General features: G+C 44.9%; 1 protein-coding gene across 3 annotated transcripts; it reads right to left on the bottom strand.

The window, feature by feature from the left end:
- Positions 1-56,521: 56,521 nt before the first annotated feature.
- Positions 56,522-221,753, bottom strand: LOC138301220 (ficolin-1-like). 3 transcript variants are annotated; one of them, XM_069241462.1, is made up of 10 exons: positions 221,497-221,753; positions 207,028-207,141; positions 202,030-202,083; positions 189,991-190,026; positions 185,209-185,244; positions 183,791-183,826; positions 167,201-167,328; positions 157,933-158,062; positions 103,333-103,485; positions 56,522-63,159 (listed from the first exon to the last, which is right to left on the bottom strand). In XM_069241462.1, exons 1-10 carry the CDS (start codon positions 221,573-221,575, stop codon positions 62,912-62,914), a joined length of 1,014 nt encoding a protein of 337 aa, XP_069097563.1. In that variant the 5' UTR covers positions 221,576-221,753; the 3' UTR covers positions 56,522-62,911. The 3 variants fall into 3 exon arrangements, with proteins under 3 accessions (XP_069097563.1, XP_069097565.1, XP_069097566.1); XM_069241464.1 differs by having other exon boundaries at positions 103,333-103,467; positions 221,497-221,751; XM_069241465.1 differs by lacking the exon at positions 103,333-103,485.
- Positions 221,754-241,951: the final 20,198 nt, after the last annotated feature.

The raw sequence follows: 241,951 nt of genomic DNA, 5'->3' as shown, positions 1-241,951 counted from the left end.
CACAGCTCGTGAGCTGTAAGCCGCGACAAGGCACCAACCGCTTTACAGTCCATTCACACACCTTTCATACATGACACGCACAAGACCATTCACACCGCCAGCCACGGACCCAGCACATTACAACACTCACATCGACAGACCGCGCCACTCAAGGGCCCATCACTTACATACGGCCACATGCCTGATACAAGAATCTCACCAGCTGATGGGAGTGTGGACTGCCGTTTGGCTGGCACCGCCAGCCAAGCGCCACCCCACGCACACCGCCAGCCAAGCGCCACCCCAAGGTCACCGCCAGCCAAGCGCCACCCCACGCACACCGCCAGCCAAGCGCCACGCCACGCACACCGCCAGCCAAGCACCACCCCAAGCACACTGCCAGCCAAGCGCCACCCCAAGGACACCGCCAGCCAAGCGCCACCCCATGCACACCGCCAGCCAAGCGCCACCCCAACCACACCGCCAGCCAAGCGCCACCCCAAGCACACCGCCAGCCAAGCGCCACCCCATGCACACCGCCATCACTTTTTTTTTATAAACAACAAAGAAACCACTAATTATAAAATAAGCACAAAACTACAAACACAAAAGCTCTAACTAAATACATGACAGAGATGGCAACCGTGAAACATATGAAAATATAAAACAGACAGCTTACGCTCACGGTATTTCCCAGAAATGTTTTTGGGTATGGTAACTTCTGTAACAGCCGGGCACACACAGCCCAGGCTTTGAAAGGCATTGGGGGCAGTACATCCGGCTCTCCCTCCGGATTAATCTCCGGGCACATACTCTACATTTCTTTGTGGGCAAGTCTTTTTTGGGAGTGGGAGGAATGTGATCTGGAAAGTGCCGATCTTTCAATCTAGCCACATCCTCCACCACTTCTACTCTAGGAACTCTTGCCAGTTCCACCACAATAAGGCTTTCTATCACCGACTCCTGAAATTTAACAAATGTCATCCTTGACTCAGGTGAACAATCCTTGTATACAATAAAGGCATTAAAAGTTGCCAAATGAAATAAATGTAGGGCCAACTTTTTATACCACACATAAGATTTACGAAGAGCAGTGTAAGGTTCCAACCTCTGATCTACTCTATCAACACCACCCATGTGCCTATTGTAGTCCAAAATGCATGCAGGTTTGCGCACTTCCGCAACCTGACCCCAAACAGCCACAGGGGAAGTACTCTCATCATGGATGGTCGATAGCATGTACACATCCCTCCTGTCTGAAAATTTCAGAGCTAGCAGTTCATTATTCCGCAAGGCACTGCACTGTCCCCTCTCAAGTTTTTTACAGACAAGCTCCCTTGGATAGCCTTTCCGGTTAGAACGGATTGTGCCACAAGCAACAGTGTCCACCCTAAACAACTCCTTGAACAACTGCACTCCAGTGTAGAAATTATCTACGTACAAATGGTGACCTTTGTTAAACAGCCGTCTAGCAAGTTCCCACACAATTTTTTCGCTAACTCCAAAAGTGGCCGGACAACCAGGAGGGTCAATACAGTGTAGACCCGGAAATTATACACATATCCTGTACTGCTTTCTGACAGCAGATACAATTTAATCCCATACCGTGCCCTCTTACTAGGAATGTACTGCTTAAAAACTAAACGCCCCTTGAAAAGGATCAAAGACTCGTCCACACTTATCTCTTTGCCTGGAACATAGACCTCTGAAAACCGATCCACAAAATTATCAAGGACAGGCCTAATCTTAAAAAGACGGTCACAATCAGGGTGATCTCGTGGCAAGGCTAAAGCATTGTCTACAAAATGCAGCATACGAACAAGAAGCAAATACCGATTACGTGTCATAGTTGCAGGAAATATAGCAGTTGCCATCAAGGGACTAGTAGACCAATAAGAAGCCAGTGAAGGCTTCCTGATCAACCCCATCAAAAAAGACAAACCTAAAAACCTTTTCATCTCTTCCAGATATGTGGGAACCCACTGAGTAGCTGAGGCTTAAGTCTGGCAGCGTTGCCCCGCAAATATTGCTCTGCATACACATTTGTCTGCTCCACAATCTCTTCCAAAAATACATCGTCCATAAACAAGTGAAAGAAATGGACAGGCAAAAAGTTTTCCGTATTAACTCTACACCCTGGGAGACCAGTAAATACAGGTAACTGTGGCTGCTCCATGTTTGGGGCAATCCAGGTGTCAGGTCTTCTAATGGGAAACCCTTCAGCCCCAGGCTGCTGCACTCTTGGCACATCAATGTCCTCCTCTAACACAGGCCCTTCATCTGCACTGAGAGTAGCTTCCTCATCAGAAGAATACTCTTGGACAGAAAACTCACTTCCAGAATCTCCTGCTTCCTCCTCTGCCTCAGATGCAGAGTCAGTGTCGTAATCATGGTCTGAAGACGACTCAGAGAGCATGCGAACAACCTGCTGAGCGGTCACTTTGCGGCTAGCCATGATCCTAACAACAAATGGATTGCCAACAACAACTAGCACTAAAATAAGTAATAAACAAAGTGTAGCTTTATCACAAAGAGTTATGTACTACAAAAAACTATACCACTCACTTGCCTGAAAAAGCTACTCACCAAGCAACTACTCTGCACAGATACAGCAATCACCAATGATATCCCACTAAAAAGAAAAAAAAAAAGAAAATTAAACATATGACAACACAAACATCACTGTGCTCAAATCTAAGGACAATGTCAAACACACAATACTGCATTCAGTACACCACCTACAAACATGTCATTCATGCATGTCAAGAAGATTCCTTTGGAGTAAATTGCTGTCACTTACCTAAAACATGCAACTATGCAAACCGCAGGACAACTACTGCCAAAACCGCAAAGATCCACAGCAAAGAAAGCAAAAGCGTTGAACTAGAAGAAAAAGAAGAAATAAATTGTTATAATCACAAATACAAATACTTTGCCAGTTGACAAACACCCCACCACCAAGAACTTAGAAGTTGTCCCTGGTACCTAAGTGGATCCTGCCCCCCTCGGGGTAGATGGGCGTAAAGAAATTGGCCAATCTGCCCCCAAGGGGGGCAGAAATGGGCAACACCTCTGTGCCCCCTTTAGGGGGCGACCCATCCCAAAGGGGGCACCCCCAGCACAACACAAAACAAAAAAATAAAATCCCTGCCGTATTGGTGGTTTCTGCCCTCCTTGGGGGCAGATGGACCTACAAAAATAGGGGCAGAGATGGCCAATACGAACTCGTCCCCACTTTAGGGGGGCGACCGTTGCCCAAGGGGTGCCCCAAAACACACACCACACACACACATACCACACAATCCCTGGCGCCTAGTATGCTTCCAACCCCAGGGGGCCAGATCGTCCAAAAAATGGCTGGTCTGCCATCGGGGGGCAGAAACAGAAAAAAAAAATAGCCCCCCACGGGAGCGACCCTTGCCCAAGGCTTTGCCCCCAAAATAAACAATAAAAACAAAATCCCTGGTGTCTAGTTGATTTCGCCCTCCCCCCCCCCCTTGGGGGCAGATCAGCCCAAAAATTGGCAATCTGCCCCCGGGGGGGGGCAAAATAAAAAAAAAATAGCCCCCAGTGGGGCGACCCTTGCCCAAGGGGTCGCCCCCAAAAGAAACTTTACAATAAAAATAAATCCCTGGTGTCTAGTGGATTTCTCCCCTCCCCCCCCCCCGGGGGCAGATCCGCCGAAAAAAAGGCGATCTGCCCCCAAGGGGGGGCGAAATACTAAAATAAAATTGCCCCCGGGGGAGGGCGACCCTTGCCCAAGGGGTCGCCCCCAAAATACACACCCAAAATAAAATCCCTGCTGTCTAGTGGTTTTCGTCCCCCCCTGGGGGCAGATCCTCCGAAAAATCGGCTGATCTGCTCCCGGAGGGGCGAAATAATAAAAAAAATTGCCCCCGGGGGGCGACCCTTGCCCAAGGGGTCGCCCCCAAAATAAACACCCAAAATAAAATCCCTGGTGTCTAGTGGTTTTCGCCCCCCCCGGGGGCAGATCCGCCGAAAAATCGGCGGATCTGCCCCCGGGGGGGGCAAAATACCAAAAAAAATTGCCCCCCTAAGAGGGCGACCCTTGCCCCAGGGGTCGCCCCCAAAAGAAACATGGCCAAGAAAATCCCTGTTGTCTAGTGGAGATTCCTGCTCCACGATCGCGGGCCCTGCCCGCGATCGTGGAGCAGGAATCTTGTGAAAACAGGCACAGGGGGAAAGGAAAAACCCTTTCCTTTCCCCCCGTGTCTGTTTTCACCACCCCCGCCCCCCAAAAACGGAAAGGACTCACCTTCTGGGTCCTTTCCCAACGACGCGCTGGAAGCAAATGGCTTCCAGCGCGCCCGGCAACACTAGATGACGTTGGCGCGCTGTGCGAGCACTGACGTAATCGGATTGCTGGGGGGGGGACGGGGGTGGAAGGGGAAGGTCTTCCCCTTCCATCCCCGCCTTGGGGGGGGAGGGTGGTGCACGGGGGCGCGCTAGCGCTCCCCCAAGTTCCCCTGTGCCTTGTACGAGGTGACCTCGTCCAAGGCACAGGGGAACTGTAGCCCTGGACGAAGTCACCTCGTCCAGGGCACAGAAGCGGTTAAAACTTACATTTGAAGAATGCTAATCTCAGAGAATGCATTTAAAAAGAAAAAGGAGCAAAAGGCCAGCAACAAGAAACACGTGCAGCCTACCAATGAGTAGCAACATATCAAACATCAGGAAATATAGAACATTTTAAGGCAAAGAGCAATACTAAAAGACAAAATGTATATCAAAGCATATATGAGTAAGATAATGAAATTAGCAAGTTATTTAGCCTGTAAAGTTGAAACCAGAAAGCTTGTCAAACAAGTGACAAAAATTAAAAATCCTGAACCCGATAAGCTGGGAACATGTTTCAAAATGAAAACTCAACTATTTCTATCATTCTACCAACAACTATATAAGTAGGCAGTAATTCCAAATGGGACAGACATGAATGATTTACTAAAAGAGTAGTGTGGTCAGTTTTATGTATCCTTTGCGCGTTAGCTTCAGGCGTTAGGCCTTTGTGCACTTTGCCCTGGATGTATTTTATTCCTTTGCTCGCAGCATAGAGCCTCTGTGCACTTTGCTCTAAATGCTTTTTATTCAGCTTCGTACTGTTATTTTTCAAATAGCCAGTTCTACGGTCTTGTTTTATTTTTTATATCACACTGTTTAGCCTACTTCAGCACTGGAGTTTTCAATAACACATTCTTGTTCACTCTGTGCTTCAGTCAAGGATACAGTCTGGTACATTGCCGATAGACGTGGTAGGAGTTTAGTCTTTGGCATTCTTGCGTAGGGACATTTTGTGATCACACTGACATGTTAGTTATAAAAACACTTCCTTGTCCTAATACACGCGAGAGGGAGATTCCGACCAGGGAACCACAACTAGACGCTGACTGCCTCGTTGCAGATGCTGAACCAGATCACAGGCCTTTGCTCAGGTATGAGGGTTGATGGCTTCCCAGGGAATCTAAAAGGCAAGTTAGAAGCTTAATATGCTGTGCTTGAAATAGAACTAACTGAGGGAGAGTAGAATTTATTAACATCATGATAGCGTTATTCTTATGTTTTACTCTCCTCGTGACTATTTCAATCCTACTGTGTTGTATGGTTCTGGTTATTGCGGCTCACGCCTTAATATCTAAAATGCAGTTGTTTTATTAAAACAATCTATAAAAACTTAAACTGCCTTTGTCATTTGTATATGAGATCATACTGTAAATGAGAGAGCTGGTTTGGATCTGAGTGACCACGACTTCCCTGAGAAGTTCCAAAGATGTCATGCGCTCGGCTGCCCAATCATCCCTTCCCCTTGGGAGAGATGAGGCACTGCTAGTTAGCCGGAGCAAAACTGGATTTAGGGTGACAGAGGTCCTTCCAAGTGGGTCAGACTCAGTCCCCCACACCGTGAACGATCCTGCTACCTAGAAATCCAGTAGTCTCATTTAGGATAATGAGAGCCCACGCGACATGGCGTCGCCAACGATTGGTCTGGCTCTAATTTTCGGGTCCGGCTGACTCTCTCGGTCTCATATACATATTGACTCCTCGGTTCCGTTAACGGAGACGTCCGTGGCGCTGAGGATTTCCGCCACCACAATATAGGTATAGGTACATCCTATTATTTTGTGGTCGGTTGTTCAAGCTTGAACTTTGAAAGGAAAACCCCGATATTGGTGTGCCTTCTCTGACCTAGTGCTGTTTTTATAATGGAAAATCCTCAAATAGTGAATATAGTGCTTAATATGCGACAACCGCTCACAGGACATCTGATAGCACATGGTCTGACGAACCAGGGGGGTCCGGTCACGTTTGTGGTGGACGCCCATGCAGCCTATAGAACAGAGCTTTTTTATTCTTGGGTCGTATTTCCAGCAATTGATGGGGAAACACACACTTTTCTTGATTACACTATTGCGAATGTCCCTGGACAATACAGGGCATATGCATACTTAGCGGCTGTTACAATTAGTTCCTAATTCGAAAGCTCTACACCCGCGATGGATACAATGGGCAACGTCTTTGACAGCCACTGATGTAGATTACGTATTTGACCCTAAACTGCAGACTCAAGAATTTCTTCAATATGAAATGGAGTACCCAGTTCCCACTGGCACATTGCCTATTGATCAATATCAGGTGGTCATGTACACCGATGGGTCTGCGCAACCTGCGGTTGGGACTAAACAACAGTATTCTGCTACATGTGCGGTGGTGAGCAGTCATATGGAGGGGGATAAATTTGGCCCAACATACTTATACACAGACCTTGGGAGACTGTACGGCACAGTTGGCTGAGCTGAAAGCTCTGTTGTTAGCCTTGGAGCATGCGGATCCGGCAATAGTTACACTGCTGGTTTGTGATTCCTATTACTGTGTTCAGTCTTTCAATGAATATTTACATTACTGGAGGTTGAATGGGTACAGAGATTCCAAGGGTAACACCATTAAGCACAAATTGCTGTGGGGAAGGTTGCGTATCTGAAGGAAATGCTTCCTAAAGTCCATGTTGTGCATACACTTGGACACCAGCGCGTTGGAATACACGTTGCTGGCAATACTTTGGCTGATGAAGCCGCAAAATCAGCAGTGGCAGTTGCCACTGTGGCCGCAGTAACTCGTTCGAGTTCCAAACCAGACACAGAGATTTTGGCTGACATAAAGGCTACGGCTGATGGCACGCCTTATCCTAAAGGATTCCCTTCTAAATATAGTTACTGCATGGGTGGTATGCTAAACGCTGTAGTTAAAATCCCAGGCGTTGGTGTACGTGAACTGCCCAATAAAATTGAGCGACCTCGATTAATTACTGCAGCACAAGTGGGTCAGACTCAGTCCCCCACACCGTGAACGATCCTGCTACCTAGAAATCCAGTAGTCTCATTTAGGATAATGAGAGCCCACGCGACAAAAAAAGCTAAATTAAGTAAATTGGAGATGTCGGATCAATAAGTACAATAAAAGGCATTACATAAAAAGAAGTGACAGTCAAAATAAGATTGATTCCCAGTGGGAATGCTCCAATCAAATATATGCTTCCATTTAAATTTTACAATATTTCTAAAAAACATTTAGTGGTAGACATAACTAATTTATTTAACACATTGAAAAGTATTTGCCATTTCTTCGAGGTAGATTCTAACGTTATTGTTGAGTAAAAGTAAGCAGTTTTCCCCAAGAAAATCTCAAAAATAGTATTCAACATGGGTAATTTCATTGGGTAAAATGAAACTGCTCAAGCGAAACATAGTTGGAAAATCGAATAAACATGCAAAGAATTGATTCTTGTAAAGATACAAAATTCTGAGAAAACAGTAGAAAAAGGAGTGAAACATGCAATCGAATGAAAAAGACATGATTGATAATAATGAATAACCAACATGAGAAATACAGATCAAAAGCCAAATGAAATAAAGTTAGAATGACAATACCCTTCTCAAAAGAAGCAGGAAAGATTAAAAGAATCATAAAAAGAAACGTAACAACTTTGAAAAGTTACACAACTTTAGAAAAAAATGTAAATAACACTCCCAAAGTGGCTTTATGAGAGCAAAATGTATCAAAGACAAGCTGGTATAAAGTCACGTAATAGTAACCAACTCCACTGGTTGCAAAGTATGTCACATTTTGTACACATCTCAGCAGGTTATATTTTAGAAAATGAAATAAAAAGAACAATCAACAAAATAATTACTTGTAAAAGCAATTTGTTATATACACCTAAAGACTTCCATGTAATTTACCTTAAGTGGGCAGTACAACCCGTGAGCTAAAAAAGAGAAACTTTTGGGACATGTAACTTCCACCCTAGCCTGGGTACTAGCCAATGACTATGCCACACATGGAGCTGTAAATCACACTTCCTTATCCTCCTGTGTATATCATTGAATTCCAACATTCTAAACCATGCTTTCATTACATTCTACATCTCCACCTTTGTTAAATGAAAAATTACAATGTTTTAGAAAATCAGTGGACATATACATATATATATATTTCTTTTTTTACACCATCCAACTGATGCTGATTGCTTCTACCTAGCGAGGTCGGTGCTCTCTACGGGGAGCCAAAAACCTATTACTATGAATCCAAAGCACTGCACCAATCCTACGGACACCAAAAAGCATACACCAGGACCAGTATTATGTGAAGAAAATGTATTCAGCAATGTGTTTCGATCTATAAGATCTTTATCACAACCAACCACAAAACTGTGCCCAAAGGAATGAAAAAAAACAGACCATCATCATAGATAACCTGTGAAAAGACAGACTTGCTTTAAATACCTTGCAGGTCTAAAAAATCATAAGGAGATGTCAACAAAAAACAGTATTATCAAATAATAATAATCTAGTGAGATCGGTCAATTACATCAATACATTATCCAATTCTGGCAAATTTGTTCTATAATGGCCAAGTAGACTAACACTTCACAAAGTACATTATTGTTAAAAAAAATTTTTTAAACGTTAACAACAAATCTGTCATCATAACCTATCCAACAAATATACATAATCTGAAAACTAAATACCTATTATATTACAAAATAAACACCTCCCCCTCCTTCAGTGTGATAACACAATTTCTTATTTTTATTATCATTGTCTGTGTCTCATTGATCATTATTCATCCTTCCTGACAAAGAAAATAATGATACAAAAGTGTTGTATCAGGGGCCTTTTGACCAAGGAGGGCCCCTAATGGCTACAGCATGTATTGTGCCACCCTAAGGGACCCCTCACCAAACACATGCACACTGCCATGGCAGCATGTGAGTGCCTGTGGGGAGAAAAGGGTAAAGTCAACACAGCATCCCTCTGAAGGTGCCATGCCCACTAACCAGTGCCTTTGGCATAGGTAAATCACCCCTCTAGCAGGCCTTATAGCCATCAGGCAGGGTGCACTATGCCACAGGTGAGGGCATAGCTACATGAGCAATATGCCCCTTCAGTGTCTAAGTCCATTCTTAGACATTGCAAGTGCAGTATGGCCATATTAAGTAAATGGGCTGGGGGTTTGTTATCAAAAACTTCACAGCTCCATGATGGCATCACTGAAGACTGGGAAGTTTGGTATCAAACTTCTCTGCACAATAAACCTACACTGATGCCAGTGTTGGATTTATTGTACCATGCACCCAGAGGGCATCTTAGAGATGCCCCTTGTATTTTAACCAACTCTTTAGTGTAAGGCTGACTAGTCTGTGCCAGCCTGCCACTAAAAGATAGGTTTCTGACCTCCTGGGGTGAGAGTCTTTGTGCTCTTTGAGGCCCGGGTCAAAGCTTGCTCTGGGTGGAGGTGCTTCACACCTCCCCCTTGCCTGAACTGTAGCACTTGGCAGTGAGCCTCAAACGCTCAAGCCTCCTGTTACCATGCCCCAGGGCACTCCAGACACCCCCTCTACTTTTGGCGGCAAGTCGAGGTGGAAAATTAGGTAAAACAGGGAGGAGTGACCACTTTAGCTAGGACCATCCCTAAGGGGTCCAGAACTTAAGGGACACCCTTTTTGCAGAATCCTCCATGTTGGTTTGGAGGACAGGGCCCAACAGAGCTAGGTCTGTGTCCCCCTCCCCAAAGGGAGTGGACACCGGAAGGGTGTAGTCACCCTCAGAGACAGTAGCCATTGGCTACTGCCCTCTAACCCCTGAAATGCCCCTAAATCTAGGATTTAAGGGCTCCCCTGAACCTTGCTCACCAGATATGTGACAACCTCAAGAAGAAAAGTAAAAAGAAGAAAGAAGGACTGCTAAGTCAACCCCAGCAGAGAAGACTCCAGACGCCAACTGACTCAGCCCTAGCCCTATCGGCCTGTCTGCAGCTTCAGAAGCTCTGCTACAAAAGGGCAACGCATCTTGCAGGACCAGAGAAGTCTCCAAACGCCCTAGAAGATTGCCTGCCCACCAGAGGACCAAGAACTCCCTAGGACAACGGCCCTGTCCACAAGAAACACCAAGAAGGACTCCAGAACCGGCCCGAGTGCACGAGTTCTGCCCACTCTGTACCCAATGCCCATGGCCCATGCCCAGGTGGCCCCCCAGTCCAGAGCGGGTCCTCTGGCGATTCTGACGTTGTGTCCACCATTGGTTGACTACTCCTGGCCAACCCGAGGACGGCTGCAGCCTAAATCCGGAGGACCCATCTGACCTTGAGAGAACCACACAAAGATTCTCAACCCCCCAAGGTAACCCTGCATCCGAAGTCTTCTGGCCTTGGGTAATCCAGCCACCGGTCCAGCAACGTTCAGCAGGTGGCCCTCTCCTTGACCAGCCTCTGGTGTCCCGCAACCAATGCCCGGTATCCAGCCTGCAGCATCTTGGTGATCCATGGTGTCCCCCTATTGAAAAGCAAGCACTGGGAGCCGCACGCTGTGTTTGCACCGACCGCCCCAGTGCCGCTGAGGGTGTGTGTTTGGTGCTGACCTGTGGCCCCCTTGATGCTCACCTAAACCCCCCAGGTCTGCCCTCCGAGGTCGCAGGTACTTACCTGCTGTTAGATCTATTTTCGAGTGCCGAAATCTCCACAGGATCCCATTATAAATCCGAAACCACACCCGGCCGGCCCATATAGGTGGTGGTGCATGTTTGGGGTCAACCTAAACCTTGACCTGTGGACATCCTAACCCCCGGAGATTTAAACTTACTTACTTCAAATCATACTATTGCAATCGGAGTCCTACTCATTAAATGCGCTGAGGAATCTTGGCTTTTAGATTGCCAAAGATGGTCAGTAAATCTTGATGATCAGGAATATATGGAAAAGTGCACAAGCCCATACTATGGCTAAACTTTCTTTCTCAGGTTGTGAGTAAGCACATCCTGTTTGGGACAAACTTCTAGAAGTAGAGGCCCCAATTTGCTGCCAAGCATTCATTCTTCCCCTGGGCTGTGCAACAATAGCACCTAACTTGGCCGTGCTAGTATCAACGACAACCCCTGTATGAAGTATTGGATTGAAATATGCCATTTCGGTAGAATTTTCAATGGCATGTTTGATTCTCTTCAATGGGAAACGTCCTAAACAACGCGTTGGGAGCAATGCGGATGTTCACCATGAAAGCGTAACCACGCTTGCCGGAACAATGACTGCCTTTTTCTGTGCCTTTACCACACATGTGCTGAACTACACATATGCGTGGTTAAGGCACAGAAAAAGGCAGAGTGGATCGGGAAAGGAGGTGATGAGGTAAGTTCGGCCTGTGCAGGGTTGGGGGGGGGGGATTTTTAGGGTTGGGGTGGATTAAGGGCTTGGGGGCTAGGAGGGTTTGGCTATTTTTTTTTTTTAAGGGGCGGGGTGGGGGGTGTTTGGGATTTTTTTTTTTTAAGGTAGGGCTTAGGGTGAGCAGTTGTGCTGGGCATATTTTTTCACATAAAGGTAGGTGTCCCCTGGGGGGGGCGCGATCGCCCTTGATCACACCCTCCCCAGGGGATAAATCTTTTTTTTTTAAATAAAGAAATTGATAGGGGGGTCGCCCGGGGGCAGGGCGACCCCCTGTGGGGGCAATACTTTTCTTTAGTAGTCGTAGGATTTCCCTGGGGGTCATTTTGGCCCCCAAGGAAACCATAGAAATAGTAAAAAAATATATAAATCTATATATATATAGATCTATATATATACATATATAGATATATATATAGATATATCTATGTAGATAGATATATCTATTTACATAGATATATCTATATATATATATATATATATATATATATATATATATATATGTAAATAGATATATCAATCTATGTAGACAGATATATCTATATAGAGATAGATGTATGTGTATATATATATATATATATATATATACATATATATATATATATATATATCACTTTTGTCAATGCATGTGTGGTTTCCCTGGGGACTGCAATCGGCCCCTTGAAAACCAGACCCACATATAAAAGTGATATCTATCTATATATATATATATATATATATATAAATATATATATATATATATGTCTTGCAGTTGAAGCTTACGTCTTCAAAGCAATGCACATACTTCAACTGACGCGTTTCAACTGTAGTTTTTAGGCAGCAATAAAAAAGTCAAGTAAGTCTTGTGGTTATGTTTCTGCTACAAAAGGATCAGACTTTTGTCTAGTGGCAGTTTTAGTGCCATAAAGAAGTGCAGAAGGTTTATATGCCTACTGCAAAGAGCAAATCTGTATCTTATGTAAATAGCTGAGTACATTAGTAAAGTCAGTCATTACCTGTGCTATAATACAAATGAAATGTATGTGCGGGTGGGGGGCGGCTGTGGAGAGATGAAGGGCACTTTTGCTGGGTGGTAATGAGGGAATCCGAGGAGGAGGACATGGGAGTGGGAGCACCAATAATGATTGTTGGACTGGGCGCAGGAGGTGCTAAAGACTGTGACGAATGGTATGTGATAAGGTGTTTTTTGAGTGTTTTGAAAGAACGTGCTGATTGAGGGAAGAAGCGCAGGTAAGGTGACTGTAGCCAGAAGTTGAAATTCCCTGCTACATCACGGGTTGCATCAGGAACGGAGTCCTGACTTCCTGACCCATGCGATGACCATAACGACATCGGGAATCGGGGTGGGCGGATTCCCGATTCTTTGTCGGAACACCATGGTGACGAGGACGCGATCAGCTTCACTGGGAACCCGGATATCCGGGTTCCCGAGATGATGAAAAGGAACGACGGACTACGCGCGGGAGGCGCGTTAGAAGAAGAAGGCGCCGGAGAAGACGCAAGCTGAGAGAGAGAAAGGAAACGGGAGCCAGCAAGACGACCACTGACCGAGGAACCAAAGAACTCTAGTGTCAAGGACACTACAACGAGGAAAGAGGTTCCAGAAGGGCGCGAACTCCGGAGGGACGTGGCTCAACCAGGTACGGTCCTATATAAAGGAACGCCTCCGACTGAATCGGGGAAGGGAGGGGGCTGGGGGAGAGGGGAACAGGGGAGCGAAGGAAGAGGAGGAGGGGAGGGGGACAAGAGGGAAGGGATTTGAGAAGGGCACTGGAGAAGTTAACAAGAGCACCATAACGAACAAAATCTAGTAGTTTTAAAGACCACACACACAGAGGTGACTTCCCTTAATTTTCTGATCTCTCTCTCTCTCTGTCTCTCTCTCTCTCGCTCATATATCTGCACAAACTTGCACCACAAAACCCCAGACTCACTGATACTTCCGATCCTATTGTTTTTGGTCCACCTGGGAAACCCACGGAGACTACCATCGCCTGTCAAGAGGAACCCTGGGGAAGAAGAAGACAGTGTAGGATTAAGAACCAACAGGCCACATACCTTGGACACTGTCACAGTTAAACTAGATATAATAAAACCACATTTACACACCCCGATTGAGTATCATAGTCCTTAATATTGCCACACCCACTGCCACAGTGACCTCTACTGTTGCACGTATCACACACACCAGCAATTTTGTGACTGTCTATGTAGGCTAGTGTTTTAGAGCAAAAGTTTAGCCAGTAGCAGAGATGGCATCTCGTTGGATGACTGCTGCTGACGCCCTCACTCAGGTTATAGAAGACAGCTCTGACATAGGATCAGAGACTGAGACAGCAGATACTGAGACAGCATCTGAGGGATAGGACAATGGCGCAGACTCTGGGAGTGATTTTTCAGTCGGAGGAGTCCCATTTGATAACTCCTCTTCCAGTAATTATGAGGGAGGTGATGAGCACAGTCCTGTTGTTTCTTCGCTGGCACAGTCTGTGCAACGGGGCAATAGTGGGTTAGCCCAACCCAGAGAGCAGGTGAATGCCGCGGCAAGCATAGAGAGAGAGTGCTGCCTTGGGAGCACCCGAATTTAGTTCAGACCCAAATTCTACTGCCCAAATCGTATTGTGGAGACATCATAATTATCTATCACAAAACAAACTGGTTTTGTGAGGCAGGCACCTGTATTTATGGTCCTGTGCTCGGCGGCCATATAGGGAAACATAATAAACCCAAACATTTCTGGAAACTAGACATCCGGGGGAGTCCACAGAGGTGTGACTTGTGTGGATTCCCAAAAGCTTTCTTACCAAGAATACCCTGCAAAGCTGAAATGTTGAATAGAAACTCTATTTTTCTTGCATTTCTGTCACACAAACTACAGGAATATGCTGGGATCCACAAAATTCCTACCACCCAGTGATTCCTCACCTGTCCTGATAAAAACACTACCCCACTTGAGTGCCTGTACCTAGTGACTGCGTCAGGAATGGATCACCCCAGGGTCAACAGTTGCCTCATGTAAGGACCAACATTGACCATTGTGTGATCTATTCCTGTCGTGGGCACTAGGCCCAGCCACACAAGTGAGGTACCATTTTTATCGGGAGACTTGGGGGAATGCTGGGTGGAAGGAAATTTGTGGCTCCTCAAGAACTTTCTATCACCGAAATATGAGGAAAAAGTGTTTTTTTTTCTCCAAATATTGAGGTTTGCGAAGGATTCTGGGTAACAGAACCTGGTGACAGTCCCACAAGTCACCCCATCTTGGCTTCCCATAGGTGTCTTGTTTTAAAAAATGCACAGGTTTGGTAGGTTTCCCTAGGTGAGGGCTGAGCTAGAGGCCAAAATCCACAGCTATACACTTTGCAAAAAACAGCTCTGTTTTTTTTAGGAAAATGTGATGTGTCCACGTTGTGTTTTGTGGCATTTCCTGTCACAGGCGCTAGGCCTACTCACACAAGTGAGGTACCATTTTTATCGGGAGACTTGGGGGAACGTTGGGTGGAAGGAAATGTGTGGCTCCTCTCATATTCCAGAACTTTCTGGCACCGAAATGTGAGGAAAAAGTGTTTTTTTGGCAAAATCTTTAGGTTTGCAAAGGATTCTGGGTAACAGAAACTGGTGGGAGCCCCACAAGTCAGCCCATCCTGGATTTCCCTAGGTGTCTTTTTTTAAAAATGCACAGGTTTGGTAGGTTTCCCTAGGTGCCGGCTGAGCTAGAGGCCAAAATCCACAGCTAGGCAATTTGCAAAAAACAGCTCTGTTTTCTTTAGGAAAATGCGATGTGTCCACGTTTTGTTTTGTGGCATTTCCTGTCACAGGCACTAGGCCTACCCACTCAAGTGAGGTACCATTTTTATTGGGAGACTTGGGGGAACGCTGAGTGGAAATAAATTTGTAGCTCCTCTCAGATTCCAGGACTTTCTGTCACCGAAATGTGAGGAAAAAGTGTTTTTTTTCTCCATATATTGAGGTTTGAAAAGTATTCTGGGTAACAGAATCTGGTGAGAGCCCCACAAGTCAGCCCATCCTGGATTCCTCTAGGTGTCTAGTTTTAAAAAATGCACATGTTTGGTAGGTTTCCCTAGGTGCCGACTGAGCTAGAGGCCAAAATCTGCAGCTAGGCACTTTGAAAAAACACGTCAGATTTCAACGTAAAAACGTGATGTGCCATGTTGCCTTTCCTGTCGCAACCATTTTGCCTACCCACGCAAGTGAGGTACCATTTTTATTGGGAGACTTGGGGGAACACAGAATAGCAAAACAAGCGTTTTGCCCCTTGTCTTTCTCTAAATTTTTTCCTTCTAAATGTAAGACAGTGTGTAAAAAAGACATCTAATTGGGAAATGGCCTGTAATTCACATGCTAGTATGGGCACCCCGGAATTCAGAGATGGTGGCAATGTTGCAGTGCGTAGGGTGCAACAGCACCTGCCGCGCTTTTCACTGTCTGCTAAGCAGACAGTGAAAATTACGATGGGGCTGCCCATGGGGGCCCTTGTACTGCCCATGCCAATTGCATGGGCAGTACAGGGGCCCCCATGGCGCTCCCTGCACCCTATCTTCCCCATCTTTTGCATGGTGGTGCAACTGCCATGTGAAAGCTGGGGGAGAGGGGAGTCGTAATCCCCGTGGCGGCGATGCATGCAGTGCTGTCCTGGCGGATTAGGACCCCCAGCACCGCCAGTCCCTCCAGTGGAGGGAAACTGGTGGTGCTGGCAGTTCGACTGTGGTCAGACCGCCATGGTCATAATGTGGCAGTCTGACTGCTGCCAAACCGGTTGCACCACCCCTTTGGCAGTGGTCAGACTCAACCGCGCATCTAGTGGTCCTAGGGCCACCAGACTCATAATGAGGGCCAATGTTTATGATGCACCACTGTCGATAATGAATGGTATGATTTTGCTGCTTTGACGTGTCGACTTTTTGTCAGGGCCACTCACCTGAAAGGCATGACGTATGTGGAAGCGATGAATGATCCCCTGACCTTCCAGAACACCTCTCGATGCTACCGGAGAGTCATAGGGGTCTCAGCAAGTGTCCGTACAGGGAAGGGGAATTGGAAGGAGAAGAGAAAAAACAACACTGGTACTTCTCCACCGTCTGGTCCAGCCAGACATAATTTCTCGGGAGTGTAGCAGTGTGATCAGTGTTTCGTCAGGGATGGTGTCTTGGAGAAGGCAAGCAAGACACAAGATTAATATTGCATGTACTTGGAAACCCTAGGGCTAGGAGAAGGCTAAAACACAAGTAGACAGCTTAGGAGTTAAATCACCTTGACTTCCGACAGCACACCACAGAATCTACTCCTCCTGTGCCAATTCTCAGGCACGTCTGTAAACAAAGATGACTCACATACAGGACTCCGGGTCAACGTTCATAGGACATACATATGAAGGACAAGAGTTGAGTTGAGAAGTCATTCCATTCTATACTCTCTAATATGTCATCCACAGTGATTTAAATCAATTACAGTCAACGGAGAATAACAGTTTTCTCAGTTGTGTCAAATTGACTAGTTAGCATCACTAGTACACTCATCACATAAATAGCAAACGAGTATTAGACAATGATGCATGAAATACAAGCGCAATGCGCCTTCAGTGTAACAGAAAAAGGACTATTGGGAGGATGTTTGAGCACAGAAGGTTTCAAAGGTCACAAGGGTCGCAGCACAAAGGAAGAATCTCCAAATGCTCTGTCCTTATGTTCCACAGTACCAGTGAACCTGAAAAAAAGAGTGACGTAGTGACAGACACTTCAATCAGTTCAAAACTAGTGTTAATGTCAATTAGTAGCGCATGCCAAATCTACAAAATTAACTCTGGCACAGCATGCTCTAGTTGGAGCTTCCTAGAGATTCTCAGCGAGCATAACAACTTAGCTGCTCCCTGTAAGGGGGGCAGAATCCATCTTTTATCTTGAGCTGAGTGTGGTCCTCTGAGCAGCCGGGGAGTCCCAAAGCCATCCAGAATCCAATGAGCCACCGTACTCCAAAAAGGGCTGAGTGGAGGGGAAAGGCCACCCAGGAACCAGAGACAAAGCCAAGCACAGGAGAGAGATGGGCTTACCTATTTATAGGAGCAGCCTGCCAGCAGGCACGCCCATGGCCTAGTGATTGGGTCCATGTGGGCTGCCTAGCAACATGACTCAGTTGGGCGAATGAGTCATGAGTATTGGTTGTAAATCTCAACAAACAAGCATTTGTTACAAATGTCAACAAACAAGCACTGGCAACAATCTTCAGCACTCTGTCAACAAGTAAACAAATGGTATCGCCAACAAGCATTGGTATAGACAACAGCTGAGTGCATTCTAGTTATGTGTCACATGAGCCCAACAACTATTGGTATGGGCAACAAGGACATGGTTAATCTGAGATACCCTGGGATGCTGGCAAATTATACAGGGCACAATCCGCGGGTTCCAGACACTTTTCTTTACCTGATATGTTTCTTCACATGCGACCACTCCAACATGTACATGTTTCTCTGAGGTAAACATCTACTTGGTACAATCACTTTCTTCACTTTCACCTAAAATTGAGGCACAAAAACTATTTGATGATAATTTAGATGATGATCTACTACATTTAGTATCAACTTGCCTCAACTGATTTCGCCGCTTGGACTTGAGGGCATGCTTTGAACGTTACTTCGGGAAAATTCTGGCGACCATCTTGTCTTTGTGCCGTGATGCACTTACTTAATCCTTTCCTTTGCACACCCTCATAAAATTGTTCTATTTTCCCCAGCCTTTACATATCTGTCCAATGGAAGGACATTTACCTTCATGTGGAAATGAAAATCTGCATCTAAAGCACAACTTCTTTATAAGTGCAGACATCACCTTATGTCCTTCAGTCCTTTGGTTTGACATACGTTTACCTTACTGTATGACCTTTGTCGTAGTTTCTTGATCAAGGAAGTGTAGACTTTTCAGTGAAGCTTTCTTTGCCTTTAAATGCTGCACACCGACTGGAGTGGCACTTTGAATCCACATATGCCAACTGCCGACTCAGCACTTCAACGAAGACTCACGTGGCATGCACAAGCAGTTTACTTGGACCACTGCAAACTCTCTGGGAGAGCACTGTCTTTCTTTGGGTTACTTATCCCTTATCTCGTCACCAGTTGTAACGTCCTCCACAGCATGGGTACCTGCCAATGACAATGACACACACTGAGCTGTAAATCCAATGTCTTTATTCTTCTATGTGTACCTGTGAAATCCAGCATTCTAAACAAAGCTTTCATTGCATTCTTTTCTAGTGATTACATCACACTGGTACAGAGTCCATTTTCAATCAAAAGGGTTCCATCATAAAACTTGTTAGACGCTACAGAACACCAGGGACCATAATACAGAAAGTGAAACCTACTATTTGTTGGTATTACAGAATGAGCAGCAGACGCTTGTGCGACCCTTTTTGTAATGCTGATAGTGCTGGTGCACATGTATCAGTGGTGCTATTTGGAGAGGGAGTTCTTTCATTTGCACCCACCCCCATATTATCGTTGTGAATGCAGAGGCAAACATGTTCTTAAGGTGTGCCAGAAAAAGGTGGCTTACTGTCAGTTTGTCCCCTGAGGGCAGCCCTCTTGAGAGGTTAAATATGGTCTCATTGACCCCACAGAAATCCCCAATCGAGCAGGTGCAGTGACTCACTGCACCTGTTTGCAAGGGGATCTCTAATCCCTTTTGAAAGTGCAGAAGGGTTGCGGCCTGCACTATTAAGTATAGAGCAGTTTTTAAACAGCTGGTCTGTATTTTTCTTGAATGCGCTGCCCCGAGTGCAGCAGAAGTTTGTGGCTTGCCAAAAGACAGCACATTCTTCATAATAGGGTGCACTTTCCCTGCTTGTGCTCGGCACATGTGGCACAAACAGGGATAGTGTACCCTTTTATTAATACAGGCCCTGAGCTATCAAAAACAAAGACAGAAATTATCCGGTGGCAAGACACTTTGAAGAAAATCATGAAAGTGACTTGAAACAACTTACATTTTGTGGAGTCAATACAGTTAGGAAAAATGAGAGAGGAGGCAATAGAGAAGTGCTTCTAAGACAACTATATTCAAGGCACATTTAAGGTATTGGAACTAAGGCTTGAAATGTTTCAATGAATCTACTTTGAAAATGATTGATATGAGAGATATCAGGATCTGAACAATGGTGATTTGAATTAATGAAACAGAATTGAGGAGATCACAATCAAGAGGAAATTGATGGAAGATCAGATTGTGCTAATTTGTGTTATAACTGTTCTATATCAGTCAATATATGTTTGCCAAATATCTCAAAACACTGATTTTAATCACTTTTCACCAACATTAAATAAACTGTTTCTGTTAATGCCACCACCCACTTTGTTTGTCTATCTATTCACAAAAAACAAAGGTTAAAGTGATGATATACTGTACAGTAGTTAGGTGGAAATGTCAGTTGAAATGTAACTTTTTAAATAAAAAACTGAAATTCACCTCTGACAGGTATTTCAAGTAACTATAACTCGTGCCCCCCACCATGCACAGTGTTATCATCAATGATTTAATTTCAGGAATCATCAGTGATGTTATCAATGATGACACAGAAAATGTCATGAATGATTTAATATGGGAGGTCATAAGCAGGGGCTGACCAGGGGTTGGGTGCCCAAGAGAAGTTGGGTCAAGGTCAGTCATACACTGTGCATGGCAGAAGATCCATGCACGGGGGGAAGGGTTGAACTCCAGTGGCGGGTTGGTGCAGAATCTCGCATGAGGATCAGTCTCTTGCCGCTCACTTGCACGAGAGCTGCTGGCCCAAATGGTGGTCTGAACTCTCACAGGAGGGTAGATGCACAGTCTGGTCGGAGATTGGGCACCTGTGGGGAACTGGGCACCCAAAGAGAGTAGAGCACAGGGCCTGGCCAGAGGCCAAACAAGGGTCCTCATTACGAGTGTGGCGCTCTTCAGACTGCCACACTCTCGGTGGTGGTCTTACCGCCGTGGACCCGGCTGTAAAGACCGGCGCATTACAAGTAATCCGGTGTGGGAGAAGCCAAACTGCCACAACGCCTCCAAGCCCACTGGTGCACTGGCCTCAGACCACCGTATAAGGAGGCATCATACCCCCAGGCTTTTCGCAGCGGTCGCCCCACCACAAAAAGCCTAGGGGTAACGCACCTGGTGACAGGAATCCCCATTCATGTCTCCGGAACACACACCCCACATGTCCACACACATGCACACACCCCCATTTGTCCACACACTTCCCATCACCCCCACACCGAACTGCACATATCAATACAAACACCCCCACCCGCTCTCACACTGACATACCTACACCCCCCACTTGCACATGCACACCCCCCTCTGCATTCATGCACACCGCAACCCCTCCACACATGCATACATTCACACACCCCATCCACACACTTCCATACAAACACTCCCACCCGACCGCACACATACACACAGACACCCCCAACTCACTCACACGCATACACACAGACACCCACAATCACCCGCAGACTTGCACATATGCACCCCAACTTGCATGCATCCCAATACACACACCTACTCTTTCACACCCTGACACATCCCCCTCCCCTCCGCATACATGCAGACACACACACACACCCTCCACGCACACATGCATACACACATGCACTCACGCACACCATTCTGCTACACATACACGCACACACCACACACATGCACCTAACACCCCCCTCCTTTCGAATGATGCACTTACCTGTTTCGGCAAGGTGGTCGTCCCGGAGAGGTTGGGTCCTGGCATCACCGCACCGCCGTACAGGACACCGCTGCACCATATTATCCATCATAATACGATGGGTGGAAATCTGTTGGAGTGGCGGTGCTGGCAGTGAAACCGCCTCTCTTCTTCCATCGGCCAGGCCGACAGGGTCGGATTTCTGCCTGTAAATGGGTGGAAATCCACAGAAACTTCAAATATGGTGGTCTTTGTACCGCCAACACTGGCAGTCTGTTGGTGGCAGCGGCTTCCGTGGTTTTACAAAAAGACTGCCAAAGTCGTAATGAGGCCCAAGGTTTTCAACCATTAAACTGAAGTATCATCACCTCATCAATATGTGAGGATAGAAGCGCTGCATGGCAAGGGAGCTAGTTATAGTTACTTCAGGGCTTAAGTTATGGTTACTACAGGTAACTAAAACTGGTGAATTTCAGTATGTTTTAGGTTACATTGTTATGTTGTAAACTGGCATTGTCACCTTACTATATTGTCACTTTAACCTTTGATTTTCTCAGTTTTTTGAATACTTAACTATAACTGTCACTTTAACCTTTGTTTGTTTTCAGTACATAGGTTTTTTTGAATACCTAACTGTCACTTTAGCCTTTGTTTTTTTCAGTGAGTTCCTATGTTTTTTTTAATATCAGTCACTGTCAACATATAAAAAGCAAGCTTGTAGGTTTTGTGAAGTGGTCATTGGAGTGTCTGTCAGTGAAATAAAGCATATATATATATATATATATATATATATATATATATACATATATATATATATCATTAGTGTTGCTTTATATATATATATATATACACATATATATATATATATCATTAGTGTTGCTTTAGATATATATATATATATATATATATATATATATATATATATATATATATATATATATATATATATATATATGTGTGTGTGTGTTGGAAAATGGGTTATTGGTAAGGGCAGGTAAGTACCTACACTTAGCAATAGACCACTAACCTCCACTTAGGTCCAGTTAGGTCTCAGTAAATTAAACCTAGCTCAACCCTTGGTAGCTTGGCAACGAGCGACAAGGCTTAACTCAGGGGACAAAACGTAAAGCATTAAAATATCACAAAACAGTAATTAAATAAACCACAGGAAACAGTTTAAAAACCCTAAATCAATTCATAAACATAGTTGATATTTTTATCTTTAAAATGACACCAAAATGAATAAAATCGGATAAAGGGAACCGGAGATATGAATTTTTAAAGAATTAATGCTTTCTAGCGCCTATAAGCAACTACCGCTCAAAGGGTCAAAAAAAGGTCACACTGGAAAGGAACAAAGTCCAGAGTTCAGGCCACCCACAAGGTAACACTGTCACACTTACTTTCAGAAGTGTTTGATTCAGGAAAGTTGTCCACAGCACCAGCCAAGAGTTCAGAGGCTCTGGTGTGCCTCTTGGGGTCCGGGACTACAACTGCCACAATGCACCTCTTCAACTTATGGAGTTGCTCCAAACATCTCCAAACTTCTGGATCTTCTTCCAGAGGTCCTTTTTGTGTTCTTGAAGTGTCCACAACTTGATCAAAGGTTCCAGAAGCTCTGAGTTGCTCCTTGGGAGTTGGGACTACAATTCCCAGAATGCACCTGGTCAGACTCCTCAAATGGCCTCTGGACGCTGGTCAGCTGGACTCTGCTTGCAGGACTTGATGCAGGGGACTCTGGGCAGCTCCTTTGTACCTTTAGCAAACAGGGAGTCCCTTCTTGAAGCAGTAGAAGACAGGTAAAGTCCTTTTAGTGGTGAAGCCCAAGTGTGCAGCTGGTGCAGTCCTCCAGAGTGCAGTGTCCAGGTGCAGAGCAGGGGTCCAGCAGGTCAGTCCTTCTTCTCCTGTAGTTCTTCCTTGTTGGAATCTGATAGGGATCTGAGGTGTGGGTGCAGGTCTGCCAGTTTTATCCCTGCTCCAGGATGAAAAACAGGGGGGTCTTGGTTCTCCAATCAGGGGCAGGGTCCTTTCCCCTGTGATGATAACTTCCTGGGAAGTGAGGCAAAAAGCAATCCCAGGGAGCAACATTCCTCAAAAATCCATCATGGCTGAAAGTGATTTTTGGAGGTTACATCTGGCTGAGCCCACCCACTGGTGTGGCTAAAAATCCTAAACACAACCCTCTCCTGCCCTCTCCTAATCTAATCAAGGGGGCTCCTAACTGTCTGGGTTTGCAGGATGTGAGGGTGTCGCAGGGTTGCTCCAAATGTCCTCTGCCTTTGAAGACCAGTTATGCAGCCCTCCCCCTTCCTGCTTCCCCATCTGCTGAGGAGGGGATCTCCTCCCTCAGGCACATCTCTTTGTGCTGAGCCAGGCCATTTCACGCCTCATCAAGGCAGCCTGGCCAGGCTGCCAGAGACTGGCCAATCAGAGCACAGCAGCAAAAACACTGCAGGGCTGAAGTTGGCAACTTTTCAGGTAAAGTTCAAAACTCTTTACCTGAACACGTTATCTTAAATCCCACAACTGGAAGTTGAGGGATTTATTCTAACAATTAATTTGATACCAAACTTCTGGTATCTGTTACTTAAGGGGATTTTTCAAATGAAAATAAAGTCTCCCCATTCTAGCCTATGGAGGCCATTCACTACAATGAGGGAAAAACGAATTTGGATGTTTTACCTCACCAGGGCTTATAAAACTATTTCGATAAGGTCCCTGCTTATAGTTACATGGCACCCAGCCATAGGGGCACATAGGGAACACCTTAGGGGTGACTTATATGTAAAAATAAGGTAGTTTAAGACTTTGTAACTACTTTTAATTCCAAAGTCGAATTTGCATGTAACTTTAATTTAAAAGCAGCCAGCAAGGCAGGTCAGCCTTTAAAATGACACTGGGCACCTCAGCAGTGCACCTATTGGTGCACTACCTATGCTGGGGTCCCTAAACCTACATGCCCTACCATATACTAGGGACTTATAGGTAGGTTAACTTAGCCAATTATAATTAGCCTAATTTACATACTGATTTTACACAAAGCACAGGCCCTGGGACTGGTTGGCAGTACCCAAGGCACCATCAGAGTCAGGAATACACCAGCAAAAAGTGAAAAATGGGGGCAAAAAGTTAGGGGGCCTCTGCAATCAGCCCTGTTTTCTCACAATATATATATATATATATCAACACTAAACAAGTGTCTGATTCTTCCTTTTACATTTCTCAAGCATTCCTTTTTTTACTTTTCAAAAGCCTTTTTTCAGTAAAAAGGTCAGAATACATGTTAATGAATCCATTTTTCAGGGTGCATAACATTTGACAAGGTGAAAAATGTGCACAGTGCCAAGTTCTTCACCATGTTTACTACTAAATGTTATTGCATTCTGAATTAAAAACAACTTTAAGCAAGAATATTTAACCATGTAGAATAAAATGTAACTAATAAACCAAGAAACAAGTAAATCAAATAAACACATTAATTAATGTCTTTCATAAACTTAAAATCAGGAAACAACCCGCACCTGTGATCACCCCACCATTCCAAGTAAGCTATTAACTTGCCCATCTGTACTATGCCTTTGCTGGTGCCTGCCTACATTACTTGGGGGATGTGGGGGCGGGGTGTAAGTCCACACTTTTGAATAGCAAGAGATTCCTGGCTCTCCATAGGACATCTTTCAAGCAGTTCCCAGTAATACAAAACGTTTGGCATGGGGAGCTGGATCTGATCAGACGAAAACCAGAACCTCTTTAGCTAAAATCACATCTGCATTTAGGGAAGATAGCCAAACTTTTGCTAAAGGCCACAATGCCTGTGCCATATAGCAGTGCCAAAGAAGATGGTCACAAGATTCTTCTGATAAACATCCCTTCCTGACACAAAACGGGGCTCTAGAACATCTTCTCCTATACTACAAAAGATGTGGAGAAGCAGGCCACCAAGCATGCCAGGTCACAATGTATGTTAAATAGCTACGTTACAGAAACTGTTCCTTAAATTGCTCTCAAAGTCTAATCAGAAAACCCACTGATTGGTAACTGTAGCTGTTTCCCAGTGACTACTTTGTGCATAAGCTTGGGTGAAATCAGGCCGAAGAATCATTTTTTAATTGTGCTTCTTAATGAACTTCCTGGCAGAAAAGTAAGCAAAAGGGCAGGATTCAGAGTGAGGTATGCTGTTGGATACTACCATGCCCCATGGTCTGCACACCAGCACATTTAACCAAAAACTGGCAAAAAAGGACCATTTCTTTATCCTTATCTTAACAAATGCTCGTGGTGCAAATACAAAAGTATTGTAAACTGAGGACAAACATTCTTGCTACCCAAACCACAGGTTAAACTTTGACACACAAGCTACTCGTTTTTGCTTCCGTCTTAAATTAACTGAAAACCCCACCTTTGTATTAGCATCAGGCAGTTTCAGAGGATGGGGTAGACTACAGAAACACAGAGAAGACTTGACAGAAATTCTGCCTTTGTGACAAAACATTTAGCAGTCATAGTGAATGACCAAAACTCCCAAAGACATTGAACTTGGATAAACTTTCTGACTGGCTCTGCAAACTATCACCATCTTGCCTTTTCTAGTTCACATTCAAACACTCACTCTATGCAAGGTAAGTATGTGATGAGGATGCAAAATAAAATCTACTGAAATATCACAAAATCTGCTGAATAGAAAGGGTGTCAGACAAAAAACAAATATATCATTTAAATAAGCAGAGCTAGTTACAGGACACCCTATTCCTCCTGGGACAGGAATCACTTTAATCAGCTCATCAGCCCACAGCTATTTGCAACTGCAACGGTTGCAAGAAAAAAATTCAGTTGCACTGTCCAATTCTTAGGGCCTTAAAGTTATTCAAAGAAGCTATGCACACATTCTTTGATACCCTTAGCTGTGAGTCCCACATGGCATCTACAATTTTACCACCAACTTTTGCATTCAGAAAAAAATATCTAGAACAAGTCTCGGTTTCATCCAAGAATCGAGCTCTACTGCAGAGAATCAAACCTTTAGTAAACTCTTTGTACAATGAGGATATGTTCTACTTGCACAGCATAATATCAGCTTGTACATCAACCCCATACTCTGGGATGAATTTCGTGGTTGGTCTTTAAATGGTTGATTCTGCATCTTCTTTCTCTTGCAGCCCTAGTTCCCGCATGAATAAAGAAGGGCATTGTTTGGATCTTAATGTCCTCCCACCACCCACTTATTGAGGGAAAAGGTATTTTTAGGGATTTCCAATTCTGGTAATGATACCTAAACCTTTCACAGGTAGCTTTGTTTTTGAGTAAAATAATGTTTAGTTTCTACAGCCCTCTCCCTCTAAATGGCATCTCAGCTATGAAAACACTACCTACAATGAGGTTATAGTCTGAAAAAAACCTGGAATGAATGTTGCTGAACCTAATTTTTCATTTGGGCTAGGAAAGATAAAATCTATGCAGGACTTTGTGGAAACATTGGAATTAATCCAAGTACATCTTGGATCATTAGTGTGTAAGACTTGGAATGCATTGTGAAAATGATAGATTGCAATGATATTCAGCAGTGATTTGTAGCTACGGCCTAGGTACACTATAGAACGAAATGTTCTATCTTTAACATCCAGTAAACAGTTAGAATCACCTCCCCAAAAAACATTCATGTTGCATAAAAGGAGGTGTGGTATTAAACTCGATACATTATCCCTGCACGATAATGAGATAGGACAATAGACATTAATGAGGCTAATTTCATGTCCATACCATATACCATCAACACATAAGGGGTCATTATGAGTTTGGAAACTCCTGACAGGGTGGTCCCGCCTATGATGTGAACCTCCCCACCGGAGTTATTCTGATTTTCCTACTAAGTGGGCGGGCGGAAACCGCCAGCCTAGCAGGAAACAGGCAACAGCATTGTCTTCAGCTCATAATCGAGCAGACGACAATACTGTAGCCAGCAGGTTGCACCAGCCCCATCGCAATGTTCACTGTCTGCAAAGCAGACAGTGCACATTGTGATGGGGCTGGGTAGTGGGGCCCCTGCAATGTCTATGCCAAGTGCATGGGCAGTGCAGGGGCCCTCCTGTGGCCCCATAGAATTGTTCTCTGCCAGCCTTTTCATGGTGGTGTTACTACCATAAAAAGGCTGGCAGAGAACAAGGTCGTAATCCGGAGGGCAGCGCTGCATGCAGCGCAGCCCTGGTGGATTACGATATCCACCACGGCCAGGCCCCTGGGATCCATGATCCTGGTGGAGCTGGCGGATCCCTGACGGTCCAACCGCCAAGGTTGCTATGTAGTGGTCGGACCGCAGCATCTGCTGCAGTCTAGACCGCCACTCGAATGTGGCAGTCTTAAGACCACCACACTCATAATGACCCCCATAGTAATCTCCCTTTAACTACATATTGTACCTTTTCAATAGAAAAGCCTGAACTGCAAAATACAATGCCTATGGCTGCATTTCAGCCATAATTGCAGTCTCACCAGATTGAAGGGTCGCATTTCCACATTTCATCTAATGTTTTGTCCTTAAATAGTTCTGGAATAGCACATTGCTGTAAAACATTTAGGCCCTCATTACAACCCTGGCGGTCAGTGTTAAGGTGGCGGTAATACCGCAAACAGGCTGGTGGAAAAAAAAATGGGATTACAACTGTGGCAGAAACCGCCAATATAGACAGCCACTTTAACAGTCAGACCGCCACAGCGGAAGAAACAAACAGCGCGGCGGTCACCGCCAACAGACAGGCGGGAAACAAAGTACCGCCCACCCTATTACGAGAGGCCTCTCAGCCACCTTTTCCTGGGCGGAACCAACGCTATCAAAAACGCGGCGGAAACAGTACACAGAAGGGAAAACACTCACCTCTCGACACCCAACGAGGAACCAGGACGGCATGGAGCCCGAACTACAGGTGTTACCAATGCTGGTCTTCCTCCTCTTGTATCACGAGCAGCAAAGACGCCGTCGACGACCACGGTGAGTACTGCACCTACTACACAGGAGAGGGTGGGAGGGAGAAGAGAGTGACACACACACGCAAAACGCAATACCCCGACCCCCACCCTCACCCACAACACCATACACACAAATACAAGCAGCAACATTACATGTACACCCCCTCCCCCCCTGGAAGAATGCAAGAACAAAAGGAAATGATTGTAACGATTGTAATCAATAAAATTCAGATAGTGCAATTCCAAAAATCAGTATATACAAATATGTAAACCAACTACACAAGTCTGGATAGTGTATTAATCATTGTCCGTGGACCAGTGGGCCCAAAATGCATGGGCGAGGCCCACACATGATACCTGCATTGAAACGGAGAGAACATTGCTGGGGCATCAGATCGAAAATATACAGGCACCTCAGGGGGAGGAGGGGAGCACCTCAGCCGGATGAACGCACAACACCACTGCTGCACGAGGGGGCTCCATGCCCATTGATGTATCCTGGGGAGTGCAAAGCCACAGTCTCTCAAGTCTTTCCAGTGGGTGGTTTGCCTACTGCTTTATCCTGGGGAGTGCAAAGCCACAGTCTCCCTAGTCTCTACAGTGGGTGGTTTGCCCACTGCTTCATCCTGGGGAGTGCAAAGCCACAGTCTCTCAAGTCTCTCCAGTGGGTGGTTTGTCCACTGCTTTATCCTGGGGAGTGCAAAGCCACAGTCTTTCAAGTCTCTCCAGTGGGTGGTTTGCCCACTGCCTTATCCTGGGGAGTGCAAAGCCACAGTCTCTCAAGTGGATAACAGTCTCTACTGGTTCTGGAGGGGGCCTGGTGCCCAGAGTGCTTCATCCTGCCAAGGACCGAGGTAGTGGATGTCAAGTAGTGGATGTCTTTCTCCACTGGTTCTGGAGGGGGCCTGGTGCCCGGAGTGCTTCATCCTGCCAAGGACAGAGGTAGTGGATGTCAATTTCCAATGGTTCTGGAGGGGGCCTGGTGCCTGGAGTGCTTCAACCTGCCAAGGACAGAGGTAGTGAATGTCTTTCTCCACTGGTTCTGGAGGAGGCCTGGTGCCCGGAGTGCTTCATAACGTCAAGGACAGAGGTAGTGGATGTCAATCTCCACTGGTTCTGGAAGGGGCCTGGTGCCCAGAGTGCTTCATCCAGCCAAGGACAGAGGTAGTGGATGTCAATCTCCACTGGTTCTGGAGGGGGTTTGGTGCCCAGAGTGCTTCATCCTGCCAAGGATAGAGGTAGTGGATGTCAATCTCAACTGGTTCTGGAAGGGGCTTGGTGCCCAGAGTGCTCCACGTGCAGTGTGGCCGGTACAATTCCCTCACCTGGGTGTGCGTGCCACGAGATTGGTGAGGTTCAGGTAGCATGATACGCCATGGAGGCAGCGACATACCCCACACTGCTGCGGCTGCCCATTCCACCTGCAGGTGTAAACAGTGATGGAAGAAATGCCTCATGGAAGCTGCCCAGGGTCCAGGAACTCTCCTCCAGCCTTAGACAACAGACCACTGGGGATGGTAGCTATGTCAGTGGTGGTGCCTGTGTCCAAGGACACCGTGGGGCCGGTGGCGGTGCTTGCGGGGGTGTCTGTCGCGGCTGTGCTTGCGGCGGTGCTGGCGGTGGTGCTTGGGTCAGCACCTGCAGAGGGAAACAGCAGGACGTTTCCTGCAGCCTCGGACGGCTGCCCACTGGAGAAGAGGCTGTGGACTGTCGCTAAGGCTGTAGACTCTGCCGGGGGCGGTGCAGGTGGCGGTGCAGGTGGCGGTTGTGGTGGTGGGGCAGCTAGCGGTGTTCGCCGCCATACAGGTTGGCACAGTTGTGGACAGAAAGTGTGACACTGGTCCCTCAGTCGGTGCCACCATGCCCTCTCCTGACCTGCTCTTCAGCTTTTGGCACTTCCCCAACTTTGATGGTGCCGCAGTTGTCTTGCCACTATCCTCTTTGGTTTTTGCTGAGCCCTTGGTGGTTGTATTTTAGGCTTCTCCCTCCGGGATGTGGGCACCTTTTTCACCTTGGCAGGTGGCGGAATGTCCTTGCCCTCGCTAAGTGGCACACTGGCAGCCCTGATGGGTGGCGCACTCCATGACCCCGCAGTTGCTGGCACTACTGTGGCTGGGGATTTGGTGGCTGAGGTGCTGGGCTGGGACCTGGAAAGCCTGGCCCTAGGGGAAGGAAGGGGGGGGAGGTGTAGGGAAGAGGTCAATGTTAGCCAGGAAGAGTTTCTTAGACACACTGGGGCAGGAAGATGTAGGGGGTATGGGAGTGGAGGCAGAGGTAGTGGTTATAGGAGGTGTACGTCTGCTGAATTTGGGTGAAGGTGCATGGGCCGGAGGATGTTGTGAGGTGGATGGCTGTTTGGTGGGTGTGTGTCTGCGTTTGTGTACTTTGGGAGGAGGGCTCACAGACACACTGGTAGAGGAAACTGGGGATGTGTGCATGGTAGTGGGGGTGGTGAGTGCACGTGAGCGGTGTGTGGTGATGGGCGTGCTGGTGATGGAGGCAGTGGCTAAGGATGTAGTGCATGCAGGTGTGAGTGGAGACGAGACAGGGAGGGAGGAGGAGGATGTGGAGGAGGGGGACACAGTGGAGGCAGTGGATGTTGGTGTGTCTGCATGGGGATGGTGCTTGTGTGAGTGCCTGTGGGATGTGTGGTGCTTATGTTTGCCTGAGCCACTCTTGTGTGTTGATGAGTGTGCATGCTGGTCTGATGGTGTGCTTGGGATAGGCTGAGGTACAGGTGATTGGGTCTGGGTGGAGGAAGTTGGAGGGGGGAGGCTGGACACAGGGACAATGGCTGCCATCAGTGCTGAGGCTAGAGCCTGAAATGCTCTCTGTTGGGCTGCCTGCCCATAAGGAATGCCCTCCAGGTATGCATTTGTTTGTTGCAAATGCCTCTCTACACCCTGGATGGCCTTCACAATGGTAGATTGCCCAACAGGGAGGGATCTCAGGAGGTCAATAGCCTCCTCACTGAGGACAGCAGGGCTGACTGGGGCAGGGCCTGAGGTGCCTGGGGCAAAGGAGATGCCCACCCTCCTGGGTGAGCTGGCACGGGACACATGCTGAGGGGCTGCTGGAGGGCGGTGCTGGTGGGGGGTGGCGGCTGTACCTGTTGATGCGGTTGGCACAGAGGTGCCCGCCACCGCAAGAGAGCTCCCATCAGAGGAGGAGTCACTGTCACTGCTGTCTGCTCCTGTCCCCGCCGTGGAGCTCCCCTCACCCTCCGTCCCACTGGTGGCTTCAGACTCCGTTGTTTCGCCCTCCAGGGCCAAGTGGGTTGCAGCTCCCTCCTGCTCCGGTGCCAGTGCTCCTCCACCTGATGATGCTATTGCACACAAGAACAGGGAGACCATAAAAAGGGGGGGGAAAGACAGAAGAAAGACATGTTCAGTGCATGCAACACCACTACCGTTGGCGGACACAACACACAGGGAGCAGCCCTCTGCACTACACCATGCACTAACAGTTCCTAGAAATTTCACCGGACCATGGGGTACGAGGCCTAACACCAATTGCTGCACACCTGGAAGTCACGGGAGCCTGACTAGATGTAGATGGCTCTTACCACTGTTGGGGTGCCACATAGGCTGCCTCACAAGGGACCTTGCCTACAAACTTCGCCCTGGCCTAGGGGAACCCACTGCCCACCTCCCCCACCCAGACACCTCGTAATGCGCGCAGTCAGCCGAATGAGAGTGTACTCACCCCCTTGTGGCTGCTGTGATGCCCTCAAGCGCCCATCCAACTCTGGATACGCCACCGCCAGGATCCGGAACATCAGGGGGGTCATGGTGCGATGGGCACCCCTCCCACGTTGGGAGGCCATACCCAGCTGGGCCTCCGCTGTCTTTTTGCTCCAGCTGCGCAGGTCCTCCCATCTTTTACGGCAGTGGGTGCTCCATCTGTGGTAGAACCCCAGGGTCCGGACGTCCTTGGCGATGGAACGCCAAATACCCTTCTTCTGGTGGGCGCTGACCTAGAGGAATGGTACGGGGGAAATGGAAATTACTTACCCGTCCGGACCGTCATACGCATTGCCCCCCAGTTCTCACCCTTGCCCTGACGCACATACACTCCCCATCCGCACATGCAGGCCTCAGCCCCCCCATGTATCTTCCATCCACACCACTCAAAACAGGCATTGCCCATGCAGCATGCTCACAGTGTACTCACCTGTTTGTCTGGTGGACCGTACAGTTGCGTGTACTGGGGGAGGACCCCATCCACTAGTTTCTCCAACTCCTCCGAAGTGAAGGCAGGGGCCCTTTCCCCAGACACATGAGCCATTGTCGCTTCCAGACTGAGGTCACAGCAGCACTTGCAGTGTAGGTCCTCTCCTGTTGGAGGTCAGGTATCAAGTGAGTGAACAGACAGAAAATGGCGTTCACGTTCGCGGCAGTGCGTACCGTCACAGTTGGCGTACATCGTCATTGGCTCCTGGGACCCATAGGGCCCAATGTTAACCAATGCTGAATTGCGCCGCGGTCTTCGACACCCACCGCGATGTTGTAGAACGCCAGCGCAGTCACCTCATATCCCCTTGTCCGACCTTACAGGTCAGGCAGCTGCCATTTCAGGAGGCCACATGGAATGGATGTTAACTGCGACACACCTATCTAGGCCGGGAATATAGACAGATACTGGCACATTGCAGATTTATTACGTCTCTGAAAATTAAACATTGTGATACGTCAGTGTTGGATGACTCTCTGCTCGCTATTCTCCTCCATAGGGCACGTCCGCTGGGGCAGGTGATGAGATGGCGGCATCCTCCGGTGTACAGACCCCTGGTGGACCTGTCGACAATGGAAGATAGACACATCCTGGTCACATGCAGACTTGATTGTGCAACAATCCAGGAACTGTGTGCCCAGTTGGAGCCAGACCTGATGTCGGCTATCCACCATCCCACAGGAATCCCCCCTCTAGTGCAGGTCCTGTCTGTACTCCATTTCCTGGCCAGTGGGTCTTTTCAAACAACAGTGGCCCTGGCATCAGGGATGCCCCAGCCAATTTTCTCTAACATGTTGTCCATAGTGTTATCTGCCCTGATGAAACACATGCGCAGCTGCATCGTTTTCACTCAGGTGGAGGATTTGCCCACAGTGAAAGGTGACCTCTATGCCTTGGGACATATCCCCAACATCATTGGTGCCATTGATGGGACACATGTGGCATTTGTACCCCTCGCAGGAATGAACAGGTGTACAGAAACTGGAAGAGCTACCATTAGAGGAATGTGCAGATGGGGTGTTTGGCAGACCAGTACATCTCCCATGTCAATGCCAAGTATCCTGGCTCTGTGCATGACGCTTACATTTTGAGGAATAGCAGCATCCCTTATGTGATGGGGCAACTCCTGAGGCACCGTGTGCGGCTAATAGATGAGGGAGGTCAAGGTCCCAAAACAGTTGATATAGGTGTCTGGGTATGGGGCTGTCCCTAAGGGTTAGTGTGTGTTTAACAGTTGTCCCTCGACATTTGCAGGTGACTCTGGTTACCCCAACCTGTCATGGCTACTGACCCCAGTGAGGAGTCCCAGGACAAGGGCAGAGGAACGCTACAATGAGGCACATGGTCGAACTAGGAGGGTGATCGAGCGCACCTTCGGCCTCCTGAAGGCCAGATTCCGGTGCTTCCATCTGACAGGTGGATCCCTCTACTACTCACCGAAGAAGGTGTGCCAGATAATCGTGGCCTGCTGTATGCTGCACAACCTGGCTTTGCGACGCCGGGTGCCTTTTCTGCAGGAGGATGGGCCAGATGGTGGTCTTGTGGCAGCTGTGGAGCCTGTGGACAGTGAAGAAGAGGAGGCAGAAGAAGAGGATATCGACAACAGAAACAACATCACCAGGCAATACTTCCAGTGAGACACAGGAAAGAAGATGCCACTGCTTCCCACATCTCATTCTATTGTTGGAACTAGCATAAGTGTGTCATTTTATTTAGTGTATGGACCCTGACTTGTCACTTTGACTTTCCATTTCACAGATTTGGGTTCCACTTTGTGCCCTCTGCTATGTTTACTGCTGGCCTACAGCTGTGTTACATTGGTATGTGAACAAGTAAATTGACGTTGCTATATTCCATAGTTGTCACAATTATACATTTGTGAAAGCACAGACTGACTCCAGATTGTTTTGTGAATGAAGTGTGCTTATTCCTGTGCAAATAAGTGGAGGGGGTTGTAAAATGGGCTGGGGTGATGGTGGAGGAATGTCCATGGCACAGTCCAGTCTATTTGTTTCACAGGTTCATTGTCCAAAGGGGCATAGGAAGTGGAGCAATGGCAGTTTAAGGATGGACAGGGTGACATAGTGGGACAGAAGGGTGACATTTGTGGGGGTCTCATTTCCCGGCGGGGTCTTGGCATTGTTCTCTGTCTTGTTCCTGGATCTCAGGGACCGTTTGCGGGGTGTTTCTCCATCTGCAGGGGGTGGGGTGCTGGTGTCCTGTTGTTCCTGTGGCGGTTCCTCCTGTCCACTAGCGCTGGCGGAGGTGGAGGGCTGTTCATCGTCCAGGCTAGTGACAGGGGCCCCTTGTTGTGCCACTGTGTCCCTCCTGGTGTTGGCGAGATCTGCCAGCACCCCTGCAATGGTGACCAGGGTGGTGTTAATGGACTTCAAGTCCTCCCTGATCCCAAGGTAGTGTTCCTCCTGGAACCGCAGTGTCACCTGAAACTTGGCCAGTACTGTTGCCATCGTCTCCTGGGAATGATGGTAAGCTCCCATGATGTTGGAGAGTGCTTCGTGGAGAGTGCGTTCCCTGGGCCTGTCCTCCCCCTGTCGCACAGCAGTCCTCCCAGTTTCCCTGTTATCCTGTGCCTCTGTCCCCTGAACCGTGTGCCGTCTGCCACTGCCCCCAGGTCCCTGATTTTCTTGGGTTGGTGGGTTTGCCTGGGTTCCCTATAGTGGTGGACACACTGCTGATTGACGTGTTCTGGGGACAGAGGGATGGACCCACTGGGTGGGTGCTGTGCTGGTGTTTCCTTAGGGGGGAGGCTCTGTGGTGGCTTATGCCAGTGTCAGGGGAACCGACTGTCCCGAGGTCCCAGATTGGCCAGGCTGGTCATCTTGATCCAGTTGTGCAGAGCTGCTGTCATCACTGTGGGCCTCTTCTGTGGGGGGACTGGATATGTCTGGCACCTCCTGTCCGGTGACGTTGGGTAGGGATCCTGTTGGGGTGTAAATGCATAGTAATTGTATCTGTGTGTGCCATTGTGTGCAATGGGTGAGTGACCCTGTACTCCAGTGCTTGCATTATTGGCTTGGTCCTTTTGTGGTTGGTGATTTTGGGGCATGAGTGAGTCTCTCTACTGGACATGCTTGGGTGATGGGTGTCCATGCATGTGTGTTACATGCAGGGCTTGGTTTTGGGATGTGTGGGTTGTGTTGGTGGGGTATCTGTGGGTTGTTGGGGTGATGGGTGTGAGGGTAAGGGTGCGAGTATGTGATGGCATGCAGGTAGGGTAGGGGGGTATAGTAGTAAAGATTTGCCTTACCGGAGTCCAGTCCTCCTGCTACTCCTGCGAGGCCCTCAGGATGCAGTATAGCCAAGACTTGCTCCTCCCATGTTGTTAGTTGTGGGGGAGGAGGCGGGGGTCCACCGCCAATCCTCTGTATAGCAATCTGGTGTCTGGAGACCACGGAACGCACCTTCCCCCGTAGATCGTTCCACCTCTTCCTGATGTCATCCCGTGTTCTTGGATGCTGTCCCACTGCGTTCACCCTGTCGACAATTCTGCGCCATAGCTCCATCTTCCTTGCAATGGATGTCTGCTGCACCTGTGATCCGAAGAGCTGTGGCTCCACCCGGACGATTCCCTCCACCATGACCCTGAGCTCCTCCTAGGAGAACCTGTGGTGTTGTTGAGGTGCCATGATGTTGTGTGGGTAATGTGTGAGGTGGTGTCTGTTGTGATGTGTGGGAGGATGTGTTGGTGTGTGTTGTTTGAGGTGCGTGTATGTTGTGTAAGTGATGGTGTTGTGTCTCTGTGGATGCTGGTGTTGTTTTTGGTAGTGTCCCTCTCTGGCGTGGTTTCAAAATTCTGGAGTAAGGGTTTGTGGGTGATGTGGGTGTGTGTTTTATAGTGGTGTGGGTGTGGTGTGTGTGTATGTGTATCAGGTGCGTGTATTTCGAATTGTCCAATGTGGTTGTGTTTTGTAAATGTGTGTGTATTTTGAGCGCGGCAGTGTGTACTGCCAATGGTTTACCGCGGTTGAAAGACCGCTGCGTTGATTCGTGGGTCGTGGAAGTGTGGGCGTATTCCTGTTGGCGTTACGGTGTCGGTTTTGTTATTGCCAGTTTATCACTGACCTTTGGTGTGGCGGATTTGTGTGGGTGTCTGTATTGTGACAGTCGTAATACTTGTAGCTGAATTCTGCTGCTGCAACGGTATGTTGGTGGTCTTCTGCATGGCGGAAAGCGGGATTTACCGCCAGGGTTGTAATGAGGGCCTTCATCTATAGTTTGTTGTTTCAAAAGATCAAAAACTGAAGAACATTTAGCACCATGGCCCAAACACCTAACATTAATACTTCCCAAGAGAAGCATCAGGAAACATTCAAATATTGTAGACATTAACATAACTTACCTTAGTCTGATTTCCTATCTACATTCCCAAATCTCTACCTCTGGGAATGCTTACAAATATTATCACATTGTCCAGGGGTCATGTTCTATAACTCTTGGAAGCATAGGGTTAATTTTTGTAAAGTATGTCTGTTGGGCTACCGTAGTCCTGCAGCCCCACACAACGCTTAAAAAATGTGCTGGTTGTGCCCCTGCCCATGTGGTTTTTGCTGCCCAGATTGGGGAACCACCATGGACAAAATCTATTTGAAATAGTCCACAAAGGCCCCCACTGGGCGATTGTTCCTGGAGCAGTGCTTAATAAATGAGCAGCATACAGTGAGCAGTGTGTGCGAGTGGGAGCTAGTCACTGTGTTTTGTTGTGGGTGTACCGTTGTCCACCCAGGGCACCCAGATTTGTAAAATAGGCAGGAGGCCGCAGGGGAGCTCCAAGGGCCCTGCAAGCTCCAGGCAATAACTATGCTCCCACCCTCCAAGAGCATATTTTAGCTCTGCTCACAAAGAATGGGAAACATTCTTACTTGCCCACACTTTCAGGCAGGGAACAAAAGAAAATGTTTGCTCCCACCTGTCAGAAGCATTACTGCTTCCGTCAGAGGTGCGAGATATAGCTCGAATCACGGAGAATGGGTTCCCCTGGCTGAACTATGGCTCAGGGAGAGGGTCCCATGCTCCCTCTCCCTTCAAGGGAATTGGCCCCGGGCAATAGGATCCTAGGGCCATATTTCAACTTGGATACTTGGGCTGCACGCCTCCCTTGCCAAAAGAATATGCTGTGCCAACACGCCTGGATCTCGTCCACCCTGAAGGGATATTTAAAGAAGAGGGAGCAAGCTTTTTTCATTTTACCACAGATCCTCTGTAAATGTGCAGCAATTTATTTTTTGAATTACGTTTTTGGCCCCAGGGGAGCTCCCTCTCTGAACACCCATCAGGTCTAAGAGGGGCAGGGTATCCCTATCTTGCCCCCTTAAATGCTTTTTTCAATGTTCTTGCAGGACAGGGTACTGAGTCCCTAGGTCCTAAAACAGCTGCTGCCACATCCTTGCTGATGCAGTGGCAGCCAATCACATCTTATCTTTACATCTGTTGGATCTGCTGATCGTCCATAGCATCATACATACAAAATTTAAGCTTAGCTTCTCGAAAACGTCTGAATGGACTATACCAGATATGAAATAAGCACACTTTCAAGATCTATCTTTCTGCTGAATATTTTTGGTATAATACTGTTCAGCCATTTTTCCAGTATCGATGTTCAATTTTCCTATTTTTTTGTCCTCATTCACCTCAGGTTGCCCTCTAGGAACTTACTCTGTTAGCGTCCTTATCTTAGAGGAGCCACCATACCCAAGGCATAGTTTGCCTTTTTTCCTAGATACCATGGCTACTCAAAATCAGGTAACGAAGTACGAGAAGTGAGTAAGGGCCATATGTACGAATACATTTTCCCATAGACACAGAATGGCAAAAACCCTTTGATACATCTGGCCCTAGGTTACTTAGCCATTTCCTACATATCTTCCTTCATGCTAGGATTAATGAATAGAAAATCGGTTGCAATCCATCTTTATTAATTTTGGCCTGCTTTTCCAGAATATCAAAACCAAGAAAAGATAGTCTTACCCAAACCAAGAATATTGATTAAAGCCTTACTCACATCCTCCTAGTATTTTTGGATTCCCAGGCATTCCTCAATCAAGTGAATGTCGTCTGCTTGTGCTAATCCATACTTCTTACAGTTCACCATTCCTCCTTTTTACAGCTTGGATAGACTGAGTGGGGTCCAGTAGGCCCTATGGATTGGAAAAAGGTGGTTTCTCCTTGAATTAGCAGGCTTGACAGTACTATAAGGAAGATTAAAAGATACTTGCCACAAGTGATCTAGCTGGAGCTCCAGCAGGTGTTTTTTCCTCAGCTCATCCGGAAATATGAAGTATCCGTCTGCCAAATCGATCAGCAGCCAGTACCATCCTGCGACTTCCTTGTTCTTTGGCACCCCCTGATTCATGGTCTTTTCCAGCTCATTTGAACTGCTTATCTCCATTGTTAACACATGAGACCAGCTTTTTAATTGGAGGTACTTGAACCTTGAGACTGTATTATCTGCCAATTCACAGAGCACTTCCCAAGATATGAACTTACCCTCCTCGAACAACTGTCCCCACCTTGAAATACCTGCCTCTTCTAAGGGAAGTGCAAATGTATCCTTGTCCCACTCGGGGAATCCTGGAGAGTCCCAAAGGGGTGCAAATTTGTTGTAATACATATGTTTAGAGGCCTCCGTACTACATTCCCAAAATTCAGCCACACCTTGCAGTACCTTGAGTCTCACCTTTTTATAGTACTTGGGGTCTTCAAACTTATACGCAAAGCAAAAAATCCATCCCATGAATCCCTCAGCATTACATTAAACATGGTGCCTATCGCTGAGTTGTCCGGACTGCCTTACAGCATCCTCCCATTTTTTAACATGAAGGCCCAGGCATAGTGTCTCAAATCTGGGAGAGTCAGGCCGCCTATTTCTTTCTTCCTTTCCAATTTCTTCCAAGATATCCAAGCACATTTTGATGCCCAGATGAAACTGCTAATCCTACCCTGTAGCTTATCTAGCCATTCAGTCTTAAAAGGTAGGGGGTTGCATTAAAAAAGAAGGTAAATGTAGGCAAGGTAGACATCTTGGCCAGATTTATTCTCCCGAATATAGTAAGTGGTAAATGAGTCCAACTCATCATCAAGTTGCAAGCCTTTTTTCTAACTCACTTCAGGGAGTTTCCTAATATCTTGCGTGATTTGACCATAGATAACTCATTTAGGGCCATATGTACGAACACATTTTCCCATAGAAAGAGAATGGGTAAAATCCTTTGATACATCTGGCACTTGCTTCTTAACCAAATTACTTTCCCCCATCATATTCCAGGCCATTATTTCTGTTTTAAGATTAGATTATTATTGGAATATCCAGCAACTTGATCAAAAACTAGAGTCAGTCTCTCAGTTATTGGAAATGCACCCTGAAGATCAGATGTATAGACCATGAAATTGCATGCATAGAGGGCAACCTTTTTATCCCAGCAATTACACCTAAAGGGGCATATTTCTTTTTCATTTCTAATTTCTAATTTTGCTTTCCAATGGTTAAATGTATAAGTTAATAATGGAGATAATGGGCACCCCTCTTTTGTTCCCCCTAGTTAAATGAAGAGATAAGATTCCCATTTAATAATACTTTAGAAATATCAGTGTCCAATGTCCTACAAAAATGTCCCCCTAAATTATAGATCTTCAGCATAGACTGCAGGTAGACCCACTTTACTTGATCAAATGCTTTTGTTGTATATAACGTTATTGCTGCTAGGGGTGCCTTATATGCAGTGGCCAAATCTATGGAGCCCAATAAGTCATAAGTCAGCTCATGAGGTGCCCTCCCCTCTAGAAAACCTTTCTGATCCTCATGTAGGAGCTCCTCAATCACTCCATTGAACCTATCTGCCAACATCTTAGCAAATATTCTATAATCACAATTTAAAAGTGGCATTGGCCTGTATGACTCAGAGATACTAGAACACTTCCCAGGCTTCAAGATTAGTGTGACTGTAGCTTCGTTCCATGATGAGGTATTGCTGACCCTTTTCTGAAATATCTCCCCGAATAGGTTGGTTAGAACTGGCAACAGGGAATCGGTCAGGACTTTATAAACCTCATGTGGTAAACCATTGGGGTCTGCTGCCTTACATAATTAACTTGACTGTATTGCTTGCTTAATATCCAAGGGGGTACATCACTGTTGATGAAGATATTGTTAACCGCACTTATTGTAGCTACACCTTCTTGTTTCAGCCTGACCTTTATCCCTTCCACTGCAGTCGCTAATTCTTCAAGATACAGCTCTTCGAAAAAGTTTTGAAAGGCCTTTTCAATATCCCCACTACCCTGGCATTATTACATTTTATTTCATTGATAACATTTCTTACTAGGTCCACTTTAGTTTTCCAGGCCAGCAGTCTACCACAGTTTTCTTCATACACAAAGTGAGCTAACTTGCTAACATCCCACCTCTTTTTAGCTCTACCTTCCACTTCAGCAGATAACATTGTTTTTATGTTTTGCAAAGAAGTCTGTGAATTTTCCATCTCACTATGGACTAAAACCAATTGAGGCAATTTTCCCTCCTGTATTTGGGACTCCAGATCCTTGATCTCATTAATATACGATTTCCTTTTAAAGGCAACTAAGTTAATAATTTTTCCCAAATCATTCCAAGAGAGGTTGAACCTAGATTTATATGGAAAACTTCCTCAGTCGCAGTTCAGAGTATTTTTACAGTCTCTTAATCTAGCAGGGGAGTACGGTCCATTGTCCCTCTCTTCTTTTCCACCCTTCTAGGTGGGCTCAAATCCAGTGACACTGCTGAGTGGTACGACATGTGAGCCCCTAGATATTTAATCTCTTGAACCTGTCTCTTTATATTCTGGTCAACTAAGAAGTAATCGATTCTAGATTGATGGCCGTATTTTTTGTTATTATAGGCAAATCCTCTTTTGGATCACGCCCTCTCCCATCATATAGCCCATAACCTCAGCTGTTTCATAGTGAGCTTAATTTGCAATAAAAATGTTGTGTTAATTATTGATCTATTTTTTGCCGATCTATCCAGAGTGCCAAAACCATATTGAAGTCGCCTGCCAATATAATGGGTTCAGAAAATTTTAGCAGGTTAGCTAGCATTTTCCTGAAGGGACCTACATCGTCTACATCGCCGCCATGGTATAATTTTGATCATATCCTACTAACTTCGTGATAATCCATCTTCCTGCATTATCCACAATGCTATCTTTAATACATATTTACAGGTTATTCTTAAACAATATTGCCACCCCCTTCATATTGGAATCATGACTTGTACACACCAATTGCTGTACCCATTTTCTTTGTTTGAACAAATCAATACACTCTCTCTCAGTCAAGTAGGTCTTCTGCAAAATAATAATGTGTGCTGGGAATCTTTTAAATACTGCAACAGCCGTTTCTCTTCTCCCTTTCACCCGCAAACAATTTACCTTCCAAGATAGGATATTTATTTGGGCTCCCCTGTCCGAAACCATCATCCCCAGACTAGAGGCAGAAAACGGCCCACAAATAAGAAGTAAAGCAGACCGTAGGGCGTCTAAAAATCCTAAGGCTTTGGAGGTTATATTTTTTCTTTTTTCTCTAATGCTCCCCACCCAGTGACCCTGTTCCCACCTCCATCACCATATCCCTGGAGAACCATCCTTTTTTACACCTCCCACTGCTTGTTTAAAGTGATCTTTGAAACATCAGATTTAATTTTGAAAGTTATACCATCGACTTTCAATGCTTTCAGTTTCAGAGCTTTTAAAAGGACGTGCTTTTTGTATGGTGTAAGTATGACCATTGACTAGAATCTTACTAGGTTTACTTCTGTTGAGGTTTATTCTACAGCGATCCCTGTGCACCCTCTGGATGTCCTTAAGAATATGCTGTTGTGAATCTTCTGTTTGAGTCCCTGCTTTAATCAGTCTTGCCATAAATGTTCTTAGATTATCCCCCTCTGCTCCCGCTGGAACATATAAAATGTGCAAGTTATTTCTCCTCTGATTATTTTCCGGTGACTAACTTCTCCTGGCATCCTGCCTCTTTTACTTTCAAGAGCCGTATATCCTCTTTATTGGTCTCTGCCAAAGATTTTATGTCCTTGAAAGCGCCCTCCAAGATAACAGTTCTATTTACTAACTCATCTATTTTCCTTTACAAATTACTACATACATCCCAGATCTCTTTTTGATTAAGTTCAAAGACTTCAAATCTACTCCTAATTTCTAAAGTGAGGGCCTGGATCAAAGACTTGGCTAAATCACATGTCTCTATCCCTGTCTCTGTTGCAGGTGTTTGAGTAGCCACTAAACCTATAGAGGACTGAGTACTTGGCAGCGAGTTTCCGCTAAGTAAGGTCTCCCCTTCCGGAAGAGATTTTCCTGTTATCATTGAGACTAGCTGCGAAGCAGTGCCTGCCTCACCTAGTTCCTGAAACATTAACGCTTGGTATCTATTAGGGCTAGTAAAATTTAAAGATCCTCCAGCAGTCATATTACTAGTTAAGGACAACATACAAGGATTTACTGAATTATCCTGTAACTTCTCCCAGGACTCTCCTCTTGTGCCCCCTCACTCAGTATTGAAGTCTTAGGCACTACTTTGAAATAAGATCGAAGTGAAGGGGTAATCCTAAATTTGCGTTCTGATTTCTGAAGCTTTGTACAGCCACCTCCGCTCTCAGAATTTACTTTCCTGCTGGGGAGAAGTTTTCCAGTAGTGACAGGAGTTACAGAGTAAGCACTGATCTTCTTTGCAACGCTTACTGTCTCCATCTGAGCAGAGCTCTTTGATATAGTATGGAAATCAAGAGTGATAGCCTCTTTATCAACACTCCTCAGAGCATATCTTGCATTTTTGCCACTCTCCCTCTGGTCTTTATAATCTTTAGGCACAGCGCTTTTTACCCTAGAACCCAAACTTCCCTTTACAAATTGCTCCCTGATGCTACAGCTCAATTTTCCTCTATTCTAACATTTAGACCTAGCTCCAGGTTCCAAAAACGTTCCAGAGAGGGACCGTGAGGGAGAATATGTTGGCCGGCTAGCGGCAGGTCACACAAGCACATACCACCGAGGGCAAATATTTGGAAGCAATGCAATGAAGTCTTGAGAAAGTTGTCTTTCATGAATTCTGCATACTTAAAGAGAGAGGAAAAGATAAAGGAAAAGGTGCCCCCTCAGCTCGCTGGTCGGCCATACTGTCAGAGTCACCAGATTCTTAGGGTCTGAGCACGTTCCCAACATGACCACCACAAGACAGCTCAAATGCTCTGATTAGAATGTCACATAGTCTAAGAGGGTCCAAGTGGGGAAAAGGGGATTAGGTAGGGAACAGCTGGGAAGGAGACCTGTAGGAAACAAAAGGTTAAACAACACAACATCAGAATAAAACCACATTTAGATTCATAAAAACTCTCTGTTGAATCTAGGATTCAATGATACTTGGAACATGAAATAACACTCTATTGAGTCTAGAGTTCAATGATACTCGGAACATGAAATAACACTCTATTTCGTCTAGAGTTCAGTGATACTTGGAACATGAAATAACACTCTGTTGAGTCTAGAGTTCAGTGATACTTGGAACATGAAATAAAACTCTGTTGTGTCTAGAGTTCAGTGATACTCGGAACATGAAATAACACTCTATTGAGTCTAGAGTTCTGTGATACTTGGAACATGAAATAACACTCTGTTGAGTCTAGAGTTCTGCGATACTTGGAACATGAAATAACACTCTGTTGAGTCTAGAGTTCTGTGATACTCGGAACATGAGTTCTGTGATACTTGGAACATGAAATAACACTCTGTTGAGTCTAGAGTTCTGTGATACTTGGAACATGAAATAACACTCTGTTGAATCTAAAGTTCTGTGATACTCGGAACATGGAATAACACTCTGTTGAGTCTAGAGTTCTGTGATACTCGGAACATGGAATAATACTTAGACTGAGGAAACATGAATGGCCTAGAACTAGACTCTAATTAGGCCTCATGAAATCTAGGTACCTGGAAAAGAATCAAGAATGGTTAGTACAATGTTTCATATGGAATTTTCATGAATTGAAACATACTGTTCTAGGAATACAAGAACCTTCTAGAACAATGTCCCAGAACAAACACTGCCTCATTACATGAGGATAAAAGGCCATCCAAACATTCCCTGGAAAACAATAGGGATTGTACTAAAGACTTAACATGCACATAGAATGTAACATCTTGAATTTAACACCTCTGCAGAAAATTCAAGGGCCCTGGATAATTGTGTGCACTTCAGGAAACACTACACATCAAAGTTTGGATTGCCATCCAGTTTTAAATGCGCACACTGCTGATTTCAACAAGAATATGCAAATGGCTTGAAACGATCGCGCACACTGCAAGCGATCTGAAACATCAAGGTTTAATTGCGGAAATTAATCGCGCACCTTGCCGATTCGAATGCCCCCATGTAAATGCCATGAAATGATTGCACACAATGAATATCATGAGTTAAGCACAAAAAATGAATTGCGCGTCTTTCCAATTCGAATGCCACCTTGTAATTGCCATGAAATGGTAGCGCACAATGAATATCATGAGTTAAGCACAAGAAATGAATCGCGCGTCTTGCCGATTCGAAAGCCACCATGGAAATGCCATGAAATGGTAGCGCACACTAAATATCACAAGTTCAACACAAGAAATGAATTGCGCGTCTTGCCGATTTGAATGCCACCATGTAAATACCATGAAATGGTAGCGCACAATGAATATCACGAATTCAACCCAAGAAATGAATCGCGCATCTTGCCAATTCAAATGCCACCATGTGAATGTCAAGACATGATAGCGCACAATGAATATCACGAGATAAGCACAAGAAATGAATTGCGCATCTTGCCGATTCGAATGTCAGCATGCAAATCACAGAAAAAGCCAAGTGCACATTCACATGCACAAGGTAAAATCTTTTATCATGAAAATTAGGCCCAAGAACTCGAAAGCCTTCGAGAACGGGATTGGGGGCCCAGCCCGACCTCCGTCTTACCGCCCTGATCAAAGATCAACAACTCAGTGAAAGGCAAGGGCTGGAAGATCAAAGTAGGCCTCTGGAACAGGAGCTCAGGAAGTTGCTGCTGCTCTGCACTGGGACCTCTGAATAGTGAGCACGTGGAGCTGGGCTGGCTCCCTTATATAGAATCTTGGCCCAGCCTACAAACCACACCCAGTCATGCCCCAGAGGAAGCTTCTAGAAGGCCCTGGAAAGGGACCACACCCTGACACACTCTGAAAGTCTGCAGCAATACATTGCAAATGAACAGTATTCATAAGCACCTTGAATATATCAGGATTAAACTCTGCAATGCAAAAGGTTAAACAACAGCACATCAGCATAATGCATGAATTACGTTGTCTTGGAAGTACTGTGTTTTTGCATTCCAGTCGCCCATAGAAAGTGCACTGCCCTGATGTTGACAGTACTCCCCTCTCCCAAGCGCGCTCTAGGGCCTGGTTTGCCTGTGTTTAGGCGATGAAAAAGCCTCACTAATAGTAGAGCATGAATGTCAAAAGCGGAGTCCCATGAGTCTCTCCTAGGACCGTAATTTTTCCGAGAGAGCTGCAGTTCATAGGTTATTGGGTTGCCTTGTTGAAAGACGGTGTAAGGACCGGTGAACTTGGGACTAAACATGTGTCTTTTCTTGAAGTCAATATGTTGTGTAGAAAGCCTCATTCTATCATCTGTTTTTTATTGAGGTCCTTCACAGTGTTTCTTGTCCTGATGCTCTGCATGCTTTTGTCTGTCTTTATTGCGGTGCAATAACGCGTCACCACTTGTTACATATGGAGCACCTGTTTCTACTGTGACTGGACGGTCAAGATCAGGATGAGTCAAGACTGGGACGGTGGAAAAGTCTTCTTTTTCAGCATCCTTGGTTGTGTGGGCTTGTTGAGGATCCATACCACTGGATGTCTGGAGACAGTTTTCTGTGACAATGAGACTTTTAGTCTCTGAACATGTCAGGATAGGAGTACTGGAAAAGACTTCCTTTGAAATCAAAAAGGCCTTATCGGCTTCTGGGGACCTCAAGAAGGGCTCTTCGTTCTTCCTTGCCCCCTCCACACCAGTACATGATACGTTTTGTGAAGGCAATGTCATTTCCTTTGTAGCGACTATGGCTAACGGAGATTCACTCAGATTGAGAACATTCAAAGTTTTAAGACATCTTGTCTTACAAAGGGATGACTGGAATATTATCTTTCTCTCCTCCCAGTCTATCTGAGGATTATGGTAACTCGACCAGGGCATTCCGAGGAAGATTCCATGCTGAGGAGCGTGAATAACATCAAAGGTTACCAACTCGACGTGTTTAGAGTCATAAGTTTGTCCATCACAAGTTATTGACAAGGGCAGGGTCTGTAGAGTCACTGGACTTCCAGTCAGTTGTTTGCCATCTGCGGTCTCCACTAACCCAGTGCTTTATTTTTCTCACACGGGATGCCCTATGCTTCCTCAAATTGAGTGCCTATGAAATTCTCAGTAGCACCTGAGTCCACTAAAGCTTCTCTTAGGTAGGTGTGTCCTTCTACTTGACTTTCTAGATCCAATTTCAAATACCGTGATTTTCTTAACGGTGGTGTCTGTTCCTGAGAAGTGTCCGAGGTAACTCCCAAGACTAAACCTTCCTTGCACTCTGGGGATTTTAGTTTTGTCTCAACCTTTTTGGCAACAGACAATTTGCTCTTTGGATTTACTGGACACTCTTTAACAAAATGACCTTCCTGGCCACAATACAAGCATTGTTTCTTTTTCCGACGTAGGTCTTTCTCTGCAGTTGTTAAGGATAGTCTGATAGTTCCAATTTCAATTGGTTCCTCATTGTTCTCTTTTTGAACTTGTGATTCTCTGTTATCATGAACACACCAGGAATATTTCTCAGTTTTTTTGCGTGTTCCCCTTCGTTCTGCAAGACGATGATCTAGTCTCAAAACAAGGTTTATTAGATCTTGAGAATCTGTAGGCTGTGGGTCTATTTGGGCTAGAATGTCTTTCAACTCCTCCTTGAGTCCCTTGTAGAACAAAGCTGCTTGCTTTTCTTCAGGCCAGGATGTCTCGGCTACCAGCCGATTAAAATTAGCTAAATATGACACTAGATCCTGGTTACCTTGTCGCAAGTCTAATAATTCACGATCTGCCGACAATGTCACAGTTCTACGATCAAATACTCGTTCAAACTCACAAACAAAATTTCTCCAATTGTAAAGCAGGGGACTGTCTTTACGCACAAGAGGAATTGCCCAGGTGTCTGCGTCCCCAGTCAGGTATGATAACAAGAAGGCCACCCTGGATTGGGCATCAGGGAAAACACTTGGTCGACAGGCAAAGTGCAATTCTACTTGCATCAGAAAGGATTGTGCTTTCAAAGGATCACCTGAGAACCGTTCTGGGGGAGCCAGAGGAATGGCTGAGGGATCGTTGAGAGAAATGTTAGTTGGAGGATTACCTCTTGTACCTTGAGGAGGAGGACCAGGCCAACCCACACCCAGAGGACCCTGCTCCATCTTTCCCACTCTTTCCTGCAACTGACTCACTCTCTCAGCTAAGTTGGCTGCCATATCCCTTGATGACACTACCTCTGCTTGGAGCTGCGTTTTAACCTTGACTAGCTCGTCCAGTGTAGCCATGCTGAGAACACACACAAACCAGGAGGATAATAATTAGTGGGCTCACTATTCTGTCAGAGTCACCAGATCCTCGGGGTCTGCGCACGTTCCCAACATGTCCACCACAAGACAGCCCCAATACTCTGATTAGAATGTCACAGAGTCTAAGAGAGTCCAAGTGGGGAAAAGGGGATTAGGTAGGGAACAGCTAGGAAGGAGACCTGTAGGAAACAAAAGGTTAAACAACACATCAGAATAAAACCACATTTAGATTAATAAAAACTCTCTGTTGAATCTAGGATTCAATGATACTTGGAACATGAAATAACACTGTATTGAGTCTAGAGTTCAATGATACTCGGAACATGAAATAACACTCTATTTCGTCTAGAGTTCAGTGATACTTGGGACATAAAATAACACTCTGTTGAGTGTAGAGTTCAGTGATACTTGGAACATGAAATAAAACTGTTGAGACCTCTGAATAGTGAGCACGTGGAGCTGGGCTGGCTCCCTTATATAGAGTCTTGGCCCAGCCCACAAACCATACTCAGTCATGCTGCAGAGGAAGCTTCTAGAAGGCCCTGGAAAGGGACCACACCCTGACACACTTTGAAAGTCTGCAGCAATACATTGCAAATGAACAGTATTTATAAGCACCTTGAATATAAGTCTTCAGCATTAAACTCTGCAATGCAAAAGGTTAAACAACAGCACATCAGCATAATGCATGAATTACATTGTCTTGTAAGTGCTGGGTTTTTGCATTCCAGTCGCCCGTAGAGCGCGCACTGCCCTGATGTTGACACATACTTTTGGTCCCACCATTCTAAACCTTGTTTTTGACTCTTGAGTGCTTGGTGCCACCTCATAGTAATCACGGGGAATACTGCAGGCTCTAGGGAGAAGGAGGAGAATAGTCTAAGGTAGACCAAAAATCTAACTTTACTACTTTTTGGTATTCACAAAGATAGAGTTAGACCAAAAGGGCCTAATTAAGAGTTTGGCAGACGGGATAGCCCGTCCTCTAAACTCCTGATAGGGTGGCTGCTGCCGATGTGGTGACCCCCCATGAGACCTATTAGGTGTTTCCCGCTAGGCTGATGGGTGGAAACCTCAGTTTCCTCGTGTCAGTCTAGCGGGAAACAGGCTGCAGCATTGTCTCCGGCTCAAAATTGAGCCGCAGCAATGCTGTCACCTGCAGGGTGCACCAGCACCCTCGCAATGTTCACTGTCTGCACAGCAGACAGTAAACATTGCGAGGGTGCTGGGCAGAGGGACACCTGCACTACCCATGCCAAGGGCACGGGCAGTGCAGGGGCCCCTCTGTGGCCCCCTGCACCTGTTCTCCGCTGGCAGAGCACAAGGAGATAATCCGCAGGTGAATTGCGACCTCCACCCACTGTCAACCCCTCGGGATCACCGATCCTGACGGAGACAGCGGAACCCTAGCGGTCTGACTGTTCAGGTCTTAATGTAGCGGTCAGACCGCCACAAAGCGGCGGTCCTGACCGCCACTGCGAGGCTGGCGGACTTAAGACCGCTAGCCTCGTAATGAGGCCCAAAGTCTTCTAACTGAGATCAAAAGTCTAACTTTGCTCCATTTCGGTATTCACAAAGGTAAGTTGCTACTAGTAACTTTACTACCAGTAAAGTTAGACTTTTGGTCTAATTTTACTTTTGTGAATACCGAAAAGTAGTAAAGTTACACTTTTTGTCTAAGTTAGACTTTACCTTTGTGAATACTGAAAAGTAGAACAGCTAGACTTTTGGTCTAAGTTAGACTTTTGGTCTAATTTTACCTTTGTGAATCAGGCCCTCAGTTTGGCCTGGAAAGAAAGAACAAATAAAGTTTTCCTAACTATAAGGAAGTGCAAACGTTTGATTTTTACATTGAACATTTATATATATGATCCCACTACGATTGCCAGTAGGTAGTCATAGGTAGGACCTAGTTTCCAGTGGAAAAGCATTTTTTGTTTTGCTAGTCACTTTGCTGCCCTTTGACGAATCTTCACAAAATTTTCAAAACTGGTTTGCCCCTCACTTCACCTACTGTCTGGAATGTTTTGGGGTGATTCGTCAAGCGGAAGGCTGAGAAAAATGGGCAGTCCCAAAACGTGTTTTCCCCATGCAGTTTCCCATGGGGATTATAGACACGACTACAGCTCTAAATTCTAAATGGAAATTACATTACATTTGACAGAAAGCTAGATCTTGGTCCAGAAAAAGTGTTTTTTTGTCATTTGTTGTCATTCTGTTCAGTAGTTTTGGAGTTGTTAAGAAAAAAAGATTGATATATATCCAGAGACTCGTATCCAGTGCAGTTACACCGCAGTGGATCTGCGGATCTACGCATCAACAGCAGTGCTGTGATTCACTGACCGGAACCTGAGAAAAAAGTTGCAGCCTCCATTTTGTGTATCGGGACTCGGTCCTAAGGGGAGAAAATAAAACTTAAAAGTGATACAAGGGGTCAGGGTAGGGACCCCTCATGGGCAGGAAATTTTCCAAAAATGTTGTTTCTTTTTTGGTGTGCAAGGATCCTTGGATCCACACAGCACTAGGTGCACCCCCTATTGTGAATCCACAATGAATCTGCAGATCCAGAACCCAATTAAAAAACCGACATACACCCACTCACCAACCCCCACAGCCACTCACACACCCATTCACACACCTATTCACAGACAACAAAACTGTTACTGCACCCAGTCACAGACCTACGCTGCCACTCACACCCACTCACACACCCACTTACACACTCACACAACCATGCAGCCACTCACAAACACACAAAACTACTACCACACCCAGTCACAGACCTACACTGCCAGTCGCACACCCATTCCCACACTCAAACACCCACTCACAGACCGACAAAACCTCTATCACACCCAGTCACAGACCCACACATCCTCTCACATGCTCATTCACACACCCACTCACACACTGAAACACCCACTTACACACACACTCACACACCCATCACACCCGATACAGCCACTCAAACACCCACTCATAGACCAACAAAACCATAACCACACCGGGTCACAGACCCATGCTGCCACTCACACACCCACAAAACCACTCACACACAACTCACTGACCCACACAGCCTCTCACAAATCCCCTTATACACCCACACCACCACTCACTCCCCCACTCACACACCCATACAGCCATTCACACGCTCACTCACAGACCCACAAAACCACTCAAACACCCACTCACACATCCATACAGCCACTCACACACCCAGAGATATACAAAACCACTCACAGACCCACACAGCCACTCACACATTACTCACACACCCACACATACACTCACACACCCACTTACACACCCACACACTCACACACCCACTCAGAGACCCACAAAATCACTACCAGTCCATCACAGATAATCACAGCCACTCACACACCCACTTACACACCTATTCACACACTCAAACACCCATTTACAGACCCACAAAACGTCTTCCACACCTAATCACAGACCCACAGAGCCACTCACAAACCCACTCATACACTCACATACACACTTACACACTCGCACTACCACTCATACACCCATACACCCATACAGCCACTCATACACCCAATCACAGACCCACAAGACCACTGCCACACCCACTCTAAGACCCACACAGCCACACACACTCCCTCATACACTTACTCACCCACTTACATACCCACAAAACCACACACACACCCATCTCACACATCCATACAGCCACTCACACACCCACTGACAGACTCACAAAACCACTCACACACCCACTCACAGACCCACACAGTCCCTCACACACCCATTTGCACACTTACACATCCACTTACACACCCACACAACCACTCGCACACACACTCAAAACCCTTACAGCCACTCAAACACACTCACAGACCCACAAAACCACTCACACACATACAGCCACTTACACACACACACACCCACTTATACACTCACACACCCACACAACCGTACAACCCACCCACACACCCATACATCCCCTCTCACACTGACTCACACACCCAGTGTGGGGTTGACTGTATGCAGCCAACCTGCCACCGCGTATGGTTGAAGCCCATGTGCAAGATGGGGTTGGCTGCATAGAGGGCATTGACCTCAGGCCAGGCCATGCGGTTAACCCCCTTCCACGCATGGCAGGGCACAAGTTAATCTTAACTTAGGGTACAAGTTATAGTTTCTTGAGATAACTATAACTGCTGAATTTTTATGGTTTTATGGGTGTAAAATCTGAACCTAACTATAACGTCCCTGTAACTTTCTTTTGGGTATATACATGTATACATAGTCATATTATATACAGGGAGTGCAGAATTATTAGGCAAATGAGTATTTTGACCACATCATCCTCTTTATGCATGTTGTCTTACTCCAAGCTGTATAGGCTCGAAAGCCTACTACCAATTAAGCATATTAGGTGATGTGCATCTCTGTAATGAGAAGGGGTGTGGTCTAATGACATCAACACCCTATATCAGGTGTGCATAATTATTAGGCAACTTCCTTTCCTTTGGCAAAATGGGTCAAAAGAAGGACTTGACAGGCTCAGAAAAGTCAAAAATAGTGAGATATCTTGCAGAGGGATGCAGCACTCTTAAAATTGCAAAGCTTCTGAAGCGTGATCATCGAACAATCAAGCGTTTCATTCAAAATAGTCAACAGGGTCGCAAGAAGCGTGTGGAAAAACCAAGGCGCAAAATAACTGCCCATGAACTGAGAAAAGTCAAGCGTGCAGCTGCCACGATGCCACTTGCCACCAGTTTGGCCATATTTCAGAGCTGCAACATCACTGGAGTGCCCAAAAGCACAAGGTGTGCAATACTCAGAGACATGGCCAAGGTAAGAAAGGCTGAAAGACGACCACCACTGAACAAGACACACAAGCTGAAACGTCAAGACTGGGCCAAGAAATATCTCAAGACTGATTTTTCTAAGGTTTTATGGACTGATGAAATGAGAGTGAGTCTTGATGGGCCAGATGGATGGGCCCGTGGCTGGATTGGTAAAGGGCAGAGAGCTCCAGTCCGACTCAGACGCCAGCAAGGTGGAGGTGGAGTACTGGTTTGGGCTGGTATCATCAAAGATGAGCTTGTGGGGCCTTTTCGGGTTGAGGATGGTGTCAAGCTCAACTCCCAGTCCTACTGCCAGTTCCTGGAAGACACCTTCTTCAAGCAGTGGTACAGGAAGAAGTCTGCATCCTTCAAGAAAAACATGATTTTCATGCAGGACAATGCTCCATCACACGCGTCCAAGTACTCCACAGCGTGGCTGGCAAGAAAGGGTATAAAAGAAGGAAATCTAATGACATGGCCTCCTTGTTCACCTGATCTGAACCCCATTGAGAACCTGTGGTCCATCATCAAATGTGAGATTTACAAGGAGGAAAACAGTACACCTCTCTGAACAGTGTCTGGGAGGCTGTGGTTGCTGCTGCACGCAATGTTGATGGTGAACAGATCAAAACACTGACAGAATCCATGGATGGCAGGCTTTTGAGTGTCCTTGCAAAGAAAGGTGGCTATATTGGTCACTGATTTGTTTTTGTTTTGTTTTTGAATGTCAGAAATGTATATTTGTGAATGTTGAGATGTTATATTGGTTTCACTGGTAATAATAAATAATTGAAATGGGTATATATTTTTTTTTGTTAAGTTGCCTAATAATTATGCACAGTAATAGTCACCTGCACACACAGATATCCCCCTAACATAGCTAAAACTAAAAACAAACTAAAAACTACTTCCAAAAATATTCAGCTTTGATATTAATGAGTTTTTTGGGTTCATTGAGAACATGGTTGTTGTTCAATAATAAAATTAATCCTCAAAAATACAACTTGCCTAATAATTCTGCACTCCCTGTATATATATTCCCTGAAAAAAACAAAGGTTACTTGGACGTTATAGATAGGTTCAGATTTTACACACAAAACCATTGAAATTCAGCATTTATAGGTATACTTATCTCAAGAAACTATAACTCATGCCCTAAGGTAATTTTAACTCGCACCCCCACAATGCACCGTTTTCTCATCAATAATTTTACAGCAAAGGTTGCAGTGATATTATCAATAATGCCATAGAAAATGTCATGACTGATGCAGTGCATGGCAGGGCGTGTTGCGTGAGTTATATTTACCTTGGGCCATGAGTTATAGCTTTTTGAGATAAGTATAACATTAACTGCTGAATTTATAAGGTGTTGTGCGTTTACAATCTGAACCTAACTATATCGTCTCTGGCATAGAATAGGGCTGAAAAGAGGGCTCAAGCCTACTGAGGTTAAGTCATGCCAGGAAATGAGCGTTTTTCCCATTTGTGCTTAAGGGAATTACTTGTTCCGAAATTAAGGGTCTGATTAGATCTTGGCAAAGGGGTGGGTGGGAGAGAATACTATGTCCGAAACGTGATGGATAGCTCGTCCGCCTTATTACGATCTCCATAGGATTTCATGGGATCCTAATAAAGCTGACAGTATTGCCCTACACCAGGATCTAAAACAGGCCCTAAATATTTTTGGGAACTTCTTGGCAACTCATAACTCAGGAAGAGCCAAACAGAGAAATATGGACGTTTTCAGTTGCTCCGTTCACTCAACAAGTAGTCAAAGGATACATGTTTTCTGCAAATGACGTAATCTTAGTTCCTGATTAAAAACGATTTCCTTGCACCTGTCTCTTACTTGACAGACACGTGCATGCTTAGAGGCCATGGCTCAACCTTCTATTGTCTGGTTTAAGGAAGAGTAGGCCCTGACTGATCAGGTGTGCGCTATGCCCTACTGTGTCATTCTTCAAACTGACGTCTGTAAAAGTGCATAGTACTGTGCCAACATGGACATGGTGAGCGCTCCAACAGGCAACCAGGAAGCTGGAAACTTGAATTATGAAAAGTACTGGAAAACAGCCACTTGCCCTAGGAGAAGAGAAGCATGCTAGGCCTTATTGGACGAAAGCCTTTTATTTATATTCTAATAAAACAGGGGAAATTAAGTTAATCATAAAGGGAAACTGTTCTCGGTGGCCAATGCAAATCATTTCTCATTAATCATTGAACTTTAAGGAAAGTGTTCCGGGTTTAACATGGCGAAACAGCCGAGTAAACAACCCAGTTCAACAATGAAGCTTTCGATTTGGACTCACACACCCGGAGGGAGATAAATGTAGGTATTGTGAAAAAATGGACATCTGACTGCCACAGACATATAAAGAAGTAAGTTTCACTCAGTAATGCCTTCCTGAATTATGCATTGTTATTACGTGCAGTCGGAACAAACAGGATATATTTAAAATACTGTTTGAGGAAGTCTCATCAATTTTCTGCCTCTCTCTTGTTTGCCACCGAAAGCTAAGAAATATTAAATAAAGTGAATGAACTATTGTTCAGAGCACCTTGACAATGAGGCATTGGAGGTAGTAACACTGATGGATGTGGGCTAGCAGGAACAAGGACAAGGTTCTGCATTTAATAACTGGTGTGACATTTACCCTCATAGCCATCCTACTGTCATGTATGATTGATGATTGTCCTTCCTTGGACAATCCTTCCGATGGGAAATGCAGATGCCTTTTTGTGCCTACCTTAGTCATCAGACAGATTTACTGCCAGAAGTTGCAGCAAGGATTGGTATTATTTTTATTGTAGCAGTAGTAGATAATAGATATCTAAGGGACATAAATAAGGGGGGTGGAGCACCAGCACCCATAAAAGTGAGCAGCAACTGTGTGGACCTTTTTTTCTCCAGCATCTGCAGCATCTGTATCAGTGAAGCAGGAACCCATGCACTGCTGGCACATGTGCCTTGCCTTGTATTCTGTGGAACAGCAAACCACCCACTGCTGCTTGTGCCAGTGTGTAAGTTCCACGTGATAGACGCAGGCATGGGTAAAGTGGGCTTTGGCCCAGGGCCCCAGCCTTTCCGGGGGCCACCTGATAGAGCCAGTTGTGTTCTCAAGGAAGTTTTGCCCTTATGACTTTTTGGGCTAAAGTCAGGAAACTGCATTAAAATGGCTGCAGTGCACGGACTGATAGCGCGTCCAGTCCTTGTAGATTACTTATACTTGGACACGCCGGAGGTCGGTGAACCGGTGACCGGGTTGAGTTCTCCTCATCCACAGAAGTCGTCAGATCCCTCAAATCAGTAATCAATAATCATTTATAACCAATAACCAAAATTCAATTAGTAATCAGACAACAAATTAGATCAATAGAAAACAGTAATTTGACATACCATGACCTTTCAGTCATGAATAACCACACCTGTTTATTAAAAGTTAATGAGTTTATTTCCCTATATTAACAAAGCTAATACGATGTAAGTAAGTCTCAAAATCAAATGATACACATGTATGAACATTACTGGCTGTCCATAACGGCGGAAGAAACGCAATCTATGCAAAACTTGAATAATAATGCACTCAGATATAGCAGTGCAAATCACTAATAAAAGCAACTGAGATTGACTAATTGCATACATTGATCAGCATAACAAGATTTCAATTCAGCACGGTGCATTAAATGAATACCTCAACTAACCTCTGATTAGCATTGGCATGTGATGCTTCATGCAAAACGAATTTAGTCAACATAAATTTAGAAAACTTCTAGCCTGGGCTCTGTCAAAATAAGCAGTTGGTACCTAAGAAGGAGAATACAATGAATAATACATTTATCCTTTCATAATTACCAAATACAATCAGCATTCAAGATAAGTCTTCGTCCTTCAGGTACAAGTTCGATCAGCATGGGGCTTCTCCAAAGGAGGGGCAAAGTTAAAGTCAAGTTTTCCTTGCAGCAGCAAGGAATACAGGGGCAAAAGTTATCATATGGGCAAGACGGGGTAAAGTTAAAGTTAAAGTCTCTAAGGTGAGAATGCTTTAGAGTCTCTCTCTCTGGGATAGAGAAAAAGCATCAAAGTGTCATAAAAGTAAAAGTGGCAATGGCATCAAAATGGCGTCAAAATGGTGTGTCTTCAAAAATGGCTTCAAAATGTCTGTCTTCTCTTCGTCCGGTGGGATTAAGTAAGAAAAGTTCCAAATTCTTCAGGTTCTTCCATTAGAGGGTCCATGGGGTGATTTCTCTTTGACCAATGAATAGTGTCTTTTCTCTTAATACTCATCTACGTGTAAGGTGTCCTTGGAGTTTTGGAACATAACTAGCAGCAAAGTTGCCAATTAATTCTGCATCAGTGTCTTCATTGTCTGCACCTGCAGAAACTGACCTTGAGCTTCAAAGGGGATGAAAGTTGCCTAACATGCAACTTTAAGATAAGTGTATTAGTCATTCTACTGGAAAAATACCGCTTTTAAAGATTCAAAAACGTCTTTGTTAATATAAATGAAAACTACGCAGTTAAAATTGAGACCAGGCAACTAGGCAAAAGCCTCTGCTAAATTTAAGCTAAGCATGTAACAGTTTCAATGAGAAAATCATAAAGTATACCTTCAAATATGATATATTAGTACATTTGTTGGCTTTTCATGATTAATTAAGCTTGTTTAAAACTAATGGTGACTCGTGGGCACATTTCTCTACAAATTTTATTTTTCTTTGCTAAAACACATTGCATATGCGGTTTTGTTGCATGATATATGAATGTTTGTTAGTCTTTCTTTTTCCGCTTCATCAGGACGCATCCAGCGGATGCGCTGCTGGCGTGCCAAAGGCATGCTTATGGCAAACTTGTCTGTGCCCGTTGGATCACGTCCAGTGCCAGCCCCCCTGCTCGTTTTCCTGTTTGACACCCAAATAGTGATTCATAATAATAGGGAGCAACTACTGAACCTTTCCCTTGTAGGTAAGAGTCATCTTTGCTGCTCCATTGATCCTCCTAAACTCATGAATTTGAAAAGTACACCGGCTGTGATATTACGTTCTTTAACACTAAAGTTAGTATTGTGACAGGTGCAGAGGTCCTTAGAGCCAAAGCATTGACTAAACAACAACTGCTTGGCGGGACACTAATCAACGCCAGATCGCTAATTAGAATTCTGTGATTTTCTACAGGATCAGATCGTGGACGTAGCATTTATTACAGAAACTCCTGTCCTTAATACATTGACTCTGAGGCACTAGCTTTCAAACTTGCCCTTAATAAATATACCTAATTTAACGGGCTCCTCATTTATCAGCCGCCCTGTCCCAGGGCACCTTTTGTTCAATCTATCAGCAAATGGTTGGACAGTAAGGTTAAATATATAGACTATGTAATTCAAGGGGATTTTAATTTCCACTTAGAAAACAACCTGGGCAAAGAATCGGAATCCCTTATCAACCTGATGAGTAGCCTCAGGTTGGAACAGTTGGGCAATACACACTTAGCCGGACATAGACTGGATGGGGTCTTTTCTGACAATAGCTTACTATCTGTTACCGACTCATTGCCACTTACGTGACAGATCATCATGCGGTGCTGTTGAAAACTAAAACTGTAACCATCCCAGTGTATTACGTAGTCTCACCTAAATTAGGAAAAACTTGCCCATGGCACAAAATAGATTCCACTAATTTAACCAAGACTCTTACGGCCACTATACCCTCTCCTTCTACACAAACCTTGATCTCGCCACCACCAACTGTCACTCTTGGCTAGATCTGGTTATTAGACAGCTAGTCACAGAAAAAAATCTCTGTGAACAGGAGAGCCTCTCTGCCACAGACCTGGCTCTCGGACAAACTGAGAGAATGTAAGCAGGCCTGTAGGAAACAGGAACGTAAATAGAGGTTAAGAAAAATCAGCCTACTTCATGCTTAAAATAAAAAAAAAACTTGACAAAGGAACTGCTTAATATGGTAAAAATAACTGTCAAACATTGAAGACTACAAAAAGACTGATAGTAATCAATTGTTATGAAAATAGAAGTAGTTCACTGTTCCAATATATATATACACACATGCAGGAAAAGGGAGTGTCAGTATAGTCAGGAGAGCCCTCAAGCATCCACTAGAATGCTGCGCATCATCATTGGGCTTACTCCTCGTCAGACCGGCACTGCAATGTCTGGCGGACCACTCACCCCACGGTGGTGGCACACAACCGAAGATAATCTAGCTGAAATGATGGGTCTGCGAAAATTACTGACAATAAAAATTGGGAGAGACAGGTGAATTTAAAATTGACTCTGAGCCTTAGGCATCATGATTTAATAACTCAGAAACAGGATCAGGCCAAGATTAAAAAGGAACCAAGAGGAGTTAATACGGGGAATGATGTCCCACTCTACTCCATGGAAAGGAGGAAAAGGTGGTGTACCTAGTCCTAACACAGTGTGGTCAACATGTTTCACGCCTCTACGGTCACAAAGTGATCCCTCAGCGCTTCATCAGGACCATGATAACTACTTCCCCTAATTATATACGAAAAAGGGGGTAATGCAGCCTTGATCCTGTTAGATCTCTCAGCTGTATTCAATAAGGTCAACCATGTCATACTGATTGACCGGCTTCATTCTCTAGGTATCAGGGGTTCTGTTCTGGCTATTCTAAAATACTTTCTCTCAGAGAGAAAACAAATTGTGCCCTTGGATGGTTTTTCCCCCGCACCTTCTCATTACCATGTGGGGTCACGCAGAGCTCTTGTTTGAGCCCTACTCTTTTCAGTCTTTATGTTACCCCCTTGGTCAAGCTATCAAAAAGTTAGGATCCTCAGTCATCAGTTATGCAGACAACACTCAGGTAATTATATCAGTGGCTGGAAATCCAGAAGAGACAGCAAGCAGATTCCATAGCTGCATGCTGCTGGAAATTAACAATTGCTTAAAACTAAACTCTGGCAAAATGGAGTTGCTCCTGCTGGGCAATAATAAATTTTTCTGGTGCACTACTTGGTGGCCACAGGAACTTGGAGCCCTACCTATTCCGGGTTCCAAAACCAAAAATATGGTCATAATTTTCGATGACAAATTATCATTTGACAAAAACATCAATGCAGTGACCTCCTCAGCTTTTTTTATTCTTAAAAGTCTGAAAAAGATCTGTCTTTTTATTCCCCAAGGCATACAGAAAGTTGTGGTTACAGCACTTGTGCTTTTGAAACTCGATTAGTGCTTCAAGGAGCAGAGGAGATATATATGTTGTATCAACAGGAAGGGTTAAAACTATGGGTCTGATTACAAGTTTGGCAGGCTGACCATCGGCCCACCAAACCTGCAATGAGGAGACCACACTATTATAATGTTTCCCCCGGGCTGATAAGCCGAATCCTCTAAATTAGGAAGTTTCCGCCCAACAGCCCAGTGGAAACAGTGCAGTGGTAGGGGAGGGGCGTGGGTAACGACGGGTACAGAATGGGGGAATAAATTACATTAAAATTTTTTTAAAAAAGTATAGTTCTAAAGGACAACTTTGTCCATAATTCAGATACATGGAAACAGTTTAAGTGTTGTATAAGTCAAGAATGACAGAGGCCAGTGTACCTGCGGTGAAAGTACTGAAGACAGTCTGGAAACATTCTGACGGGCTGATTATGAGGCTGGCGGTCCTAGGAACGCCAGCCCCACGGTGGTGGTCGGACCGCCACGGCTGTCCGACCGACACATTACAAGTTTGGTGGGCAGACCACCTAAAGACCGCCGTACCCGCCAGGATCATAGATCCCACAGGGTGATAGTGGTCAGGCTTGTAACCAGACATCGCGGCACTGAACTCAACTGCCACCTGGCTGATTACAACCCCTCTCTCCACCATTCTTTTCATGGTGGGGACCCCACCATGAAAAAGCTGCTGGAAAGCCAGTGCCCATGCCATAGGGGGCCCCTGCAATGCCCATGGCCACGGTATGGGGGGTAGAACAGTTACCTGGTGCTGATGGCTTACTCGTGCTCCTCTGCCTCCTGGTCCCAGCATCAAAGACTCCCTATGCAATCCCTGCACTGCTCACATGCTATTACCTAGCATGAGAGCTGCGTAGGGATTGGCCTCAGTGGGATAGTTTTCCACTCACTCAGGAGCAAGGATTCTGTGCTGTTTCTCCAACCTGGCTGTCAAATACGGCTGGGTTGGAGAAACCTAACTGCGCAGTTAAGGGCACACTCTACTCCCCCATCTTTTCTCCACCTCCCATGGCCTGGCCCTGCCTCTCCCTGCACAGGCTGGCTCTGCCAGCAGCAGACAAATCAGACAATAGTGAAATATTGTTTTATTTTTCTGCTTCTGGTTCTGAACCACCAGGGCGATGCTCCTCCGCCTTTGCGGAGGAGCCCCCGCTGTGAGTATGCAGATTTTCTTTAACACACTGCTCAGAAAGCATTGTCCTGAAGTTATATGTGTGATTGTAGAAGATCATTGTGCTACAGCAAGACTCTCATTTTGTCTCAAGACCCCAGAGAGTGCTATCAGCCCAGCCGGGAGGCAATTACAGCTTTTAATAACCCCACTGCGACCCCCTCTGCTCAGGCAGATAATAGTGAAAGAAGGCAACAGCCTTTATTGCTCACAGTTGCATACAACTATAATGAAAGTGTATTTGAAATTCTATAATAAAGCTGCTTTACTACAGTCATAAACATACATATGTATTTGACACATCTTGCCCAGTGATCATTGCGGTGTATACGTTTTAGATTTGTTTCTGTGTCTGAATTGTATTATATGTAATTAATTCAAGCACATAGCATGCAAATGTAGATTTAAACAGATGTGTTTCCACTTCTAAATTTTGTACAGCGCGGCTTCACTGAGAAGATTAGTGGGCCACCAAACAAATAACTCAAAGGATAGAAATAAACAAAAGAAAGTGCATAGAGTATAAGAAAACTAAAATGTAAAATACAGTAAAATATAAAAAAAGATAAAAAAGGTACACTCTGAAGTAGAAATGTGTTGAGTGTTAATGATGAGAATATGCTTGAGATGTAATTTTCTAGTAGAGGAGGTGCAACATCCCTGTTTACTATCATCTTGTAAAGTAATGGATGTGGAAATGGCTATGCAAAGAGGAACAAGTGTGCCAATTAAACCAAAGTATTGCTTGGGCTCTATTCAAATATTCAGATTTTCAAAAATAAAAAACGGCAGAGGCCACAGTCATAGAAGTAACTCTGCAATGCCTGCTCCTACGAATTATAAGAATTCCAAGAAGTGCATTGCCTCCCACATAACAACCATCACAAGAGAGGGAAAGGAAGGAAAATGAGTTAGTGAATAATATGCAAGCATCATTTGAACTGCCGCCCATATGCTGGCCCGACATTCAGAACGTGCATTTACTATTGTATATTTATATATATATATATATATATATATATATATATATATATATATATATATATATATAATAATAATATTGTATTGCATTACTATCCAAAAGGTTTCAGCATGCTAGGACAGAGTTAAAAGAATCTGGATCCCATCAAATCCAGGTCATCCTTTGCCCAGTCCCCTGTCATAGGAGGAGTAGGAGAAGTTCCATCCAGGTTACGTCATTTAGGTGTAAATTATGAAAACAAGAAATGTATCAAATATTTTACTTCGTCATACAGTTTATTGTGTCCTTGAGAAATATTGTTACTGAAGCTTCTTTAAGTTGACCTTGCAAAATGGTGTGTCTTTGACGGGTAGCAAGAAGTTTAAAGCTGTAGAGAATTGAGAGTAAGACAATCAGGTTTTCAGATCAGATTCTTGCTCAAAGAGTAATTCAACTTTGTTGAGACTCTGCTAGGCAGGCCTCAACTTCATCTCAGAGTGTTTGAAGGAATAGTTATGTCCTTTTCCCTTCAGCCAGTTGATGCCATCAGCATTACTGCTGTGAGCGCCCAGCCAGTATTTTCCATTTAGATTGGAATCGTGACAACGGTTGTACCACCAGGCGCCCTTGAAGCGCTCAGCACAGTTACTCTCATGGCTATCGTTGTCTTGGTCTTTTGTTGAGAAGGGGATGCCTTTATGGTGCGATAATGAGTCACCTATAAAAAGATAATAATAGCCATTATCAAGATAGTTTTCAAAGTTAAATTCAATGACAAGAAAAGCTTTTTTTGCAAGGAAATCAGAACTTCTTGAAAAGCATTAAGGGTCTGATTAGGACTTTGGTGGAAGGGATTACTCCGTCCCAAATGTGATGGATATCCAGTCCGCATTTACAAGTTCCAGAGGATATAATGGAACTTTTAATACTGCGTGCGGGGTTTCTGTCACTTTTGGGATGGCGTAATTCCCTCTGCCAAGGCCGGAATCAGGCCCTAAATGTTGCCATTATACCATGGTGTTTTTTTCAGAGGAAATTCTGCTAAACCTCTTAGTTTGGAACATCGGGATAGTATAAAACTCCTTCAGATTTAACCTCAGCGGCACTAGATATTTTAAGCCAGACAATCAATCAAGCACTGGCAAATCCAGCAGGCCTGGCTTCCAGCTCTTTGGTTGAGTCAATTCTTTTTTTTGTAGTGATTTGTACTATGCTATTTGAGACAAATGCCTGTTATTTCACTGAGGAGATAATGGACCCAAAGTTACGAATCTGCACAGTAGCTCAACATGGGTTAACAAAGCTCATGAGTTAAAATTCCTGAAATGGGGAAAAACCGCCACATTGGGGAGAATAAGGGCTTTTTACCCAATTTCAGGGAGAAGTCCTATTTACTGCTTAGATATTCCGATAAAATATTTTGAAAAAATATCATGAGAAACCAAAATTGTGTCAAAAAAATTGTCAGCCCAGAAATATAGTCAGAGTATAGAAGGTATGAAATTTTGACCAGGTATGCACTATCATTTTTTGCAATGTTGTTATACATAATAACATTGTTTTATTTAATTTAGTCGTATAAAATATAACTTTTAATTAATTGAAAAATTATTAGCTATTGTATTATTATAAAGAAGTAGAAATATAATATCTGTAATTCATTGTGTTAGCGTCGTTCGCAATTCTCAACATGAATTTTTTAAAATATTTAATTAGAAATATCTACTCTAGTTGCTGGATTTTGTTTTTAGCGATTTAGAGGTTAGAAGTTATTTAAAATGTAAATTATCATTTTTAAATAATAACTTTGATATCATATAATTTATAACTATGTATGTAGATGTATTAATTAATTGGTATTTTAATTACTTGATGTATTTAAATTGATTGCTCTCTTATTTAATTATGAAATTGTTCAAATGTATTAATCATTTGAATTGTGTTACCTGATGATTCATTTTCATATTACCATTGTTTCATTTTTTATAATTTGTTTTTAAATCAATCTCAGTTGTCTGGTGCGTTTGTTGGTGGTAGGGAGGGAACAGTATTACTTTTAATAATGTATATTTTTCTATGTAATGTATTTTTAAAGGTATTTGTAATATTAAAGTTCTATTTTCAGAATTGTATTTGATTCATGATTCAAAGAGATTTTTATTTTAAATATGGTTAATTTTATTCCGTACTAAATCCTTTTTAAAAACATTAGGACATTGGAACAGTAAATCTGTCCCCTCTGAGGTCCAACACTCTCCCTAATTGTGCACATATGTTAGAGTGTGAATTGTAAATCTAACCTCTACCAATTCCAACACCATACCTGCTTTTGCGTATCTGGGGGTGGGACTAGTAAATTTTAACCCTCTAAAGTTAAACACTTTCCCACTGTTGCTCAGAATAGTAAATCTAACCCCTTGTAAGTCCAACACTTTTCCTGCTTTTGCTTTGAAAGGATTGGGAATAGTAAAGTTGATGCCTCCAAAGTGCAACACTTTCCCCACTGTTGCTCAGATTGGAGTAGCATTCGTAAATCTAATCCCTCCAAAGTCCAATACTTTCCCTGCTTTTGCTTATGTTGGAATGAGAGAATACCAAATGTAAACACTTTAAGTATCAACACTTTCTCTACCGTTGCTCAGATTGGAATGGAAATAGTAAATCTGAACCCTCAGGAATTCAACACTCCCTGTACTGTTGATCAGACAGGAGTGGGAATAGAAAATCAAACTCCTCCAAATTCCAAAGTTTTCCCTGCTTTTGCTTGAATGAAAATAGTAAATTTGACCTCTCCAACATCCAATATTTTGCCAATTTTGGTGAATGCTTCAGTGACCATAGTAAATCAAGCCCATCCAGAGTCTAGCGCTTTTTAAAAATTAATATTTTTTCTATAAATGTTTTAAATTATTTGTAATATAAAAATTGTATTTGTAGAATTGAATTTGATTTTTTTTTAACAAATATAGTTTCATATAAATATCTTTTATTCCTTTTCTATCATTAAACCCTTTAAAAATTACCTCGGAGTTGGAACTGTAAAAGGGGAACCTTTGAAGTCCAGCACTTTCCCTACTGGTGCTTATGTTGGAGGTGTAATAGTATATTTAACTACTTCAAAGTCAAACAGTTTCCTAGTATTAGGATTGTTAATATATATAATATATATAATAGTAATATATATATATATAATATATATTATAATATATAATTGTATTGTATTGTATTGTAATAGTATTTATATAGCGCTTACTACCCCTGACGAGGCGTTGAATCGCTTTTCGGCGAGTAGCACGCTACAATGGAACCCAACAAGAATTAGTGTTAATATATTCAATATATAATATATATAATATATATCATATGTATTATTATTATATATATATTTATATATATAATATATATATATATATATATATATATATATATATATATATATATTATATATATGTAATATATATACTACATATGTTTATATATTACATTATTTATTTATATATATTATATATGTTTTGTTTTTATAATGTTTAAATAATTTATAAAGTTAAAAAATTTGTAATTTCTTATTTTTCTATAATGTTGTAGAAATTAAATATATGTTTATTTTTATTAATTGTTTTAATTGTCATAATTTTCTAATGTGTGTATATAATTATATGTATATTATTTGTTCCCAATAATTATTGTAAAAAATATTATTTGTGTCTTATTATATTGTCATTATTTTAAAGCTTGTTTAAATCAAATTGTATATAAAGCCAATACATGGATAGTTCAGTGCGCTAACATACTCTATTGATATTGTGGCCTATAATTTTTTCAATATTTTCGTAGTTTACATACAATGGACTTAAACTTAATCTTTTTGTTCCTAATATTTCTGTACAATATTTGCGTACTGTGATATTTTTGTGTCCCATATTTCATCAGCCACCACCTCCTCTGATCAAGTGGTAAATGTAAGCAGGAGTGTTACAGCGGACTGCTGTGCAGCGGCCATTGGTTGGGGACAGTGACAGGTGTAAGAGCAGACCTTTGGGCTGCCAGAGAGATCACTGCATGTTCCTTCCTCCACTCAGAGTAATTGTGAGGTAGAGCCATTCTAGCCTTCGGTAATGCTAGCTCCATAGACCTGGTTGTTTAACTGGGTTCCTTTCTGCACCTATTAAAACTGGGCCCAGTCCACCTGCATACATTAAGCCCAGGAGCTGGAACACCATGCCACCCGAAAATGACTGGAGCTTTATCTACCAAGGAGATCACTCTTGACAACTGGTAATGAAGATGAGTATTATGCAGCCCTCCCAAATCATCTGATATTAAATTCCAACAAATCAACACCGTCATCCACCGAAGGCTCCCAATGCAGCCGGTTCTGTTGACTTCCCTTCACCAGACACGCTCACTCTCCTAGGACCCCACATCTTTCTAGACTTCCAGGACTCCATCAGCCATACCAACAACAGCACTGGAAGAGAAGCCTGCGTCGGGATACCAGCTGGCAGGACCAACCCCTCCGGAGCCCCACTTTGACTTGCATTGTCTCACCTCTCTTCTGTGCTGTACAGGACTACTGATGACTCATATTATGTCATATTTGATACGATGAAAGCAAGGGGTAGGGATTAAAATTCTCTTCCATCAGCATGTCTTGGTGGCAGTTTCCTGTTAGTAGAAACATACTGAACTGTTTGGTTTATTTTCATTGCTGTTTGGCTTTAGAGTTGCTATTAATTATTTAAATGGAACTGAGATGTTAAAAATTTAAATGGACCTGAGACAGACATTGGTCAGGATCTTTTTCTTTCACAATTAAATTACTACTAACACCATTTCCTTTCCTTCTGGTCACAAACCACAGATTCATCTCTTTCCAAACTGCAACTTGGAGAGGGATGGCACTTTTAAAGCCCCTCTTATTTGTGAAATGGTCGCAAAAGCTCTTGTACGAGCCCGAATAACATTCTTCCACCTGTAAAAAAGCTTTTGAGTATTGTTTTGTTACAAATCCTGTTTTTTTTTTACAAATATCAGGGTTTGTGACTGGAAAAGGTCTTCATTCAATAGGCCTCATTTGATTGGTGTGCTATAACGAACGACATCTGTAGTGGTCAATCTTATTGCAATGATTACAAACTGAGTAAAATTGGGATGTAAGTAATGGTACCAGTGTGAAAGTTCTTGAGAGGTTGGGAACTGTACCGATGCTTGATCAGACTGGCTGAAAGAAGTTATGCTCACTTCTCACTTATGTTCAGGGCCACGGGAATTATGCAGCAGAGGAGGGCCAAATTATGCATCATGATTGACTAATATTATTGGGCAAGAAAATACATTATTTGGGATAATGCGCTATGTTGTCATTTTTACACATGTTAATATTGTCTGGATAAATGTTTCACCTAATTAATACCAGTTTACAACCCAAATATAGAAATAAACAAAAGAAATGTGACAGTCAACCTTTGCGTCAGGCCTTCTTCTGTGCCGCAACATGTGTTTTAAGTTAATTCTGACCCATTGAACTAAAAAAAAAAAATTTAATCTGCAGATTACGCAGCAGATGAGGGTTATGCGGCAAATCGGCATGTTCGTATGTATGCGAAAACCTCTGGGGCCGCAAAATCATATAATTCCAGTAGCCCTGATTCTGATTGATCCAACAAGGCTCAAATTTTTGGTTTGAAAGATACCTCACGTTGGGACATTATTATCTCAAAATGTTCTCTTAAAGGTAGATTTGAGACATTTCCTATTATATTTTTAAACCTTAATTGTAGTTACCATTGAAGATGTGTTTTTGGTTAAACCGTTGTACCATTCCTTCCATACTCTACCTTCAAAACTACTGGCAACTAATTAGCATTGATTTAACTCTCTGGGTGCCTTGGACGAGCTGGTCTCGCCCTCCGCCACGGCACTCGTGTGCCGAGGACGAGACCACCTCGTCCTGCACCCGGTCCACACACCCCCGTCAGGGATGGAAGGGGACTCGCTTCCCCTTCAACCCTGACCCCCCACTCCCCCAGTGAAGTCTGATGACGTCAGCACGCAATTGCCATCAGAGGTCACCTCCCATCTCGCTGGAAGCATGTGGGAGGAGGGGGCAGGCAGAGGCATGAAAGGAAAGGCCTTTCCTTTCATGTCTCTGCAAACATTTCTGCTGCCCGATCTCGATGCGATCGGGCAGCAGAAATGCCCACTAGACACCAGGATTTAATTTTTATACTTATTCATAAGGAGAGCAGCTCCTTGGCCAAGGGCCGCTCCCCAGGGGGGCAAAATATTTGTAAGCCTTTTCTGCCCCCCCCGGGGGCAGATCGGCTCATTATAATTAGGCAGATCTGCCCTCTAGACACCTTGGATATATTATTTTTTGTTTATTTTATGTTTTTATGTATGGGGAGCGACCCCTTAGGTAAGGGTCACTCCCCTGGGGGGCAAATTGTATTTAGGCCATTTCTGGCAAATTGTATTTAGGCCATTTCTGCCCCCGTTGGGGGCAGGTCGGCCTATTTTTATTGGGCCTATATGCCCCAAAAGGGGGGCAGAAACCAATAGGCCCTGGGGATTTTATTTGCGCCAATTTCACGCAAGGGGAGCGACCCCTTACTCAAAGGTCGCTCCCCTGGGGGGGGCAAATTTATTTTAGGCCATTTCTGCTCTCCTTGGAGGCAGATCAGCCTATTTCTATTAGGCAAATCTGCCCCGGGGGGACAGAAACCACTTAGGCACCAAGGATTGGTGTGTGTGTGTGTGTTTTGTTTGGGGGGCAGCCCCTTGGGTAAGGGTCACTCCCCATGGGGGCACATTACTGTTGGCCATATCTGCCCTATTTTTGGAAGGCTGTTCTGCCCCCAAGGGGGGCAGAAAGCCCACCAGAGAACCAGGGAAGATTCTTTTTCAAAATAAGAGGGTGGGGGTATGGCCATACCCTCACCCCAAATAAATGGGGCCAAAGTTGTTCTGCCCATCAGTGGGCAGATGGGACAATTACCCCAGATCCACATCCCAGGGGGCAGAAAGTGTAATAGATGCTAGGGAATTAAAAATAAAATAAAAAATAGTGGGGTGGTGGCTACAAACCAGTATGGCCTGGTTATGCCCCTACCCCAACTGAAGGTGGTAACAGTCTTTCAACTCTCCCCCCACACACTAAAACTTCTTATCCCATGGCAAGCAAAAGGACATTTGATTATTTTGGGTTTTGGTTTTACATTTGGGCCATGAGAGCTTGGCTAACTCTCAAAATCGTCCCACTTGCAATGGTGAGGGCTGCACTTTTTGGACTTTGGGACGCTGCCATGTAGAAAAACTCCACAAGACCTAGATACATCTGAAAACTAAACGTCTGGGTGATTCCCGGTGGTGTGTTTCACATGCACCCCACACCATTTTCTTACCCACAATGCCCTGAAACCTCCAACTTTGCTAGAAATCACAAATTTTTCCCACATTTATGTGATGGAACCTTCCAGAATCTACAGGAATCCACAAAATGCCTACCACCCAGTACTGTCTCATCTATATCGAAAAAAATTCTGCTGCACTTCTCAGCCTAAAAATGTTTTTTTTCAAACTGCTCTTTTGGACCCGCTTTGGTTCCCCCTCAATTTCGACATGTTTTTGGCTCTTCCCTGTCACAGGCACTTGGCCCACCACAAGTGAGGTATCATTTTTACCGGGAAGGGAACGTTGGGTGGTAGGAAATTTGTCCTAGTGTGGTGATCCCACACAGAAATGTGGGAAAAATTTGATTTTTTAACTAAATTTGAGGTTTGCTGAGGATTCTGGGTAAGAAAACATTGGGGGATCCATGCAAGTCACAAGTCTCTGGATCCCCTTGGGAGTCTAGTTTTCAGAAATGTTTGGGTTTGTTTGGTTTCCCTATATGGCTGCTGAGCCTAGGACCAAAAACGCAGGTCCTCCCGGCAAAAACAAGTAGTTTAGTATGTGATAATTTTAATGTGTCCAAATAGTGTTTTGGGGTATTTCCTTTTGTGGACACTAGGCCTACCTACACAAGTGAGGTACCCAATGCGCAGGTTTGGTAGGTTTCCCTAGGTGCAGGCTGAGCTAGAGGCCAAAATGCACAGCATGGCACTTTGCAAAAAACAGCTCAGTTTTCTTTGGGAAAATGTGATGTGTCCATGTTGTGTTTTGGGGCATTTCCTGTCATGGGCGCTAGGCCTACCCACACAAGTGAGGTACCATTTTTATCTGGAGACTTGGGGGAACGCTGGGTGGAAGGAAATTTGTGGCTCTTCTCAGATTCCAGAACTTTCTGTCACCGAAATGTGAGGAAAAACAGTTTTTTTTTTTGCCAAATGTTGAGGTCTGCAAAGGATTCTGGGTAGCATTAGGCCAGCCCACGCAAGTGAGGTACCACTTTTATCAGGAGACTTGGGGGAATACAGAATAGCAAAACAAATGTAATTGCCCCTTATCTTTCTCAAAATGTTTTCCTTGCAAATGTAAGACAGTGTGTAAAAAAGACGTCTATTTGAGAAATGCCCTGTAATTCACATGCTAGTATGGGCACCCCCGAATTCAGAGATGTGCAAATAACTACTGCTTCTCAACACCTTATCTTGTGCCCATTTTGTAAATACAAAGGTTTTCTTGATACCTATTTTTCACTCTTTATATTTCAGCAAATGAATTGCTGTATGTCTGGTATAGAATGAAACCCCATTGCAAGGTGCAGCTCATTTTTTGGCTCGGGATACCTAGGGTTCTTGATGAACCTACAAGCCCTATATATCCCCGCAAACCAGAAGAGTCCAGCAGACATAACGGTATGTTGCTTTAAAAAATCTGACATCGGAGCAAAACATTGATAAAATGGCTGTTTTTTTCACCTCAATTTCAATATTATTTTATTTCAGCTGTTAGTTTCTGTAGGAAACACTTGTAGGATCTACACAAATGACCCATTGCTGAAATTAGAGTTTTGTCTACTTTTCAGAAGTGTTTAGCTTTCTGGGATCCAGCATTGGTTTCACACCCATTTCTGTCACTAACTGGAAGGAGGCTGAAAGCACAAAATATAGATGGGGTATGTCCCAGTAAAATGCCAAAATTGTGCTGAAAAATTGGGTTTTCTGATTCAAGTCTGCCTGTTCCTGAAAGCTGGTGATTTTGGCACCGCAAACCCTTTGTTGATGCCATTTTCAGCGGAAAAACCAAAAACCTTCTTCTGCAGCGCTTCTTTCCCATTTAAAAAAAATAATAAAAAATCCTTGCTGTATTTTGGCTATTTTCTTGGTCTCCTTCAGGGGAAACCACAAACTCTAGGTACCGCTAGAATTCCTAGAATGTGAGAAAAACAGGACGCAATCTCGGTGTCAGTAGCTTATGTGGCCAAAAAGTTATAAGGGCCTAAGCGCGAACTGCTCCAAATAGCCAAAAAAAGGCCTGGCACCTGAGAGGGAAAAGGCCTGGCAGCAAAGGATATTAATAAATGTGTGGTTGGCAGTATTTTAATTGCTTAAAACAGTTACATTTACACTCAACAACACTGGTAAAATCCTTCATCTAAGTTCCTTGAGTTTGCCCATACAACGGGAAATACAATACATGCACGAAAAAGACCATCCATCAGGTGCAGGGGTGTATATGAGAATAAGTCAATGGGTAGATGAATGGGTGTGCGAGTGAATGCTTGGACAGGTGAGTGACTAGGTACATGGAATGATAAATAGATGAGTGAGTGCATGTAAGAGTGTGTGTATATCAGTGGCAAAAGTGCCATGAAGTCTCCTTCTACTAACGGGACAACGTAAAGCTCGAGCATCCGGTCTTCAGTCATCCATGCAGTCATTCGTACTATCCATTCATCCATCCATGTCACTGTTTCATCCATCTATGTCCTCTTAGCTATTCATCCATCCAATTATCTGTCCATGTTCACTCAGCCATCCATCCACTCTCTTGATCCTGCATTCATTCACACATATCCATTCATCCATACACTAATTCACTCACTTATTCATCCACTCACTTATCCACCTACCCTTTGACTCATTGTCTCATTCACCCTCTAGCCCTTCTACACAAGCGCACACACAAAATAAATGCTCTTTCATACGAAAGCAAACAAACACAAGTGATGGATGGAATGCAGAACCATTCAAACATTCACCCCAATCATAGATCTGGGTTTAATCCACCAATTAGTTTGCTCACCATGCCACCCCAGTTTGGACCCAGCCATATGCAAATCAGTCTTGACCCTGTTCCCCATGGGAACAGTCCAGCCCGAACTGCCAGACCAGGTCTTCCCTGGACTGGAAACAAGCATCCTTGCACCAGTTTCAGCTTATCACCCTTCATCAGCCATGGTAGCTTGATTCAAGTGGCAAAGTGAGGCCAGGACCCAAATCTGGGCATACCCGGCACACTTAGGGCAACAGAAGCAAACAAACACAAATGATGGACGGAATGCAGAACCAATCAAACATTCACCCCAGTCGTAGATCTGGGTTTAATCCATCAATTATTTTGCTCACCATGCCACCACAGTTTGGACCAAGCCATATGCAAATCAGTCTTGGACCTGTTCCCCATGGGAACAGTCCAGCCCGAAATGCCAGGCCAGGTCCTCCCTGGACCAGAAACAAACATCCTAGACCAAGTTTTAGGGTATCATCAGCCAGGCTAGATTGATCTCAGTGCCATAGTGAGCCAGGGACCCACGTCTGGCATACCTGGCACACTTAAGGTGACAAAAGCAAAAAACACAAATGATGGACGGAATGCGGAACCAATCAAACATTCACACTCAGTCATAGATCTGGGTTTAATCCATCATGTCTTTTGCTCACCATGCCACCCCAGTCTGGACCCAGTCATATAAAAATCAGTCTTCACCCTGTTCCCCATGGGAACAGTTCAGCCCGAACTGCCAGGCCAGGTCCCCCCTGGACTAGAAACAGAATGTGATTGGGTTTGCAGTGTATCACATATGCAGACTAGCTGCTTTGTTTTTTTCTAATGTATTAAATATTGGCAGCCATCCAGCTATGATGTAGATTTGAGTTTCAACAGTGAGGGTAATCGCTTCCTGAAGTTGGTTATGGTAGAGAACCTGGGGTCTAAAAACATAAGTCAACTTGTACTTATGGACCCAGATTAATCATTTTTAGAGCAGTAACCAAATTTTTTGCACTTTTTTGCATGGGGGCAAAATGCATTGCAGAGCCGTATTTACTAAGAAGAAACCTCTGTCATCCACCTGCTCTGCATACATGGCAACATTTTAGAGGAGGAAACTGGAAGATTTTTATGGTTCATCTCTATTTATTAGAATTTTGGTCAACACATGCAACTACCTACAAACAAGAGACTTTTAAAAAATAATCAGGAGAATACATTTCTCCCATTGACTTCTAATGAAATAGAGGCAATTTCAGGTGGGAGACAGCCAAAATATATGCAATTTTTGGCTTACAAATCAGGAGTCTCCCACCTGAATCAGGTCTATTGGCAAGTATGGCTCTGGCACACAAAGAGGTTTCCTTGTGTGGTACATAACCATGCCAATGGGGCAGAGGCAAGCGTGCTCTGTCTAGCATAGTTTGTATTGCAAGCATAGCTTTGCTACTAAAAATTTGTTATGCATGCCTACACAAACTCAGAAGGATTCCACCCACTGGATGTGTGTTGTACGCTGCACCACACATGTATTACTTTAGTTTTGTTTTGAGAAATGAACACACTTCTCTCTTGTTTATGCCTCCTTCAAGTAGGTGTTGGGTATTTTTACTCTGACTATTTTAGTAGATCAGGTATTGCATTTAATCCTATGGGTATTTGTATTGTTCCGCTTCAGTAACACCCTACTAACACCCCCTCCCACTCCTAAGGGAAAGCAGTAGAATGTGGTTTTTGGTGGAGAAAAACTAATTTGCACTGGATAGTAAATGCTATGTAGGCTTTTGCATCACTTTGCATCAGCAGAAAGTATCAGTAAATCTGGGCATCCTGTTTTCAAACCCATCCTTTTCTTGTATGGACGGTGAGCCAATACTTGTTCTATGCACCCCAATGCATTACTGCATCTGGATCCTGCTATAAAAGAAGGGGCCACCTGTGAGATTGTATTATAATTCAAATGAATGCTTTAATTTCTAAAACTCTCTGAGACACATTTTGACTGGCAACTTCTAAATGTTGAGCTTAGCAACAACCTCAGTTATAGCAGTAATACATTGCTGGTGCACAATTTAATTAAAAGTTCAGACCCCTAAACTGTTAATGAGTTAGGGAATCCCAGATTCTCCTGGATTAATGTTGAAGGACCTGTTGAGACTATTGGGAGTTGCATTATATGGATATTAATAAGAGTTTTGTGAAATTAGTCATCTTGCGAAGTGGGTTGTCTTATGTGGATTGTGACAAAGTACTGGTGTTGTCTTGCACCATTTGATTTGAAGTGAGGTAATTTTTTGCAGTGCATGCAAACCGCATAGGATGTTATGTCAATGCTGTGTTATATTTCATTTTGTGCATGCCTCAACAATTACATTGCATTCTTCTGCTTTGCACAAATTGCTGTAAGCTGTTTGAATGTTACTCTTGATGAAGAGATATTGTGATTTTATGTAATCAATCAATCAATCAATCAGCATTTTTTAAGCGCAACTACTCACCCATGAGGGTCTCAAGGCACTGAGAAGGTGGGGGGGGGGGGAGCGTGGAGCATCCATCAGTGCAGTAGTTATTCAAATATCCAAGTCTTCGAACAGTCATGTCTTCACCTTTTCTTCATGAAGTTGAGGAGGGGTGTAGCCTGTCTAAGGTGGGGCGGTAGGACGTTCCAGGCTAAGGTGGCGAGGTAGGAGAATGAGCGTCCCCCTGTTCTTGTTTTTCTGTTGCGGGGTACTTCGGCGAGAGAGAGCTGAGCTGAGCGTAGGGTCCTGTGGGGTACGTGGAAATTAAGTCGCCGGTTCAGGTAGGCTGGTCCAGTGTCGTGGAGGGCTTTGTGTGTGTGGATGAGGATCCTGAATGTGATTCTTTTCTCTCTATGGGGAGCTAGTGTAGAGCGCTCAGGTGCTTGGGGATGTGACAGTGCTGGGGTAGGTCGAGGACCATTTCTGGCGGCGGCGTTCTGGATGTTCTGTAGTTTTCAGGTGAGTTTCTTGTTGATTCCAGCATAGAGCGTGTTGCCATAGTCCAGTCTGCTGGTAACGAGGGCATGTGGGATGGTCTTTCGGTGTTCGAGGGGTATCCATTTGAATGTCTTGCGTAGGAGGTGGAGGGTGCTGAAGCAGGTTGATGTGACTGAGTTGATTTGGTGGTCCATGTTGAGTTTGGAGTCCAGAATGATTCTGAGGTTGCAAGCTTGGTTCATGGGGGTGGTCACTCGCACCTGAAAGGGCTGTGCCTGCCCTCACATAATGCAGTCTCCAACCTCCTGGTGTGTGTCTGAGGCCTTGCCTGGGCAAGGCCGGATTTCACAAACAAGTGAGACTTTTCTCTGAAGTAAGCCTACTTCAAAGGCCAAAATGGGTATAAGAAGAGGACCTAAAACCACAGACTTTAGACACTTTTTGGGGTAGACACTCTACCTCACAGACCCTTCTGGACAAGAAACCTGCTGGTGAAGAATCCCTCAACCAGACCAAGAGGAACTGCCAAGAGGAACTGCCTGGCTGCCCAAAGGACTCACTGGGACTGCTTTTCTGAGAAGGACTGCTGCCTTGCTGTTGCCCTGCTGCCTTGCTGCTCTCTGGCTGTGCTGAGAAGTGCTCTCCAAGGGCTTGGATAGAGCTTGCCTCCTGTTCCCTGAAGTCTCAGGACCAAAAAGACTTCACTCCTGCAACTGAACTCCTTGTGTAGCGAAAATGCGTCGCACAGTCTGCTAAAAACAACACACAGCCTGTCCCGCGGTGAGAAATTCACCACACGCTGAACCGGAACAACGCAGCCCGACGTTGCAAGAAGAAGATCAACGCAGCGCCTGCGTAGCGACCGGAACTTCGACGTACGGCCCACCGGATTGAAGCACAGGTGACCCAGGACAACACAGCCCGACTTCCAGAGAGGAATCGATGCAGCACCTGCTGTGCGGGAGAAATTTCCACGCAACGCCATTGGATCGACGCACCGCTTGTGACTTCACTCTGCAAGCCCAGGATTCCACGCACCGTCCTTAGGGCGCCAGAAAACTCAGCACTCTGAAGAGGAACCAAGTCTGCACACCGGAAATCGACGCAAAGTCTTCCCCTGCATGGAAAATAACAACGCAAGTTGGTGTGCGAAGGGGCGAAACCGATGCACACCTCCTCGTTTTCCAGGCATCGCCTCCTCTGCGGTCACTTGCGGAGATTTTGAACACAAACCAGGTACTTTGTGCTTGCAAGAGACCTTTATTGGTTTTCAGAGACATTTATTTATTTTTCAAAGACTTAAGACACTTTACAATACTTTTACAGTGATATCTCAACATATACTTATTACATTTTAATCGTTTTGACCTGCATTTATCCAGATAAATATTATATATTTTTCTAAACACTGTGTGGTGTACGTTTGTGGTGCTATACTGTGTTATTGCATGATTTATTGCACAAATACTTTAAACATTGCCTTCTAAGTCAAGCTTGACTGCTCAGTGCCAAGCTACCAGAGGGTGGGCACAGGATAATTTGGATTGTGTGTGACTTACCCTAACTATAGTGAGGGTCCTTGCTTGGACAGGGGGTAACCTGACTGCCAACCAAAGACCCCATTTCTAACACAAATCTACTAAAGTAAACCATTTGGGCTCTACAGGGATCTGAAACAATATTACTGTACGACTTGGTACCACAGGACAACAAAGAATCACTATATAATTTGATTTGCACAGGTACAATATCATCCTCCATTTTCCACCAGGTTTCTTTCTTCCCATGATTGAAGAGTTACATGGTCTACCTAGTACTTCTTTTCCAATACTCTGTTCAATTATTTTATCAAACACAGGTAAAATACCTTCCTCTGCTTCACAAGTGAGCTTGCATTGAGAAGCGCTGGGATACACTGCGTTCTGCTTTACAATTATCTGTACTTGCTGTGCATTTTTTATCAATCCAATTTCTTTTGCTGAAAAATCCCTAACCTCCATGTTCGCAATATGTCTTAAATCTTGGGATAAGTCTTCTGTTAGAACTGCTGGGAACATTTTACTTCTTGCTTCTTCTGATTCTATTATTTACAATGGAATCCACATGCTTTTTCTGAATACTGATACCATATAGTGTGCAGTAAATGACACAATTAAGTTTATACTGGGGATTTCCTCCCAACAAATTAACTGGTCTCGTCTCACTGATTATGAAATCATGGTCATTTAAGAATAAACCAATTTTTATGGCGACAGCTGATAAATATAGTCACTTTTTTATTTGAAACACCTACAACATGGACTTCTTTTTCCAAAGATGGGAGGTTGGAAACCTTCATCAGTCTCACCATACAGTGGGTAGCACTTCCAATGATAAAAAATGATACTGTATGGTCAACCACTTTTAACAAAAGGGCAATTCTGGCATACCTCTGGGACTACATCAAGCATGCAGCCCCCAACCCCCAGTGGCATTGGCACTGTGCTGAACTCCTTCTTGTAGGAACTCAAAGTGTACTGGCAAAATTGTGGAAAATGATTATTAATCACTGACAGTTTTTTCTTAAATCTGAACTTCTTTTGGAAACCTTGCATATTATTTAGCATGAGCTGTTGCATGATTGTTCCTCAATGTATGTTTCCATTGAACTGCCTTGGATTCTGCATTCTCTGCACAGAAGCCAGTAGGGCTGGGACAGTTGAGTGAATTCTCTCATTGTGTGCCATCTGATATTCTGCTGCATTTGGGGAATCACTTGCGACTCATTTTTAAACCTATTTGGACTAAACCTACAATCCCATTTCAAGTATTAATTTTTCCCTCAGATATGGCAAAGACAATTTCTCATCTGTATATTATTAATATTTTGGTTAGGCATGTTGTTAGAAAACCTCTATCTCTGCCACGAGGATCAGTATTTCCATTTTGCACAAATTATGCACCAATGCCTTGTGCATTAATATCTTGCACATCAGTACCAGCACCAGTACCAAAACCAAAACTAGGTGCCTGAAAAACATCTTGAATACTCTTTTGGTAAAAGAGTGGTCGCTTTATCTTTCATTGTTTTCTTTTTAGCATTGCAGCAATCACTACAATACTTTGCATTGGCCAAGCTTTTATCCAGCGATTTGGCCTGCCAAAACATCACACTTTGCTGAATATGCAAACTAGTTTCCAGATGCAATCCAAACACAAAATCCAAAATAAATCCAGAAATGCCTCCTTTCGTGAGTCTTGAACTCCACTATATTGTCTGTAAATCTGCATTAGCTTCTCATTACATGAGTGCTCCGATTCACCGGAGCATATGACAGTCTCATGATGTTCTCCCAATTCCATTGTTTCTGGGGGGACATTTTGTTTTCAAATGCTCAGTAACCCAATTATATTTCTTGATAAAAACTGTAGAAGGTTTGTTCTGAGGGGCTTCTCTCTGTGAGTCTTGTACTTGCCACTGTACTTTATCTTACACTCTGTCCACAAATCGCCTGGCACATCAATTTAAAAAAAAAGCATCTAAATCTGTCCAAAGCACTTTGAAATTATCCCAATCCTTTCCACCTCTGCATACCACTTCCTGGGATCCTCTCTGAGCTTGAGGACATTTTTTGAAAATGTTTAATGGTCACTTCTTGGCACAAGCACATGAACATATGTTGTTTCTCTTACTCACAATCACATTTTTCTTTGTTCTGGACTTTTTCAGCACCCCAAAAGTATCAGGTGTGGAAATTCTGATCATTCTTCTTGATACATTATCATATGTTCCCATTTTCTAATCATGTCTAATAATTCAGTAAGATTTCCTTGGAATGTTTTGAGATTCTGATTCATTAATTCATTTTCGAGCCAACCCAATCTTATATGACTCACACATTCCCTGTAATTTTGAAGCAACTCTTATTTCTTTAGCCAATTCCTCAGGTTTTTCAAATGCAGGATGAGCATGACTCCCTACTTCTGCACCCAAAAATGGCAATTCACTTTTATTATATGTCAAACTTTTGCATTATTAAATTCCCATTCCTGCCATAGTTTCCAAATCTCCTTTGAGTTTAAAAGTAACAGTCTCCATCTCGTTCGTCTTAATATGTGAAGACAAACTAGATACTATCTCATCTCTCCTTATACTCGGCTCTCCTGCTTCTATCTTTTCCATATACACTTGCACATGATTCTCATTATACAGAGGTGGTCTAACGTCAGTCAACAATCTGTCCATAAACTCATTTTCTCCCATAGAATCATTCTCATTCTTTTAAGTCTCATTCTTGTTATCATTCTTTTTTTTATCATCATATGTTTTCTTTTTGTCAGTCTCATTAATAATCACAGGGACAAATGCACACATTCTACAATGTCTTGTCTCCACACCTTCTTTTGGATACGCCATCTTGTATCCATTCAATAGCTGACAAAGGTCCTCATTACAACCTAGTGGTCTTTTCCAAAGACCACCGAGGCTGCAGGTGCCAGAATACCGCCAGTGGTGGCGGTATTTCTGGCTCCCCATTATGACTTTTCCGCTGGGCCAGCGGACAGTAACAGTGTTACCGTCCGCTGGCCCAGCGGAAAAGTCACATCAACATTGCTGCCGGCTTGTAACAGAGCTGGCGGCAATGCTGATTTGCAGCAGGTGCAGTAGCACCCGTTGCGCATTTCATTGCCCGAAATTCGGGCAGTGAAATGCGCAACGGGGCTATGCCTTGGGGCCCCTGCACAACCCATGCCAAGTGCATGGGCAGTGCAGGGGCCCCCAGTGGCGCCCCCAGGGGCACCCCAAGTCCCCCTTACCGCTAGCCTTTCCATGGCGGTGTTTACCGCCGTGGCAAGGCTGGCGGTTGGGGACTCAAAATCCCCAGGGCAGCGGTGCTTGCACCACTGCCCTGGGGATAATGACGCCAGGCGGAAGCCTGGCGGTATAGTGGAGGGACCAGCGGTATGGCCGTGGCTATTGCGCCATGGTCATAATAGCTGGCGGAACACCGCCAGCCTGTTGGCGGTGTTACCGCCTGCTTACCGCTGGCCGCCAGGGTCATAATGGGGCCCAAAATGTCTAACTTAACCTTACAACATTATCTTATTTTTTTCTCATAGGCAACATGCTCCCAATCATACAAAGCTTAATAAGGTTCAGGTCTAGGTTGCAGCTTCACCTCATGTATGGCATACCTCAAATTCTAAGTTTTTTTCAAGTCAGATGTCCCATTCAAAGAAACTTGAACTTTTTATTATCTGTAGTGATCTTATTGCATTCACGATGGAGAATCTCCAACATGAGAAAGGAGAGAAGACTTATTCAAAGGCGCACCTATTCTGGTCAACCTAGCTCACAATACTTGCAATACTAATAAAATTAATCACAATACGATTTCAAAATGAGACTTGAAACGTAGTATCTAAAACCAAAAGAAATAAACCTTTGCCCACCTACTGGGATGCGGGGCAGAAAATCAAACTCACCACAGAAAGGTAAAAAACAAATGTGTGCTTTCAACTTCAGTAACATAGGCTGTCGCTCAGCGTGTCTATCCTTGTCAACAAAAGAATAAACAAAAAGACCCAGATTCATTCATGAACAGCTAGACTATTAAGGAGTTCGTTAAACCTTAACCTATAGGACTTTAACCTATAACATGAGGTTATGCTACACTCCTTTTTGGATAAATAACTTTAGAATATCTCAAGATCTTAGATTTCCATAAAGCCATAAACCTTATACATAAATGCAAAATCCTTTGCACATAGATTGCTTCCCTCTCCCTGCCGCTGCTGCCCCCGCCCACCTTTTTGCGCCATTTTTCCCGCTCCCACCTCCTAGCTGTCCTCTCCTCTCCCTACTTAATAGTGGCCTCTGGCACGCCGGAGGTGCGCCAAAGGCAAGCCTGGCTGCACCTGTCCGCAACCTGACTGCGTTCAGCGCCAGGACACCTGGACCTCGCACCTGCCACCTCTACATGCCAGCAGCACTCCACGCACTCAACCCAGGACGCAACAACAACAGCAAGCCCTCATCACCAGCCAACACCCACGGACCCTTCAGCTACCTCTGCTGATGCCAATCCTACACCACCACCAAGACCTTTGACCCGGCACAATACACCCACAACAACGCACCCACACAAAGATCCTGAAATGCATCCTCCTCAATGTCTGCTCCCTCCACAAACATGCCACTGAAATATGGGACCTCCTTGACAGGACCACCCCGGACATCGCATTCCTCACCAAAACCTTGACCAACACCACCTCTGGCCCGGACATTGCCATCGCCATTACCCAAGGATACAAGATCACCCAGAAGGACCGCCCCAGCTGCCCCAGGTGGTGGAGGGGAAGAAATCGACATCGTCCACAAGTCTAGTATCCGACTGAGTACACACTCCAAAGACCCCACAAGCCTGATGGAACACCTCCACTTCAAACTTCAGACAAGTCCAACGTCCACCCTCAGAGGGACCCTCATCTACCACCCACCTGGGCCCGCACACCTTTTTCCGACTCCTTCACAGACAGTGGGGGTGATTCTAACCCCGGCGGTCTTAGACCGCCGGGGCCAGGGTCGGCGGGAGCACCGCCGACAGACCGGCGGTGCCCCGCAGGGCATTCTGACCGCGGCGCTTTGGCCGCGGTCAGTGCAGGAAAACCGGCGGTCTCCCGCCGGTTTTCCGCTGCCCCTTGGAATCCTCCAAGGCGGCGCAGCTTGCTGCGCCGCCGAGGGGATTCCGACCCCCCCTACTGCCATCCAGTTCCCGGCGGTCCGCCCGCCGGGAACCGGATGGCGGTAGGGGGGGTCGCGGGGCCCCTGGGGGCCCCTGCAGTGCCCATGCCACTGGCATGGGCACTGCAGGGGCCCCCGTAAGAGGGCCCCTAAATGTATTTCACTGTCTGCTGCGCAGACAGTGAAATACGCGACGGGTGCAACTGCACCCGTCGCACAGCTTCCACTCCGCCGGCTCGATTCCGAGCCGGCTTCATCGTGGAAGCCTCTTTCCCGCTGGGCTGGTGGGCGGCCTGAAGGCGGCCGCCCGCCAGCCCAGCGGGAATGTCAGAATTACTGCCGCGGTCTTTCGACCGCGGAACGGTAACCTGACGGCGGGACTTTGGCGGGCGGCCTCCGCCGCCCGCCAAGGTCAGGATGAGGGCCAGTATCTCCTAGACAACCTCCACAACATAGGGCTCTGACAGATCATGACAGAACCAACGCATTTAGCAGGACACACCCTCGATCCCATCTTCACAACAGGAACCTTCGTCACCTTCAGCCACACCTCCAAACTTTCATGGACAGACTATTGCTGCATCCTTTTTATCTTCAACACATCCACCATCATCAGACCCCAACACCAACCATCCCATAGAAGCTGGGCAAGAAATACCGACGACCAGCTCACCGCCACCCTCACCAACTCTGCCCCCATCACACACAACGACGTCCCGAGCATTGCAGCACGCACCTTGCACAAATGGATCGCCGACTGTGCCAACACCATAGCCCCCCTCAAAAAGAACAACAGCACCCACGCCAAGAAAGTCACCTGGTTCACCGCAGAACTCTGAGAATCCAGACGCACATGTCGACGCCTCGAGAAAATCTGGAGAAACACCAAATCTACAGAAGCCCAAATCAACTTCAGAGCCACCACCACCGCACACCACCATCTCATCAAAGCACCACAAAGAAAGCAATACAAGAAAGAATCTCCTCACACACATACGACAGCAAGGAACTCTTTAGCATCATCAAGGAGTTCGCCCAACCCAACAGTGAAGCAACGGACATCTCACCCTCACAAGATCTTTGCAACAAACTCAACACATACTTCCACCACCAAATCAAGACCATCTACGACAACTTTAGCGAGGACAACCTACGTGCAGAACCCCCTCCCCTGGAGCCTGACACCAAAAAACCAACAATCACCAACTGGACCCCCTCACCACTGAAAGATACACTGAAGACAATGAGGACCATACACTCTGGGGCCCCCACGGACCCATGCCCCCACCACATCTTCAACAGACCCACTGAAGCTATTGCCCCCAAGCTCCGCCTCACCTTCAAAAGCTCCCTAGCAGACGCCTCCTTCCCAGACGACTGGAAACTCGGCGAGATCAACCCTCTCCTCAAGAAACCCTCAGTGGACCCCACTGACCTCAAGATCTACAGGCCTATCTCCCTGCTCTCTTTTCCAGTGAAAGTCATTGAGAAAGCCATCAACAGCCAACTCGCCACTTTCATCGAAGACCACACCATCCTCGACGCCTCCCAAGCTGGCTTTAGAAAAATCACAGCACCTAAACAGCCCTGCGTGCCGCAACGGACGACATCTGCTTCCTGCTGCACAAGGGAGAGACTGCGGCACTTATCCTGCTCAACCTCTCGACGGCCTTTGACACAGTCTCCCACCACACCCTGATACGCAGACTTTATGAGGCCAGCATCAGAGACAAGGCCCTCGACTGGATCCGATCTTTCCTCTCTGGCAGAACTCAACGAGTAAGACTTCCCCCCTTTATCTTGGACCCCACACCTACCACCTGCGGAGTTCCCCAGGGAACCTCCCTCAGCTCCAAGCTGTTTAACATCTACATGACCCCACCAGCCGCCATCGTCAGAGGCTACGGACTCAATATCGTCTCCTACGCTGACGACATCCAACTCATCCTCTCCCTATCCAACGAACCCAACACAGCCAGACACAACTTCAGCGAAGGCATGGGAGCAGTCTCCAACTGGATGAAAAGCAGCTGCCTACAACTCAACAAAGACAAAACTGAAGTACTCATCATGGGCCCTCAACCCGATGCGTGAAACGACTCCTGGTGGCCCTCCACCCTCGGAAGCCTCGGAGGTCGGGACCTCTGAACTCACAATTTAAAAATACATATTTTAGTAAAGTTGGTTTTAAGATTGTGTGTTTGTAAATGGCACTTTTAGAAAGTGTGCATTGTCTTGCTTGAATCATTTTTGTGACTCTGCCTGTTTATGGATTCCCTGTCTGGGTTAGTTTGACAGTTGGGCTGTTTGCACCTCTCGCCAGGCAGTGACACAAAGGAGGCTGGGGTGTAGCCTGTATATTCTGATGAGCCATCTGTGCTAGGAGGGAGGGGTAGAGTGGTCACTCGCACCTGAAAGGGCTGTGCCTGCCCTCACACAATGCAGTCTCCAAGAGTCACAAAAATGGTTCAATGGTGCATTGTCTTAATGCACACTTTCTAAAAATGCCATTTACAAACACACAATCTTAAAACCAACTTTACTAAAATATGTATTTTTAAATTGTGAGTTCAGAGGTCCCAAACTCCACATATCTATCTGCTCCCAAAGGAAATCTACGCTTTAATCATGTTTAAAGGCAGCCCCCAGGTTAACCTATAAGAGCGATAGACCTTAAAACAGTGAAAACCGATGTTGGCAGCATTTTACTGTCAGAACATATAAAACACATTAGTATATGTCCTACCTTAACCATACACCGCACCCTGCCCATGGGGCTACCTAGGGCCTACCTTAGGGGTGTCTTATATGTAGGAAAAGGGAAGGGTTAGGCCTGGCAAGTGGGGACACTTGCTAAGTCAAATTTACAGTTTAAAAACTGCACACAAAGACACTGCAGTGAGAGAAGATTACAGGGCTACTCATGTGGGTGGCACAACCAGTGCTGCAGGCCCACTAGTAGCATTTGATTTACAGTCTCTGGGCACCTCTAGTGCACTTTACTAGGGACTTACTAGTAAATCAAATATGGCAATCAGGGATAAACCAATTAACAGTACAATTTACACAGAGAGCATATGCACTTTATCCCTGGTTAGCAGTGGTAAAGTGCTCACAGTTCTAAAGCCAACAAAAACAGGTCAGGAGAAATAGGAGGAAGGAAGCAAAAAGTTTGGGGATGACCCTGCAAAAAGGGCCAGGTCCAACAATTTGTGTCAAGCGTTTTTCTCAATTCCTATTCATACAGATACTCAGTATCTTTTTGCATTCAAATTCCAAAATAGAATCCTTTTTCGGTGCAGGATCCCACAAGGCTATAGGGAAAATCCTTTAATCTTTTCCTAAGCCCTGAAGAAGGGTCTGGCAAGTTTTAATGTATCCGATGACTTAGTGCTGGGCTAAGATGTTGATCACTTGTTGGTTACAGCCAATATAAAAGAAGGGTGTAGACTAGACACAATTACTTTTTTGAGTCACATAGCTCAATGGACATAAGGTATCCTCTGCAACACTCAATTGAGAATGGAGTATGGAAGGTGTCCAAAGAAAGCATTTCTAACGTTTTAAAAATGAACCCACCAACAACACAGAGAGAATTAGGAATGTTTCTAGGGATGATTGACTACTGTCATCAGTGGGTTCCAAACCTTTCCCTGATTGCAAAGTATTACAGTGGCTGACTCAGAATCACAGTGATGTGAGGGACTGAGTGCCTCGGGACAGTTCATGTATTCAAGTCTTCCTGGAGCTCAGACACAGCTTGTGTAGTGCTCTAGGACTGCCAAATTACGAGACAGATTTTGATTTATTTGGTCATGAAAGGGAAGGGTATGTACTTTCAGTCCTCATGCAGCAGCACTGGGAGCAAAGAGGCCTATTGCATATTTTTCTGCCTCTGCATTTCTGGATGCATGAAAAGCTTAGCAACAACCTCTTTGGTATTTTTTCAAAGTAAGAAAAATGCTACTGCCTGTCACTTATTCTGCTAGTTCCACATTCACTTAGACATTACTGACTTGTACATCTAATCAGCATCTTACAAGCAGTCGCTTAACTACGTATTAGGAGGTTTTCTGGTGATAGAGAACATTTCAATTAAATGCTGCAATACTCTGAGTCCTGAAACACTTCTACAATTAGCAAGGGAAGAGCTTGATGATGAAACGGATGAAAGTGACCATGATTGTACTGATGTGACAGAATTGTGCACCAAGCCAAGACTGTATATTCAAGATGTACCACTCAAATTGGCTGTTTTTATTTTATTTTTGGATGGTTCTTGTCTGAGAGACCTTTATAAAACACTTTGATCATCATATGATGTTTTTACAATACTATACAGTGTGGAAGCACCATACTTGTGTAATGTAATTTCAGCACAGGTAGTAGAATGAATCAAAGTTACAATAGTAGCCTGCATAACCAATATATTGAGTATTACAAACTATACAGACATGGATTTGGAGTGGTCCATGACTTTGGACAATTGTGGTCAAAAATGGATTTCTTGACATCTGTTGGCACGGATATTAGACACAAGCCAAAAAGTGTGCCTGCATAGCTTTCTCTTAAACTAAATTCTTAGAGGACGATTTTTATCTTGGCAGTATAGATACCCAGTAGCAATGGCAACTGAGTATCTAGCATTAACAGGGACCACTGTGACTGCAGTTCACGCCAATGCTTTAGAAATGCTTTAGAAATGATTGCCAGCTTGGCCATAATTTCCAAATTTGGCGGGTAAGTAGTCTTGGCATGGCAAATGTTTAATCCCCCTCCAGGATAACGGATATTACTCTGCCCGTCAAATCGAAAATCAGGCCCTTAAGCTTGTATTTTTAATAGTAATGCATGCTTTTAAAGAAGATCAATTTTGTACCTTGGGTACGACCGCTTCTGATTACATCAAATTATTTTGAAAACTCTTTCTTCATTAACATTTCAAATGATCAACAGGAATGGACATATTATGACAGCACCATTGTTTTTTATATAAGATCAGGGTCCGTATTCGTACCATGCCAATATACTTTTAATGGATCATGCCATTAAATCTCCTTGCCTGGGACACAATTTAGCCCAGTTAGGTGGGTTATATCTTCCAACAGTACTACTGGTGCATGTTACAGTCCTTTTTGGTCCATCATTAATATTTTGGAGGGAATAAAAAAAAAAAAACACAGACCAACACCACTTCTAGTATTATGAACAACATAAAATTAAATGCCCACTGCACCCCCAAATTCCCACCCCCAGCTTCTAATGAGCTAGTAGGTCAAAATGAAAAGTATGTTATTAAACACCTTCTGGTGTTGTCTCCTGTCATTTGTAGTATAGGTAACCCTTGGGTATCGTCCATCACCCTTGTTCCCCCCCCTTAGCCACCAGGGTGGTGCACAATTATTCACCTGTCTCAATCTGGTCTCCTTCAGCGGATTCCAATAGCATCTGTGTCACAGTGCTCCAAGTGAGCAAGTCATCCACCACCCTCTCGTCCCTGCAGGTTCTCCCCCACCTACTCCAGCATATCGTTTCTCCAGTCCCTTTGTGTGGGCGGTCTAGGACTCCGCCAGCCTATCGCTATTCATGGTTTAGCTATTATAAGCCCCAACATTGCAAAGCGCCTAATCATTTTTTTCTTCAGGTTATCTGGGAGCAGTCCCAGTATACACCGTTTGATGGTGTATTGGGCCTTCAAACCCATAGCATGCTTCATGTGCTTCAGTGACACCCTCCAATAGATCGATATATCCATGCAGTGCCATTCTATGTGCAGGAATTCTGCCACAGGTGTGCCACACCTGGCACAAACCTGGGACCTGTTTGGATATATAGGGGGTCATTATGAGTTTGGCGGTCTCAGGATCGTTCATGGCGGTCATCCCAACAGAACACAGTCAAACAACCGCCAGTACTAGCCGTGCGGACATGCAGCCATGGACGGCGGTAAACACCATCAGGCTGGCGGGGACCAGGTTCCTGCTGGACATATTACGAGGCTGCACTCCTCCAAGGTTTCTGCTGCGGTTGAACTACCACCAAACCCCTGGTGGAAACCCACTCTATAAAAGGAGACACTCACCTTCTGGAACACATACCTGACTGGAGCCGCCATGGAACCTGAACTGGAAGTCCTTCCACTGCTCCTGCTCGGACAAGACTCCGGAACCAGCGATGGCGACGAAGACAACAACCGTGAGTACACACACTTTACTTCACACTGTAGGGAAAACCCATACTACAAACGCACACACACAACACACATATCCGGCACAACTTCGGACGGTTACACACACACACATAACCACACACCTGTACGCACATACACACACACGCACACCCATACTACACACACACATACCCGTACTACACACACCACGGCCAACACACATGTGCCATACACACACAAACAAGTCAACACAGCACCCGCACTGTCTAACACAACCATCCACAAAAGCACTGATACACACAACGATAACACAACCACAACTATACAGATGCTTCAGGAAGCATTGTCATAGCACACCTCCACATGACAACACATACTAACAACAACAGTGACAACACCAGGGAACCATTAAACAGAATCACACTGCCATACAACAAAGCATTTGTCACAAACACGCTAACACCATACACAATGCATATGACATAGCTATCACCACACACACGGACACACACACAACAACCACACAGGGGCATACAACACCACCATTACACATCTCCACACACGCAATAAACAATCTTACTACATACATGCATGTAACAAACACAATCACATCTCACACACATTACACATCAATGACAGCGGAACAAATGGCAGGGCCACACCAACACATGCAGCCCAGGCACAACAGCTGGCACAACCAACAAACACACGTCACACATGCACAAACCAAAGCCCACAAACACCAAACTGTCATGTAGAAAGAAAGGCAGGACAAATATGTAAACATCGAATCCGATAACATGTTGGTCCAGATGTATTAATGAAGGAGCACACTTAAAAATAAAACTATATACAAATGAAAGGCCAATGGTCAGTCCAAATTGCAAAAGGCACAAGTGGCTCCTTAGAGTGCCCCAACTCGACTCCTGACTCCAAAATGACATCCACATGGTAGGGGCAATAAGGGGGCAGGCAGGCACCTCAGGGGTTTCTGGAGTGGAAGGAAGTGGGGTTGGGCTTGGGCTTGGGAGGAGGGTCCTTAGGCCTGGGCTTGGGTTTCGGTAGACTTCTTGGCAGTGGAAGGGGCATGGGCACTTGCAGGGGAGCAGGAGAGGACTTGGAGGTGGAAGGGCTAGACTTAGGGAGGGAGGAAGAATGTTTGGGGGTATCATGGGGTGGGAGAGGAGTAGGGAAGGAAAACTTCACAAGGAAATGCTTTTTTGACACACGTGGGCGGCCATGGCAAAAGGGTTTGGGAGTGGAGGGAGAGGGTGTGGTTGTAGGATGTGATGGTTTCAATGTCTGCAAGTCCATACGTGGAGTGTAGGTAGTGCATGTTGTTGTGTCTGCAGGTGGGTGTTGTTTGTGTGCATGCCGGTGGTGGGTCTTGTGGTGCTTGTGTTTATCAGTGGTACCCTTGTCTGTTGAGGTGGATGTATGCCTGTGTCTATTTGTGCTTTAGTTGGGTTAGGGAAGAGGGGATTCGGATTGGGAAGAGGTAAGTGGAGGGGAGACAGTAGACAAAGCGACACTGGCTGCCATCAGTGAGGAGGCCAGCGCCTGAAAGGATCTCTGGAGGCCAGCCAGGGCACCGTGAATGCCCTCCAGGAATGCATTGATCTGTTGGATTTGAGCTGCCATTCCCTGGATGGCATTCACGATGCTTGACTGACCCATAGAGATGGACCTCAGGAGGTCAAAGCCTCCTCACTGAGGGCAGCAGGGCTGAGTGTGGCAGGGGCAGAGGGGCCTGCGGCAAAGGACATGCCCACCCACCAGCAACTGTGTGGGGAGCTACAGGGAGAGCGGTGCTAGAAAGGGGGGTTGGACAAAGATAGTGCTGGGGTTGTCCCAGATGGGTCTGCCATCGCCAGGGAGTGTCCACTAGAAGAGGATTCCGAAGAAGAGGTGGTAAATCCAGTCTCCCCCGGTGGCACCCCCCTTGGCTTCTGTCCCACTGGGACCCTCGCTCTTGCTGGTTCTAGCTTTCTGGGTCCCGTGGGCTGCTACTTCCACACTCACCTGTGCCTCTTCTCCTTCACCTGATGATGCACACAAATAGAGAGAGAGGGAAAGAGAGAGAGATAGGGCGAAAATGGGTTAACATATAGCTCTCACACACACTGGTTAACAGGCACATCTGTGACAATACTTATCCTGGCTAGGCCATCACAGGTGCCAATATACATTACCTACATCATGTCACAACATGTCCCTACTGCCCACCCCTGTATTGCAACTCCACACTTACATCAATATCTAAGTTGGACAACACTACTAGAGCCATCCACATGATGACTACCAAAGCAATTTCTGGCGGCACAGCATGCCCTGGATGCAGTATCAATTGTATGCTTGAATACATATCATACCTCTCCATGCACCTTTCACCCACTGGATGTCCAGCCGACTGAACAAAACACTTCTAGCCACTACAGTCACAACACATGATCAGACCATGCCCTCTGTAACATATCCAAAACATGGAGGACAAGTCCACTCACAGACCACACAGCACATGCTTGTCACATTACATGCCAGACAAACACTGTACAGTGATGTCAATATGGAAATCAACACTGATTTGGCCATTACAAGTCAGACACCCAAACAGTTGAAATCTGATCTGTAGAATAAGAGTCTGTGGTATAGCCATTTGAACACTCTGACCCAATCATACACCCAGATCATCAGACACCAAACACATGTATATCACAACTGATCATACTGCTAAGTGCATCTACAAAGTCCCATATATCACATATGACACATCCATACTCAATCACTGAGAGCAGTGTCACAACAGATGTATTTCAGGGACACACATATTACAACATGGTCCAGTTACAATGCATCCATGCATGCAGTCACACCTGTCAGACTGCGCAACATGACAACTCCACCCTCAAACACCATTCCAGAAATGACAATACCTGTCTCAGAGGCAAAACAAGACACACCTCAGACGGTAAATGTCATGATGCATTGGGCACACATGGACCAACACCACTGCCTGTACACCACCTACACATCCCATTACTACATGAGCCAGTCAGGGGAGACTAAATGCAATATTAGATTCACATCTACATGCCATGTGACATGCAATAGGCCAACCTCTCCTCATCTGCCACCTCAGCTTGCCCAAGGCAAGCAGAAAAGTCCCAGCCTATCAGATGTGTCCCCAACTTAACATTGTGACATTATGTAGGCAGTAACTCTGCAATGTAGCATATCAATTGCTAGGCCATTGTCATACACCCCACATACATACCATGGTGACATATACGGGACCTGCCAAGGCACTTACCACCTCTAGTACCATTCCATTGGTTTAAAGGTAACATCCCCACAAGTATTGCACCTAGGAATGCACAATGTCTGCAGCCAGACCTCATCAATTGTACATGTATCAGTATCCCAGTTAGCCTAACTTCACACACCCTACAGTCAGCTGATTGCCTATATATGACAATACAACTATCAAATCAATGATCCAGTCCAAAGAAGGCTATATCTGTAGTGGAACTTTAACGGCAGCCCCACATTCAGTCAATAACATTACCAGTACATTATATATTCAGGCCATGCGATAAAACTAGAGTCACACAGTAGCATATACAGGTATGCTACACAGATGGGAGTGGATTGACACCTCAGAGCCACAAATGCAGATGGATGGAGCTGGTCATACTCATTGCTTAGGGTGATACAAATACTCACATCCATTGCATAGGCAGGATGGTCTCACACATGTGGCTATGTCATTTGACCATCTCCACATTCCACACATGGAGAGATCAAGTAATGGGAGATGTACATCCACTGATAGTAAAGCATGCCAACACATCTACTATCTATACTCAGCCAGGGTGCATGATACCCATTTCCAATTGACGATACTCAGGATGTTATTGCAATAATGTCACTTATCCTGCAGTAAGGTACATTATCCCTAATAAGCCCAGCCAAGTACCAGGATTCAGTAAGTACTCACCCCCTTGTGGCTGCTGTGCTACCCTCAAACACCCATCCACCACAGGGTAGGCCACTGCCAAAATGCAGTCCATTAGTGGGGTCAGGGTCCAACGGGCACCCCTCCCTCGTTGGGAGGACATCCCCAGCTGGGCCTCGGCAGTCTTCCGGGCCCAGTGTCTCAGGTCCTCCCACTGTTTTTTGCAGTGGTTGCTCTGCCGGCTGTGGACCCCCAGGGTCCGCACTTGCTTAGCGATGGCACACCAAATCCCATTCTTCAGCTGGGCGTTCACCTGCATAGATGACACAGACAGAAGGAGAAAGTCAGGTACAGATGTCCCATACCAACAGCAGTGGACAATACACATCTGACTCACCAAGGGCCCACACATGCCCTTTCTCTCCGCTGACACGGCTCAACTCCATGTCCCCTGCATGCAAGTACTCCCTCCCCAGTACACCTCTCCCTTACACAATGACACACACCCCTATCACACATGACCATGGCATTGGGCTCACCTCTTCCTCTGGTGCCCCATACAGCTGTTCATACAGGGGTAGGATCCCGTCCACGAGCTTCACCAGCACTTCTAGGGTGAAGGCTGGGGCCCTGTCACCTGCAGGACATGGCATGATGGCTCCCAGAGACAGGACACAGCAGCTCAACTAGTGGAAGTCTTGCTTGCAAGAGTGTCAGGAGTCAAGTAAGCAACGCAGCAGAAAATGGCAGTCACGACCACCGCGTATAGGACTGTCACCACTGGCGGTGATTGTCATTGGCCCCAATCCCCCATGGGCAGCAATGTTATCAAATAAGAAGCTGCACTGCAGTTGCAACCGCCTACCGCCATGACGACATACACTAGCGGACTTAGGTCACTTCCAGCTGTCCTTTGCAGCAGGCCAGGCGGATGCCATTTTGTGCATATATCATGCCTTGAAGTCCCTAAAGAAGTACATCATACACATTTATGTGCGAACTGTCAAGTAGGCCGATGTTGTGCCTTCATTTAGCCAATATGTGTGACATGCATGTCACTAGTGCGCTTCAACTTGCCCATAATGGCATATGTCAGCAGTGCGACACATGTCTACAGTGTTAAGTGTGCACAATGATGACCTGTTCTGCTTTCATGTGTGAAGTACTTATCACTTAGTACATTTTCTACTCTCTAGCCTAGATACCCTGCCTTGAGGAGAATGAGACATGCACCAGTGTACCGACCACTAATTGACCTTGCAACCATGGAGGACAGGCATATCATCCAGACCTATTGTCTGAATCATCAGACCTTCATGGATCTTTGTGCCCAGTTGGAGCCTGATCTATTGGCTGCCGTACGCAATCCCTATGACATCCCTCCCATAGTACAAGTTCTGTAGGTGCTACACTTTCTTGCCACTGGGTCCTTTCAGAATACAGTGGGCTTGACAGCAGGGATGTCACAGCCCATGTTCAGTCTTGTGCTGAAGGATGTACTGTGTGCTTTATTGAAACACATGGACAGCTACATCCGGTTGCCCCAACGTCGAGATTTGGCCTATGTGAAGGCAGACTTCTATGATGTGGGACAGATCCCTCATGTGATAGGGGCCATAGATGGCACCCACATAGCTTTGGTCCCTCCCAGTGCCAATGAACAGGTGTACAGGAACAGCAAGAACTACTACTCAATCAATGTTCAGGTGGTGTGTCTGGCAGACCAGTAAATCGCACAGGTGACAGCCAGGATCTGTGCATGACTCTACATTCTGAGGAACAGCAATGTCCCACTCACGATGGCATGACTACACACAGAGAGGGTTTGGCTCATTGGTATTTATACATTTGGATGTGTGTATATGTTTTGACACCTGTCATCACAATCTTCCATGTTGAGCTATGTGTCCTGCATCCTCATGTCCTCATGTTATTCCACCCACTGACTGTGTTATGTTAATCAATGCCTCTACCTATGGCTTGAGGCATTCATGCTCATTAGCTGTTGCTCACTGTATATAGAATAGTGTTTAGCACATGATAGTTGGCAGTTACATTGTATTGTCATGTATTTCCTAGGAATGTGGATGTAGAAATGTCATCTGTTTTGCCCTGCTTTGGTGGATATCTACACTGGGCTGGACCACTATGTACTGCTTGTGTGCTTTGTGTGGCACCATGCCTTCTCTCCTGATGTAACTATATGTATTGGTCTTTTTTGAAGGTTGGATGAGTGAATTTACTGTTTTGTGTGCCTCGACTAGTGACTACCTTACATCTGCCCTGGGACATGTCTGTTGTACTGTGTCTCCTGCAGAGGATGTGTTCCTCTGCTGTCCATTTCACTGCTTGTTGGTTTAGGGTGGCATACCCACATCACATTTTGCTGACAAAACATTTGTTCATGTTCAAATAAAGACACATATGTTGTTGCTGTGATCAATAGTGCTTATTGGGCATACAGGGGAAATGAGAACAAACAATCTATGGTGCATACAATGACAAACAGGTGATGAGAGGGATCATGGTAGTTGTAATCATCAGAGTAGATGACACAGCTGCAGGTAGCACAGGTCCAGTGTCCGAAGGGCCATTGGAAAAAGGGGTAATGTCACAGAACAGTCAACAGGGTGTGTCATTGGCACACAAGGGAGAGAAATTGGCATCTGCTCCAGCCGGGTGCCTGGATGCATGTCCACATTTGCAGGGGGGTTTATCAGCTACAGAGGGAAGGGTGCCAGAGGCCTGTGGTTCCCCTGGCAGGGCCTCCATTCTACTAGCTGCAGCAGATGTGGAAGGCTCAGATGTGATGTGGCTGGTGGAAGGAGGCTGCTGGTGGGTGGTGGCAGCACGCAGGGTGGTGCTGAGGTCCCTGAGCACCCCTGCAATGGAGGCCATGGTGGCATTGTTTGCCTGCCACTGCTGCAAGACCTCCTGGTGGTATTCCCTATGCAGCCTTTGGCTTTCCCTCAACATGGTAATAATCTGGCCCATTCTGTCCTGGGATTGTTGGTATGCTCCCAGGATTTGGGAGATGGTCAGATGGTCAGTTGACTCCCTTGGGTGCCCCGTCCTCTGGCCCACAGATTCCCTCCCATGCCCCCTGCCCCCATGTGCCCACTACCAGTGTCACCAGGACCTTCATTGTCCCACTCACGATGGCACGACTACACAAAGAGAGGGCTTGGATCATTGGTATTTATACATTTGGATGTGTGTATCTGTTTTGACACCTGTCATCACAATCTTCCATGTTGAGCTATGTGTCCTGCATCCTCCTGTCCTCCTGTCCTCATGTTATTCCACCCCCTGACTGTGTTATGTTAACCAATGCCTCTACCTATGGCTTGAGGCATTCATGCTCATTAGCTGTTGCTCACTGTATATAGAATAGTGTTTAGCACATGATAGTTGGCAGTTACATTGTATTTCCTATGAATGTGGATGTAGAAATGTCATCTGTTTTGCCCTGCTTCGGTGGATATCTACACTGGGCTGGACCACTATGTACTGCTTGTGTGCTTTGTGTGGCACCATGCCTGATGTAACTATGTGTAATGGTCTTTTTTGAAGGTTGGATGAGTGAATTTACTGTTTTGTGTGCCTCGACTAGTGACTACTTTACATCTGCCCTGGGACATATCTGTTGTACTGTGTCTCCTGCAGAGGATGTGTTCCTCTGCTGTCCATTTCAATGCTTGTTGGTTTAGGGTGGCATACCCACATCACATTTTGCTGACAAAACATTTGTACATGTTCAAATAAAGACACATCTGTTGTTGCTGTGATCAATAGTGCTTATTGGGCATACAGGGGAAATGAGAACAAACAATCTATGGTGCATACAATGACAAACAGGTGATGAGAGGGGTCATGGTAGTTGTAATCATCAGAGTAGATGACACAGCTGTAGGTAGCACAGGTCCAGTGTCCGAAGGGCCATTGGAAAAAGGTGTAATGTCACAGAACAGTCAACAGGGTGTCTCATTGGCACACAAGGGAGAGAAATTGACATCTGCTCCAGCCGGATGCCTGGATGCATGTCCACATTTGCAGGGGGGTTTATCAGCTACAGAGGGAGGGGTGCCAGAGGCCTGTGGTTCCCCTGGCAGGGCCTCCATTCCACTAGCTGCAGCATATGTGGAAGGCTCAGATGTGATGTGGCTGGTGGAAGGAGGCTGCTGGTGGGTGGTGGAAGCACGCAGGGTGGTGCTGAGGTCCCAGAGCACCCCTGCAATGGAGGCCATGGTGGCATTGTGTGCCTGCCACTGCTGCAAGACCTCCTGGTGGTATTCCCTATGCAGCCTTTGGCTTTCCCTTAACATGGTAATAATCTGGCCCATTCTGTCCTGGGATTGTTGGTATGCTCCCAGGATTTGGGAGATGGTCAGATGGTCAGTTGACTCTCTTGGGTGCCCCGTCCTCTGGCCCACAGATTCCCTCCCATGCCCCTTGCCCCCATTGGCCCACTACCAGTGTCACCAGGACCTTCATGGTCTTGGGTGTGAGGGGTCGACTCAGGTCCCTGTAATGTGGGGCACACTATTGATTGAGCTGTCCTTCGGACACAGGTTTGGGGAGGAAGGGTTGGCTGTGCTGTTGATGCCACGGGAGGGGGTTGTTGTGGGCAGGGTAAGGCAGGGAGTGGTGGACTGACCAGGTATCCCAGATGGGCCAGGTAAGTCATCAATATCGAAACATCCAGGGGTGTTGTCCTCACTGGGGACTTCATCCTGGACAGGGCTGGCTCTCTCTGGCATCCTCTCCTCGGGGGCAGTGGCAGGGGTACCTGTGGATGGAGTGGGAGGGAGTTACATGGTGGACATGTGATTGGTTATCTCTTTGTCTGATGCATACAGTGGCTTGACATGATATCCAGCAATGGCAATGACAGATGCAGCACTGCAAACATTGTTTGTGGATAGTGGATTGTGACATGTGTACCATGCTCCATTGAGGATTGTGTCATTCAGGCTAGATAACTTTCTTTTTAGGTGCTATGTGGAAGTTCACATGACAGGTGTGCCCTGTTTAGTCGTGGTAAATGAAGCTTGCTAGATGTGAGAGAGGATGACTGCACATTGCAGCATGGTGTCCAAGTGGGAGGAGGATATGCATGGTAACTTGTCCTGCCTGTGCATTTGGTGCATGAGGTTTACCTTCTTACTTTCTAGCCCATGCTCAGTCCATTTCACAGTTGTAGATCAGGATAAGTGGCATTAGGTTTGGTGCCCGTGCTGTGGCTGTGCTTGGCCTTGTTTGACATTGTTCAGTGCCATTGCATTGCTGTCATTGCCATGTATTGGTCCTCAGTCGTAGCATCTAGTTGTTGTAGCTAGGGAAATAGTCATACATGCATGAGATGTGCTGTGGAGTGGCAAAGCAGGTTTTGATGTAGATGGGCTAGTGCATTGTGGGAGTCGTAGTGATTGTTATTCGCACTGCTAACATGCACGTGCCAGGGACTGTGTAGGCATGGGGGCATGGTGGTGGTGTGGCATGCAGGAGAGGGCCATTAGGTGGGATGTTGAGTGAACTGGGAAGTGTTTGGGTGGTGTAGCATGCTGGACAGGACGAATGTGTACCAGGGGAGTGGTAGTTACTTACCAGAGTCCAGTCCTCCGGCTATTCCAGTCCTCCGGCCCTCTGAGTGCAAGATGTCCAAGACCTTCTCCTCTCATGATGTGAACTCTGGGCGAGAAGGTGGGAACCCACCGCCAGTCTTCTGCACAACAATCTGGTGGCATGATGTCATGGAACGCACCTGCCCCCGTAGGTCGTTCCACCTCTTCCTAATGTCCTCCCTTGTGATTGGATGGTTGTCTACTGAGTTGACCCTGTTGACAATTCTCTGCCACAACTCCATTTTCCTGGCAATGGATGTTTGCTGAACCTGTGCTCCAAACAGTTTAACCAACCATGAGCCTCAACTCATCGTCTATGAAGCATGGGAACTTTTGTCGGGACATAGTGGTGGTTGTGTTGTGGGTGAGGTTGTGTGTTGTGTGTGCAAGGGTGCAGTGTAGGGTGCTTAGTGGAGTGGGGGTGTTCAGTTGTATGTGATGGTCGGTTGTGCTGTTTGTGTGTATTGGTTATGTGTGTATTGTGTTGTTTGTGAGGTTGAATGGTGTGTGTTGAGTGAGATGTGTGCCTAAAGTGTAAAGGTTGTGTTTGTCGAATTTTGCCTGCTCTTGGTGTATGCAAATGTTTTTTTGGTAGCAAAGGATTGTGGTGTGTGTGTTGGGGGGTGTTATATAGTGCAGTGCGTAGGTGTGTCTGGTGTCTGCATGTATGTCAGGTGTGAGGTTTTCGAAATGGCCAATGTGGTGTTGTGTTCTGTCTGAAGTGAGTTTTAGTGTGTGCCTGTTCGCATCGCCTATGGTTTTCTGCCATGGTAGTACCACTGTGCTAATTTGTGGGTCATAATCTGGTGGGTGGTAAGTCGTTGGGCTGGCGGTGCTGGTGGTGGAACCGCCTCTTGCCCACCCACCTGTGTCCTGGCGGTGTCGGATTTGTGTCTGTTTAGTGGTGGTCTTCAGTGTGTGACTTCTAATACAGTGGTCGAATGACTGCCAACATGGCTGTCTTTTAGTGGCCGCCATCATGGCGGTCTTCCGAAAAGACCGTCAAAGTCAAAATGAGGCCCATAGTGTGTAGCCTCCTAGGGGAGAGATACGCCATGTGCACTTCATAGTAGTGAGTCAACTTGAACCTCGCAATAATCAACCCTGTGTGCACTCCTGTGTGAATTTGAAGTCAATCCCTGGGTGAGAGGCTTGTCCCACACATGCTGCCAAGTGTCCTCTATTCGTAGCGGTGCTAGTCGTCTATCCGTGTGCAATACACAACATATGTGTGTTATGAACCTGCGGCCACCCACCATGGAAAACATGGTCACCAGGGTCTGAGTGAGCTCAGAGGCCTCTTGAAAAGATGGCCATAACTGTCATGCTGTGGCTGTTTTTTTAGCATACTGAAGAAACAGCCCTCGTCCTAAGTCATACATCTCAATCGCAACGTGCAGCGTGATGAAGTGGCCCACCAGATACAGGTATGACAGGTATGACAGCATTATGCAGCCCTTCGCCTGCCACCTGTCAACCGCCAATGTCTAAGCTTTTTTGTTTGAAGGGTCGTACTATCCACAAACCCAAATCCAGGGCATACGGTGCACACCCAGTCACTAGTCGCACAGCTCTCTCCCAGAGACGGATCAGGTGTGGGAAAGTAATGGGTATGTCTCTTTCCCTCTTTAGCAGGGCATCATGTTGGTGTCCATCATGTGTACCCTACAGCAGCGCTCTCTCCCAGTTAGCCTCCACATCCAGACAATGTCCTATCCAGCCAAAAAATACCATGCTGAAGGTTTGCCACAAGATAATAAAGTTCCAGATCCGGGATCTCTATGCTGCCCCCGTCCCATTCCTTTTTAAGGGTATTAAGGCTTATTCTACAGCATTTGTCAGCCCAGAGGAGTTCTATCAACAAGCGGTCTAGGTCATGGAACAACCCGTGTGGGACTGCGTATATGGCTCCCTACACGACATACACAAATCTAGGAAGGACAACTATTTTTATAAGTGCTATTTTCCCCATTAGAGATAGCTTTAGCATGATCCGGAAAGCAGTGGAGGGGCGCAGATTGCAAAACAAGCATCCCATATTCAACTCGTACGCTCAGTGTTCCTGATGGGTAATATATATCCTGAGGTATTTAACACTGTCCAACGTCCATGGCAATCCCGCCTCCGGCAGGCAGTCCGCCAGCAATTCCTTTAACTGTCCTAGTGGGAAGAGGGCCGACTTAGCGCTGTGAACTTGTAGTCCTGAGAATTTCCAGAATTCACAAAGCACATTAAGCAAGATTGGGGCTGATATGTCAGGCTGGCACAGGTAGACCATGGCATCGTCAGCATATAGTGGCACCACATGGACTGCGCAGCCAACTAGCACAGCCCAGCCATGTAATGTTTGCTGGAGACAATAAGCTAGTGGCTCCAAAGCAAAAGAGAAGCTCAAGGGGGACAACGGGCACCCCTGATGTATACTCCTCTGTAATAGAATCTCTGCTAACATGTAATGCCCAGGTCATACTCTCGCCTTGGGCCACTACAGAGGAATTTAACCCACCGGATGAAGTTTGGACCCAGTCCCATTGTACCCAGGACTTGCTATATAGAGTTCCACCGTACAAGTGCATAGTGATTATCATATAGTTCGGGTGCATGCAAAACATTTGTCAATCAGCTCAGGTTTTGTAGCATTTTCCAATGGTGTATAGATCCAGATTGATCCGTCTGGGCCAAGTGAGGGAGATAAGGGAGCAGTCGTACCACCAATATATGACTAAGGAGTTTCTGATCCACATTTAACCTGGAAGGCAGCCAATTAGAGCCCACCTCAAGGGGGTGTCTACCATTAAGATAATATGTGCCTCACTGATAGAGTCCAGGAGGAGCCCCCTCTCCAATGCTTCCGCATATAGCAGTAGTAATTTATCCACCAAGGTCCCCGAAAAGGTCTTATAAGATTCTGCCGGGAACCTATCTTCACCACGTGATTTAGCAGGTTTCAATGCATCCACTGCCCCCAACAATTTTTGCCGAGAAATCCAGGCCCCAAGCAGGTTGCAGTCCTCTGAACAGAGGCACGACAGCCCAGCTGGATCCTCCGGAAGCAGATACACCTCAGTCCTGGTATGTATTTTGCGCAGATGGGCCAGCAAAGACATCATTTATAACTTGCTTGGTGTGTACCATGCGTCAAACTAAAATTCGTTTTGAAGAACTCCTTTTTAAATATTTTGCACCTTGTTTATAGATTTTGTTTTTGAAAGTTTTTATAGAAAGAAGATTGCTACTTCTTTTAGATGTTGCGATATTCTTAAGTGAGTGTTTTATCTGGCTATAAAAGTTCCCCAATGTTAATACTTTTAGAAGTAAAATTTTTGAAAGGCGATTGTGAGAAGAAGAAGAAAAATACAACTAGAAAAGAAAAGAGGGAACATATGGTACTTGATATCAGATCCCAAATTTATTAAATAAATGCCTTGTAGAAGACAAAGTTGAATAAACCGAAACTGCTGGATAAAATATTGTAGGGTAGTGCAGCTTAATTTCTGATGAATTAAAAAAATCATCCGAGGGAGGATTGTCAGAGCAGACATATTAATTTTAAAAGGTTGTGTGTTCTTAGCATAACTGGACTGCAAATTTAATTTACTGGTCCTTTGCTGGTTTGGACTGACACCCATATTAAAGTTGCTGAATAAAGTGTGGCTTTAAAATTGCACAAACAAGTTTTACAAGTGCATGTTATTTTATATTCTGTGTTTTTCCTGTTCTTAAAATAGTTGAAATTGTATTTATTTTTTGGTTGTATTTTTCTTGTGCTGAAGTAAAATGTAATTTCTTCTGTATTCCTTTTGAAGAAGCTATATAGTGAATATGCTCATTCATGTAACAAAATCAAGGACCTTTCCTGTTTCCACTGAAGACCCATTCATAAATGACGAGCCCATTGTATTATATGTAGTATGTGCAAAAATGTAAATGTCAATAACTTGGCTTTAGATTAAGGGTTAGCATCAATTATGCTTTCCTAACGCATCTTTAGCAATGTTGCAGTTATCGTACCGTATGTATGTCCAAGCTAATTTGTTGTATTCCTTACTATAATGCTTTATGTTTCGCTTCTCTGAAAGTATAAAATGTGTCTTCCCTGGTTTGAATGACAGAGCTTTTCCTTACTTTTAAACTGGCCACTCCCTCTGTCAGTTTGTTATGTAACTTTATAAACAGACTTTTCCCTGTCTTTCTTATCGAGCAGCCCCATGTCAGACAGTTATCTGCTTTTGAACTAATGGTCTTCATGTTAGACTGGTGATTTATCTGTTTACAAACTGAGCAGATTTATGCTAGTTCATTACTGAACTATATTTTGATCGTGGCTAATTCCCTTATGTTATGATCTCTTGAAATTGGCTTCATTTATAAGCATCAGGAATGCTGATTTGAATCTGACTTGCTACATACTGACTTCTGTAATAATTCTTAATTTTTAATAAACCTGTATATTTTTGACTTTATATATTTTCCTACAAATGTTTTCTTAATTTGCAATGGGACCCTTGTCTTTTGAGACTCACACTGCACTGATCCTGTGCATAGGCTCTTTGAATATATCAGTGAACACACAGTTGATAATCTATGTTTTTAAAATGTTGCATCTGTAGTTTCATTTTCTTTGTGTTCATCATTATCCTCCAATATCCCTTATGTGTCTAATTCTTGTATAGAGTTAATGACTAGTAACATCTTATATTTGGAAAAATATCTTATTATCATTTGTTTGAGAATAACAACTGTAAAGCCTAAAAAGAGGAATACAATGTTAGCAAGAATTGGGAAAATGTAATTTTAAAATATTAAAATAATTTTAGTACACACCCTTGATTGTTCGACCTATGAAAATGGAACATCAATGAGAGGGTACAGTGATATCACACCTTAAATATTTACAGGTCTAAAATAATTTTTATAATTAAAACATCATTTAAAAATAGGGTTGAGAAAAAAGAATCTGAAAAACTCTTGTGTTGAAATGTTGACTCTGAAACCATTATATACTGTCTTCCCTGCAACTAATATAGCATTTTCTACCAGAGGCAGTAATGCTACTGTCCAAAAAATCTAATGTAGTTGTGTGAATTCTGTGACTTATGAAAAATATCTCAGATATTTTATTTTCTATTTGGGCTATCCAAGGCTACTTACACTGCACTGAGTTTAAATATGCTTTTAGTGATGCCAAACATAAGACACAATAATTATGCTTCAGCGTAGAGATCCATTCCTATTTTGTTTTTTAGCATTGAATGAATATATTGATTGATGGCACCACTTTCTCTCAGGAATCATAGACTTCCTCACCTGCATTTCCTCCAGTGAAGGCTTCATATGTCAGCTGATACTTCTCTGTTTCCCCAGCAATTTGGAAAGAACTGTATTTTGCAAAGTAATGATTATTTTCAAAGTCACGCAGGTCAATGCGAAGTTCATAGGTTTCTAGAAAAATGAAAAGTACTACTATCTGATTATCACAGCAGATTTTGAAAAGGAAATTAGGTACAGCTGGATTCTATTACACATAATTACATGATAATGGCAGTGGCTGTGCTACCTATATTTTTCAATAAAAACATTTGTCTAATATCATATGCAATAAAGAAGGTGAACGTAATAACAATCCACATATCACTGTATCAAGCCATAAAATGAATGAAGGGAATTTTCAGAAGAAAAAAGATGAACAGTAGATGACTGAACAAAAGGCATATTAACAATTACACCCAAAAACTGCACTATACTGTATTATACAAATAAGAAAAATAAATCAAGAATGTCACTTTTATGTGGCAAGCACCGTATACAATAAACATGTACGATATCCATTCAAATCACGCATGGCTTCCTGTAGGAAAGTCCTTTTTTTTGCCTGATCACCCCCACTCTTTCTGGATAGGTACTGGTGGTTACTGACTCTTGGCTGTGCCCTGGGTACTGCTTACCAGTCCCAGGGCCAGTGCTCTGTGTAAAATGGATATGCAAATTAGGCTAATTATAATTGGCTAAGTTAACCTACCTATAAGTCCCTAGTATATGGTAGGGCATGTAGGTTTAGGGACCACAGCATAGGTGGTGCACACCTAGGTGCATTGCTGAGGTGCCCAGTGTCATTTTAAAAGCAAGCCTGCCTTGCTGGCTGCTTTTAAATTAAAGTTATATGCAAATTCGACTTTGGAATTAAAGGTACTTCCAAAGTCTTAAACTACCTTATTTTTACATATAAGTCACCCCTAAGGTGTGCCCTATGTGCCCCTAGGGCTGGGTGCCATGTAACTATAAGCAGGGACTTTATAAAAATAGATTTATAAGCCCTGGTGAGGTAAAAACAGCCAAATTCGTTTTTCCCTCATTGAAGTAAATGGCCTTCATAGGCTAGAATGGGCAGACTTTATTTTAAATTTTAAAGTCTCCTTAAATGTTACATACCAAGAATTTGGTATCAAATTGATTGTTATAATAAATCCCACAACTTCCAGTTGTTGGATTTAATATAACTAGTGCAGGTAAAAAGTTTAGACTTTACCTAAAAAGTTGCCAATTTCAGCTCTGCATTGTTTTTGCTGCTGTGCTCTGATTGGCCAGCCTGCAGCAGCTTCTGCCAGGCTACTTTAATGAGGTGTGAAGTGGCCTGGCTTCACACAAAGGAATGTGCTTGGGGGAGAGAATCTCCCCTCAGCAGATGGTGAGGCAGGAAGGGGGAGGGCTGCCAAACTGGTCTTCAAAGGCAGAGAAGGACATTTGAAGCACCCAGCAACACCCCCACATCCTGCAACCCCAGACAGCTAGGTGCCCCCTTGATTAGATTAGGAGAGGGCAGGAGAGGGGTGTGTTTATGATTTTTAGCCACACCAGTGGGTGGGCTCAGCCAGATCTCTCCTCCAAAAATCAGATTCATCCATTTTGGATTTTTAGAGACTGTTGCCTTCTGGGATGGATTTTTGCCACACTTCCCAGGAAGTGGTCATCACAGGGGGACGACCCTGTCCCTGATTGGAGAACCAGGGCCCCCCTGCTTTTCACCCAGGAGCAAGGATAAAACTGGCAGACCTGCACCCACGCCTCAGATCCCCACCAAATTTCAAGAAGAAGGAACTACAAGGAGAAGAAGGACTGCCCTGCTGGACCCCTGGCCTGCACCTGGACCCTGCACTCAGAAAGACTGCACCAGCTGCACACTTGGGCTTCACCACAAGAAGGACTTTGCCTGGCTTCCACTGGTTCAAGGAGGGACTCCCTGTTTGCTACAGGTGAAAAATTGCTATCCAGAGTCCCCTGCACCAACTCCTGAAAAAGTGACCAGCTGACCACTGTCCAGTGGCCAAAAAGGAGTTTGCGCCAGGTGTATTCTGGGAGTTGAAGTCCGCACTTCCCAAGGACCATCACAGAACTTCTGGACCCTTGGGGTGAGCTGTGGACCCCAAAAGAACCTTAAAAGAACATCTGGGTGAAGCCCCAGAAGTTTGGAAAAGATTGGAGAATTTTTGAAAAAAAGCTCCATAAAGTGACCGACCCGACGCGGAAATTCTAGCCGGCTTGCCTCAACCGCGACCCGGCCTGACTTCGTGGTTCGTCCCGGTAAAGAAAAACATCCAAAAAAGAGACTAAGTCCGAACGTAAAAAGTTGACCGGGACCTTCCAGCCATCGTATCCGAGAAGGGCTCCACGGACGTCGGATCAAGATCCAGGTTTACCCCGGTCGAAGGATTTTCATCTCGAAAAAACGACTAAGTCCGAAGGTAAAAATCACCACCGAGGAAACCGACTTCGCGTATCCGGACAAGGGCTCCAGGAGGTCGGATCCAACTGGCAGGTTCGTCCCGGGGAAGAAAAACATCAAAAAAGAGACTAAGTCAGAAGGTAACTTTTTAACCGAGGCCTCCCGCGACTTGTAGCCGAGCAGGGCTCCATCGCGGTCAGCCTGAAAGTTTGACTTTGCCCCGGTCCTGGTGCAACCAGATGACCCGATTGGCGCTTTTTGTTTCTAAGCGCTAGAAAATAATAATACTTTAAAAATTCATATCTCCGGTTCCCCTGAACCGATTTTAATCGTTTTTGTGTCATTTTAAAGATAAAAATATAAGCTATTTTTATAAATTGGTTTTGGATTTTTAAACTGTTTCCTGTGTTTTATTTAATTACTGTTTTGTGATATTTGAATGCTTTACACTTTGTCTCCTAAGTTAAGCCTTGACGCTCGATGCCAAGCTACTAAGGGTAGAGCTGGGATTAATTTACTGAGACCTAACTGTACTTATGTGGAGGTTTGTGGCTTGTTGCTAGGTGTAGGTACCTACCTGCCCTACCAATAACCCATTTTCCAACATAATTGGAAGCAGCGACGGGATCCTGTACTTGTGTTCAATATCACGTTACAGTTTTAGATAAAACAAATTAAAAATCCTTTAAATTGTCCTAGTGCAAAAATTGTTTTTAATTTTTAATTTTTAATTTTTTTTAATTAATTTGGATTAATTTCAATTATTGAATTTTTTTAATTTTTCTAAATTCTTGTTTCCAATGTTTGCAAAAAGTTTTTGTTGACACAAAACTAGGGAACCATGGAGCTTGATCTGGCTAGCCTACCCACACAGACAGTAGTCCATCTTAGGGGGTTGTGTATTGAGAGAGGGTTGCCTGCAACCCCTGATCTCAGGAAGCAAATCCTGATTAAATCCCTGACAGCATGGGCTGAGGCCCAAGAGGTAGAGACAGAGGAAGCTCCAGAGGAGGAAGAAAAAGAGGAAGATGCTAACTCTAACCACTCAGGGGAGGGAAGGCATCAGACCCCAAGTGAGGAAGAGGAGGAACGGTCCTCAGTGGATACAGTCACTACGGGCAGACCCAAAGCTAGTGGTAGGAAGGGGGTCCTTTCAGGAGGAGAGAACCCATCCATCAGGGAAAGAGAGCTGGAAGCCCAGCTAGCCTACATAGCTTTGGAAGCAGATAAGCTTGCCCTAGAAAAGAAAAAGTGGGCAAGCAAAGAAAAAAAAGATGGAAGCAGCGAGAAAGAAACTGAGGTGTCCCTGGGTGGGGGTTTTGCCCCCAGATTACCCAAAGGGGTGGTTCCTGCTTATGTAGAGGGGGATGACATAGATAAGTGGCTGGGGGCCTTTGAGAGGGCCCTCCAGATGAGGAAAGTCAAGCCTCAGTACTGGGGTTCACTCCTTTGGGAGTTAGTTCCCAACTCTGGGAGGGATAGGCTCCTAACCATGAGTGGGGAGGATGCAGACTCATACCCCAGTATGAAGAGTTGCTTGACTAAAATGTTTGGTCTAACCCCAGAGCAGTATAGGCTTAAGTTTAGGGACAACCAAAAGACAAGCACCCAGTCCTGTGTGGACTTTGTGGACATTTCAGTAAAAGCACTGGAGGGCTGGATACAGGGCAACAGGGTAAGTACCTTTGAGGGGCTGTACAATTTGATTATGAGGGAGCACCTTCTAACTAATTGTGTCCAAGAGAGGCTCCGCCAGTATCTAGTAGACTCTAGGTTGACCAACCCCAGAGAGCTGGGGGAGGCAGCAGATGACTGGTTAAGAACTAGGGTTAACCAGAGACCCCCAGGGGGTGATCAGAAAAAGGGAGGACATGGTTCTTCTCAGGGGAAGAACCAAGGGAAAGATGACAAAAAAACCAAAGAGTCCTCACAAGAGTCCCCAAAAACTTCTCAGGGAGGGGGAGCCCCGAGCCAATTCACTTTTAAAGGGAAAGGGTATCAGGGAAAGAATTTTGATCCTGCTAAAGCAGGAAAGTTTCAGGAGCTTGCTAAGGCCGGCAAGTGTTTTGACTGTTATCAGCCAGGACATAAAAGAGGAGATGCTATCTGCACCAAGAAGCCCCCCACTGGTGGGCAATCCCAGGGGATTGCTAGTGTAGGGTTGGGGGTGGAAGTTGGCCCAGGGGTGGAATCAGGGTACACTGAAGTCACCTTAGTATCCGTGGGTGGGGTGGACATTGCAACTATGGCCACCTTACCTCCCATCATGCAGAGGTATAGGCAGAGGCCTAAAGTCAATGGGACTGAAGTGGAAGCTCTGAGAGATACAGGAGCCAGTGTGACAATGGTTGCAGAAAAGCTGGTTTCTCCAGAGCAGGTCTTACCTGGTGTCTTCCACCAGGTGACTTATGCAGATACCAGAACCAAACTCCATCCCATGGCTATGGTGAGTCTGGAATGGGGAGGTGTGACTGGCCCTAAAAAAGTAGCTGTAGCTCCTGCCCTCCCAGTAGAGTGTCTGCTGGGAAATGATCTTGAAGCATCTGAATGGTCAGAAGTGGAGAGAAGGGTCCATGCACAGATGCTGGACCTCCCTGAATGGGTGTGTGCTGTGACCAGGTCACAGGCAGCACAACAGGGAAATGCTGGACACTTGGACCCTGGAACAATGGGCCAAGCCTCCAAGAAAAAGAGAAAGAGCACTGGGTCTGGCTTGCCAGCCCCAACAAGTACAGAGGGTCAGGAAGAATCCAACCCTGAGGGGGAGGATCTGAACTCTGAGGGAGGGACACCTTCCCTGCAAACTCTGCCTGACTTGGCAGAACTGCAAGGGGCAGGTGGGCCCACCAGAGAAGATTTGTGCCAGGGACAAAGAGAGTGTCCCACTCTTGAGGGCCTGAGGCAGACTGCTGCCAGGCAAGAACAAGGGGATACCAGTGGTACCCACAAGGTTTACTGGGAGGATGGAGTTCTCTACACTGAGGCTAGGACCCTTAAAGAAGGGGCTACTAGGAGAGTAGTGGTCCCCCAAAAGTATAGAGAATTCCTCCTTACCTCAAGCCATGATATCCCCTTAGCTGGTCATTTGGGACAGACCAAGACCTGGAGCAGGCTGGTCAACCATTTTTTTTGGCCTGAAATGTCAGAAAAAGTCAGGGAGTTTTGCAGCTCCTGTGTCACCTGTCAAGCCAGTGGCAAGACAGGGGGCAAGCCAAAGGCTCCCTTAATTCCACTGCCAGTGGTTGGGACTCCCTTTGAGAGGGTGGGGATTGACATTGTTGGTCCCCTAGACCCACCAACTGCTTCAGGTAACAGGTACATTGTGGTGGTAGTGGACCATGCCACCAGGTACCCTGAGGCAATACCCCTCCGGACAGTCACTGCTCCCACAGTGGCTAGGGCCCTACTTGGTGTGTTCACCAGAGTGGGATTCCCAAAGGAGGTGGTCTCAGATAGGGGCACAAACTTTATGTCAGCCTATCTGAAAGCCATGTGGGAGGAGTGTGGTGTTACTTATAAGTTCAGCACACCCTACCATCCACAGACCAATGGTCTGGTGGAAAGATTCAATAAGACCCTGAAGGGCATGATCATGGGTTTGTCTGACAAACTCAGGAGGAGATGGGATGTCCTCCTCCCATGCCTGCTGTTTGCCTACAGGGAGGTGCCACAGAAGGGGGTTGGATTCAGCCCCTTTGAGTTACTGTTTGGGCACCCTGTAAGAGGCCCATTGTGCTTGGTGAGAGAGTCTTGGGAAAAGCCTCTCAAGGAATCCAAGGAGAATGTGCTGGATTATGTACTAGGCATGCGGTCTCGCATGGCTGAGTATATGAAGAAGGCAAGCAGAAACCTGGAGGCCAGTCAGGAGCTCATGAAGCTCTGGCATGATCAAAAGGCTACCATGCCTGAGTATCACCCAGGACAGCTGGTGTGGGTTTTGGAGCCCATGGCTCCTAGGGCACTACAGGCCAAATGGACTGGGCCCTATCCAATCCTAGAGAAAAAAGGTGAGGTCACCTACTTGGTGGACCTTGGCACCCCCAGGAATCCTCACAGGATTCTACATGTAAACAGGATGAAACCCCACCAGGACAGGGCAGACATGACCATGCTGATGGTCACTGATGAAGGGAAGGAGGAGGAGGGTGAACCTCTGCCAGACCTCCTGTCCTCAAAGGAAAAAGATGGGTCAGTGGAGGGAGTGGTACTCTCTCCCAAATTGACAGATCAGCAACAACAAGACTGTAAGCAAGTCTTGGGACAGTTTGCTAGTCTGTTCTCCCTGACCCCTGGACTCACCAATTGGTGTGTCCATGATGTTGACACTGGTGACAGCTTGCCTGTCAAGAACAAGCTGTACAGGCTGTCTGACCAGGTCAAGGCCAACATCAAAGCTGAAGTGGCTAAGATGTTGGACCTGAAGGTAACTGAGCCCTCTGATAGTCCTTGGTCCAGTCCAGTGGTACTGGTGCCCAAAGCTAATCCCCAAGGTGGGAAGAAAGAATTAAGATTCTGTGTGGACTACAGAGGTCTAAATGCAGTCACTAGGACTGATGCTCACCCCATACCTAGAGCTGATGAGCTCATTGACAGGTTGGGGGCTGCCAAATTCCTGAGCACATTTGATCTGACCTCAGGATATTGGCAGATTGCCTTAAGTCCAAGAGCTAAGGAGAGGTCAGCATTTTCCACACCAGAGGGCCACTTTCAGTTCAAGGTGATGCCCTTTGGCATGAAAAATGCTCCTGCCACCTTCCAACGGTTGGTGAATAGAGTCCTATCTGGGTTGGAATCTTTTAGTGCAGCTTATCTGGATGATATAGCTGTATTTAGTTCCACCTGGAGGGACCACCTGGTCCACCTGAAGGAAGTGCTTCAGGCCCTGCTTCAAGCAGGCCTGACTATCAAGGCAAGCAAGTGCCAGATAGGGCAAAGTTCTGTTGTGTACCTGGGCCACCTTGTTGGTGGAGGCCATGTACAACCTCTCCAGCCCAAGATCCAGACTATCCTGGATTGGGAGGCTCCAAAAACCCAGACTCAGGTCAGGGCCTTTCTTGGCCTGACTGGGTATTACAGGAGGTTTGTTCAGAATTTTGGGACCATAGTGGCCCCTCTGACTGAGCTTACCTCCAAGAAACAACCCAAGAAGGTCATTTGGACCCCAGAGTGTCAGAAAGCTTTTGACACCCTAAAACAGGCTATGTGTTCAGCACCAGTGTTACTGGCCCCTGACTATAGCAAGGAGTTTGTAGTGCAAACAGATGCTTCAGAGGAAGGGATTGGGGCAGTGTTAGCACAAGTTAATGAAGAGGGCCATGATCACCCAGTTGCCTTCATCAGCAGGCGACTACTCCCCAGAGAGAAAAAATGGAGTGCCATTGAGAGGGAGGCCTTTGCTGTGGTTTGGTCCCTGAAGAAGTTGAGGCCTTACTTGTTTGGCACTCACTTCCGTGTACAAACTGACCACAGACCTCTCAGATGGTTGATGCAGATGAGGGGGGAGAACCCAAAACTGTTAAGGTGGTCCATTTCCCTACAGGGGATGGACTTCACAGTGGAGCACAGACCTGGGACTGCTCATGCCAATGCAGATGGCCTTTCCAGGTTTTTCCACTTAGCTGATGAGGACTACCAGGGTGTAGGTTAGTACCCATCACCTTTCATCTGGGGGGGGGGCAGTGTAGGAAAGTCCTTTTTTTTGCCTGATCACCCCCACTCTTTCTGGATAGGTACTGGTGGTTACTGACTCTTGGCTGTGCCCTGGGTACTGCTTACCAGTCCCAGGGCCAGTGCTCTGTGTTAAATGGATATGCAAATTAGGCTAATTATAATTGGCTAAGTTAACCTACCTATAAGTCCCTAGTATATGGTAGGGCATGTAGGTTTAGGGACCACAGCATAGGTGGTGCACACCTAGGTGCATTGCTGAGGTGCCCAGTGTCATTTTAAAAGCAAGCCTGCCTTGCTGGCTGCTTTTAAATTAAAGTTATATGCAAATTCGACTTTGGAATTAAAGGTACTTCCAAAGTCTTAAACTACCTTATTTTTACATATAAGTCACCCCTAAGGTGTGCCCTATGTGCCGCTAGGGCTGGGTGCCATGTAACTATAAGCAGGGACTTTATAAAAATAGATTTATAAGCCCTGGTGAGGTAAAAACAGCCAAATTCGTTTTTCCCTCATTGAAGTAAATGGCCTTCATAGGCTAGAATGGGCAGACTTTATTTTAAATTTTAAAGTCTCCTTAAATGTTACATACCAAGAATTTGGTATCAAATTGATTGTTATAATAAATCCCACAACTTCCAGTTGTTGGATTTAATATAACTAGTGCAGGTAAAAAGTTTAGACTTTACCTAAAAAGTTGCCAATTTCAGCTCTGCATTGTTTTTGCTGCTGTGCTCTGATTGGCCAGCCTGCAGCAGCTTCTGCCAGGCTACTTTAATGAGGTGTGAAGTGGCCTGGCTTCACACAAAGGAATGTGCTTGGGGGAGAGAATCTCCCCTCAGCAGATGGTGAGGCAGGAAGGGGGAGGGCTGCCAAACTGGTCGTCAAAGGCAGAGAAGGACATCTGAAGCACCCAGCAACACCCCCACATCCTGCAACCCCAGACAGCTAGGTGCCCCCTTGATTAGATTAGGAGAGGGCAGGAGAGGGGTGTGTTTATGATTTTTAGCCACACCAGTGGGTGGGCTCAGCCAGATCTCTCCTCCAAAAATCAGATTCATCCATTTTGGATTTTTAGAGACTGTTGCCTTCTGGGATGGATTTTTGCCACACTTCCCAGGAAGTGGTCATCACAGGGGGACGACCCTGTCCCTGATTGGAGAACCAGGGCCCCCCTGCTTTTCACCCAGGAGCAAGGATAAAACTGGCAGACCTGCACCCACGCCTCAGATCCCCACCAAATTTCAAGAAGAAGGAACTACAAGGAGAAGAAGGACTGCCCTGCTGGACCCCTGGCCTGCACCTGGACCCTGCACTCAGAAAGACTGCACCAGCTGCACACTTGGGCTTCACCACAAGAAGGACTTTGCCTGGCTTCCACTGGTTCAAGGAGGGACTCCCTGTTTGCTACAGGTGAAAAATTGCTATCCAGAGTCCCCTGCACCAACTCCTGAAAAAGTGACCAGCTGACCACTGTCCAGTGGCCAAAAAGGAGTTTGCGCCAGGTGTATTCTGGGAGTTGAAGTCCGCACTTCCCAAGGACCATCACAGAACTTCTGGACCCTTGGGGTGAGCTGTGGACCCCAAAAGAACCTTAAAAGAACATCTGGGTGAAGCCCCAGAAGTTTGGAAAAGATTGGAGAATTTTTGAAAAAAAGCTCCATAAAGTGACTGACCCGACGCGGAAATTCTAGCCGGCTTGCCTCAACCGCGACCCGGCCTGACTTCGTGGTTCGTCCCGGTAAAGAAAAACATCCAAAAAAGAGACTAAGTCCGAACGTAAAAAGTTGACCGGGACCTTCCAGCCATCGTATCCGAGAAGGGCTCCACGGACGTCGGATCAAGATCCAGGTTTACCCCGGTCGAAGGATTTTCATCTCGAAAAAACGACTAAGTCCGAAGGTAAAAATCACCACCGAGGAAACCGACTTCGCGTATCCGGACAAGGGCTCCAGGAGGTCGGATCCAACTGGCAGGTTCGTCCCGGGGAAGAAAAACATCAAAAAAGAGACTAAGTCAGAAGGTAACTTTTTAACCGAGGCCTCCCGCGACTTGTAGCCGAGCAGGGCTCCATCGCGGTCGGCCTGAAAGTTTGACTTTGCCCCGGTCCTGGTGCAACCAGATGACCCGATTGGCGCTTTTTGTTTCTAAGCGCTAGAAAATAATAATACTTTAAAAATTCATATCTCCGGTTCCCCTGAACCGATTTTAATCGTTTTTGTGTCATTTTAAAGATAAAAATATAAGCTATTTTTATAAATTGGTTTTGGATTTTTAAACTGTTTCCTGTGTTTTATTTAATTACTGTTTTGTGATATTTGAATGCTTTACACTTTGTCTCCTAAGTTAAGCCTTGACGCTCGATGCCAAGCTACTAAGGGTAGAGCTGGGATTAATTTACTGAGACCTAACTGTACTTATGTGGAGGTTTGTGGCTTGTTGCTAGGTGTAGGTACCTACCTGCCCTACCAATAACCCATTTTCCAACATAATTGGAAGCAGCGACGGGATCCTGTACTTGTGTTCAATATCACGTTACAGTTTTAGATAAAACAAATTAAAAATCCTTTAAATTGTCCTAGTGCAAAAATTGTTTTTAATTTTTAATTTTTTTTAATTAATTTGGATTAATTTCAATTATTTAATTTTTTTAATTTTTCTAAATTCTTGTTTCCAATGTTTGCAAAAAGTTTTTGTTGACACAAAACTAGGGAACCATGGAGCTTGATCTGGCTAGCCTACCCACACAGACAGTAGTCCATCTTAGGGGGTTGTGTATTGAGAGAGGGTTGCCTGCAACCCCTGATCTCAGGAAGCAAATCCTGATTAAATCCCTGACAGCATGGGCTGAGGCCCAAGAGGTAGAGACAGAGGAAGCTCCAGAGGAGGAAGAAAAAGAGGAAGATGCTAACTCTAACCACTCAGGGGAGGGAAGGCATCAGACCCCAAGTGAGGAAGAGGAGGAACGGTCCTCAGTGGATACAGTCACTAGGGGCAGACCCAAAGCTAGTGGTAGGAAGGGGGTCCTTTCAGGAGGAGAGAACCCATCCATCAGGGAAAGAGAGCTGGAAGCCCAGCTAGCCTACATAGCTTTGGAAGCAGATAAGCTTGCCCTAGAAAAGAAAAAGTGGGCAAGCAAAGAAAAAAAAGATGGAAGCAGCGAGAAAGAAACTGAGGTGTCCCTGGGTGGGGGTTTTGCCCCCAGATTACCCAAAGGGGTGGTTCCTGCTTATGTAGAGGGGGATGACATAGATAAGTGGCTGGGGGCCTTTGAGAGGGCCCTCCAGATGAGGAAAGTCAAGCCTCAGTACTGGGGTTCACTCCTTTGGGAGTTAGTTCCCAACTCTGGGAGGGATAGGCTCCTAACCATGAGTGGGGAGGATGCAGACTCATACCCCAGTATGAAGAGTTGCTTGACTAAAATGTTTGGTCTAACCCCAGAGCAGTATAGGCTTAAGTTTAGGGACACCCAAAAGACAAGCACCCAGTCCTGTGTGGACTTTGTGGACATTTCAGTAAAAGCACTGGAGGGCTGGATACAGGGCAACAGGGTAAGTACCTTTGAGGGGCTGTACAATTTGATTATGAGGGAGCACCTTCTAACTAATTGTGTCCAAGAGAGGCTCCGCCAGTATCTAGTAGACTCTAGGTTGACCAACCCCAGAGAGCTGGGGGAGGCAGCAGATGACTGGTTAAGAACTAGGGTTAACCAGAGACCCCCCGGGGGTGATCAGAAAAAGTGAGGACATGGTTCTTCTCAGGGGAAGAACCAAGGGAAAGATGACAAAAAACCCAAAGAGTCCTCACAAGAGTCCCCAAAAACTTCTCAGGGAGGGGGAGCCCCGAGCCAATTCACTTTTAAAGGGAAAGGGTATCAGGGAAAGAATTTTGATCCTGCTAAAGCAGGAAAGTTTCAGGAGCTTGCTAAGGCCGGCAAGTGTTTTGACTGTTATCAGCCAGAACATAAAAGAGGAGATGCTATCTGCACCAAGAAGCCCCCCACTGGTGGGCAATCCCAGGGGATTGCTAGTGTAGGGTTGGGGGTGGAAGTTGGCCCAGGGGTGGAATCAGGGTACACTGAAGTCACCTTAGTATCCGTGGGTGGGGTGGACATTGCAACTATGGCCACCTTACCTCCCATCATGCAGAGGTATAGGCAGAGGCCTAAAGTCAATGGGACTGAAGTGGAAGCTCTGAGAGATACAGGAGCCAGTGTGACAATGGTTGCAGAAAAGCTGGTTTCTCCAGAGCAGGTCTTACCTGGTGTCTTCCACCAGGTGACTTATGCAGATACCAGAACCAAACTCCATCCCATGGCTATGGTGAGTCTGGAATGGGGAGGTGTGACTGGCCCTAAAAAAGTAGCTGTAGCTCCTGCCCTCCCAGTAGAGTGTCTGCTGGGAAATGATCTTGAAGCATCTGAATGGTCAGAAGTGGAGAGAAGGGTCCATGCACAGATGCTGGACCTCCCTGAATGGGTGTGTGCTGTGACCAGGTCACAGGCAGCACAACAGGGAAATGCTGGACACTTGGACCCTGGAACAATGGGCCAAGCCTCCAAGAAAAAGAGAAAGAGCACTGGGTCTGGCTTGCCAGCCCCAACAAGTACAGAGGGTCAGGAAGAATCCAACCCTGAGGGGGAGGATCTGAACTCTGAGGGAGGGACACCTTCCCTGCAAACTCTGCCTGACTTGGCAGAACTGCAAGGGGCAGGTGGGCCCACCAGAGAAGATTTGTGCCAGGGACAAAGAGAGTGTCCCACTCTTGAGGGCCTGAGGCAGACTGCTGCCAGGCAAGAACAAGGGGATACCAGTGGTACCCACAAGGTTTACTGGGAGGATGGAGTTCTCTACACTGAGGCTAGGACCCTTAAAGAAGGGGCTACTAGGAGAGTAGTGGTCCCCCAAAAGTATAGAGAATTCCTCCTTACCTTAAGCCATGATATCCCCTTAGCTGGTCATTTGGGACAGACCAAGACCTGGAGCAGGCTGGTCAACCATTTTTTTTGGCCTGAAATGTCAGAAAAAGTCAGGGAGTTTTGCAGCTCCTGTGTCACCTGTCAAGCCAGTGGCAAGACAGGGGGCAAGCCAAAGGCTCCCTTAATTCCACTGCCAGTGGTTGGGACTCCCTTTGAGAGGGTGGGGATTGACATTGTTGGTCCCCTAGACCCACCAACTGCTTCAGGTAACAGGTACATTGTGGTGGTAGTGGACCATGCCACCAGGTACCCTGAGGCAATACCCCTCCGGACAGTCACTGCTCCCACAGTGGCTAGGGCCCTACTTGGTGTGTTCACCAGAGTGGGATTCCCAAAGGAGGTGGTCTCAGATAGGGGCACAAACTTTATGTCAGCCTATCTGAAAGCCATGTGGGAGGAGTGTGGTGTTACTTATAAGTTCAGCACACCCTACCATCCACAGACCAATGGTCTGGTGGAAAGATTCAATAAGACCCTGAAGGGCATGATCATGGGTTTGTCTGACAAACTCAGGAGGAGATGGGATGTCCTCCTCCCATGCCTGCTGTTTGCCTACAGGGAGGTGCCACAGAAGGGGGTTGGATTCAGCCCCTTTGAGTTACTGTTTGGGCACCCTGTAAGAGGCCCATTGTGCTTGGTGAGAGAGTCTTGGGAAAAGCCTCTCAAGGAATCCAAGGAGAATGTGCTGGATTATGTACTAGGCATGCGGTCTCGCATGGCTGAGTATATGAAGAAGGCAAGCAGAAACCTGGAGGCCAGTCAGGAGCTCATGAAGCTCTGGCATGATCAAAAGGCTACCATGCCTGAGTATCACCCAGGACAGCTGGTGTGGGTTTTGGAGCCCATGGCTCCTAGGGCACTACAGGCCAAATGGACTGGGCCCTATCCAATCCTAGAGAAAAAAGGTGATGTCACCTACTTGGTGGACCTTGGCACCCCCAGGAATCCTCACAGGATTCTACATGTAAACAGGATGAAACCCCACCAGGACAGGGCAGACATGACCATGCTGATGGTCACTGATGAAGGGAAGGAGGAGGAGGGTGAACCTCTGCCAGACCTCCTGTCCTCAAAGGAAAAAGATGGGTCAGTGGAGGGAGTGGTACTCTCTCCCAAATTGACAGATCAGCAACAACAAGACTGTAAGCAAGTCTTGGGACAGTTTGCTAGTCTGTTCTCCCTGACCCCTGGACTCACCAATTGGTGTGTCCATGATGTTGACACTGGTGACAGCTTGCCTGTCAAGAACAAGCTGTACAGGCTGTCTGACCAGGTCAAGGCCAACATCAAAGCTGAAGTGGCTAAGATGTTGGACCTGAAGGTAACTGAGCCCTCTGATAGTCCTTGGTCCAGTCCAGTGGTACTGGTGCCCAAAGCTAATCCCCAAGGTGGGAAGAAAGAATTAAGATTCTGTGTGGACTACAGAGGTCTAAATGCAGTCACTAGGACTGATGCTCACCCCATACCTAGAGCTGATGAGCTCATTGACAGGTTGGGGGCTGCCAAATTCCTGAGCACATTTAATCTGACCTCAGGATATTGGCAGATTGCCTTAAGTCCAAGAGCTAAGGAGAGGTCAGCATTTTCCACACCAGAGGGCCACTTTCAGTTCAAGGTGATGCCCTTTGGCATGAAAAATGCTCCTGCCACCTTCCAACGGTTGGTGAATAGAGTCCTATCGGGGGTTGGAATCTTTTAGTGCAGCTTATCTGGATGATATAGCTGTATTTAGTTCCACCTGGAGGGACCACCTGGTCCACCTGAAGGAAGTGCTTCAGGCCCTGCTTCAAGCAGGCCTGACTATCAAGGCAAGCAAGTGCCAGATAGGGCAAAGTTCTGTTGTGTACCTGGGCCACCTTGTTGGTGGAGGCCATGTACAACCTCTCCAGCCCAAGATCCAGACTATCCTGGATTGGGAGGCTCCAAAAACCCAGACTCAGGTCAGGGCCTTTCTTGGCCTGACTGGGTATTACAGGAGGTTTGTTCAGAATTTTGGGACCATAGTGGCCCCTCTGACTGAGCTTACCTCCAAGAAACAACCCAAGAAGGTCATTTGGACCCCAGAGTGTCAGAAAGCTTTTGACACCCTAAAACAGGCTATGTGTTCAGCACCAGTGTTACTGGCCCCTGACTATAGCAAGGAGTTTGTAGTGCAAACAGATGCTTCAGAGGAAGGGATTGGGGCAGTGTTAGCACAAGTTAATGAAGAGGGCCATGATCACCCAGTTGCCTTCATCAGCAGGCGACTACTCCCCAGAGAGAAAAAATGGAGTGCCATTGAGAGGGAGGCCTTTGCTGTGGTTTGGTCCCTGAAGAAGTTGAGGCCTTACTTGTTTGGCACTCACTTCCGTGTACAAACTGACCACAGACCTCTCAGATGGTTGATGCAGATGAGGGGGGAGAACCCAAAACTGTTAAGGTGGTCCATTTCCCTACAGGGGATGGACTTCACAGTGGAGCACAGACCTGGGACTGCTCATGCCAATGCAGATGGCCTTTCCAGGTTTTTCCACTTAGCTGATGAGGACTACCAGGGTGTAGGTTAGTACCCATCACCTTTCATCTGGGGGGGGGCAGTGTAGGAAAGTCCTTTTTTTTGCCTGATCACCCCCACTCTTTCTGGATAGGTACTGGTGGTTACTGACTCTTGGCTGTGCCCTGGGTACTGCTTACCAGTCCCAGGGCCAGTGCTCTGTGTAAAATGGATATGCAAATTAGGCTAATTATAATTGGCTAAGTTAACCTACCTATAAGTCCCTAGTATATGGTAGGGCATGTAGGTTTAGGGACCACAGCATAGGTGGTGCACACCTAGGTGCATTGCTGAGGTGCCCAGTGTCATTTTAAAAGCAAGCCTGCCTTGCTGGCTGCTTTTAAATTAAAGTTTTATGCAAATTCGACTTTGGAATTAAAGGTACTTCCAAAGTCTTAAACTACCTTATTTTTACATATAAGTCACCCCTAAGGTGTGCCCTATGTGCCCCTAGGGCTGGGTGCCATGTAACTATAAGCAGGGACTTTATAAAAATAGATTTATAAGCCCTGGTGAGGTAAAAACAGCCAAATTCGTTTTTCCCTCATTGAAGTAAATGGCCTTCATAGGCTAGAATGGGCAGACTTTATTTTAAATTTTAAAGTCTCCTTAAATGTTACATACCAAGAATTTGGTATCAAATTGATTGTTATAATAAATCCCACAACTTCCAGTTGTTGGATTTAATATAACTAGTGCAGGTAAAAAGTTTAGACTTTACCTAAAAAGTTGCCAATTTCAGCTCTGCATTGTTTTTGCTGCTGTGCTCTGATTGGCCAGCCTGCAGCAGCTTCTGCCAGGCTACTTTAATGAGGTGTGAAGTGGCCTGGCTTCACACAAAGGAATGTGCTTGGGGGAGAGAATCTCCCCTCAGCAGATGGTGAGGCAGGAAGGGGGAGGGCTGCCAAACTGGTCTTCAAAGGCAGAGAAGGACATCTGGAGCAACCAGCAACACCCCCACATCCTGCAACCCCAGACAGCTAGGTGCCCCCTTGATTAGATTAGGAGAGGGCAGGAGAGGGGTGTGTTTATGATTTTTAGCCACACCAGTGGGTGGGCTCAGCCAGATCTCTCCTCCAAAAATCAGATTCATCCATTTTGGATTTTTAGAGACTGTTGCCTTCTGGGATGGATTTTTGCCACACTTCCCAGGAAGTGGTCATCACAGGGGGACGACCCTGTCCCTGATTGGAGAACCAGGGCCCCCCTGCTTTTCACCCAGGAGCAAGGATAAAACTGGCAGACCTGCACCCACGCCTCAGATCCCCACCAAATTTCAAGAAGAAGGAACTACAAGGAGAAGAAGGACTGCCCTGCTGGACCCCTGGCCTGCACCTGGACCCTGCACTCAGAAAGACTGCACCAGCTGCACACTTGGGCTTCACCACAAGAAGGACTTTGCCTGGCTTCCACTGGTTCAAGGAGGGACTCCCTGTTTGCTACAGGTGAAAAATTGCTATCCAGAGTCCCCTGCACCAAGTCCTGAAAAAGTGACCAGCTGACCACTGTCCAGTGGCCAAAAAGGAGTTTGCGCCAGGTGTATTCTGGGAGTTGAAGTCCGCACTTCCCAAGGACCATCACAGAACTTCTGGACCCTTGGGGTGAGCTGTGGACCCCAAAAGAACCTTAAAAGAACATCTGGGAGAAGCCCCAGAAGTTTGGAAAAGATTGGCGAATTTTTGAAAAAAAGCTCCATAAAGTGACCGACCCGACGCGGAAATTCTAGCCGGCTTGCCTCAACCGCGACCCGGCCTGACTTCGTGGTTCGTCCCGGTAAAGAAAAACATCCAAAAAAGAGACTAAATCCGAACGTAAAAAGTTGACCGGGACCTTCCAGCCATCGTATCCGAGAAGGGCTCCACGGACGTCGGATCAAGATCCAGGTTTACCCCGGTCGAAGGATTTTCATCTCGAAAAAACGACTAAGTCCGAAGGTAAAAATCACCACCGAGGAAACCGACTTCGCGTATCCGGACAAGGGCTCCAGGAGGTCGGATCCAACTGGCAGGTTCGTCCCGGGGAAGAAAAACATCAAAAAAGAGACTAAGGCCCTCATTCTGACCCTGGCGGTTCCCTACCGCCAGGGCCAACGGGGGCGGGAGCACCGCCGACAGGCCGGCGGTGCTCCCTTGGTCATTCTGACCGCGGCGCTTTGGCCGAGGTCAGAACGGGAAAACCGGCGGTCTCCCGCCGGTTTTCCACTGACCCTTAGAATCCTCCAAGGCGGCGCAGCTCGCTGCGCCGCCGAGGGGATTCTGACCCCCCCTACCACCATCCTGTTCATGGCGGGAAAGCCGCCATGAACAGGATGGCGGTAGGGGGGGTCGCGGGGCCCCCTAACAGGGCCCAACTAGGCTTTTCAGTGTCTGCGATGCAGACACTGAAAAGCGCGACGGGTGCTGCTGCACCCGTCGCACGCCTTCCACTCCGCCGGCTCGATTCCGAGCCGGCTTCCTTGTGGAAGGCGCTTTCCCGCTGGGCCGGCGGGCGATCTGAATCAGATCGCCCGCCGGCCCAGCGGGAAAGTCAGAATACCCCTCGCGGTCAATTGACTGCGGGGCGGTATTCAGGCGGATTCCGACGGGCGGGCGGCAACCGCCGCCCGCCTAGGTCGGAATGACCACCTAAGTCAGAAGGTAACTTTTTAACCGAGGCCTCCCGCGACTTGTAGCCGAGCAGGGCTCCATCGCGGTCGGCCTGAAAGTTTGACTTTGCCCCGGTCCTGGTGCAACCAGAGGACCCGATTGGCGCTTTTTGTTTCTAAGCGCTAGAAAATAATAATACTTTAAAAATTCATATCTCCGGTTCCCCTGAACCGATTTTAATCGTTTTTGTGTCATTTTAAAGATAAAAATATAAGCTATTTTTATAAATTGGTTTTGGATTTTTAAACTGTTTCCTGTGTTTTATTTAATTACTGTTTTGTGATATTTGAATGCTTTACACTTTGTCTCCTAAGTTAAGCCTTGACGCTCGATGCCAAGCTACCAAGGGTAGAGCTGGGATTAATTTACTGAGACCTAACTGTACTTATGTGGAGGTTTGTGGCTTGTTGCTAGGTGTAGGTACCTACCTGCCCTACCAATAACCCATTTTCCAACATAATTGGAAGCAGCGACGGGATCCTGTACTTGTGTTCAATATCACGTTACAGTTTTAGATAAAACAAATTAAAAATCCTTTAAATTGTCCTAGTGCAAAAATTGTTTTTAATTTTTAATTTTAATTTTTTTTAATTAATTTGGATTAATTTCAATTATTGAATTTTTGTAATTTTTCTAAATTCTTGTTTCCAATTTTGCAAAAAGTTTTTGTTGACACAAAACTAGGGAACCATGGAGCTTGATCTGGCTAGCCTACCCACACAGACAGTAGTCCATCTTAGGGGGTTGGGTATTGAGAGAGGGTTGCCTGCAACCCCTGATCTCAGGAAGCAAATCCTGATTAAATCCCTGACAGCATGGGCTGAGGCCCAAGAGGTAGAGACAGAGGAAGCTCCAGAGGAGGAAGAAAAAGAGGAAGATGCTAACTCTAACCACTCAGGGGAGGGAAGGCATCAGACCCCAAGTGAGGAAGAGGAGGAACGGTCCTCAGTGGATACAGTCACTAGGGGCAGACCCAAAGCTAGTGGTAGGAAGGGGGTCCTTTCAGGAGGAGAGAACCCATCCATCAGGGAAAGAGAGCTGGAAGCCCAGCTAGCCTACATAGCTTTGGAAGCAGATAAGCTTGCCCTAGAAAAGAAAAAGTGGGCAAGCAAAGAAAAAAAAGATGGAAGCAGCGAGAAAGAAACTGAGGTGTCCCTGGGTGGGGGTTTTGCCCCCAGATTACCCAAAGGGGTGGTTCCTGCTTATGTAGAGGGGGATGACATAGATAAGTGGCTGGGGGCCTTTGAGAGGGCCCTCCAGATGAGGAAAGTCAAGCCTCAGTACTGGGGTTCACTCCTTTGGGAGTTAGTTCCCAACTCTGGGAGGGATAGGCTCCTAACCATGAGTGGGGAGGATGCAGACTCATACCCCAGTATGAAGAGTTGCTTGACTAAAAAGTTTGGTCTAACCCCAGAGCAGTATAGGCTTAAGTTTAGGGACACCCAAAAGACAAGCACCCAGTCCTGGGTGGACTTTGTGGACATTTCAGTAAAAGCACTGGAGGGCTGGATACAGGGCAACAGGGTAAGTACCTTTGAGGGGCTGTACAATTTGATTATGAGGGAGCACCTTCTAACTAATTGTGTCCAAGAGAGGCTCCGCCAGTATCTAGTAGACTCTAGGTTGACCAACCCCAGAGAGCTGGGGGAGGCAGCAGATGACTGGTTAAGAACTAGGGTTAACCAGAGACCCCCAGGGGGTGATCAGAAAAAGGGAGGACATGGTTCTTCTCAGGGGAAGAACCAAGGGAAAGATGACAAAAAACCCAAAGAGTCCTCACAAGAGTCCCCAAAAACTTCTCAGGGAGGGGGAGCCCCGAGCCAATTCACTTTTAAAGGGAAAGGGTATCAGGGAAAGAATTTTGATCCTGCTAAAGCAGGAAAGTTTCAGGAGCTTGCTAAGGCCGGCAAGTGTTTTGACTGTTATCAGCCAGGACATAAAAGAGGAGATGCTATCTGCACCAAGAAGCCCCCCACTGGTGGGCAATCCCAGGGGATTGCTAGTGTAGGGTTGGGGGTGGAAGTTGGCCCAGGGGTGGAATCAGGGTACACTGAAGTCACCTTAGTATCCGTGGGTGGGGTGGACATTGCAACTATGGCCACCTTACCTCCCATCATGCAGAGGTATAGGCAGAGGCCTAAAGTCAATGGGACTGAAGTGGAAGCTCTGAGAGATACAGGAGCCAGTGTGACAATGGTTGCAGAAAAGCTGGTTTCTCCAGAGCAGGTCTTACCTGGTGTCTTCCACCAGGTGACTTATGCAGATACCAGAACCAAACTCCATCCCATGGCTATGGTGAGTCTGGAATGGGGAGGTGTGACTGGCCCTAAAAAAGTAGCTGTAGCTCCTGCCCTCCCAGTAGAGTGTCTGCTGGGAAATGATCTTGAAGCATCTGAATGGTCAGAAGTGGAGAGAAGGGTCCATGCACAGATGCTGGACCTCCCTGAATGGTTGTGTGCTGTGACCAGGTCACAGGCAGCACAACAGGGAAATGCTGGACACTTGGACCCTGGAACAATGGGCCAAGCCTCCAAGAAAAAGAGAAAGAGCACTGGGTGTGGCTTGCCAGCCCCAACAAGTACAGAGGGTCAGGAAGAATCCAACCCTGAGGGGGAGGATCTGAACTCTGAGGGAGGGACACCTTCCCTGCAAACTCTGCCTGACTTGGCAGAACTGCAAGGGGCAGGTGGACCCACCAGAGAAGATTTGTGCCAGGGACAAAGAGAGTGTCCCACTCTTGAGGGCCTGAGGCAGACTGCTGCCAGGCAAGAACAAGGGGATACCAGTGGTACCCACAAGGTTTACTGGGAGGATGGAGTTCTCTACACTGAGGCTAGGACCCTTATCAAGGGGCTACTAGGAGAGTAGTGGTCCCCCAAAAGTATAGAGAATTCCTCCTTACCTTAAGCCATGATATCCCCTTAGCTGGTCATTTGGGACAGACCAAGACCTGGAGCAGGCTGGTCAACCATTTTTTTTGGCCTGAAATGTCAGAAAAAGTCAGGGAGTTTTGCAGCTCCTGTGTCACCTGTCAAGCCAGTGGCAAGACAGGGGGCAAGCCAAAGGCTCCCTTAATTCCACTGCCAGTGGTTGGGACTCCCTTTGAGAGGGTGGGGATTGACATTGTTGGTCCCCTAGACCCACCAACTGCTTCAGGTAACAGGTACATTGTGGTGGTAGTGGACCATGCCACCAGGTACCCTGAGGCAATACCCCTCCGGACAGTCACTGCTCCCACAGTGGCTAGGGCCCTACTTGGTGTGTTCACCAGAGTGGGATTCCCAAAGGAGGTGGTCTCAGATAGGGGCACAAACTTTATGTCAGCCTATCTGAAAGCCATGTGGGAGGAGTGTGGTGTTACTTATAAGTTCAGCACACCCTACCATCCACAGACCAATGGTCTGGTGGAAAGATTCAATAAGACCCTGAAGGGCATGATCATGGGTTTGTCTGACAAACTCAGGAGGAGATGGGATGTCCTCCTCCCATACCTGCTGTTTGCCTACAGGGAGGTGCCACAGAAGGGGGTTGGATTCAGCCCCTTTGAGTTACTGTTTGGGCACCCTGTAAGAGGCCCATTGTGCTTGGTGAGAGAGTCTTGGGAAAAGCCTCTCAAGGAATCCAAGGAGAATGTGCTGGATTATGTACTAGGCATGCGGTCTCGCATGGCTGAGTATATGAAGAAGGCAAGCAGAAACCTGGAGGCCAGTCAGGAGCTCATGAAGCTCTGGCATGATCAAAAGGCTACCATGCCTGAGTATCACCCAGGACAGCTGGTGTGGGTTTTGGAGCCCATGGCTCCTAGGGCACTACAGGCCAAATGGACTGGGCCCTATCCAATCCTAGAGAAAAAAGGTGAGGTCACCTACTTGGTGGACCTTGGCACCCCCAGGAATCCTCACAGGATTCTACATGTAAACAGGATGAAACCCCACCAGGACAGGGCAGACATGACCATGCTGATGGTCACTGATGAAGGGAAGGAGGAGGAGGGTGAACCTCTGCCAGACCTCCTGTCCTCAAAGGAAAAAGATGGGTCAGTGGAGGGAGTGGTACTCTCTCCCAAATTGACAGATCAGCAACAACAAGACTGTAAGCAAGTCTTGGGACAGTTTGCTAGTCTGTTCTCCCTGACCCCTGGACTCACCAATTGGTGTGTCCATGATGTTGACACTGGTGACAGCTTGCCTGTCAAGAACAAGCTGTACAGGCTGTCTGACCAGGTCAAGGCCAACATCAAAGCTGAAGTGGCTAAGATGTTGGACCTGAAGGTAACTGAGCCCTCTGATAGTCCTTGGTCCAGTCCAGTGGTACTGGTGCCCAAAGCTAATCCCCAAGGTGGGAAGAAAGAATTAAGATTCTGTGTGGACTACAGAGGTCTAAATGCAGTCACTAGGACTGATGCTCACCCCATACCTAGAGCTGATGAGCTCATTGACAGGTTGGGGGCTGCCAAATTCCTGAGCACATTTAATCTGACCTCAGGATATTGGCAGATTGCCTTAAGTCCAAGAGCTAAGGAGAGGTCAGCATTTTCCACACCAGAGGGCCACTTTCAGTTCAAGGTGATGCCCTTTGGCATGAAAAATGCTCCTGCCACCTTCCAACGGTTGGTGAATAGAGTCCTATCGGGGGTTGGAATCTTTTAGTGCAGCTTATCTGGATGATATAGCTGTATTTAGTTCCACCTGGAGGGACCACCTGGTCCACCTGAAGGAAGTGCTTCAGGCCCTGCTTCAAGCAGGCCTGACTATCAAGGCAAGCAAGTGCCAGATAGGGCAAAGTTCTGTTGTGTACCTGGGCCACCTTGTTGGTGGAGGCCATGTACAACCTCTCCAGCCCAAGATCCAGACTATCCTGGATTGGGAGGCTCCAAAAACCCAGACTCAGGTCAGGGCCTTTCTTGGCCTGACTGGGTATTACAGGAGGTTTGTTCAGAATTTTGGGACCATAGTGGCCCCTCTGACTGAGCTTACCTCCAAGAAACAACCCAAGAAGGTCATTTGGACCCCAGAGTGTCAGAAAGCTTTTGACACCCTAAAACAGGCTATGTGTTCAGCACCAGTGTTACTGGCCCCTGACTATAGCAAGGAGTTTGTAGTGCAAACAGATGCTTCAGAGGAAGGGATTGGGGCAGTGTTAGCACAAGTTAATGAAGAGGGCCATGATCACCCAGTTGCCTTCATCAGCAGGCGACTACTCCCCAGAGAGAAAAAATGGAGTGCCATTGAGAGGGAGGCCTTTGCTGTGGTTTGGTCCCTGAAGAAGTTGAGGCCTTACTTGTTTGGCACTCACTTCCGTGTACAAACTGACCACAGACCTCTCAGATGGTTGATGCAGATGAGGGGGGAGAACCCAAAACTGTTAAGGTGGTCCATTTCCCTACAGGGGATGGACTTCACAGTGGAGCACAGACCTGGGACTGCTCATGCCAATGCAGATGGCCTTTCCAGGTTTTTCCACTTAGCTGATGAGGACTACCAGGGTGTAGGTTAGTACCCATCACCTTTCATCTGGGGGGGGGGCAGTGTAGGAAAGTCCTTTTTTTTGCCTGATCACCCCCACTCTTTCTGGATAGGTACTGGTGGTTACTGACTCTTGGCTGTGCCCTGGGTACTGCTTACCAGTCCCAGGGCCAGTGCTCTGTGTAAAATGGATATGCAAATTAGGCTAATTATAATTGGCTAAGTTAACCTACCTATAAGTCCCTAGTATATGGTAGGGCATGTAGGTTTAGGGACCACAGCATAGGTGGTGCACACCTAGGTGCATTGCTGAGGTGCCCAGTGTCATTTTAAAAGCAAGCCTGCCTTGCTGGCTGCTTTTAAATTAAAGTTATATGCAAATTCGACTTTGGAATTAAAGGTACTTCCAAAGTCTTAAACTACCTTATTTTTACATATAAGTCACCCCTAAGGTGTGCCCTATGTGCCCCTAGGGCTGGGTGCCATGTAACTATAAGCAGGGACTTTATAAAAATAGATTTATAAGCCCTGGTGAGGTAAAAACAGCCAAATTCGTTTTTCCCTCATTGAAGTAAATGGCCTTCATAGGCTAGAATGGGCAGACTTTATTTTAAATTTTAAAGTCTCCTTAAATGTTACATACCAAGAATTTGGTATCAAATTGATTGTTATAATAAATCCCACAACTTCCAGTTGTTGGATTTAATATAACTAGTGCAGGTAAAAAGTTTAGACTTTACCTAAAAAGTTGCCAATTTCAGCTCTGCATTGTTTTTGCTGCTGTGCTCTGATTGGCCAGCCTGCAGCAGCTTCTGCCAGGCTACTTTAATGAGGTGTGAAGTGGCCTGGCTTCACACAAAGGAATGTGCTTGGGGGAGAGAATCTCCCCTCAGCAGATGGTGAGGCAGGAAGGGGGAGGGCTGCCAAACTGGTCTTCAAAGGCAGAGAAGGACATCTGGAGCACCCAGCAACACCCCCACATCCTGCAACCCCAGACAGCTAGGTGCCCCCTTGATTAGATTAGGAGAGGGGTGTGTTTATGATTTTTAGCCACACCAGTGGGTGGGCTCAGCCAGATCTCTCCTCCAAAAATCAGATTCATCCATTTTGGATTTTTAGAGACTGTTGCCTTCTGGGATGGATTTTTGCCACACTTCCCAGGAAGTGGTCATCACAGGGGGACGACCCTGTCCCTGATTGGAGAACCAGGGCCCCCCTGCTTTTCACCCAGGAGCAAGGATAAAACTGGCAGACCTGCACCCACGCCTCAGATCCCCACCAAATTTCAAGAAGAAGGAACTACAAGGAGAAGAAGGACTGCCCTGCTGGACCCCTGGCCTGCACCTGGACCCTGCACTCAGAAAGACTGCACCAGCTGCACACTTGGGCTTCACCACAAGAAGGACTTTGCCTGGCTTCCACTGGTTCAAGGAGGGACTCCCTGTTTGCTACAGGTGAAAAATTGCTATCCAGAGTCCCCTGCACCAACTCCTGAAAAAGTGACCAGCTGACCACTGTCCAGTGGCCAAAAAGGAGTTTGCGCCAGGTGTATTCTGGGAGTTGAAGTCCGCACTTCCCAAGGACCATCACAGAACTTCTGGACCCTTGGGGTGAGCTGTGGACCCCAAAAGAACCTTAAAAGAACATCTGGGTGAAGCCCCAGAAGTTTGGAAAAGATTGGAGAATTTTTGAAAAAAAGCTCCATAAAGTGACCGACCCGACGCGGAAATTCTAGCCGGCTTGCCTCAACCGCGACCCGGCCTGACTTCGTGGTTCGTCCCGGTAAAGAAAAACATCCAAAAAAGAGACTAAGTCCGAACGTAAAAAGTTGACCGGGACCTTCCAGCCATCGTATCCGAGAAGGGCTCCACGGACGTCGGATCAAGATCCAGGTTTACCCCGGTCGAAGGATTTTCATCTCGAAAAAACGACTAAGTCCGAAGGTAAAAATCACCACCGAGGAAACCGACTTCGCGTATCCGGACAAGGGCTCCAGGAGGTCGGATCCAACTGGCAGGTTCGTCCCGGGGAAGAAAAACATCAAAAAAGATACTAAGTCAGAAGGTAACTTTTTAACCGAGGCCTCCCGCGACTTGTAGCCGAGCAGGGCTCCATCGCGGTCGGCCTGAAAGTTTGACTTTGCCCCGGTCCTGGTGCAACCAGATGACCCGATTGGCGCTTTTTGTTTCTAAGCGCTAGAAAATAATAATACTTTAAAAATTCATATCTCCGGTTCCCCTGAACCGATTTTAATCGTTTTTGTGTCATTTTAAAGATAAAAATATAAGCTATTTTTATAAATTGGTTTTGGATTTTTAAACTGTTTCCTGTGTTTTATTTAATTACTGTTTTGTGATATTTGAATGCTTTACACTTTGGGCCTGATTCTAACTTTGGAGGACGGTGTTAAACCGTCCCAAAAGTGGCGGATATACCACCTACCGTATTACGAGTCCATTATATCCTATGGAACTCGTAATACGGTAGGTGGTATATCCGCCACTTTTGGGACGGTTTAACACCGTCCTCCAAAGTTAGAATCAGGCCCTTTGTCTCCTAAGTTAAGCCTTGACGCTCGATGCCAAGCTACCAAGGGTAGAGCTGGGATTAATTTACTGAGACCTAACTGTACTTATGTGGAGGTTTGTGGCTTGTTGCTAGGTGTAGGTACCTACCTGCCCTACCAATAACCCATTTTCCAACACTTCCTCTTTAAAAAAACCTGATCTTTCAATTAGACATCAATGATGATAAGCTATCAACCCAATTCTAGATCAATGGCCTCTTATTAATATTTCAAAGTTACAAAATTTACCTCTGCACACATCATAACCCTTCATAAATCCCACACTCTTGTATCATATGCATTCAGGCTGGGAATATACTTAAAAATTGCTAGAAGAGAAGATGTTAAAATATTGTTCCATGTGATTAGATCAAGTAATTGAAAAACCTTGTCAGATGTGTTCCACCGTTAAAGAAAACCAAATTATGGCCCTCATTCTGACCTTGGCGGGCGGCGGAGGCCGCCCGCCAAAGTCCCGCCGTCAGGTTACCGTTCCGCGGTCGAAAGACCGCGGCGGTAATTCTGACTTTCCCGCTGGGCTGGCGGGCGGTCTCCTTCAGACCGCCAGCCAGCCCAGCGGGAAAGAGGCTTCCACGATGAAGCCGGCTCGGAATCGAGCCGGCGGAGTGGAAGCTGTGCGACGGGTGCAGTTGCACCCGTCGCGTATTTCACTGTCTGCGCAGCAGACAGTGAAATACATGTAGGGGCCCTCTTACGGGGGCCCCTGCAATGCCCATGCCAGTGGCATGGGCACTGCAGGGGCCCCCAGGGGCCCCGCGACCCCCCCTACCGCCATCCGGATCTCGGCGGTCCGACCGCCGGGATCTGGATGGCGGTAGGGGGGGTCAGAATCCCCGCGGCGGTGCAGCAAGCTGCGCCGCCGCGGAGGATTCAATGGGGCCGCGGTACACTGGCGGGACCCCGCCAGTGGTGCCGGTCCGACCGCGGCTTTACCGCCGCGGTCGGAATCCCCATTGGAGCACCGCCGGCTTGTCGGCGGTGCTCCCGCGGTCCTCCGCCCTGGCGGTCAAAGACCGCCAGGGTCAGAATGAGGGCCTATATGTGTTAACAATATACTGACTTACCCAGAAGCCCAGGAGTAGTCAGTGTTTCAGTACTAACATTTGAATTTCAACTGTACATCAGAACACTACACCTTTCAGTAGATGTAACTTCAAACCAACTTCACTGGTATTGACAGTGCTGGAGATATTCTCATAGACAGGTCGGCTAAGGAATTTGACCAGCATCCTCAATTCGCCTTAAGACTTTCTAACAAATCAAACTAGGTGCGATCAGATATGGGTTCCCATTCAGGTCTTTCAGGGTGTATTTGAATCTTAGAGAGTCAAAGGCATGAAGTGAGCTTCCCGCCCAACCACTCTTACCCTTAAAGATTCCTGTAGCAATCTAAGTTCCCAAAAAAAAAACATATTTTTTTTAAGTAAAAATGCAAAGTTGCCCCAGAAAGAAGTCTTTCTGTAAAAAAGGATACGCCCATCTTAGACTCACTTTCTTTCTTATTTTTAATCAGGCAGGAGAAATAGTGGGTGGTGGTTATCTTTTCAGTGTGATATGCTCTACACATACAAGGCTACTGATTTATTTCCTAAATATGAAGGGTGAATTCGAGAAAAAAGTAATACTATGTGGCCAACAAAGGTAAAAGTAGTAAATGGAGTAGGATGTAACACTGCACTGAGAAGCAGCACATTTGGACACATTCCGAGGGGAGAGGAGTGGCCAAGAGTCAGTTTGCTTGTTGTGGATTAAAATCACAGTCTGTACAAATTCTACGCATCTTTGAGGAAGGGGACATTTGTGTGCAATAATTTCCTTCTATGTTTAGTATGAGTCCTGCTTAATTAAAAACATTACAACTACTTCAGAGACAATACCAGGATGTTGTCAAGACAAAAGGGGTGCATACATGCAGACTGAGTCAACAAAATGTGAAAAGGTTGGTTTTGATGCCTTGTAGTAGATGTTTGGCTGCATTCTACCCTCCCCCATCATGAGAATGGAGTGCTTTTACATTGCATCTCTATCAAAACTACCGAAAGCCTGTTTGACCTGATGGAAAAAAGTTTTATGTTAGATTTTGAATTACTGAAATTTAAATACAAGCTCAAAGTCTCAGAAAAATGAAGATATTTTGTCTTATCTTATCTGTGCAACTGCCACTGATTTTAGAATTTTGATGTAGCAAAATGATGCGTCTGTCATGCATGGGGTGAGTGTATATGTTGTAGAATTTTGAGGGAGGAGTTGTGAGAAGGTGATGATGTATGAAAGGATGGGGTCTACATGCTGGATCGAAGCATTTCAGTTTATTACAGTTAATCAGTGGGAAGATGGAGCTCTAACAGGAGTTAGTGATGTTGCTGCTCTAAAATTTGGGCTTAATTTAAAATAAAGAAAATACTTTTTGGATTGGTCTTTACTGACTCTTGCAGGAGTACCTTGACCGTTTACTACAATATTTTGACGATGATTGCTTAAAAAGAGCCAGTGTGAAAATTCGATAGGACTACAGCAGGAGCTGGGAGCTGCTCCTGAAGGAGGACTGATAGAGAGGGGCCCTGTGACCATGGAGAAGCAACTGGGACTGCTTACCCTGAAATTAATCAATTAGTCATGTCATCTCTATTCATGTCATCTCTCTGCTGGGCAGGAAAAGCTCAATGAGGAGGTCAGGAAGTCAGCTGGACAAGGAGGAAATGGAGCTACAGATTAGTAGCAGGAGAGATTTCTCTGTCTTTGAGATTTCTTTCCAGACAAAAAGTGCTGGTGAGGGTGCCCCAGCAGTGGTGGTTTTATTTTGTCTTTGGAAACAGAAAAAAGATATAGCACTTCCAGATTATTTACTCCAAGGTCAAGACTGTGCTTGCTGCTGTAGTTCTGTACCAATGGTTTTGTTTCATGTCTGACACTGGTAAGAATGTTTATCTCATGACACTTCACAGCAACTGTGCCCAGGACACAGCACACGGGTAATTTACTATTTCATTGTTGCATGCCTTGCAACTGGTGCGCAGTTCCTGAGGAAGTCTTTTGTGGTCCCTGAAAGATGATCTCAGTGCATGGAAGGTAAACACCAGCATGGAAGTAAAGTGCACAGGAGTTTGGTGCACAGACCTTAAGCTTCTAGGGTGGCACATGGTAATCAAAGTTTCATTCCCCCTCTCAGTGACTCAGTGACTACTCTAAGGGAGAAGCATGCACTATGGTTGAGAAAGGGAACTTCAAGGAAGTAGCATGACCAGAGCTTAAGGATGACAGTCTGTTGCACCTGTCAACTTTGAGGAGTGTGAAGGGATGTATACAAGCAGTTAGAGGGCATACTTTGTAGTAGCCACCCCTTGCTTGCTGTGTGCTCCTGCTGAGGATCATGTTGGAGGCTCATCTCAGCCCAAGTGATCCATAAGCTGAGGCAAGGGTGCCTGAGCTGGTGCTAAAAGTCATGCTGCCCCTGTTTGGTCTTCTTCAGAGGTAGTGCTGATCAAGTTTGATGAGGTGTAGAAATGTGGTTTCTTGTGTGTCCTGGGCTTCTGTGAACTGGAGGGCTAGACACTGAGATGAAACTACTGTTTTAGGACCAAATGACAGGAGACAATGAGAAAGTACTGTGAGACTATCAGTTGCCTTCCTAGTGGTATAGAGGAAAGAAAGCTTCCAATAGTCTTTCTTTAAGCACGTTATAATTTAAAAACTTTCATGTACTTGAAATTGGGGAGATATTTAAGAAAAGTGATTTTTACCTCTTTAGTTTAAAAAAGGGGTTTCCACTGGCTACTTGGTTCTCTTGCAGATTTAGGGACAGTACAGCTCAGAAAGTGAAATGTACTTTTCTAATATGACATACATGTTTTAAAGGTATGGGAGTGACACACTCACCAAGAAGAGGGCTTTATTCAGTGAAACCGCTTTTTTGAAATGTGTATGCATTGAATGCTTTTATGGAAATGGTGGCAACTCACTTCTAGGAAATACATAGCTTTTGGTTGCATAGGTTGTTCAGATTAGTATGTATGGGGCAAAATTAACATTGTTTCATTAATACATGAGGCTCTTTGTATAAAATACAATGGCTCAAGTATTTCGTTTCAGGCTGCAAAACAAGTTGGAGACGTTTGTGATTAATGTGTTGCATTGTGTTTCATTAGTTGTTGACTCTGCATTGATTGTTAAGTAAATGTGCAAGTCACATTGGCAGACTGGGCAAGTGGAGTTCAATACTTTTGTGCGTGGTCTGTCTGTTGGGTATACATACTAAGTTGTGCAAATATGGGAAGGTGTGTAACATATTGCAATGTGTGATCATGGTTTTGCAGAATGAGGAAGAAGTAGTACCCTGATGTCTGGCGTTGCGACTACAGTTAAGGACAGTACCCTGCTGTGTGGACTTTTATTTTGGTGTTACCTTCATAAGAAGGAACACAGAAGAAGGGGAAGAGTAGTACCCTGTCACAAGTGAACATCTGGGACATTGAAGTACGCTTTTGGTTTGGTGGCTCATAGTCATATGTTCTACCTATGAGTGCAATGGGACGTGACTTTGTGCAAATGGGAGGATCTGATAGGTGTGTGGTACACAAGGCAGAGTACATAGGCTACTCAACTGCACTGGCTTTTGAATTAGGCTAGGGCAAAATTTAAATTACCCCAGAGTAATCAGAGTGATTTTGGTAATTCTTCAATACTCTTGGACACTGAATTACCCAGAGTAATGGAGGAGAGATTTGAGATAGGATCAAACACTGAAACTGCGTCTGATGGTGTGGATCATGGATCTTAATCTGGAACTGTTTTTATCATTGGTGAAGTTCCATCAAATGATGACCATTTTCAAGTGATTGTGAAGACCATGTCCATGCAGAAGACAATGGCGGTTATGATGTCGATTGGCAAACGCATCCAGTGTCCTTGAGAGACAGTAGTATGGAAGCACAATCCAGAGTGCAGATAGGTGCCACTCAGAGCACAATAAGGGTGCCCACTTGGCCACACTAACAGTTTCCAGCCTGCAATTCCTCCATTTACTGGAACTGCTAGATGCAGAGTCACTACATTTTTGTTGCCTATTGACTAATGCCAATATTCTAAATATGACCTGGTCATTGAACATATTGTACAGCAAACCAATTTGTCTGCCAAACAGTTTTTGAGGGAGCATGGAGGCAATCTGGTGCCGCATTCATGGACACACCTGGGACGCCCATCTCACTTGTGGAGCTGAAAAAGTTTGGGGCCTAAAACTGTTCATGGGAATATTGCAGACTACATTCGTACAGTCTTACTGGTCTTCTTTCACAGTTTGGGCAATGCCTATCTTCTCATTCATCTTGACGTTGGTTAAATTTTTGATTGTGCAACTCATGGAGTATTTCAATGATAACTCTGCAGCATTGCCATGAAGCCATCCAGACCATGAATGAAATTTTGTGGAACATTTTACAGCAAAGTTTCCTGAGGTTTATACTCCAAGACAGAATATAGAGGTAGATGATTCTTTGATTTTATATAAAGGGCAACTGCTATTCCCATGGTACATACCCAGCATCAAGATTTATATGCTGTCCAAGAGTTCCACAAATTATGTATACCACCTGCGTGTGTACTAGTTCCAGTATAAATCCTTCTGGTTGCCCTACCTCAATAGGATCTAGCAAGATGATTATGTGGGATCTTCATCACTTTTTCTTTCACAAAGGTTATAATCACTATGCAGACAATTTCCACGCAGAAACACAGTTGTTCAGCAAGCTGTGCAGAGTTGGTGCTGTAGCTTGCCCGACAGTTCAAAGCAACTCTGTAAAGAAATGCCTCTTTTTGCATGTTCACCCCCACCTTTTTGGACTGATGTTGCTGATTTATTGACACTGAGAGTATACTGAGGCCTGATAATCAAACCTCAAGGCCAGTGTCCTAGCCAAGTACAAAGTATATGTCAAATTAGCTACCCCTAATTGGCAAGGACTGACTTACTTATAAGTCCCTAGTAAATGGTATCAAGGGTGCCTAGGGCATGTAAGGAAGAGTGTCTACTCAAGGCTGCAGCTCTAGTTGTGCCACACTGTGTGTGACAAAGTACAAAATTGGTTCCAGCCTGCCACTGCAGACTGGAAGGGCAGTTTTCATACTGCCAGTTTGACCTTGTCATTACCATCAATCACTGCATTTGTAAAGCGCGCTACATACCCGCGAGGGTCTCAAGGTGCTGGGGAGGGAGGGGGTTGCTACTGGTCGAAGAGGCAGGTCTTGAGGAGTCTTCTGAAGGCCAGCAGGTCCTGGGTCTGTCGTAGGATGGTGGGGAGAGTGTTCCAGGTCTTGGCGGCGAGGTAGGAGAAGGATCTGCCGCCGGCTGTGGTTTTTCGGATGCGTGGGACTGTGGCGAGGGCGAGGTTGGCTGAGCGGAGGCTTCGGATGGGTGTGTGGAAGCTGAGTCGGTTGTTGAGGTAGGTCGGTCCGGTGTTGTGCAGTGCTTTGTGTGCGTGGATCAGGAGCTTGAAGGTGATCCTTTTGTTGACGGGGAGCCAGTGCAGGCCTCTCAGGTGGAGTGTGATGTGGCTGTGGCAGGGGACATCGAGGATGAGTCGGGCCGAGGTGTTCTGGATGTGTTGGAGTCGTCTCAGGAGCTTGTTTGTAGTTCCTGAGTAGAGGGCGTTCCCGTAGTCGAGCCTGTTGGTGATGAGGGCCTGGGTAACGGTTTTTCTCGTGTCGAGGGGGATCCATTTGAAGATCCTGCGGAGCATACGGAGGGCGTTGAAGCAGGACGCGGAGACAGGGTTGACTTGCCTGGTCATGGAGAGAGTGGAGTCGAGGATGACCCCCAAGCTGCGTGCGTGGTCCATGGGTTCCGTGGCTGTGCCTAGTGACATGGGCCACCAAGAGTCGTCTCAGGCTGATGGGGTGGGTCCAAGAATGAGGACCTCCGTCTTGTCTGAGTTCAGCTTCAGTGTGCTGTCCTTCATCCAGTCGGCTACGGCCTTCGTTCCTCGGTGGAGGTTAGCTTTGGCGGTGTGAGGATCTTCGGTGAGGGATATGATCAGCTGGGTTGTGTTGTCGTGCGACGTGGGCAAGGCGGGCCATGTAGATATTGAACAGTGTCGGGCTGAGGGAGGATCCCTGTGGGACGCGGCAGATGATCTCGGTGGTTTTGGAGCGGAAGGGTGGGAGGCGGACGCTCTGGGTTCTGCCGGAGAGGAAGGATGTGGTCCAGGCCAGGGCCTTCTCTTGGATACCGGCGTCATGGAGGCGTGCTGATAGGGTGCGGTGGCAGACCGTGTCAAAGGCTGCTGATAGGTCCAGGAGGATGAGGGCGGCTGTTTTTCCTTTGTCCATCAGGGTCCGGATGTCATCAGTGGCGGCGATGAGGGCCGTCTCGGTGCTGTGGTTACTGCGAAAACCGGATTGGGAAGGGTCCAGAATGTTGTTAACTTCGAGGTAGCGGGTCAGCTGTTTGTTGACAATCTTCTCGGTCACTTTTGCCGGGAAAGGGAGCAGGAAGATGGGCCGGAAGTTCTTGAGGTCCTTGGGGTCCGTCTTGGGCTTCTTCAGAAGGGCATTGATCTCGGCGTGCTTCCAGCTTTTTGGGAAGGTTGCTGTCTCGAAGGAACAGTTGATTGTTTTCCGGAGGTGGGGCGCGATGGTTGCGCTGGCTTTGTTGAAGACGTGGTGAGGGCAGGGGTCCGATGGGGATCCGGAGTGGATGGAGTTCATGGTTTTGATGGTCAAGCGACTGGTGCAAGTGGTAGTCGCAGGGGTGGTGGACTCGGTGGTGGGTGCAGGGGGGTCGGAGTTGAAGCTGTCGTGGATGTCGGTGATCTTGCGGTGGAAGATGGCGGGATGTCGTTGGTGTTGGAGCTGGGGTTGGAGAGTTCTATCACGATGCTGAAGAGCTCTTTGGTGTTGTGTGCGTTGTTGTCTAGGCGGTCCTTGAAGGCGGTCTTCTTGGTGGTCCTGATGAGTTGGTGGTGTCTGTGGGTGGCGCTCTTGAGGGCTGTGTGGTTGTCTGGTGTTCGGTCGTGGAGCCATTTCTTCTCCAGCTTCCGACAGGTGTGCTTGGAGATCCGGAGGTCCTCGGTGAACCAGGCGGCTTTCTTGTTGGTGTGGTTGGTTGTAGAGGTCTTGAGAGGGGCGAGGGTGTTGGCGCAGTCGTTGATCCACTGTGTGAGGTTGGTCGCGGCGGTGTCTGGGTCGGTGGGGTCGGTGGGTGGTCTCAGGGCGAGGGCGGTAGTCAGTTGGTCCTCGGTGACCTTGCCCCAGCAGCGGCGTGGTAGCTGTTGGGTGCGGTGGTGTGTGGTGGGTTTTCTGAAGGTGAAGTGGACGCATCTGTGGTCGGTCCAGTGTTGTTCGGTGGTGTGGTAGAAGGAGACGTGGGGTCTTGCGGAGAAGATGGGGTCGAGCGTGTGTCCAGCAGCGTAAGTAGGTGTCGTTACGACGTTACGTTTGAGTCCGAGGTTGGCGAGGTTGTCGATCAGGGCGGTGGAGTTGGCGTCGTTGTTGTTCTCGAGGTGGAAGTTCAGGTCCCCGAGGAGGATGTAGTCCGTGGAAGCGAGGGCGTGGGTGCTGATGAGGTCGGCAATGGTGTCACTGAACTGTGGGCGGGGTCTGGGAGGTCTGTAGATGAGAGTTCCTCTGAGGGTGGTGTTGGGGTCGGTGTGGATCTGGAAGTGCATGTGCTCGGCGGTGGTGAGGGTGTCATCGGTGTTCGTTGAGATTTTGATGGACTCTTTGTGGATGATGGCGAATCCTCCTCCCACTCCGTTGGTGCGGTCTCTGCGGGAGATCTTGTAGCCCTGTGGGATGGCTATGGCGATGTCTGGTGCTGAGGTGGCGTTCAGCCAGGTCTCCGTCAGGAAGGCGACTTCAGGGGCAGTGGAGTCTAGGAGGTCCCAGAGTTTGATGGCGTGCTTGCAAGCAGAGCGTGTGTTGAGGAGGATGCAGCGGAGGTGGTTGGGTTCTCTGGCTGGTGGTGTGGAGGGTTGGATGCTGGTGAATTTGCAGTTCCGGCAGGTGAAAGGCCCCTGTGTGCGTTTCGGGGTGGCCCTGTAGCAGGGGTGGTCTCGTCTGGTGTTGAGTGCGTGGAGGGTGCTTGCCTCGTAGTGCAGTCTGGCGTTGCGGGGGTGCGGGTTCCAGGGGTTCTGCGTGCCCGCTGCTTCGCGGCCTCCATATGAGGCCAGAGGGAGGGAGGAGCAGCTGGGAGGTGGGAGCGGGGCGGGCAATGGGAGTGAAGGGGGCGGGGCAGCAGGGGCTCAGCGGCGGGGGAAAAACCCGGGGAAAACCCGTGGAAAAAACGGCAGGAAAAGACGGCGGGAGAGGGACAACAGAGTACAGGGGTACAGAAAGCAAAACACAGGGGCACAGAATGAAAAAACAAAGTGGCACAGAAGCCAAGCGCAGGGGTACATAATAAAACGGGAGCGAGTAGTCAGGCGGCAAAAGCGGCAACGGAGGTTCAACCCACAGGGGGCTGCGTGGCAGATGGGGGGAGCGACCTGCCTGCCATTAATGGCAAGGTCCCCACTCCCTTAATAATATATGTAAGTCTCCCCTAACAAAGGCCTACCATGCCCTAAGACAGGGAGCTGCATATTATTAATCAAGACATATATGGTTAGGTATAAAGGCGAAACCCTTAAATTGTTGTTTTTCTGAAGACAAGTTAGTAACCTCATTGGCTAACACAAGGTTACCAGCTGGCATCCCAGTCTGGCTAACTTCTAATTGGAATTACCTCACACAGGCTGAAACCCACAAACAGTTTTTTATCTGTCTGTGGAATCATGTGAACGACTCCCAGGCTTAGGATCAAACACAGCCTGCTGCAGTGCAGGGTATTACCTTCCCTTTGCAGGAAGCCACTCAGGGTGTTAGCCCAAAAGGCAAGCTCCAAAATGGAAGCCGCCTTTGATGGGCAAATGGTGATAACACTCCGGAGGGGCTGCCTTTTGTTCCTGCAGACTAGATAGAGACAGGGTAAGTGAGGGAAAACCATTCCTCAACCTGGTGTTCTCAAGGGTGTTTAGCCTCCAGATAGCCACACTTGGTCTACTGAGCTGCTAACATCCAAGGAGGGGTCACAACATCTCAAGGGTGCACTCTGGAATTGCCAGATGCCACACATTGCCGGAAAGCCATCTCTAAGAGAAGAGGGGACCTGGTAGCCCATTGGCTATTGACCATGTTGCCCCCTTGGGGCACTTAATTGGAAACATAGAGCACCCCTGGCACCCTGGACCTTAGATCATGCTGGATTTGGAAAGAGGACCGAAGAAGGACTGCCACTCTTCCGTTGGAACTGCACAATGAGAGGCAGCACCATCTGCTGCACTGCAGCTGCTGGACTTTGGGCAAGCGAAGCCTGGACTGTTGATTCCCAGACCAAAGAGCGGTCTCAAAGGGTCTGTCTGGCCCCCCTCACCCAGAATCAAAACTAGGGACACTAAAGCTAAAAGAGACCAAACCATCAAGTCAGTCACCACTTGAAGAGAATTGCTGCTGACTGCCACTGGGCACCTCCAGAGGCCAATTCTTGATAACCAAAACGTGCATCAGAGTCAGTCAGAGCCAGGAATGCTGTTAGAGTCCGGACTGGTCGCCTAAGAGGGATACTAGCCCCCACTAAAGATTTCCATTGTGATCACTGAACAAGGTACTGGAGGACGACATAGGACACCGAGATCTGTGGTCAAAAATGTCCCACCTCACTCGTGGCCCAAGGAATTACCACATGGACACCCCTGTCAACTGGCGCATCCTATGATCATATTTGCATCTCCTGCATCCTGAGCATCAGGAGCACTCCATTAAAGCCTATAGCGGTAGCGTTCAAAAGGCTGCAACTCGATTAAAAAATGCTCTGGTGGCCAGATAACTGCCCAGAGTATCCTTACTGACCCCCTAGACATCCATCCTTTTCGATTTGGGTGCCAAAGCCATCCACCATAACTGAACCAACTTGTTCCAAAATTTTCAAAGGTTTACAAACTTTAAATTGACCAATGTGTGTTTGCAGTTAAAGTAAAAAGTGATATAACTTAAAAAATATATATCTCTGGAATTCTCCAGTAGATTTTGCTTGTTTTTGGGTCTAAAAATTCATAAAAAAATACTCTAGTTATATAAATTGGTTCCCTGTTTCTTTTGTGTTGTGTGACTTTCTTATTACATTGTTTTGGTACTGGTAAATCCTTTACAATAAGTTCCTTTGTCAAAGCCTTTCTGCTCAAAGCCACACCTACCCACGATTGAGCTTAAGGTTTTACAAACAAGCCTGACTGGACCCAATAAAGTTTTTACGAGTGTATTCCACGATAAGGCTACCTAGCCAAATCATATAACACACAGATCCTCACAAACCTCAAGGGCTTCCCCCAGGAGCATGTTCGAAAACATCTCCAGAAAGCTCAGTACAGTGCCAAGCACAGCAACAAACCTCAAGCTCTGACATTCTCTGACAGACAGGAAGTACATGGGCTCACTACAAGTCATAATGAGATCACTTCCTTTGTCACAGTTCAGGGTGAGTTGGCAGTGTATAAGCCAAACTGTATACCTAATTACAGCAGTTAATATAATTGATGAATTGCTTCAACCATATGATGCAACGCAAAAGACCAGTTCTTGCAACAAAAAGTTGGCTATCCACATGATCCATTTGGCATCATAGATTGCATATGTTATCTATTGTCAGACAATCCTAGAAAACTGATATACTTCCTTGCCTTTGAGCTGGCCATTATCATTACTTTCACTGTTGTTGAACCAGGGGTGGATCCCAAAGATGACCTTAGACAACTCCCATACAGTCGAAGATGATGAGCTGCATCAAATTCCGACTAGGCTCTTGGCAGTCACATTGCTGGACACAAGACAAATACCACCACCTGCCGTACTGCCAAGCACAGTGAGTATGTAAAAGGCACAACAAAGATCTCATAGGCCGAATCAGGCTGCCATAGGGAGGCATGAGTAATGGGTTACCTGCTCACCCGTACAATTTCAATCAGATCTAGACTTATTATCATAAACACGTCATGTGTAGGTCGATAGGAGACGCACAGCTTACAACACCTGTTTTTCACATAGGTTATACTACAAACACATACTACTCCTACCACACATATAGGTCCACCTGTAATCACTTCACACAAGTGCCATTTTTATACTATGCATGTGTCAGACAATAGAACAAAAGTACGTTCCATGGTGCTAGATGGGAGGATCTGATTATGAAATATGCCACTCTCTGTGAGTGAGGGTCTACCTACCTATACAACTTCTCTATCACATAGTCAAGAGAATAAAACAGCATGTAACAATGATGTGGGTGGAGTCATGAGTACACCATACTCCTACATCTCACACTTCTGATTAAAATTATACCTAAAATGTACAGATGATTTTTTTGTTTAGGAGAGGAAAGGTCTGACACTGCATCATGTGCAATAAATGAAGGCTGTGGATGGAGACATTTCGGAAAAGCAAACACTTAGGGGAATCCAGGGTGGCGTGGCTTATGTGTATCACACTATGTAGTCTTAGCAATAATACCCAGTTAATGTCAAAACTACATCTAATGAATAAATGTTCCTCTCCATTTCCATGGAGGAGGGTTGCAGGGTTTTGGTCCTGAGTGATTTTAGGGAATCCAGGGTAATGTCTGTTGCATAGATTCATGCATGTTATCCTACCCAGAATGCACTGAAAATATCAAAGACTGGTTGAAAAAATAGAAATTCTACATATGTATGTGACGTTAAAACTCAAGAACATATAGTGAATGACAAACGTTTTGCCATCCTGCATTGCCACACGTCTCCCAATGAAAATGGTACCCTGCATGTGTGCATGGGTATATTTTCAGCAACAAAAATGGACAAAACCAGTGACCATGTGAATACCATGGTGACACTAAATTAACCTATTATGTCAATGCTCTTATATTGCAGAACATTTTATCTCAGAAGTTTGAAGAAGCTCTTTCATTTTAGTGATGGTTTCCTGATTTCAGACCAATCTGAGCAAGAAAAAGTGGGGATCCAAGTAAGCCCCCACCCCCCTGCATTTACCCATGTGTCCAGTTTTAAGAAATGTCTGGGTTTGGTAACTTTCCATTGCTGCTGGCCTACCCTGGACCCAAATACCACAGCAATCCAGATCCACAGTAAGATTTAAATGCCAAGTAAAGATCTTGAGATCTTCATGTTTCACTTTGGGGCATATTATAGGCCCCCCCACACAAGACGGCTACCATTTTCACAAGAAGCGTTGAAACACACAACAATAAATCAGCAGACTGTCATCTATTGCATATTCCTCCATTTTGGTAACCAAATGTTAAGTCAGTGTGAAAAAGAGTACATTTTGCAAAATGCCCTGTGAATCAAATGGTATTATGAGTGACCACAAATTCAACTTTGTATGAATAACCGCAACTCCTAAACTCAGATTCTTCAGCACATTTCAAAACTAAATAGCAGACCTTCATACTCTTTTTTTAAAATCATTGCATTTTACCGTATGAATTGTTGGATAGTCAGCACATAAAGAAAAAATATTATAATTCGCAACTCGGAGATGGGGTCTGGGCATCAATTGTTTTTTGACAACCAACAAACACTATGGTGGTCATTACAACCCTGGCGGTCAGTGTTAAAGCGGCTGTAAGACCGCCTACAGGCCGGCGAATTTTTTTTTGCACTTACGACCGTGGAGTAAACCGCCAACAAAGACAGCCACTTTAACACTCCGACCGCCACAGCGGTACAAACAAACAGCTTGGCGGTCACCGCCAACAGACAGGCAGAAGACAAAGTAACGCCCACAGTATCACAACCCATCAATCCACCACCTTTTACGGGGTGGATTCACCGCGGAAAAAACACGGCGGAAACAGGATTTCGGAGGGAAAACGCTCACCTCTACACACTCCACGAGGAACCAGGACACCATGAAGCCGGAACTCCAAATTCTCCCTGCGATACTCTTCCTGCTCCTCTACCAGGAGCACGAACGCCGGCGGCGAAGACCACGGTGAGTACAGCACCTACGACACAGGGGAGGGGGGAGGGAAAAAACAGAGACACACACATGCAACACCCCCACCCCCACCCTCACCCACTACAACACACACACTAATACATATTAATACATGATAGTTACACCCCCCAAACCCCCTGGAAGAATGCAAAGACAAAAGAAAATGAGTGTAACCTTTGTAATATATTAAAATCAAGTAGGCAAAAATATATATATACACCATAAACAAAATATACACCAAGCATGGTAGTCCAGGTAGTGCTCCAATTAAGTCCGTGGAACACTGGGCCCACATGGTATGGGCGAGACCCACACAAGATCCCCGACCATGACGGAGAGAACACTGCAGGGGCACCAGAGAGCAAGAAAAAAGGCACCTCTGGGGGAGGAAAAGGGGGGGCACCTCAGCCGGTTGAGTGCACAACGCCAAATCCACGAGAGGGCCACATGCCCACTGTTCAATCCTGGGGAGTGCAAAGCCACAGTCTCTCAAGTCTCTACAGTGGGTGGGTTGCCCACTGTTCAGTCCTGGGGAGTGCAAAGCCACAGTCTCTCAAGTCTCTACAGTGGGTGGTTTGCCCACTGTTCCATCCTGGGGAGTGCAAAGCCACAGTCTCTCAAGTCTATACAGTGGGTGGGTTGCCCACTGTTCAATCCTGGGGAGTGCGAAGCCACAGTCTCTCAAGTCTATACAGTGGGTGGGTTGCCCACTGTTCCATCCTGGGGAGTGCGAAGCCACAGTCTCACAAGTCTATACAGTGGGTGGGTTGCCCACTGTTCAATCCTGGGGAGTGCAAAGCCACAGTCTCTCAAGTCTATACAGTGGGTGGGTTGCCCATTGTTCAGTCCTTGGGAGTGCAAAGCCACAGTCTCTCAAGTCTATACAGTGGGTGGGTTGCCCACTGTTCCATCCTGCGAAGTGCAAAGCCACAGTCTCTCAAGTCTATATAGTGGGTGGGTTGCCCACTGTTCCATCCTGGGGAGTGCAAAGCCACAGTCTCTCAAGTGGATAACAGTCTCCACTGGTTCTGGAGGAGGCATTGTGCCCAGAGTACTTCATCCTGCTAAGGACAGAGGTAGTGGATGTATCTCTCCACTGGTTCTGGAGGGGGCATTGTGCCCAGAGTACTTCATCCTGCTAAGGACAGAGGTAGTGGATGACAGTCTCCACTGGTTCTGGAGGGGGCTTTGTGCCCAGTGTGCTTCATCCTGCTAAAGACAGAGGTAGTGGATGTATCTCTCCACTGGTTCTGGAGGGGGCATTGTGCCCAGAGTGCTTCATCCTGCTAAGGACAGAGGTAGTGGATGACAGTCTCCACTGGTTCTGGAGGGGGCTTTGTGCCCAGAGTACTTCTTCCTGCTCCTGACGAACTCAGTAGTGTCAGTGCCCTTGGCGCTCATGGGCCAGTGGTGCATGAGGCGGCGGAGCACTGTTCAGCGGTGCTTGGAGCGGCGGTGCCCTGTTCAGCGGTGCTTGGAGCGGCGGTGCCCTGTTCAGCGGTGCTTGGAGCGGCGGTGCCCTGTTCAGCTGTGCTTGGAGCGGCGGTGCCCTGTTCAGCAGTGCTTGGAGCGGCGGTGCCCTGTACAGCGGTGCTTGGAGCGGCGGGCCCTGTTCAGCAGTGCTTGGAGTGGCGGTGCCCTGTTCATCAGTGCTTGGAGCGGTGGGCTCCTTGGCAGTGACTCAGCTGCTGGCGGTCCTCTCTGTCCCAGCGGGGCTTGTGCTGGCGGTCCTCTCTAGCCCAGAGGGGCTTGTGCTGGCTGTCCTCTCTGTCCCAGCGGGGCTTGTGCTGGCGGTCCTCTCTAGCCCAGCAGGGCTTGTACTGGCGGTCCTCTCTATCCCAGCGGGGCTTGTGCTGGTGCTCTGTCCCAGCGGGGCTTGTGCTGGCGGTCCTCTCTGGCCCAGCGGGGATGATGGCGGTGGCCTCCTGGGCAGCGGGGATGATGGCTGTGGCCTCCTGGGCAGCAGGGATGACGGCTGTGGCCTCCTGGGCTGCAGGGATGATGGCGGTCTCCTCCGCCGTGCTGCTCTTCCCAGACTTTCCTGGTTTCTTGTGGCCCTTCCCTACCTTGGAAGGTGTCGCAGCTGACTCCACACTCCCACCGGGACCCCTGAGAGCGGCTTTGGTGGCTGGAGTCTTCCCCCTCTCCCGCCGGGCACTGGCCAACTTTTGATGCTTGACAGGTGGTGGACTGTCTGTGCTGTTGCTCTGTGCCACACTGGCTGCCCTGGTGGCCGGTGCAATCCAGATTCCGGTGGCTACAGGCACCACTGGTCCCGGAGATGCTGTGGCTGAGGTGCTAGTTCGGGACCTAGGAGAAAGATGGGTGGGGGAGGTGTGGGAAAGAGGTCAAGGTTGGACAGGAAAAGTTTTTTGGAGACACTGGGACGGGTAGCTGGAGGGGGTTTGGGAGTGGAGGAAGAGGTTGTGGTTGTAGGAGGTGTTAGTTTGCTGACTTTGGGTGAAGGTGCATGCGCTGGAGGCTGTCGTGAGGTGGATGGCTGTTGGGTGGGTGTGTACCTGCGTTTGTGTATCTTGGGAGGTGGCGTCACAGACACACTGGGAGAGGACACAGGGGACGTGTGAATGGTAGTGGGGTGGTGACTGCACGTGAGCGGGGTGTGGTGGTGTGTGTGCTGGTGATGGCAGTAGTGGCTGTAGATGTAGTGCATGCAGGTGTGAGTATAGACGAGACTGGGAGGGAGGAGGGAGATGAGGAGGAGGGGGACACAGTGGAGGCAGTGGATGTTGCTATGTCTGCATGTGTGTGATGCTTGCGTGAGTGCCTGTGGGATGTGTGGTGCTCATGTTTGCCTGAGCTTCCCTTGTGTGTTAACGTGTGTGCATGCTGGTCTGTAGGTGTGCTTGTGATAGGCTGGGGTACAGGGGATTGGGTCTGGGTGGAGGAAGTTGGAGGGGGGAGGCTAGAGACAGGGACAATGGCTGCCATCAGTGCTGAGGCCAGAGTCTGAAAAGCTCGCTGAAGGGCCGCCTGACCAGAAAGAATGCCCTCCAGGAATGCATTGGTTTGTTGCAACTGCCTTTCAACACCCTGGATGGCATTCAAAATGGTAGACTGTCCAACAGTGAGGGACCTGAGGAGGTCAATGGCCTCCTCACTGAGGGCAGCAGGGGTGACTGGGGGAGGGGCTGAGGTGCCTGGGGCGAAGGTGATGCTCACCCTCCCGGGTGAGCGAGCACGGGGCAAAGGCTGAGGGGCTGCTAGGAGGGCGGTGCTGGTAGGGGGGGTGGCGGCTGTACCTGTAGATGGGGGGGGCACAGATGTTGCCGCCACCACAAGGGAGCTCCCATCAGAGGACGAGTCCGTGTCGCTGGTCTCAGCTCCTGTCCCCTCCGTGGAGCTCCCCTCGCCCTCCGTCCCACAGGTGAAGTCTGAGTCCGTAGTGTGGCCCTCCATGGCCATGTGGGATGCAGCCCCCTCATGCTCCGGTGCCACTGCTCCTCCGCCTGATGATGCTAATGCACACAAGAACAGGGAGACCACAAAAAGGGGGGACGACAGAAGAAAGACATGTTGAGTGCATGCATTTTTACCGCTACCATTGGCGGACACGACAGACGCACAAGCCCCCTGCACTACGCCGCGCTCTTGGGCTCCACTGTTCAATTCCTGGGAAATGGCCTACTAGGCTATGGACGACATCTGCACACATGGATGACACAGGGGCATGACTAGGTGTACTTGGCACTCTACAGAGGTGGGGTGGGGTTCCACATGGCCTGCCTTACGGAGGGACCTTGCCTACGGAACTGACCATGGCCTAGAGAAACCCACAGCCCACCTCCCCCACCCAGACCCCTCCACTGCGCGCAAAATCAGCAGGATGAGAGTGTACTCACCCCCTTGTGGCTGCTGTGATGCCCTCAAGCGCCCATCCAACTCCGGGTACGCCACCGCCAGGATCCTGAACATCAGGGGGGTCATGGTGCGACTGGCACCCCTCCCACGTTGGGAGGCCATCCCCAGCTGAGCCTCCGCCGTCTTCTTGCTCCAGCGGCGAATGTTCTCCCATCTTTTCCGGCAGTGGGTGCTCCGTCTGTAGTAGACCCCCAGGGTCCGAACATCCTTGGCAATGGCACGCCAAATATCTTTTTTCTGGTGGGCGCTGACTTACATGAATTGTACATGGGGAAAATAAAAGTTATTACCAACTGCACCTTCACAGTCATTGGCCCCCATCCGTACCCTTGCCATGTGGCACATGCACTCACCGTCGTTTCATGCACACCGCAATCTCCCCCCCTTCTTACATCCACCCCACTCCACACATGCATAGCCCATACAGCATGCTCCCAGTGTACTTACCGTAGAGTAGCGTGTACTGGGGAGGACCCCATCCACGAGTTTCTCCAACTCCTCCGATGTGAAGGCAGGGGCCCTTTCCCCAGACACACGAGCCATTGTCTCCTCCAGACTGAGGTCACAGCAGCACTTGCAGTGTAGGTCCTCTCCTGTCGAAGATCCGGTATCGAGTGATTGAACAGATAGAAAATGGCGGTCACGTCCGCGGCGGTGCGTACCGTCACCACCTGCGTACATCGTCATTGGCTCCTGGGACCCATAGGGTCCAATGTTAACCAATGCAGCATTGCGCCGCGGTCTTCGACCGCCTACCGCGACGGTGTACAACGCCAGCACAGTTACCTCACATCCAATTGTCCCACTTTACAGGTCAGGCAGCCGCCATTTCAGGGGCCCACATGGCTTAATTTTTAACTGCGTCACACATACCTAGGCCTAGACTCAACACACATACAGGCCACTTTTTGGATTATGATTGGTGTTCGGTGTAAGCTGTGGGTACGTACCTCTGAGTTGGTTGACTCTGTGCTCGCTGTTGTCCTTCATAGGCACCGTCCGCTGGGACATGTGAGGAGATGGCGGCATCCTCCGGTGTACCGACCGTTGGTGGACCTGTCGACAATGGAGGAAAGACATGTGATCATCACCTACAGGCTTGCCCGAGCCACAGTCCAGGAACTGTGTACCCAGCTGGAGCCAGACCTGATGTCAGCTATCCGCCATCCAACAGGAATCCCCCTCAAATGCAGGTGCTGTCAGTACTCCATTTTCTTGCAAGTGGGTCATTTCAAACAACAGTGGCCATAGCATCAGGGATGTCCCAGACTATGTTTTCTAACGTGTTGTCCAGAGTGTTGTCTGCCCTGCTGAAACACATGCGGAGCTACATTGTTTCCCCTCAAATGGAGGATTTGCCTACCTTGAAAGGTGATTTCTATGCCCTGGGACATATCCCCAACATCATAGGTGCCATTGATGGGACCCATGTGGCTTTGGTCCCCCCCCGCAGGAGTGAACAGGTGTACAGAAACCAGAAGAGTTACCATTCCATGAATGTACAGAATGGTATGTTTGGCAGACCAGTACATCTCCCATGTGAATGCCAAGATCCCTGGCTCAGTGCATGATGCCTACATACTGCAGAATAGCAGCATCCCATTTGTGATGGGTCAACTCCAGAGGCACCGTGTGTGGCTATTAGGTGAGCACCTGGAAGCAAGACAGTGGGAATGGTTGTCTGGGTCTGGGGATATCCCTACAGGTTAGTGTGTGTCTAACAGTTGCCCCTCACCATTTGCAGGTGACACTGGTTACCCCAACCTGTCATGGCTACTGACCCCAGTGAGGAATCCCAGGACAGAGGAACGCTACAATGAGGCCCATGGGCGTACACGGCGGATAATCGAGCGGACCTTCGGCCTCCTGAAGGCCAGGATCAAGTGCTTCCATATGACAGGTGGATCCCTACCCTACTCACCAAAGAAGGTGTGCCAGATCATCGTGGCCTGCTATATGCTTCACAACTTAGCTTTGCGACGACAGGTGCCTTTTCTTCAGGAGGATGGTCCAGATGGCAGTGTTGTTGCAGCTGTGGAGCCTGTGGACAGTGATGACGAGGAAGCAGAGGAAGAAGACATGGACAACAGGGACTCAGTGATCCTGCAATATTTACAGTGAGACACAGGTAAGAATATAAACCAGCCTACTACATGTACTTTAACACTACTACCTCTCTACTGTCTGTCGTTTTCACCCAGTGTATGGTCACTGAGTTGTCACTTTCCCTTACGATTTCACAGATGTGTGTCCCACAGTGTGACTTCTGCTTTGATTCATCACGGACTACAGCTGTGTGACCTAGGTATGTTGACATTACAAATGAAAGAGCATTTTGCCACAGTAATTGCTAATCCACTATTCTGAAATCACAGACTGACTCCAGATTGTTTTGTGCTTTAAGGGTGTTTATTTTAGTGCTAAATATTGGAGGGGGTAGCAAAATGGTGAGGGGAGATGGTGGAGGAATGTCCATGGCAGACTCCAGTCTATTAGTCTCGCAGGTGCATTGCCCAAATGGGCATAGGAAGTGGAGCTGGGGCAGTTTAAGGATGGACAGGGTGACAAAGTGGGACAGAAGGATGACAATCAGGGTGCTCTCATTTCTTGGCGGGGGTCTTGGCATCGTTCTCTGTCTTTGTCCTGGATCTCATGGAGCGTTTGCGAGGTGGTTCTCCCTCTGCAGGGGGTGGGGTGCTGGTGTGGTGGTCCTGTGGCGGGGCGTCCTGTCCACTAGCTCCGGCGGAGGTGGTGGGCAGTATATCCTCCAGGCTAGTGTCAGGGTCCCCTTGTAGTGCCACAGTGTCCCTCCTGGTGTTGAGTACTTCCTTCAGCACCCCTACGATGGTGCCCAGGGTGGAAATGATGGATCTGAGTTCCTTCCTGAAGCCCAAATACTGTTCCTCCTGCAGGCGCTGGGTCTCCTGAAACTTGGCCAGTACCGTTGCCATCGTCTCCTGGGAGTGGTGGTAGGCTCCCATGATGAAGGAGAGGGCCTCGTGGAGAGTGGGTTCACTTGGCCTGTCCTCCCCCTGTCACACAGCAGCCCTCCCAGTTCCCCTGTGTTCTTGGGCCTCCGTCCCCTGGATCGTGTGCCCACTGCCACTGCCCCCAGGTCCCTGTTGTTGTTGGGGTGGTGGGTTAGCCTGGGTTCCCTGTAGTGGTGGACACACTGCTGATTGACGTGTCCTGGGGACAGAGGTATGGGCCCGCTGGGTGGGTGCTGTGCTGGTGTTTCCAGAGGGGGGAAGCTCTGTAGTGGCCTGTGACTGTGTCATGGGAACCGACTGTCCCGAGGTCCCCGATGGGCCGGGCTGGTCATCTAGATCCAGTTGGACAGAGGTGCTGTCATCACTGTGGGCCTCTTCTGTTGGTGGGGTGGACATGTGTGGACCCTCCTGTCGTGTGACATTGGGTAGGGGTCCTGCAGGGGTATAAAAGGACGTTTATTACATCCCTGTGTGCCATGGTGTGCAATGGGTGGGTGACCGTGTACCCCAGTGCTTGCATTCCTGTGTGGGACCCTGTGTGATGATGTTTTATGGGGGAATGTGATGGCATGCAGGTAGGGTGGGGGATGTAATAGTTAAGATTTGACTTACCAGAGTCCATTCCTCCAGCTACTCCTGCGAAGCCCTCAGGATGCAGAATCACCAAGACCTGCTCCTCCCATGTTGTTAGTTGTGGGGGAAGAGGTGGGGGTCAGCCGCCAGTCCGCTGAACCGCAAGGTGGTGTCTTGAGACCACGGAACACACCTTCCCCCGTAGGTCGTTCCACCTCTTCCTGATGTCATCCCGATTTCTTGGGTGTTGTCCCACTTCGTTGACCCGGTCCACTATTCTGCGCCATAGCTCCATCTTCCTTGCAATGGAGGTGTGCTGCACCTGTGGCTCTACCCGGACAATTTCCTCCACCATTACCCTGAGCTCCTCCTCCGAGAACCTGGGGTGTCTTTGGCGTGCCATGGGGTGGTGTGGGTGATGTGTGGGGTGGTGTGTAGGGTGATAAGTGTGCTGATATGTAGTGGTGTGTTGTGTGAGGTGCGTGGAAGTTATGTGGGTGATGGTGTTGTGTGCTTGTGGATGCTAGTATTGTTGATGGTGGTGTCTCTCTCTGGCCTTCTCTCGGTAATTGTGGTCGTAGGGGTTTGTGGGTAATGTGGGTGTGTGTTTTATATTGTATTGGGTGTGTCGGAGTGGTGTGTGTATGTGTACAAGGTGTGTGTATTTCGAATTGTCCAATGTGGCTGTGTTTTGGACATGTGTGTGTATTTTGAGCGAGGTGTGTGTATCACCAATGGAATACCGCGGTTGAAGGACCGCCGCGTGGATTTGTATGTCGTGATAATGTGGGCGTATTTCTGTTGGCGTGACGGTGGAGGTTTTGTTTTCGCCAGTTTATCACTGACCTTTGGTGTGGCGGACTTGTGTGGGTGTCTGAATATTGGCGTATTCCGTGCTGTGGGTCATAATAGCTGTGGCGGAATTCCGCGGCGGTGTGTTGGCGGTCTTCTGCACGGCGGTAAGCGGCATTTACCGCCAATGTTGTAATGACCTCCTAAATATCTCTGCAAGTCTGACGGACATAACTGCATATTGCTTCCCTTGATTGGACTTAGGGGCCAAAAAGTACAGATGAAAACATTGCAACATTTTTGTTTTTTTCACACGTCTTTTCATTAGTTTTTGATTTCAGCAATTACTTTCTTTGGGAAAACTATGACCAACCTTCACAAACGACTCCTTGCTGATCTCAGAATGGTTTTGCAGCTGTGTCTGTTTCTGAAGGCCGAGAAGAGGGCTATTATAGAGGGGTATCATAGCACTGTAAACCGTTTGTTTATGCCATTTGCAGAAAACAAATCACACACTGTCCTCTACAGCACCTTTCCGCATTTTCCAAAAAAATATACTTTGTTGTAGTTTGTCTATTTTCTTAAGTCCATCCAGTGAAATGCATAACCCATGGGTACCTTCAGTATCTCCCATCTGCACATGTGGGAAAAAGGTTGAAAATTTGCCCTGGATGTGTTTGGTGGAAACAAAATATGAAGGCCTGAGTAGGCTCAGAACCGGGAAGGTAAAAAGCAACATCACTTAAGTTTAACATGAATTTTATGTTTGGGCAAATGTAAACTTTCCCTTTTATCGTTAATTTGTTGTTCGGACAGAATCGTGACCTGTACATGTTCCACAGGGACTCCGCACTTTTCTTCTTTTGCTTCTTTGAGTTCCAAGCACAAGTAGAAAGAGTGAAAGAGCTGTGATCTTCAAAAGACCCTAGGAGTAGCACTCAGCAGAAGGAAACATTTCAAGAAATGTGGAGAGTACGAAATATAAATGACTGTCAATAACAGTGTGAGCACAACACAATAAGGTAAAACAATTTGACATTATTCACAAGGGCAAACCGAGAAATAATCAGCAAACCTAGGAATAACTTGTCACCGAATTCAAACTGTTACATTTAGATTAAGTGGCTATAATTCTCGAATTTAAAATAAAATATGTGCTTTTAAGCTACTTAATTTGCAAGATACTGGGAAAGTTAGTGGCAAGCAAGGTGCTCAGGGTTAGCACTATAGAGTGTAGACTGAGAACAATGCCCCAAAAGTGAGTGGTGATACCCCTCCAGTACAAAATACTATACTTAGACATAGTATAATAGCTTTTCAAGTTTGTATGTGTTCTGTACAGTAGAGTGCACATGCAAAGTTGGAAAAGTTTGGATAAAAGAAAACTTTTCTTCAGTGATATGTGTGCCTTAGGTAGGCATAATGTTGTGACACACACACCTGTCTACCAATGTTAGTAGATACTGATCTGAATCAAAACCCATAGATGGTTGCATGGGAATATCAATGTACCACCATGATAGACCCCCTTGATGGAAAGTAACGCAAAGTACTGCACATAGCTACTTTGCTCTGCTTGCTCTACTTAGAGCTACTTTCTGGCACATACCAAGCACATAACAAATCTTGCATTGAAACGTAAATCCCAAATCTACACTTTGTGCTAGTTTGCATCACATTTGTAATACAAACCCTGTGCAAAGTGTTAGTAAATCTGGACCTTGGACATACTGAGTGCCTGAGAGGGTACACTGTCATATGCAAGCTATATTGGAGGCTAGGTCTTGCTTCTGTTTGCATAACTCTTCCCAGTATTGGCTGTTACAGCATGGGTTGTCTAAATAGAGCATGTTTAAGTGTAGGTGGCAGGTCTTGAGACCGTCAGCTTAAACCATGTGAATGTGATCGATACGTTCTGTATTTCAGTTGCAGTTATAAGTCAGTGTCTTCAAGTCCTGGGTGCCTCATGGTTGTGGGATCCTCTCTGTGACGTAAGAGAAGACAAGCTTGTAAACATTCTCTAGGATTCATAAACTGGGTCTAGTTCTTCTGAAGTGACAGTTGGTCCCAGTGAAACCTGCTTCCAGTCATTTAGACCAAGAAAGGAAAAAGAAAAATTCCAAGAGTGGCCCACCTTGATGACTGAGAAGAAATCCCAACCCTCCTTTTACAGCTTCAAGCTACTAAAGATCACACCCGAAGATGAACTACAAAAGACAGGGCTTGAAGCCCATATATTAATGACCAATAATGTGGCAAAGAACCAGTATGCCAAGGAAGAAAGCTTTTCTTTCAGGTTCAGAACAACCTGAACAAGATTGACGCATGAAACCTGGAACCTACACATCAACTAAGATTAAACAACCCTGAGGGAAGATTTCCCACCAAAGTAACAATTGTGCATAATCAGCGCAAAGTTATCAGACACAACCACCACATATTAGAAGTCAAAGTCTATGTGGATCAGGGAAGATCACCACTCCAAGCAGTTTCCTTGCCCAAAAGAGTTAATTATTCCTGCAGGTCCATACAGAAGAAAAGCAATGTGCATGTGAAGTGAAGGATGACACAAAGAATACTGCTGGATTGAAGCCTCCTCAGGCATTTCCGAGGAGACAGGGAGATAACCAAGATACAAAGGTGTAGGAAATTGGGTTATTAGTTGTGTGAGATGCACAAGTAGGAGGTCTCAATCTCCTTTCTTGGAACCAAGCACCCTATTGTAGTGCTTGACTCTCTCAGGGTAGAGAGGCAGAGCAGTTCAAGGACTACTCAAGGAAAGTGGTGTGGGCTAATAATCAACCCCCTTTGGCCCACTAAAGGGGTCACACAAACATATCAAGTGAGTCTATTGGTTCTGTTAAGGTTCAGGAGCAACAATCCACTTGTTAAAATCATCATCTTTGCCATAAATGCAATTATTAAAACAATACTCCTGTGTAAATGCATTTATTATTGCTAATGGTTGTCATCATCATATAAAACCAATAAAGCATTTACATTAAGCAAAACGTGTTAATGTAATTGCTATATATTTTCGGCAAAAAAATGCTATTAGAAATAAGGCTTCCTGTTTTCCATTTTTACTGTTTTTTACAGATAAATACAGACCAAACCCATTTATTTTCCTGTCTATATTTATTTTTAAATGTGGATAAAAACAGAAATTAGGTTGTTTTTGAATTATTCAAAATGCTCTCAGCTATGACTACCAGGCCAACAGAAGTACGGTTTAACAGGTAAAGGGTCGGGGTGGGTGGGGCATCAAAAATAAATAAATGTTAGTAATGAGACATAAACAGCAGTAGATATGCACAAAGATGTTACTAAATCTGGATTTTTGTATATAAATACATTGATCAGCCATCTGAGGGTGTTCATACCACTGGAACCTGTCGGCCATTCAAGTAAGAGTGCACATTTATTGGGTAAGTAAATGTAGAAGTATACCCGTTTCAGTTTCATTTTTTCACAATCCCCAAAATAAATATGGATAATAAAGATACAATTAACAAAAATGTAAATATGGATAAATACAGATGGAAATGTAAAAAAACAAATTCCATAAAATGGGAATCCTAGTTATAAAAGCTGCCCTAGAGTGCATCACATTGTAAAGACATCACATTGCAACCATAAACTTGGCCCTTAAAAGGAGCTTCAAGACATGCTATTTCATTTACCCACCTTCAGGCCTTTTACACCATAACAATTGTAATCATGAGCATAAACCCTAGCGGGCCCAGAACTCCTAGATGTAGAGCAAAAGTTCCAGCCTTGATAGTGCTTGAAATTAATGAGGAATTTTGGGGCGGTAAGTTATTTGTTGTCCCACGAACATAGGGTGGGTACTCCTCCAATCCTTTCTGCAGCTCCCCTTCCACTTTTTAAGGAGGAGTAGTGGATATCTTATGAGAGGCCCTCCCATTGTGCCTGGGGAGAGCAGCTGCTTGTTTCTGGGCAGCGCTGCTTCACGTTGTGCGGTGTTTGCTGTTGGATTTGGGGGTGGTCAGTGTCACTCAGGCACTCACATGGCCCCAAACATTAGGGGTAGCTGAGGGAGCCCACCCCCTGTTGCCCCACCAGCTCCACAGCTTACTTCTCCTTGCTCACACCTGCAGGCAGGTACGTCCTTCTGTGGTGGCCACCTCAACCCCCAGACATAGGGCATTGAAAGCGAGGTGAGGCCACTGTGACTGGGGGGGCACTACGGCGCTCCTCCACCAGTTTTCTTTCTTTGGCATGAGGGGGTCAGTGTGGGCTCCTATCCACCGGAAAAGGAATAAGCCCGAGGATGGGGATCCCGGGCGTAGAGAAGAGCAAGGGGGTGGGCACATGCATGCCCCCTCCCTGGAGCCTGGAGATATACCTAGAATATTCCTTGCACCAATCCCTGGGCCCTGGCACACCCTATGGGTATTTACAGGATGAGACAGCAGAGTCTCACATGCTCTGTGCGAGGAAAGGTTCCCAAACTTAAAAATGGCATAACTCAGGCCCCAATGGGCCAATGTTGACAATCTTTGGCTCAATTTAATCTTGGTGATGAGCTCTAGCCAGCAGGGACAGTTGCTACAACCCTCCTCAGCTCCGAAGTGGTGCAGTACTCAAGGAGCTGGCTCTCCTGGCTCCCTGCACATCTTGGTTTCTGTGCACAAATGTCAGGGCGTTCCCCCAACTGGTCCTCAAGGGGCTTAAGGGAGCCAGCTTCACTGGCTCTAGGTAAGACCCACTGGTCCTGGGGATAACTGGGCAGAGTCCTTAGGCTTTTGTGGGCATTAGGGGGAACCTCCTTCCAGCTCTCCATGGTACTCCCAGGGTCCAGCAGCAAAGCTCAGTGAAATCACCTGGCAAGTGAGAGTCTCCCCCCTTGTGCAAGAGTTTTTAAAGGGAGAAAAAGGTTCCAGAAGTCAGGCAACCCTGGCCAATCCTAGTTTGCTACATCAACACTCCACTCTTACCTCAATCCTCCTGCCCAGCATGCTGGGCAGTTCAAAATGTTGTCGTACAGGAGTCACTGTTACATCTGATCCTATGGTCTCAACTCCACCCTTCACTGATATCACTGCCAGAGTCTTGCACACCAAAAGTTCAATGAGAGACACCTTCCTGGATTGGCTCCAGTTGTCTGGGCTCTCTCATTTGTTCTGTGGGCTTGGGCAGGTCAATCTCTGATACAGTGTGACAGCTGAGTGATTGATGCACATTATTCTGCTCCAACCTTTTCCTCCTCAGGAGATGGATGAAGTACTTTAATTTTTCCTTTTGTGTGGGGAGGTCTTTGTTCCTGTTGCTGGAGAAAAAATGCAATTAACCGGGCACAGCAGGTTGATAAAATACCTGGTGTCTGATCCCGAGCTGAGCCAAAGAAATGTGAAAATTCTACATGACCCAAAAAGTGCATAGATATTATTTTGGAAATTACAGAACTGATTTTCCAGCATAGTTTACACCCCAATTCAAGATGTCAATGGCCTATGTAGGCCAAAAGGAAGCAAAGCTGCACTCTAAGGCATCACTATAGACAAAACAGTAAATAACACTGACTTTCCTTCTTAGTGTACCCTAACATTATAAGGTCTATCCCAGGTGAATATCTAATCCTGCAGAGTTTTCACTGAATCAGGCTGTGTGTGCACAGTTACTGGCCTGCGCATAACAGTAGTCTCCCAGGTACAGCCCGCACAGGTGTACCTGTGTTCACATGTAACTAGCTCAGTGTCCCTTACCCTTGGTGTGTTGCACCATCCTTTTCTTACAAAGGGTGCACTGGCAGTAAGCATGAGTTGTACGTTTGCAATGTGATTACCTTTGGTGAGTCATACGTAGTCCAAAACCTAGTGATCAAAAAAGCAACAAAGCAAAAAATCCAGGCGTACTGAATGTGCAGAACTAAATTTCAACAAAAGGGTTTTCTTGATTTTGATTTTACATTGTGAAAAGTGGCTCCAGGGTCCCTTAGTTGCACCTTAGGTGGTGTGGTTATTCTGCACTCACTTGCAATACATATTAAGAGTGAAATGAGTGGTAGAATATTAGCCCTTCATACATACCGGTATATGTCAACCAATGGAGATTGTCGTTTCCAAGCCAGAACTCAGTCATCTGGCTTCCAAACCCCCTCTTATATGAGTTCCAGTCACGGAAGAAATCCACTGAGCCATCCCATCGTCTCTGGAACACCTGCATAGAAACAAGGCAAGATTATTCACTCAGTCTATGTTTATTATGACAAAGAAGCTGTTTCCAGATGGACTACTACAATGTCCTTTTACATGGGCCTTGAACATGTCTTAGGAAGATGGCTTTAAACAATTCAAAATGAGGCAGCATGATTGGTCTTAGGAGGCATTACATTTAGTTCAGCTTACCCTACTCTGGAAAGTCTCCACTGGCTTCCCATTAGGAAAATAATCCTTTACTCATAAACTTCTTTCAGCATGGCACCAGTAACACCCTAAATAGTATGTTCATAGACGCAGCTTTAGATAGACTTGTGAGCTACATCTAATTGTTCCCTGTTTTAGGAAACCTGGATTAGGTGGAAGAGCTTTATCAGTTCTGGCTCCTACTTTATGGAATTTAATTCAATTGGATTTGAAAATGTCAAGCATCTCAAATCTTTTAGGAAATAAAACCTAAAATATATCTTTATCTGCAATAAGAGTTATTGACCCTCTATTTCCATCTTAACTGTGATGGTATTTTACTAGTTTTAGACCCCATAGCTCTATAAACGTGTTGTGTGAGCTGTTATTCTCAATAAAAAGAAAATAACATGGCATTCCTTCAAGCAAAATTACCCAGAAGACAAAGGTTACACACTGATTGGTGTAAATTCAATTAGGACTATATCATCTTCATACATTGGTAAATTTATGGTGAAATTTCCCAACCTAATGGATAGTTCTGGTCTTTTGAAATTTAGCAGTTAAGGCCTGCCATGTACAGGGAAAATGATACAGGGGCTAGTTGCAAACTGTTATGGATGCTATTATTATCAAGTGTAACAGAGGTTCTGGAATATCGTGTTTTTAATGTATTGAAAGTTGTGCTAAAATCAATGGAAGACGTCCTAATTTCGCACCCCAGACATGCTTTAATCTCTTCAATTTTAATGCATTATCTTTAGGTGAAGATTTAGGACAATAGCCAATTTGTTCAGTGCCAGGCCAGAAACCAAAAGTACCTCTGGCAAAAATGTTCAAACCAGCCCAACTCCCTTCTTCGTTTCTCATCTCTCTCTCCTCTTTCTTCTCTTCTCCTGAAGCCCACCTGTGCCTGCTGTTTTACCTAGGGGAGCTTAAGAACGCAGAGGTACCAGCAGTGACCCCTGCCTTAAAAACCAGCATCCAAATGCTTCAGTTGAGTTGGAAAATGCCTAATGGAAAAATGGGCAGTCTGGGCCTCCATTTGTTTGCTATGGATTAAGTGAGATCCATGTGCCCAGTCCTAAAGCAACCGCATGAGATGTTTGGTAAATATTTCTCCTGCAGTCTCCAGGTGTATAATCAGGTGTTTAATGACACAATACTTCTCCTGGAATATCTTTGCTACTTTTTTGTAGATAACAAATTACATTTCCTTTCCAAAAAGCGGGAATAATTCTGCATTGAAACATAGAAGACAAAATAGGATGATAATGATGCTCACTCTTTATATTCTATTTGAATAATGGAAACTAAGAAACAGTTTAGACAGTGAGAATTTTTATTCAAGAATTTCAAAGCTTTGATGAATCTATTTATTTGCTGTTCTACGGTGGGCTTTATAAACTCTTCCAATTGCATTGCTTTGGAATGTGTGTGCTTTCTATCAATACTATTCTTTGTTTTTTTGTACAGTTTTTAAATATATGACATCCAGATTTCTTCATATATTCAGACAGTCCTTGTTTTCTTTTTGTAGTCCCATCATTTTTTCTATCCACTGATGGGATTCACTGTGGTTTTACTAATTTGCCAATAGTGAGCTTCTTTCACGTGGGACGTGAAACCATGCAGGCGTGTACTTCAATTGCCACCCACAGAGGCTAGATTTGCTCTGTCCTCTACTACATTGTAAAGCAATTGCAGCATGTCATGAAGAGAACATCCTTATTGTGGTACTGCAACAGTTTCTGGTATGTCTGCACATTCCTCTCTCAAAGGCCTTTTCCATGGGAGGACTCTTTTTTTAATGTTTTGCCCATCGTTTACACTAGGGAACCTAGAATGAATAAGCATCTTTGGGTTCAGGAGCAATTTTCAGAAAACCTCCATCTGCCTTACTATCTGCGAGTCCTATTGAAACTGCCACAGTTTCTTAACCAATGAAACATGTCAATCTCTCCTTACTAAGGTCTCTTTATGTGTATGCGTATTCAACACGTACAGCGAAAGACATGTTCTTTAAACTTTTTATATCACCCTGATATATGTTTAGCTGTGCAATAGTGGGTAGTTCTCCACTACACTGAGGAAACACACCAGCAGGCAACAAGATAACTCCCTCATTTCCATCACATAGTTAGACTCAGGTGGTTATTCTGACTTTGGCGGTCTTTTCCTAACCACCAGGGATTTTGCGGCGGTGCAACCGCCATATAATTTCTGGCAGACAGGGGACTTGTGATACCGACAGTGGTATTGGGTGGTCTGCAGGGTCGGAGATGCTTATCTCTGGCCCGCCGGACCGACCGCCCTGTGGTAACCACAGGAAAGTGGCAGTTTGGCACAGGCCAAACCGCCACACTCGTTATGTGGTGGTCTTCACCGCCGGGCCATCGGCAGTGAGACCGCCACCGCGGCCCTGGACAGTGTTAGGAACTGTTATCCAGGGGTAGCTTCTCCATAATAGCGGAGGAGTGTTGCCACCCTGCTCAAAGTCATTCAATGAAAAATAAAATGATATTAAAACAATTTTATTAACATTTTATTTATCACTGCCTGACTAGGCCATGGAATCCGGGACGGGGCCAGGCCATGGCAGGGAGGAGGAGTACTATGAATGAGCTTGTCGGTATAGTGAGCCTTCTAAGTTGGCCAAACCAACATGCGCACTTACATTTCTCCAACTTAGCTGTGTTACACATCCGGGTGGAGAAATGTAATGGGCTCCCTGTGCCTGAGCAAGTGTCAGACCAGCCCTCTCAGGCCCATCCCAGCACTTCTCTAATGTTTGGTATAGCATCAGAGCAGGGTCCAGATTGGGAGCCTGTGCTTGTGACCCAGTGACTGCCGGAAGGTGAGGAGTACCGTGGCGGCCGGCAGCAGGAGCAGCAGGTAAGTTTAGAATTGTTTTATTATTTTTCCCCTAAAAAAACCCTGTCCCACCACTTTAGATTGGTGACAGCCGCCCCTGCAGTTATCAGCAGGTCATCTTAATGTGTTTACCTAGTAAACCACAAAGGACATTCGAGAAAATGCTTGCAGGTATCCTTTATCCTTGGAGTGAGCACTAATGAAGAGAAGCCTAGAACAAAGTAACTTTTGTGTCAGTGATCTTTGATGTTGCTTCTGTGAGGTACCTTCTCTTGTATTTATGTGCACCAAGTTCAGGTTAAATTTTGGCACAAAAATAGTGCATCTCTCAAACTGCCAGGGTTCCTGGGACGAAGCCCAACTCCTTAAATGTAGAAAGTGGATTTCCTAGACAATGCTACTTGGAGCCCATGATTTCAGATTTTAAAAGATACCTTTGCAGTCTTCATTTGATTGGGGCGTAAACTGCATTTGTGTCTGAAATGCTGCCTTTTGTCATTTTAACCACTCGTGATCTTTTGTCTCTTACAGATGCCCTTTTGAAAACTAATTTGTAATTCTTCTTTCACCCTATAGTGGTTAGTTTAATAGTTTAATGTTGGCCTTAATTGATTTACATTGTTTCTGGCAATAGGAAGGAAAGGAGATCTTTCGTAAGCATACTAATCAGAGTTACCCTTTTGGATCTAACAGTTGCCTTGATCAAATGGTAATCAGTGGCTTTAAATGAAAACTAAATTGAAGATGCATAGAAATTAACCAGATTATACACTGAAGCCTGAATGAGCCTTGACCAGAAAATCAAATACCAAGTGGCAAACGCTTTTACACAAAACTGCCCATTTTAGATAGAATAGAAACAATCATTTGAAGATCGATTTTTAGAGAGTTGAGGTCACCCTTTACTTCCAACCTGTTAAAGATTTACCCTGATCATAGAGTTCATAAATATTCAAGACATATTCAAAGGTCAAATGCTAAAGCTCTCTGTGCCAACTGTAGTCGCCTAGACTATCTCCTTCCTTCCATTCCCTAACGGGAGGGCAACCATGTCAGAATCAAAGATCGATGACTAGTTGTATTAAAATTCCTCAGCTTCGAGTAAGGGCGGTCCTAATTAGCATCAAAGTTAGTTAAATTTGCCTACTGACATTCTGTTGTGGCTATACACATATTTAACTCCACAGATATAAGATTCAGGATACACAAAGTGAATATTTTTCATTCATTCACAGTATTAACAAAGTTAGTATTAAGAGGTCTGACCAATCTTAGAGAGGGGCCCTGAGTCAACTCACTTTGACAATTACTTGGAGGCAGGGCCTGTCACATCATGATCAGGCCAGTGGAGCATTCCTCACTCACCATCATGTTACTGGCTACTAGGTGTAGCTGGTTATTAGGGGTAGCTGGTTATTAAGTATGGCTGACAGAACTATTCAGGTAACGAAGAAGCCAAAAGTAGACATCCCACACTAAAATCAACACAACCCGCATGGTAAACCAACATTTACTAAAAATATGATGCAAATAAGTTTGTAATTGCACTGTAATGCTATTGATGTCTTATGTGTGAATGAAATCCTGTTTTGCAAGAAAATAAATACTTTATGAAAAGATAAGACATTACAATTATTGGAGTGTGTTTACTTGGATGTATAGATAAGTATTTAGATTTAATTAAAGACAGCGTTTTGTTTGTTACGTAGCATGTGTTGTTTTTTGGAGGTCCTTTCAGCTGTTTGAATTCTTACGTTGACTATACACATTGAGGCCTAAAAATCAGAACTGGTCCTCCTAAACAAAGACTGCTGAAGGGTATGAAAAATAAATGTACATTCAGCCTCGAGAAATGATGGGAGTGGCGATGTTGTGCAGCGATAATGTCCTTTAGTGTTACTCTCAGCCGCACAAAGGGGTCACATGAGAAATCAATAGGAACAGAATTGCAAAGGCCTTCACTCTGGTCAGTGTGAAAGTTCAGAACCGTGCAGGTTACTGGGAATGCTACATGCCCAGATGATAGGCATTATAGAACTGCTAAATTTAAAACATTGACTCTACCTCTCCAGTAAAAACACAAAAGATAAGCAAGGATACAGATATTTGTCCCTCTCTTTAACCCATCCCCCAAAACAATTGACATGCTGCATATCTTCCATGAAGTCCCAAAGGCTGAAATGTACTTACAGGGTTAGTGATCCCTGCCTCTCCTCACCACAACAAAGAAAGAGAATCATACAGCTTTTGAGAGTGCACATGTATGTGTACTCACACCATTAAAAGTTACAGGTGAATACAGTCTTCACCACTGCTGTATATCACGAAGTGTTGAAACAGATCCTTCAAAACGAGTAGCGCCATAGATGTCATTGTTATTGCTCAGTGTGGGTGTTTGACTGCCCTCAAGAGGGTGAATGCTTTAGTTATGTCAAGGCCTATCATGTTACAATATATGCCTATCCCCATACACTACAGTAGTAGAGCTAAGTATCTCTCAAGATGACAAATGTTTTGATTATACTTCTTTCTGTAGTAACTTGACTACTGTCTCAATGCAGTATAGAGATAAACCATGGCCTCCCAAGCATTACAGCAGTATTCAATGTGCCGATGCTTTAGTAATATCCTCTCTCTGGATATCAAATGAATTAGGGCCTTATTACAAGTTTGGGGGTCGTGCAACTCCAAAACTCACAGTGGCGGTCGGACCGCTGCACTCCTGGCAGACGAACCATCAGATTACTACCCTAGCAGTTGGACTGCCAGAAAACTGCCGCCACTGCCAGAATCACAGATCCCGACAGGGTGGCGGTGCTCGGAGTCTGGGTCTGCCACAGCAGTGCTCATGGCAGCACCGCCATGCTGATCATGACTATACTTTCTGCCAGCCTTTCCATGGCGGTTTAACCACCATGGAAAGGCTGGCGGAAAGCCAGTGCTGCCCCCCCCCCTGCCAGCATCCTCGGAATTTGCTTGTGCCTGTGCTGTAAACAGTGTACATTCCGAGGGTGCTGTAAGGCTGTGGCACTCTTTCTGCCGGGCTGACCAGTGGAAACGTCGTAATACAATGTTTCCACCAATCAGCATGGTGGAAACTTCGTAATACGATTGGGGAGAGGTTGCCGGCTTGGTGAAGGCCTCCTCCCCATCGCTTTGGCAGTTGGCTGGTCTGACCGTCAAACTCGTAATGAGGCCCTTAGATTGCTTTTAGGAAACAAAACAAATTCAGGTAGACCAAAATGATTTTGTGATAAAGAAACAATCTGTAACATCGGGTATCCATTGTAATGATATGCCTTTTAAGGTAAGGGATTTGCAAAAAGGGTAATATGCCCTTGGATTCGAGGGGGAATATTTGTGAATATAGAGGAGGTTCAGGGCAAACACCATCATAGACATCTGCTAGAGGAATGGGACTCTGCTCATCCCACCTTTCATTTGTCCCCACACCCACTGTCTTCCCAGAGTAATTATTTTGGCACCATCTGTATCCCTTGTCCTGCAGAGCATTATGCTGTACAAGGACAGCAATAAAATACGTGGAGCACTACATTACTTCAAGGGTATAATGACACAAATCACCTTTAAATTTTGAGGGCAGTGGATTTTAATTATAAGGAAGAATGGTTAACCTTTAAAAAAATCTAAAATAAACAGTCACACAAAGTTGAATGTTATCAGCAGGAAGAAGTTCAAATACTGAATACAATTTAATGCTTGACAAGAGAAATTCCTAGTTTTGGACTGTGGTGAAGGTCTCAGTGGAGATCAAAGTTAACACAAGAATTTGAAAACTCCCAGCTAGGTTCCAACAGAGGAAAGAATGAATGAAGAGCAAATCAAGTCTTTGTGTGGATGTCCCACTGTCTGCTAACCAGAATGGTTTGATTTAATCAGCAGCATTACATCTGACGACAGAGAGTCTAAAATGATGTCAGACTTTACGGCCTGATTATGAGTGGCACAGAAAAAGGTCTGGAAAGGTGGGAAGTTATGAGTAAAGCTGGAGTCCCTGGCTCCATGCTTAATATAATTAAAGATCTTTACTCTGGCAATTGTGCCAAAGTATGATGGGGCCTGGCAGGTGATCTGACTCCAGCATTCCCCACTGTTCACGGTGTGAGGCAGGGTTGTGTTCTTGCGCCCACCCTGTTTCTCCTATTTCTCAATGCTTGTATTCCCTACCTTTTGGATTGTCCCGGTGATGCCCCTAGTATGAGAGGGCAGAAGCTCCCATGTCTTTTATTCGCTGATGAAACCTTGCTACTTTCTCGAACAGCCATGGGCCTTTCAAGCTTGCTTGCTAGGTTCATGGAGTTCTGCAAGGATCATGGTCTGGAAATCAATTCAGCAAAAACGAAATACATGGTGTTTGGGGACAAAAAGCAGAAAATGAAGAGACCTGTTTATTTAGAAGGTGTTTCCTTGGAAAGGATTGGGCTCTTTTGATTACCTAGGCATAAAATTAGAAGATTCACACCATTGGCACGCCCATTGCTAGAAATCACTAATGTGCCTGAAGCAAAGGGCGGGTGGCATCGTGAGATTTGCAACCACCAGATCGCCCAGTTTTGCTATGACTGCTGCTCTTGAAATATATAAATCACAAGCCCTGGGGGGACTCTGTATGGTGCTGAGCTATGGGGTCATTGCAATCTGGAGAATTTGGTTAGGGTGGAAAATCAGTTCTTGAAGATGTTGTTAAAAGTTCTTTCTAGCAGTCCATCTTTGCCTATCCGAATGGATCTAAATCTTTTTCCAATTAACCAGATTGCTGCTTTAAGGCCTCTTCTGTTTTGGATTCGGTTATGGTCATCAGACGCCCTTATTCCATTCAGATGTGGGCTGCACAATCTGGTGGGCCCCAACCTCAATACTAAAATTAATTGGTGTGTCTATGTCAAACGGTCTCTATTGCATCTCCGTCTAGGGTCCTATTGGAAGGATCCCTCTTCTATTCCTAAAAACACTGTTCAGACATTGAAGGATGCTTTTTGGCTCAAAGTTCAAACTGTTCAATTGGCCGAAGTTGTGCCGTTCTCTATGTCTGATAGCTTTTTGCAATTTAAATGTCACTATGAGCTGGAGCCCTTTATGGATGCAGCACTTTCTCCATCCGTGCGTGCCCTCTTTATTAGATTTAGATTAGGGTCCCTCCCTCTGTGTTCTTTAACTTATAAATGGTCTAATTCCACCAATAAGTTATGCCCGATGGGATGTAAGAACGAGGAGTCTGTCCTTCACGTCCTCTTTCAATGTCGTGCATATGACAAACAGAGGGCCTCTTGGATTGGTCCCCTATGCAAACAAATGGGTTTTAGGAATTGTTTACTTGCCGAGAGAATTTTTAAATCTGATTCATCTGTTCATATAGTCTATCCTGTGGCAAAAAATTTTGAATCAATATGGCGTTTTAGACTAGCGATTTTAAAGAATAAGATTGGGTAGCTGTTTTTTAGATTTAGATCTCTTTATGCATATTTATTGTATTTAGGTGTATGTTATTAGCTTGCCATTTTCTGTGACTGGATGTATTTTTTTTTGTTTAAGTACTATATTATTGGAGAAATAAATCCTTTTTATGTCTATTTTACCTTGGTTTTAACACTTTTCTTCTTAATGTCTGCTACTCATTTTACTGCGTATTTTCTCTTATAACCTATTTTTCGTATTGTTATGTATTGTACTTCTATGGTATGTTTCTCTTACCGAAATAAAGTAAATGATGATGATGATGTCCCCACCCACAGAGCTACTAATATTGGGGTACTCATAACTCCGAGGGTGGGGAACATTTGGCCCAATATGAGCTGGAACCTGAGAATCCACCAGTTACTGAGGATTGACAGGGGAAAATCGTAATTCAAGTTACATTTCCCAGGTAATTATTTTTTTATTTTGCTCAGCAATTGAAATCTCCATGTGAAAGTAAAGAGATATGTAGCGTTTCAGAAGCAGGGCTCATAATTCCGATGGGGCTAGTAATTGCTGTTACTGGCCCCATCTCAATTAGGAGGCCATTCATCATGAGGGTCTAAATATCTTAGACATATCTGTCCTTTCTTCACATACTTACAATCCATCCTCCTCCATCAGTGTCCATATCACAGAGCACAGTCAAAGCTTTACACCCTTCAGGGTAGATAGTGTACCATCCACTCATAATGGTTCCTCTTTCTTGCAGCTCCTTGCAGTTCTTTGCCCCTGGAAAAAAGTAGGAACGTTTTTTCATAACAAATTCCAAATGTCAAGGTTGGATACCCTTTGTACTGTTCTGATCATGCAGGAAACATCATTTTTATTCATTTTATATTTCATATCAAAGGATTATACATTCAGTATTATAAACAATTCATTTTTGTCATTTTCATAGTATATCCAATGTACATAACTGAATACAAAATATTTATTCTTTATGATTGTACCTCTACTAGTCTTAAATCAGCCAAAGGCAATTCCAAACACATGAAATACTTGTGCATAAAAGGCCAATGTTTTTATTTTATGTCTCATTTTGAAATAGTGTGTTATACCTAGATTTAGATATATTGTATGCACTCATAAATTTCTGGGGTGTAAGTTGCAGCCTCCAAGCTAAATCCCTTGAAATGGTGCCTTCTGGCAACTACTGCTTCTGGGCTTCTTGCGTCCACGACAAGGCATTCTCTCTTCACTGCTTCAAAAGTGGCAGCGCCAGTCTTTAGGCTCACTGCAATACTCTGGGCGATATGTTTGGTTGTTCAGGTTCAGTTGAGTTGCTGCTCACAGTGAAACTTCACAGAGGAACCCGTGGAGACATCCCCACAAGGCACAGTTGCACTCTGAGAAAGTCATATCTCTCTTGGTTTTGCTCTGGTTGGGAGCTTGCTGGACTTCTCCTTCTGGATAGCTTCTCCTCCTGAGGGGGCCTGAAGGGTCAGGCACACTCCTTTCCACTCTGAACAGGCAGGCATTCTTCCAGGTAACCCTCCTCCAGCAAAAAGGGCACACTTAGATCCCCTGAACTCTGCCAGACTGGTTGTCAGCAGACACCAGCCCAGGGTACACAGCAGCTGCTTCAGTACTCTGTGTAGCATTCCCTTGGTTGATAAGAACTTGAGAATAAAACAAAGTGGGGGGATAACGGTCCACTTTTATTTCACTGACAGTGGATGTTGATCCACTGTTTAAGGCTTCACAACTGGTGTAGGCTGATTCTTTTTCCAATTTGCTCTGTAGACACAGTGTTTAATTAATGTGATGGTAATCACAGCAGGAAGCAATGGGACTGGCTCCAAGCAAGAGAATCCTAAACAAGTGCTCAATGTAGTGTGATGTTGTTGCACTTGCTTGTCATGAACCTTCCTGAAAAAGTCATATGAGACAGATAAAAGGGCAAGCCCTCCCTAAAAACGTCTTCACCTTGATTAAGCAGAAACGGCAGTCTCACCGCTTACACCTACCATCTACCAAATGACAGTGCACAGGAATAACTAATCAGTAGCCCATTGCTAACAAGCTCCTCTTTGAATTTGTAAGAAAAGCCATGTCCCCATCCTCCTTTACTTCAGTGGTTGAGTCTCACACCTCCTGCCAAACAAATGTCTACAGTGCCTTCTACTGGTTGTTGAAGCTGCCCTCTTTCTCTATTTTGTGGCATAGTAAACCGGGGTAAACCGGGGGCATAAAAATGGATCACACGCACACACACTCACACACACAGCCCCTGATCACTGACAGAATATTGAATTCAACAATATTGTGTAACACAAATATTGTGTCCCTATCCTTATAAAGTATTAAAACAAATCAATTTCACACTAACATCATTAGAAAACACAAAGTTTCTTTATATATATGTTTATATATATATTTATAAAATTATATATATATATATTATCTGGTAGTTATATATAGGACCTAGTTTCTATTAAAAAAGCAGTTTTTACCTGTCAAAATCATTGGCGCAGCATGATGAATCTTCACAACTTTTTTGGGGGTGATCCGTCAAGTTAGGGCTGAGATAAAGGGGGGGGGGTCAAAATGTTTGTGTTTTCAATGTTAACTTCCGAAGAAAAGTTTGAACAGCGATAGTGACAAAGCCATTGGACACCAAATTTGGAGGAAAGGTCGCTCTTGGTCCAGAAAGAGCCATTTTTGTTGTTTGGTGTGAATCCATTCAGTAGTTTTTTTGAGCTATTAAAGAAAATCCAAATTTGTATATATGGGGAAGCGAAGAATTCACAACCACTCCTGCTCTTGTGCAGAGATCTGATTGGCTGCCAATACTTCAACAAGGCAGCCATGTTGCTTCAGCCGAGTCCCAAACAAAATGTGAAAAATAAGAAAAGGGGCCAGGGTACGGACACCCTGACCCCTTAGTGTAACGCCGCGGACTACTGCGGTGTCCCTTTTTCGGACAGAGGTCAGGCTGGCAGTCCGCATTTCGGGACGCTGGTAACGCCGCGGCCCGTTTTTTGGGTCTCCTTTGGTGTTTTTTGCTGCGGCCTAGGAGGCATCTCGTGCTCCAGGTCGCGCCGCGGACCCTGGCAGCCCCCCTGACTTCCCTTCCCACTTACCTTCCTTGGGTCCTTTCTCTTTTTTCTTCTTTCTTATTCTTTTTTCTTCTGTCTTCATGTCTTCTTTCTTCTTGGTCTTCCATATTGTCTTCTTCTTTGGTGTTTGTCTTCCCAGCTTGCCTTTACCGTTTTCCTTTTATACTGAGTCTTTTTTTTCTCATTCATTTCTATGTGGCCTTACCCAATCCGAGATGGTGTTGTTCGTTCTTCCTGTTTGTCACTTCCTGTTTCATGGTATATAAGCCCTGCAGGTCCCTCCATCCTTGCATTGCAAACACTTCTGTCTTGGTGGTGATCCTCGCTCATGTTTCCAGTTTTCTACTAGCTCCTGCTCTATGTGACAGCAGTGCTGGCTCTCACAGGAGGCGGGGAGCCAGCTGGGCCCTGAGGGCACCCAGGGATGGAATTCACTGAGGCTAAACCGGCCCTGGGGAGGGGTCCACACCCCCCTCCATCCCAAAAAAACAATTAGGCTCCATCCCAGGGGATGGGGCCCCCCGGCCTATATCGGCCTAGGGAGGAGGCTGCTAGGCCTCCCTTCCAAAAAATAAAAAAAATTAGGCCAGGCTTCAGGGAATGGGATTCCTGGGGCCAAGATCGGTCTGGGGAGAGGGGGCAAGTCGTCTCCCTCCCCACCAAAAGAAAAATACATTTATAAAATACTATAAAACAAATAACAAAAATATACAAATACTTTACAATTCAAATATAACACAAATAATAATAAAAAATATATTTAACCAATATTAGGAAATATATTGGAGTCTGGGAATAATAGATATACTATTCCTACTCCAGTTAATGCAACAGTAGAGAACGTGTGGGACTTTGGTGGGGTTAAATATATTATGCCTACTCTAGACAGCACATCACCAGGAAAAGTGTTGGACTTCAGAGGGATTAAATTAACTATTCCCACAACAGTTTGTGCAACAGTAGGGAAAGTGTTGTAGTTTGGATGGGTTAAATTTACTATTCCCACTCCATTCTGTGCAAAAGCACCGAAAGCATTGGGCTTCAGAGGGGTAAGATTTACTATTCCCACTCCAGGCTGTGCAACAGTAGGGAAAGCTTTGGACTTCTGAGGGGAAATGTTTACTATCCCCATTACAGTCTGTGCAACAGCAGTGAAAGTGGACAGGGGAGGGGTTAACTTTACTATTTCCATACCAATCTAAGCAACAGTAGGTAAACTACTTCACTCCAAAAGTCGACATATTTGAGTAACCCTATTAATTCAGAAAAAAAATAAAACTCGTGATCTAATCATTATTACTTAACATAAAGTATATATTAAAAAATAAAAACAATTAACTAATTTACAAAGTTCATAAACAATGTAATAATTCATTTTAATTTAACAAAATAGTGGTTAATTAATGATTGCTTAATTGACTTGCCACTCCGTACCCCTACAACTCTATCAACACACCTAAAACATAGCTTAAATATTTAATTATTACACAATGTATATACTATTTACACAATTAGATATGTGATTATGTATTACTATTTATTATTTTTAATTATCACTTAATTAATTTCCCATCCTATATCCCTACACACCTAGCAACCCACAATTAAAATATAACTAAAATACATCAGTCTTAAATGATGTACATCATTAATAATCAATTTAATAATTCATTATAAATTAATATTATTAGTTAATTAATTCTTACTTACCTCCCCACCCTTTACGCTTACAGACCCAGCAGCCCACACCAAAATATAACTCTGATATATTATTACATAATTTATATAATTAAGAAGCAATTAAATAATTAAACATAAATTAAAAAATTGTTAGTTAAGTATTGCCTAATTATTTTCCTGCCTTGTACCCCTACAAACATAGCAATCCTCCCCTAAAACGTAAGTACAATAAATCAGTATTCCATAAGATACATAATATCTATCATATACAAACTTAAAAAGTATTAAATAATTAATTAATAAATAAGTATTACTTAATTATCTTCACATCCTATCCTCCTACAAACCCAACAACCTGCTACCACACTATAAATTACTATTTGCAATTCCATAAAAAATTCAGGGCCAGATGTAGCAAGCCTTTTGCGCCTCGCAAACTGCGAAAAACGCAGTTTGCGAGGCGCAAAAGGCCAAACGCGATGCATAACCGCAAATTGCAAGTCGGTACCGACTCGCAATTTGAGGCTGCGACTCGCAAATAGGAAGGGGTGTTCCCTTCCTATTTGCGACCGCATCGCCATGCAGAGTTGCTTTGGGACCGCGAATGCGGTCGCAAACCAACTCGCAGTTACCATCCACTTGAAGTGGATGGTAACTCATTCGCAAAAGGGAAGGGTTCCCCATGGGACCCCTTCCCCTTAGTGAATGCCAACAAAAATATTTTTTCAGAGCAGGCAGTGGTCCTATGGACCACTGCCTACTCTGAAAAAACCGAAACCAAATGGTTTCGGAAGTTTTTCTTTTTGCAGCTCGTTTTCCTTTAAGGAAAACGGGCTGCAAAAAGAAAAAAAAAACTGCTTTATTAAAAAAGCAGTCACGGACATGGTGGTCTGCTGTCTCCAGCAGGCCACCATCCCTGTGAGTGCCTAGACTCGCTATGGGGTCGCAAACTGCGACCCACCTCATTAATATTCATGAGGTGGGTCTTTGCGACCCCATAGCGAGTCGCAGAAGCTGTCTGAGACACCTTTCTGTATTTCATTTTGCGAGTTGCAAATTGCGAGTCGCTAGTACTCGCAATTTGCAACTCGCAAAATGTTTTCTTTCTACATCTGGCCCTCTAATTCCCCGACAATTACAAACTAGATTTTACAAAATTAATACCAATTATACAGATAATAGCAACACCAAATTAGAATTAAAATACAATAAAAAAATGTAAAAAACTATTTTTAGAACTATATTATTGAAAACGATATTAACAACAAAACTGTTTTTAACAACAAATCTCTTACCTGAAAAAACAATAATCTTGACAACGATATTTGTGCATTATTATATTTTTGTATCACAATATTTTTTTCTGATATTTTTGTCTCTTGATATTTACTACTCAATAGTTTGCCCAAATACCCTGCACAGATATGCACTGAAGATGTACATAGGACGTCAGCGCAAGGTTCTGGGTTTCACTTAACAGCAAAACTTTACACAAAAGGAGTCAGTTGACTTCACTCTCACTGGTCACACTACAGATTCTCCAAACCAAGTAAGCTATCACAACTGCTTTCAGTGATGTACCCATGACATGGATAGCAGTCCACTGCCTTCTACGAGGTCACACTTCTTGCAACCCTCCAGGCCACATTACAGGACCTGGACCCCACATTGCCAAATACAGACCTATGCCTCCTAATGTCAGGATATTGGCTTCACATGCAGTTGGGCACACAGTAGAATGGAAAATGCCCATTACCTTGCCGGTGACATTTCTATCCCAACACCTATTCTAGCATCCCTGGGTGTGTGGAAGCCTGTATAGCCTGATTCACAAAGAGAGGTTTCTTTGCTTTTCATCCTAAGTTAAACCTTAGTCAGATCTCTAGGAATGGCTGCTGTAGTTCTTACAATTCTTGAGATGTTACAGTTGAAGTTGGATTTGGACCTTCACCTTAAAAATACTTCCCAAATTACTCCTGGCTGAACTGTCACTTCAGTGGATGCTGTTGGTTTTGTGTGTATCCATGTCAACAGAAAATACAGACTCTGACCAGTTTCCAGACACAGGCATTTGAGTTTGTTAACCCAGTTCACACAGTATTGGGTGCCAGAACAACCCCAGCATGAGGATGTTTACACCCACACTAACAAAATGCCTCATGAGACCAGTTAGACCAATAACTGAGGTGAGGTGAGATGAGTTGCAGCAGTAACTGGTCTCTCGTTGAGCTGTGTTTGGTGCCCTGGGTACGACCACCAAAGCCGCTGTGGTTCTGGTTAACCAGGCATCAAGGCTGTGAGTAGCCAGTCATACAGAAGCTTAATCCCTGCTTTATGGAATGGTGAGATACACAGGTTAATGTGCATTTTTAAAGGCGTATCTCTAGTTTGGAATCATGTTTATTGTGTTCTCTCTTCAGTCACAGTATCATAGAGCCAAACACTATAGCTTGTTCTAAGGTAAGCCTTGACAGCTCTCCCTCACTACCTTTGGAGAGCCAAGACTCAAATTGGAGTGGGAACAAGAAAGCCTAAGGCTTTTGGATTCCAGTGGTAGAAGGGCAATCCCGCCACTAAAGTGGCCAAAAATAATGTCTGCATGGAGGCCTAGAGAAAACAGGCTTAAGACATTGAACTATAAAACGTTTGTACTAAGATCTTGATTAAGAACACATTGTACAGTTGGCTTACACATACTCATTGGGTACAAGCCTTGTGTCACAAAATAACGTTCAAAACAGATAGTTACAAACAATGGCAAACCAAGCAGACCAGGCTCAGCACCAAGAACACACTGGAGTGATCTGAGAGACACAGACACCTAAAGAAAAAGTGAAGACAAGCTGCAGTTTCCTAAGACAACTTAGGAATTAGACTAAAATGTCAGCAAGATATGTAACATCCTGTCATCAAGTCACATCTGCTATGCACCTCAACCATGACTATACCCCAAAATGCATGTATGTAAAACTATGAAAATGGGATAGTCACAATGTTCAGATCTTGCGCGCCACTCTGAGGAGTGTTGTTATTCTTTTTTAAAGCGTTCTTTTATTCTTTTTAAACCTTTTTTAATGAAATATAATGACGTTTGTGGTAGCGTTGTTTGGGGGCACAGGGGAGTTGTATTGGGGTCACTTTTTAATTTTTTAACCTGTGTGGGGCATATCTAGGTGTAAGTAAGGGTCTGTAAGAGCCCTTATTCCGGCTTCGTTCGTAGACGCTGACTGAAGAGTCAGCGGTCTAGTTGACGCGGGTCATTTGACCACGCGTCATAAAATGAAAGGTGCAGAGCGGCCGCGCAGTGGGCGTGCACAGCGGGAGCGCCAAAGGTGCACCTAAGACAAGCCCGTCTGCGCCGAAACGGGCCCAGGGGCCAGAAATTCTGGTCTTTTTTTCAATAATGATATTATTCCTTATGCATCTACTGGCAAGGGGTTGGCCAAACATTGCAAGCATAAGGTACCATTAGACTGTAGGTCAGACTGGATGTATAAGGCATGCATCTGGAAACTACATGCTCCCTTAACCCTGAAGGAAGTCAGAGCTCAGCATAGTAGGATTGTGAAGTCAGGAAACACAAACAATGGATATAAGGTGGCTTATGCTAAGCCGCTTTGTCAGGCACGTATTAATGTTCTCTCACTCCCTAAACACAAATTAGAAATTTGCGAGATGATTGATGCTTGGCATATTGACTGTCTATTTATGACAGAAACCTGGGGTAAATTAGAATATGACCCTGACTTTATTGAAGCAACTCCTCCAGAGCACACGTACTATAGATTAGATAGACCTCTGTGTTGGGGAGGTGGTTTGGCTATTATTTGCAGGACCGCCCTTACCTGCACTTGAACGGGCATTCCTTCTGAAACATGTGAAGTGATGGCCTTTAAGATCTCACAAAATAACCAGGTGCTTCTTGAGGGACTATTAATTTACAGGCCACCAGGTCCCTTCGCACATTTTTTTCAAACTTGGGTGACTCTGTTGGAACCTATGGTCATGTCTACTAAGGCAATCATACTAGGGGATTTTAATATTCACTTTGATGAGATTTTAAACCCAGTGGTTAAGAAATTCCTTGATCTCATGGCAGCCCTAGATTTGACCCTTAGAGTTTCTTCCGCCACACACATAGCGGGTCATATATTAGATGGGGTCTTTGCTCGCACTGAGGTACAGCTGGAGCTAACTAATACCCAGTTAAGTTGGACTGATCACCATCTTCTGAATTTAAAAACTGTGTTTACTTGTTCCCCCCCTTCATGTAATATGGGGAGTAAAGTAATTAGATCTTGGAAACAGATTAAATTGGAAGAGTTGACACCTGCCCTTGAAGAGGGGTGGGACAGGGCCAATAAGCGGTCCTTGCCCTTGCTAGAAAGTTTCTATCAGGGTGTAGAGACTGCGATGACTCAATTGGCTCCCCCTAAGACTCTTAGGCCCTCTAGTCGGAATAAGCCGAATCAACCCTGGTTCACTAGTGAACTCAAATCTCTTCAGAGGAAATGTCGTCAACATGAGAGACAGTGGAAATTGAATCCTGGCCCAGAGGAAAGGGACATACTTAAGTCCACTTTTAAAATCTATAAAGCGGCGCATTTTAAAACTAAATCTAATTTTTATACGGCTAAAGTTAAGGAGGCTTTGAATGCCCCGAGGGAGCTTTTTAAGGTGATTAAGGTATTATCTACTCCCCCCAGGCCATCTGAATTGGAAAACTCACAGGAGTTCTGTGATAAGGTAGCGAAGCACTTTGAGAATAAGATTCTCTGTACTCATGCAAACTTTACTCCTTATGAGGTAATCAGGGATCAATCTTCTTCGACCTCCTCTGATCCTACAGCTAGTAGTAAAATGTTGTCTGATTTTCAATGCCCGACCCAGGACAGCATTAGAAAACTAATTCTCAACATCAAGTCTGGCTCCCCTCTGGATCCTTGCCCTCCTTCCATTTTTCAAATGGTACCAGATCTTACGGCTCTGGCTTTAGTTCCGATTTTCCAGGACCTTAGTTCTGGGCTCTATCTTGCTAGATGGAAGGAGACTATAGTTGTTCCCTTGAAAAAGAAGCCAGATGGTGACAGGCAGGATCTAGATAATCTGCGGCCAATTGCGCTTCTTCCTTTTTTGGCAAAGATTTGGGAGAAAATCATGAATAAGGAACTAGCAGATTTTCTTAGGGAAGTGGAAGGTTTAGATTCCTCTCAGCATGGCTTTAGAAAGGTGCACAGCACGGAGTCCGCTCTTATCTCATCCACTGACTCCATTCGAAGATTGGTGGATGAGAGACAAGGTGCTGTCTTAGTTTTATTAGATTTATCGGCAGCCTTTGATACCATCTCTCCACAGATTTTGCTGACTCGCCTTTATCAAGCAGGCATTAGAGAGCGGGCTCTGAAACTTCAGGAATCCTTTCTGACTAACAGATGGACCACTGTGAGATGTGGGAATTTCAACTCCACTCCCTACTTATTACCCTGCGGGACTCCACAAGGTTATTCACTAAGCCCCACCTTGTTTAATATCTATGTCGCCCTGCTGGCTAATTTGATTCGATCCTTTGGCTTCATTCCCACCTCCTATGCGGATGATACACAGCTAATTATCCCAGTCAATAAAAACTGTGAGGAGGTGGCGGACCGTTTCAATAATTGTATGAAAGAAGTCAGCAATTGGATGAGGACTAACTGGCTTAAATTGAATGCTGCCAAAACTGAAATTCTCTGTTTTGGGTCAGGTATAAAACAATGGAATCCACGTTGGTGGCCGACAAATTGTGGCCCTCTCCCACCCCCCACCAGAATTTGGGTATTATTTTTGACGATCAACTATCTTTTAAATGTCAGGTGAACCACAATGTAAAAACATGTTTGTGGCTGATCAAAATGTTAAGGAAAGTTTTTCATCATCTTCAATATAAATGGAGGGTCTCTGCCACTCTAGCTCTGGTGATGTCCAAAGTGGACTACTGTAATGCCCTTTTTCTTAATCTAGACAAAGGCTTGCTGAACAAACTACAGTTGGTCCAGAACTTGGCAGCCAGAGCTGTTCTTTATCTTTCTCGTTGGATTTCAGTTAAAAGTAGTCTTAGACAGTTACACTGGCTTCCGGTGGCTTAGCGGATTACTTTCAAATCTCTCTGCTTGACCTATAAAGCAGTTCATGACACGGGTCCTCAATATCTGACCTCTAAGCTCTGTTGGTACGAACCCAAGAGACATCTTAGGTCATCGACAGCCTATAGAATTCAGGTTCCACGGACCAACAGAGTGAAGTGGGGTGATAAAGTGTTCACTGTAGCGGCAGCTAAATGCTGGAACTCCCTCCCTTTGAATATTAGGTCAGAATCTAGTTACTTACGCTTCAGGGAACTGATTAAAACATGGCTTTTTCCTTGTTAGCCTCTTCTTAGGCTCCCCCTGCTGGTCTCTTTCTTTTGGGGTTTCTCCTGATGGTTTTTGGCATTCTCCTCACCTATGCTAGCGCTTCGATGCTCTTTGTGAGCCGGAATGCACTCTATAAATTCAACATACATACATACATATATAGCAATTGGTATTATGATGAACTATTTTTGTATTTAGTTTGCCAACACTCAGGGGCGGCTCCTCCATAAGGGCAGAGGAACGACGCCCCCTTCCCCCGCCAGCAGTGGCAGCTGCAAAACCTCTCAAAGAAATCAATAATAAGTTTAGCTTATTATCGTTTTCATCTAGAGGGGCGGGGTCACGGGGGTGACAAGTGTGAAGGGGAGTGCTCAGCACTCCCCCTCGAAGCGCATGTGTGTTTGGCCAGCCGTCTTGGGCCGACCAAACACACATGTGCACAGGTCTCTCTCCAGCCCAGCAACACATTTGCTGGGCTGGAGAGACCCTGCACAGGCTCCCAGTCTGCATGGGAGCTCCCTGGCTGGGCGCTCTCAGCCAATCCTGATGCTGCTCTGAGCCGGCTGCAGCAGAGACGTGGCCTGCATTCATGAACATTTTTTTTTATATATAGTAACATCACCCCTCACCCCCGCCACTGCCCCTGCTGCCTCCCCCAACCAGGCGCCGCCCCGCCCTGCCTCATGTAGGACCCACAAGCCACGACTGTCAACTCTTTTGTACTTTGTCCTGTCAGTAACGTTCATTTAAATTTCAACTTGATTCAAATCTGAGCCGCAGCATGACACACTTATGGGTGACTCAGCACTCTTGCAATAATAAAGAACTATTAGCAAATTGAAAAGGTGTGCATTGACAAGCTTGTGTGATGGTTATTTATTTTTTAAAACATATGCCGCAAAACAAAAAAGAAAAAAGCATGCAATACAAACTTAAAATTAATAATAATGATTCATCACATATAATTGTAAAATAACAGTACAGGTTTTTCATACCTGGCAGGTCTACTCAGATCATGTACACAAACCTTTTTTGTTTTACAACAAATTACATGGCAAGGTTATTTTAACAAAGCACAGAAAAGGTACCTTTGAATAAATGTAACCTGAAGACGTAGGGGCTCATTATGATTTTGGCGGTCGGCTTGTCCGACCACCAAATTCGTAATGAGCCCCTAATTCCCCCAGGCCCACTATGAGGTTTCCTCTCAAATCAGAGGTTTTGATCGGTCATCCCAGTGGAAACCATGCAGCGGCATTGGCCTCTGCTCCTCATGAAGCCAAGGCCAGTGCTGTCGCACAGAGCCGGGCCTCCCTGGGAATGCCCATAGTCTGCCCAGCAGATAGTGTGGATTCCAAGGGTGCTGAGCAGGTGGCCCCCCAGGACTGTGTCTCTGCCAGCCTTTCCATGGTGGGGTCCCCGCCATGGAAAGGCTGGTGGAAACAGGAGTCATGATCAGCATAGCGGCACTGAATTCAACGCCGCCATGGCTGACCATGAGTCTGACAGCTGTCAGCCCGTCGGGAACCTTGTTCCCGGCAGAGGCAGCGGTTCCCTGGTGGTCCAACCGCCAGGTTTGCAATGTGCCGGTCGAACTGCCTGGAGTGCGGCGGTCCGACCATCACCATGAGCCACAATATGGACTTTGGATTTGCTATTAAACAAAAATGCGAACTAGATCCAATTTAATTTTGCCTTGCCATCTCCTTCTTTATTCCTACCTGGCCATCCAGCCCCAAGAGATGCCTGGACCTCACAATAATTGTATTATTTTAGCTGATTTTCTTTCTTTGGAATTTTTTTCATGGACCAGGGTTTGCCTGACCCCATATACAGTATTTTAGCTTCCTGGTTTAATATTGTTAATTTCGTCAATTTGTATTGAGTTGGTGTGTGAGAGGTGCTTTTCCCTCATTGGCTTCCATGTTCCTTGCCAAACTGTTAAAAGATGCCACTTCACAGATGTGGATAATGTGCCTAGCTAAGGCTTGTCTCTCTTGAGCCGTCCATGCCAGAATGCAGTCAGTGGCCACATATGCTGTTCTTAAAGGGCCCTAGTAATTCATTAACATGAGTTTCTAGTATCACTGTTTTCCCTCAACTACACTTTAATCCCTAATCTATTTCTGTCCTACACAAAGACAACCTATACAATCTACTGCTACACTACACAGAAAAATGTATATAGGTTAAAGCATAATCACCAACAAGAGCTGAAAGAGAGTTTTTCTATAAAGCCAGTCTTATTAATGTCAGGTTGACAGTAAAGAACAGACACTTGATTAATGACTCCTTTTGGAACAACATTTAGAACTTTTATTATTAGAATATGGCTTTTAGAAGATGTATATCTCTTACTGATAATTTGGTTCCTCTGTGGTTTAAAAAATTGCCATTACCACACCTATAAAAAAAGGTAGCATGATGGCAACTGTATGTCATGGGTGCTTTTTGGTTAAACTGACATGTAATCAGTTTGCAGGTTCAAACAAAAGGTCTTTGTTACTGTTTGTAGCAAAAGTAATCAAATATGAGTATTTTGTCTCATTATCTTTCCCCAGTGTCAGAGTCTTAATATTTCACCTGGCTTGACAAATTTATAATTCATTATCAGTCACTTTATTATTGGTGATTTTAATTTGTGGGGGAAAATTCAGGCAAACTCACTACTGCTCAACTATTGTTGGATGGTGTGAGCTGCTGCAATTTGATTAAAGGGTAATTAGACTTAGCCCAAAGCAGGCAAAATCCTCGACATGATATGTAGCACTTTTAACTGTGTAGAGGTTAAACGTGCACTGCCAGTGTCATAGTCGGATCATTTCTTGATTCCTTTCCAGATTTTAAAAATAATTTTTTTTTAAATGTAATAATCAAAAAATGTAGGCCCTCATTATGAGTTTGGGGGATGGGAACACCTGTCTGCCAAACTCCCAACAGGGTGGCTGCCACTGTAGTAGCGACCTCCCTGACGGACCCATTATGACTTTCCCACTGGGCTGACGGGTGGAAACCAAGGTGCTGGGCAGGGGGACCCCTGCACTGCCCATGCCACAGGCATGCATGCAGAGTGTAGGGACCCTCTTGTGGGCCTCTGGCACCTGTTCTCCGCCAGCCTTTTCAGGGAAGTAAAACCGCCATGAAAAGGTTGGGGAGAACCAGATTGTGATCAGCAGGACAGCACTGCGTGCAGCGCTTCCCTGGCTGATTGCAACCTGCACCTGCCATAATCCGGTCGAGCTCACCGATGCTGGCAGAGACGGCGGTAACCTGACAGTCGGACCGCCGGAGTCGTAATGTAGCAGTCAGACCGCCCCACCGGTAGTGGTCCAGACCGCCACTGCACCGGAATTAATGTGTTTGTCTCACCCCTGTATTAATATACTATTTAAAAACTTAAGTGGTAGATGAAAGCACCATCAGCAAAGATTCTTATTCAGGAAGCTCTTGTTATGAGAGAGACCATATGCCACTTTACGAATGTTACAATGCATTCAAACATGACTGCATCATGTTCTAAATCTAATATTTAATGTTGGATCTACCAGAAGGCAGTATAGTGACCTGTGTTTTCGATTTCAATAACAAATATTCTCTGTTGCTCCCTCCCATTATTTAAAGTTGAGGTACTGTTTTCATCTACATAAAACGTTTTGTAGACATTGCAAAGGGTTAATATACATAAGTACAACATTTCTCCACAACAACTCACACAAATCACCTCATTAACAAAAATAAATTAAAAGAGCTTGGTATTTAAAAAAATCTGTGCTAAGCAGTGTTGGGATGATTGGGGTAGGGCTGTCAGCAAATGAAAGCCAACAAAGGCATCTAGTTAAAAGGGGGGGGGACTAGTGTTTCAGCACCACCACCCCCAAAGGCCTGTGTCTCTGGGCCAGAGACCACTTCCAGTGTCATAAAACATCTCAGAGTATGAAGAATAACTTTGCTGTAACAGACCTCAGCCAGTAAGTTCTGGGTAATATGAATCAATTTTCCTTTCAGAAAATGTAGGATCAATGTAACCGAAAGTATTGATGCTGTACCAAGCCTCATACTGTAAGATATGTGTAATTTGAGGGATGGCATTGCTGTCAGGTGTCTACGTGCTAGAACTGATATCTGAGATCTGAGTCTGTAAGACCTACGTAGCATGTATGTTTAAATAATCTATGTCACATGAGTGATATCTCAGTGGACCACGTTTAGAGGAGTTAATACCTGAGCCTGTAATCTCTGTACGTACAACTTTGGGGATAGCTTTCCTGTGTGAAATCTGAGCCTGTGTTCAGGTTCAGCCAAACTGAGACATTGCTGTAATCTAAAAAGTTTGAATGTTTATGATTTGACATATTTAAACAAAGGCAATTTCTGAAGAGAAATCTTGTGATTTTGGCACTGACCAGAACGAGCTCAACCTCAATTCAGGGTAGAGCACATGGATGTCTAAGAAAACCTGTACAGTTATCATAGAGTGTTCCTGAACAGTCTGCCGGGTACCCCACATTTTTCTTTAGTGAAGTACTCTTTTAAAAGAAACCATTAATACATTTCTTCTTTTTAAGTTTACTAATGTTGAGGCATGTCTCTTATGTTTGACCATCACTGGTTGTAGTTCTCGTAAGTCGATATCATCCAAGGTTGGATTTCTTTGAGTAGCTGAGCAACAGTTAAGGTGCCTTTCGGTGAAGATTTCTTTATTTAGACATGACTTTTATGAATGTAAAAAGGATATGACATTTGTGTGTTATTAAGAATTAGAAGACATGAGTCTCCAGAGTATACCCAGAACATCATTGACTATTAGTAAAAAGTCTGATTCGATGCTGCAACCTTCCCAGAATGCTCTTGTTATTCATTCAATATGTTGTTGACAAAGACAAATTGTTTGAGCTGCGTTATCTCATGGCTTTCTAACATTCTTAGTAGAAAAGGTATGTTTGAAACTGTCTGATAGTTGTTCACGTCCTCTACTCTTGTTATCCCAATTATGATTATGACTTTTTTGAGGCGGTTTGGTGCCTTTCTATGAGTTAACCACTTATTAGTCAGGTTAGTTCAGGACTAGTATTATAAGGTGACTTATTTCTTTCATGATTCTCGATTTCACAGGCTCTGGAATGTGAAACAATGGCCTAGTTTGTAAATGGTCTTTCGGAGACAACTTTGAAATTAGACCAAATGGTGTTTGATTGTAATACTCATATGTAGTTAAAGTCTTGTTCTGGTTTCTCTGTGAATGTAAGTTCAAACTGTTTCAGTATTATGTTGTTCTCTATCATTAAGAGCCTACCAGTGGGTTACTTGTATGAAGATCAGAAAAATTTTAGCTATTTAGCTTTTGGCCTTCCTACTTCCTAGATTCTAACTCCCCTCAAGCTACCTCCTACCTAACTGCCTAACAACACCTACCAACACCTAAATGACACACATTTGACGCCTCCATCTCTGGCAAGCACTAGAACATTTTAGACCTGAAAACATAGAACTTTTCACATATCACACACAAACAATAGGAGAACCCAGGTTGAAATGCTCTACCAACAATTATACAGTGAGGAAGTGATCTGAAGTACACATAAAAAGCAAATCCACAATAACACTGCACACTGTAGTCTGACCCACCCGGGTTAAAAAGTTATTGCCACATATATTTTCACTGCAAACTTCAAGGTGGTGACACAGTTAATAAACATAAGAGGCTACACATCATTTGCAGACACAAACAATGTACTATGCTATAATGGTTAGTATATGCTAAAGGCCATTGTCTACCTTCTTCAGAGATGTTTAATGTTACATAGTTGTTAATCTTAAACTATGAATCGAAGCAAATAGTTCACACACTCACTAAGCAGGGAACTCAATTCTCTTTTTAGTCATCTACCGTGTCTCAAACTTGGCATTCAACAGGTAAGAAATCACCAGTTCTCTAGGCAACTCCTGCTAAGGTGACAGCTTTAAGAAGCAACAGCAAGCACAAACAACGCCAACAGACAAATAATAGGAGGAAAAGACATTTATATATGAAGAAAAGTAAGGAAAGTAAAATCCACTCACCTTTCTTACAGAGAATGTCATCAGGTCCCTGTTCTCCTGGGTGTTTAACAAAATATGCGAGATATATTAGTGACTGGATTAACATTTGTCTACTACTGGATGATTTACTGGTTTCTGTTATTAAGTGAGAAGCCCAAGACAAGAAACTATCCTTACTAGCATTTTTACATCTGAAACACTAAGAGGGACTCAATCACAAGACAGAGTTACAGTGATTAAGGAAGCTCGGTTGTATGCATTTAAAAAAATGTTAGATAGTATACTATAATCTTACACAACTGCTTTGCAAAACATCCGCAAATTAGAAAATTAAGGGAGAGAAACACAGACACAACACTTCATGAATCAAACTGAAAATAATTCTCAGATGTCCACATCAAGAATTGCATGTCCTGCTTTCAAAACACGATGGGCCCAAATCACAAAGGTAAACTTAGACCTGAAGTTTAAGGGCCCAATACAAAGGGAAAAACTTCAGATCTAAGTTTACCTTTGTGAATTGGGCCCTAAATTTAGAGCAGCTGTTATGTCAGTGGTCCTTTTCAAAGTGTCTGGCAGTGACACCATAGTATTACGCAATGCTACCAGGACTTTTAACATGCTTGTTGATCCCATATATTTAATGGTCATAGTAAAAGGAAGCTCTTATACCACTCCTTGGCGTGAACTGTTACACACGATAATTTGAACCTCAAATGCAGTGTTCCCAGCCTCACCCATGTTGTGCCAGATAACATTACAAATGGCAATAGATAACACTGGCGGCATTACATTGTATTTTGACACTGACATTGTTGATGGCAGTACTCTAGAAATAGTATGAGCACTTTTTTAGAATGTGTGATGTTTTTTAATTATCGTTAGCAGTAAAGTCCTGTAACTTATCAGTAGAAATATTGTGAGGTCATGTGCACTGTATTGTGTATACAAAATATGGTTTGTGTGGCAGGCATGTGGGGTTTGACTTGCTCAGCTAACCCTTTGGGCATTGAAATATCTCCAGACACCTTCTGTAATGCACATTTCTCAAAAACTACTAATGCACTGGAACTGCCCTGAGCTTTATTTCCATGCCAAGTTTAGTGTAATTCCATTCAGCTGCCTTTACTATAGTTGATAGAGAGACCTTGCCTATAAAAGTTTCTTTTCAACACCCCAGGCCCTCATGGACGGATCTGTAACAAAAGGAAGAACTGAAACTGGAATCTATGTTTTTAAATGTAGAACGCTTTCAGAGCAGTGGTGAAACCAATATTGTTTAACTTTATAAACTTCACTAAGTTTACCCAATCTGTGCCTTTTGGTTTTTTTCCTTAAAAAGCAGAATATTTATATAAATATGCTTTCATTTTCCCCTACGTGTCACAAGAAAAAAAGAAAAGTAAAAAGATGTCAAGGATCTTTGACAACATTCTTACCTACTGTTCCTTGCACACCGGGGGTTCCTTTCTCCCCTACATTAAACAAACACATCCTGTTAGAATATATTTGCATTAGGACGTCTGCCTGGAACATGGGTGGTAGCAGCAAGAGTTGTGAAAGTGGAGGGACACAGGAAAGACAAAATGATGCAAGAGTTTAAATCAAACGTAGAGGTAACATGTGACAGTGGCATGTATTATTGTGTGATTGGAGGTGGGGCATTGTGTCATGAAGTTCTGCTGACTAACCCCACTGCACCCTCCATCCATCATTCATCTCAAAGTCCTCTGGAGTTAATTGAGTATACTTTAGAGGATCACAGCTGCTAACACTGCCAATCCCTTCTGTTTAAAATTGTAAGCACTGAATAATATACATTGCTTCTTTTACATTGGCTCCAACCTCTATAAATGTTCAAAGCCTTTTGAAAGCAGACACCTTAAAGCATTGCCCATAACTCTTAAACTACCAGGGAAAGCCAACAAGCCAATTGTTTCTTTCCAGTGCAGGGCAGGAGTTTTAAAAGCACGGCAGAGCTCATTGTATATCCAACCCTTTCAGGCAACAAGAAAGTGCCAAGATAACTCTCATGGTTACGTACTTGCTGGAGAGAGACTGGAGCTTTGTCTAGTGGCAGTTTTGACTCATCTAAGATAACGCAGACAGTTAATATGCCTCCCTCAAATATCATATACTATACAAATCACAGAATAGTATTTTATGTGCAGTGCTCAGTGGGATGCTGCATTTTTCATAGTGCTCCTTTTGTTTACTGTGCAGTTCATAAAGTACAATCATAATTTAGTACGGTGGGCTATGAACTGCCATCAAACAGCTGCATGCAAACTAAATGGTACAGGTTAGAATGTTATTTTTTCTCAGACTTTGATTATTCTAATTTTGCAAAAAATGTTTTGCTTGGGTAGAAATACATTGTTATTAGTACAGTTAACCTTACAAACTGTGTTAGGTTCTGAATCCTGAGTTTAAGCTTCCCCAGACCAAGCACTCTTAAAAAATGCCTACCATCATGGGTGATATGTGAATGCTACACCTTGTAGTCTCCTTTGTATTATGTAACATTTTATATACACTGATTTACATATGTATGATCCATTGTCTCTGTATGTGTGTGATGTAAAGTGCTCCAACACCCTGTGCTCGTAAGAGAGGCACTATAAAACAAGTGAAATGCATGTGGGAGAGGAGTTATGGGGAGATGAAGGGCACAGTTAGAGGGTGATGGTGAGGGAATCATTGAAGAGCCCCAATAAAGAGTGCAGTATCCTGGTGCACTGTAAGGTCATCATTAACTATACTTTAAAAACAAATACAATTGAATATCTAATGAAAAGTGTGCTGTAGAATTTGCCATTTTTTCCCAAATTTTCTTGGTGGGGTAGAGCTCACCCAATTCCCATTATAATAGTCAGGCTCGCTCACTATGCACCCTATGGGGGCGGGTCTGACAAAACTTGCCAGGGCTGCTTTGGGTTCCCAGTCTGGCTCTAAGATCCAGAGTTGATTGAGAGACATGGTGATGTCATCATATCTCTTCAATACTCAACGACACATCTTCAAATAAATATACATTCTGAATTCCTAATTGTTGATGATTATTGTTGATGTTTGGCTGATGTTTCAGATTCTCTTCAGCAATATGCAGGTTTTTTTGTTTTTTTTACAATTCATGACATCTTTAATATTCTTCACCTGGATTTAGGTATTGATTACACTGAGGGAGTGGGGAACAGGTTTGAGGAAAAGCATAAACGATGATATAATGGCCATGCTGTGTACACAAAACTGCTGTTGCACAAATACGGGCACCATTTGCCACATTTTCAACCTCAGTATTTAGTATTGCATTTCTAACCATTGTAAGGCCACGTAGCACCCCTTCCCACACCCCGTCTCTTACCTCACCTCAAACCAGACCACTTGCTGGCAGATGCAGTTCTTTCACTAAAGACTGCAATGGAGTGTGGTTCGGAAAAAAGTAGTGGATTGGGCCTGGTTAGCGCTTACCTTCAACTTAGCAAAATTCCTGAATAAAAATGTCTAAGAAGGTAAAGTCGATGGAGCTGAGATGCAGGAGGTGTCTGCGGAGGGAGAGTCATTGTTAGATAGCCGTTGGTCCAAGCTGCGGTAAAAATGTCTTTGTTCTTCCTTAAGGCCTTATCACGAGTGTGAGGGTCAGTCAAGCCAACCACCAAACTCGCGAGAAAGAAGCCATTGTCATACCGGTGGTGTGCCCCCCAAGGGCATTCCAATATTCCAGCTAGGCTGACCAGTGGGAAAATTGTATTACGCGTTCCTGCCGGGCTGACCGGCGAGAACAGTGCTACGTTATTGGTCTCAGCTCCCTTAAAAGAGCCGAGGCCAATACCGTAGCACACAAGCACCATCGGAAAGCACACTGTGCGCTTTCCAATGGTGCTGAGTAGGTGAGTCCCTGCACTGCTCATGCCATGGGCATGGGCAGTGCAGGGGCTGTCCTACGGCCCCCCACAATGGCTTTACGGCAGCCTTTCCATGGCGGGTGACAATCATGGAAAGGCTGGCAGTAAGCTGAGTTGTAATCAGCGTGGTGGCAACTCAGACTGCCATCAGCCCATCTGGAACAATGTTCCTGGCAGTGACTGCAGACCCCTGGCGGGTCTGCCCACCAGGGTTGTAATGTAATGGTTGGACTGTCACCGCAAGTGTGGCGGTCCTCGGAGCACCACACTCATAATGAGGCCCTAAGTCACCGATATGGCAGTTGAAAACCTCCAGCGGACGAAGCAGAGAGCTGTAGCCAAAGACAGTTCCACAAGATACTCCCTTGGTGAAGGACCACTGAAACGGATTTGTAGATAACGAGGCAGGAGAGACTGTGAAGTCAATCCGACCCACGATGCACCTCTGGTGGATAGGTCAGCAGGTTGGTCCCAATCTCCTCCTGGTTCTCAGAGCACGTATTTTTCCAAAGTGTGTTTAAGTCCTCTGTTTTGAAAATTGGCTATCTGGGCAGCTTTAGTACCACAACCATGGGTCCACCTCTTGGACTCACTTCTGGTAGTCCTGGGTGCAGGTATAAATGCAGAGCTTAACAGCAGGCCTGGCCTCTGAGGGTTCACGTAAGGCTCCAGACAGCAAAGCAGTCCTTCCAGATAGAGCAACAGTCTGGCAGAGTCCACAGCAGGTCACAGCAGTAGACAGTCCTCTGAGTGTCCTTCCGCAGGTCCAGTAATAAACTGAAGAGTGGGATGAATGTCCTTTTTTTATACCCTGGTGCCCTTCTTGTGGAAGGTGGGATAAGTTTCTGGAATGGTTCTTTAAGTGCTTGGAATTTCTTGACCCTCCTGCCGTGGCACCAAGCTGGCTGCAGTGACAATACAGGATTGTTAGGCCATTTGGGAAGGCAGGGCACATATTATTCAGTTGTAAGTGGGCCTGTGCTCAGCTAGGCCTCTCCTCCTGCCAGCAGATAGCTCAATCAGGCACACCTAATCCCACTATTGTGTGCCTGTCTGAGAAGAATTCACAAAGTCTAACTGTCCATTACACCCAGTCATGTGACCCACTCCAGGCTACAGGCACAAATTGGCTAAGGACAGAAAAATGACAACTTTTTAAAAGTTGCATTTTCAAAATTGTAATAACAAATCCAGCTTTACCTTAAGAAAGGGTTACAATTTCATAGGTAACAAACATGCCATGGCTACCTCCTCTTAATTAGGAATTAGAGCTTATTTAATGGTAGGCTTCACAGTAGTGAAAACAACAAATGTGGGAGTTGTTCACTGCCAGGACATGTAAATCTTAATAGTACATGTAAATACTTTTAATTACACAGTCACCTGCCCTCTGTACTTCCTAGCGCCTTCCTTAGGGTTGATATGTATAAAAATAGGGGAGTTCAAGGCTTTACAAAGGGGTTCAAATGGCAGGTCAACATGGCAGTTTGGCACTGCATTCAGGCTGGGGAGGCAGACAGGGGACATGTTTTAAGGGACTACATAAGTGGGTGCACAATAGGTGCTGCAGGCCCACTGGTAGCATTGAAATTACAGGCCCTGGGTATACGGTATACCACTCTACAAGGGATGTATAAGTAATTTAAATATGCCAAGAGCCAATGTGTAAGCCAATGTAATCATGTTTTAGGAGAGTGAGCACAAGCACACTAGCACTGGTTAGCAGTGGTAAAATGCACTGCGTCCTAAGGCCAATAAAACGAATTCAGCAAAAAGTTAAGGGATAATGGCAAAACGTTTGGGGGTGACCCTGCTGAGAGGACTAGGGCCAACAGATGAGCTCCTTGTGAAAGGCAGAATGTCATCACTCACAGGGACATTAGCCAGTCCCTGAAGTGGGCTGACCCATTGTCCCTCATTGTATACTGTAGTAGGCAGAAGAAATATGTGAATGACACAATAGCAGGCAAATGGACGAAGAGGGCATGCTCAAACCCCCTATGAGTGTATTATATGCATACTTTTAGTTAAACGAATAGGTCTTGGCCAATGACAGACCCTAAAAGGAGCAAAAAATGCAGTGGAAAAGAATCATAATTCTACTGTTCATGATGAATAAGACTGAAAATTGGCATTTAGGGTATGGTTGTAACGACATTTCAGTACCTTTTACCTGTATTGAGATATTAAACACTGTAAACAGCCTCTTGGTGCTAATCATCATTGTCTTTCTTGCCCATATGTTCTCTTCAAGGACTGAGCAGCACAGTAAAATTTACCCATCAAAATGTGTTGTAGTATTTGAATGTGTCTTACCTTTTTGCCCCGGGATTCCAGCATCTCCTTTGGCACCTGTAATGAAAACCATAGACAACATTTTTAGAATGCGTTCCTAATATTTAGGTCATGTTCCTCTTCTCTTTAATACCTCAGAGCATGCAGAGGACCTAACATGCATTGCAGTCCACAAATGAGATGTACATGGGATAGAGATCAAATTTTAATAATCAATTAGTGGCATAGACATAAGAATATTTTGTTAATATTCAAACACTAAAATGCCTAAATGAGAAACTAAGGATGAAATGTAAAAATGTGCACATTTGAATCATGACGAACATTGTGTCAACCATTGTTTGGTCATTGCATATTGTCATGGCAGATGTTATGCTTTTATATTTGGTAGACTAATGATGACAATTATTAATAGAAACAATGGTTTATCACCTGAAAAGTATATTATGAGTATTGAAAAGTATATTGACTTAGCCATACTTATATTGATTTATATGAATTTATTAACGTGTAGTTATATGTGAGCAGAAAAATAAATGTACATCTCAGTCATTTCTAATGTTATGGAGTAATAATGTTTGCTAATAAAGGATTTGCTTTGCATATGTGTTTTAAAATAGTAAGGTGTGTAGTAGGCTTTATGTATATTCATTTTCATTAATATGTATTCAGATTTGCTTGACTACACTAGGCCTGAAATTTTATTCTCACAGCAAGTGTAGAAGAAAATGCTTGTTCATCGTGTCCCTTTTGACCTGAATTCTTTCCTATGTTGCTTATGTGTTAGTGAATATTTCATTGTATTAGAGGCTAAAGCTAGGGTCTTACTGATCTTAATAAGAGTATCTTAGTTTGTTCCTGCTGTCAGTCTAACAATGATCATTTACAACTTGTATGAGTAAGAGTTCACAATGTTTCAAATGTATTATTAAATGTTAGTTATCAATGGAACCAAGGAAATGCATCATGATGACTTTGCACCACCCCTGAGAAAATCTGGAATAGTTCCAAACCTGATGAATGTCAATCATTTCTACTGGATATTTATAATCTTACGTGAAATGTGCCTAATCCTTTGGCCGATCAGAGACTTAACCATCCAGAGAGTCCACTTTTGACTGTCCTCAGAACCAGTCTACTTTAGCCCCTCTCCGTGTTTTGCCCCTTTGGGCCATCCTCTGAATTAGTCTGTCCTGTGTCATGCTCAGAGGTCAGAGGTGATCCTCTGAAACCATCCTCTATGTTAACGTCCTAGTCACCTGTTCTAAATGCCTTCTGCTTATGCTAGTCATTACTAATATGCCCAACATCTTCCGAGCTGTTACCTTTTGCGCTATGTGCAGCTCGTGTTCTGCACTGTCTCTGGATGCTACTGTCTACCGATGCTGTGAAGAAGTTGGAGCTCTGGATTGACGAATCTTCCTGCCTGCTATCTCATAAAATAGAGGTATAATGGATCTGCAATATGTTTCTAGTGTTTTTCCCTTTCAGCTTAGATAACTTACACTAATGCATTTTTATAGTTAGTTACCCTAGGTAGAAGATTTTCCAAATCATTTTTGTCTTCCTTTGTCTTTTGCTTTTTATCGCATGTGCCGTCTCTTCCCCACACATGCCATTCCAAATTAGTGATAGTAGTGGTGATGACCGAGGTTGGAAAATTAATTGCCATTGTTGGAGATTGACTATTCAAATATCACCATCAACAGCTTTGAAATCTGTTTCTGTTGCTCAAATAATAGTTTTGGTAATTTCTGTTATTTTGTTGGAGTTGCTAATACTGTTGATGCTTACTAGGCTTAATTTCTTTAGACGTTTCGGTCAGCCTATGGTCTTCATGTATGTGTATAATTTAGTTCTGTGCACCATCTATATTACCTTAGCACTGTGGTTGTAATAAAGCTTTGAAACTTACATTAGCTTGGAGTTTTGTTTCTGTGGCCAAACGGGTCATGATATCTCAAATTTCTTAAGGTGTCCAAATTGTTCAAATTGTTGATGTTTATTTGGTATCTGATGAGCTCTCTGAGTCAAAAGATCTTATCCACTTCATAGGGTGGTAGGTGATGACTTCACTAAGGCATCTCTGAATCCTAATTAGGAGGAGGAAACATGCCCACATATGCAGCAGGGGTTGGTGCCACCCACACCGCCAGACACCTGTAGGACCCAATTTTCTCTTCAATCGGCAACATCAAAGTTGACAAGCCAATAACTATGACTTAGACAAACCACCGCTTTGTCAGTTTTAATATACCAATCCTGCACCATCACAGACCTACCACCATCAGAACGGCTCTACTTCAGCTGGAAAATCATCTCAAAAGAGGATTGAGCTTCGGCCTTCTAAGAACAAAAGTCTGAGCACACCAGCAATTTGCTTAACGCCATCAGAAATCTCAACAGCTGTATCACCGCATGTGCCAACACCTTGGCTCCCATCAAGTCCAACCCAAAGGCAAGAGCCTGACCACAGGCCAGCTGGTCCAAAGAGGAATTCAGGCTGACGAAACACAACTGTAAGCAACTAGAGTGCAAATGGAGAGCAATTCAAGACACCGCAAGAAATCTTCAAATCACCACTAAAACACTGCCATCAGCAGATGTGAAACACCAAGTGCACAGCTCTTACAGATTGCATTGACACCAGCATTAACAGCATCAAGGAAATCTTCCCCATCATCAAAGTTTTCAGTGTGCCTTCTGACACCCCCAACAACATTAACCCTTCCCAAGACTGTTTTAAACAAGCTCTCAGAATTCTTCTGTAATAAAATCACAAATAGACTCCATTACTGTTGCAACTCAACTTCCCATCACAGCCAATGAACCAAACCTGACTTTGTGGCCTGCACGTTACACTGTTGAAATTGAAGCTCCCATGAAGACCATCCACTAGGGGGTTCATCTGAGCCTTGCCCCCACCAGCCCTCTTTATCACAGGACTCATACTGATCAGCAAAGCACTAACACCCATCATCAAAACCTCCATTGTCTCAGTCACATTCCTGGACAGCATGCCACTGCTTAAGAAACCATCTGCTGACATCTCCCTCCTACCATACCCGGCAAAGTTCTTAGAGAAACTAATCAACCGATGCCTCACCAACCACCACAGTAACCACCAGATCCTCGATGACACACAGTCGCGATTCAGGCCCAACCCAAGAACAGAAAAAACACTCATCGCTGCCACAGATGACATTTACATGATCTTTTTTTTTTTTTTTAAAGCTTTATTTTTCCTTTTTTCTTCTACATAACAACAGAAACAAACACATCTCTGCAGTAAATATACTGTAAATATATATATATATATATATATATATATATATATATATATATATATATATATATATATTGACAACATAGCAGCATCCAGGCTATTTAACAGATCATTAGCTGCAACTAGGATAATGTCATTAAGGGACAGGCTGGGTGATGGACTGGTTATAGGAGTTAACCCCACGTCAATGGTGTCTAAAGCGTACAAATAGTGTGACAGTAAAGGGTGGAATGGGCTCAGGGTGAGCAGGGTCCGCCCTGTGGGGAAAGAGGGCCGACAGGTCAGCCAAGTGTGTCGGGCTCAAACGACAGTAAATACTTGCGCAGGGGCTGCCAGACATCCTTGGGTCGGGAAGTTGGCAGCTAAAATGCGGCGAAGACTTTGCTGGTATTGTCGCAATATACCATACTTTTCAGCCACTCGAAAGCAGTGGTGCAATACGCTCTTCCCCAGTGCAACACTAGGCATGCTGGATGAGCAGTAATGCAATTGTGATGAATCTGCGGACACTCCTTGGGACATCCTTAACATATACCAGGAGTACCAGCAAAGGGTTGGGCGTGAAGGCAATCTCAGGCATTGCGGATAACTGAGAGGATAGTCGGTGGGTATGCCTGCATTCCAGGGCAGGTCCAACTCCAAGATAAATCAAATTGGCTTCTTTTGCCTTGCACTTAGGACAATGGGACAATTGTGTGGGAGGCATGTGGGCAGGATCCCGCAAAGTGGTGTATGCACAATGCAGGAATTAATAGTGTAACAGTTTATGTCTGTGATTTGGGGAAATAAGTTTCATTTGTGTGCAACAAGTGCCAAGTCTTATCTGGTATCAGATGGCCCAAGTCTCACTTCCAAATTGCCCAAGTCCTACCATGCTGCTCTGGCAGTACTTGTGTGGTATAGTCTGAAGAAAAGGCGTCCCAGGTTTGCAGAAATTACCAATGTCAATGCAGGAAAATCCTCCAGGGTCAGCTGCAAGACAGACAGCCGGGCACACAATGTGTTGTGGATGCGATGTAGTATGAAACTATCCAAATGTGTTGCATCCCCAAATTGAGTAGTGTTGGTGTGTGTAATACCATGCCCATCTGGGAAAAAGTAGGAGGACAGCAGTATACTCCCAGCCTGATCCTCTCAGGTCTCATATATGGCAGGTGGGCTTCTGCATGATACCAATAGTAAGCATAGTGATACTGCACTGCAACATAGTACAACTGGAAGACCTGCACCCTGAATCAGCCCCCACTCATAAAGGAGCATCAAGGTAGCCAGTTCTATCCAGGGTCTGAGGCTCACCCGAATAAGGCATGTTAGGAGGCTTCTAAGGATGTCAAAGAAGCCATTGGTTAAAGGAATTGATATAGTCAAAAATACAGTAAATATAGGAATGAGGGGAGTCCACCATTTTGATAATAGCGATAAACCTCATCATGGACAGGGGCAACTTGATCCAGTGCTTAGTATGTGTGGTCAGTTTGTCCACAGCTGGCCCATAGATCAACTGGATTATCATATCTTTCTGCCCATGTAAGATAATCCCCAAATATTTGGTGGTGTCTTCGCACCAGGCCTGGGGACATTCCAAGACATCCTGCATCGTGGCTGAGTGAAAAAAGTTTTAACTTGGCCCAGTTGTTGAGAGACCAGATAAAGCCCCAAATCCGATAATTTCACGTATCAACAGGGCAAGACGAGGTTGAGGGTGCCCTACAAAGAGCAAAACGTGAATCAAATGCTTTTTCAGCATCTATCAATCAACCTTCGCTGGGATGTCCATGCGATCCAGTTCAAAACTGCAATGACTGTTCAGTGATTTATGAAGGTGGAACTCAGTAGGACAAAGCCCATCTACACGGGCAAAATAGTCTGCTCCATTAAAAGAGACAGTCTTGTTGCAAGGACCTTATCCAGGATTTTATTTTCAAAATTAAATAAGGATAGGGGACAGTAGGAGGTACAATAGTGAAGCGCCTTGCCAGGTTTTTTAACAACAGCATGATCACAGTTTACCAGAGCTCGGGTGGTAAAACTCCAGCCTCCAGGGCTCCAGGGATCTCTCCAACAAGTTTAGGGCAAGCAGGTGTTTAGATGCCTTTTTAGAATGCTCCTTTTAGCTCATCCAGTGGTGGGGCCATCAAGGGTATTTATCGCTTGGACTATTTCCTCACTAGAGATGGGCTCATTCAAGAAGTGCTGTTGCCCATCTGAGATCCATATTTTTGCCATCTCTGTAGATATTCTCCAATGATGGCAGCATCACCAGTGGTTTGGGACAATTACAGTATTGTATCAGTTTTATAAGAATGCCATCATTAGTTGTCACCTCCACTCTTAGTTTGCAACTCAGCGATGTATCCACTATGAATGTTAGGACACAATAGCTGGGCCAGAATTCAGCTTGGGTGTCCCCCCTTTTTAGATCACAAGGGCTATTTCCTCAAATAGGCAGTTTTCCCATCCACCACAGCCCGGATCAGGTCTTTGAAGATGGCCCGGTGGTGCAACTGGATCCCGCATTGTTAAAGGGAGTCTTCCCAATTAATAAAAAGTAAGCAATTTGGTTTTGATTCATGCGAGACATGCACAAATGTCATGCAGTACCCCTGCAGGCTTTGAGATGCAAACACTGCGAATATAGGCCTTAAACACCTCCCAGATGGAGGCCTGAGTGGTGACGGACCCTGTGTTTAATGCAGGGTGTTCAACAATGGAGTCACGGAGCTCGATACAACAAATGATGTCAAGGACAGCGATACCAGGGAAGCGCCATGGCTGCTCCAAAGCTCTTCCATATGGTGTCTTAAGCACCACAGAAACCGGGGAGTGATTGAGACAACGTGCAGAAGAGATGAGACACATCAGTTAGCCAGCCGGCTATGTTCGTGGAAATGAGCCAATAATCAATGCATGTCCAAACATTATGCAGTGCGGAGTAGAACATGTATTCCCATGCCATTGCATTAGGCAGCTGCCATGCATCGATTATGGTGTAGGTGTCTATAATGTCTTGCAACACACGCATTGCCTGTGGTCCGCATTGTCTGTGGAGTCCACTAGTGGTTGAGTACTGATGGCCTGCTCCATTAGAGTAGGCGATGCAATATGAAAAATATATTTTCCCCCACCAACAGATAGGTGCAAAGGTAGATGTTTTTTTTATATGCTTTTTTGGAGAAAGGGTATTTTACCACCGTGCCAAATAGGAAAGAACTTGCTTGCCCTTATGGGGGTTATTGAGGTCCCTGATGTTCAATGTCATTGTAGTGTCTTGTAGAAGATTCACAGGAAGAGAAGATCCAAATCAGTTTGTGATATATTTAGAAGTATTAATATTGGATAATTTCCATGCAAAGAAACCTCATCCACATCTCATGGTCCAGCCTTCTCTCTCCAGCCTCTCAACCACATCTCATTATAGAACCTCCACACTCTGGCCTAATACAATAGTACCAGAGAGAAAGGGGTGATAGGAACATAATAATGAACATATATACAAATTGTTTCAATAAACATTACTACTCTACTATTAAACAATATTACAGTCATGTATGTGATATCCACCACCCATTCCCCCAGTCCGTGTGGCCGTCATCTGAGAGTTTATGGAATCTGATACTTGCACATATAGTCAGTGACATTAGAAATGGCCTGGCTGCAGAAAATACACAACCTAATCAACAAACTTACAAACAACAACCTTCCCAACCATCACCCACCCCAGATGGCTACACATCCAGCGGATCTTAGCAAAACATGAAAAAACCAACAAAACACATATCAAGTCTCTAAAAAACATGGTGTATACCTCAACACGTTAGCAACACCTCCGCATATGGGGCTCAATTGAAAGTTTAAAGGAGGAGTTCATACATTGTGCCAGGTTTCAGTTGGAGTTATCATGCAGAAATAGTGCGGGACAAAGGAACCTAATAGACTAGTATTGGGCATACTGCCAGGCAGTCAGTGGCATGGTACAAAGGCTTGATTGGACACATTTTAAGATAGACCTTGTTCAGTCTAGTGGCAAGTGTTCTGCAGCCATAGCAGCCGCAGCAGGAGAACGTTCAGGTGTATGGGGGAGGGAAGGCCCAGCCTATCCCATGCTGTTTACAGACGTCCACAGCCTCTGCTGGGGTGTTGAAGAACCAGACCTTCCCCATGGAGTTGCAGACCTCCAGAGCATTGCAGAAGGGTGGAGGGACACGAAGGTCTACAGCTGGCACAACCAGCAGCGAATCAGCCCCAGGGCCCTTAATGCAGATGCGGCAAACACCTCGTGCCTATGTTGCGTGGAGGGAAGGGTCCTCAATCGGATGGCTTCTAAGGTGCTGGTCTTTAAGGTGCACCATCTCCCTGCTCAAGAATTTACCAGCGGTGGTGGCAATGTGAACAGAGCAGTTATGGGCGCAGGCCGAGGTGGAGGATGCACACCTGAAGGCGTCCAGGCCTCTTCCGCCTCCTCTGCAGTGTCTGCATCCTAGTCAGCCGAGAGGATAGAAGTGGTCCCGGCCCCAAGCCTAACCGCAGCTATGTGGCACTGTCTCACTGGCTTCCAAGAGAGCCACCGAGTTCAAGAAGTACTGGGCCAGGAGTTGGGGCTATATTGTGCTGTGAAGCCAATTTCAGTGGGCCCCCCTCCTTCAGCAGTTCCGCACTGCCCCACAGGAATGGCCCAGCCACCATGGCAGGCCTCAGCTCTCTGTCTCTGTCTGGGCCACAAGGCATGAGCTATGTGACCTGATGTTGCTTCATCTAGCAAGCCGCTCTCCACGCCATGGCCCACCACCATGCAATGCAAATGCAGACAGAGGCAACAGCTGTCCCATCAAGGCTCAATAGCCTGTGACTCAGGTTCACCCACAGCCCCTGAAGTGAAGTGCCTCTGATGCATCTGCTCGACCACCAAAGCTAGTGCGCTTCTTCCAGCACCATGAGCCTGGACCACTACAGGCAATGGTGGTAATCCTGCTCCGTGGATGGTTCACAATGCCGGCATGTGCCCAAAACCCAGCTGAAATGAACACCTGGGGCTGGAGCTTCACAGCTAGGTGGCCTCCTTGGATGCTGGCCATTTACATGATCCCTGACAAAAGAGACATGGGCTCCCTCATTCTCCTAGACCTGTCTTCAGCCTTTGACACAATCTCACACCAGATTCTCATGAAGTTTCTGCATGATATTGGCATTCAAGGACCTGCTCTTCGTTGGATCTGTTCCTTCTTAACAGATACAACACTAGCTGTCAGCCTGGCATCCTACTCCTCAGAAGTCTGCAAACTCATCTGCAGAGTGCCTCAATGTTCATCAATCAGCCCAAGCCCATTCAATGTATACATGATCCCTCTGGTCAATGTCATCCAAGCATATGACATCAACAGCCTTCCTTAAGCAGATGATACTCAACTTATACTCTCTCTCTCAGCTCAGACAAGACGCCCAACACAAGATACAATTTCACCACCTGCATAACCAAAGTTGCTAACGGGATGATAGTTAACTGTCTCAAGCCCAACACCGACGAGAAAGAAGTACTGACCCTCATCAAGAACATCTTACCATGGGACTCCAGCTTGTAGCCATCAAACTCAGACTCACACCCAGAAGCCACAACAGGAACCTTGGAATAACTTATTTACAGCAAACTGTCCATGACCACACAGGAAACTGCTGTCACTGCATCCTGCTTCCACATCCTGAAGATGCTGAAGATCTTCAAATGGGTCCCAAGCAACACTAGTAAAACTGTCACTCACACCCTAGTCACCAGCAAATTGGACTATAGGGACACCCTTCTATGCCAGGTTCATCAACCAACTCAATAGAAGATGGCAAACAATCAAGAACCCGGAGGCCACAGTCATCCTCAGTCTCCCACACAGAACACACATCACATCACTCCTCAGGGAACTACACTCCTCACAAAAACATTCAAGGTCCTACACAATTCTGGCTCTGCCTATCTCAACAGTCACATCTCCTTCCATCAACCATCAGACACCTCCTCTCCACAGGACTCCTGCTTGCACATCGCACGCATACACAGAACCAGATCAGGAGGACGAGCGATCTGTTACATCGCTTCTAAAGCATGAGACGACCTCCCACTCCACATCAGAGCCTCCTCATCTCTTCTCGAATTACTCAAAAAGCTGAAGACTTAGCTTTTCAATGAACCAACCTACCTTAGGCAGGGCTAGGCACACACACCTGCTCAGTGCCAGGATACCCTTGCTGGTGATAGTGCACTTTACAAATATACATGAAGAGGCCTTCAATGCTTACCAACATATTTCTATTCATATTTCTTAAAATCTAGCTCTCTGAAGAATCACTCAAAAGGGTTGTGGTTATCAGCATTGTGTAACATATTGTGTGTTGATATGATTATGTTGTGGAATGTTAAAGGTGCTGCCATGTTGACTTCTTATCTTTGCTCCATCCCTCTGTGCCATTTTCCATCCCTAAGCTCTCCCCTCTTTTTCCAATGATATATTTCTCCTAGAATCAGTGGGACATTGTGAAAACATTGGTCATGCCGAAGCCAGCACAATAAGCCATAAACCCAAGGGCCCACTTTAGGAGAGTCTATGATTGAGCTGTTTTACTGTCCTGTCTGTGGCACCCATCTGGTTAGGATGTAACACAACTTAGTAAACTTAGCTTTACTCATGGAAATGGCATGTTGGTGTCTTGTATCACACCCTATGCTACCCTAAAGATGTCTCAAAGCTCTATTGTAGGGGAGCACAAGAGAGGCATAAAGGAGGGAGGGTAACAGAGGAAAGTGGGGACAAGACAGAGGGAATTTTGAATGGTGAGGCCCTCCCCTTAACAGCATTAGGCTTCTGAATGGAATTATGTGAAGTGAGCGTAACAGGTTAGTGCACAATGCTCTCCCCATATTCAATGTGTTCATGTGCAGATAAGATATATGATGCTCCAACAGAATTGTTGTAATCAAAGATTACTTCTTGGCAAGTAAAAGTCAGGTAACCAGTTCATGTAGGATATAGGTTGTAGGTTTATTTGAAAGGATAGGTTAGAAATTACTTAATAAGGAAACGCTACCAGGAGCTGCATCCTCTCTGCTCAGCCCACTCTCTCTGTGACACTCCTTCAGTCACTCACCAACATTCCATGACATCACACACTGGCCGAGCAGAGCAGAGAACAATAGAGGTGTGCACAGAATGCATTACAAGATAGCAGAGTATAACAAAATATTTCCATGTCACTGAGAATGATTATCTAGTATTTACACTACCTGGAACAGGAGGCTGCAGAGAAGTACCTCGCTCCTGGTGGGGTGTTTCACTTACATGTAACCTGCAACCAATTCTAAAGTACTACCTTCCTTGACATGATTAAATCACTTCAACAAAGAGGCATCCACATTTGTGCTGTGAAGTTCTGGATTTGTTATTACATACAGTAGATTGTAGTAAGGTGGACGCACCAGGAGTAAGTTAAGTAAGAAGATTTATTCTCCACAGACCACAGAGTTGCAGGTCTTTCTAGTCAACTATCAGCAGTGTCTACTGAACTGTGACAACAATGGAATGTAGGTGACATCGCACTCTACAAAGAAGCAGGCAGGGAATACAACATAGACCTTTTATACTGGCCTTAGGCAACTCAATGACAGATAGGAAGGGGAGAAGATCATGTGATAGAAGGCAGTTGATGAGGGAATGACCATTTCTCTCAGCCTACTTCAAACAGTTGATTAGTGGTGAAGCCATGTTGCTGAGCATCACTGAACACCACTCACATATAACCAATGCCAAGGGTAGGTGCAGCGTCAGCGGTTTATAACTTGTGTTCTAGCGTTTTGAGCAGCCAGTGTTGGGTTTAGGGTACGACAACCTCTCCTTCTCCTACAACAATGTAGGGCTGCCCCTCACCTGTCTCCATGTTAGAGAGCAGCACACTAACATGAAAGGAACACAGGAAAGCTTCAGTGGCACTAGAGGGCAACTGTGTTACAAGGCAATATTCTAACTAAATAAGGGTTAAAAAGGACATAGTTTAACAGCCTTCAAGTTTAATTGCCTCCCTGAAAATAATACTCAGTCCCATCAGAGCTATTTGCCATCAGTTAGAGTACATCCAGCCTATTTGCAAGTACCTTTCATTAGGTACCCGTTTTATGTACATCTGTATTTACCTCTGCCAGTGCAGGTCCCAAGCAGAATGATCATCAGACCCTACACACCACCACCTGCTTCCAGGAATTCTGCATACTGCAGCCGGGCTCAACCACTGTCATAGTGTGTGCGCTGTTATTCACTGAACCCAGGATGAATCTGTTACAGTACTACACAGAGCCCCTTGTGGATAGTACGAAAGTCATCCCATGCTCCTGGATTCATGGTCTGATTCACTTGAGCCAACCCTTATGTCCTTGAAAATGAGAATGTTGGTGACCGATCGCACTAAGAAAGGTACAATAACTTAGTAACTTGACGAGTGCTGGGCGTCGTCTCCTATTGTCTAATTTTCAATCCTTCACCAGTGAAAGGGTATTCTCAGAAAACAAAGACCATAAAACAGCATTGAGAGGCAATGTTACAAGATCTGAATGAAAAAGAAAATTATTCACTCTCAAAGAATTTACTCATTTACGCTCTAGAGTCAGTGAATCATACCTATTCTCATCTGGGCCTGTGCAAGGATGTTTGAGGTGCTAAAAAAAAAAGGCACTTTGCATCCTTCCATTCCCTGGCAACAGAGCTTTACTAGATGATCCTTTGTTTGTGGCACCCTAGTCTTACCTGTTTCTCCTGGTGGACCCACTTTTCCATGAATTCCTGGCGCACCTTTGTCTCCTGAAACACAACGAGTGAGATATTAAAAGAAAAATCCTAAAAGCAGCACTAAAAAGAATTGGTATTGTGATGGCAGCCCAAGGGAAACATGCCAATGATTCATGCACAAAGTTGTGATCTTTATCTACACACAAACTGTAATGATGGACTATTTGTACTGTGGGGAGTAGTTTACGCAATATATCATTAAAATTATCATTTAATATCAATTTCTTTACTTTGGTCCTGCTAAAAAGAAATAACACAGACCTAATACATCCATGTAATATATTGCTAAAAAAAATCTGAATTTTTGTTGCCTCCTATTTAGAGTGGTTTCTACACAACTAGACATGGTAAAACGGTTTTGTAGATATTTAAGGGTCACTCAGCAGCCTTTTAATGCTTGTTCTATGTTGGAGGATGGATGGAAGGTGCCTTTCTGAAATTAAGCTTTCTATTTTGCAGCAAAGACAGACCATTTTTTGTCTCATAGATCATCATGATAGCATAATACACGTTGGATTTGTCTCATGTTATGAACCTGTGGACATTGAACCATCTTTACTTGGCAGTTAATTATCAAAGGAGCAGTTAATTATTAAAGTCAGCTAAGAAGATTGACCGAGTTGAGTTTTTCCCTCCTTAGTCGACTTTTGCCATCAATACAGATATTTTCAGGGACAGAACATCATCGCAGGGCTCCATGGATGGATCAATTTACAACCAAGTCAAGTGCCCTTCTCCCGGACTTCTGCTAAATGTCTATAATGCCAGTAGATTGTAGAGAGATTGCTTTGTCACTCCATTGGCAAAATGGGCTGCTGCTTGTGTTCTCTCTGTTTTTTTTTTTGCTCAAGGTTTTGACCAAGCTTTTGATGAAAATCAGATAAAGGCTACTTACCCCATACATGTACTGATTGCGACCCCTATCACAGTTGATGGTGGTTCCTCTGATGCCCCTGCCAGTGTCTCTGTCTGTCCTATTCTCCATTCCCCCATTTACTGGAGGAAGGCATCCCTCATTTGCATCTGTTGATATGGTTTGGCATCTTATGGACTCCATCATGAATGAACCATGACCATTTCTAGAGAGCACAGTGACCTTGAAAAGGAACCTGACACTGAGATCACAGATGAGGTAAACTTTAAGCTAATAAGTTGCTGGTTGTGGGAAACAAACAGATTTAGGGGCCCTTTAGGAAGTAGAATTTGTAGACATGGCATGCAGCTGCAAGGACTGAATTCTCAGTCTTGGTACTGATATACAAAAAGGCTCTCCCTCAGATACAGGCCTTTTTAATGACAAGAACAACTGTCAAGTGATGCAGATCTAAGCATGCGCTGAGGCATATATCAAATGAGTTTGATGAATACCAGTGTCATAAATGCCATAATAGCATACATACAAGCTTTTGAACACTATTCTTTTGGTAGACAATGAAGGATAAAAAATGACATGGAAAGAAAGCCTGTGAGGTTCTAAAAGTAACGAGGGAAATGTAAAAATATGCACAAGCTACAGATTATAGAACAGATACTTGGAGAGCCCAAGTTACACATTATTCCTACAATCTCACCAGGAGCTGACAATTATCCAATTGAGAGTTAATCTTAATATCAGTAGGTAGCAAAAGGAATCATTTAGTCAAGAAGCATAGCCCAGAAAATAAGATGAGGTACATTTAGCTATGTGAGTATTAAAAATGGTCCAAAATAAAAAAAATGAATCCTACATTTCTAGCTTGAGGTACTGGATTAGGAGTAGTCACCATAGAAAAAGGACGTCATGAATGAGACATAACATCAGTGGTGGCTCATGATAGGGAAAAGGGGGGGGAATGGGTTGGGGGAGGCACATCGACAAAAAAGAAATATATTTCTTTTAAACGTACCCTTTGTGCCACGCCTTGCCGCTCCAATCCGCTCATCGATTGCAGGCACAGGCTCCCAGCCTGCCCTGCGTCCAGTCCTAATGGCAGCATGAAAGCAGCGTTAGGATTGGACGGAGTGCCCAGCCAGAGTGCTCCGAGTGCAAGTCTCTGCCTTCTCTCTCCAACCCGTTGCTGAGTTGGAGAGAGTCCAGTACGAATGTGTGTTTGGCCGGCCCGAGACGACTGGCCAAACATACATACGCACTGAGGAGGCGTGTTGTGCACTCCCCTTTCATCTCGTTACAGCCCCATGGCTCCACCCCTTTTACTATTTTTATAGTAAATGTTTTGCAGCTGCCGCTGCTGGCGGGGGTGAAATGCTCCTCCGCCCTAGCGGAGGAGCCGCAACTGCATAACATGAAGAATTGGTACTCTCCTCTGAACGTGACCCACAACACTGTGATCTCTACTCTGTACTATATCCTGATTGTTTAGGTATGGGTTTTAATTAACCTTTCCATATATCTGTACCTGCCAAATAGGCAGGAGTTTCAAGAATTCAAGGATGATGAGTCTTTTGCATGGAGTCATTCCCGCAGACATGCTTGTTTGCTTTTTCAACACATAATGGTGCATTCCCCATTACCTCCATGTTATTTCACTTCAGTAGTCCACCTGTCCATCTGTTGGGACCTCTTTTTGAGCAGCTAAGCAGAATTTCAGTGGTATGCCCATTTGCTAATACTTTCATTTTAGTAGCCATTGTATTCTCATTGGGCTTGGAGGAAATGAGGGGCATTGTTAGAGCATGACCTTTCCTTATAGTTTTTCCTAAAACTGTTTTACAGATGAATCTCAACATTTTTTTCTAGGATTTGCTCCTCTTGTCATTTTGGTTATTGGATCGTTTTGCCAGAGTTTATGCATAACATGCTATACCAAGTACTGTAACTCAAAGGTACAGCATGTAGGCCTGGTTTACGCTTAATGGGTGTCACCATGGGGTTCCTTCACTTCTGGCATGCAAAGGCTGGGGCTGAAAGCCATATGGAGATATCCTCAGCTTGTGTGTTGACTGACTGTGTGAAGGAGGGTGTTTTATCAAAAAGTACACCAGCCCAGTCGGTTGAGGGGTCTTGTAGATGTCTTTTTCTACCAGGATTAATTCTGACTTTTCATGGTATAGCAGAGAACATTGTACCTTATCTATACATAGATGTCCCTCATACAGTCAGGCATTGGTAGAGCATGTCTTTCACCCGAGAGAGTATGCAGTCTCTAGATAAGGAAGAAGTTCGGTCTGCCAAGTCTGTGTCATAAGTGAAGAACCCTGTCTTTATTTTCTTATGAAACTTAAGGTCTGAGGGGGTGGCCCTGATGTGCAAGGGAAGATCAGTTCAAGCTTTGGTAGTGCGGTATTGGAAAGCACAAACACTGGCTCTGTGAATATTTAGGATGTGTGCGAGTAGGAGGCTGGCCAACTAGAGGTTTCTGGTTGGGTTGTTGAAATTGATGTGACTGTTGTGGTAAGAGGGACCTAGATTGTGCAGGACTCAGTATGGGTTTGTGATGAGCTTGAAGATGCATGTTTGAAGGTGGGGAGCCAGTGTATGTCTTTGAGTGGCCAGATGATGAGTGTGGAAGGTGGAAGCCTAAATGTGTATGGCTGCTGCTTTTTGTAGCTTCTGGTCAGTTGGGCAGTGATGACTACATAGAGTGTGTTACCATATTCCTGTTTACTGGTGATAAGGGCCTGGGTGATTGCTCTCAGTGTGTTGAACGTGAGCCTTTTGAAGATTTTGTTAGGATATTTAGAATGTAGAAACAGGAGGAGGCAACTTTGTTAACTTGGCTGGTCAATGAAAGTTGACTGTCCACCACTACACCACTACACCTAGTTTCTTGGCTTGATTGGCCAGACAGGGTGTTGGTCCCAGATCTGCTGGCCACCAGGTATAGTTTCATACAGAGGTGCCATTCTCAAAGAGTACCATTTCTGTTTTGTTTGTGTTGAGTTTCAGAAAGTTGGTTATTTCAGACGTGCAGGAGGTGAAGTTGGTGAAGGGTCTAGATGTTTCATTGGATAGCAAAAGGATGAGCTAAGTGTTGTTGGCATGGGAGATGTTGTTGATTCCGTGGTTTCAGATGATGTTGGTGAGCAGTGCTTTGTAGGCATTATACAGCAAAGTGCAGGCCTTTGTATTTCAACTTCCTGGAGGCGTTGAATGAGGTTGGGTGGGAGATGATGTCTAAAGCATCAGATAAATTGAGCAGGATGAGTGCAGCAGTGTCTGCTCTGTCCATGATAAGTTGTATGTCATCTGTGGTGGCGTGGCAATGGGGGCAGTCCCAGTGCTTTGGCTAGGCCTCAATCCACATTGGCTGGGGTTGAAGAGGTGGTTGTTGTTTAGGTTGTCAAACTGTTGTTAGTTGAGGACTTTCACCAGGACTTTGGGAGCGTAGGGCAACAAGTAGATCAGTCCTTAGTTAGCCAGTGTCTTCGAGTCTGCTGAGCGTTCCTTCAGAAGGAGGAGTATGATAACATGCATCCAGGTGCTCAGGAAGGTGACTATGCTGATAGAGTTCTTGAGTTTCATGGTCAAAGCTGTTCAGATAGAGTCCTGTCCTTTAGCGAAGATGCAGTGTGAGCAGGGAACAGATGGTGCTCCCGAGTAGATGGAGTTCATGGTCACTCTAGTTTCTGCTGTGGTGATGGAGGCCCAGGTAGCCAGGGCAAAGCCCTGGGGGTTGGTCTTGAAGGGCAGGAGGGCTGCAAGGGTGTACTGGTTGACACTGTAGCAGATGTTATCAATCTTGTAGCAGAAATAGAGCAAGTGCTGAGTGCAAGTCCTGAGATAGGATGACGATTGTGGAGTTGGCTATGGAGAAAGTGAAATCCTTCATGATGGCAAGCTGTTTTCAATGCTTTTGTTGGTTTAGGACCCTAAAGGAGCGTTGTCTAGACATCTTATTTGACTTTTTAAAGACCATAGAGATATGTTTTGGTACACTTCTGAGAATCTGCTCCATTTGTAATAGTGGAATACATACAGATATCATGTGTTAGTTATTTTCTCATTTCAGAGTTTACCTTTTGCTCCTATAGCTCCAGTTTCTCCTTTAGGTCCTGCAGCTCCTGAGCTTCCAGGGCAGCCTCGAAGGATGGCAAGTTTCTCATCACCATGGAGACCAACAATCTGCACCTCTGTGATAAAGAAAAGCTAAAGTTAGATAAAGACAAGAATAGGAGGGTACAAGATATCATAATATCTGCACTAGTGTTAGCAGTAGAGGTTCTGTCATTCACAAATGGTAGGAGAGAACTTCTTACTTGAGTCAAGACTCTACAGACATATTGGTGCTACTTTGAGTGATCGTTTGTGAGCATGAGTCATGTAAATCCTGGTGGTTAGCCTCTGAGGTTGTTGGGGTTTTGGGGTGGCAGAGACATCACCTATCCCACTATGTGGCAGACCTCCAGGCTTATTTTCAGATTTCCACCTCAACAGTGGTTTATGTCTCCTGCCGAAAAAGTGGGGCACGTTCATCAGAAATGCCAAGATAGTGCCATTGTTTTAGCCTGTTCACCAATCTTTGGAAGGTTGTTTGTGAATAACCAAAAAGCATTGGGCATGATGAGAAAAGAGCTTTCTCCCTGCATTTGGTGGCCACTGTTTGTTTTCTTTCAGTGGTACCTATATACCTAACATGGCAGACCCAGAAAGGGAAAATATGCATTGTGAAGTCTGCCCTCCTGATACAGGCAAGGTGAGGACATTGAAGTGGATCAGATGGGTTCAAGCCTTTGACTGAAAGCCTGCCGAGCCAGCAGAGGGTTCACTAGCAGTTCCATTTTCTCTATAAGAGGTGGTTGAATAGTGGTCTTTGTGGGATGGGAAAAATGATTTACGGTGGTTCTACACTCCTGCCAATCAGGAAGATACTGTGATAGCATGATAACATAAAGGCCCTAAGGTCTGGCTCCATTTTATGTAGGCCCTGACTACATCTTAGGCAATGGTGGTCGCCGTCTTCTCAATCTTAAACAATTGAAGTCACCATGGTCCCTGATTTTATCAGAATCATTATCATGTCTGCCATTAGGCGCAGATGTTGTCTTACCTTATCTTTCTTAGAGCAGTGGAAGCATCAAATCAATTGATTAATGGCATAGACACAACACTTGATGCAACATTAGTCAGGGAAATATGTCTGCTTTTCACCATGTCAGGATTAAATAAAAACAAATACAGACATATAGCCAAAATAGTGTAGTCTGAACTGACATCCTTTTACTGTATATATCTTCATGAGGAAACGTCTGGGCCAAACACCTTGATGCACATAATCTATGTCAAACATTTATAAACTTATGTCAGAAATTTCAATTTCTGATAAGATTTAAAATATGAGGACTGCCACTTGACCTCTTGTCAGGAGAGGTCCTTTTCCAAGATTATCCCACAAGTTTCTGCCAGAGACAGTCTCACCTACTGCCAGCACATTCTCACTTATGTGATGCTACATCTCATTTGAAGCCTGAGGTTGATAAAGCTGAGCCCCAGAGGAAGACCACTACAGCAGTGTGTGTTTGCCCTTCACAGGGATGACTGTCTTCAAGCCTCCTCTGAAAAAGGCAGCCTTTGCTGTCAACAAGGTATGCAGTGCATCTCCTCTCCCTAAGAAACTCTAGTGTACAAGTTGCTCTGCCTTCCATGCTCTCTTAGTGTAATGCATAGAAGTAGGCGTTAGGGTGTTAGGCTCTAGGTGACATTTTAACCATGTTAGAAATGTTCATTTTATTCTCGTTATTCATGACTTGCCTTCTTGCTGTTTTTATATAAATGTGTGAAGTTGTATTAGATTACTGAGAAATAGATTATTCCTGTATTAATAAATACTCTTTACTTAAAAGTGTTCATTCTTATTAGTACAGTGGGTGTGTGATATTGTGAATAGTAACAAATAGGTCTGTATGATTGGCATTCCATGGCATTTTTTGCCCGGTTTCAACAATAATGTGATTACCGCCTCGTTCCAAGAGTTCGGGTTCGGAGAACCCTCCAACAGTATAGCATTACACAACTGTACCCACACTGGAATGATAGCTTCTTCTAAAGCCGAAGAAAGCTCACTAGGGATCCCATCAGACAGATTTCACTGCTGAATTGTGATTACAAGGTTTTTACGAGTATTTTGGCAGGGCGCTGAATGGGGTGGCTGGTCGTTTGATACATCAGAATCAGCAGGGCTTCCTACTGGGTAGGAACATGAGAGATCTTAATCATACTTTAATAGGAGCTATTGATTTGGCCACGTCTTTGGATCTTCCCTTAGCAGTTATGACGGTAGACGCCGCTAAGGCTTTTGATCGAGTGAATTGGAAATATCTTATGGTTACTTTGACCTATTTAGGGATTGATGAGTTTTTTATTGAAGTGCTCCTAAAGATATACAGGGCTCTGACATCGAAAATTCTGGTTAATGGCATTTTGTCACTGAGTGTTCAGATAAGTAGAGGCACTAGGCAGGAGTGTCCTCTTTCACTGATTCTGTTTGACCTGTACATTGAGCCTTTGGCAGAAAGTTTGACGTCTAACACCTGTATAAGACTTTTTGTGGTTGGATATTTCTACAGGAAAATCGCGCTGTATGTGGACGACTTGATGGTTTTCACATCTGATGTCACAACAGCAATTCCAAATCTTCAAAAAGAAGTTAAGATTTTTTTGATTCTGGCAGGATATGAGGTGAATGAGGGAAAAACGGAGATAATGATTTGGAATCAAAATTATGTAGACCCTGTCAACCTGGTTAAGATGTCCATCCTACTAAAGATTACTTTTTATATGATAACATCCCTTTGTATTTTGAAAAGTTATTTTAAAATTACAGGCAAAGATTACAGCCTTTATTTGGGCCAGCAAAGGAGTTTGGTTACCCTGGAAGAAATTGAGGAGGAAGGTCGGTGTGGGTAGCTTGGCCCTCCCCGATCTCCAGCTGTATTGCTGGTCCTACTTTTTAAAAAATACTATGATGTTACTGTTATCTCCAGACATATCAATGAGGGGAGCTATGTTTCGAGCAACGTTGAACGGCTTCCAGATAAATGGATTATTGTATAAGTTTGGGGCTCCGAAATTTTTCAAGAAAGTCAGACTGAAATGCTTACGAGCAGCAGCTACTGCCTGGTATGAAATATGATCCTTTCTTGGTGTGGGTTATTACAGTTTTTTAGCGCCTATTTGGTACTCTCGAGGGACCGCAGAGTGTTTGTCAGATAGTTTGGCACTGCCCCTTAAAAATGGCGGGGTAAGAAGATGGGGGCAGTTAACTGAGGATGAGTCCTCTCTGAGCTGGGAGTGCTGGAATAGTAAGACTCAGGGGTCCCTATTTAGATTTAAGTTCTACCAGGTTAAGGGGTGTCTTAAAAGTCAGGGAGGCCTGGGCCTAGAACCGACTGAACTAAAGCAGGATCTGCTGGTAGTGACCGACATAAAGAAAGGAGTCTCCCGATGGTATCAGCATCTATTGCTTAGAGTTGAGGCAGTGTCTCAACCGCTGTATAAAAAATGGAGTAGATGCCTGCCAGAGGGAGAGCTGGAAAATCTTTGGCGGACATCGTTGGCCACTTTGTACTCAGTGTTGAAAGTAGCCGTTTTAAGAAGAAATCATCTCTTCACTCTTCATTGGGCATATTGGACCCCAGAAAAGATGGCAAAGATAAAGAAAAGTAATGTGATTTCAGAGTGTAAGCGGTGTGGTGGTAGGGGGGGCAGACGATATACATATGTTTGTCTCATGCCCAAAACTTCAGGATTTCTGGGTAGAAGTGGATAAGACAATATCTAGCTCCTTGGGTGTTTGTGATTGAAGTATCCCCTTGGTTGATAATATTTGGGGTATCAGTCAGTGATGCGGATGCGCCTCCCCCCGACTCGTATGTGTCCTTTAACTAAGCAGAATCTCTATTAAAGAGGGTTGGTGTTTATTCTAATTCTACTGGCGAGAAGGGAAGTGTGTAAAAGTTGGGTTCAATCTACTCCCCCTAATTGGAAGGAATGGAGAAGTTCTGTTCTTTTCTTTAAAGACATAGAAAAAAGTCTTGCAAGGATGACTGGCAATCAGATATGGGATCTCCTACAGATCTGAGATGGTTACAGCCCAATGTCCAATGATTATTCGCCTAGACCTGTCCAGGTCTGGAACTGGGTTTTACCCAGGGTTCTAGATGGTCAGGGGCTTCCTGCACATCGGCATCTGAACTTATGGCACGTGAATAAGCTTAATGGCGATGAGGTATGAGGACAAAAAATATATAGTAACAAATAGGTATGTTACTATTACCACTGTGTCCCTAATCATTTCATAGGGATTGTTAGCAACCCAGAATCAATACCTTTATTTCAGTAACACATTGAGTAGTGCTCTTTGGGGCTACCATAGCTTGTCTTTCGCATTCATTGTTGGTGCATTGAACCAAGTTTACCCGTGCCACCCGTGGGTGGGAAATCACACCTTCCAGAGCTACACCAAAGTCATCGGTTATGCAACAGTGGCAATGGTTAGATAAAAACATGTAGATGTTTCACAAAAACAAGTGAATCGTTGGAGTACCAGACCTTTATTTTCCCTTACTGGCTTTTTTGTTTGACTTCCTTTTGGGGTGGGGGACATCCACTATGAGCCTCCCTTTCACTGTTCAGCACCTTGCTCCTCCTATTTCTTATTTTAGTTTCTGTCTAAATTTTGGAGCTGCATTTATTGTGCAGCTATCCACTAGGCCTATTGTTACCAAGTCTTTAAATATACTAAGGACCAGATGTACAAAGCCCTCTTACATTTCTTAACGGTCAGAATATGTATTTTGGGCCATTAAGAAATGCAAAACTGTCTTTTCTGATGTACACAGGCCTTTAGGAAATTGCAAATTGTGATTTCTACCTAGCAGAAATCGCAATTTGGGATTCCCAGAATAGAAATTCGCAAATCGGGATTACCTATTTGCGATTTCTATTCTGTTGTACAAAGAAGTTCTGAAATTTAGGAAATGCAATTATCATCGACTTGAAGTTGATGGTAACCATGTGAAATTTTTAAAAAGCACCCCAAATGTTTTATTTTTAAATGGCAATAGAGCACACACCTTCACTTTGGGCATATGTGTGCTCTACATGTGTACCCGTATTTTTGGGGTGCACCAAGCGGGGCCTTGTGCCCATTGCCATCCTTGGTTTTGCATTTCCCAAACAGCCATTTCCTGATAGGAAAATCGCTATTTGGGAAATGCAAAACTGGCAAATTGACACAAATGCAATGGGATTTTTCTATTTGTTATTTCCTAATAGCGAATCCTTTGAAGATCATTACTATTCACAGTTGTCTGGCTACCTTCATGCCATTAACACATGAATGACAAATAACCATCTAAAGCACAATACCACAAAGACAGAGATTATGAATTTAAGGCAATGGCAAAACTACCAGTATGGCCTAAGGAACTTCAAGCCCATCAACACCATCTAGAGAACTTAGAAACCTAGGAGTAACCATGGGTTCAGTCCTACCCTTGCCACTGCATGTAACAACTTAACAAAGAGTGCCTTCTAAACAATAAAAACACTACATTACATCTTCCAATACCTTGCACACCAGCATAGACTGCAAGACATCCTCGCACTCATAGTCTCCAAGCTTGACTATGCCAACAGCCTACGCCTTGGCACACCTGCATTCATGACACGCAAAATACAACTCATAAAATGCTGCTTTCACCCAGTGGGATGCATGACTCTAGCCATGCAATAGTTACATTAGCTACCTATAGCTACAAGGGCAATGTTCAAGGCACTCTGCAATGCCCACAGAGCCTCCCAAGGAAAAGGAGAGCTATACCTACAAGGTAAATTCAAATAATACAAACCAATCAGAACACTGCACTCCAGGCTTGCACCACTTATCATCAAGCCACCTTACTATAAGAAATCCGTAGGAGGCACTGCTTTTTCAGTACAAGCGGCTGAGCTCTGCAACTCACTACCAGTCAGCAATAGAAGAGCCCAGGAGCATACACACTTCTGAAGACAGTTGAAAACATGGCTATATCCTAGATAACTACACCATGCACATCCTAACAACAGAGCTCAGAAAACCTACAACCCATGAATTGCAAACAACTCAACCAGCAAACTACTAGCAGGTAAACTAAGAAGGACTGACGTATAATTTGCTGTGATATAATATAGTGATGTACTTGCATTTATAACACATATCCCACAATAATACTAAAACCATAATAGGCAGAGGTCAGCAACAAATTTTAACTTATACCTGCTATAGTCACATAAGACATATTTGCTATGAGTGTAAATCACCAACATGATACAGTAACAAAAAATACAGCCATCACTAAATGAACAGGTGTGGAATAACTGAAGAGATCAGTCACACATTGCTGGACAATTCAAAGTCTTTAATGTAGTCTGCCACTGCAGGTCCCATATATCTATACAATCCGACTGCTTCTTTACATCTCAAAATGACACTCAGATATGGGATGATAATAAAATGGGCATTCCAACAGATCTTTCCTCTTCTTCTCTCTCCCAAACGTGACGGCTCGGGATCAGAACTATACACAAAACCTCAGATTGGACAAGCCAGTGCAGTAACCAGCTAAGCAGACTATCTCACCTGAAATACAATAACCAGACCTGCAGAGCTGTTCAAAGCTACCAGCATACTGAAAACCTTAAAACTGCACATCTGTCTCTCACACGTCATCATCCAACAAACTGCTACCCACTGCACCCCATAACATGATAACTGCACCTTGGTGGTCATCACGCGCAACATGGAATCAGTTCCCACACAGGTTCAAAACAAAGACAACATCCTTCCAACCACACACCCTACATGGGGTAGCGTGTAACTGATGTAGGCCAGCGATTCAGTGCTCCACATAGGGGTAATAAGTACTATATAAATACTGCAATAAAAAACAAATGCAATACAATCCCATTAGTAAACTGGTTTGTCTCAATTATTGATCTCATAGGTGCATTGTGTACGAATAGTTTTGGTTTGGGGATTTTGTCCACTGCAGCACTATTTTAAATGCTTTAGTCAGGACTCAAAATGCAAGCAGGCTGTCTTGGCTTTGCCAGTACTTCTTCAAGTGTGTCACTTTCCCTGGACAAGGACTGTTGTCTTTGCTGTTACATTAGAATGTCAGGTACATGTCAGGGTGGTTATAAATACATTCCCAACATTCTGAAGTCACAAAGTTGTATCTTTAATTTTTACACACAGTGGCATATTGTCCATTATCTGTGTTACCTAGGTATGGGCCGGGCAGCTGCATAAAATCTCCCCTCCTGGTTCCCCTACAAGGAATGTCTTTACATTGCTTCTTATTCGCATCTCTGTAGGTGAAAACATCTTTTAAATCTCTAGTTGTGTCTAGCAGTACACCTGTGCTTCAGGAAGCTCCTGTCTCCCACTCACTTCCTTAATAGTCATTCACTCACCCCTCAGAGCAGGCACTCTGCACTGTCCTCTCTGAGGAGTAACCAGAAGGTAATCTCAATCTGTCCTCATCTGCCGGCCCCAGAAAGGTTTTAAGGAATGGACAAAGTGAACTGCCCATGGCCCCTGCTTTCTAAGGCCCCTTAGTGAACTGATATTTCTCAGTTCCTCTCGCTTTGATTGATTTCCCTAATACAACCTCTCTCCCTCTCTTTTCCCTTCCTACCCCCGACTCAAAATTTTCCCATCCAGAGTAATTTTAAGGATTTTTGGGCCTCAGGCAACACACATTTCGGCTACTTTGTGTGTTAGGTCAAGTAGAATATAATATTGTTTGGCATCATGTATGCTTGGATTATTAGAAAATAGGTAATACAATTCAAAGTCATTCCAAATAGGGTGTCCCAGCTGTCTGAGTCTGACCCTGTCCCATCGCCACTCTGCCCCAATCTGCCGGGGTCTGCGTTCTCTTGTGGTTGAATGCTCCCATTTGTGAGAACATATATCTCACCCTCCCCACTTCTAACAGAAACCCCCATACATCTAACTTTGTGAAAGGATAAGTCCCAATTTCTAATTCACTGTATCATATGTTAAAGGAAGTCAACGTTGCTGCTTTCTGTTCACGCTACGTCACCGTGAGACCAGACAGATCTGGTGTTCGACCACCACCAGCATTTGCTAGCAACAGCAATGGACTCCTAAGAAAAACTATGGGCCCTTGCACTTATATGTGTTTTTTACAATTAAAGCCCTGTTGTGAGCTATGGTTCAGGCAACAAAGAATGAGCAAAGGTAAGCATGCTTTCAGACACTTACTGCACAGCACGTCAGTCCTGATTGGCCATGTGTACCACGGTGCCAGCTGCACAGCACGCCACTCCCTCTCCGAGTCACCCAACAATGGGAATGACTTCATGAAGCAGGGGTGTTGTAGCTCGCCACTGCTTCTAATCATAGAGTGTGGAGGGGTCTGGTATTGATGACTAGGGATGTGGTGCACGAGTACTGACCAGTTAGCTAGGTATGTTCCCTTTAGCAGTATGGATCATTGGTGCGGGGGGTTGCCTCTGCCTTGCTGTGGTTATGGTCAGTCTGAGCAAAAGCTTCTACACTATTTCTTTCGATTTCCTTCGCAGCGCGATCTCGCTGGGCAGAGGTCGAGCGCTATGCATGACATTGACCCTCTTACATGGATAAGTCTACTACTGCTGGTTAGATGGATAATTGCACTTTTGCCCATACGTTTCATTTGCGAGCAAACTTCTATTTCCTTTTCTGTGTCTCCTTCACGCTCATGGCGACCGTCGGCTCGCATATGTGAAACTGTTTTACTTTTCATTATCAGTTTAAGTGGCAAGAAAAGTCTGGTTGGGAGTTTACAACGTTAATAGCTCTAACTCATGGATTTTGCCGTTGTGTAACATTTCTGTGTGATAGGACAAGTAACCCACCCTTTGAACTGACACAGGATTCTTCTCTCTTACATACAAATTATGGGTTCTCTGGCATTACTGAAAGTGCTGCATGCTGTGGAGCCCTTCAGAACTGTGATCTGTTCTTCAAGCCACACTTTTGTGTAACATTAGTGTCTTGAAAGTAGTTCCAGGACTGAAGCACGGGTTGTCGAACCTCATTCCCTAGTTAGTAGTTGGCTACGGATCATACTTTCAGTTCTGCTCTGTGCTGTATTGAAGAGCGTAGGCTCGGATGATGGTTCCGAGGTCCCAGCCTCAACAGTCTAAACTGCCTGAAGCCAGATCGGGCAGGAGGGTGTGGGGCACTGTGTTCATGCTGGGGTCCAGCTATGCTGCAGGTGCCTGGAAATCTCTTCTACAGTGTTCCTAGTGAACACAATTCGAGAGTGCATGGACGGTGCTGACAAGCAGAGCTGCTGCTACGGTGTAATTAACTAGAATGTTGTGCCAGTGCAGAATGTTAAAGGACAACCATGAGAAATGATCTTCTTGACAAATCTCAGGCTTCAACATTTGGCTGCAGTCATTCCGATGTTGGTTGTTGACGTTCGCCAGTGTCTTGTTCATTCAAATAAGAAATGGAGCGCATACATGCCAACATTTAAGAGGAAAGCGGGTTAGTGAAAACAGAATTGGGGGAATGTATTTTCGTAATTGACTAACATTGAAACAGAGGCAGCTTTAATGAAGCCCTTTTTTTGCTTAAAAAAGCGGGAGTCTCCCGCATAAATCGGGTCTCTTGGCATCTATGCATACATCATAAATGTAAAGGAGGTAACCCATATCGATTCCAGTGGCAGCCCCAGCCTCCTTTCCCTGACCAGTTTAACGGGAAATGTACAGATGCACTTGACAAAATAGGCGCTACACTGCAACCTCTACAAGAGATGTACCCAGCACAGATGCAGAAAACGGGATCCGTTCCAGGTTTTCAGGCTAACCATTAATCATGTAGATGACTCCTGTGTATATGCTTTGTTGCTCTTTTTAACTTCCGTGACTATTTTTAAAATGTTGTTCAAATCCGACCTTCAGGATCTGCGTGGGACCCCCCTGCACTAAGCTCTTTGATCTTAGGTGGCAGGCACGTGGCAGCAGCTCGGCCGTCTCTTCCTGATATGGGTGAGTTCAGAAGCAAAGGAGAGGCTGCCTAACATAACAAAGGGCGCTGCTGATGGTTTTAAAGTCTTTGGAGCATGCATGCAATCTGCTGTAGCATGGATCGCCACGCTGGCATGTGATGCGAGCTGCCTGACCTGCTGTCATTGCCATTGGCTTCAATGAAAAACCGTGCATGCCATGGAATGAAAGAAATCTGGCCGTACCTTGACGTCCAAGCATCCCCTTGTGGGTTCGTTTGTTTTAAAACATTTGTTGTGCCTCGGACAAAGGTGTGCGACTGACTACTGTGAGATTGAAAGATATACCAGTGCCAGCGTGAGTAGTTGGAAACCCATATGTAGTCTCCACATACCATTATTCAATGTGAAGTGTATGTAGGACGGTGCCTTAGAAGTGATTACTATATTTCAAGCAAGAGTAAAACACTTGTTCTTGTCTCAGTGGTGGTAAATAGCGTTCCTCCCATTTAGCAAGGGAAATGAAATGTGAACACATCACAGAGACAGCCCAATGCTGCATCTATTGCTGCATTTAGTGTTTTGTCTCCTTTCTATGCGTCGCTTTCACGTGAAATCCAGAAAACAGCACGCCCCTCTATTTCATCATTCTTTTTCCCCCTCTGTTTCTTTTTTCCAGAGACAGTGAGTTTTACTCTAACCTCTGTGGCCCTTCTCATGTTCATTTGAAGAAAGTAGGCCTGGTCTGGTATCTGTATTCCCCTTTGGAGCATGTTTAACCCACCAACCTTCTTTGGGAGGTTGACTAATCCTTTTTACATTCCTCAGACTGGGATTAGCATCATGTGTCTGGTGCATCCTATAAACCACCATGCTGTTCGTTCATTGATAAGATAAAGGCCTAGAGGAATACTGGTTTGTGCACCAGTCAAAGAGTTTGACAGCAGTTTCATTTTTAGTTTGAGAGCTCAAGCGATCTAACGTGTTGTAATCTATCTGGACTTTTAACCAAGCCCACTGCACGTCCATTACTATCACTCGTTCATGGGCTTGCCTTTCAAAAATCCTTTGTTATCATTGGTAAATGCTTTTCTTTAGTCCCACCTTAGGGCATTTTTGTTACATGCATCAACCCTGTTACATGGATGATTGCACTTTTGCTGATACATTTGACTACAAGCAAACTTCTTTTTTCTTTTGTGTCTCTCCTTACCACTCATGCACATGGTGGCTGTGGCGCTTTGGATCGGCTCACTATGTCAACTGTATAACTTTTAATTTTCAATTTATGTGGTAAGAAAAGTCAAGTTAGGAATTTACAATGCTAATGGCTCTAACTCAAGCAAACACGAGACCCATTGCACTGCAAATGCTTAATTTTTTTACTGACAGGAAACTGCTTCTATAAGAGGTAAAGAAAAGTATTTGGCTAAAATCTTTACGTTTTTCCCTCCTTGGGGCGGTTTGGATACCACGCTGGACATCAACCTTGCTACGTGGCTAATTGCACTTTTGTCGATAGGTTTGGCTGCGAGCAAACTTCTTTTTCCTTTTGTGTGTCTACTTCACGCTCATGGCGTGATGCTTTGAATCTGCTTGCTTATGTGAAACTGTATTACTTTTCATTTTCAATTTATGTGGTAAGAAAAGACCGGTTAGGAGTTTACAACGCTAATAGCTCGAACTCGAGCAAACGCTAAATCCATTGCATTAAAAATGCTTGTTTTGGTTTGAAGTGTGTAATTTTCATGCATGTAACTCGGTATTTTTCCAAGTTGATGCATGAAATGCAGACAGCACTAGTCTGAATAAGTAAGCAGGGGATTGCCTCTCTCTGTTTCTGACTTGCACTTCAAATGCAAAAAACGGAACCTCTGCTTTGCACTGAACAAGTGCGACTCTTCGGCATAAGGCCCCAAATCCTTTAGTTTGTTTACAAAACCACAACGTACTGCCCCGCAGGGCAAATATCTACTCTACATTTGAATGTTTAGTTTGGATCTTCTTCGCTAGTTGTGGCTCAGTGTCAGATCTTAGCTGCAACTTGTTGGATACCAATACATCATTCATCAAGGACAGTGATGCTTCGAGAGGCAACAGATACGCTGCATGGTTGAGGAATTTTGTATGTTCCTCTAATTTGTGAAGTTGGGATATGATGTATTTTGGAATTCAAACTAACACAAGTACAAATATGGAATGGTGGATTAGCTTTCATGATTACGTGTGCCCTTTCTCAGTCAGTAATACACAATAGAACGTTGCTAGTCATTGAGAAGGTCAGTAAGAACTACCTGACCCCAAGCTACATTAGCCTTTCATTGACTTACATACATCAAGCAATTATTTCGCAACAATTAGAAAATAAAATACATTCCAAAATGCTTACATTTCCAGCCAAAAGTAACAATCTAATTGGTCAAAACACTGTTCCTATCCATTTATGAGGTTATTAAAATGTACAATCATCTGGTGATATCGCTGTACACTTTTGAAAAGTCACAGATCTTCACCTAAGCATCACCTATTCTCATCAACCTCAGTGGAAAGAAAGGATACCTCCCATCAACCCTGAAAACGCCCCAGAAGACCCTCCTAGGAAGGGATGTGCTTAGGGCCATGTGACCAGGAAGTTCCGACACCTGTGAACCCTGCTCCACAAAGTCCTTTCTCAGAAGCGACATCACTTGCAGGCCATGTGACCAGGATGTGACATCACCTGTGAGTTCTGACCCGTAAGGACTATTCTCGGATAAGACATGAGCTACGAGCTCTGACCCAGGAGGCCTCCCCCATGAAGTGACAACACTAGCCATTCCGACTCATAAATGTCCAAAGCCCCCCTAAAGAGCTCTCACCCTCTAAACCTACCCTGCTTTGTATGGCTCAGGAAATGCAGCTGTAGGCACCCACAGACATCAGGCTGCCCAGAGCACCCTTAGACAGCACAGCCATATCATCCAGGTCCTCACACAGCTACACACAATGTTAAATAAAAGTGTGAGTGTCTCTTGCATGTCTCCGTGATCGTGCATGCTCACAGGGAAGGCTTGTAGGGTTACTGCCCTTGTGGCACTTGTTCTGTGTGTGAGAGGGAAGCATTTGTTGTGGACACTTAAGTGGAATGCATGCATGAAAAGTTTTGCATAACACAAACCTGGCTGTAGAGCAAGGGGATAACCAGAGCGGGAGTCGGACATAGGAGAGCAGTGCAGTGGAAGGGAATGGCTGAGGTGAAAGAAAAACTGTCCCATCCCTTCTCATCTATCGCATTGTTCTCTGTGTGAGGCACGCTGGCACTCCTGGTGCCCATGTGGTACTCTGTTGCTCTGTGTGTGAGGGAAGGGTGCTCTGCTAAAGCCCATGTCTCGCCTGATCTGTGTGTGTGTGTGAGGCCAGGTTTTCCTGCTGAAGTCCGTGTTCACCAATGTTCACTAACATACAACACAGGTACAGCACGAGTAATACCGTAGCATATGTGCCCAAGAAAACAAACCACCTCTAGTGTGATGCGCCGCACCAGAAGGCAGGATATTGTCAGACTTGATACACCGAAATGCAAGAAGGAAGGAACCAAAGGCAGATCTTTACCCTCTATAGACCCAGGACCATGAACAACGTACCGATCAACCTGCTCCAACCACTCTTGTAATGTAGAACACGCTGAAGAGAATCTCCCAAGAGCGCTCCTCAACCCTGCAGGATAAGAACCCACTGCTTCCTGGCACCTCCGAAATGGTCTTGGGTCCCATCCCTGGGCTCGCAGCTCTCCTCAGAGGGCTAGAGCCTCTTCAGCTACGTTTGCACTATACAAATACCATTATATACAAATAAAGAACAGTCAGAAGTAAGGTGGCAGAAGGATATCCATCCCCCGTCACAGTACATATATAATGTGCACAACAAGAGCCACATGATGCAAAGTCACAGGATAAATGCTTCCTCAGACTCACAGAACCATGTGCAGCAATAGTTGGAAATTCAGTGTGAGGGAAATACCCTTGTCCTACCTCGTCTGTGTCACTCAATCTCGCTATCATCTTTCCAAGGTGCACAATCCAAGACGGTTGGTCACCAATTCATACCAATGATGATTGATATGTCTTGGATTAGGTGCTAAGGCTTTACTCACAACACCATATGTAGCATCTAGAGATGTAACTATTGCCTATGAATTCAAAGGAGAGAACTGATGAATGAAAGTATCCAGTAGTGGTTGAAGAAATGAGAATGGAACGTGTGGAACTGAAAGGTGAACAATCACGAAGCCGGAGGGGCATCTCCAGGAACTCCTAAAAATTCACACTGCCTAAATTTGGATTTGTATTGTTTAAAACCAAGTATAAGGGTTTAGAATAGTTTGAGCATCAATCACATTTGGGAAAAGAACCGTTTCTTCAAAGAAAAAATGCGAGGCTCATAGTTTAAGGACTGCGGGAAAGTTTGCTGGCATGTCCATGTGTGTCGTTTGCTCACCTGGGCAGGTGTCTGCGGCGCTGCACAGCGTCACCGCGCACAGGACGAAGAACCCTGAGATCTGTAGACGCTCTCTCATGGCTGCTGAAGCTCTCGGAGATGGGCCAGTCCCCGTCCCTTTCGAGCTCTGAGACTTTAGTAAGTACCGCTGAAAGGCTTTTTCGAGTAACAGAAGGAGCTCTCCAGGTCCTCCTTATATCGGCTCGACACCCACCTTCGTTCCCTCCCCGACTTTCCTGCTCGCCGCCAACCTTTCAGCTCCCTTCTACCTAATCTAATAGAACACTTCTTGCACAGATAAGTGTGGCAGCTCTATTAACATTCCTGTGTCTTGCCCTAACTCGAGCGTGGCATTTTGGATTGTCTCCAACCTCTCATTTGCTGCTATTTGCTGAGCTGCTAAAAGATACCTTTTTATTAGACGTCGACCAAAGAATGCCAACGAGTTAGCTCGTCTCTCAACAAAGAACCACCAAGTTTTTCCGATATCAGTAATAGCTTTTTTTGTTCCAAGTTCCAATAAAATTGCTGCTCCCAAGACTCAGTGAGCATTGCATCTGATTCCCTAGTATTCGTAATAGCGTCATCTTGCACCCCATTGATTGAAGGTATTTGAAGCATCTCCCTGGGCTCATGGGCAGACCTTTTAAGCAGCACTTAGCAGTCCTGGAGAGGGCAGGCAGGGTTACATGTAGAAAAAAAATATTTAGTTTCATGAAAAACCTCCTGCAATCTAGTGTCTCTTCAAAAACGATCAAGGGTTTGCAAACTTTATAGTTTTTGGAGTATTTCCAGGAGTTTTACGGTTTTACAGGAGTAAACAAACAAACAATTTTAAAGAGTGATTTCTGGTAACAAAAGAATGGTATTGTAAATAGACCCCACTTTTATGTGGTTCTCACCGCCATCTGAGCCCTATCCGCCCCAAATGAAAGGGATATTGCAATACAAAGTAAATAGGCTTTGGGTTCACAGCAGAGCTATCCCACAGGGCCCTCAAATACAATGTCTTTACTCCCAGGCAATGCAGAATTCACAGGTTAGGCCTCATGTTTCAAACTATTTCTTTTGGTGACACAGAAAATACAATCTCAGGTCTCATGCAGTAAACCTAACTCGCAGGCTCGGGTCTCGGAGAGGTGGATTACAGACCAGGATACAGGTTTCTAACAATCCTAGGCTCGAGACATCTATGCTATCCTTCAGATGTTACTGCTACTGATTAATTATAGAATATACAAAATCGAGTCAGATGCAGAGGATAACAGTGAGAGTCCTTAAGGAGCTGGAACCTAATCACTTGAAGTACTACCTTGTTGCATGTCAACTTTTTCTGCACAGTTTTTTTTTTTTATATATGTTTATTGAGAAGTACATGTCAATATCCAAACTGTGTTAAATAGAGAAACAATAAATCAAATTATGGCCATATCTGAAAAATATTATGAAATATTAACTTCTCAGATTTCTAAACACAAAAAAAACATTATACCTATATCAATAAATGCAATATATGAGATTATTTATAAGGCATCCAACTGTGCATTAACTCTTAGAAGAAGACCTATAAAAGAAAATCTGGAAAGAAAGAATTATGCAATATGTATTAAACCATATATTATAGGTTGTTAGAAGATAGTCGAGATAGTAATATCATACAAATCCACATATATAACATTTCAAATGGAGGTATTCCTGCCAATTCAACAGTGTTGAATTGGTGAGCAGTAAGTCCCACTTAAAATAACAGTGTTAATGGGTAAAGTGTCAATTGTCTTAATAATAACAGCATGACTCAAAACAATCACAAAAATGTTTTAATAAAGATTGGAGACAAAGAAGGAGAACACATTTAAGTGTGAATATTAAAAGAATATGTATTAGCTAGAAAGGGTTTCCAAATTTGGATGAAAATCTCAACATTGTCTTGCAATCTGTAAATCAGCTTTTCATATGATGCCATGTTATACATTTCAATAAGCGATTCATCATGTGTAGGACGTTGTGGTGTTCTCCAATGTCGTAATATACACATTTTTGCTACAGTGAGTGCAATAGCAATCAATCGTCTTGTATGGTTTGTTAGATTTGGGAGATCAGTAACATCATGTAATATAACTCATTTTTCTGTTAAAGGAATGGGCACATGTATAGCTCTGTGTAGAGATGAAATTATAGAAGACCAGTATTCTATCAAAACTGGACATCGAAATAAAATGTGTAGGATATCACAGTCCTCATGAGGACACCTCCAACAGGTAGAATGGTGTAGTAAACCTGCTGCCTTGAGGTTTTGTGGTGACCAGTACTAATTATGAAGAATTTTGAAAAGAGTAAATTTCATTCTTGCCTTCACTGATTCCTTTATCCATGTTCATAACATTATCCGTCTAGTCCTCCTTGGAATATGCTACATTAAGTAATCCTTGCCATTTGACGTGGAGTTGTGCTAGTAATGGTGATGAGTGTAGTTTATGCACAATGAGATTATAAAATCCAGAGACCGCTCCTTTCAATTTCCCCCAAGTTTTTAAGTATAGTACGACTGGGGAATCCTCAGGTATCCACGGAAATGTTCCTAGTCTACTAAGTAGAGCTTGTTTCAATTGTAAGTATTTCCCCTTTTGAGAGCTAGGGAGTTGAAGTTCTATCTGAAGCATCGTAAATGTTTTAAGCTCGCCTTCTAAAGTGAATAAATGATCCACCATTAGAATACCTGCTCTCTCCCATGTATCCCAGGAAATTGTCTGTTTCCCTATTCTAATATCAGCATTATGCCATATGGGAGCCTGTTGTGTTTTAAAATGTGCAATTGTAATTTGTCGTTGGGGGTGGGCAGTGTACCTTTATGGAATGTCGGGTGCGTGGAGTTCTGATGACTTCATCGGCTCCTGAGTCAGTTGCTGTACCTGGAGCTGTGAGGACGTTGGTGTTGATGTGGAAATAAACTTCGTGTTCAGGAATATTCCTTCTCTGTTTTTCCCTTCTTTTGGATACAACATAAATTGGCGACGAGCTTCTATCAACACCATCCGGACCCACGTAACTGTTATGATATTTATTTCTTGTCCTCACACTCGTTTACTTCATGGTTATATTAAGCGGAAATCTTTCAGCTGACAGAGTATGCTGGTGTTTTTAAATCAATTTTAAAGCAGATTACAATCTCGTTCAGGAATTTTGTTAAGGGCCTTTGCCTGCTTGCGCCCGGCGAAGTACTCTGGTTTCAGTTCCTGTTGCCTAGTTACGCCAGTTCAACAAACATTTTACTCAGAGGAACCGGTTTAACTCTTCTTTGTTGCTGTAGTTAATGCGACATTGGGTTAATCTACATATTTTTAAACAACGTGGAGCAAATTCTGGTTACTGTAGTGTATGTTTTGGTTTACAAACAGTGATATATAAATCCGCAAATCGTCAGAGGAATTCTGTGTGCCTCTACTGTGTTTATTCACATAAACAAAGAAAACCTGTGCTGGACTTTCTGCACCAGAAAATAAGAATCCACTATCATGCGGACAGGTGCACAGTAATTCGCGCACTCTTCATTTTAAGTGCACCTTGTGGATTCGTACATATTCTGGTATTTATTTCACTGTTGCTATTGGATGGAGGATATTTCTACGCAATTGCGGATCTTTTCAGTGATTCGCACACTTCTATTCTGACTGCGAGAAAATAAGAATCCACTATCACGCGGACAGGTGCACAGTAATTCGCGCACTCTTCATTTTAAGTGCACCTTGCGGATTTGTACATATTCTGGTATTTATTTCACTGTTGCTATTGAATGGAAGATATTTCTACGCAATTGCGGATCTTTTCAGTGATTCGCACACTTCTATTCTGACTGTGAATTTACAGTGAAAGTACAAATTGTATGGACATGTGGACTTAAAATGTTATGCGCACAGTGATTCGCACATTCATCTGCTTTTCTGGATCTGCAGACCTGTGAATCTGTTTGCAATATTTCACGCACATATCACGACTACTCTACATTGAAGGCGGTTGCAGATTTGTACATTGATTCACACACTTATTCAATTTTTATCTTTAGTGGTGTCTTATTAGTCATATACACGTTCATACAGTGTCTATTCCTCGGTATGCAAACAGCAAATTTGCCACTGGCATTTTTGCCTGAACCCGGTATTCCCACGATAAAATGGCAACACTGGTTCAAGTCTTTTGAAAGTTACTTAGTGGCGATAGATGGGGTAAATTTTTCTGCGGTTCGAAAGAGGGCGATTTTGTATAATTGCCTTGGTACAGAAGGTCAGAGAATTTTTGATCATCAACCCCAAGTGCAACCTTCATCCAGTGATGGTTGGGATGTTTTTACTGAAGCTGTAAAGAGGTTAGAAAATCATTTTAAGGATGACCTTAGTATAATAGTTGAAAGACACACATTTTTTACTCGAAAACAATTCCAACACGAATCGATTGATAATTTTGTAGCTGAGCTTAGGGTATTAGCAGCCACTTGTGAATTTTTAGGACCCCTCGATCAGTACCTAAGAGATCAGTTAGTGGTGAATTGTTATGATTCTAGAATCCAAGAAATTTTTTTATGTTGTAGAAATCCATCTTTGTGTGAAACACTAGAAATTGCTAGAGGCATCGAGCATTCAGTAACAGCTTCCAGAGAGTTAAGCAAAATGAAAGTAAGTCAGGCAGAAAATGTGAACATAGTTTTACAGAAGTCTAAGACAGTTATGTCGGGCACTCCAGATTTTAAAAAAAATAATGTTAAAAGTTCACTATGCTTCAGATGTGGTTCTAAGTCACATGTTGCCAATTCCTCAAATTGTCCTGCACTGGGGAAAGTGTGCATAAAATGCAGGAAGTCTGGTCATTTTGCTCGTGTATGCAAGCAATCGCAAAAAGTAATGTTAGTTGAGCATCAGCAAGCCATTGACAAGCTGACAGATGGAGGGGAGGTGGACTTTTCAAAAAGATGTGTTTTGATTGTCGATGATATTAATTCTGATTGTAAATTTTCTAAGGATCCAGTATGTGAGGTTAAAATTGGGGAAGTCAAGCTAAGTGTCACTGTGGATTCAGGCTCACCTATATCAATTGTATCTGATACAAATTATCATTCACATTGGAGTAACCTTCCCTTGTCAGCTCCTGACATAAAAACAGTAGCTTTTGATGGTCAAGAAATTGATATGATGGGGTATTTCTTAGAAAGGATTTGTTATCAGCAGAAGACTATTAGTAAAAAAATATATGTAGCCAAGAGAGGGTACAATATTCTGGGGTGGAAAGATCAAGGACAATTTGGGATGGTTCTGAGACCGGGTACTGAACGACCTATCACCCTGATTGAGAAAGTGGACATAAAACTTGATACTCTTAAAGATGTCCTAGACAAGCATACTGTGATTTTCAGGGATAAGCTAGGCTCTGTAAAAGGTTATGAGCATAAAATAATTCTCAAACCTGATGCGATACCTGTGGTACACAAGGTGCGTAATGTGCCCTTGAGCATCAGAGGGAAGTTAAAGGAGCACCTACGTGAGCTTTGTGCTGATGGAATCATTGAATCGACTAATTCGTCTCAATGGGTTTCTCCGATTGTGGTTGCAGTTAAGAAAACGGGGGATTTGCGATTATGTGTGGACTTGAGGTCTTTGAACAAAAATATTCTAGTTGATTGTTTCCCGCTGCCCAAAATACAGGAGTTATTGGCACGATTGGGGGGTATGAAAGTGTTCTCCACGATTGACCTCAAGTCCGCCTATCATCAAGTTGAGTTGAGTAGGGAGTCTCGTTCTCTTACAACATTTGTCACTCCATTTGGGGCTTACAGATTTTTGCGGATGCCTTTCGGTTTAGCTTCCGCAGCATCTGTGTTTCAGAAGCTAATGTATCAATTGTTTGGGGAAGTACACGGAGTGTTGGCATATCAGGACGATATTCTGATAGGCTCAGAGTCTATTCAGGAACACATACACAAACTTGATAAAGTCCTAGAAATTCTGGAAGAGCACAGGATTACGGTGAGAAAAGAGAAATGTAAATTCATGGTTGAGACGGTTGAATATTTAGGTCACACAATTTGTGCACAGGGAATCCTACCCAAGAAGGACTTATTAGGGGCTATTGGAAATGCTCCATCTCCTAATGATAAAGACCAGTTGAGATCCTTTTTGGGTCTTTGTGAGTACTACTCGCGATTTGTTCACAATTTTGCATATCTGACAGAGCCATTAAGGAAGTTGTTGAGGAAGGGTGAGAAATTTCTGTGGCAGGATGAGCAGGCTCAAGCCTTCTTAACTCTTAAGACTCTCATAATTGAGGCTCCTGCTCTTCATCCTTTCAATGAAGACGTACCTTCTGTCATTACTGTGGATGCGAGTGGGATTGGCTTAGGAGCTGTTTTAAGTCAAATGATAGGTGGCAAGGAATTTACCATTGCTTTTGCGTCCAGACGACTTTCTGAGGCCGAAGTGAATTATAGCACAATCGAGAGGGAGGCACTAGCTTGTGTTTGGGGTGTCAACCATTTTTCAATGTATGTGTGGGGGAGAGAATTTACTTTGGTAACAGATCACAAGCCATTGGTTTATCTATGGAATGACAACATTTTCAATAAGACTAGTCCTAGATTGACCAGGTTGTTGGCTAAACTTTATGAGTTTAATATGAAAATGAAACATATTCCTGGGGAGAACAATGGTAGAGCAGATTTTCTTTCCAGGTGTCCGGTTCACAATCCAATTGAGGGGAAGCAAATGGAGGATGAGGATGTCATGGTGGGAATGATAGACGGAGTGTTTGTTTCTGGGGAAGTCATTTCCAGGCAGGTTTGGGCGGAAGCTATGAACAAGGACAATTCTCTATTGCTTCTGAAAAAATATATTTGTGAGGGTTGGCCAGCAGGGAATGTTGTTTTAGAAGTAATAAAACCTTTTAGTAAGGAATTGAACGTGGAGGACGACCTTGTCATGAGGGGGGAACGTTTGGTACCTTCTAATGAATTAAGGCACAAGTTGATACATCTGGCTCATGATGGGCATGTTGGAATCACTGGCACAAGGAAGAGGTTGCGTTTATATTATTGGTGGCCGGGTATGGACACAGAGGTGGAATTTGCAGTTAAGAATTGTAGCATTTGCAAGGGGGCGGATAAAGGTTTGCATACTAGAGAAGTGCCTTTGTGTCCTGTACCGTTTCCTGATAAACCTTGGCAGAAATTGGGATTGGATTTCATTGGTCCAGTTGGGGGTTATAATGACAGGAAGAAATATGTGTTGGTTGCAGTAGATTATCATTCCAAATGGGTTTCGTACAAGTTTTTAAGAGAACCTAACACCATCAATGTGATTGGATTTTTAAAAGAGATCTTTCATTGGGAAGGTATTCCCAGGTTTTTGGTCACAGATAACGGGGTGCAATTTGTATCGCACCAGATGGTTGAATTTCTGAGAATACTTAATATTAAGCATCTTACAACTGCATTGTATAGTCCGCAGGGTAATGGGCTTGTTGAGAGAGTAAATAGATTACTCAAGGAAACTATTCAATTGGCCATCAGGTCAGGGAAGAGTATACAGGAGATGGTGGCAGAAAGGATATGGTGTTATCACAACTCCTTTTGTACTTTTGAAGGGTAGACATTCTTGCAATGAACTGTCTCCAGAGTGGGTTGTACAGGAAACTTTAGGAGGTGTTGTTGCTTCTGATATCAATCAGGTGAAAGACAAGGTGATTAAGCAACAGGTCAAGAGCAAATTGAGATATGACGATCTGAAAAGAGTTAAGGAGGTTCAATTTGGTATAGGTGATGTAGTTAGAGTAAAAAAACCTCATGGGAAGGGAAAGGGATTGTCAAGTTTTTTTTCCCACTGCCAAGGTGGTCAGAGTATCCAAACATTCTGTTATGGTTGAGGGTGGCAAATGGTGGAATAAGAGAAATGTGGCGAAAGTGACAGATGTAGCCCCTGGGGTAAAACATTCAGGTGTTTGGGCTGATGTTGAGTTGAAAGATAGTGGTTATGATGGTGGTGCTTTAGGTAGAGGATCAGGTGAGAATGTGGGGTGTGGTAGTTCTCCACATGAAAGAGGATGTGTGTTTTCTGGGCAATTTAGTGATCTAGGAAGAGGGTCAGGAGAAGACATACGAGAAAATAACATGCATGACGGTCGTGGAAATTTTGGCATAGGAAATACTGTGGGGGTGATGGGTGAGGGTGAAGTTGAAAGGTTGGAGGAAGGTACTAATCTGGAGGGTGTGATGGGTAGGCCCAAAAGAAATGCTGTTAGACCCAAATATTTAAATCAGTTTGTGACGTACTAGGTATTTAGGGAGGCAGTGGGATATTGCCTTTATTGCTTATATACAACTTGCCGTTATTGCCTATGTATAACTTGTTTTTCATTTCTTAGTCTATGTATGGAAGGTTTGGAATGTTTATTGGGATTTTTCATTTCCAATGTATCTTTTGTATATTTTATTGTAGCATAGAAGGGAATGTGTAGCATATGTGTTTGTATTTGTTCTGTTTGTTAAGGGGGAAGATGTGTTGTGTTTTAAAATGTGCAATTGTAATTTGTCGTTGGGGGGTGGGCAGTGTACCTTTATGGAATGTTGGGTGCGTGGAGTTCTGATGACTTCATCGGCTCCTGAGTCAGTTGCTGTACCTGGAGCTGTGAGGACGTTGGTGTTGATGTGGAAATAAACTTCGTGTTCAGGAATATTCCTTCTCTGTTTTTCCCTTCTTTTGGATACAACAGAGCCTTATTATGTAGCCTCAGATTACTCTTAAAGAGTTTGTGGGAGTGTATCCAAATCTTAAGCATAGACTGAATAATAGGGTTAGAAGTTTGTAAAGCAGGCGATTTATGAGTATAAAACATTTGCAAACCTGAAGATACCTGTAAAGATTGCTTTTCAATAAGAACCCATAGTGGGGGGTCATCCTGTATTGGCCAAAGATAAACCAATTGAGATAAATGGAGGGCTGTATAGTAATGATCAATGCATGGTAAACTAAGGCCACCAGATCGCCTGTGAGCAATCAGTTTGGAGATTTTGAGTCTAGGCCTCAGAGATCCCCAAATAAAGGTTTTAATACCTTTGTCAATGTCTTGCAGTATTGATATTTTAACTGTCAAAGGTAACTTACCTAAAACATATGTGAAACGAGGCACTATAATCATTTTCACTGCCTGGACTCTACCCCAAAAAGACAGGTTAAGATGGGACCATTTTTCATATTCTGACTTCGTTTTAGCAATGAGTGGATCTAAGTTATCTTGAATCATACGTTCTAAACCTGTGTTGATATAAATACCTAGATACTTCAGGAGATCCGCTTTCCATTGAAAATTGTAGCCTAAGATAGCTGCTTTTGTTGTGCCCCGGGACAATAGGAGAGCTTCACTCTTATTCCAATTGACTTTGTATCCAGAAATGTTTGAGAAGTGAGAAATAGTAGACATGAGTGCCGAGAGTGAAGTAAGTAGATCCGTAAGTGTTAGTAATATGTCATCCGCGTACAGAAGTAGTTTTGAGATGCCTGCTGGCATAGGAATGCCTGCTATTTGTGAACACTGTCTTATTGCTGCAGCCAGTGGTTCAAGTGCAAGAAGAAATAAGAGGGGCGATAAAGGGCAACCCTGGCGGGTACCTCTTTGCACTAGAAAGGTTTTTGAAAGGAAACCCCCACAATTCACTTGTGTAGATGGTGTCTTGTATAACCTTTTAACCTTAGAGATAAAATCATCACCTAATCCCAACCTATGCAATGTACGGAACATATAGCTCCATTCAATGCGGTCAAAGGCCTTCTCGGCATCTAAGGATAATGCTACTCTGTCTTCTCCAGCATCCTTGGAAAACCAAAGTATGTGAGCCAAAGTGCGAAGATGGCTACGAGAGTTTCTGCCTGGCATGAATCCAACTTGAGAATTATGTATGAGTTTAGAGATAACTTGTTTGACTCTTTTGGCGAGAATGGTGGCTAATAGCTTTGAATCTGTATTCAGAAGAGAAATCGGACGATAGTTACTGCAGTATAATGGATCTTTCTCAGGTTTGGGAAGGACAGTTATGATAGCTTTATTTGAGAGTGAGGAGAGACTACCAGTTTTCTCTGCTTCTTTATAAACCTCATAAAGGGCATCTATTGCTTCTAGTTTTACCCAACGGTAAAATTCCCCAGGAAAACCATCTTCTCCCGATGCTTTATTGTATGGGAGACTGGAGATTCCTTGTGCAATTTCATCCTTGGTTATTTCGCCAGTCAGTATGAGCCGGTCCTGTTCATTGAGACAGGGGAGTGTAATTTATAAAAGAATTCCTGTTCTTTGAGGAGGTCATCATCAACTTCTGAACTATATAACTTTGAATAATACTCTGCAAACGTATTAGCTATTGCTTGAGGCTCAGTTATTAGTATACCCTCAGGGTTATATATAGCTGGAATAGCTGTCATAGCTTCTCGCTGTTTTAATCGTGCCGCTAGTAAACGTCCTGCTTTTTCTCCTTGTTCGTAATTGCGAGCCTTAATTCTATATAGCATATATTCTGCTTTGGAAGTATATAGTTTATTAAGTTCCATCTTAGCTTTTTCCAATCTGCATCTGGAAGCTTCAGTTGAATTACTAAAATTAGTATGTATCAGTGTTTTGATATCATTTTCCATAATGGCCTGTTGTTCTATTCTGCGTTTATTTGTTATGGCAGAATCCCTCATAATTTGCCCCCTAATAGTGGCTTTTGCGGCTGCCCATAAGATTTGTGGAGAAGAAACTGATCCTTTGTTATCTTTCATATAAGTAGTCAAATGTGATTGTAATTGTGACTTTTCTGCTAGTAATTTGAAGAGCGATATGTTTAATCGCCATGGTTTCCTACAGGGGCGTTTCAGACCCCAATCAATCTGGAGGCTGATAGGAGCGTGAACTGACAGTGCAATTTCTAAAATATCACAATCTAGTACTTGTGGTGTAATAGAATGTGAAATAAGGAAGTAATTTATTCTAGAATGGGAATCATGTACTGTCGAGTGATATGTAAACCCCTTATCTGATGGATGTAGTAAACGCCAGATATCGATCAAACCATGATCTTCTCTGATGTCTCCCAGTATGGCTCTATCTCTACCATGAGTTGTGTCCAGGGGACCTGTTCTGTCTAAGATCACATCTGGCGCAAGATTCCAATCGCCTCCCAAAACTATTCTGGAAATTCCCATTTCTGTTAGAATTCTACTTAGATGAAGGAAAAAGGGGGCTTTAGTCCCAACAGGGGCATAAATGGAACCCACTCCTAATATATTGTTACCAATTTTGAGCTTGGCTAAAACAAATCTACCATCCTCATCTGACCATGACTGTAGTATTAGGCATTGCAGTTTTTTCCGTATTAGAATGGCTACACCACTTTTCCTAGTAGTAGTGTGGGATGTAGCATCTCCTGATATGTGAGAAGGGGATTTGCAGCTGTAAAGCTTCTGGCCTACCCAATCTCGTTTTAATTTTTCTGATTCTATATCAGATAGATGAGTCTCCTGGATGAGAGCAATGTCAGTATGTTTGGAGGCTAAATAGGAAAGAATTTTCTTCCTTTTAATGTAATTAGTAAAGCCATTGACATTGAGAGAGACAATTTGCATAGGACTTGTTGTCATGATGCTGACTGAAAATGTTAGAGTATATTTGTACTGTGTGAAACTGAGTCAAAATGGTAAAACAAAAAGGGAAAAGGAAGTAGATACATTATATGGTAATGTGATAATGAGAACTTACTGGAGGAAAAAAAAAAAATGATCTAGCGTATAGTAAACCTGAAACCAATATGTGGAACTATAATTATAAAATATTGTTAACACTAAACTCTAAATGGTGTAAATACACCGTTCTAAGTGCTAGAATGTAAAAGAACACTGCAGATCAAATAATATGTATCTTTCGTCAGTGGGTCTAAACCTCAATTCGAAACCCAGACTCTGGAGGGGAGGAAAGGAAAACCACTCATGGTAAATAGATTATAAGAAAAAACACTCCATGGAGTTATAAAATCTATCCAAGAGAAAATCTGCAAATACAAATACAGTAGGAAATGTACATGGTTATTGAACAACAATATATGAGGATAGGAAATGAATCACATTCATCAGAATGAATAACTGCGGTAAAACAGTAATAACATTATATTAATACATAGCATGTATAAATATACTCATCTAGCTGGAAGAAGTGAAAGTGGAAGATTGAGCATCAGTTACTTTATTAAAAGACGTGGGTGTCTTTAGAGGTGATCTCAATTTGTCTCTGGGATTTTCCTGTGTGAGTGCCTTTACGCAGTGGACTGCTTTATCTGTGTCAAACTGTTTCTTAAAGGTACGGACGTGTAATCTACTGGTGCGATGGCTTTGTGGATCATTCTCTAATTGAAGCGGACTATTCATAGATGTTTTCTTCAGTGGTGTTGAGTCCATATGTTGGTCATCCAAACTGTCCAGGAAGCGTACCAGATCCTCAGGCTCTGTGTAATCCCTTGAGTTCCCCCCCATTGTGATCCACATTGTGGCAGGTTCTAAAATACCATATTTGATATCCCATTTGCGAAGTCTTGGCCTAAGTTGCAGGAATGCTATTCGTTTGGCATTGGTTTCAGTGCAGAAGTCTGCAGCAATAAATACTTTATGACCTTCTAAGTCATACAAACCATGTTTACGAGCAGCTGTTAATATTTGGCGGACCTGTTCATGACGTAAGAGGCATGCTATAATCGATGTAGGTCTAGATTCAAGAGTAGACATTGAAGTTCTTGATCGAATTCTGTGAGCTCTCTGCAACTCAAGGGGATGCTCAAAAGATATGTTCAGTAGTCGCGGTATTAACGTTAGTAGCAAGTTCTTCACATCATTATTGACATCTATTTTTCTGGAATTCCATAAAAACAAATGTTATTTCTTCGGGCCCTGTCTTCCAAATCTATAACTTTTTGTTTTAGGTGCCAGATATCCGGACCCCAATACTCTGCATTATCTAATTTCTCTTCCAAAAAAGTGGTTCTTTGATCTAAAATTTCCACTTTGTTATGAAAAGAGTTTTGATCCATCCGTATTGTCTTCATTTCTGTTGAGAGATCTGACATTTTTACATCCATAGATCCCAATCTTTGCCCCACGGCAGAGATCTCTTTTAAAATAAGGTCCATAGAAGCAATGTCTTGTGGGACAATAGTAGGCGTGCCTGGAGGTACAGTGTTCCCTACTATTTGTGTAAACAAAGGCTTTCTATTAGATTTGCCACTGGCCATACTGTTATATTTTAATGTTAGAGAAGACAATAAATAAGTACAGCTTAGTAATCAAATATGATATCCAATTGACTCACAAAGTAGGTAGATATTAAAACTGTAAATGGTGACAGACATTTGGGATTTTAAATTTATGGCTATATGTTTTCAAGCGGGTGTTGCTGAAAAACAGAGCATCAGAAATGTTGTTCAGTTTTCGGCTGCCTACCCGAATTCTCTTTACCCCCTATGCTGATAGGAATTCTGGCGTTTATTTAATTTCGTAGTAGAGTCTGAATTGTCAAATTTAGAGAAATATTTCAGAAGTGAAAGTTTATATGCTTCTCATACAGCAGCCTTTCGACATTTAAGGAAAGGAATTTCACATATCTCTTCAGAAACTGTCTGTGTTTCCTGATAGAATGAGTAATTTTCACAAACTCAGCTGTAGGAACGGTGTACAACACTCACTTGCCAAACTGTATTTACGCCACACACCTGTAGACAAGAAATTCCTGCGCTTACATAATCATGTTGTAATGGATCCTGAACAGTTAAGTGAAGAGAAATACCTCGGAGTTGAGAGTTGTCAGAGGCTTCTCTCACAGCAGCCTTTTCACTTATGTCACCAGCAGCTGGCTGTGTTTCCTGACAGAATTAGTCTTTGCCACAGACTTCTAGAATTTTAAAAAATAATGACTGAATGCTTTCAGACAGGTGTCCCTGAGAATCAGTGCATCAGAAATAGCTCACATCTTTTGCCTGCCTATCCAAATTCACCTTACACCCTCCGCTGATAGGAATTCCAGCATTTACTTAATTGCGTAGCAGACTCTAAACTGTCAAATTAAGAGAAATACCTCAGAGGTGAAAGTACATATGTTTTCCCTACAGCAGTCTTTCAACTTTCAAGAAAGGGAATTCCACTTATCTGGAAACTGGCTGTATTTCCTGACAGAATGAGTAACTTTCACAGACTCTCTCAGCTGCAGAAATGGTGTACAACAACCCACTTTCCGAACTGCATTTTCTCTGCACACTCTGCTGACAAGAAAATCCTGTGCTCACACATTCAGGTAATGGAGTCTGAACAATTAAGTGAAGAGAAAATACCTCAGAGTTGAGAGTTGTCAGAGGCTTCCCTGTGCTGTGTGGAGAGTTCAACCAAAGGTCAACAGTAATTTAATTCCCCTGGAGCAGCCTCCCAGTTTAAACAGGAAGAAAGCCCCTTATCTCTTCAGCAGCTGACTCTGTGTCCTGACAGAAAGTGTTGTTCATTGCTCAGCTGAGGGGCCCTGTTCAGGTGATTTGTAGCCAGGCTTCAGGGCTTCAATTAAGAACTTTTAACTGTCATCTCTTACTTTGGAAATAACTTCAGAGTGATGTGGCTGTTATCACATGTATATTTCCTTTCATTCTGACTCCAAGGAGGCTTTTTGACAGGTGTTTGGGGAATCCTTATTGAGCTCTACATTGAGGCGGCCATTTCAGACGGCAGACGGACTCCGCCCCCTCTGCAAAGTTATGCCCATTCTCTGATGGGTGTTGCACCACAAAATTCAGTTTTCAGGGTTCACTTTGTTTATTATGAAATAACCGATGGGATGTTTAGTTATGCTGAAAATTTAAGAACCCGATTAAGAGATGGGTGGGCTGAGTAAGGGCCGTCAAGATGGCGGAGGACTTTACGTCCACCACCCTGCCTTTATGACCACCCCTTCAAATGCAGATTACACCGCTGGACCTCTGAGGGATTGTATGAATTGCTGTAAGAGTGGATAATACAAAGCCATTTAAAATCCTGGTGTGCATCCATCATTGGTGGTGGGCGCTTTCACCAAACTTGTAAAAAATTTTACTTTTCCAAAAACAAAGTCCCAGAGCAGAAGTTTGTTTTTTGAAAAGTAACAACTAATGGACTCTTTGCTATTTTGTTTTTACTGTCCCTCACAGCTACGATATTCCTGGCAGTGAAATACAGTTAAAAAAAGTCATCCTACTACCTACTCTCAATAGAGCTCACGGTTAGATATGTTACTTCTGATGGCAATCAATGGAAAGTTCATATCGAGAGAGTACATTTTACGGTCCGCCTGACTCAAAATTGGGCCGGCAGATCGAGAGCACCCTGCCTAAGTCATCCATAAGATATTGAAGAGTGCAATAATAATAAGGGTGCAATTTAGTTTTTGGCGGACAGAGCAAAGGCAGTCAAAATGACAAAAGACTTTACATCCATCACCCTGCCTTTAGTCCCGCACCAAACTTCGAGTTCACTGCCAGACGTGCAGTGAATTCTGTGGTTTTGTTTGAACCTCCGTCACAGCGGTTCACACAAAGGCTTTTAACAAGTTAAATGCGTTCCCATCATTGGTAACGAATGCTTACACTAAAGTTTTAAAGCTTTTACTTTTCCAAAACCAAACTCTCAAAGCTGGAGTTTGTTTTTGGAAAAGTAAAAACATATGGTCCCAATACCATGGAAGTTTTCTCCCATGGTGTGGTGAGCATCCTTTTTATTTTTACTGCCTCTCACCACCAGAATATTCTGGTGGTGACAGACAGTAAAGAAAAACCATCTGACCACCTACTGTACGTGGGGTGGTTGGTGGTATGGCTTACATCCGATGGGATGTATTCCTTTGGACCATCAGATGAAGGTTTATGCTGAGAGAGTAAATGTTACTGGTAAATCTGGTTGTCCATCTGACTCAATATTGGGAGGGTGGACCGAGAGTTTTGCAGAGAAGGTACTTTGTCGCTGTTGCGATGGAGTACACTGGTCACCAACTCTAAATTGGGCCTAAAACGTTTTGTAAAATATCTTACACACCATGCCTGTTTTTTTTTCTAATTTGTGCCTTTTTCATTCTCTTCAACTGGCCCACTTCACTGTTCCTAACACTATGCTGTAAAAGGGAATTATTTTGAAACTAGATCCAGCACACCTCTGATTTCCTCGTAGCATCTGAATAATTTACATTTTGCAACCATGTGCTCACTCTTTGCTGCCTCATTCTTTCTCTTAACAGATCTCACCATTGAGATGAAGCATTATCTTAATGTGATCTGAGTTTAATTGTATCTATGCAGAGAAAATGTTTTTGTTGTGAGCTCACTTTATAGTGAATGCATTAAGTAACTCACAGAGTCATTTCCCATGTGTGTGCTCATTCTCCATGTGGTGGAGCTGTTTTTTAACAGTATGACCATGGGAGAAATTGAGCTGTTGGATGAGGGGATGAAACCCTAGTCAAGCAACAGCCACAACCCTTGTCACAGTGAACAACAAAAAGGTCACTAAATTAATCTGTGCTTTACCCTCTGGTATCTCGCCACAAAAGCAGTCAGGCTAAACTCAGAGGCAATCGTAATTATATATGCAGCACACAAACAGTAGTAATGTAAAAACACAAGAAAAATCCCACACCAATTTAGAAAAGTAGAGTAAATGTTAAAGAATGATGTGACACCAAAACAACAGAAAATCTCATCAGTGTAATGTTTAAAATGAAAAATAATGCCTTAAAGATCAAAGTGCAATCAAGGTCAAAGGGACATCTAGTCATGCGAATCATGGCAAAGTCAAAAGCTATGACTGATCACGATGGAGTGGGGATCAGATACATGAAGTGGATTAGCAGGTTCCTATCTCCGCCTGCGTTTTGACATGAAAGAAATTTGGAAGAAAAATGTCTGAGAAGACAGCTGGCAGTGTCCGAGTAAGAAGCATTGTCTTCAGGGAGCTGCTGAACAAAGCCGCATTGAAGATTCCTACATTCAGACTTAGGCCCTCATTACAAGTTTGGCGGTCTTTGGGCAAGACCACCATGGAAAATCCTGCCACCGTCCTGCCAGTGTTGGTGCACAGTGACCGCCGTATTACGAGTTACAAGCACCAAGCAGATGAAACACAGCCAGAAATCCAACTCCACCAGTGCCACTGATCGTGAAAGAGCGACTGTCCGGCCTCTGGATCCGCCACGCCGACACCATACCAGCCACCATACTATGAGTCAGAATACAGCACAGCGGAACATGCACGATGGTATACCATTGGCGGCGTGCACCGCAACGGGCTAGAAAATCACTGCCAATAGAAGGCAACACCAGATTGGACAGTTCGCATACCTGAAACACATACACACACTACACACACCTGTTCACTGCACCATAAAACACGCCCCCTCTCACCCCCTCAAACGCTTGCGAATGCTACCATGACCCAGAGATACACGACTCACAAAACATTGCACATTGACCACTGAATACACACAGCGCACGCACCCCCACAACATGTCACGCTACAAGCACCCATGCTTCACCAACAATGAGTTGTGGGTCGTGGTAGATGAGATCATCAGGGTAGAGCCACAACTAATGGGAGCACAAGTCCAGCAAACACCAATGGCCAGGAAAAACGAGCTATGGCAGAGGATCGTCGACAGGGTGAACGCAGTTGGCAGCTACCCACGCACAAGGGAGGACATCAGAAAGAGGTGGAACGGCCTCAGGGGGAAGTCCATTCCATGGCGTCCAGGCACAACATCGTCCTCAATAAGACTGGCGGTGGAACCCAACCTCCTCCCCTTGACTTTACAACCTGGGTGGAGAAAGTCTTGGACATCATGCATTCTGAGGGCCTGACTGGAATAATTGGAGGGGTTGATACTGTTAAAGAACCTACACCACCCCTGAGCACTAACCACTGCAGTGCTGCATGCCTCCCATGCACCTACCTCTCCCCATCATATCACAAATCACAAGAATACACCCCCCACTATCATCCCACCTTCCTACTCTGCATTCCGCACCACCCCTCTCCCACCAAACACACACCCACCCCACACATTGCACACTAATCCTTCACTATCTCCTCAACCACCACTCCCACAATCCATCACTAGGCATGCCAGATCCGAGTCACACTTACACCTCACAATGGTGCACCTGCATGGACATTCATCCCACAGCCCACCCAGACTGCTAGCCAACACCACCTCAACAGCTATGCCAATTACAGCAATGTCAAACAGCAAACCAACAAGTATAGTTGATATGACAAGCATGGCCCAAAGGCCATTCACCATGCAGTGTCAGCATTGCTGCAAATGTCATTGCCATGACATGTCATAGGGATGGCATTCATTATAGTGTTCCACAAGGGGTGCCTTGGCTTCCAATTTTTGAATATTGCGAAAATGTTCTTGAATTCGAACTTTGAGAGGGCGGATGGTACTTCCAATGTAAACTAATTGACAGGGACACCATAATGCATAAACAATATTGATACTTTCACAGTCTTTTTCAACCACCCTAGGGATGGTTTTTGTATCTCCTTATAATATCATACATGGGTCTATATTGCGCGCTTTGGGGGTGTTAATTTCTCCTCTCAGTGACCCCAAATGGGGGGATGTTTCTTTTACCTTTTTATCTCCTTAAGAGGACATAGCTAAAATGATGCATTTTCTCTATACAAACAATGCATGGCTTTATATCTCACATATTGGGGGTGTTTATATTTTCTCTTGGTGATTTTCATGGAGGGGACACATATCACTGTTGTTCACTCCTTTTATTCCTTTTTTTCCCCCTTAAAAAGAGCACAACAAATATGGTGCATGCTTTCCTTTTTTTATGCACTTAGGGTATTCACTTACTGGGTGTCACTCTTATTTGTCTTAGAGATTTATCTTGAGTCTCATATCATAAAATTCTTTTACAGCCTTGAGAAAGCCCTTACGTATTCGCAGTGTGGGGCGAAACACGTGTTGGCTGATACTCTACTGAACCTTGGCAGCAACTCTTTTGAATTTTGAAACTTAATTCTTGGAATATATTACCTCTCTCTCAAATTTAAGTGCGTCAACTTGGAAGCTGAAACTTTGTTGAACCCTGAAACCTAAATATGGGAACATATCACTGTCTCATCAATTAAAGTGCACTGAATTGGACTTAAGAGACTTAGCCTGTTATTTTCCTTATCTGAAATTCTACTATTAACATTATGATATCTCAATTGTGGGAACTCACCAGTTAGAGTAGTGTTCTTTACCAAGGGAGGATTTGGGTCCATGTCCTCCGGTTTAAGCTCCCACAGCACAGAATAAAGGCATTTCATACAGGAAGTTATCCCGCTTGGACCCTCCCTTCTTTTTGGATGCAACCTCTCCAGAAAGGTGCAGGCACCTGAATCTGGCTTTCAGCACTCCATAGGTGAGTTCCATTACCCGTCAGGTCCTACCATGGGCCTAATTGAAACAGTTTTCTGCTGCTGTAGCCGGATGCCTGAGAGGTGTCAGTAGCCATGGCAGGTTGGGATAACCAGAGTCACCTGTGTCCACAGAGGTAATAGGCATATTGAAAACTATAGGTAAACCTGGAAGGTGGTGTAGATTGTGCAGAATACAGAGGCACACATATGACACAAAACATACAGATGAGCCAGGCACGATCCCTTTGCAGTGGTGCCATCCGGTGTGGGATGCTGCTATTCCGCAGTCTGTAGGCATCATGCACTGACCCTGGGTACCGGGCAGTCACTTGAATGATGTAGAGGTCTGAGAGACATACCACGGGAACATAGGTTGAGTAGATGTTTTTACGGTTCCTAAACACCTTTTCACTCCTCCTGGGTGGCACCAGGGCAATGTGGGTCCCATCAATAACCCGGATCACATGTGGCACATGTGCTACAGCGTAGCAGGCTGCTTTCACAGTGGGCAGATTGTCACGCTGTGGGGAACCTGATATACCTGCCAATCTGTTTGAGTAGGGCACATAGGACGTTCTTTAAGACATTACTGAACATGGGCTCGGATATTCCGGCAGCCCAGCTCACTGTTATTTGGAAGGACCCTGACGCAAGGAAGTAGAGGACTGCCAACACCTGTACTGTGGGTGTGATGGCTTTGGGATGATGAATACCAGGCCACAGATCTGCCTCCAACAGCCTCACAAGCTCCATGATGGTCTGACAGTTGAGCCAATAGCACTAGATGTCGTGCCTCTCTTCAAGGGTGGCAAGATCGATCAGGGGCCTGTAGACAGGAGCATTCATCACCATCATTCATCCACCGTACCTGGGAATAGGAGGGAGTGGCAATCATTATGTGCATAAAGGACTGTGCAGACGCAGTGGAGCTGTGCACAGGTCTCTATTTAACATCCATGACGTCCCTCATTAAC

Source organism: Pleurodeles waltl, chromosome 6 (genome assembly GCF_031143425.1).
Source record: "Pleurodeles waltl isolate 20211129_DDA chromosome 6, aPleWal1.hap1.20221129, whole genome shotgun sequence".
In the NCBI taxonomy this organism is placed as follows: Eukaryota; Metazoa; Chordata; class Amphibia; order Caudata; family Salamandridae; genus Pleurodeles; species Pleurodeles waltl.
The sequence above is the reverse complement of the archived record's forward strand: the minus strand, read 5'-3'. Positions and strand labels throughout refer to the sequence as shown.

Excerpts from the sequence above, each read along its gene's own strand:
- LOC138301220 (XM_069241462.1), bottom strand. The coding sequence starts at position 221,575 with ATGAGAGAGCGTCTACAGATCTCAGGGTTCTTCGTCCTGTGCGCGGTG. Across the intron at positions 202,084-207,027 it reads TGGAGCTATAGGAGCAAAAG|GAGACAAAGGTGCGCCAGGA; the intron begins GTAAACTCTGAA and ends GTTGTGTTTCAG. Across the intron at positions 158,063-167,200 it reads CTGATGGAGGAGGATGGATT|GTGTTCCAGAGACGATGGGA; the intron begins GTAAGTATGTGA and ends GTTTCTATGCAG.